The following is a 243793-nucleotide window of genomic DNA, read 5'->3' as shown; positions in this document are numbered from 1 at the left end:
TTAACTGCCATGCTGTAATTTATGGCAAACATATACTCTGTAAATTTATTTACTCATTCCTTTATTAATGAACATTTCTGTGTAGCAATAAATACAATACCCAGAACAACATCTAACATAAAATAGGCCCTCAAAAATTATTTAATGAATGGAGGCAGCCTTTTAATTCAAGCAAAAGTGACGTAAAATATCTCTGGGAGACTATTTTTGGTTTTAGTTCTCCAGTTATTTATCATTAACGTCTACCCTATCTGCATGCGTGGAAGAGTCATTCCTGAAATGTCCTAACAGCTTTTTACCCAGTCCACTGAAAAAGTCTCCGATGTGGTGTGAGCATGTGGGCAGGGATGGGCCGACGGAGTGGGTAGGGAAATAAAAAAATCTCAATGTCAAAATATAAGACAATAAAGGTTTGTCTGGCGTGGGGCAGGGGAGGTGACAGCAACAAGCACTGTAGATTTGGGGGAGGTATGAGGGTTTACGATGCAGAGCATGTCCGGTGCTACCATATCCGGATAACGAGATAGCGGAATATAGAAGTCTCTCTCGGTGCGCGTTCTGAAAGATGTAACCATCAAATTACAGACGGTTGCCATGGGAACCAGAGGAGGAAGGGAAAGAAGGATCGGGCAGAATTCTTGATACGCTTAGAATATTTCTTCTTCCGGTCCTCGGCATTTCGCAACCACCGCCCCTCTCCTCGGTCCCCCGCCCATTCTGTGGACTTTCATCATTGTCTTCCCCCCCCTTGATGTTCTCCTTCTCCGTTCTAGGTCGCCATCTTGGACCATGCGTCAAGATGGCGCCCCCTGGTTCCGGAGGCAGAGCCCAGGCCCACCAGCGAGGCTGCGCGCGCACGTGCTCGGGGGCGGGAGGGTGGGGCGGTGACGCTGACGTCGCCCCGCCCCCGGCAGTCGCTCCGCCCCTGGCCTCACTACGCCTTCCTCCCACTGGGCGAACCCGGAAGTGGAGGAGGAGGCGCGGCGGCGGTGGCAAAGCGGGCAGGAGCTGGCGGAGTCGTACCCTGGAGCTTGTCTGGGGTTGGGGGCGGGGGGCGGGGCTGAACGGCCTGGGCAGCCTGGCCTGGACGGGGCGGGGGAGGCCATGGCCTCGGCAGAGTTGCAGGGGAAGTACCAGAAGCTGGCTCAGGAGTACTCGAAGGTACCCATCGTGGGCGGGGATTAGGGGGTCCCCGGCCGTGCGGCCCCGCGGCCCCGTATTGCCTTGACTTGTCGGGACGGTGGGGGACCGCGGAGGGGGTAGGCGAGCGCACCCCTCCCTCTCCTCCGCCTTCTCTGTCCACCATTACCGTGCCTCCACCTGCAGCTCCCAGGAGATGGGGCCGGGCGGTATCTGGGTCCGTGTGCGTTTCTGCGGGAAGGAGCTGTAGTTTGATTCTTCCTTCTCACTGAACTAGCGGGCGTGGGACTGGGATGTCAGAGATCCTGGCTTCTGCCTCTGGTGCTGGCCGGGAGGGGAAGGGAAAGGTGAGGACCACTCCTCTGCTGCTTCCTCGATTTTCCCAATCCAGTGATGGGGAAGATAACGCTTTCTACCTTCTCACAGGGATGTTATGAGGATAAAGAGATTTCTCTGCCCCCATTCAATTCGGGAAGGTAAATCGAATCATGCGTGTAAATGCCTCACCAGGCATGGATGGTTATGAATGTATTCAGTGATTTAGCAAGATGTTGTCTGGAAATGATTTTGAAAGCTTGAGTGCTAGGGCTGTGTCCTTCTCTTTCTCTTTTCCCTCAGTCACCTGGCGTGGGGCAGAGCACCCAGCAGGTGCTGAATACATGCTGAATTAAGCAAAATAGGGACCTGCCCCTTTGTCGAATTTATGGCATCAGTCTTTAAATGATGGAACCCTTTCCTTGGGAAAGGGTGGTGTGGCTTTTGGGGAGGGTGTTTCTCCTTAAGAATATAATAATGAAGTTATAAAAGCAGACTCTTACATCTTTGGAAGTCAGTTCAACAGTCATTGAGCTTCATTTCCAATGATCTTGGCACTCATGGAGACAATGGGAAGACAGCCCCCTTTTTACAATTTGGAGAAACTGAGACACATTTTTTCCCTATGATTTCAATTAACAAACATTCACCAAGGTTAAATGAAATATTGTTTGAAAAATAAACCCCATGTCTAAACATACACACTAATCTTTTCGCCAAAAATGGGAGCCTTTTGAAATACTACACTCATTCCAACGGTGCTATCGTTGGCAAAACTTCTTGCATTTCCACTTGAAATTGTCTTTCGAGCCTGGGGCACAGTGCCAGTGATGACAGTTTTCATCCTTTTTGAAGGAATGTTTTCTTGTTTGAAAGGGCCAGAAATTGTTTGGAACAAACCATACAATGAAGTGGGATGGGGGGAGGATTGCAGTAGTGTGCGATGTTGGCTCTACTCTGTTAGAGTGAAAATGTTTCATGGGTATAAAGTAAGGGGACTGATTTTCTTCTCCAGAGAGGAAACAAGCTCACAAGGCAATGCCAAATGGCAAAAGAGAGTTCCAGAAATGTTCTGAGCAGTGACTGCATTGCTAAAATAATTGTATAACCTCCCAAAGTAATAACAACTTTGAAAGATAGTATTCTTTTGGATATGTAAGCTCTTTTGTCCCACACTTATTATGTGGTCCCTGTAAACAGTCCTCCAGAGTTGGTTGAATGAGGCAGAGTTCCAGCTTATGGAGACCCTGTTAATAGAATGTTCAAACATTGTACGTAATTATGATACAAGAGGAAAAGTGTTAGTTTATTGGGAACACAGAAGAGATGGAGGGTGAGCGTAGAAGTTACTCAGATTGGGCAGTAGGGAAGAGGGAGGGAGGGGTGGTAGTATTCCAGGCAAAGAGAACAGGCTATGTTTGCTGACATGAAAACACGTTAAGTAAGATACATGGCAGAGTGGTAAAATATGGTTGGATAGGTAAATTGGACTTGGTCATGAAGGGATGTGGATGTCAAATAAGACATTTAAACTTTATCTTTTGAGTAATGGAGAGACAGCAAAGGTTTTTAAACGGGAGTGACATTACTTGTAGGAAGAAAACGGTAACTATTTGGAGGATGGATTGAAATAGGGAAAGATTGGTGAAAAGAAGACAAGATTGTAGTTTGTTTGAATAGTTTTGGGGAGAGTCATAGTGACCGTTGAAATGGAAAGGGGGCCTAGATTTAGGAGGAATAGTTAAAAAATACTTTTTAGCTTACCTTTTTTCTGGGTGCCTGCTTTCTTCCTGGCACTAAACTTGTGGTGGATATAAGGAATGCCTGAGGGACTACTCATTCTTGTGTCTCATTCATTCTGCAGGGCAGGATGAGTGAGGGAAGGCTGAGGGTTGATCCTGAATCTCTGAGATGACCACCATTGACAAAGGAGGGCGGGCAGGAAGGGGAACCAATTTCAAGTGAAGGGAGGATTAATGGTTAAATGCAATCATGGAATTTTTGAATTGTAAAGTATGTTAAAGTTATCTGATTCACAGTAGAGGTGATGTTGGGGTAGTTACTGAAAATTTCTGACGGAGATGGACTGGCTAAAAGGACAAAGGCCAGAGCTTTTAAGAGTAATTCCCATAAAGATGATAGTTGGATTTCAAGAGCTAATCAGAGAAGAACACGTTAGGTAGACTCTTTGGGGAACACCTGTGGGAAGGATGTGACAAGAGGAGGAAGAGATGCTAAAGAGACTGGAACAGGTCTGCCAGATTTGAGGTTATTTTCCCCTGTTGGGCCAGACCATTTTTCATTCTTTTAATTGCAATGTGCTGGAAATTTCAGAACATGAGAGCACAGAGATTGGTCAAAAGGTTTCATGTGCTTTTTATTTCCCGTCAATTCTAGTGCCAAGCAATTTCTAGATAAGATCTATGCTACCTCCAGCCCTGTGCCTATGGAAGAGGGATTCTACCTTTTTTCTACCTTTGGGGCAGAAATTGTAGGCTGATATGGAAATCCAATTACATCTTTTCTTTTTCCTTATTTAGGATACAAAGGAAAAAAAGATTTCCTCCTAATCTGGAGAGGGAGGCTTACGTATCAAGAGAGATGCAAGCATGATCCCTAAATCAAGGACATTTGTAGAATCTTATTTAATGCAGACCTCAGCCTGTGTTCCAGGAAGGAGCCCATATCTTGCTTAAGAACCAGTCATAATCATCTTTCCTCTTGAGAAGGAAAAATCAATAGTCTGAGGAGGTCCCATTAAAGAGACTGAGAGTTTAGCTTAACGATGAATCCTGGAGGCCAAAGCAGATGAGAAAGTCTGAGGCACACAGGTTGCTAAAACATGAAGTGTTACGGAAAGATCAGTAAAAGTGGAGATTAGGATCCTAGTGTTTGGGGAAATTAGGAGATCGTTGGAGGCTTTTAAAATTTCAGGTTTAATAGAGTGTGGGGAAGGAGAAGGTAAATAGAAGCTGGTTTTCAGAGAGGTTTGTGAAGTTTGTAGGTAATCGATGGAGGCTACCTCTTTGCTATCTGAGGGAAAGCTGATCAAGGCCTCCGTTACTACACTGTAGATGAAGAATCAAAGACCATTTCTTACTTGGTGTTTCTGCCCCAGTCTGTTCTGCTTCTTTGGTTCTGGTATCTCATCATGGAGAAGGGGGGCTATGTGCACTCAGTGCAGGCTCATTTGATTTCAGCCAGCTTTCTTTGCTGCACTCTTGCCTGGTACCCTGTTATGTATGTAAGCGAGTTTCAAGTTCTGTTTTTCCAATGTTTGTGTTACTCTCGGTCAGTGGTTCTCAAAGTGTGGCCCCTAGATCAGCATCATTGGCACCTGGGGACAGGTTAGAAATACGAATTCTTGGGTCCATCCTGGACTTACTGAATCTGAAATTGGTGGTCAGACCCAGGGGTCGGGGTTATAACAAAGCTCCCCAGTGATTCGGATGCACACCGGGGTTTGGGAACTGTTCCTCGAGGATGGTTTCAGTATAGTAGCTTTCGCTCAAAGATCATCTTTTTAGTGCTCTTTTCAAGGCAATGAAAAACAGTGGGAAAACCAAACATCCATTATTTCTCTACCGGTTTACTTTGCAGTTGATTCCTCTTATAGTCACGAAGGATGTTTGCCTTTGGGAACTTTTCAGACTTATGCTCTTAGTGTAGAGCTACTCACATCGGGGAAGGGTAGGTTGTGATTCCGTGTGTTTGCTTTCCAGATAGCGAGGCCTGGAAACCTAAGCTGCCACCTTCTGAATGAGAGACAGACTCAGGAGCTGGACTGGATTAAAATCGAGTATCAGCTTTTTTTCACCCTGATGTGTAGGGTTGACTTCTAAAGTTGGATTGGAAAAGAGCTTTGTGTTCAGTGCTATCCAGTGGAACTTTCCATGAGAATGAAAATGTGCTGTATCTGTGCTGTCCAGTGGGGTGACCACCAGCACGGGGGGCTGTGGAGTACCTGAGATGTGCTAGCACCATTGAACAGCTCAGTTTTAAATAATTTAAATTGAAACAGGCACATGTGGCTGTTGAACAGTGCGAGCTTAGCCCTAGATCAGTGCATCACTAGCGTGAATGTCTGTGATTCACCTGAAGACCTTGTTCAACTGCAGATTCTGGTTCTGTAGGTCTGGGTGGGGCCTCACGTTCCGCTCTCAGGTGATGCTGTTGCAGCCGTCCACAGACCACACTTTGAGTGGCAAGGGATGTCCTCCTCTTCCTCTTTAATTCACCTGACTTACCCACCTAGTCACTGAAGGGGCAGCTAGACCGCAAGGGTTGGGGTTGGGGGTTTTGTCCTAATGAGTTTCCCTGCATGGGAGCAGGAGGAGGAGAAAGGGTTCCGTTTGAAGGCAGGTCTGAGAAGGTTTTCCTCCTGCCTCAGTGGCAAGATAACCTCAGCCACTAGTACGTAGACTACCTAGCCTGCAGATACTTTATTCCCCTCCAGGGGGAGGAACAAGTAGTAAGGTAGAGAGAAAGACTAAGTGGTATTCTCAGCACTTTGGAATACTTAAAATGTTAGATCTGGAAGGAGTTTGAGGGATCATCCAGGCCAGAGATAACTGATGCTGGGGTCTGCGGGTGACTTTAGTATTCTGAACCTGCAAATCAGGGCTGTGGTGAGGCTTAGGGACGGGCCTCGAGTTGTCTGTTGCACACATTACTTTGTAATGAAGAAAAGCTATCTGTTTAAAGATTTGTTTCATAGGGTCGTAAAACATACATAAATGTCAAAATGTCCATTGCATGAAAATAGCTATGTAAGAGTAGCTCTTACACGGAACATTGCTGAGGACTAGATGAGAAAATGCTTACAGATGATTCATCTGTTTCCCCACAAACTCTTGGCAATAGTTTGTGATTGAAAGTAGTAAATCCCTAATCTTGGACTAATTATCCTACCACAGATTGTCACAGTGGCGTGAGAGACATGATAGTTGGCTCACACCACTCTCTGTCCCTGAAGAAACAGCGTTGTGATGAGCCTCACGGAGGCTGGGCTCTTTCAGAAGTAACGTTACCTAGAACAGGTCAGGGCACTGGTCGTTGGAGAGTTGGGCTCAGGGCTTTGGAGGACGCTGGGTGTCCAGTAGGGCCATGAGGTTCAAATCGTTTGGAGAAGGGCCTCAGGGCCTGTAAAATAATGACAGTGCATTACCTTTGAGCACTTTGTATACAGTATTTAATGTGATTATCTAAACATTTATTGAGCGCCTTCTTTACCCATAGCACTGATCTTTCATTACAGGGAGGAGATACAAAGAATTGTACTGTAGTCTTAGTTGGCAGATGGGAGATGAGTAGAGAAATCATAAATCATAAATCATACATAAATTAGTAAGTGTAAAATTTACTACTTTAAGAAGTAAAATTAAAACTGAACAGTTTAATAAGAGATGTCTTGTTACTGTACTAGTAAGTTACCTTGGTAGCACATTATCCAAGAGTATGTTGACATTGCTTAAAAAGGAACATTCGGCATGATTGTAGTCAACATTGAAGCGGTATTTCTTTCTTATGAACTTCTAAAGCAGAGATCCTCAAACTTTTTCTGTTAAGAGCCTAATAGTAAATATTTTAGGTTTGGGACCATGTGGTTTTTATTGTAACGACTCATCTCTGTCATTGTAGCTCAAAAGCAACCATTGATAATACGTAAATAACGAGTGAGTGTGCGCCAGTAAAACTTCAACATAGGCTGCAGGGCAGTTTGTCCCATGGGTTGGCTTAGTTTGCCAATCCCAGTTTGAGAGAATGTAATGTCTCTACTATTTTTTAAGTGAAAATACTAAGATTGCTAGTTATCTTTTATCTTCCCTTCTAAATTGTAAGCTCCTTGAAAACAGAGACCACTTCTTTTACCTCTTTCTCTCCCCCATATCATTTAGCACAATGCCTTACACAAGACAAGCTAATAAATATACTTGTTCTTCTATCCTATTCTAGTAATAAGAGCTCTGTTTCCATTTGTGGAGCACTTTATGGTTTAGAAAGTGCTTTGACATAGGTTTCTTGTCTGGTTTTCACAAAAACCTCAGAAGGAGGAAGGTAGGCTAGACGTACTTACCCATTTTATAGACTATATAACTGAGGCTCAGAGGGTGAAGTGAATTTCCCAAGTTTATATTGTCCAGTGAATGGTAGAGCAAGATTTGGGTCTTCTTGCTGTTGTGGTAGTGAACCGTGATCTTTAACCTTCTAAAAATAGAAACTCATCTTTTGAATCTGTCTTTTGCTCAAACTGAATATCCTGCTTTATTCCTGCCAAAAGCAATATTCCTGCTTTTCTTATTAAAAATCTGAGCTAAATTTTCTCTTGAGTTTCAAATACTCAGTTTAAGGTTTAGTACAAATATTCCTATTCTTTTGGCACAGAAAAGTGTCATTTCTGTTCTTGGGAGACAGATCTGAGCTATGCAGAATTAGCATTAGATTTTTTTTGTAAGTGCATCAATGAAAGTGTTGCATTTATTTTTCAGAGAAGAACCTGGTCTTTCATGGTCTCTACTAAACCCTCAGATTATTAATCTGTAAATGTTTTGCTTCAGTGTATTTATACTTCTTTCTATGCTCTGTGTTACCCTTGCTGAGAACTTTTCCTCTTAGTATTACAGAAGTGGATTGCTACTGAAGTTTTATCTTTCAAAACCCTGCCAGTGGTGGTTATATAGATGTATACATAAACAGAAATTCATCAAACTATAATTTTTGATTTGTGTATTTTACGTAAAATAAAGTAATACCTCAATTAAAAACTTAACTATGAAAAAAATAGCCCAAGTCCTATTTCTTCCAAGGCTTCCCCCCACCCCACCCCAGCCCACTGCTTTTCTCATTTATATGTAGCTTTATAAAACAGTAGCCAATATTGTCTAATGGCATTAGGGCTGTGAAGTCAAAACTGCTGGGGTCTGCAGCTCGGCATTGCCACTTAAGTTCTCTATCTCCGTTTGCTCGTCCGTAAAATGACACAGTATAGTACCTACTTCATAGGGTTGTGAGGATTAATGAGGTAATGCATGTAAAGCCCTTAGAACAGTACCTGGTATGTAGTGAGCATTCGGATGTTAGCTGCTATTATTATTAATGTCTAAATTGAGCCTGCTTCTCAGTTGCTTTTGTACGCAGCCTCTGCTGATGCCTGATAACAAGTCTTCCGTTCCTGATGACGTTTGCACGACTAACATTAGGCACATTGTCCTGCTGGTGTGTTGATACCCTACACTTCGATTTTCTTGGTATCTCTTTGAATTCTTATTCCGTAACTGGTCCAATTGTATGTATTTTACAGATAAATGATGTGCCAGAGTTTCAAGGAAAATAGTTTTTGTTTAGAGAAGTGACTTGGTTCCATAGAAAAAACTACGTAGTGAGAGACCTGGATTTTAGTCTCAGTTTTGCCGCAGATTAGTTTTCTGTCACTGGCAGCTCAGCCACTGTGTCTTCATCTGTAAGATGGCAGAATGATGGTACCTACTGTCCTCTGGGCTGATATTTTTGTTTTCATGTACAAGTAAATGTGAGAAGATAGTTACTCAGAGTAGTGATTCCTGTAAAGTAATGGTAAGTGATTTCTGGCTATAAGTGCTTGTTTTGTTTCAAACATTAATTATTGCTTGCTCTGTTTTAGCTTCGGGCGCAGAATCAGGTCCTGAAGAAAGGTGTTGTGGATGAACAAGCGAATTCTGCTGCTTTAAAGGTATGCAACAGGAAGTTTGTACTGTGAGGGTTGAGTGACTGAGTGGTGATGCTCATAGCTGGGGATTTGGCTGGTTTTCTGGGTTAAAGTCTCAACTCTGACACTGATTTACTAGGGATAGGGATGAGTAACATGTTTTCTGTGTTTAACCTTCCTACTTGCTTCAGTATGAATCTGATGTCCTTTGATTTCCTTAGCTAAAAATTACAAAAATGTATTATTTGACTTTATCGAATGCATTTCTCTTATACCTCAAGGCCTTTATTTAGCTCAGTTCATCTGGATTAATGGGGCTTCTTACCTGTCTTGATCACTAGACAGCACTGTGAGGGGGGCGATATCATATTCATGTTTATATCCCCATCGTTCAGCAGATGGTTGTCCGTAATAGATGGATTTGAAAGTGTGAATAATTTAGTCCATTAAACTTGCTTTTGGGTTAGGCTGTTTAATAGTAATAACCTGTGTCAATCAGGACACTTTGAGTGATACATTTTACCCTCAGCACCTTTGTTAACTGAGGAGAGAAATATGTAGGAATTTGTTTCTACCTCATTCTAGTAGGCAATGAATACTGCTTAGTGATATTTTTAATTGGATAAATTAATTCTAGAATATACATTCCTTCTTGGCCCAGTTTCAGTTAAACACACTGCCACCTTCAGTCCTTTGCTCTTTCCCTTACTCCTTCTTTAGACCAAAGGGTTAGGATTCCTTTTACCCTTATTTCTTTTTGAAGGACCCCCCAACCAGTGACATATCCTAGGCAGTGCCACTCAGGTAACCAAGACCCAGAAGTATGAGGTCTGACAGTTACGTTTGCAAACTCATCCTAGAAAAAGTGCTACATACTTCGTTGCTGAATATCACTGTGGTCACCCTCGAAGTGCTCCCCTTGAGGAGATATGTACCGACGCCAGCACCTAGTCCACCCTTCAAAGAAATTTTGGAATTCTTTTTCTGGCACGGCCATCAGAGCTGTCATTGTATTACCCTTGATTACCCGAATGTCATCAAAATGTCTTCCTTTCAATATTTCCTTTATCTTTGGGTAAAGAAAGAAGTCACTGGGGGCCAGATCAGGTTGAGTAGGGAGGGTGTTCCAATACAGTTATTTGTTTGCTGGCTAAAAACTTCCTTACAGACAGTGCTGTGTGAGCTGGTGCATTGTCGTGATGCAAGAGCCATGAATTGTTGGCAAATTATTCAGGTTGTTTTTGTCTTTTTCACATAGCCTTTTCAACACTTCCAAGTAGTAAACTTGGTTAACTGTTTGTCCAGTTGGTACAAATTCATAATGAATAATCCCTCTGATATCAAAAAAGGTTAGCAACATTGTTTTGACTCTTGATTTGGACTGACAGAACTTTTTTGGTTGTGGAGAATTGGCTGACTTCCATTGTGCACTGTGACGCTTTGTTTTAGGGTCGTTTTGCTACACCCATGTTTCATCACCAGTGGTAACATGGCCTAAAACTTCGTCTTGCCTCTCCAAAAGGTCTTGGCAAACTTCGACTCTCCTTTGCTTTTGTTCATCAGTGAGCTCCTTCAAGACCATTTTTACACACACTTTTCTTATGCCAAGATTTGCAGTTAAGATATTCCTAACTGTTTCTCTATTGATGTTTACTTGGTCTGCTATGCTTCTCACAGTCACCCGACGATTTTGATGCACAATTCGACGAATTTTTGTAATATCTTTGTCAGTTCTGCTTGTTACTGGCCGCCCTGACCTCTCTTCATCAGTGACACGTTCTCTCCTCTCAGAAAAACGTTTAATCCATTTGTACACTGCTGTTTTCTTCATGGCATTATCCCCATAAACTTGGACTAACATGTCCCTGATTTCACTTCCACTCTTGCCAAGTTTAACAAGAAATTTAATGTTTGTTCCTTGCTCCAATTCAAGCTCAGACATTCTCGTGACGGCACACAAAAACACGCAACAGCAATAATGAACGCCATTCAGCAAGACACTGCCAAACATTGACGCGAACACAGCTGTGAGACACTGATACACCAAGGTTATGAAACCTTACCGAGCTGTTTGTACAGTAAGCGCACAGTGGCAAGTTCGTGAACTTAATTGTCAGATCTTGTATGTCCTTGTACTTAGCTAGTGCTGGACCCTACACTAGAGAAACCTGTCTCTTGAGAGTGCTCCCTCCTCAGGTGCTGTTCCACAGACAGGGCTGAGATGGTTCAGGACACCTTACCTATACTTCTAGAGCTCTCTGTGCCCAAGCCAAGATAATTAAAAATAAGCTTTTAGTTAGGGTTTGTTAGTAATTATTCTGCCTAAATTTTTCAAGGAATGGTTGTTATCTTTCTTAATGATATTTAAAAACCATTCCTGGATAAAGTATTTCCTAGCTTGTCTTCGTAGCCCACTTGGGGCTGTTTCACACCCTCTTGGGGCTAGTTATGTTTGATGAACTGTGATAGTGGTGATAGTGACAGCAGGTTCTGTTTATTGAGCAGTCACTGTGTGTCAGGCCTCCTGCTAAGCACCTTCTATCCATGAGCTCAGTCTTCACAACAATCCTCTCAGGGCAGATATCATCATCCCCATTGCAGAAACTAGGACTTACAGAGAGATTGGGACAGGTGTCTTCTGAAAGTAATGCTTGCTTAATGGAGTTGGAGCATTTGTCGACTCATGATTAACTAATCATAAGGATGTAAAGGAATTGCTTTTTGTTTTACTGGTCGTTGGCAGTGGTCATTCTAATCACAGTAAGAACGACAATTTGCTGGTTTGTTCAATAGGAATGTTAGGATGCCTTCTGTTATAGTTGCTTTTGGTTATATTGGGTTTGCCTCTTCAGGGAGTTGTTGGATACAGTAAGCATCCATTGATTTGAATTTCTTTCATTTGAAATACATGATAATTTGGACATGGGGTGGGTCTAACTTGACCATTGAACTTTAGGTAAAAATCAAGGGCTTACTAAACAAACAATAGAAAAGAAAAATGTTTTCTACTCAATGGAAACATGTTATTCCATCCTTCTAGCCCTATTCTCGACATGCAAATATTGTCAGTAGATCGCACACACCAGCCTATGGTTTTTAGGTTGCTGCTGCAATAGACTTAAATCACCTGTTCATTAAAACTTGACCTCTTCTTAGCTTTAAAGTGGTTTTTCAGTGGGCATAATAAAAGTATGGTTCTTTAAATATACAGTAGTATGTGACCATTTGTGTTTGGTTACCAGTGAACACAAAGTTGTCAGAATATCGTTAGTAAAACATAGTTAGAATGATATTTTTTAAAAAATAGAGTGACAGTAAATATTTCCCTAGGCTCCTGTTTTCTTACTCCATTATGGTATAAACAGTACAGAATGGTCAGCAGAAGACATGTTGTTTAGATTTTAGATTTTGTTTCTATTTTCGCTTAATTTTAAAGTGAATTGATGTAGAACAGCCACTGAAAATATTCTTGTGTTAGGATAACAGTGATTTTTAATCTTTGACAAATCAGAATAGTTTAAAGCTAAATTAAGTATACTGTTAAGACTTCATTTGGACTGACTTAAATTCAGGGAGGATTTATAGGAAAAAATGAATACAAATTTATTTCTTCCCATTCTTGCACAGTCGTCATCATTGACTATGAGGTTCTCTTTAAAAATACAAGTTTATGAAATTGTAGCCTCAGGCTTTGTGTCTCCACTGCCAGACACATATATAACAACACTATATAACAACATGTAGTTGTGGCTATTTAAGTTAATGACTATCTGTTACTTCAGTATGTATTTACCTTTTTAGGTTTCAATTTACTTGGTTTGGTCAAAAACTGATTTTGTCACAAAGCAGAGCTAAAAACATAGGAACTGGAATGATAAGCATGCAACTTGAGTTCCTTAAAGCAATAAGCTTTGATTATATTTTGGTGAAACAAAATAATTTTTTCCCCATTATTTTTAAACCTTCAGGCTAAATTATAAAGAATGGTCTGTTTTCACTTTGATGTAGGAACAACTGAAAATGAAGGATCAGTCATTGAGAAAACTACAGCAGGAAATGGACAGTCTGACATTTCGCAATCTGCAGCTTGCCAAGAGGGTAGAACTGCTTCAAGATGAACTGGCTCTAAGTGAACCCCGAGGCAAGAAAAACAAGGTAGGGCAAAGGAAAGACAGTGTGGGTAGGTACAGACATCTGTAGGACGTCCTGGTTGTAGCAGAGGGTTCCCACCTCCAAATTCTGCAGTGTTTCATTATTACGTCTGGATATTGGGTCAAGAAAGCAGATATTTACTGTGAATATGTACCAAGTAGTAGAGGCATTTTCCTGTGAATGTGAGTTTAAAATAAATTATTAGGAGCAAACATGCACATATTTGATTTAGTGGCTGAGAAAATTTAAAGGGATATCTCATACTGATCACAGTTATGGCTTTTAGTTATATCAATTATTGATGTCTTTTAGTTATACCAAGTTGCCGTTAACTCAAGGTAGGGCAAGTAAAATGGGAAGCACTGTAACAGTGTAACTGCTACTACCTTAGGCTTGTAAGTTTGCTGTAGATCTTTTTTCTTAGTGTTTATTCTTATGAGCCCAATTTGGTATTCTTGTCGGAAGATATAAAAATAAACTTTTCCCCTTATGGTTTATATAGTGAGATAAGATTCTTAGAGCTCTAACATGGATGATCTGGTACTTTTGAATATTCTGTTATTAAGAAGTTGCATTTTTTTTGACAGTACAGGCTAGTGGTTGAATCTTTAAGTTGAGTGTGTATGTAGAACAGCACCCTCCCCACCTCAAAGTGTAGACTTGAGGCAGTAATAATAGAGTGGAGAAGGGAAGAAGACCCACAGTAACTGTAGCAGCACTCTATGGAGGAAGAGCGCAGGCGTTGGAGGAAAGCCCGGGCTTGAATTCTTTGCCATTTATAGTTCTATGACTTCAGGCAAGTTTTTTAACCTTGCAACCTCAGTTTCTCCATCAACAAAATGGGGATCATACTCTCATTTTTGTTGTGATCACAGGATCATGTAAAAGTGCCTGGCACTGGATTTGCCTTATGATGGCCAATTGACATAATTATATGTTAGCACCTTTCTGTACGCATTTCCTCTACATGGAAGAATTCCCTAGTGTAGTAATTTTCAAATGGGAACCAAGAGGGCAAAACATGTATGTATTAGAATCACTTGGAAAACTGTTTCAAAATACACATGCTCTGGAAATTCTGAAAGACCCTTGGGGAAGAAATAGCTATCTGTACTTCAGACACGCTCCCAGGATTAGTGAGGTTTTCTTCCCAGGGCTGTTTTAGCAGAGGTTTGGGTGTAACACTTCTGAATTCATGTTAATTAAAGCTTTCAAATTTGGAAACACCAAGGACCCAGGTAGTGTCATTCAGCCGTGCTCCTTGTACACCAAACAGGATGGATATTTAAATTTTTTTTTTTTTTTTTAATATAGCTAGTCTGTTTTCAAAAGACTTTCCAATCACTGGTACACATTGGATCAGTAAGTGACTTCATTTGAAGTGAGGAGTGAGGACACAAGAAAGGCAGAGAAGGGTGGTGACTGATGTCTGAACACAGTTTCATTGTTAGGCTGTTCCTCGAATAATCTCAGTTCTTGTATTCCATGAAACAAATGTTCATTATTAGCTCTTTTAAATAGTGCTATTCTTCTATGTAGAAAAGTTAATACTGGTAAAAAAGCAAAAGGAAGGTATTTTTCATAATTTTTGAGCCTTTTCCTTCTGTTTATTTATAACAGTTTTACTTTGTGTTTTTTTTTAAATTAGAGATTTATGTGAACTTTTGTATAAACTTATCTTTGTGAATGTTAAGTAATTTATTACATTATCTTAGAGGAGTTTAATAACTCAGACTCGTGGAATTGCTAAAACTCATTCCTCAAACCAAAAGAATATTTATATCGCTAGATTTTTGGGTCTGCTCTGTCTTCCTACAGAACTACTCCTGAATTCATCTGCAAAAAGTAGCGAGCCTTATCTATTTTTTTTCTCTCTCTTTTTTAAGCTTTCCTGCCCATTGCAATATTTGCAGTTCCAACTTGTGTCACATAGGAAAAGTTAAATGATGGACTGTATACCTTTTGCAGTCCATTTTGAGAATGGTGAACACATAGAAGAGACAAGCTGCTAAGGGGATAGAGAATCTGTGTACCTTAGGCTGTTTCTCTAAAGGATGAAAGTTATGTGGACATAACTTATTCTTTCCATCAGAAAAGTGGAGACTCTTCTTCTCAGTTGAGTCAAGAGCAGAAGAGCGTTTTTGATGAAGATCTGCAAAAGAAGATAGAAGAGAATGAGCGGTTGCATATACAAGTGAGAAGACCTTTCTGTTTCTCCATTTGAATTAAAAAATGGGTCGTATGATCTGGAAAAACCAATGGAATATAGAAAGTTTTGTGTATGTATGGGTGTTTTGATGTCTCCTATGGTTGCTAGGTATATATGTTACTATCGTTTATTCACTTCTTAAATCTCATTCGTATCTTAATATGGACATGTGCTTTGAAGTACACATTTCTTTAGAGGACAGCAGTAACTTTATAACTTAACAATACAGAAATATACTGTTCATTTTATTTAGGAAATGACTGGATGGATCATTTAGATAGGGGCTTATCAATAAGTAGTGTTTGCTTTTTAATTTATTACTGTTTAGTTGGTTTTTATGTGTTTGCCTATTCGTCTGTAAGGTCTGTTAGGGTACAGACCATGTCGATTTTATATGCCCAGCCCCAGAACAGGGTCTCACTCATGGCAGGTCCTCAAATATTTATGGTATGCTGAATAATCAGTGTTTGCCTTCAAACGTTCAGCATATTGTAAGAGTCATAGTGTACTGTATCCAGCTATGCCTCCTGAATTTTTTGTGAAATGGTGAACATAGTGAAACAGTGGAAAATAAATATGCATTACTTCTTAATCTTTGAATATGTTAAAAAAATGAATGTCTGACCTCAGTGCATTTTGTGTGAAGTGTTCATAATTCTTAATTTGTATTATATTCTCATTAAGGAAAAGAGTTTTACCTGTTTTAGGAATAACATCTATTCAAATTTTGATTATTTAATTATGGAAGTTAGCCAAGTAGAAAAGTTATACCCTAGTGAGTTGAATTATCTGTGTGCCAGAAGTTGTTTGCAATAGAAATTCAGGAGACTGGAGGAGGCAGGTGTAGCCTTTGGAGTAGATCTCCCATGTTCCAATCTCACTTTTACTATATTTTGCCTGTGAGACATTTGACAAGTTATGTAGCCCCTTTAAGCTCCGGGCTCCCCATCCGTACAGGAGGGCTAACAATAGCACTATGTCTGACATACTTTGAGGATGCCATGAGGTCCTGCCTTTGCAGGTTTTACATAGTGAGCCAGTGGAACCATATGGAAGTCGCTCAGTGAATAATCCTGGCTGTTGTTTTTCTCTTCATTTGTATATATTAGGATGTTGTGAGAAGAGAAAATGATCTTTTCTTTACAGTTTTTTGAAGCCGATGAGCAGCACAAGCATGTGGAAGCAGAGCTGAGGAGTCGGCTGGCCACTCTGGAGACGGAGGCGGCCCAGCACCAAGCTGTGGTCGACGGCCTGACCCGGAAGTACATGGAAACCATCGAGAAACTGCAGAACGACAAGGCCAAACTAGAAGTAAGCCCCACTGTTGGTGAGAGCACATTAAGAAGTAGTCAAGGCTTTTGTAAATCGTTTGCACTTTATAGAACACAAAAGTTAGTCAATTCAAGGTGAGACGGTTGGCTGCACTGTCTCCTAAGTGTACTCTCCTCTACAGCCTGAGCCATCTGCTTTTCTTTCTCTTCTAAAATTCAGGTAAAATCTCAGACTCTAGAAAAGGAGGCCAAGGAATGTCGGCTTCGAACAGAAGACTGGTATGTGGAAACATGAATTCCAAGGGGCCCTGAAGTAAGAATCACAAGACCTGAGTTTTGGTTTAGCACCTCCTGTGTCTTAATTTTCTCACATTTGAAATGAGATAGGAGTAGGTGTCTCCATGGTCCTTTTCAGTTCTGTAATCTCGGGGGCCTTACGTATTCTTGGTAGAGTGGCTCATGCGTTAGTCCTCAGCCTGCAGATGTTTTGGACCATGGCAGATAACGTTCCTGTACTAAGGATTAGATAGTTTCTGTTTCAGTCTATGCTAAAGAGAGCCTTCTGATAGTCCCAGGCAGGAAAACTGACTAATAATCACTGTGCTAACTTTTTAATGATCCATTTTGAATAAAATAGAGGAGATGTGATCTAATTTGGAGATATCTAAATCTGAAAATATTACATATTGATGGGTGGTTAAAGCATATATACTCCAACATTTATTTGATAAACGACAATATTTTAGGTTTTAATAGAATCAGTTAAGTAAGTTTCTTCAATTTAGTTGCTTTGGTAGAATTACATGAGTGGTTTAGAGGTATACCTCATAATAATCAAAATCAGAAAAGTGATCAGATTTTGAGCTAAAGGAAAAGAAATGATATAATACTTCAAAAAGAACTTTACCATATCTTTGAACAAACATTTATGTTATAAAGAGAAGATTTATGATTTTGAAGTGACTCTAAGATTACTTTGTGCTTGGGGAAATAAACTCAAAATTGTACAAGATACCGAGACTGTGATAAATTCTTCCCAACTTCAGCATTATTGAACAGAAGTCCCAGGGGCTTTAAAATCAAGGCTTAGTATTTTTCTTATCTTCATCTTTTAATAACTGTCTACTACCAAGAGTATCCCAGATGTCAGGCACAGTTCTCTCAAAGCCTAATACTAGCTGTTGAGGTAACAAGCAAATGAAGATCCACTGTCTGATTGGTGATAATGTGGTTTTGTTATTTTTTTCTTTCAGTCAATTACAGTTAAAGAATCTTCATGAAGATTTGTCAGGTAGATTAGAGGAATCCTTATCAATCATCAATGAAAAAGTACCTTTTAATGATACAAGTAGGTATTATGTACAGCTTTTCATTATTTGCAACTTTGAACCTCTCTGTGGTAGCCAACTAATTAAAATAATCTCTAAGCTATTTGGCAAAAAAAACTTCATTGGCCCAACAGAAGGTTGCTTTCTTTTGTTCTTTTGATCAGCTTTGGCCCTCATATTTCATAGGGAGATTTTTAATTCTTTTGTTCCTTTTCTTTCTTTTTTTCTTTTGCTTTCTCTTTTTTATTTTCCATAGGGAGATTTTAAATTTTCATACAAGTACTCTATACTCCAAAGCCAGCCTTCTTGTATAAAGCCCAAATCCACATTTTTTTTATTGTGTGTATTTAGCATATCCCAAGGTGAAAACCAACCTACACACAAAATACCCAAAAATTTGTACAAGGGACGCTGTTGTTCATGGTGCAAGGGAGTAGGGATGGGAGGTAGACCTTCTCAGCCTGGTATCTGCTGCCCCTTGGACAATCCCCAGTGATAGTGAGGGAGCTGACTCAGTTAAGTCCTGCTTCCTGTTCCTTCAGGGGATGGGCTGGTAATTTACACAGCCAAGAGCAACAAAAAGAACTTAAAAAAAAAAAATCAACGTACATGTATAATAATGCCAGTTTTGTAAGCTTTAGATAAGAATGAAATTAGAACCTTGAAAACAAAGAAAATGTTTAATTGTTTAATTTTGAAACTTACATTCAAGTAAGTACACATTTCCTTTTTTATAATCACATGATTGAAATTAATTTTTTTTTTTTTTTTAACTTCCCCTAAATTTCTCTTAGGGAAGTCCTAAAAAAAAAAGAGTAAAGAAAAGACACCAAAGAAAAACAGCAGTTTGATCTAACACTAAAATCAGCATATGTCATTATTTTATCAAAAACCTAAATTCCTCTGAAAAGAACACCTGTTTCTAATTTCTACATTAATGTTAATAACAGTAGCGAACTTTATCCACAAGACGAGAAACCTTGGCATTTCATTTACTGTTTAATTTTTATAGCAATTAGTCATTAGGTTCTAACAGTTTCCTTCTGAATCTTATTTGGGTTTATCCTTTTCCAGTACTAGTTGTTACCCTGTTTTACTTTAGATCCTTATGTCATTGTTTTAGTTCCAGTATATTTAGAGACCATTTGCTGAGTGCCCAGATGGGTAGGGAGCATAAGGGATGTAAAAAATTATTATATAAAAATCTGTACCATCAAGGGATTTATAGTCTAGTAGGGGAGACATAATATATAAAAATACCTAAAATATGAGCTAAACTGTTCTATAGAGAACCTCTTGGGTTATCTGAGGAAGGACAGTACGGCAGGGGGGCTTTTTGGGAAAGACTTTTGGAATAAGTGTGCTTTGAGCTGGGCCTGGATACACTCGTAGATTTTGTTGGGCGGAGATGAGGGAGCATAAGCCAAGGAATTGCGTGGAGTGTGGTACGTGGGACGAAAGGTGCTGTTGTGGCCTGTTGAGCAGTAATTAGTAAAGTATGACAGGAGGCTGAAGTGGGTGGGAAGTGGAGGGCAACGACTGGTAAGTTCTAAAAGGGTGGGTGGGTAAAGGACCTGGGACTTAATTCACAAGCAGTGGGGATTGTTGGAGAAACTTTTTTTTCTTCCCCCTTCTCTCCCCCCGCCCCCCAAATTCGGTTCAAGCCGTTGTCTCTCAGTCTAGTTGTGTAGGACACAGCTCCCTGGCCCATGCTGGTATTATGAGTCTTGTGCTCCTGGCAGCACATGGTAGCCCACAGCAGCACAACAGCCTGTGGCAGCACACAGTAGCCCACGCTGGCTGCCGGCCACTCATGCTGACCACTGGCCACTCCAACCTCCTACTGCTGCTCATGGCAGCCCAGTTCCAGGGAGAGCTGTTGTTCACAATCTTAGCTGTAGAGGGCGCAGCTCACTGGCCCATGTGGGAATTGAATTGGTGACCTCAGCGTTAAGAGCTCGGCACTCCAACCACCTGAGCCACTGGGCCGGCCTGAAACTTTTCATCCAGGGAATGTCATGATGAGATTTGTGTACTCACAAAGTTAATCTGGCAAGAATGTAGACTACCCTGGAATGGGGACAGGGGACCCAGACTATTGTGTGATAGTCCTGGTGTGATGTTATGGAGGCCTGAGCCCAAGTTGTCAGGGAGATGCAAGGAGGCAAGGGAGACGGAGGAGGCAGCTGGTGGAAAGTGGTGGTGCAGCTGACAGAAACCAAGAGGCAGATGAAGAGCAGGTTTAGGGGAAAGATGATGAGGCAGCTTTGTTGTTTAATATTCTGACAGATAGATGGGTGTATACCTACTATCTGTTGGTGTGTGCATTTGTAAATAAAAGCCGAGACCTCTGAAGAGAAAATGTTGTTGACACTCAGGATGGATGATGCTTCCTGTTGGGATGGTGGGAATGAGGGGTCCAAAGTGCAGACGCCTGTGCAGGGTGCTTGGAGAGTTCTCCCTCGCAGTGATGAGGAAGAGGAGGGGCCGAGGTGGAGAGGAGCCGGGAAAGGAGGTGAGACAGAAGCCAAGCCGGAGAAGGGAGTGTTTCACCTGGCGGTGCTGGTCACTTCTACCCATTGCTGCTGAGAGGTCAGAGAGGGCAATGACAGGAAAGGCAACTGGCTTTGGTGACTTTGAGAGGACTAGTGTCACCTTTGAGAGAAGTGCTTCAGGGCAGGATAGACGTGCGCACCAGGTTGCTAGCACAGGGTCGGGAGGGGAGAGGATGCTTAGGAAACAGGCAGAGGCATGCTGTGTTTTGAGCAGTGGGGATGAAGGAAATGGGAAAGGATGATGAGAGCTCAGCGCTGTAATAGAGTCAAAGAAAAGGTTGTGTAGGAGGTAGCTGAGGGAAGAGAATTAAGAATGAATTAAGGATGATGGGTGAGGATGGAGAATTAAGTATAAGCAGAGAATTATGAGAATTAAGTATGATATAAGGAAAAGTCACAGCAGAGATAGAGTTAAACAAGCTGCAACAAATGCTTTTTTTTTCTAATGAAGTGATCTTGAAGATGTAAGAAGGAGGGGATTATTGAAGGACTAGGCCCTGAGGGGGTCAGAGGGAGCTTTTGCTAGAGGCTAAGAGGAAAGTTAGCTGAGCAGAGAATATGTGAAGCCATAGGCTCTGAGATGGGGGGTGGGGAGTGTAAGAACCCCTTGTGATTTGACTCTGATCTTGTATTGTAGGGGGAGGCCAACCCACCCATGGGGCAGGGGAGGAGAGGAGGGAATGATATTAGGGACTTAAAATGGAAGAAGTTTGGAATAGAAACCATGGGAAGTATGATAGGGACGTAGCAATGAAATCATGGATGGCTAGTAATGTTGAAGCTTCCCTCAAGTTAGGTAGAATATATTATTGTGGACCCTGATCTGGTTTTGTGTTAGCAAGAGCATTGTTGAAAATGATGGACCAGGCTGGGGAGGAAAACAAGCAAGGCTCAAAGAGGACTTGATTGGAAAATAGAGACTGTGGTTGTGGATGGGAGAGCAAACCGATTTGATAGAAATAGGGACATCAGAGAGAATTGGATGAGAGTGGCATGGAGAATGCCAAATCCTAATCATATTTGGCACTGGGGTCATTCTGACTGACTACATAGGCAGAGGGAAGGTTTGAGTGGCTGAAATGGTGTACAGGGATTAGTAGAGTGAAGGTCATTAAAATGCGAAGTCAAAGGAATGTGAGGCCAGGTGCTGGGAAGCTGTCGGATGACAGACTCTGGAGTAGAGAGGATTGTAAGAAAGATCTGGAAACCAACCCAGAAAATGTAGGATCGAATCATTAGGATCAGCAGTAGCAGACAATGACAGGTTTTCAAATATTGTAGTGCCGTGAACACTAGTATTTTGGGATGATTATTGCGGCAGCTGTGTGCAGGGTATTTTAGAAGAGAGAATGAGTGAAGATAACATAAACATCACGAGACTTGCTAAGTAATCTTGATAGGCCCCAAAGAAGTTTTTGAAATGATTTCTTAGAAACAGAAACACAAGGTTTTTGTTCTTTCAATTTATTTTATCCCAAAGGTAAAAAAAAATATCAGAAGTATTACTTTATCTGAAAAACAACTGATTCTATGTAAATTCCGTTATTCTCCTACACTGTGATTGTGGCTTTGATCATTTTAAATTCTTACGTAAAGCTGATTTTGCTGCAGATCATTCATTATGTTGCAATTAAGCTGTTTTTCTATAAATGTAAAATGAGAGATTTAATGTATATCCATTTTTGTTTTGTAGAATATAGTCAGTATAACGCTCTGAATGTTCCACTCCATAATAGGAGACATCAGGTAAAGATGAAGTCCATGTGTTTTTGTTTTTGGCCTTGTGCATGTCAGGCTTTTCAGAAACTAGAATTAGTTGGTTGGGCCTCTGTTTAGTGCACTAAACCATTTTGTTTAACTTTTTCTTTAGTTTCTCATACATTTTTTTAAAAGTGTATAACTTGCTATTTATTGAATTACTAAAAAGTATAGGTTTTTGCTCTCTTGTCTGATAACATTAGAACTGAATTATGGGATGCACTAATTTTGTGAGCCATACTTTCCTTTTAGGTTGATGGACCTTGCACTTAAACTGTCTCGGTTAAGTGGAGGAGGTGTATTTGCCCAAACTGGTGGCTTTCTAACTTATTTAGATGGGAATGTTAAAATCCAATTAGGAATAAAGTTAAATTAAGGAATAATTATACTAGAATTCAAATGTTTTCTCCAAAAGCAAGCTTAATAAAGTACTTTGAGAATAATAATTTAATAGTTATCGTTAACTGTATGTATTTCACTTTAAAGTTGAAAATGCGGGACATAGCTGGGCAGGCCCTGGCTTTTGTTCAAGATCTTGTGACGGCTCTTCTGAACTTTCACACCTATACAGAGCAGAGGATTCAGATTTTTCCTGTTGATTCTGCCATCGACACTATCTCTCCATTGAATCAAAAGGTAAACTTAACTCAAGATAACCTTTTGTCTACTTTGAATAAGTAGGAGACATACTATCTATTTTCAGACCACTTCTGTGCATCCATCAAGTACTGTGTAGGACATGGAAAATAAAGTAGGTCATAGTCTTTACCTTTAAGATAAATGGCAATCATACAGATTCTTAAGAAGTTAAATATTAAGGGAGTTGTTAAAAGACGTTAGTGTGAGTGAGTGGTATGGCCAGTAAGCGATATGAAGTCATCAAGGAGGGGAGATTGCTGTCAGTGGTAGTGTCTGGTAAAGAGTCTTTGGCATTTTGAATGGACTTTGAAAAATGAGGAGAGAAATGGGATACATATTTCCGCCCCAGAAGAGGGAAAGACATGAGTACGGAAAATCATGGAGTAGGAAAGCATAGGGAGTATGCGTGTAGTCACATACTATCACTTATGCCATATTGTACTGGTCACACAGACCAACCTGGACAGTGCACGAGGGTACTGCAAAACGCCACGGATAGCAGGAGGCAGAGGTCATCGGGGCCGTATTTAGTGGCTCCCACAGGGAAGAAACTGAGGGATCTTGTGTTTTCAGTGTCTCATAATGGGACAGTCTGAAATGAGTCATGCCATTCTTCCTACTTCCCAGATTCTTTTTCCTAGCTTGTTTTTGTGCATCACGCGGTATTTCCAAGGTTTGAATAGTGTCTATGTTCAGAGATCCCCTAAGTGCCATTTATATTAGTATAGCAAAGACTTGGTCTCTGGAGTCAGACTTTTGGGGTCCCAGCCCAGTCCCTTTGTGCAGTTTATTTAACCTCTATGTGCTTTGGTTTCCACATCTTTAAAACGAGAGATGAGAATACCTATCTCACAGATATGTATGTATGAAGGTTAAATGAGATAATCCATGTAAAGCACTAAGAATGACACTTAAAAATGTTAGCTCTCATCATCGTTTGCCTTACACATAAGAAGCTTTAGTAGTTGCTTGGTTTTATTCACTTTTTGTATGACTCCACAACTACTGAAATTCATAACAATTAAAATTTGTGTCTTGAAATGCTCTTTAATATCACTGTGGGGAAAAAGCTATTAGAAGACCTGTGTAGGGAAAACAGTACTGCAACATTTTAACATAATTGTATTTTTTGTATACTTAGTGTAATGTCAAAAACTGTTTTCTACTCAATACTGGTTCTTTGTCCATTATTTGAATTTTATTTTAGCTTGTTGCCATATTATGCCCACAGGGTGAGAATCAAATATGTTAATCTTAACTCATCTGAAACACTTCATTACTTTGAAAAAGTCATATATTTCTCGGTGTTTTACGTCTGATGCTTTGGCCTATGGAAAGCCCTACGCGATTTTTCTACTAAGTCTATAGTATTGAAGGAGACTTAGAAGCCATTTGTTAAAAGATGATCAGGGTTTAGACTTGTTCATAGGATCATAAAGTGAACGTTTACACCTGTAAGCTTAGAATTCATCTTATTTTACAGCTCTAAAGATCAAAGCCCAGAGAGATTAAGTGAATTGCCTACGGCCATATGTTTGAGTGGTTTGCAGTGGGCCCAACCGAATCACATTTATGCAGAATGAGACCTTATGTTTCTATATGGAGAAATCAAAATATGAGCCATTATACCGTACTTAGATAAATGAGATATTTCATAAGTGAAAATTTCTTTCTTCGAAATTGTCTAGCTGCCTGTAGCGTCTTTTTCTGAATCTATTCTTCATGCTGAATTAGTCCCTTGTAAATATTAAAGTATCAGTGACAGTTATGAATGCTTTTATATCATCTTTTTGATAATTACATTCCTAGAATTTGTTAACCTTCAACATTGTATACAGTAAAAATATGAAGCTGTCCTCAATAGACTTGCTTTTAAAAAAATGAGGTACACAATAGAAAAATCTGGCATACAGTTTTGATTTTTCAAATCTTTTATTTTTATTTATTTATTTATTAAACTGGAGCCCCTAATGGACAAGCAGGTATTGGGGAAGAAGGTCTGTTGGTGCTGGATTGTAATCCCCTCCCCATTTCCTTCCCTGCCTGGTTGTTAACCATGTCACCCTTCTCCTAGTTCCTAGGTTTGAAATTGAATGGGGACTTGGGGATGGTATCTGGGACTGTTAGAGGGGAGCATCTCTGTATAAAAGCCAAATTTCCTCAGAACAGTTTCTAAAAGAATTGAGGTTCATAAAACTCAGTCCATTTACAAATGTGTTTGTTGATGCTTGTTATTTTCCAGTGATTAAACTCACAGTTCCTTTCCTTCTATTTAGTTCTCACAATACCTTCATGAAAATGCGTCCTATGTCCGCCCTCTTGAGGAAGGAATGCTTCATGTATTTGAAAGTATTACTGAGGATACTGTGACTGTCCTGGTAATTTTCTTCTGTTTTACTTCCCTGGAAGCGGGAGCAACTCTTTGTCAAATAACACTGTTAACCTTGAAATTGTTTTTCTTTTCCAGGAGACAACTGTGAAATTGAAAACTTTCTCAGAGCATTTAACCTCTTACATATGTTTTCTCAGGAAGATTCTTCCTTATCAGTTAAAAAGGTACTTACCCCTCGAGGCCAGGGAGCTTGGGGAATTGTGGGGTGTTACCTGACCTGTGCTGGAGTTAATAAAATAGTGACTCGTGCCTCTTGTCGTCTGTCTGACCTTTCTGTACCACAAGCAATTTGGTCTTCTATAAAAAAGGAAAACCGTGGCTTAAGCAGCATAAGCTTATATTTAAGAAAATTGAATTGTAGTCCATCAGCTAGGTTGTTTTTAGTTCTGTACTGTCCTTACTGCTATAAATACATAATGCTATCTGAATCAGTATTTTCGGTGATTGTGAATGACACATTTATTTAAAGAAATATTTCAATTTTGCCTATTTATTATCCTTTGGCAGTAAGCATCTAGGTGGGGGTTATTACTGTAGTTAACTTCTACATTTGGGTCTGTAATCTTTAGGTTTCTTTGAAATGGTATATTCTTATTTTTATTGTTAGTCACTTATTTAAGTTGTAAACTAAAAAGCTTATCTACTTCAGCCCTCATAGGATATATCATTTAGTAACCTTAAATATTCCATCTTAAATATTTCTGGAAAGGCAAGAAAAAATAATTATGTAACTGGAAATTCGATAATACTGCTTGAAAGTTTTGATACTTTTTGTCTAAAACAACCAAGACTCCTAATTCTTCTAAATCTTTTTAGCCTGAGATTTAGCCTTTAAAAAATATCAGAGAATAATATGAGGGACATAAGAGAAATAAGAACCTATATGTACTATAGTATATTGCAAAATAAGGTTTAGAAAATATGTAAATGAGTTACTTACAGATACTGAAAATATATAAGTAATTATAATTTGTAAGTCCTTATGTAATTAAAGTAGTAGGTCTTAAGTTTTCAAAAATATAAAATTTCATTATTAAAACAATTTAATATGTGTATTATTTTCTAATTCTAACCTAACAAGGTATTTCATTAACTGAATTCTATGATTTGTGCATATGACAGAATTTTAGGAATCAGGGAATTGATTTAAATTATTAATTATGAATTATAGTTTCTTTCAGATTCTTAACGTTATGTTTCAGTATAATTAAAGTTTTTTTGAAAATTGACTCTAGAAGTTTAACACTAAATTGAATATACCTTACTGATTTGGCTTATGTTTAAGAAGAATCTGTTTAAGAACCTTTGCATAGTGGTATTTATACTTGAAACAGTTATGTATTTTTATTTTACCTTTATTTTTTCATTATTACATTTTTTAAAACACTGGATAAGTCCTTTTTTGATCTAAGATTTCTGTTCTGGAATGTTCTGTCTCATATGCTTTCAGTCCTACCTCATCAGGTATTCATGTTTTTAGGCAGTTTTTTGGTCATTGGTTTAAATACCACTTTAATTGACAAGATGACACGTTCTCTTAGTATTGAATGAAGCGTCTGCTGTAAGTAAAAGTAGAAGACGAGAATTGGCAAGGTCAAGGAAATGGATATGATTACCATTCCTGTGCTAATAACTTCTCTAGCTGTGTGTAAAAGTATTTTACTTGAGTACCTGTACATTTTTATAAACACTTTTAGAGTCCACATGTTTTTTTTTTAACCTTATGATTGTTTTCCACAGTAACAATATAAAATTGAAAGTGATACGTTTTTTATGAATGTTAACCATTTACTATTATTTTTGATTCTGTAGATTGTTTTTTCCAATCTGCGGCTTTTGCAACTTAATATACTAAAAAGAGTTCTTAATGATTCTTCTCTCTGCTATTTCCTATTCTCTTTAGGAATTTAGTTTGTGAAATATTTTTCTCCTGAAAGTGTTTTTACGGGAAGCATTTTTGTGCTGCTCTTACGATGAAAAATAATTGACCCCTGCCTTTATTTTTTTTCCATTTAATCCTTTGTTTCTCCATAGGATTTGTAGCATGCAGGTGTATATATTATGGTATAAAGAAATGGAACCTTACATGGTGTGATCGAAAAATACGGTGAATATTTAAATTTTAAAAAATGTATTATAGTAAAAGACACATTGCCATTAATCCCTCTCAAAATACCCCCCCTTGTTTCGAACACACTTACCCCACATCGTTCTTGCTACTTTCTGAAGCAGTTCTGGAAGTCCTCTTTTGTGTCTTCAGTTGAGGTGTTCTGGCTGCCACAATGTCCTGAATCGATTCAAAACGTTTTCCTTTCATGGTCATTTTGACTTTGGGGAAGAGCCAGAAGTTGTACGATGCCAGATCTGGTGAAGAAGATGGATGAGGACACACTGTAATGGTTTTATTTGACAGAAATTGCTGTATACCAAAAGCGATGTGTGACATAGAGCATTGTTGTGATGCTGGATGACGTACTCACGAAAGAGGACTTTCAGAACTACTTCGGAAAGTGGCAAGAATGATGGGATAAGTGTGTTTGAAGCAAGAGGGAGTATTTTGAGGGGGATTAGTGGCACTGTGTCTTTGGCTGTAATAAGTTTTTTTAAAAAATTTAAATATTCACCATAATTTTTGATCACACATATAAATGAGATCTTTTTTTTTTTTTTTTTTTAATTTTGTAAAGTCTCTCTTTGGATATATAATTGTTTGAGAATTTAGATGGTTTCTTATAGCTAATTGAAAAATCATTCAGGGTGCTCACTTTTAAACTATCTGCCCATTCCTAGTTTAGAAGAAGAATGTGAATCTCCTCTTTGTACATCTGCGTTAAGAGCCAGGAATCTAGAGCTGTCTCAGGACATGAAAAAGATGACAGCTGTGTTTGAGAAGCTGCAGACTTACGTCGGCCTTCTCGCCTTGCCAAGTAAGTGTGTGTGTGTGTGTGTGTGTGTATGTGTGTTTGTGTGTTGTTCATGGTTCAGGATCTGGGGTCAGAAGAACTCAAATTCAAATCCTCCAGCTTCGTACACACTTGGGTAAATCACCTTACTTTTCTGCGCCTGTTTTCCCATTCATAAAAAGAAGTAAATGTGATTGCTAAGTTAAATTAACAATGTACAATATCAGGCATTGAAGACATGCATTAAATATTAATTCCCTTTCTTTCCTTCCTCTTTTGAAATGTAGATGGACAAAGCAAAAGAATTTAATAGTAACTTTCCAACAAATAGCATATGGGAGGTTTAGTAGTAAAAATGCCATTTGTTTCTCAAGAGTATTTCAGGTAATTGAATGGACCTCAGTTTAAACGATGTTTTTAAAAATACTGTGATTTTCCTGCTGCTGTGATTTGTTTGTTTTTTGTAAAAATTTAAATTTCATATAATTTACATACCATACCACTTACCCCTTTAAAGTGTACAGTTTCTAGGATATGCACAGATTTGTACACCATCATTACAGTCAAGGTTTTCATCACTTCAAGAATAAACCCTGTATTCTTTAGCTGTCACCCTCTTATTTCTCCTTTTTGCCCCTCCTCAGCACTAAGCGACAACTAATCAGCTTTCTGTCGATAGATTTGCTTATTACAAACATTTTATATAAATGGAATTATAATATGTGGTCTTCTGTGACTGCCTTCTTTCACTTAGCATAATGTTTTCAAGATTCATCCAAATTGTAGCATGTATCAGTATTTCATTCCTTTTTATTGTAGAATAATATTTCATTATATGACTACATCACATTATTTACCCATCAGCGGATGGATATTTGCATTGTTTCCACCTTGTGGCTCTTATGAATAATGATGCTATAGATAGTTGTGAGCAAGTTTTTGAGTGGACATATCTTTTCACTTCTCTTAGGTATATAGCTGGGAGTGGAATTGCTGGGTCATATGGTAACTCTGTGTTTAACTATTAACTACGAGACTTTTCCAAGCTGGCCGCACCATTTACATTCCTACCAGCAGTGTATGATTTCTCCACATCCTCTGATTTCTCCACATCCTTACCAACACTTGTTATTATCTGACTTATTTTAGCCATCCAGTGTTATCTGGTTTTTTGAAGTGGTATCTCATTGTGGTTTTGATTTGCATTTCCCTCATATCTTATGATATCAAGCATCTTTTCATGTCCTTATTTACCATTTGTTTTTATTCTTTGGAGCCATGTCTATTCAAATCTTTCTCCATTTTTTTCAGGTAGGTTATTGGTCTTTTTATTATTGAGTTGTAAGAGTTCTTTATGTATTCTAGATACAAATCCCTTATCAGATACATGATTTGCAATATTCCATTTCGTGGGTTATTTTTTCATTTTCTTGATGGTGTCTTTTGAAGCACAAAAGTTTAATTTTAATGAAGTCCAATTTATGTATCTTTTGTTGCTTATTCTTTTGGTGTCATACATAAGAATCCACTGTCAAATCTGAGGTCATGAAGACTTAACACCCGCTTTTTCTTCAGAGTTTTATAGTTTTAGATCTTACATTTAGGTCTTTGAGCCATTTAGAGTTAATTTTTGTATGTAATGTGAGCAAGGGTCCAGCTTGTCTTTTGCATGTGGCTATCCAGTAGTCTCAGCACCATTCATTAAAAAGACTATCCTCTCCCTATTGAATGGTCTCAGCACCCGTGGTAAGACTCAGTTTACCATAGATGTATGGATTTATTTCTGGTCTCTTCCATTGGTCTGTGTGTCTATCCTATGCCAGTACCACACTGTATTGATGACTGTTACTTTGTAGTAAGTTTTGAGATCAGGAATTGAGAGTAGTCCTACTTAGTTCTTTTTCAAGATTGTTTTTGGCGGTTGTGGGTCTCTTGCAATTCCATATGAATTTTAGAATCAGTTTGTCAGTTTCTACAAAGAAGTCAGCTGGGATTCTGATGGGAATTGCACTGAACCTGTAGATCACTTTGGGGAGTTTTGTGGGTTGCATTGTGTCTTCCCAGAAGATACGTGAAGTTCTGACCTCTAGTACCTATGTGTGTGACCTTATTTGGAAATAGGATCTCTGCAGATGTAATCAAGTTAAGGTGAGGTCTTACTGGTTTAGGGAGAGCTCTACCAGTCCAATGACTGGTATCCTTATAAGGAGAGATTTGAAGATAGATAGAGACCCAGGGGAGAAAGCCACATGAAGACAGAAGCAGGGATTGGAGTTACGTTGCCACAAGCCAAGGAACATTTGGGGCCAACAGAAGCTGGAAGAGACCAGGAATGATTCCTCTCTAGAGTCTTTGGAGGGCGTATGGCCCTGTCATCACCTTGATTTCAGACTTCGGCCTTCTGGGCTGTGAGAATAAATTTCTGTTGTTTTAAGCCACTCCGTTTATGGAACTTGGTTACAGTAGCCCTGGGAAACTAATGTGGGGAGTATTGCCATCTTAATAATGTTAAGTTTTTGATCCATGAATATGGTGTGTTTTTCATCTATGTAGGTTTTTAAGTTTTTAAACATTACTTTGTAGTTTTCAGAGTATAAGTTTCCTACCCTGATGTTGCTTCTCAGTGAGCTCAGCCTTGGGCGTGCACACAGTTATCCTGGGATGACAATGGTTTTGACAGGGCTCTCTTTCATTTGTCTCCTTCCCTAATCAAACCAAGTTTAAAGCTCTGTTAATTGTTGGTTGATGTCTGTCTTGTTTTCAACAATGCATTGGTGGCAAAACTTGCACCGCAGATTGATGCAATTACATTTAGGCCACTTTATAGGTATAGTTAGTTTTGGACTTAGCATGTACCTAGCAGGTGTAGTTTTTGAGATCAGTGTTTGAGATTTATTCTGACCCCAGGAGGGCTCTTCTTTGCTGTTTCTTTCTCTGGTTCTCTCTGGTAAACCAACCAACCTACAGATTACCTTATATTGTTAATGAGTCTACCAGTTTCCTCTTACTTGCTTTCACTACAAGCTCCATCATTTTTTAGAGCACCCTTAGGCTTGAACTTCTCCACTCTGTTGCAAATTAAGTCAATCCCTTTCGAAAAAGATTCAGAGCTTTCTCTTTTAAGACCTGCTTCCTACTTGGGCTAAGTCTCTGAGCTGTGCATGGTTCTGTTGCTGGGGTTGGGAACAGTGATCTGCTTTTCTCAGAGTGGCACCCCTGCATTAGTAACAGAGAACTTATGGAGGGGTAGGACAGCAGCTCATGTCTTCCTGGCTTGCAGCGTGGAACTCCTGTCGATGAGCTGGGGCATGGGTGCCCAGGGCCCCAGATTCTCAGCAGCACTGTGCCCAGGTAGAGCCTCCGTCACAGGAGTTGGGGCTGGGTGAGGGAAGAGAACCCTTACCTCTCAGTCGTGCTTTCCCAGAACTTAGCCTCAGCAACAGGTACCTGGAGGCAAGATGAGAAATGCAGCCTTCCAGCTGGGAGTGAGGGGAGAGGGAGACCTGTGGTCTTGGCCGTGCCAGTTTGGAGTGGGATTTCTAGCTTATGAGCTGGTGGGGGACGGGAGGGAGTGGGTCAAATACCACAGACACTCTCTGTTCTTACCAAATTGTTACAGATTTTTCTTGAGTGCTTCCTCATTTGCTGTATGTTCTTAGGACCACTTTGAAAGTTTTAAATGGTGGTTTTTAAATAATTTTCACTAATTGTCCTGGAGAGCAGATCTGTGCAGCTGCTCCTGCTGTCGTGCCAGAAGTAGAACTCTGTGATGTTTGAATAATACTGTTTTCAGTGATGTTTATCAAAAAATAATGTGTAGGGAAAGAATAAAATGAGAAATGTGTTATATAGTAACAAGGTGAAAATTCACAAAGACATTCATTTCCAAAAGAACCACGAAAAATATAATCCTGCCAAGCAATTTAATTTTCATTCTTAACCATTAAAAATATTTGTGGACATAGAGGATGCAGATCACAGATCAGTTAGATGTGACTATATTTATCATGGTTAAATCTGAATGTGTGTGCAGTGATTTTAAGAGCCATTATTTTCAATGTATCACAAGTGGTCTTCATTTTCTTTCTTCCCAAAAGTAGAGGGAGATGGTGGGCTGTCAGTTTTTCAGATGAAATCTTCTGGGAAAATGCTTAGGTTTGTGACTTTGGTTTTCCTAGGTACGGAGCCAGATGGACTCCTTCGGACAAACTACAGTTCCGTTTTAACAAATGTTGGTGCTGCTCTGCATGGATTTCATGATGTCATGAAAGGTAAGCTTAAATCCTTCATCCCCCTTTGTCAGATCTGTCTGAATGAGATTTAAACAAACACAGCCAAGGCTATTAGACCCCAGATAAAGGCTTAGTAGCATTTGGCTTATGTTGACGTGCATAGCTCACTGCCTTCTGCTTTTCCCATCTGCTTCATTTCTGAAGGTAAACAAAGTGCTGAAGAGAAACCCGTATGCGCAGTACGCTAGCCAAAATTACATTACACTGACTTAGGGCAGGTGTGTGAATTTTATCAAACCATACATGGTATTCAGAGGCATTTAGCAAAATACATAGCACTTGTTAGAGCCCAAGCGTGAAGGAATTGAGGAAACCAAGGTTTAAAGTTCCCATAAGAATGCACTAACTTTCCACCAGCCTATGTATTTTTATGTGTAAAGCGACTGTTTTAAGTCCTGTTTTGTTCAGTAGAGCTTTAAGAAATGAAAGTCTGTTTTTCAGCTTTGGACAGTTTTTGGTTGCATGTGTGCTTCTCAGACTGTGGTCTACCAAAGGGTGTTTCATATGCTTCTGAGCATGTGATTATGAGTCCTGAAAATTTCTGATCTGTAGCTCTGCATGGCTACAAGGTTTTCTTCTTTCTTTTCATTTTGAAGACTGTTGGGGTAGGGGAAGGAGGAGAGGCCAGGGGCAATTATTAAGGACTATTGAAAATAGCCCAGGTGCCTAGATTATTTATTCGTTGTGGTATTTAGTTAATAATTAGTGACCAATTACTAGTTTCACAGAAAATAATTTTTAAAATCTTAGAAAACTGCATTTGGTAGCGTGTATAAGGTGGGTATGTTTGGGGTCCTTCTATAGATGGATACTGGGAATCATTCTCATTCCCAGCGGTATTACCCAGCACCATCTTACAATTCAGTCTGGACAGTCGTCCTTCCTGTGGCTTGTCTTCAGTTATAAGGCAATTTAAAAGTCACTCTGCCTCTGGAGCTAGCCTTGGTTGAAGGAATCACAGCTTGAATAGACAGTCTTGGTGGCAGGTGACAATAGTCAATCCCAACCCTGCAAAACCTAGTCTGGTCTATAGAAAATTTAAGGGACTGGTTGTTGCCTTTTTCCTGTGCAGCTTTTGATTTGGGGAGCTCAGACTTAAGTAGTCTTCTAGTCCGGAATTTTACTTAATCTAGAAGTAGGCCACTGAAACCACAGGTAGCTCTTGGCTACAGGTTTTTTATCTTTCTTTTCCTAAATTTGCCTGTGGTGATATTATGCTTTGTTCCTGCTAGTGGTTTCTGCCACCATTCCTGTAATGGAGGGGCTAGAGCAGTGGAGGGTAGCTATCTAATGAGGGGGGTCTTAAAACTTCATTTACATTAAAAATATCCTCATTTTATTTCTGTTTCTATTTTATTTCATCTATAACATACAAGGTTTCCTAAGGATGCTTTTATTCATACATTACATAAGATTGAGAAGACTTACCAAATGGTCCAAATCAAAGACTGTTACTGTTGTTATTTATCATGAGCTGGTAGAGATTGTGGGGGGATCAGAGGCTCCTTATGCCCCCTTTATGCCTCCACTTGTTTCTGTCCTTGAAAATGCACAGAATATAAAAAGAGAATGTTGAGAAACATGGAAGGATGGTTGACAAGAGTATGGGGTCCTGTTGCTAGGTTTACACTTCAAATCTCTTTGCCTTGCTTGGAAGACTGTTGTGTATCTCATGAAAACTCAGAGCGAGCATTAACTGGCATTAACAGAAGAAACTTTGTGTTTAAGAGAACTCAAGTTTCAAACCTCTTCCCTTCCTGCTTTGCCCTGAATAATTGCTTGATCTCAGTTGGGAGGCAGGCAGGCAGGCTGGTCTCAGTATAAAAAGAGAGAGAAATTTATAAAAATGTATTCTACGTGAATTAATCTTTTTTTTTTTTTTTTAAGATTTTATTAGGGAAGGGGAACAGGACTTTATTGGGGAACAGTGTGTACTTCCAGAACTTTTTTCCAAGTCAAGTTGTTGTCCTTTCAGTCTTAGTTGTGGAGGGCGCAGCTCAGCTCCAGGCTCAGTTGCCATTGCTAGTTGCAGGGGGTGCGCAGCCCACCATCCCTTGTGGGAGTCGAACCAGCAACCTTGTGGTTGAGAGGACGTGCTCCAACCAACTGAGTCGTCCAGGAGCTCTGCGGCAGCTCAGCTCAAGGTGCCGTGTTCAATCTTAGTTGCAGGGGGCACTGCCCACCATCCCTTGTGGGACTCGAGGAATCGAACTGGCAACCTTGTTGTTGAGAGCCCACACTCCAACGAACGGAGCCATCCGGGAGGTAGCTCAGCTCAAGGTGCCATGTTCAATCTTAGTTGCAGGGGACGGAGCCCACCATCCCTTGCAGGACTCGAGGAATTGAACCAACAACCTTGTGGTTGAGAGCCCACTGGCCCATGTGGGAATCGAACCGGCATCCTTCGGAGTTGGGAGCACAGAGCTTCAACCGCCTGAGCCACTGGGCCGGCCCTGTGAATTAATCTTTTAACAAGGGGCATTCTAAGTTAGAATTGTTGCTCTTTAGTCTCAGCTCTAAAGCAGATAGACTCATAAGAGAGATAAAATTAAAATCAATCAATCAATCAATCAATCAATCAATCTCTGTTCTCGGTCACACAATTTCTTTCTTCTTTTTGGAGTTAAATTTAATGTCAGGGAACACCCTAAATAATTAAAATATTTGGACTCAATAAAAAGTAAACAATTGAATTGGGAGCATTATTATTGTCAGACTATGCAATAGAAGCCATGTAAATGTTCTTAGTATTGTGTGTCTTTCATAAGTATCTCAGTCACCTAGCAATCAACCAAGATTGCCTACCAACCAAGTTGTACTGTAGCATTGTACACTTCCTGTAAAACATTGAATAAAACTTTCTTTGGTGTATAGAAAGAAAGTATCTGCATTAGGGGTAAGCAAGTTCAGCCTACAAAAAATGTTCAACGTTCCAATAGAATTTTTATTCACATGGATATCGTATGAATATGTAGAGGATAATCATTTATTTTTAAAAATACCATATATTAAACATAATAGTGATGTATCCATTAGTTGGTTCCTTTGCTGTGAAACTGTACCATAGTAATGTAAGATGTTAACAATAGGGAACATTGGCTAACAGAAACTCTCTGTAACTTTTCTATAAATCTAAAATATGTTAATTTTAAGTTGTTTATATATGTGTGTGTGTATACATATATATATATATATATATATATATATATATATATATAATACATGAATAAAACAATTCCCTAGTTTTAAAATTTTAGTAAAAAAATTTTATTCATAAAAGAGTAATTTTGTGTTAAAATATCATGATCATATTAGGTTAAATATCAAATAGCATCTCTTTCTAAATAGTCTTATTTCCTCTTAACTATCTCTAGTCTAAAAGCAATTAAATTTCTTGATTCTGAAAAAATGAAAGTCTCTGTATACACACCTGCTATAAAAATTAATTTTCATATTGTATGATTTACTTTTAGCTTTGTTGGTAATGATAATACTGTTATAACAGAACTGTTTGAAACGACTTTAAAGGAGGCTGTATTGTAAACGCTTTATTGTTGAAAACTAGAATTACCCTTCCTTATACATCAACATTGTCTTACTAATTCTCCCATTTTCCCTTATTTTCAGGACAAAATCATTCTGTTTCTGAGAGACCCAGAAAACCCCAAGCTTAGCTGTTTGGCTAGTTTCATGTACTGTAGTTTCTCTTAACATGTTTATATCTAAGCCTCTCCCCTATGCTTCTCTAACCAAAAGCCTTGGTTGTAACATTCTTGGACTGGAGGCAATAGCACATGAAGTCAGACACTGGAGTATCCAGTCCTTATTTGGCTGTGCAAACATTTCTCGTTGTTAGGAGTGTGTATTAGCAAACTAGCTAAGGTCTAATAAGAATTATGGGACATCATGCTTACGTTGGCCCTTCTGTTCCGACCTCATGGTTTGCTGATATAAGTATGAGATAAATTGTCATTTGTGCCTATTGGACTATCAGATCAGGACTTTTAACTGGTAAATACTGGTCAGGGTCATTTACCCAACACTAGGGTTAACATTCAAATGAGGGAGAATCAGACCCACAAGCTGGTGGCTGTAATGGAAATACCAGGATGGTGTTAAGAGTCCCTCACTTCTCTCGGTCTTTCCACGTAGATTTATGACCTAATTGGTATTCAGCACAATCTTGATATTTAGGACCATTTTTTGTCAAATTTACTTTGTAAATTTCTAACAGTAGATATGAGAAATTAATCTGCTAGTTATCTAGTATATAGTAGTAATGAATTCTCATTGATTGCTTTTATAGATATTTCCAAACATTATAGTCAAAAAGCAACAATAGAGCATGAACTTCCAACAGCAACACAGAAGCTCATAACAACAAATGACTGTATCCTCTCATCAGTAATGGCATTAACAAATGGAGCAGGAAAGGTAATTTTTCTCTAGTTTATATTGACATTAAATTCAATTCTTAAATACGCTCCTTTTTTTGTTTTTCTTCCTTGAATAATATAGGAAAGTTGATCTGTAAAAGGATTTTGGAATAACAAGCTTTTTTGTAAAATAAAGTTGCCTCCCTTTTCTTCCTCCCTACCCAGTACTTAAAACAATATGATAGTTATTATTAAGCATTTGTGATGAGTAAATGGATCACTCACTCTTTGTTTTAATGAAATATTTGATGATTTAAAGATCCTAGTTGGTCTCAGTATTGATCCTTGTGTATACCAAAGACCTGCTATTTAGCAATTGGGATACATAAAAAATAAAAATATTCTGTTAATATTTTGGTTTTTTCCCCCAAGCTTTTTGTTAATGTTTTGGTAACACTTGTAGTCATGCTACCTCAGTGGTTCTGTACCTTAACAAGTACTTTTAAAGTGACTTCAGCATGTGTCTTTTCATTGAACTGTTAATATTCGATAATGATCATTTGGATCATGAAGTACTTAATTATTATCATTACAATGACCAAAGTGCAGTTTCTTTAAAGCTTGTTCCATCTTGGATATCTAGTTTCAGCGGAAGTCATGTTCCAAGAATGCCATAAATGTTCATATGGCTATTGCCAATGGCTTTAGAGATTAAGATTTCTGTGAGAATTACCCATATGTATAAAACTAAAAGGACTGTGTTCAGGATTATCTTAGCCCATTTATTTTAACAGACTCCTCATAATTTCTCAAGGAAATGCTAATCTCCACCTCTGTTTGTATACCATTATTTTTCTGACTGAAACAAATTTTTTTTCAGTGGATCATAAATTATGTCAGCTATTCAGTGTCATCCTTCCCAAACTGAGACTGGTGTTGATGACAGTTTGCTGTAGTTTGAGGTCATAATTAAAAGGTGTTATCTTGAGGTTCTGTCAGCTCTCAGATCTGTGCCTACAGGATTCCTCAGTTAGAAGACCATCCCTGCTGCCTCCACTTTAATTCTTTTACCTACAGGCAGGCTGGAAGCTTTCTGAGGATAATTCTAACTTTGATTCAATTAAGAAAAATTCCAGAAAAGGAGATGTTGGCATTTTATAGGAGTCTCTGTATTTGCCATGTTTTATGAGAGCTCTAGAATATTAAATACCTGTATACTCATAGCTTATTTTAGATGTGGTTTGCCTGAAACCTTAACATGTTTCGAGGAAAGGTAGTTGATCTTTGGTGCAAATTTTTTATAAATGGTTTTTAACTAAAATAAGTATCTGAACTAATGTGAGTTTGTGATAGCTTAATACTTAGCTAATGTGATTTGATTAAAATAAATTTTAGTATATATGCTGCCGAAGCGAGCACGATTAAAATAAATTTTATTGTTTGTAATTAAAAAAAAAACCCAGTGGGAAACTGTAACATATGCATATTAAAGAACATTTGGGAAATGTAGACATATTAGAAAAAGGAAAGAAAATAAACCTCACATATGTTACCATGACCTAAATGCAAACACTGGGTAAATGATTGTCCATGTTATTCACAAGGAATAGATAGCTCAAGATTTTTAGAGTCCTTATTTTCTTGAATACTACATAATATAGAATTTCATTTGCCAAAGTAAAATATTAATGAAAAATGTAACCTTTCAGGCCCCTAGTAATTAATTGCCTGCCTGTTGAGCAATTTTTGCCAAGGGAGAATACTCCTTCATAAGTCACTTTTTCTTATTTATCAACATAGACTACTCTTGAAGATACCCAAGACTTTACTATTTCTGGCTAAGACTTCTGTTAGACATTTTTATTTATGCCATCATTTCACCAGATTCACAGTCATGGCTCAGCAAAATTGCAGTCATGGATCTTTGTGGCTGCTTATGTAGATTTAATAAATGTTTCATCAGAAAATGACAGGGGTCTGTTAATTGTCTGTCGATTTTATTTGTAATGTACAGATGGAGATTTACAGAATTAAATTTAAGTAGACATTACATATTCAAGGTGTCTGTGTCATAGCTTATACTGGAACAAGAAACATTCAAAATTAAAATACAAACGGAATGTGGAAACCCAAATATGTGTATTTTGAGAGCAGTGGCAGAATTAATGAGGTCGAGAGCTCATGAGCATCGTCCAGGAACATTCTAAATCAATCAGAATCAGTTTTGGTTTTCAGGAAGAATAAAAATTGTCTAGATTAAAACCTGTCAGAAGTCTGGTCTCAATATTTATACTGTTATTGTCTTTTTACTGTAAATCATCGCCAAGGAAATCTCAAATAAATAAATGTGGGCTTTTGGGCAGGTGCTGCATTTTCATTTCTGTTCTCAGTATCTTTAACTTTGCTTCAAAAGCTGTTAGATATATATTTTAGATACACTATTGGAAAACAAAATCTATTATCTTGTTACACTTCATTTAGATTGCATCTTTCTTCAGCAACAATGTGGACTACTTCATTGCTTCACTGAGCTATGGGCCTAAGGCAGCAAGTGGATTCATCAGCCCTCTTTCAGCCGAATGCATGCTGCAATACAAGAAAAAAGCTGCTGCCTATATGAAAGCTCTGAGAAAGGTTTGTGAGCTGCTGTTACCATTTAAATCAGAGGAAACATCAGAATAATTCCAGAGAATGGCACGCGTCTTTGCACAGTTCATATTATTTAGGTTTCACACAATTTTGAGGCACAAGTAGTTGGTGTTGGGTGTTGGGGGGTCCTTTGGGGAGGAGGAGGTGACAGAGACCTAAACCTTCCCTGACAGATGGTATGTGCATAGGCCATGTTGGACTCATGTCCCCAGTGCCTGGTAGAGTGTTCAGGGTGAGGCAGCCCATAAGTGTCAAACCAGAAAAATCTTAAACTTGTATTGATCGAAAAATAATTGAAATACATTTATGATTTTTATCTGAACATAGTAAGGACACACAATCATTGCAAAAAAGAAATGAGAAGATACAGCAGTACTTGAAGAAGGCAATTATGGTCACCCCAAATCCCATCACCCAAAACCTGCTATTCTTAACTTCGTTGGAGTATATGAGTATTTATAGCCAAAACAAGTTTAATGTATGTCTGTGTGTGCACACAGACACACGTGCTATAAAAAGCAGTGTATCTGGGTACATATGCTGTTTTAGAATCTGTTTTTTTCCTTCTTAATGCAGCATGCATATCTTTATATATCAAAAAATGTATATCTATAAATATTAGGTTGGTACAAAAGTAATTGCGGTTTAAAAGGTTAAAAATAATTGCAAAAACCGCAATTACTTTTGCACCAACCTACTATAAATTGCTATCCTTTAATACCTCTATAGTATTTCATTTTGTAAATGTGTAATAATTTAATTAACTAATCTATTTCTAGTGGATTTTTAGGTTGTTTCCTATTTTTCATTGTTATGTGCAATACTACAATGGATATTCTAGTACATGCAACTTTGTACCTTTGTTTTTACTTTTTTCTTCTTATTTCTTTTTACTTTTAGTTAGAGATAATACATAAATACATTCTTAGGTTACATTAGAACATTATAGGTAAATTACAATGTCTAATTCTACTTCCTCTCCAGAGATAAATACTGTTATCGGTTCGGTGTGTGACCTTCCAGACTCTTTTGGAGTATTTATATGCATCTATATAACCCTATAGACAATACAGAATATGTAGAATATTCTTTCTTATTGTTTTTAACTTAAATGCCTGTTTCATTGTGCAACTTGCTTTTTTCATTTAAAATGTTTTAGAGATCTGTCTATATCATTACATATGGTGGCCAGTATATCCTTTTTAAATACAGTATAGAATTCTATAATATGGGTGTTTCATGGTTCATTTAGGTATTCTCTTATTGGTGGTCATTTAGGTTGATTCCAGTTTTTTACTGTTATAATACTGCAGTGGATAGCTTTGTAAATGTCTCCTTGGGCACATGTATGGATCCAGAAGTGGAATGTTCTGGATCATGTGGTTTGCACATTTTAAGTTTTAATATTTATTGCCAAATTGCTCGTAAGAGTGGCTACACTGTTTTGCACTTGCAGCAATGCATAAAGCTACCTATCTCCCTATTTGTCTAATATTTGTCTAATTATTTTAATTATATCTTTGAGATTAATTCCTAAAAATGGAATTGCTGGTTCAGTCTGTGAATGTTTCAAATTTTGACACATTTTTCCAGACCACACTTCAGGAAGGTTACCTATTCATAGTTTACCATTAATAGAAGTATAAATTTAACCCATAAATTTAGTATTTGTCAATCTTAGAAAAAACAAGCTTCTTTGTTGTTATTTTAATTTATATTTATTTGCTTATTACTGAAGTGGAACATCCTTTCATAAAGTTATCATTAATATTTATTCTGTCAACTCCCTGTTCAAGTCATTTACCTGTTTTTAAATAAATGTTCCTATTATGGTTGAAAGCTCTCTATATTGAGGGTTTTAATTTTGTATTTATATTGGAAATACTTTTTCCTCAGTTTGCTGTAGTAATTTTTCAAAATAGAAGTTTTAATTTTTTTGTCATCAAACTAGTCTTTTTCTTCAGGGTAGTGATTCTCAGTAAGGGTAATCTTGGAAAGTCAGGGCATTTTCCATGATTATAGAGATGGTCACCTACATTTTCTTCCAGTATTTCTGCAGTCTAAATTTTTAGATTGAGATCTTCAATCTGTCTTGAATTTATTTATTCTGATACACGGTACAAAAGTAAGGATCTAAATACTTATTTTTGTAAATTAATAACCGGTTGTCCTTGCACCATTTAGCCAGTCTACTCTTCCTTCACTGACTTAAAAATTCAACATTTGTCACATAATATACTTTTGTATATGTCTTTGTTTCTAGATTTTCTGTCCTATTCCTTTATCTTTCTATTTTGGTGCAAGTCAATATGGTTTTAGTTACTATAGCTTGTAACAAGCTCCCTTTCCTTATTTTTCTTTCTTAAAAAAAAAGGTTCCCTCCACATGTATTAAAGGTAATAATAGTCTATGCTGGCATACATCTGAACTTACTATCAAACCTCATTTAGTATTCTTATTTGTGTATGTAGGATCAGAGGGATGATAAGGTCTTTTTCTTTAATTCTTATGATGCTTTTTCCATAGCCCCTCTCAGAGTCTGTGCCTTATGAGGAAGCACTGGCAAACCGCCGAATCCTTCTTAGCTCTACTGAAAGTCGAGAAGGCCTTGCACAACAGGTATGGCACCTGGGAAATCATGGTACTTGTTAAAGCGCATAACTGTTAAATCCCCTGGCAAAGGTTTTTAACATACACAGGGTGATTTGAAAGGCTATATAAGTAAATATGTAAAGTTAGTTGATTATTTAACACATGCTAAAAAGCACCATTAGCATAATTCTTTGAAAAGCATTTGTTGGTACTCATTTGACTCAATTGGTATAACAATTGCCAATAAAATAATATCAACACACCTCAGCCACGATGATTCATTCTTTCTTTAGGCACTAGATTTAAATGTCTGAAATAATGAAGCAAAAGGGGAGAGGGGCTAGAGACTTAGTGAATTATTTTCTTTCTTTCTTTTTAAAGTGGTGAAAGAGTAGTTTATTAGAAGGGATAGTACACTTCAAAGAAATAGAAATGACCAGAGCAGTAGAGAATGGCTCAAGGGCCCAAGGTGGCATTATTAGGAGAAAAAGTACACTCCAAAGGATTTGGAGCAGGCCGAGCAAAAGAAGAGGCTCAAAAGGCCGAGTTATTTTATTTCTTACTAATGAAATATTAAGGAATGAAAACATTTCAGTATTCAGTTGGTCAATTGAATTTGGGGGCAGGCGGATGTTCGGAGGTACTGTCTTTTTCCCAAGCTGGTACAGCTTTACACCAGTTCAGTTTTTGTCAGAGATTTATTTGCTTTAATACTGGCTTTTAGTTTTGGAAATGTTTATTTTAAAGAGAACCCAATTAAACTCATCTGAAATAATATTTTGTCTATGCTGACCTTATTTTCATTGGACACATATCACTTACCTTTTCAACATTAGTATTGTGTGATATTGGAACTGAAAATTTTATCCACAAAATAATTCCTGAGACAAACAATAAAATGTGGAATATCTGAAAAATTGATTTTGGATTTTCTTCTTATTTTATGTGAGGAAAGTAAAACACAAAGAAATGAAGCAGATTTATCCAAAGTAACTAGTAAGTGGCGGAATCATATGACTTCAGCGCTATAGCTTTTCCCACTCTGCCATTGCAGGCTAGTCTGATAAGCCCTCTGGTCTCCCGCCCTTCCTCTCTAAAGTGAGGATACTATCTACCTTTCATGGTCTTTTAAGGATAAATTGAGCCAATGGGAGGCACTGTGGTGTAGTGAAAAGAATCAGATGTGTGAGCCAGACAGATGGGGTCCCAAATCCGGGCTCTGTCATTTGCTAGCTTAGCAGGTAGTTGAACTGCTGGGAACTTTAGTTCTCCTCTTTGAGAAATGAGAACTGTCAGACTGTTAGGAGGGCTCGGTGAGATAACGGGAGGAAAGTGCCACGCACAAGTGCCTGGTACTCGCTTGTTGCTCAACCGTGATAGTTGATAAAATATTTAGAATTCACTATAAAATTTTACTTTTATGTAATTCTCAAGCTTTTATTTGCCCTGAGAATTAGTTGTTTTGTTTTTTTCCAACTTCTTATTGAAGTATATAACATACTTAAAAGTCTGCAAATCATTAATATATGTCCAAATGAATTTTCACAGGTAAACTTACTAAGGTAACCAGCACCTAGATAACATTTTTAAAAAAGAGCATTTCTTTATTTCTTTATGTAAGGTATACCTGTAAAAAAGTTGCTAGGACCCCAGAAGTCTTCCTCATGCCTCTTTGCGGTTACTACTCTCCTCACCATCAAAGATAACAATTATCCTGCATTCTCATATCATAGATTAGTTTTGTTGCCTGCTGTGAACTTTTTGTTCAACAAGATTATGCAGTATACACTCTTTCAGGTCTGGCTTCTTTCATTTGACAGTATATTTGTAATATTCATTTATGTTATATGTAGTTGCAATCTGTCCATTTTCATTGCTGTTGAGTATTCTATTGTGTGAATATACATCATTTATTTGTTCATTCTTATTGCCTATGAGTATTTGGGTAGTTTCAAGTATTTGGCTATCATAGTGCTGCTATGACATGTCTTTTGGTAAATATGCATGATTTCTGTTTGGTATATGCCTAGAAGGGGAATTGCTAGGTCATAGAGCATGATATGTTCCTTTTGAAAAGATCCTGCCAAAAAGTTTTTCAGTGTTTGTGCCAAATTCTACTCCTCTGAACACTATAGGATAGTTAACAATTGTTCCCTAAATATTCCCACCTTTGTATTTTATATCTTTTTAATTTTACTCATTTGGGTGTTTTAAATTGCTTTTTCTTGATTAATAGTGACATTGAATACCTTCTTTTTTATGTTTATAGTCTTGTACAAGTGCCTATTCAAGTCTTTTTAGTTTGTTTTTCTTTACTGAGTTGTCTATCTTGTTTTTATTGATTTGTAGACGTGCTTTATATGTTCTGGATATTATTCCGCTATTGGATACATGCTTCTTCGTCTACTTTGTGGCTTTCCTTTCTGCTCACTTAATGATGCTTTTGATGCATAGAGATGTTTGATTTTATTATAGTTCAGTTTCTTAATTTATGGTAGTGCTTTTTATTTATTCTGTTGAATAAATATTTTCTTATGCCAGGGTCAAGCTTTTTTGTTTTCATCTCTGTGAGGTAGTTTTGGTTTACATTTATAAGGGTTTTTTTTTTTTTTTTTTTTTTGCCACTAAGTTTTATCTGCATTATCCTCTAAGGTGCAGAACTCTCTGTTGCTTTCAAGGTTCAGCAGAGTTTGGAGAAGATTTCCAAACTGGAGCAGGAAAAAGAACATTGGATGTTGGAAGCACAATTAGCCAAAATCAAGCTGGAGAAAGAAAACCAGCGAATTGCAGATAAGCTGAAGAGCACAAGCAGTGGGCAGGTGGCTGGGCTGGCCCCGGAGAATGCGTCTGTGGTGAAAGCTACAGGCCAGGAAGAAGCCTCAGCGAAGGCTGTGCAGGAGCCAGTTCACAGCACCAGTCTGGTAAGTGCCATCTGCTTTTAATGTGACTCGGTAAGGATCCAATCTAGGGTTCAATGTTGACCATCTAAATTGCACGTCGGTTTATAACAGCAAGAATCCATGTGCTCTCAAAAAAGCAGCTCCAATGAATTCCCTTTGATTTTGCATGAGGCTTCCCTACAGTGAAGGCCATGTTCCTAGAAAAGATACAGTACGTCAAATTTAAGATGATTGTTTTTCCACAGAAACATTTATAAAATAGGATTATGTTTCCAACCAAGGGCTAAATGCCTAGCTCTTCTTAGAAATGACCACAAAAAATTTTAACGAATTATCTGGTAGGTATATGCCTAGATACTGTGAAGCTTTTTGACATACATTTAATACAGAGACCTATCAGGTTAATTACGAGTATTTCTTCCTTTTTTTTTTTTTTAAATGAAAGTTTATTGGAGTGACAATTGTTAGTAAAGTTACATAGGTTTCAGGTGTACAATTCTGTAATACGTCATCTATATCTCACATGTGTGTTCACCACCCAGAGTCAGTTCTCCTTTCATCACCATATATTTGATCCCGTTTTACCCTCGTCTCCCACCCCCTCTCGTCTTAAGAGAGGTACTGGCATGTTATCTTGCAACTTCATATTTCTTGCCTTATATTTCATTGCAGTGATTTAGAAAGTGAAGAAACATCTCTCTTGGCGTTAACGGAATTCAAAGTTACTTTGAGAAAAGTTTACTATAATATTCTCCCCACTGTTAAAAACAAATTAGAAAATCTAGGAAAAGAGAAATCAGGAAGAGAAAAAAGAAACAACCCTCATAATCAGAAGGGTCTCATTAGGTGTATTTTTACAAGCATTTCTCAAGGAACTTGAGGAGAACCAGGGTGATTTCTGCAGGCCTTGCTCTAAGGTGGGTGACTGTACCGCAGCTACTGATGCTATTGAAGAACAGGTCATGGTCCTGCTCAGCTTTACCTTGTGTCTGACAAAGAGCACACCTGAGAGCAACATACGCAAACAGCTTTTCCTTTCAGGATGCATACAGACCTCATTGCACATTGACAGTGTCAGAAACCTGATTAGTGTTCATGTTCCTAGGTGTGATAATGGTATTATGATTATTTAGGAGAAGATCCTAATTTGGGGAGATAAATGCCAAAATACTTAGGGTAAGGTATTATAATGTCTGAAATTTACTTTCACATTGTTCAGAATAAATATATACACACAGGTAAGTAAGGCAAATATAGTAAAATGTTCATTATTGAATAGAGATCATGGATATACAAATATTTTTTATACTTTTTCCCCAAGTTTCTGTACTTGTATGTTTGAAAAATTTCATGATAAAATATAAGGGAGAAAAAAAAAAGAATAAGCGTTTTTTAAAAAGCAAAAAAACATAAACCCAACTTCTCAGAGTTATGACTTGAATGGACCGCATGGTGACAGGACGATCCTACAGGGAGCCCTGTACAGAGCGCTGTGGGGTTGCAGCGAAGGTGTCTGGAGGGCGTGGGGAGGATGTCACAGAAAAGGTCACGTGAGTATGCTTTGAAACTGAGCAGGAGTCCAAGGCAGGAGAAGAACATTTTAGACCGAGAGAAGGGTCTCCTCACAGAATTCTCCTTCCCTCTGCACATGGCAGATTCCTGCCAAAATGACCTGGAGACAGTAGAGATAAAGAGAGATGGCATTTTCCGCCTTCCTTGGTGTTTCCCACTTTTCAGCCTTTCTTTTTATCCCTTCTCATTTAAGTTATAGTTGAGATGCCTCATTTGCCACATTTTCCAGGAAATTGAGTTTTGGTCATTGTCTTTAGATGGTCAGGATTAGAGACCCCAAGACATGGTCAGCCTGCTTTCATTGTTCACAGTCTAGTCTATATAATGGAATTTATTCCCGTCTCTTAGTTGTTCTCAATCTAATGGAATAAGAACTTGGATAGACATCTGTGTAGAGAAGAGGTGTGCTGTCCCACATATTCAAACCATAACCTGGGAGTAACGGGTAAGGGTGGGGATGCAGAATAGATGCCAAATGCAGTCATATTTGGATATATAAAATCAAATGATTGGTGGATTACTATAAACAGTTTTTAACTGAAAGAGAAAGACTAATTGCACTCCTGCCTCCATGAGTAGAAAATTATGGCTCTTCTATTAAAAAAAAAAAAATGTCTTATGAAAGACACTTTTACAGCAAGGTGGGTATGACATTCATTAGCACACATTTAGTGGATATAGTGCTCACTGTTCAGAGTAATACTCTTGAGGATATTAATTTAGAATCTGTGCAGACTGTTTACTGAGTGTCATCTTTGATTAATAGAATCCATTGAAACTGAGTTTTCAATAGTTTTCTTAAGTTATTGTGCCCAAGCACGTGCCCTTCCACCTTGAACAATAACCTGAATTTGGTAATCATGACTATCTATTTTTGCAATCTTAATCCATAAAAGCAAGCTTTACAAGCCTGGTGGTTGGGGTGGCCAGTTAGCTCAGTTGGTTAGAGCGTGATGGTAATAACACCAAGGTTGCAGGTTCGGTCCCTGCAGGGGCCACTGTGAGGTGCGCTCTCCTTAAAAAAAATAAAAAAATAAAAAATAAAAACCTGACAGCACTTTAATGTGCTTAAAATTACATTTTCATTAATTTAAATCAGAAATTAATACTTATTGATGTCACAGTAACGTTGTATCAAGAATGTATTTCTTCTTCCTCTTTTTGAATTTTCAGCCAGAGTATTTGTGTTTTCTGTTTGGCATGTTCTGTTATTATGGTCACCATAAAACTGTCTTTACTACCCCCCACTCTCCCCTTGGCTACTGCTTTGGAAATAGGCATAGAAATGACAAGATGAAAAGAATATGACAAGATGAGTCAGCTGTTCTCTCTCTCTTCCCAGTTTGTTGGTTTCAGTGAACATGGCTAACAGCATTTTGATAGAGGAAATAGTGATGATCATGACCCATTATTACTCATCCCCAGGTACTGTTTCCTTGTAGTAAAGGACGATCTGAAGGTTATCTAGTACTCCAGTCCCAATGCGCTTTAAAACAGTAGGAACTGAGAAGAGAAAATACTACAAATGTTTAAACTAGTGTGTTTGAAATGTAAACAGTCTGTTCTAAAGCATTTTTTCCCTTATGTTCTAGATTGGGATTTTAACCAGGACGTCTGATGGTGAGGTAATGTGTCCTTGGCGTCATGTTGTTTGTTAGTAAATATCTGGCTGAATGTTTGTTGCCAAAGTCCTATAAAAGTCAGATTTTTCTAATTGTATTTTCTGATGACCATTGTAGCAAATGTGGAACCAGTGTTTCCCGCTCCACCAGTTGTTACTTTTCTCTCTGGTTCCACTTTGAATGTCACCAGTAAATTATAGCGTGTTTTTGTAATTGCCTCGTTGAATGACCTGACTTGGCAGTTTGATAACGTGTGCCTTGAGCTCAGCCATCAGCTCGCTGGCGTACTGTGTGAGTCCGAGAGCCTGTAGCTCTCCCAGTGGGCAGGCTGGGAGAACAGGGATTTTCGGGGCCTGGATAAACAAGTGTGCTTGCTACTTGTTTCTAGCCCTCGAGTGAACGAACCCAGGTCACATTTGGTTTGTCACATCGGTTTGCACTTTAGAGTTTTGAAATTTTATAAGATGTAACTTTATAAATAACCATTAAAAGAACACTGAAGTCATTCAGCTTACCACTCAGTACAGTGAGCTGGTAAACACAGTTCAAGAAGGTTGGTAAATTCTTTGATTTCCTTATTAGCCTTATACTTTAGGTAACTTTGAACTTTTGCATGTATTTTTTTTTTTTAACTAAATTCTGTAGTGTGTCATTGCTAGAGTAACCTAGAAGAACTACTAATCTGGGACAAGGGTCATAAATAGTTTATTATAGACAGTTTAACTGGTTAGTATGTTTAAGAGCATTAAAGCTGTCTTAAGATAATTAAGGGGAAAAAAGAATATTCAGATTTTAGGGGTTCCAATAGATGGTCCCCTTTTCCCTGCCCTCTTTCAATTAGACGAGGATATAGGAGTCAGACATGGAGATTTTGAGTCGGTTTGTGGCTAATAAAAGCTGATAGATGGACATGGCCCAGGGCTTCCCAGTATTTCTCCTCTGTTCTCTTGAAGCCACAGCTTCATTCTGAGATAGACAGGATGTTGAAAAAAGACATTTGGAACATTTCATTTACCTGCCTTATCTGAAGTTTCTTAGAGTGTAGGAAAACGATGATTCCCCGTCAAATTTCAAATGAAAATGTACAAAACATTATCTCTTTTGTTTTTTAAAGTGATATCTTTTTTTCTAAAACTGCTTCATCTCACTGTCATTTATTTAGTTATATATGCTCTATTTAGGTTCCAGATGTGGAATTTCGTGAAGACTTAATTAAAAATCACTATATGGCAAGGATAGTGGAACTGACGTCTCAACTGCAGCTGGCTGACAGTAAGTCAGTGCATTTTTATGCTGAGGTGAGTGGAGAGTTAGATTTGGGGTTTTTTCTAACCCCTTCAGGAATCAGGTCACTGTGCTTGTCTCCTGTTGTTCATTAGAAGAGAGAAGTCAGTGTCTGTTCATATGGTTGGAGTTCATATTGATTGGTCTATATACCATCCAAAAAGCTTCCTTTCAATAAATACAGGACTGATTTGTCATTTCCAAGTTACTGAAAGATAGTTGAGACTTCTTATTGTCAGGTAGCTCTTTTAACCGTTATATAATACCCTTTCCCCGAAAATAAGACCTAGCCAGACAGTTAGCTCTAATGCATCTTTTGGAGCAAAAATTAATATAAGACCCGGTCTTATTTTACTATAGTAAATAAGACTGGGTCTTACATAATGTATATAATATAAAACCACGTCTTATATTAATTTTTGCTCCAGAAGATGCATTAGAGCTGATTGTCTTAGTAGAGCTAGGTCTTATTTTCGAGGAAACATGGTATATGTTTTGGAGCATTATTATTGTAGTTTACTGGTTTTAGAGTAAAAGGCAGGTCACATTCATCGATCAGGGGATTTTTGTATAGGGAGAGTAAAAAGCAAAATATGCCTGGTTCTTTTTTTAATACTTTCCAATTTCTAACTGACAATTTGTGGAAATGAGTTCCTGTAAATGATAAAAATGTAACCTTTTTCAACTTTTAAAAGATACAAAATCTTACTTTTTGTTACATTTTCTTCTTTCCTCACCAAATGGTTCATTTTCTTAAGAGAATTAGAAAAACATAATGCAAGATAATCAATAAAATTATATACAGTTCATTGATTAGAAGGAGAGAAAATGAAGGAAGAAAATACAGATATCAAAGCATAAGAAACAAATGATAAGATAGAATAGATGTTGGTCAACATATAAGAATACCCGTGAGGTCTCTGATTTGAAACTTTATATTAAAAGGTCAGTTAAAGATGTCAGATGGAGCATTATAATGCTTTAATTGTTAAAGAAATTGAAAACAAAGATAGTACCCTTAATTGGGACCTGACTGTGTGATTTTCTCCTATAACTAGGGAGATGGAGAAGTTGCAGGAGGCCAGTTACCAAAAGTGGAGAGGGGCTTTGCTTCTTTTTTCCTGCTAAATTAAATGATGTGCCTAGCTCTGTGTTGTTCACAAGCAGCCATTACATACCTATCTGATGAGCGGGTCACTAGTGACAGCTTAGTGGGCTGTGGAAAAGGGGGAAGACAGCAGACAGAAGTGCGCGAGTGCTTCTCGTCTGAGCCACACGAAGCGGCAAAAAATCATGTCCTTATTTGGATCCCTAACTACCTTCTGAGTTAGTGTCCTAGAGTTGATTGTCATCTTCACGAAGACCCAAGCCTTGCAAAACTCTTTCCCTCGTTTTCCGGCTCACTAAGCACATAGATGTTTGATTAATAGAGGGCACTTGATTTGGTTGGCTGAACTTTGCTGAAATGAGTGGGGAATTTTTGAGGCTGTTTTAGTTCCAAGAGACTTGCTTATCTTGGTAAATGTCTTCAGCACAATTGTGATACAAGAGTTTTTAAATTGTCCTGGTTTTTCCTCGTCTGTAAACAGGAAGTGGTGACCCCCTGTATGTCTTTACTGGAATGGTTAGTCTGAGCATCTGATGTTGACACAGCATTCAAATGTGTCTCAACAGATGCTCCTGGTCAGTCTCATGGCCTTATCAGAAAGTGGAGCAATCCTTTTAATGGCACATCCTCTTTGAACAAGAGTGTGAAATAGAGTTTTTCTTTTTTCTTCTGTCTCTGGATAGCCTAGGTTTGGTAGAACTCCCAAAGAAAACAGCTGGGATCTTTACAGTCCTACACTCACTTTTTTTCCCCCCCAATGTGGATGGAGCATAATCTATAGAGTAGGACTGTAAAGCTTTTATTGTTCCTGTAATGTGGTCTTTAATAAAGGACTTAAAACACAAGGGAAGTATCTTAGGGTCCATATTACATGGTCAGATGTCATTGATAACATGTGAAATAACCACTTCTCTTTTTGTCTAGTATAAATAATTCCTGGGTAAATGTAAAAACGTCTTGTGTTTTTTGTGACCACTGGTCATTGGACTAGAACTAGGAAAAAAACGGTTGATGAGCTTGGGTTAGTAGAGTTTTCTTTTTCCTTATTAAAATGATGAGAGTGGGGTTCACATCTTTCTTTTGTGTATTCCAATGTGTGGAACAGGCCTGTAGGTACTCAGCAGACATTTGTGGAAGAAAGGATGGGAAGGAGGGATTGAGGGAAGAAGGGCTTTGGCTTTGGGGATTGTTTTCTAGTAACCTTCCCTGAAGTAAATTTGCTTTTGGGAAATGCTCCCTGGGATAATGGAATGCTTTCTGATTTAACAGTGCCGAGCACTCTCTAAAAGACTAGCTTTGGCTGAAAAGTCTAAAGAGACACTGGCAGAAGAGATGAAAGTAGCCAGTCAGAACATCAGCAGACTTCAGGTGAGTTCATAAGTGTTACCTAAGCAGTTTTCATACGTTTCTTCATTGAAAGTCCTTGGGTGGCAAAGTCAGCATTTCCTTTCTACAGGAGTGGCATTCAGCTCTAGACATACATTTTTCTAACCACTTTATTTCTAACCCATTTTAAAGTAACGTCTTACATCAGGCAAAAAGTGGTTGTATTGTTTGTTTCTCCGACTTGATTTTAATTTTAAATAGTTCTGTAGTCAGCATTTCTATAAATAAGACATATTTCCCCGTAATCCTTTCTTTCTTCCATGTTAATACCTATCATTGTGGGCTATAAACTGGTTTTGTTCACCTTGCTCTTGTTCTGTTCCTTCTCTTGAATGTTTCATGAAACTGACCTAAACTGGGAGGGAGGGCTGAAAAATATTTCTCCTTACTCACTGCTTTGTTTTAAAGCCTTGTTTCCAGAAAACTCCTATTAAATATAAACTTGATACAGGAAAAGAAATAACACAGTAGCACAGCAACACCCACTTCCTCCTCATTTCAGATTAGTTTCTCAGATTAGCTAGGAGCACAGGATTAGATTTTAAGGGGCCAGAGAGAGCCTGAGAGATGGGAAGAGAGAGGAATGTGCTTCTTCCACGGAAGGTCCTGCCTGTAGGACTAAGCCAGGTGTGGGATGGTGGGAAAGTGCCAGAGACAGGCTTCCCCACCTCACCAAGGGCTCCAGAAAACCTGAGGGGATTTGGAGAGATCGAGTAGTCCTCTCGTTTTTTTGTGACATTGTTATACCTGTCATAGAAGGAAACTCATTTTTACAAAGAGAGTCAGAACATATTTTGAAGGCTGAGAAAAACTTTTTCCCCATTTCTTTTAACGTTGTTCACTTGTTAGGCCTGTGGCTTAACCTTCATGTGAATTGGTCAGATAGGTCATGTAGATAAGTTGCTTTTCCAAAATTTTTTTTATAAACTAGAAAAGCTTTAGAATTGTATGACTAGTGGGGTTTTGACGTTTCTTTTTATTTTTTCCCCTCTTTTCCTTTGCCGTTTAGGATGAACTGACAACTACCAAGAGGAGTTATGAGGATCAGTTAAGTATGATGAGTGACCACCTGTGCAGCATGAACGAGACATTATCCAAACAGAGAGAAGAGATCGACACACTGAAGATGTCCAGTAAGGTGAGGCAGTGGAAGGAGGTAGTCTCTCTGCAGTATAATATTGAATATTTCATGTGTTTCATATAAGGTTTCTCACTGCTCGGCATTTCAGGAGCTGAAGGTTAAGAGATTTAAAGTGTTTGTAAATCGTTTTTCTTAATATCATTGGTCCCCTTACCCAAAAGTAAAATTAAGTTTCTTTGGCTGAGTTACAAGTTAAGAGAAGCTCTGACCTCTAAGGCCCGATGCTGTGTCCTTTTTTTTTTTTTTTTTTTTGGCATTTCTGCTACTGTTGTATCAATGTGGGGGACTCTTAGGTGGTTTATGATGGTAATTGCTCTTTTTTTTTTTTATATGAATCTGAAATGGTGCTGTTGAAGAGTAACCTTCTGTAGCAAATTTATTCTCATATATATCCATATACCTGAATGTCTTCTCCTTTTAATTCTAAAAATTCCCTTTGATTTCATTTCCCATAAAGACTCTGCTTGTCCAGGCTGGAGCCAGTAGATATTGGTAGTATTTTTATGTTGAAATGTATATCCACGTAGCGTGTCTCTACTGTTGTAACATGATGTATAGACTCTTTTACCATGAAAAACAGGCTTCGGGAGGCCAGGGACTTGGTTCTATACATCATCTCAGATGCTTGGCACAGTTTGGTAACTCAAATGATAATGTACCACTACCAGCTTGGATTTATGTTTCCAGCCTATGCTCTTTGAAACACACTGCTGCCTCTTATTGCCCTAGTGGCATTTATTGAGTTCCTGCTATGTGCTGGCATAGCAGAGGAAACAGGGATGAACAAACCCTAGGTTTATCTCAGTGTCTGCTAGTGGTGGTACAGGGCACCATTCTGCTCAGTTGGCATCTCCTTGGAAAATGTATCATGTATTGGCATCTCGTTATATAGTTTTGTTTCTCAGTGTAGTTTCATTGTATCGACTGGCCTCTGGCTACTTCGAAGAAGAGTGTCTGGGATGCTTTTCTGGGACATCTTGTGATGATCGTAACCAGCCAATATGGTTCTCATTATGGTTCTCCAGTTACTTGTGTTTCAGGAAACTTGAGCTTGGAGGTAGGGGGTGGGGACTGGTCCTCTTGAAGAGTGCTTCCCTTAACCCTTTCCTCTTGATATTCCAGCAGGGCAGCAGCTAGCTCATGTAGAAAGCACATTCATTGGAATGACTAGTATGAGAAAGCCTGTTTTAGCACCTAACATATGAAAGAAAGGAGCAGTGTCTACAGGGAAACTTCACTTCAGAGCTGCAGAGGCATTTGGCTCTGAATTAGAAGGGTTAATGTTGAGTACAACAAAGCTCATTGCAGCTACTTTAGAAGTTAGGGAATTTTCAAGCCCTCTCAGAACTTTTTAATCTAGTCCTTAAAATATCTGTCATTAGTAAAACACTGAGTTAGAGATCCTTCTTCACTTTGTAGTTTATATTGTTAACCTTCCTTTGATCATTCTGTGATCCCTATTGCTTTTTTCCCCCCTACATGTCTATTAGTAATTCAGATTGCTATGGCATTATCTTATGGCTGAGTTGACATGGTCTCCACTGGATACCAAGTAAACATCCTAAAACCATTTGCTTGCTATTATCTTGCTCTTAATATTTGTATTCTGCAAGCATTTCCCACTTACATGAAAAGAATGTATTTGTACCTAATAGTTAAGTATAGGAACTTAATTATGATGTTTTCCTAAAGAGTGAACTTCTCCAGAAAGAAGAAAAGTTACTCAAAACTGGAAATCCCAAATCTCCATATGTGAGGGGAATTGGGTGGGAATAATTTAAGACGTCTTCCCTCTTGCTTGTTCTCAACCAGTATCTGAGCTTCCTTTTGACAGATAATCATTGTCATTTGGTTGTTAGTTGGCACATATGCAAAATAAGTATCTATTAAGACCTTTAAAAGGTATTTAATTAAACAGTAAAGAAACATGTTTAGGCTAAAATTGTTTATGCAGTTTCACAAAATCAAAAACTCCCTTGTCTTTGGAACAAAAGGATTATTTCAGGTTTGATAAATCCAAGATAGCTTTCTTTTCTCTCTTTATTGCCTGTACTCAGCTGCCAGGGGGATAGGGTCCATGAACTTTAGAAATTGGGGAGAATTAAAACTAACAAACTGCTTCGTGATTACTGAATAAAAATTAGCAATGCAAGGTTATCGACTATTCTCCTGGAAGTTAAAGTTTTCCAAAGTGAAATATGCCTTCAGACAACTTGGTCTATAAACGATGGGAATTATTGTTCTTGAAGTTTGTGTTCTTACTGTTGATATTTTTCTTTGCACAGGGAAATTCTAAAAAGAACAAGAATCGGTAGTTTACACATAGCTGGTTGGTGACTTCTTTCCAGAGCTGCTACTGCTGCAGGGAGCTGCAGGTCTGCGTCTCCACATCCAGTGCTGGCCGCCTTCAGGAAGCTGGAGTGTTGTTGGACCTAGTAAACTAGTCAGTGTTATAAATGGCCTTGAAACATTTAAAATATATTTGTAACCAGTAAGGCAAATAAGGCAATACCGATTTTGATGTTGACAGTAAAATGGAAAACTATACACATACCATGGATATTGTAGGTTTCCTTACACTGTTTTTACTGTGCACTTTTTAAAATTAGGTTTTGATTTCAGTATGTAAGAACAACAAATATTTTGTATATTTTCAACTCAATTATATGGTAATTGATTTGGTATCTATGGAATAGATATATGTTTCTGGATAAAATGCTTACATTGTCAAACTGTCGTTACTTCTTGCTATAATGAAAGCAGTTTCCAGATTCTTTTTGAAGACTTTTTCATTCTCTCTCTCTCTCTCTCTCTCTCTCTCTCTCTCTCTCTCTCTCTCTCTCTCTCTCTCTCTCACTTACTCTCCGAGGGAGTGGGCCTTGCAAACTTCAGATCTTGTGGGTTTATTATTATTGTCTGCAGCTCTTCAGTACCCTCTCTGTGTTGGAATAATAGCTTAAGGAAATTGATGTCAATAAATTCGTACTATATCAAACCTTCAGTCTCTCTATGAAAATTTGGTAAAGGAAACTGAAACCTGTTAAAGTAGTACGCTTTACAAAATTTACCAAATCCCAGTTGACTTAGATATAATCTTTCTAATCCTCCAAATTGGAATAATTGTACAGTTAATCCTTTATCAAGGCTTTGAGTTTTGCCTTGAGAGGTACTTGTAACTAGACTTCAAGCTAGGACCCTGAGCCCTTTCAGGCTCCCCGGTGGTTTATTTTAGGGAAATTGTATCATTTCAGTGTACACCTCGGTGTCTCTCCCAGTACCCGCATTGCTGCGCCTTTCTTCTGAGTTGCTTGCACGGGCCCACTTCACCCCCTGTGCAAGTCCCCAGGTCGGAGATGTTCTGGAAACCCCTTGCTCCCTACCTCCCTGCCTGTAGCTCCATCTCCCTTGCGCCTCTTCTCTAGGCGTTTGTTAAGCACTGCCTCCCAAAAGCTTTATTCTGGTTTGCCCGAGACTCCCCACCGGCTTCTCGGTGCTCAGCATGTGAGCTGAGCCTCCGTCCCAAGTCCTCCGCTGCCTGCTGCAGGGCGAGACCAGCCGGTATGCTCAGTCTTCACAATAACGACGGTGTTTGGATCCTGCCTTGGGGATCTTTGGTGGGTCAGCTCAGGCCCATTCTTCTGGCCCTTCAAGCCCCCAGACTCTTTGCCCTTTTTGTGTTCTGTGACCTGCCCATTTCCAGTTCTCCAGCAGCTGAGCCAGCTGTTTTCACTGCACCGAGGCCCCCAAGCACTGAGAAGATAACATCACTTCACCTCGCTGATTAGCTCCATCATCAACTTAGGGGTTCCAGCCTCTGTCAGGCCTTCAGTGTTCCCGAAATCCTTTTGGCATTTTTACTCTATTTCTATTCCTCCCTTGAGGGTTTGGGACAAACAGGTGTTCATCTGACTTATGACTTAATGGAATTGTTAGCTGCTGTGTTGAGAAGAGATTGGGGAGCAATGGTGGAAGCAGAGTCCAATTAGGAGACTATTGTAATAATAGGAGCCTTTTGAGAGATGGTGGAGGAGTGGACCATGTAGTGGCAGTGGACGTTGTGTGAAGTCTGTTTCTGGATTTATTTGCAGAAAGGGTTGATAGGATTTGCTGACAGATATTATCTAAAATTGCAACTCCTTCCCTGTATACTTCTGTTGATTTTCTCTGCTTTATTTTACTCTTTAATACTTACCATGATCTAACGGACAATATATTTACCTGTTTGTCTTATTTATTGCCTGTTTCCACCTCTAGAAGCTACAGCTCCATGAAGGCAGGAGTTTTGGTTGGTTTTGTTCACTGCTGTAGTCCCTGTACCCAGAACACTGCCTGGCTTTCAGTGAGTGTTTGTTGAATGTTGATTGGACGGGATGTGGAGTGTAAGAGAGAGGAGTCAAAGACGAAGCCAAGGATTTTGGCCTGAACAAACTTGACTGAGAGAAGACGGAGGGAGGCGCCACTAGCTTCCACCTAGTTGTAGCTTAAGCTGAACCCCTGGGAATCACCTTTGATTCCTCTTCCCCTCACACATCTTCTTGGTTCTCTTACTTATTGAATCTTCCTGCCTTTGCAATATCTTTCAATTCCATTCAGTTGGTGCAAAAGTAATTGCGGTTTTTGCAATTTTTTTAACCTTTTAAACTGCAATTACTTTTGCACCAACCTTACAACTGCGCCTTACTTGATATCTTTTTCGAGCCCCGGCTACCTGTTGTCTGGATTACTCATTTTCCTGTACTCCAGACCTCCCACACCTTTCCCCAGAGCATCTTTCTAAAACTTGTCTCTGCAGAGTCATCTTCCTGATGGAGAGGCTTCACATGGCTCCTCACTGTCTGCTGGGCACCATCCAGTAGTGGAGTATGTGTGTGAGACGTAGCGCTAACCGTCGCTCGCTTTCTCATTCTCTTCCACGTACCCAGTGTACTCTCCCGCCACCTTTATGAAAACCTTCAGCTCTCTGGGTCAGGAAAAGTAAGACTCTTCCTGAGCGATGGGCCTGTTTTTCTCTTAGAGATGGTGTGAATCTTGGGATCGTTTCCCTCTTTGCTTTGGTGGCTGAGGCCTGTATGTCCCACTGGCTGTGAGCTCCCAGACTAGCCGTCCTTATTGCCCTGCATGGCGTCCGGCCCCAAGGCCCGCAGGCAGGACTTGTGGACTACTTAGTGCATCCTGGGAGGTTTCCTAGGGCTGAGGGACAGGGCAGGACTATAAAGGGTGCAGTTTGTTTCCTGGCAAAATTGTCCCTTTTAAACTTACCTGGTGAGATCTTCGCCATCTTGGCAGAACCCCTTCCCAAGGCATATAACCACCACCAATTGTTAACCATTTACCGTAAGTCAGGCATGGGTAAGACTCGATATGTATTACTTCCTTTAAACCTCCAATAACTGTTGCTCATTTGTGCTATTACTATCCCCACTTTCTAAATAGAAAACTACAGCTTAGAGAGGAAAAGCAGTTTTCTCCATGGTCATACAGCTCATACATGCTGAGATAGAGTCAGGATCCAAATCCAGGCTAGTCTGACTCTAGAGCCTGGATTATTCATACTGCAGAATGAGCCTTTTCAATGGGGGGTGGGGGTATTCAGTTCTATACCTGCAGGTACTATGTGTTTGTAGAATAAAATACTAAATTTCTCAGTAACTCCAGTACTTCACTCAACTTTCCCTTTCCACGTCTTCATCAACTACCCCGACCCTTTCTTTCAATCAGCTTTTAGTGAATTTCTTGGGCCAACGGCCTGCCCCAATGTTGGCCTTCGGCGTGCATGGTCTTCCTTCTCTGACCCTTCACTCTTATTTACATATTCCACGTTATACAAACCTTCCTAACTACTGAATTCTGCGTGTAATATATTGACGCTGTTGTGCTGCCCCCTCCTTCTAGTTCTCTTTCTATACAAACTTGCTCTTTTTTTAAAGGAATTTTCTAACACACACAGAAGTAGAGAGATGGGTACAAGTCCTTATCTCCTCATCACTTGTTATGAACATTTTGTCAATCTTGTTTTATCTTGTTTCTGCACTTCTTTTTTTTCCTGGAGTATTTTAAGGCAATTCGCAAACATTGGGCCATTTTGCCTGTAAATCTTCAGTTATGCACACCTCTGTGAAGATGGTGAGTGCTGACTTGTACATCTGCCTTACCCATTTCATCATTCATTCAACAAGTATGTGTGGAGAGCCTGCCGTGTGCTCAGTACTGGGGAGGCTGTGATAAGGAAAACAGACGTGCTGGCGGCCCTTGAGAGCTTATAGCCCACTAGTGGCACAACAAAGTGATCCTGTAAATGTGTCATTGCAAATCGTATGCTGTCCATCGTGCCCTGGGACTGTCTCAGAGCATGTTTGTGTTTTTAGCAAAGCTATGGAAAAACAAGGCAAAACAACACAAACAGTCCGCTGAGCCTTCCCCCAATTTCATGCTCCCCAGAGGAAACCCCTTGCACTTGCTGTTCTGGTATCTGTCTCCATATTTCCAAATAGCATGTTACTTGTGTTTTCCTGTTGGGCATTATCAGTTGACTTCACATTTGGAAGATGAGGATTTGCCTATATTGCATCTGCCTCCCCCTCTCCCACTAGTCACATACACATATATACTTTTTTTTTCTCTTCCTGTCTCCTCTTCAAACTAGTTACATCAACAGTTTGATTAGGTCAATATTCAGGATATATACTTTATTATGATTATTAAAATGCTGTTGATAGCTGAGTCATATAAAATACTATGATTACTTTTCCTTTCCTCTACAACTTTTTGTTTTTCCCTGGAGTTAATAATTGTCTTTAAAAAATTTACATACTGCGTTTTCTATGGTACTTGTCACTAATTTATTCCTACATTCTCTCCAAGGTGTATAACTCTCTTCTCAGTGTGGTCCTGTTCGTATGGGTGTTCAGCCAACTTCATCTTCTTCAGGAAGTCTCTCCTAGAGCCCTCTGACGTGCTCCAGGATGTGCTCTCTAGGCCGGCAGTACTGCTGCGCTCTTGGGATCTCCCTTCCTCATCATCTTGGGCATCAAGTGTCTCCCACTCTTAAAATAACCCTCTCTCATCCCATTACTCCTTCCAGTGACTGCAAGCTACCTCTCAAAGACTGGTCTATTCTTTCTAGTCCTGTGTGGCATGGAAAGAAAAAATAAGGTCATTCTCAATTTAGGCACAGAGTTTAGGAACTCAGTTGAGGGATTCAGCTAGTTCGCTGAAGTCCACATCGGAATAAAAGACAAAAAAAAAAAAGGAAGGAAGGAAGGAAGGAAGGAAGGAAGGAAGGAAGGAAGGAAGGAAGGAAGGAAGGAAGGAAGGAGAAAGAAAAAAGACTTGTAAGTAATCATGCATTGCTTCCTGGAAAAGATGTAATTTTCAAAACTTACTGAAGTATTTCCTACTTTTTCTTGACTACATACAACATGCTCATCGTTGAAAATTTAGAAAATAAGGTAAAGTATCAAGAGCCCACATCTCTCTTTGTGGCGATTCAACATTTTTGTTTATTCCTGCTGCTTTCATGCATATATAAAATATTTGTTTTTAACCAAAATTGGGATTATAAGAAATTCCAAATGAGAAAAAAAATTACTAGGGTAAGGTTATAGGTTAGCTGGCTGCACAACTCCAGGGGGCGCTGTTCACATTGTGTTCTATAGCAGGCCGGGATGAAGGGATGAGACCTTCCAGGCACAGCTTGAAAAGCTGATAAAGAGCATGTGTCTTGTGATAGCATTTTTAAACACCACCCCCCATTGTGTTGTTACAAGAATGCTTTTCAAAGCTGATAAAACTGGATTCTCCATTGCTTTTGGTAAGAAATTAACTCTTATCAGTTAAGCTAACAGATACATTTTAACAACATGATGGCTTTCGCAGTTGTTATCTATTAAAACAAAACAAAACAAAACAAAAACTGCACTATTTCCAAACAAATATGTGAGAAAAAAATAAGTAAAATGAGGAACCAGTTAGCTAAGGAAGCAACCAAAAAAGTTGGAGCAAAAGGCTCTCTCCAAATGACCATGAATTAAATAAAGTCTTCTTTATAAGAAACATCCTCAGAAAAATGTAACGTTTACTATAGTGTTGTGTTTTGCTGCATTAACCCTGGAAGTTGCTCCCAGCTCTTGAAAGGCTTCAAACTCTCTAACTGAAGCATAGAAGACAGCAACTCGGTGATGATGGCTAAGAAACCATCTGGCAGAACCACACTGACAAGAACTGGTCTGTTCTGTGATAGAAGAGGAAGCTTCTGTTTTCGGCTAAGGGCCCTGCCCTCAGACACCATGGTGATAAATGGAAAGCTTGTCAGTAAGCAGTTGGTTGTCCCTGCCTTACATTTTTCAGCAGTTTAGTAATTATCTCCAAATTAGGAAATTAATTGGCAATCAAAGCATTAGAGCAGGAAAACCCATTATAGCTCTTCCAAATCTTTGAAAGAAAAGGTTATGAAGCATTACAATAACTGTTTTCCTAAGGCGAGGATTAGAAGAATTGACTCCTAGGTGGGAACATGCTGGAAGCTATTGTCTGGTTTGCATGCATAGGGACCTCAAAAGGCACTCCCCCATCTCCCTTAGAACCTTTATGTTTGTTTTTTCAGGAGCTTTAATGATCTCTGAACTCAACCCTGCTGCTCCCTAAATACCAGTGGACTAGCCCAGTGGTGACACCACATAGGTCCCATAGAAGCAACACAGTTCAGTTAACTAGTAAAGAACAAAATGTCACGCATTTAAATCTTGCTCAGATGCTTAAGAATATTCTCCCTCTCCAACTTTCCTTCTATTTCTTTAGGACACTTCTATTGTGTTAAACTGTCAACATATCTCATGTAGTCATTTTCATGTATGCCATCTCCCTAAGCAGCTGCAGTTATGAGACAGGAACCCGCATTATACCTTGTACATAGTAGGTGTTCAGTAAACGCTAACTGGATACATTCTAGGAAGCAGGCCAAGGGACTGCCCAACTGTCGCAATGGTCAGTGTAGCTCAAGCCACACCTAAGAATGTCCCATTTCTAGGACAAAGGATAGCCAATCATGGGCCATTCTGAATTAAGTGATCATGCCCCTAAATATCATTGATGTCAGTTGCCATTCTCAATGAAAATAAGGGTTTTTTAAATTTATGTACGGAAATTTCTATCCAAAGAGTATTCAGGTTTTCTCATAGGAAAAGTTTTTTAAAAAGAATATGTGCTTCAGACCTCAGGCCAGTATGTATCCTGCACCTAAAATGGTGATCCCCCCCTCCCCGTTTCATTTTCACTTTTGTTGAAGTCATCCATACACTGTAATATGTTTTTGAATATGGATTTCCAAAAGCCCTCACTATCTCGAATGAATATTGCAATATAAATAGAGCTGTTGTAAAGTTTTTAGAGAGGAATGTTCTTATCAAGCCTTTAGGGCTAAATTGTCCTAAATCTGAAGTCCTCACTTTTCCCAACCTGATCCCCTTTCAAATCGGGCATTTCTGCAAACTGGTTTGAGTTTATATTAATTGATTCCAGACAGCTTCAGCCGATTTGAGTTTGAGGAATTCCACATTAAATCTACTGGGTCATATCTATAGATACTTTGGGGACCTCTTGTTAAACAGTGAGGAAATTCTAAGTGGTTTTCCATGAAAAGGCTGCCAGGAAGGGAAAACCTGTTAATACAAAGGAGAATGATATCATCTGAGGATCTACTTAGAGTAGAGCAAGGAAAACTGCAGGGCCTGGAGTAAAATGAGGTCACAGCTGAGGATGAATGGCCGTGGTCTCTCAGCTCCTTGCGAGAACGATGTCTCAGGCTCAGTACCTGTCTAGTTCTATAGAAGAGTGAAAAGTTACCAGTCAGTTGACTTCCTATTCTCTCAACTCCCTCCTCAACCCTTGATCATTCCCAGGAAACGGGGAAGTGAGGAGGACCTGGTGTCCTTTTCTGTTTGTTTAGGGTGTCTTAAGGATAAACAAAATTAGAAATTTTATCTGAGAATAAAAGTTTCCTAAATAGACCCTGGCTGTGTGACTTCAGGCATTGCCGGGCCCTGCCTGAATGTTTCCTTCCTCAGAGCCCTCAGTGCAAGTTCTTAACACTGGCTGAAGATTGAATAGGATGCTGAATTTCTTTTCCGTTTCACCAAGGAACTCCAAAATCAAAAACAAGACTGCACCTGAAGGAGCATTTAAAAGAGAATCACATTGCTATGCAAACACAAGGAAGTATTTAGTCAGAATTTCTTCATTTCCTTGCTACCCTTCAGGCAGAGCACTTCAAGTTGAGATGTTCACTAGTGCCTCCTAACTCCTCTCCTTGGGCCCAAGCCCTCTGTTTGCTGATAGTTCATCTTTCAGACTGTTAACACCAATCACCATTTTAAGGCCACGAGTATTGACTGGTGCCTACTGTATGCAAGGCTCTGGGAATACAAAAGCGAGTAAGACACCTCTTGGATCAAAATATTCCTTTGCTTAAAAATTTTCATGGATTTCCTTTTTCTGCTTCATGTCCAGATACACCTTCCCATCCAAGCATTTCCCAGTTTCCCTAAGGCTTCCAGTCTCGCCAGCCTCCAAAGCTCCATGACCCAAGGCCTAGAATACCCCCCTTTTCTCCCTTCTGAGTCCGTTCAAACCCAGTTCAAGCCTCCCACTCTGGGGTTGGGTGTCCCTCCAGAGTAAAAGACAGGGGCAAATCCTCTCTTTTTGTTCTGATTCGCTCCCAGGGAGGCAGTCCCACTTTTGGAAGAGGCGGAGATGCCAAGTGATTTGCTGTCACTAGCTGCCTGCAGGTGATGGAGTGGAGGGACTAGAAGCCACCCTCTAACCTCTCCCCAGAGGACAACTCCCCTTCTCTTCTGCACTCTCTCTGCAGGCGGCACACAGGAGGCATCTGTAAATATTTACCTCCTGCCCCATCCACACAGCTCTGCCCTTCCCTAAACCACCCTGTGTCCTCCCCCTCCTGAGTACTGACCCACTCAGGAAGGTGAGGTTTCATCTTTACCTTTCATCTTACCCTGCGACCAGGGCTGGTCCCACCTGAAGGGAAAAGAGGAGGCACTCAATAGAGGCTTCACAAATACTTTAGTTCTCCCCACACAACAGAAAACAAAACCGACCGACCAACCAACCAAACAACAAAACTCATTGAAGCAACGTGGAAAGCACGACCGAAAAGTACCCCCCAGCCCATTATCGCACCACTCAGAGACGACGACAGAGTCCTAGGGAGTGCAGGTTGCCTTCAGATCTGCCAAGGGGGCCAGCCAGCATCTGCTTTGAGGGGCAACTAAATGTAACTCATATACTGCCCCTCCCCCCGCCCCCCACATTGGGGGCTGGAGACTCAGGGGAAGGAAGAATGGAGAATCTGACACCACCAGAAAAACTTTGGGGCATCCAGGGCGGGAAGAGAGTGAGGAGAGAACGGGGGATCCGTCAGGGGACCAAGCAGAGGGTGGGGTAGGGATCGGAGAGCGAGTCTCTGAGGAGTGGCGGGCCCTCCCTCCCCTGCCCTCCCCTCCAGTAGGCTCCCGGCCCTCCCCCTCCGCCCCCTTCTCCCCCGCCTCTTTCCCTCTTCCTCCCACCCCTCCTCCCGGTGTGGATGGCGGCGGCCAGAGTCGGAGTCCCAGCGCCACTGCCCGTGAGTGAGCAGCCCCAGGGGACAGACGGGAAGGCATGGGGAGCCCCCTCTCCAGGGTGGGGGGAAGTTTGCGGGCGGGGAGCGCGGGCGCCCTGGAACGTGGGCATCTCCTGTGCTGCTGGCCCGACGCCGGGCGCGCTGTGCCGGGTCTCCCCTACACCGCCCTCGCTGCCCCAGAGCTGCTCAGGGCCTGAGGGGTGTCCCCGACGGGGCTTCCCCTCCGCATCTCAGCTCTGGTGCTGGGTCCTGGTCTAAAGAAAAAGAAAACTCGTAAAGCAAAGAAAAGAATCTAGGCTCGGTTCCGAGGGCGGGGGCGGGGGGCTCGTACAAACCCACGCGCGCTCCGGCCTTCCTGACCTGAGTCACCAGCCTGGGACCTTTATCCTCCCTGGGGGATCTGGACCATCCCACCTCCAGAACTCTCACCTTCCTTATTCCTGGTTCCCGTTATTCGTGCTGCTGCCACCCACCACCCCCTTTGCTGTGTCCTCTAGGCTCTGGCTACAGCTGGTGTCTCCAGCCTGGGGTTCTCTGCAGCCCTAGAAGGCGATAAGCCAGGCCCAGGGGCTACAGCTACGGCGGCCTCCACAGTTGCCCAGACATTTCCAGCAGGAATGACGGTCACTGGGATTTGGTGTAGGGACCCCAGCACCCACACACTGTACCTTTTAGGTCCAAGGGGAAATTAAATACTGTATATTCCTTCTTAGGATTTTACAGTTTGTGTTGGTTTGGCATCTTTTTAAAAAATCTCTCCAACTCTGTTTTCTTCCAATAGTAATGATACTTCACATAGCCTTTCTAATTCTGGGAGAGAAAAAAAGAACCCAAGAAAAAATAATAAAGAAAAAGAAGAAAGATAAAAACAATACTTGCTAAAAATACTGTGCAGAACTTGATCTTTGGAAAGTAAAGACTTCATTCCACTCATAACTGTTTTAGTGGGAGATGGGAGTTCAGTAAAACTTGTTCTCAGACTACCTCAAACAGATCATTATGGCCTCCCCCAGGCTAGAAGTTTAATTTGCCTGACAGAAACCGCAGTGTTTGTTGGCATTCCTCAGCCTGGCATACTCCCTCTGCATTTCTCTCCCCTCCTGCTAGCTCTCCATTCCCCACTCCCACTTTCTCATAAACAGGAGTTGTGAAAACAAGGCAATGGAAGAGGCTAAATGAGCAGGACCACAAAGAAAAAAGTGCCTCACTTGTTTTACCCCTGAGGCTGTTGCTTCAACTTGATTCTGATTGGGTAGAAGAATGTTTAGTTCATTTGTGTGGTTTTATGTCTGTTCTCATTATGGTTGAATCAGTGTTTCCATGACAGGCCTAGTTCTCTGGGTGCTTAGAAGGAGCTTGTTAATTCTCAGATGGGTCTGGACAGGTCAAGTCTGGAATCCGCAGATTTTTTTTTTTTTTTTTTTAAGGGATTTATCTGGGTTGGTACTGCAAGCCTCTTCCCACTCACTCAGAAATGGGGCAACAGGGGACAACAGGGGTAACAGGGGTTTGCTTCCACATGACCTAGGAAGTAAAGGCTTTCCTAAGGAGTAAGCTTTGTAAGCAGGTTCACAGGCGGGCTTTGAACTTTTATTATTTTTAGGGAGAACTCTGTTCTCAAGAATTTTAGCCATTCCCATTTCTGTACAAACAATAAGTGTGGCTGTAACATATGTATCAGATCAGATTCTGAACAGCCCATCAAAACAGGTCAATGTATTGAACTATATGGAAATAAAGATTCTTTTTTTTTAAATGAAGTTCACTGGAAATAAACTCCTTTATTTTAAAAAGGGTGTAATGCGTTTTTCTCTGCTGATTCAGTTTGACAACTCCCCATTTGTATGCATTAGTAAGGTTTTACTGTGGTCTCAAAATGTCATTGATAAAGTTAAGTGTTGTGACTTCCATTCAAAAAGAAAGTACTTCAGTTTTGAACTTGTTTGGCCCTCTTGCATAGAAACACAGTGCACTCAAGATAATAAAAATCTTCAGTCTCTTTCTCTTCCTGAGACTTTTTAGTAGTGTATTTAGTAGCCCCGAAATCAACCTTATGCTTTTTTGGCGAGAAATCACCTTCTGCCTTGTTCAGGTTTTGCACCACCTTATGGAATCTTATTAAACTGGGTGGTTTGCCATCAGTCACAAGGGTTTGCTGTACAGCCCCAGTCAGGTAGGCTGCTCTGGACGCTGGGGATATATCGAGGGCTAGCACAGTGTCCATTACCCAAGGAGCAGGTGTTCTGGATGGTGAGACTGAAGGCTGCATCCCCAATGAGCCAATGGAAAGCAGCCAATTATCATGTGGATGAGTCAGGTGAGTTGTAAATACATCAGGTGTGGGGCCTATGAGAGGAAGGAGGGCAGGGGTCATTAAGAAGTCAAGTAACCTATAGGAAAAGGATGTCGCCTTTTAAAATCATGTTGTACAAGAATACTGAATTACGTAGGACCTGCTTAGGGTATGGTGTTAAATGTTAAAAGCAAGTTATGAAATAGAAAGCACTGTAATCTGAGTCTTTGAAAATCCATCCAAAAATATTGGAATTATGTATATGCATTGAAATGGATGGTGGGATTATAGGTGCTTTTGATTTTCTTTGTGCTTGCCTGTATTTCTCAACTTTTTTACAATAGTAGTAGCTAAGATTTCATAAGTGGAAAACACATACATAAGGTATTTCATTTTGAAACTCTTTGAGGTATATACGATCATTATTCTCATGATACAAGATTCAGAAACTAGAATCAAAGGGGTAACTTGCCAAGGTCACATAGCCACTATATGCTAGAATCAAATCTTGAATTCAGGTCAGTGGCCAAAGTCTGCATCTCAATCCTCTGTCTACCATCTCCCTGCATATGCATTATTATTACTTTAATTATAAGAAAAAATAGAAAAAGGAAGGGAAAGTATTTTGTCCTTTACTAAGAACTGATATTTTGATTAATTGTAAAATGCCTCTGCCTCCCATCTCTCCCATCTCCCACTGTCACTTCTCTTTAGAAGTCCTTGGGAATTGCTCCAGACTTAGCCAGAGGTATCTCACCTTCCCTAGGGAGCCAGCTGTGCTCATAAATAAGCATCCAGAATTCCTTGGAGGCTTCCCAGCCAACTTGGAGTTCCAGGAATCCCATGGGATTCTGGAGCAGTCCTGGTAGAAGGCAGGATTTGTAAAGTAGATCAGTCAAACTGTTTTCTGAGCCCTGCCAGGATGGGCTTACATTGTTCTTGGCATTATCAGGGGAGTGTGATGGGTAGGAGAAGCAGGGAAAGTTCCCAGGCTCCCATTTACCTAAATGTTACATGGGATGTCAGAATAGGAAGGTCAAGGATTTACCATGTAACAGGAAGGAGAAAGAGAGAAGCTTATTGCTTCTCAATGCTTATTACTGTGAAAACACAATAACAATCTATTTTTTACAAGTCTAGCTATGTGGGTGATCCCATGTGTTGGCAAGGTGAACTGGTTTAGTGCAGGTGGAAATATTCAGTGTGAGTGATTCTGGGGTAGCTCTGGAAAAAATGCACCCATCTTGTACCACCATGTGCCCTCACAGGCAACCAGGCCCTCAGAGGTAACCTTTATCCATCCTCTTCCGAAAATACACCTAAAGATCCCAGAAGGATGGGCTTTTCTAAAACACCGGATCATTCAGACAACTAGATTGAAATAACTACTTGACCTGGAGCTGACCAGTCCTGGAAAAACACAAATAAATAAGTTTAAAACACCTGATCATTCAAATAACATGCCTTAAGAAGGAGGCTTTATTTCCTTTATTCATCAAGGAAGAGATTGCTGAAAGGCTGATGCTTCTAAATCACCTTTTTATGGAAACAAAAATTATGAGAGTCAAGGACTTTCCCCCCAAATTATCATACTTGGACCAATGTCCCAGATCTTGTAGCCATTTAAACATGAGAAATGTCTCTCTGGTCTCACAGTGCCAAAAGAAGGTCTTGTGAGCAACTTGTGTGTTTTGTCTTGTGGATGCTGTGAATTCTTTAGTTGACGTTTCCCATTTCTTATTTGGCCAAAGGAAGCAGAGCCCATTCAGTGGCCGACATCTAGAGTAGGTATATATATTTTTCAATAACAGCCTCTATTTTTCAATAACTAATAACATTATTATACACCTTATATTTCCTATCTATACTTTTCTTTGAGTCCCAATTTTCTTACCTACCTGACATTTTTTTGTGTTATGTATTCAATGCATTTTGGAGGCAGTTACTTCTGATAGCGCACTTCTTCCTTCTGAGTTAATTTTTCTTCATGTCAACCTAAATTTAGAAGTTCTTTCATAAGGTTTTTGGTAAACTTTAAAGTATTTGTATTCCCGAAAATGTCTTTATTTTGCTGTTACAAATGAGGGTTTGACTGTATAATTCCGGACTCACAATTATTTCCCCTCTGTACTTGGAAGATATTACACACACCATTATCTTCCTGCATCTGTTGCTACTCCTAAGAGTAGTACCAAGTAACTTTGGGCAAGTTACTCAATCTCCTTGTCTATAAAATAGATCATAGTATCCACTTCAGGGATGATTGTGAGGAGATAATGTATGCAAAATGTTAGAATAGTGCCTGCCATATAAGGAAGCACACAGTAATTGTTAACTATTACAAATACTTTTATATTTTTTCAGAATTTCTTGGCTTTCTTGGATTTTACTGGTTCATCTAAATGTTAGTTCATCTAGTTGTGTGCGCACACACACACACACACACAAAATCCTGTTGGGATTTTTATTAAAATTGTGTTCAATATATACTCCAGGAGAACTGACACCTTTACAATATTGGGTCTTCACCTTTTATTCAGGTAATTTTCCCTATAAGTGTCTTACCCAACTTGTTGTATTTATTTCCTATAGGCTTGGTTGATATTTTAAATATCTTTATTTCTCATTATATTTTCAAATTGGTTATTTGCTGACCTATAGAGACATTCTGATTTCGAATTTGAGCTTGTATCCAGCATCCCAGCTAACTTCTCTTGATCTAAGCATCTGTATGTAGATATTCTTGAATTTTCCAGGTAGACAATCACAAAACAATAATTTGTCTTTTCCTTCTGACTCGTATCTTTTTCTTGTATCATTGCATCGGATAGATCCTTGAATACATTTAATAGAAACAGTGATGGCAGCCTCCTTGCTTCTTACTGCCTTCAATAAGGGCTCTTAAAGTTTTTCCATTAAGCATGAAGTTTGCTTAAGGTTTTGGTATATATTCTTTATTAAATTAATGACTTTCCCTGTATTAATATTATTTTAAAAGTTTTACCATGACTGAGTGTTAATTTTTTTTTTTTTTTTTTTTTTTTTGGCCTTTGGTTTCAAAACAAAGATTAACTTCTTTTTCTTTTTTTAAGAGCAATAGTAGTAAGAATTTATTAGTCATGATGAAACTGCCAAATTTTAAAGGTAGAGTTATAGTTTTAAAAGATGTTGAACAAAAACAAAACCAATCTCCCCCTTATAAAAATATTTTTTAAAACAACTTTAAAGTTTTCATATTGGTTATTTTGATATACCAAGATAATTTATAGAAAAAAAACCCTTTATTCATCAGAACATCTCAATTTCCTCTTTTCTTTTTTTTTTTTTTTTTTAATTAAATTTATTGGGGTGACAATTGTTAGTAAAATTACATAGATTTCAGGTGTACAATTCTGTATTACATCATCTATAAATCCCATTGTGTGTTCATCACCCAGAGTCAGTTCTCCTTCCATCACCATATATTCGATCCCCCTTACCCGACTGAGTGTTAATTTTATGTAATGCCTTAATGTTTTTATGTGAATTACGAGATTATCATATATTTTTCTTTCTTAATATTATATGTTACATATTATGAGTATATTTAATTATATTTAGACATACTTGCACACACACACACACACACACACACACACACACAAAGGGTGTCAAAAAAAGTATACACATTTTGAGAAAGGAAAAAACTACTAAAATTGTAATACTCAATATATACCGATAACAAAAGATGAATACAAGTCATGTTTGACTTCTGCAATTACAAGAGGTGCTCAGAGTGGTTACCATCAGCATCTAGACACGTCTGATTACGGAAAACTGCTTGAGCAATGCTGACCAAAGTGTCCACTTGTATACATTTTTTTGGCATCCCTGGTATATACATACATGTATCGATGTTCTTATATTCTATGGGATATCATTTGCTAGTACTTTAGTTAGGGTTTTTGCAAATGTTCATAAGTGAAACAATTGGTCTATAATTTTCTCTTTTAAAAAAATATTGTTTCTCTAGTGTTTGGTGTCAAGTTTATATTAGCCCCATTAAAGAAGTTGGGTAGCTTTTCCTCTTTCATATATATTTTCTTAAACACTTTGTAAGAGACAAAGACTATCTGTTCCTTAAAATGTTTGTACAATGTATTGTAAAATACATTGCTTACAAAGGGTATGTGTCTCAAGTTTTAGACAATTCAATTTTATTAATGATTATTGATGAATTTGGGTTTCTGTTTCTTTTTGATTCAGTTTTGATCATTGTTTAGATAATCTATTTCATGTATTCTCAGATTTATTTGCATAAAGTTACTCATAATTTTATGGTTTTTATAAATATTGCCTGTATCTTATGTTCCTTTTTTAATTTTAATATTGTTTATTTGGGTGAACTCTCATTTTCTTCATAAAGAGGTCTGCTTAGTCTTTTGTTATAAACAACTTCTTTCGTATCTATACTTTTTGATTTTCATTTTTTTCCTCTTATCTGTATGATTCTTTCATTTCTAACTATTTGAGTTGAGTCCTAGCTTCTTTATTTTTTGCTTTCCAGTAAATGCATTTTAAGGCCACCAAGTTATCTGTAAGTACTGCTTTAACCACATCATACAGGTTTTGATATGTATACATTCATCACCATTTGGCTGTAAATATTTTGTACTTTTTTAATTTCCTTTTTAACTCAGTCTTGTGGGCATTTTTGGTTTTGTTTCATTTTGAAAATTTACATTTTCAACTTCTTAAACTTTTTTTACTTTGTTTAAATTATTGTTGTTTTCTAATTCTGTTGCATTTTGTAAAGAACATGGTCTGTATAGTAGCAATTCTGTGTTAGGACTTCCTTTAGGTCCAATTACATAAACAATTTTTCCAAATAGTTCAGGTGTGCTTTACAAGAAAAATGTATTTACTACTCGATGGGTGCAGAATTCTATATCAATCTAATAGGTCACACTAATTAACTGTTTTTTTTCTGTACATATTTTTTAGTTTAAATAATTTTAATGTGCTTTTTTAAAAAAAATTTCAAAGCCATTTTAATGATTAAGAAAAATATTCAGTATAGTTTTTTAACTGTTTTTAAAATTTTTCAAATCCTTCCTGATTTTTTTGGCCTGCTTTCTGAGTTCCCTTCTGTTTCTGAGAAAGGAGTATTACAATTCCCACGCTGATTGTGGACTTGTCAGTTTCTCCTTGCAATCCATCAATGTTTATGCAAATTCGTGATTATTATTTCTTTTGGATAAATTTATTATATATGCAGGTACTGTCCTCTTTCATTTCTATTAAAGCTTTTGGCCTAAATTATATTTTGTCTGATACTAATATTGCTATACCTACTTCCTCTTGGTTACTATTTTCCATGGATATTTTTGTGTGTCCTTTTTTATTATATGATCTCTGCAATTTTGCTTTAAATGTGAATCTTAGAAACAGCATTTATATATAGCTTCATTTTCTTTTTTATTTTAACCTGAAAATCTGTTTGTTTGTTTGTTTATTAAAGTTCTTAGTTTATTAGTCCTCTCATGAAAAATCTGCTCAATCACCACAAAGTCACTGATGAATCTTTACTCCTTCTGTCATCCAATCTCCACCTCACTTTTTGCCAGCGCCAACATTGGCCTTTGCAGTCCCCCAAACTTTTTCTGATCTTGCGTTCCTTTCGCTGTTTTCTTGAGGTCTTTTTCTTCTCATACAAGCCATGTCTTGCAAGTCTGTGTTTGGTTTCATTTTTCTTTGCGTAATCCCAGGAATCATAAATCATGCCAAAGCCAGTTGTCTTGCCACCACCAAAATTGGTTCTGAATCCAAATACCAAAGATAACATTTGGTGTGGTCTTGTGCACTTTGGCTAGTTTTTCCCGAATTTCTGTCTTAGGTACTGTTGCTTTCCCAAGGTGAAGAACATCGATGACTGTTTGTTTCTGTTGAAGTAGTTGATTGGTCATAGACTTCCTGGTCCAGATAGTTACTATATTGTTCATGATGCTGGCCCTGAAACTCTGTCTTTTTAAATAATTGAGTTTAAATTTTTACATTCTTTGCGATTATATATATATTTTTGACTTCTTTCTGTTCTCTGAAGTTCTTATATTTCCTATTTACCATTTTTTGTTGCTTCTTTTATTCCTTTTTTCATAGTTTTCTTTAGATTGATCAAGTTTTGTACATTTCTACTTTTTTTCTGCCAACTGTTTTGAAAGACATAAATTCTGTATTCATTCAGTAGTTATCCTTAAATTTGTAACATGTGTTTATTAAACAAAATTTAAAGTGAATCAATTTCTCTGTTTACCTCTCCACAGTGCAGTGGCCTGAAATGGCTTTAAGTCAAATCTTCCCATCTTCCCATCATCCTGGTTATTGTGGTTTAGTGACGTAGTCCCACATTGTGTATCGTACCCCTGCATCCCTGCAATTAGTCATTACTATTGTTATTCCTAATTTTCTTTTTTTGTTACAGTCATAATTTATTTAGCTTTGCCAGTTTCTTGTCTCAATATTTTCTCTTGCATACCATTCCTTACTTCTGTGTTCATTTTCTTCACATTGATCATTTTTTCAGTGCAGGTCTGGAGTTGTAATATGCTCCATATTGTGGGTATTTTTGGTTTTGTTTCATTTTGAAAATGTCTTTATTGCATGTCACTCTTGAAAGATAGTTTATCAACGTATAGAATTCTAAGTAGATACTGTCTCTCAGCATTTTGTAAGATATTATTCCACTGTCTTCTTGTCTCAGTTGTTCCTTTTGAGAAATCTCTTTTCAGTCTGTCATTCTTGTGTCAGTAGTCTATTTTTCTCTCTTGGAGATTTTCTGTCTGAATTTTTTTTCTTTCATATTCTGCCTTTTCATTATGATGTGTCCAGGTATAGTCTATATTTATATACCCTACTTGAAATTGAGTGTGCTCCTTTAATCTGAAGACTCATCTGTATTTTCACATCTAAAGGTTTCTCAGTTGTTGTCTGTACACATTTATTTTAAAATAATTATTGAGCACTTACCATGTGTCAGGAATGCTTCTAGGTGCTAGAGGTATTGGAATGAACATGAGAAACAAAAGCCCCTGCCCTCATATTAGGTCCCGCACACTCTGTTCTCTCCTTTTGGAACATCTATCCAGCAAATATTGAACCTCCTTCTCATTTTGTCTTCTATGTCTTCTGTGTCTGAGGTTTCTCTTTCTCACTGTATATCTTTTTATCTCTCAACTGTATTCTGAGTGATTTTTTTCAGTTCTGTTTTCCAATTTATTAATTTTTCTTCAGTTGTCTTTAGTCTGCTGTTCAACCCATCCATTGTTTTTTGTTTTTTTTTTAATTCAATGTGTAAATTTTTTTTTATTTCTAGATTTGGTACTTGGTATCTTCCTATATCTTTTTTTAATATGATCTCTTTGCCTTATAATTTCAAATCCTTTTTGTATCTCTGTCAACATTTTAAATATACTTTGGATTATTTGTTTTCTCCGCTTCTGACTTTTATTTACAATGATTCATTTTCTCTTGTGTTTTATATCATTATCAGGAGTTGTTTTCTGTAGAAAACCTATTTCTGCAGATGTTAGAACATCCTTGTGAAGCAATTTCACATTTGCTTCTCCTGGTGCTCTTGCTTTTACCTATTCCAACTAGCATTTTGGTTAATTTCTTGGCATACAGTCCCTGAACAACCTGAAAGTATACATTTAAACCTTGTTCTTGCATTGTGTTGTAAGCCTGGATTTCAAATTTTTTTAGCTAATTTTCTATTCTTTGCTCAAGCAGATGACGGGCTTTCTTGTGGTTTCCTCAGATTGGCAGATGATGTTTCTCCAGACCTGTTTCACTAATGAAGCAGCCCTTTATCACTTCCTGCCTTTTGTAAGTGCTTCACTAACAGCTCCTGGCATAAGGTAGCCATCACCTGGACTCCCCTCACTGCATGCGTGTCATTAAAATAGCCCCCAGCCTTTTAGGCCTCCAGCTGGTCTGGATTGCTCCATGAGCCCCTTGGCTTCAGCTCCCATTCATTAATCTAACTTTAACTTTTCTGTATTTCTGGGATCTGGACATTTCTATTTTATCTATGTTTTATATAATATTTTTTGTTGTCATATTTTTGTTAAGTGTTTTGAAGTGTTTGGATTGGAAGGGGTAATTTCTTGTGGCAACCCAATCCCCCATGTTGACTGAGGCTTTCAACTACTAATTTTAAAGTTTATTTTAGTTTAGTATACGTAAAATAGAACACAAGTAAGCAAATGCATATACGTTAGCCCCTGGATATGCACTACACTGTTGCTGAGTGAGTGCAGCAGGGAAGAGGCCCTGAAAGTGCTATGTGCTCGCATCACCGTCACAGGGGGACTCTGCCCCCGTGGAGTGGCGTCGCGCTCTCTATCTGTCCCCGTGTTCTCAGTTCAGAAGAGAACTGAATTTCCCAAACACGCTGCTCCAGTCCCCGGATGCTGTCCTTTAGCTTCTCTGTCGTGGTGTAAAACCTTCTTACAACAAACTAGTATCCTAACTCACATCCTCTTCGGTCATGGAGACAATGCTCTCTCTCTACTGGCATATGTGTTTACTTGTGTCTCTACCGGTGCAGAGAAGTTTACATTGAACAATTGATTCTTTCCTTGTGGCTGACAGCATCTCTGGGAATGTTGATTGATATCAGCAAAGCCTGTTTATAAGATATAAAGAACTCTACACAAACATATCTTTCCCATACCCTCCCAACAATCTCTATTCTTTTAAGGAAACTAAACCAGCAATCGTCCTTGACCTTCTCCTCTGGCCCTCACATCAGCCCTATGTGATAATGGAAAAGAAATGGACTTCGGAGGCGGGCAGATCTGGGTTTGAATCCAAGCTTTGCCACTAACTAGATGTGTGGCCATCTTAGTGTGTTTGGGCTGCTATCACGGAGTACCACAGACTGGGTAGCTTATAAACAGCAAGAATGGATGTGTTACTGTTCTGAGACTGGAAGTCCAAGATGTGGGTTCTACTGAGGACCCTATTTCGGGTTGCAGAGAGCCCTCCTCTCTCTGTGTGCTCACAAAGTGAGCAGGGTGAGCTCACTCTCTTATTAACACCTGTTTTATAAGAGCACTAATCCCACTCATGAGGGCGCTACCCTCATGACCTAATCGCCTCCCAAAGGCCCCACCTCCTAGTACCATCACTTGGGGGTTAGGATTTCAACATGAGTTGTGGGGGGACACAAACATTCAGACCATAGCAGTGGCCTTGGGCAAGTTACTTCACATTTCTGAAGCTAAGTTTCATTCTCTATAAAACAGTGATAATAAAACCTACCGCCCCCCCAAATTGTTCTGAAGATTAAGTGAGATAGCAGGAAATGAGATAGGCCTAGTACAGGGCATGTGTTAGTGCTCACAAGTGCTACTCTTCCCCATCATCTCTGCCCTGCTCTTTCTTTCAAACCAAGATTGTGCTTCAGAAGGTCTGATCAGAAAGACCTCTAGGAAGAGGCCGTGGTACACCTCTTAATATCTTATGTTTTCTTGGTAATCAGTTTTGATTTCTCTTGGATGAATCTCCTTAAAGCTTTTGAACCACCGTTCTGATTTTGAACCCGTCCCACCCCTTAGTAGCCCTCCCAGTCTACTGATCAACCATCCCATAGAATAATTATGTTGTTACTTAAGAAATATGCCCCTCTTAACCAGAAATATCTTTTTGCTTTATTTATTGGTGTTCCTTTCTTTAAGAAGATAAAAACCCTTTATTTCATTATTGAAGATAACATTTTAAATGCAAAGATCCCAGAGACCAAATATAAGGAGTAAATAACAGCTAGAACTACTTCTGGGATTGGGTTTCCCCAGGAGGGATCATGAAGGCCCTGAGAGGCAGGGAGGGGAAGGGAATTGACAAAGGAGAGGCGGCCATAGTGGGTAGAAGAACTGAAGGTATTCCTTGTGGATTTCTCAAGACCTAAAACTCTGCCTATTTTACAACAATCGTGTCTGGGTCCTGTGGAATCTGTATGGCCTAGAACTCTTTGCAGGTGCCTTATCAGAAATAATAATGATAGATATGACTGTTCTTAAGGAGAGGAAAAGAGCATCATGAAAACAAAACATAATTGGAATTATGGATGTGCCTCCGTATAAATATCTGTGGCCTGGAGCACAAAAATAACTTTTCCATTGCAGACCTAAGCCAAGTGTTTCATGGAAGCAGCACTGAGAATCTAATTTAAAACAGCCGTGGCCCAGAAATTCGGAGACAGGGCTGACACATTGGCCTCTGTTCATTCCTTTGAACATTTTTTTTCCCTTAGCTCATGGTAACTCATATCCAAGGCCAATTTAGAGAGCCTAGAAGAAGGTAATTGATGCTACAAACCTTGCTCTTTTTGTTGGCTTCAGTTTAGCATTAATACAAACAGAAATGTTTTAATCTCACATCTTTACAACTGAGAACCTCCCCTGATGCATCTCCAGGCCTGTTGTTCATTTGTGGCTTGAAGCAGAACCTCATAAATTTTGTGAAAATTGCCAGTTCCTTTGCTAGTCTTGGATTCAGTGGAAGGTGCTAGTTGGGGTCATTCTAAGTAGCACACTAGCCGTCAGGTTCCTCTGATTTTCAGAAAAATTATCTTGGTTAAAAAAAAAAAAAAGATCAGGCTTTCCTGGGAACTGGGTGATCATGTCAGAATCCTTCAGTTGTAAGAAGGCTCAGACTCGCCTAGATGAGCATTCTTCCCCCCCACCCCTTAAGGAAGGAAATTGTTAGTTTAAGCCTTCCTACCTCATCCCCTTTATCCTTCGTCTTTTGACTGACTGTAAACTCCCCGTGAGAATGGCTCTGTACCACACGTGATGGGGTTTACCCAGCTTCTGCTTGTCAGGATCTGCCTCGTCCCCACCCACCCTGGTCTCCGACCAGATGTTCATACTTAACTGCTTACACATGCCCCACCACACGTGCACACGGGCTTTGGCCACTCACGTGGGAAGCCTGCTGCAAACTCCACCCCTCGTGGCATGCCTGTTGCCTGTGTGGCCAGAGGGAGTGCCTTCCCGGATTCTCAGGAGGGCACTGCATGGGCTACCCCAATTGCACGCTGCCTCTGGAGACAGACTGAAAAGAGCAGACTCTCCACCAGGGACGGTGCTGGCTGCTTTATTGGTTTCCTAGGCTGGCTGTGTTCATCCTCCTGTGGAGAATGGGTTCCTTTAACCCCTTCCCTCCTGGAACTTTTGTTTGTCTTGCTTCTGACATGTTGCCTTGCTTGGACTTTTTCATGCTTCTGGGACCCTGCCCTTACTTTGTTGAGAGCTTGTTTATCCCCGTCCCCTTTTGATATGTGTGGCTGGCTCATGCAGCCCCCACTTACTGAGTGGCTGCTGGGTTTGAGGCACTGGCACATCACCATTGGTTGTGAGGCTACGACCTACATCTCTTTTCTGATGACATCAAGTCACTGTGGAGAATGACGAAGGTGATGCAGCTCCGCAAAGCTTTGGGGAAATTGCCCCATGCCATGAGAGATGTACGTGAAGAACAATCTCTTCTCTCTTTATATTTCAGACTTTAAAACTAAGTGTATGTGGGTGGGAGCCATCAGGTTCAACCCTGGTTTCTTTCCTGTGTTCCTGGCATAGCTTCCCATGTCCGGTTTCCCTGCCTCTAGGCTCACCACCTTCCAGTCCAGCCTCCATTGTCAGAGCTTTCTTTCTAAAATTCTTATCTGATCCTGTTTATTCTCTCTCTAAATACTTTCACGGAATCCTATTTCCTTTAGGATAAAATCAAACTCCTTAGCACGATACAGAAGAGCTTCTGTACTGTACTCACCTATCTGCCTTTTTCGCTTTATCACCCACGTTCACTCCTGGCTGCAGCCATGCCCGTCTTCCTGCAGAATCAGGCTCTCTCCTACCTCCTTGTCTTTCCACCAACACCTCTCTCTATTCTGTTCTGCCTGATCAATTCCTATCAGCCTTCAAGATTCAGCTCAGAAGCCCACTCTTCTTGAGGTCTTTTCAAACCACCAGGACCAGTAGCTTTATTCCCCCTTCCGTAACTGTGTGCACTACCACCACCACTGCACCCATCTTAGTTCAGTATCTGGCTTAATTAAGTACCACAATACCCTGCATTTGGCCATATCACAGTAACGTTTGAGAATTGTCCCTGCTAGACAGAGAATGCCCGAAGGTAATGGACTGTGCCTGTTTTCCACTCACCAGTGTGTAGCGTAGTGTTAAGGGTGCTAAGTTATCATCGTTGACTGAATGCATGAAAGAATTAATTCACACACAGATGTGTGTTCACACACCAAGATGTAGATCCTTATACAAACTGTACTTTAAATCTTACTTTAAATCTGAGAGTATTTATAAAGCACATAGTAGGAGCTTAGTGGATGTCGGTTGAATCAGAGAAAGAATAAAATGCACCTACATACAAATTATGGAACATTTAGTCCAAAATGTCCTAAGAAGAGAGCCACAATGTAGCCCCACTTCTTAATTACAGTAGAAAGAATGTGGACTGCGAAATCAAAGATCAGCGTTTATGTTCATTTTCTCAGTTACGTTCCCTGAGTGAATCATTTTACCTCTTTGGACCTCTGTTTCCTCATCTGTCAAATGAAGTGTTAGAAAGGGTATTTAATGCCTGTTGAACATTCTAGATTCAATCTTGATTAGAGGGCCTACAGTCAAATGCCAGCCGCTTTCCATTAAGTGGCATGAATTTGGGACTCATTTTTCGGCCTCGTCATGGTGCCCGTTCATGACAAGCCCTGCAGGACTGCGCAGAGCATTAAAGCTGAGACCTAGAGATGGACCAGAGTTTGCCCAAACTGCGGCAAGAAGCCAAGACCTAGCTGCAGAGAAGACGCAGGCTTGGGGGCATGGCCAGGGTGAGATGCCCTGAGTCAGGTAGGAACAGCAGTCAGTCCGATGGCACTCTGACGTCAATGCTGGCTGGAGATACCCAAGAAAGAAGCATAGAAGGGAGCTGGACAGTGTGTTCACAGGGGTATGCTGAAAATGAATCCCCTCTCAGGAGAGTGTGGGAAGACCCAGTGCAAGGCATGAAGACCAGCCTCAGTTATCTGAAGGACGGGTAGGTGAAAAGTAGTTAGACTTAGTCTATGTCCCTCCACAGCGTAGATGGAAGCCAGGAGGAAGTTAAGTCGTGGTTAGTAGGAGGGAGAAGAGTTTAATTCTGTCCAGATGATAATGAGATGAACTTGTTTATAAAGTAATGAGGTCTCCACTACGGGAAGTGTTTATGCAGCAGCTGGATTAATTCCTCAGCAGAGAGATAGCAGAGTTTCCTCAACTCTGAAGGCTGGACTGCGTGATGTCTAAAGTTTTTTCTGGTTCTAGGAGAGCCTTTGCTTCTTATCACCTCCCCAAATCTTATTTAGATAAACACTTTCATATTTCATAGCCCTTCCTTTTGTGATGTGGTCTCAGCATACTCTGCCGTCCTGGTGACAAGCTTTTGGGAACTCCGTTGGCTTTGAATTCCCCCTTGAAGTGGAGCACCCGGATTGGCCCTCATGGGCCAGGATGAGGCCTGATCAGGGCCTCTCTAGGGATGTTACCCAATTTTTACGGGTTGTGGAGCTATTAATTCCTCATCTTCTCGATTTGAGTTGAGCTGTAAAAGCAAAGCGTAATGAGTCTCACTTCCTCTGGTATGTGCTCGTGCCACCTCAGGTGATGGACAGACTTTATTTCCTTCCACCCATTTTTCTCCCCTGGAGTTGAACTTCACATGCCTTTGTGGTAAATCTTCTAATCTTGACAGTGACTCTCAGGCTTGGGGGACACTTTCTGTCCTGGGAACTTCCCCTGCATTCCATCCTTGCCTCCAAGAGCCTCCATTTCGTTGTAAATGCTTTCTCTTTTGTTTGTTTTTCCCTTTTCTTTTTCTTTTTCATCTCTTCTTTCTCGACTCTCCATGCCCACTGAATACTACAACATTTCTACTTGTTTTTTCTTTTCAATGTTTTTCGTTTCAAATTCTTTGCCTTCTTGGTATCCTGGTGAATAGGAATGTGGGTGGCTTGTCAGTTCCATTGTTCATATGAAGAAAAATGTCCAGAGAGGTTAAGTGATGCGCTTAATTTACTGGCAGAGCCAAGGACTCCGGAACCCGGTTTCCTGACTTCCGTCTCAGCCCGTCCTGGGGATCACATGGCATCTGCTCATAGCCCTGGACTCACAAAGTGTAGTAAGCTTTTCTCTGCATGTGTGGTCATCGTACCAAAATAATTTACCCCACAGGCCAATCCCAGGCTTCTGGAGATTCATACTCTGAGACCACACTGAAATAACCTAACAAGAGTGACAAGAGCAAAAGAATTTATGGAGTGCTTTCTATTTTTCAAAGAAACTTTTGGGTTCTTCATTTTATATGATGCTCCCCAGAGCCCTCTGAGGTGGAAGAGCTCATATGAGCCTCGTTTTGCAGGTGAAGGTCATGGGTGGAGTCCAGGCCTGGGGTGGGGGAAGGAGACCCTGAGCATTCATACTGGCTCCTGGTCCACAAATCTTCCATGTGGTCGGTGCTTCAGGAAAACTAGGAAAAGTGAATGAATTGTTAATATCCAGTGTCAAAGGCAAGGGAGACCCTGGGGCCAGACCTGGGGTTTGGCAGTTTGCCCAAGAAGCAGTCTTATGCCATGTTTGAAGGTGGGAGCTGAGGCAGGGGCAGTGGGGCAGGTGCAGTGGGGCAGGCTCTGACCCTGGAAATCATGCTACTCCAGCAGGTTGGGAGAATATAAGGTCAGGTGGGAGGGAAGTGTGCAGGCTTGGAGAGTTGGTTGTTAAGACATGGGTGAGCTGGGCTTGGCCTCCTGGGGGGAGAGGTGGCCTTCTAAGCTCTGGTACCTACTCTAGCTGGGGATTCTGAAGTTGGTGAGGGACCTGCTCTCCTCAAATCTGGGTCTTATTATAATCTTGAGTTATTTGGCCATTTATTCAGCAAATATTAGCAAGCACTTACTGAACATAAGTAAATCTCTGACATTTATAGTTTTTCTTATGAGGACCGTGTGTGTGTGTGTGTGTGTGTGTGTGTGTGTGTGTATCTATATATCATCTGACATATATTCTTACTAATGCACATAACCAATAGGAATATGAAGTATTTCCCTCCATTTATGGATTAGGAAACTGAGGCCCGAAGATGGTAATCGGTTTTCTCAAAGTCCCACAGTTACTTCAAAACTGAGCCACGTCCAAAATCCATGTTTTCTGAGTTCTTTTACTGGTGCTTCTACCTGCTTTCCACATAGCAAGCAGTTCCTAACCTTCAGGGTGTATGCTCTGAAAAGAAATAGGGGAACACGCCTTTGGAGTTATTACTCAAGGTTTCACTTAATCTTTAGAGGCTGGAAAACCGAAATGCAGAGTTGAAACACAGCCTGAATCCTTTTTGTTAAACTCCCAAGTGGGCATTTGTGTGGTCGGCATTTACTCTTTACGTCACCCAGGAACAAGTCCTCTTCCTAGGTTTGGAAGTCCTGTCCATGCGCTGGTGCACCCTGACCTGTCGGGCACCCTCGTCCTGTGGCCAGTGGAGCAGCAGCAGGAAGAATGGTTTCCTTGGTGAAGGAGTTATGGGTGAGAGAGCAGGGCTCATGGTGCAGCCAACCTGGGTCCTCCTGCAATGAAGGAAGCTTGCTGTCCCAAAGCTGCCAGGGCTCAAATACGTGACTCAGCTCACAGCAAAAGTCCCCTTTATTTTGCCCCATGACCTGTACTATGACCAAGCGCTGAGCCCCTCTAAGCCCTATAATGGGCACATGAGTCTCTACTACCCTGAGCCCTGGGAATTGGGCCCAACGAGCTGAGCAAGGCTGATCCCCAAGAGACCTCCTCCTGTTGGCTCAGACCAATGCCCAGGACACCTTTCGGAATGCGGCCTCCTCACTTCCAGATGAAGTCCCTGCTGGGCTGCCTAGGTCCAGTGGGTGCTTCGATGGAGATCCCGAGCTTCCTGGGAAGCCTGGGCCAGGCTGTGAATTCTTCCCTGTCACAACCTGTCAGTCCTGTGGCTGCCACCTCCCCCTCTCCTTTCTGGCCAGAAGCAGCTGCTCTCCTGTTCTTTCCTTGGCACAGTTCTTGCCCTACAGGGAGCCTGTAAGAAACTCTGGGATAAGTCAGAACCTGGCTTCAGTGTGAGATACACGTTTTACTCATTCACCGAACAGTTTTTTGGGCCCGTTAGCTTGTGTCAGGGTAGGGCACCCCGGCATGGATAAGATCCTGCCAGCCCCTGTCTTGGGGCTGCTCCCTGCCTGGAGTGGAGGCCCCAGGAGACACCCAGCGCACTGTGACAGTTGCTATTGGAATGCTAGCCTGGATCCTTGGCCAGTCACCTACTCTGGGGGTTACTGCCCTGGTGTTCTGCGTCTCTGCCAGACTCGCCCGGTCCTGACGTGCGCCTCGGGAGCTTGGCTCTGCTGTCCCAGGTCTGCATTGCCCATGGCTCCAATTACCTGTTGCTGTAGAATACCCACTCCAAACGTAGAGGTGTTCACGGATGGGTGAATGGAGAAACAGAATGTGGTATACACGTGCAATATTTTTTAGTCTTAAAAAGGAAGGCTATTCTGGCACATGCTTCAGCATGGATGAACCATGGTGATGTTATGCTAAGTGAAATAAGCCAGTCACATAAGGGACAGATACTGAATGATTCTACTTATGTGAAGTTCTTAGAGTAGTCAGATTCATAGAGACACAAAGTAGAATGGTGGTGGCCAGGGGCTGAGGGAGGCGTAAAAGGGAGTTAGTGTTTAATGGGTATAGAGTTTTAGTTTGGGAAGATGAAGGAGTTCTGGAGATGGAGGGTGGTGATGGTTGTGCAACAATGTGAATGTATTCAATGCCACAGAACTGCACACTCAAAAATGGTTAAAAGGGTAAACTTTGTATTTTACTATATACAAAAACATGTAGAGGCTTAGAACCACAATTAGTATCATCTTTGCTGGTTCAGTGGCTTGACTGGGCTCAGCTGGGTGGTTCTTGGTTAAGGTCTCTCATGTAGTTAGAGTCCGATGACCACTGGGGCCGAAATCCTTGACAGCTTAAGTGGCGGATGTCCAACATGGTCCTAAGTGTGGCCCCTCCTTGTGACCTCTCTGTCCAGCAGAGAAGTTGGACAGAGAAGCTATAACCTGGGTTTCTTATGTGGTGGCTCAGGGCTCTAACATGCAGGAAATGGCAGCTTTTAGGTCAGTTCAGGCCTATTCCCCAAATTGTCACAGTGTCACGTCTGCCACATTGTATTAATCAGAGCAATGACAGGCCCACCCAGATTCAAGGGGAGGGGAAATAGAGGCACCCTCTCAAGTGGAGGGGGTGGGCACAAGGTAACATTTTAGAAGAACGTGAGATGGGAGATATTGTTGTGGCCGTCTTTGGAAGACTCCCAGCCTGAAGCATGGTTGCTGGAGTCCTAAAGAGTTTAGGCAGGAAAGGGTCGTCAGGGAGACACATGCTCCTCTGTAGACCCCCTTTTCGGAGAATTCATCTTCATACATTGTTAGAGTTTGAAGGGACCTTAGCAAACTTGCTAGCAGTGACTTGTAACTGCTGTAGAGCCAGAGAGAAGTAGCTTTGGAACAAAAGCTCCCAAATACTGGCCTCCTGGCTCCCAGGCTTGGCAAACAGATCCGCCCCAGGTTAAGATTTAGAGATCTAAGCTAATGCCCATTGCCAAGAATGTCAGTCGGCAATTCATTTGCATCCATTTAAACACATTTCTAATCACACTTTGCTCTCAGTGCAAAATGCTTCGTTAAAGCCTTTAAAGTGGCCTTTGAAATGTGATAAAATTCACAAATATTTTACACACAGCTCCCTGTGGACTTAGAGACACAAATATTGTTTTTGTGTGTGATAGTTGCATTTGAAACTAAGAGCCCAAGTAAATGTTGATCTTCTAGATTTGGTTTGTAAGGAGGACCTCAAGAAATGATTTTTCAAAATCTTTTCTTATTTTTGCAATTGCTCAAGTTGTTACAAATTTATAGGCATGTACATTCATGGCATTCCCGGGAGTGGCCAGGATCAAAGCAAACATGCTTTTGTTCTTTGTAAGTCAGTGGTTCCTGCCTCTGTATTCACAGTGATGTGGACATTTCCAGGCGAGCTTGGTGGCCAGCAACAGCCTAGGCCTGGCCACGGATAAACCAAAATGGATTTAATTTGGGGTACGCACACAGCCCCGATCACCTCGAAGGTGGTCCCTGTGGCTCTATCCCTGTTTGGACAGCCAGAGAAGAGACCTGCCGTAGCGATGGTCAGCGTGTGCGTAACTGGGTTTTGTGTCTGGTTAGTGGAGGAACAAAAACCAGGTGGGGGAAATTCCCTTATGCTGGGGTTAGTTGGCACATGACCCAAATGCACAGAAACACGAGCAGAGGGTGTGATCACAAATGCCTGATCTGCTGCCCCATGTCTGTGCCCAAGTGGATGCCCCCTCCCCGTGTAGCCTACTTGCTTCTGAGCTAGGGCTGTCCTCTCCAAATCTCCTGGTGCACTTCTGCATAGGAGACAGTGTAGTTTTTCTGTCCTTTGTTGTTTTCTCTGGTCTTTTCTACCAGGTTTTAAGCACCTTAGGAGCAGGAATCTATAGTCACAGTGGCCTCTATTTATGATCCCCGCCTCCTGTACCTGCCATGGTCCAGATGTTACTTTATTTAGTATACACAGGAGCCCAGTTTGCTTGGGCTGCCATAACAGTACTACAAACTGGGTGACCCATACATACAACAGAAATATATCTCTCACAGTTCTGGAGGCTAGAAGTCCAAGATCAAGGTGTTGGCAGATGTGGTTTCTTCTGAGACCTGTGTCCTTGGCTTACAGATGGTCACCTTCTCACTGCCCTTGCATGACTGTTTTTCTGTGTGTTCACCTCCCTGCTGCCTCTCTGAGTGTCCTTAGAAGGACACCAGTTACATTGGCTCAGGGCCCACCCGAACGGCCTCATTTCAACTTAAACACCTCTCCAGAGGCCTTCCCTCTAAATACAGTCACATTCTGAGGTCCTGGGGGTTAGGGCTGAATTTTGGAGGAACCCTAAATGTTAATTATTAGTATCCCATTTGACACCCGAGGAAACTGAGGTTCTCAGAATTAAGGTAACTTGCCCCATGTGTCTCAGCTGGTCAGTGGCAGGGCTGACCATGGAAAAAGATGTAGGATCAAGTTAGCTGAAGGAGCGTGACTCAGATCACACATCTTAAATATGCAAATCTCCTCCTAACCCTCTTCCCTGCAGGTCCAACTGAAGATAAGCAGAAGTTTTTACACACAGTCTGACTTCTGAACCCCTGTGACTGGTAAATCAGGTCTTATTTGTGTCTGTGGTCTGCATGGTGCTTCACCTAGAACCTGGCACTTAGAAGACACTAACTATTCACTGAATGAACGAGCAGGGGGTGTGTGACACAAGACTTTGTAGCAGAACGTTTGGAAGACGTTCCCCAAAGCCCAGCATCCCACGGGGAAGATCCTGGGAGGCTCCCCAGGCAGATGATGGACCTTCACTGCTCACACACACCATTCCATTCTGAAGGCAGCACCATTAGTGTGTGGGAAGGAATCACATTATAAAATGCTAAATACTCTTTCTGGGCCATTTAGCTACTGCCTCCTCTCAAAACACTAAAAGCAATTACATGGTAATTAAGATAAATTGCTTGACCAATTTTCATAGCAAAGTGGCCAATTTTGGTTTCCCCCCCACTAAATATTTAAGGCCGGAGAGAGATCCTCGGTTTAGTTTTTTTAAACTGCTAGGACTTGCTGCTTATCTTCACTTGGGCCTGTGGACCTGCAGGGAAAAGGGTTGGGAGCAGATTTGCATATTTAAGATGTGTGAGCTGAGCCAAGCCCCCTCAGCTAACTGTATCCCACATCTTTTTTATGGTTTCCTCTGAGAATGCAGAATCAAAATCCTGGAGCTGCCATCTAATAACCGCAGGGCCTGCACCCAGCCCAGCCCAGGGGGCCCCCCAAGGAGATAATGACCTTTCTCATTTCTTTCTCTGAGCTTGCTCTTCCCACTGGAGAACCCACGGGAATATGAATACCAGAAGGCAGCCCTGAAAGCCGGCCTTGTTTGCAGGCCCTCCCTGCAGGAAGGCTCGCTTGTCTGCCCCCTTCCCCAGGCCAGGAGTGGGCTGGATTCTTCCTAGAGTTGGAAGGCCTGAGGCCCTTTTGTTCTCCTGAGACCAGAAGGTAGATAGGGTATGAAGAGGAAGGCTGTTACTATGGATGCCAGAAACCAGTCTGCCCAGGAAACAACACAGCTCGGGAGAGGACAGAAATCTAGGAACTAGGGGGTTGGGGTGGGGGTGAGGGTGGCTATGATATGGACGACAGAGTCCCAACCGTTGTGGGTCCCGGCATCCGGCATCCACATTTCCTTTGCTTCTAGACTGGCAGCCTGGCCTCACCCCCACCTGCTGCTCAAAGTGCCACCAACCCTGTCACTGCTAACCTAATTACTAAAGGTGGGGGGGAGGGTGTCCCTGCACCTCCTGGTTTTACCTGGGCCTCTCCGGTGTAACACTTTCTCTTTTCCTCCTCCTGTAAGGTGACCAGGTCCTCAGCTTGGGGCACCCTTTGGCCTCTCCCATTCTCTCCTGTATTCAGCTCTCACCTAGCTGAGTAAGAACCCCAACTCTGCATGTGCAGCCTGCGGTTTTCTCCCCGTACTGTTTTGTATTTCGAGCTCCTTGCTAGATATTTCCACCTGACTGATGTGTGACTGACCTGCTCCTTTTCCTACCTCTCCTATGTCTCTGCTTTTCTAAGTGCCAGACTCCCCATATTCCCGTGTTCTCTAGACCACATTTGGTGTCCAAGTCTTGTCACATCTTCTTTTGAACTATTCCTTAATCTGCGCTCTCTCCTGTTCTGATTCCCACCCTGGGAGTCTGTGTGCTGTAGCGGAAAGAGCATGAGATTGGAGCCCGAGACCGGGGTCGATTCTGACAGCACATTTTTCTGGTGGTGCCACCTCAGGCAAATCACCGAACTTCAGCCTCCAATTCATTGTCTACAAAGTAGACACACACGGAAGGGTGAACACTTTGCTCACTGAACTTGTCAACGTAGGGCAGGGTTTCTCAGCCGTGGTGGTATTTTGGGGCTGGATAATCCTTTGCTGTGGAGGCCGTCCTGTGCATGGTAGGGTGTTCAATAGCCTCCCTGGCCTCTATCCATTAGATGTTAGTAGTACTCCCCACCCCCAGTTGTGACAACTAAAAATGTCTCCAGACTTTGCCAAATGCCCCCTAGGGAGTGAAATCACTCCAGCTGGGGTGTGGAGCGACGCTGAATCTGGTTATGGGGGACAAGCATGGTCTCAGGTTTTCACCTGACATGTCAGCCACATGTAGAAAAGGCCAGCGTCACTTTTGATCCATCTTTTTTCTGATTACTTTTGACATCTCCAGGTGCTGTGCTGACTTGCTTGATTAAGTAATGCCTTTCATTTCACACCTTAATTAAGCCTACACCAGGCTCGCACCTTGATTTTCTCTTGCTGGAGAAAGAGAGCAATTCAGGAACCAACAGGCCTCCCAGGACTCTCCCCGGTGTCCCCTGCAGGTCTGGCCCAGCCTGCTGCTCGGGCACCCTGACTTGTAGCAATGGTTAGTGCAGATTTAAGAACCCATCGCTTGTGAGCACTATGTTACCATTTTTTGAGTACCTACTATGTGGCATTTTACTTAGTAATTTAGCATTAATGTATTTGATCTTTAGGAAGTAGGTGTTAGTTTTTAAATTTAATTATTAGAGTCAGGTGTACAAAACAACATAATGATTAGACATTTACACCCCTCACAAAGTGATAACCTCACCAAGTCTACTACCCCTCTGACATCGTACACAGCAATTATAGTACCATTGACTGTATTCCCTATGCTGTACTTTACATCCCATGACTAGGTGTTTGTTCATATGTGTGTGTGTGTTTAAATTATAGTTGACATTCAATATTATTTTATATTAGTTTCAGGTGTACAGCGCAATGGTTAGGCACTTATATAATCTATGAAGTGATCCCCCAATAAGTCTACTACCCATCTGACACCCTACATAGTCTTCACAACATTACTGATTATATTCCCCAGACTGTATTTTACATCCCTGGGACTATTTTGTGACTACCAATTTGTACTTTCTAATTTTTCACCTCCTCTCTCATCCCCTAACCCCCTCTCATCTAGCAACCATCAGTTTGTTCTCTGTACCTATGAGTCTATTTCTGGGTTTTTTTGCTCATTTATTTTGTTCTTTAGATTCCACTTATAAATAAGATCATATGGTATTTGTCTTTCTTAGTCTGACTTGTTTCACTTAGTATGATATCCTCTAGGTCCATCCTTGTTGTTGTAATTGGTAAGATTTCATTCTTTTTTTATGGCAGAGTAATACCCCATTGTATAAATGTACCACTTTTATTTATCCAATCATCTGTTGATGAGCATTTCGGTTATTTCCATATCTTGGCTATTGCAAATAGCGCTGCAGTAAATATAGGGATGCAGATGTTATTTTGAATTAGTGTTTTGGATTTCTTTGGATAGATAGGAGTAGAATTGCTGGGTCATAAGGAAGTTCTATTTTTAATTTTTTGAGGAACCTCCAAACTGTTTTCCAAAGTGCCTGCACCAATTTGCAATCCCACCAGCAGTGCATGAGGATTCCCTTTTCTCCACATCCTCGCCAACACTTGTTTGTTATTTATTGATGATAGCCATTCTGACAGGACTGAGGTGGTATCTCATTGTGGTTTTTATTTGCATTTCTCTGATGATTAGTGACGTTGAGCATCTTTTCATATGTCTATTGGCCGTCTGCATGTCCTCTGTGGAGAAATGTCTATTTAGGTCCTCTGCCCATTTTTTAATTGGATTGTTTGTTTTTTTGGTGTTGAGTTGTATGAATTCTTTATAAATTTTGGATATTGACCCCTTATCAGATGTATCATTGGCAAATATCTTCTCCCATTCAGTAGGCTGTCTTTTTGTTTTGTTGATGGTTTCCATTGCTGTGAAAAAACTTTTTAGTTTGATGTAGTCCCATTTGTTTATTTTTTCTTTTGTTTCCCTTGCCTGAGGAGATGTATCAGTTAAAATATTACTAAGGGTAATTTCTGAGAGTTTAAGGAAATCGGTGTTACTTATTTTCACTTTATAGCTGAGGAAACGGAGGCCAAAAGATATCAGGGCTCAGGGCTAAGTAAGGAAACTGAGATGGGAGGCCAGGTGACTTTGGCACGAAAGCCTGCCCAGGCACCGTGCTATTCTGTCTCTGTGGGTTGATTCTTTGCTGTGACTAGAGGACAGTTGAGGAGGAGCTCCTCGTAATCATGGCTCAGAAGGTCCCCATTTTGCCACCAACAGGTCCTAAGGACGGAGAGCAGAACTTTAGGCCAGGCAGATGGATGGCTGAGACCGTGAGTCCCAGCTCTGTGTCCAGCCCAGGGAGGACCCCATTTAAGGTAGTTTCTTTCCTTCATAACTTGGACAAGACTTGGCTATGGAGTGCGCTGGGTGCTCACTTTTCCCTAAGAGAGCAGCCCAAGAGTTCAGTGCTACTCACCCAAAGCACAGATGAGAGGGTGACCCTAGTCCCAGAGCCCCACACATTTCCCTCCCTGACTCTCTGTGGTGGGAGACTGAGGAGGGTCCCCAAGGCCCTCCTGCAGGGTAGAGGACCAGGTGCACTGGGATGTGGGGAGGCTGGGGAGAGGTAGGCTGTGACCCCATGATCCCAGGCAGAGTGTGCGCCGGGCATCTGCAGCATTCCAGAGCCCCCTCCCTGAGAGCCCTCTGATGGTCTCCTGTTGGCCAGGAGGGGCTATGTTCCAGGATGTTCTAAAGCCCATACTCCATGTGGGTCTTTTCCATGAGGAAAGCTACCTGTTACTTCCCCCTGGAGCCTGTGAAAACAGTAGCATCCTACAGGCTCTGGGAAGGATTGCCATGAAGAGACCTGCAAACCCTTGTTTAACCAGGATTTCTCATACTATTGACTTCTCTCTACTTTGGGAGCTTCTGTCGTTAAGGAGAAGCCTTGAGCAGGGATTCAGGCACAAGGATAGGACTGAAATAGGAACAAATCACATCTGGAGGGCAGAAGAGAGACGGGGTCATGTGCCAAGCAGAATGGAGAGAGTTCTAGAAAAGGATTTGTAACAACTCGACCTAATGCAAAAGCAAACTGTAGAATCTGGGCTCTTTAATTTATTCCTGATTAGGGAAAGGAAGGCTAGAATGGGAGAGGGGAAACAGAAAGGAGGGGGAGAGAAAGAGAAAGGAAAACTGCTGTATATACTGACTACCGGTTATGAGGCAATTTACATGTGAGGCAAATGTTATCACCATTTTACAGATGAAGAAACTGAGGCTCAGAGACCAAAGTTTAGCAGATTTTCATAGCATCTATGACAGTGACGTGAACATGGCCTGGATACTCCCTAAAAATGTCATGGTGAGAAGAATAAAATTCTGAAATCAGAATACCTGCCTAACCTTAAATCTTCGTTGTTCACGTAGAGACAGTCTCCTGGGACTAGCCAGTTGGAGTTGTTATCTGTTCATGTTACTCTCTAATGTAGGAAATGATCAGATTATTAAAACAAGGTTGAAATAAGAGCTGGGATTCAAATTCATCCTGGAAAGGTAGAGGTTAAATGCCACAGGGGAGGCGTGGTTTTGGGGACCTGACCTGGAGCCAGCACAGATAATATTTGAAGGCATGGATAGGTTTTGCTGTGGTTTAATATTTTACAAATGGTATTTCCTGTCACATAGCTGAACTAAATACCACACATGTTTGTGATTAAGTATTATGGGCTGCAGAACATATGTGCCAATAGTACATGCAGTATATGCAGTGAGCACTTCTCCTGGGACCTAAGGTAAGTGTACTCCGCAAGTGTTTTCACTTCACTCTGGGTTTAGTGTTGTCTTATGATTCCTTTCTGTTCCAAACTTTTAGTTTCCCCTTTATAGGGAAACATTCTATAGGAATGATATTTTAAACATGTTCATAAGCAAACCTTTAAGAAAATTCTTCATGGATGCATTTTGCACACTGGCTGTCCTTGACTTTGGCTTGGTTTTCAGGGTCCACAACCCAGAATAGCAAGGAAGGTACCTACCCTGTTTCCCCAAGAATAAGACTTAGCCAGACAATCAGCTCTAATACGTCTTTGGGAGCAAAAATTAATATAAGACCCAGTATTATATTATAATTATAATAATATTATACTATACTATATTATATAAGACCCGGTCTTATATTATAGTAAAATAAGACCGGGTCTTATATTAATTTTTGCACCAAAAGACGCCTTAGAGCTGACTGTCCGTCTGCCTCCTACTTTCAGGGAAACATGGTAGATGGCAGTCCTCCCACCATACAACACAACAGGGAGGCTTTGTAAATTCAGCTCTGGTCTAGTTTCAATGCAGCAGTTGAGGAGTCCAGCACTGGGGTGAGTTGGAGAATTCCTTATTTAGGGGACAGCCAGTGAAACCACACAGATACTGACATGAAGACATTCTTTCTCTAGATTATGCAGCATTGTTATAGGGCAAAAAGTCACAGGCATAAAGGACTAACTTCAGCCCTGTGCAAAGCCAGGGCGTGGCTGAGGGGCCAGATGTGTTCATGAGGCTTGAGTAGGAGTCAGCTCCTCAGTGACAGCTCGGGTCGGGCTGATACCAGGAGGTGACTGCTGAGTGTTGGTGACGCTTCCCTGAGCTCTGTCTGCTGAACACCCCTTCAGCATCGGGCCTTCGCCAGTGTCTGGCAGGTACAGAGAAGCCAGACAGACTCTGGGCATCATCCTGGAGGGTGGTGTTCTCCACATGTAACATACTGAAGTAGGGAGAAAGTCTTCAGCTGCAAATGACCTGGAATGCTGATTCAACAACCAAATGCATCTAATCTGATGTGGACAATCTGCAGGAAAAAGGTAGAACTTCATATTTATATTTTATTTGAATGGTTTCTGGAGAAAAGCAAAGGAAAACTACAAAGGACAGAAGTAGACCCTTGAGCATAGAGCGGGGTGGGAGATGGCATGAGAGGAAGGACGATGCAGGGAGTTACACAAAGTTTGGGGAATTAGATGGTCTACCAAGATTGCCACTAGAAGAGCAGGTGGCACCTAAATCCATTTGTTGGGCAGCCAGCCTGAAAAACTGTTCCTCACTAAGGGTGCTGGCCAGTTGATACAGTTGAAAAGGAACAGGAAATAGGGCAGTAAGGAAAGCCATTCTCAGAACTGACCCAAATGGATAACTAAGCTGCTGTTGTTCTTGAGCTTTCACGGGGAAAACTGGCTCAGAGCTTGCCTTTCCCGCAGTCTGGGTGCCTCAATGGCAGATACGTGTGGTGGGCTTTGGGGAGAAATAGGCTCCTCTCAGGGGAGAACAGAATCCCTCCAGGTGAGAGAGTTCCTGGCTGCAGGAAGTGGTGACTCCTACCCTGGAGCCTCCTCCTTAGTGCAGGGTGGAGTGGCAATTAGGACACTGACACCAGCCAGTTGTCACATCTCTCGGGACCTCGGGGGTGGTGGGTGGTGTGGAGCATGGACTTTGGGGTCAGACAGATTTGGTCCCAGTTCAAGTCTGCCTCTTACTGGCTGGGTGACTGGCGGCATGTAGCTTAACCTCTCTGAGCCTTATTTCCCTCTTCTACAAAATGGTTATATTATTACTTGATGGGGTTGTGAGGATTAAAATGAGATCATGCACATACAGCCCTTGGCGCACCACGAGCACATAGTAAGTACTTTAAATGTTTATTGGTGTGGTAATTGAACAGAATATCTCCAATTTCTGCCTACTTCTAAAATTCAGTGATTCTTTGAACTGGGGAGGGCAACATAGAGATTTACTTTATGGAAAACTAAATCGACCATTTAAAATTAATCAAACATTTATTGAGCTGCATACTTGTGTCAGACATTTGTAGGCAATGTGGAAAATGCCCTAATGAATGAGACACGATCCCTTCCTGAGAAAGCTTCACCCTGACTCTCAAAGAATATGATTTTTTTTTCCTACGATAACTTGAAAATGTTTCTCTCCAAATTCCTTTTGGTGAGACTGCTTTTCCATGTTTCTTATTCATAAGGCTTACTGCAAATCACTTGCAGTATTAACAATATTTAAGGTGTTGTTATTTGTGAAATATTTTATTTTTATAACAATTTCAATATGTTATAATCTCCATAATATTCTTTTAAGAGTTGTGGTATGATTTCTTAAGTGGAGGAGAGGGGGGGAGTGTAAGACTTGTGTGTAAATGCAGCTTTTCTCATGTTGGGCCCTCCTTTGCTGATCCAACATTTAGCATGGTGGGGGTGGTTAATTATTTTAGGGCTTCCCTAAATATTTTTGGTGGATTGTTAAACTCTCGGTACATCCAAGGGAATGTGCTAGGTTCTGTAACGCCCTCTGTCACCTGTGTTGAAATCAGAGGTTGAAATCGTAGTCTCCCTAAATCTTTGTTATTATTCCCAGTGTGAGTAGGTGTGTGCATTTACTTTCAATTTGATCTTGAGTTCAGTGTATTCTCTTGCTGCTTTGAAAATAGACAGCCGAAAAGAATGTCTGATAGTCCTAAGGGGAAGCAAACACTCACTCTCCTTAGAAACCTTCAAACCTCAGAGATTAATTTCTAGAAATTGCCACCATCGTACATTTTCCTTTTCTCTTTGTGCCTCGCTCAGAGTCTTGGTGTCTTGCCCTGTCTCTGAATGTCCTCTGGAACTGTCTTCTAGGAGTTTGCAGTATACTCCAGATTGACTGAAAAACAGATCTCTGAAAGGATGAGGACATGTAGATTGGGAGGGAACCCACATCTGAGGAAACAGCCAGGAAATGGAACCAGAGGAAGGCAGCCGGGGACCTGGTGCCAGGAGTTCTGGGTTCCTGGCTCTGCACTAATTGGATCGTGGACTTTGCAGAAGGCTCTCAAATGCAGAGGTCCACTCTGGATTGTCGTAATGTTTAAATGAGATGTTTCCTTTGAAAGGGCCCTCTCTGTAAATGGTAAGACTCAGGGCCTCCTGGAAGGCCTAGACACATACTTGGATCCTACCCCATTTGCAGTGCAGAAATAAACAAACAAACAAATAAATACTGAGGTTAAATAGGTGCTGCTTGAATATTTTTAGATTCCAGTGTCTTGAAATAGGTGGGGTGAAGTTGCAGAAGACTAAAAGAAGACACGTGCTAGACCTCTCAACTCTGAGCTTTCTCATCCTTCCCTGAGACCCAATGGGCCTTCGACAGACCAAGGCTCTGGACAGGATGTGGCCCCCTTTCCCTGATGTGGGTGGGGATGGGTTAGGAGGGAAGGAAACAGAAGGAAAACGCTGCTTGGAATTGATTCTAGTTGTTGACTTTGGGAATAAGGACTGGTCGCTGCTTTGAGACTAGAATAGAAAGATGAGGTCAGATAGAGGGAAAGGGTGAAAGAGACAAAGGAGATGGAAATGAGCGTAAAAAGGATTGAGAAGCAAGGGCAGCTAGAGGGACAGAGAAAGAGGAGCACAGCGGGGGAAACAAACCTGCCCTTGGTCAAGGAGCCTGGAGTCAGCCGCTGACTCCAGGGTGACATCTAAGCCCTTTAAACAGGGACAAAGGTTTGGACTCATGTTGGGCACAGTGTACAGTTCTGTTTGGTTGAATTAAACTCCCATTTGTTGAGTGCCTCCTATGGAAGAGTCCCTCCTGCACAGGGGGAAGAGTGTGCTTTGCACAGATTTTTGCATTCAAAGATTTTTTTTGCAAGGTGTGCTTTCTGAAGTTCAAGGGTCACATAAAAATGAACGGGATTGATGTCTTTATCAGGTTTATGGAAATACTTTTTTTCCCATAGTAAGCAAAAACTCGGAAGAAACCAATATCACGGTTCCAAATTTTGAAGCTACCAATGGAAAACGGATGAGGCAAAAACGTTTGGTTTCGATCAGAATAGGAGTCAGTCTGAAGCTGAATTATTTCTTCTTTTTGGTTTTCTTTTTCTTTCTTTTTAATAAACTCAACTAAAGTAAATATTTACACTATCTCTCACCCTATATGAAAAATTATTTTGGCTGGATTCCTTCTGAAGCGGGTGAGATGGGATGGGTCAAGAAATATTGCTGCTGATTTCCTGACTCTGAGGCTTTTGGCGGAGTCCCTTGAAACACTGCTCTTCTTGCCCCAAAGGAAAAGTGCTTAATGGCAACTACAGCCTAGGGGCAGTGGCAGTGAAATGCCCTCCAGAGAGCACCAGCTGGCCTGGCTGCTGCTCCACTGTGTTTTGTGCCCTCAGGAATGTGCAGATTTAGCAAATGACGACACTGAGCTTGCCTTGTCCCCAGTGGAGCCCCAGGCCTTCTCTCTCTCTGTGTGCTGGCTCTTTTCCAAGCTTCAGTGATTGCATTGGTTGAGCCTTCATTATCCACAAGGGGAGGCGAGAAGGCAGGCTGGAGGGAGAAAATATGCCTTTCTCATGGCCGTTATTCCAGCAGGTTTTGAGTTTTCACATCAGGAGATCTCACGGAGTTTTGCTTTCTATCAGTTTAGCGGTTTGGTCCAAAATCCCAGTGGTAACACAATTTCTACTTTTGAAAAAAGTTTCAACTGGATGTCATCCATCATAGAATTGTTTTAGAGAGACAAAGAAAGTCAGTGATGATTCTAGTCTAATCGCTGGATGTCCGGAGTGAGTGGTGGGGCAGTGCCCAGCTCTCGGGTTACCCAACCCCCAGGTCAGTGCTGTGGCTGGACAGCTCATCGCCTACGAAGTCGTTAGGATAATTTCAGTAATTTGTGTTGGATTAGATTGACATGAAATGACCTGTGTTCAAATTCTGGTTCTTTCCAAGCCGAGGTATATACCTAAGAGAAATGATCACACAGAAACTTACAAACGTTCATAGCAGTATTCATAAAAGCCCCCAAATAGAAACAAACCATATGTTCATCAACTGATGAATGAATAAACAAAATATCCTCACTATCAAATATTACTTAGCCACAAGAAGGAATGAGGTACTGATACGTGATACAACATGGATGAACTTTGAAAATGGTATGCTGAGTGACGGAAGCCAGACATAAGAGGCCATATGTTGTAGATTCTAATTATACGAAATGTCCAGAATATGAAAATTCATAGAAAAATAATGTAGATTAGTGGTTGCTAGGGCTTGGGAGATGCGGGGGGGAATGGGGAATAACTGCTACTAGGTACAGGGTTTGGTTTTGGGGAGTCATAAGAACGTTCTGGAATTAGTGGTGATAGTTGCACAACTCTGTGAATGTACTAAATACCACTGAATTGTCAAAAAGGGTAAATTTTATGTGTGTGAATAAAGCTTTTATTTAAAAAAAAAAATCCTCATTCTGCTTCTTACCAGTTGGGTGACTTTAGGTAATGATGCTAAACCTAAGTAATCTCTGCTATGATATGAGAGTAATGATATGTACTTCCCAGGGTCCTTTTGATAAATGAGATCATGAATTTGAAAAAGCTTCTAAACTGTAAATCTCACATGTTTTGGGGCTGTCAGTGGGTGATAATTTTATTATAAATTGGATTTTTATCTTCTGTTGTATTTTTTACAGCACTAACAAGGTCTGGCTACACAGTAATCATTCAAATAACAGACTTTTTGAATTGATTCAAGTGTTGCAGTATTTATAATGGTGGTAAAAAATAATTCTTAAAACCTAACAGAATTTTAAGTGTACAGTGCAGTATTGTTAACTACATGTTCATTGTTGTACAATAGATCTCTAGAACTTTTTCATCTTGCATGACTGAAACTCATCCCTTGTTGTGGCTGAATAATACGAGCAGCAACACCCCTTTCCCTCTTCCCTCAATCCCTGCGAACCACCATCCTACGTTCTGCTCCTATGAATTTGACTCAGTTAATCTGTAACTCTGGATGCTTTTAAATCCAAGTAATTTCTCAGAACTAAGGACCTCGAGTATCTTGAATTTTTCCCCTCATTTTATATTCTTCTTTTCTCTTTCTCCTTTAACAGAGACAGCGTATCTGATTCATTGACAAGACCACGATCTGATTTCAAAGATGTGTTCTACGAACCCAGGCAACTGGGTCACATTTGATGATGACTCTGCCTTACAATCTTCTCAAAATTCCAAGAATTCCCCTCTGGAGAATCAAGGCATCTGTAGACCAAATGGACTCAAGCTGAACCTCTCTGGTCCTAAGGAATTTCCCAGTGGACCTTCCTCCACCAGTGGTACCCCTCTCCCCTCTCCCATCATAGACTTTTACTTCAGTCCAGGACCTCCAAGTAACTCTCCTCTTTCTACACCTACTAAAGACTTCCCAGGATTCCCTGGCATCCCCAAAGCAGGGACCCATGTGCTTTATCCTATTCCGGAATTATCTTCCAACAGCCCGCTCACACCACCAGGAGCAGATTCTTCCTTATTGCCTGCTAAACCAACCTGTTTGTCCCATGCTTCCCTTCCCAGTGACCACTCATGTACACATCCAGCTCCCAAAATGGGTCTTCCAGATGACATTAGCTCTCCCCAGGCTGAAAGCGATGCTCTCCAGTTTCAGTATTTTCGGGAGGACTGTGCTTTTTCAAGTCCATTTTGGAAAGATGAAGGCAGTGCTTCCCAGTTCACCTTCGACCCTCCAGGGAGCAGAAAGGCATTCCTATCAAGAGACAAAGAGATGCCAATTGATCAAAAAAGCTTAAATCAGTGTTCACTCAACTACATCTGTGAGAAGCTTGAACATCTCCAGTCAGCTGAGAACCAGGACTCATTTGGAAATTTGTCTATGCAATGTCTGTATGCTGAAGACCCTGCCTCCTCCTTTGTTCCCCACACGCTCTTCAGGAGTCAGCCCAAAACCGGCTGGTCTTTCATGCTGAGAATTCCTGAGAAGAAGAACATGATGTCTTCCCGTCAGTGGGGACCGATTTTTTTAAAAGTATTACCTGGAGGAATTTTGCAAATGTATTATGAGAAGGGGTTAGAGAAACCATTTAAAGAGTTACAGCTCGATCCATATTGCAGGCTTTCTGAACCCAAACTTGAGAACTTTAGTGTGGCAGGAAAAATCCATACTGTGAAGATTGAACATGTGTCTTACACAGAAAAGAGAAAATACCATTCTAAGACAGAAGTTGTGCACGAGCCAGACATAGAACAGATGCTGAAGTTGGGCGCCACAGAGTACCACGACTTCCTGGACTTTCTGACTACTGTGGAGGAGGAGCTGATGAAGCTGCCAGCCATTTCAAAACCGAAAAAGAACTACGAGGAGCAAGAAATTTCCCTGGAAATTGTGGATAACTTTTGGGGTAAAGTCACTAAGGAAGAAGGAAAATTGGTCGAAAGTGCTGTGATAACTCAAATCTGTTGCCTCTGCTTCGTGAATGGGAGCACGGAATGCTTTTTGACATTGAATGACCTTGAGCTGCAGAAGCGAAATGAACAGTATTTTGAGAAAGATCCAGAAAAGAAGGGGATTGATATTCTTGACTATCATTTTCATAAGTGTGTGAAAGCACAAGAATTTGAGCAATCAAGAATCATTAAGTTTGTACCTCTGGATGCCTGCCGGTTTGAGCTGATGCGTTTCAAGACTTTGTATAGTGGGGAAGATCTCCCCTTTACCCTGAAGTCTGTCGTGGTTGTCCAAGGGGCGTATGTAGAGCTTCAGGCCTTTGTTAACACAGCCCCATTGGTTCAGAGACCATCCCACGCCAGTTCCTTGAGGTCCTGTGATAACATAATGATACACTTTCCTGTCCCATCGCAATGGATCAAGACCCTCTGGACCATGAACCTCCAGAGGCAGAAGTCCCTGAAAGCCAAAATGAACCGTCGAGCATGTCTGGGGAATTTACACGAACCGGAGTCCGAACCTGTCATACAGGTCACTGTGGGGTCAGCAAAATATGAGAGTGCCTACCGGGCTGTGGTATGGAAGATAGACCGGCTTCCTGATAAACATGCAAGTAAATATTCAGCACCCCAAGTTGAGTTTCATGTGAACTAGATTCAGTGGTTTCACCCACCTCCTTGGGTGGAAACCAGGCTGAGACAGATGGTAACTGCAGTCAGCTGAGACCAGCTTATACATTGCTGGGTGGGAGATGGAACATTTAGTTGTACAGCTGGTTTATTTTGTCCTCTCGTGTCTGTTTCTACCAGATAAGTTTAGCTTACAAATTTTGTTTTAGTGTCATAAATACCATTCTAGGCTAGGATTTTGTTGTAAAGGGTGGCACCGAGGGAAAATTTGTAGTTGACTTCTTTACATCAACTGTCAATCTCAAATGTTAAACGTTTTGCTTACATGGCTTAGATTCCTAATTAACCTTTAAAGATCCGTCATCCATGAGTATACCTGAACAGCTTCGTATTCTCAGCCAGTACTGCTTCCTCCTTAGGTTTTTGCACCCTGCTCTTTGAAATAAGACTGCCTTTCATTTCGACCTAAATTGATTTCTTTGAGTCAACCAATTTGCCAATCTCGACTAGTTGTTTCAGAATTAAACCTAAGCATTAAAAATTCAGTTAATTTTTAAAATTTTTGCAAAGAAAACAATCTAGAAGTTCAGCACTTTGAAAAGATAGTCCTAGCACCACCTATATTTTAGAATGGTAAGTTAGGAGAGCAAAAAAGGCAAATTGTGAAATTAGGGCTGCTCCCTGTTTTAGTTGCATTATTTCTAGCAGAACACAGGACTGTGGAACTAAATAGGGGGCAGATTTGGGGGATCTGAGTTGATACATTCATCCATTCAACCAAAGCTTTTAGTGAGCACCCATAGACCAAGTGTTATCTCGGGAGCTGGGCTACAGAGGAATAAGGTCGGACCCCTGCTTCCAAGTAGCTCACAGCTGGTCTAGTTCTTCAGGGAAATTCAATTTCATCTTAGGACTCTCCAGACTGTGGCCTTCAGAGGAAGCAATTTTTATTCGGAGTGGTTCTGGGCCAGTGTTTCTCAAACCTGGCTGTGTGTTAGAGTGGCCAGAGGGCTTTTAAATCTTGACGTTTCAGGTTCCGCTGTAACTAATTCAATCAGAATCTCTGGGGAAGGGCCCAAGCACCCATATGTTTGCGAGCTCCCTGGTGGACCCAATGTGTGGCCAAGGCTGAAGGCCACTGCTGTGCGGGCCTTGCCGTGTCCGGGGCAGCACGGCCCAGCCCCAGACTGCAATGGACTTGAGGAGCAGCTGCATGGACCTCACCCTGGAGGGTGCAGGACCACCTGGTCTGTGACTTGCAGTTTGCTGGCTTAACATCTGTCAACTGATTGTAGCTTGGGCTATGGACAGGGTCCAGCAGGTGAGAGAGACAGCCAGGTGACTGAGGAGCCCCGGACCCCTGTACAGAAGGTAAGTCCCCCCGCACTAACAGCAGTCCTCCCTGACACCCCCATTCTTCTCAATGTCAAGAGAGCTCCGCAGTGTTCTCCTGACACATTAGTTATGGCTCTAAGTCCCAAGGAATAGTGAGGACAGCTCAGGCTCAGGGTGGTGCGAGGTGGGACGGGATAGCTTGGTCACAATGGGTGGCCTCTAATGGCACCTCTGGCCAACGCCAATGTGGTGGGAATTTCTATCATGATATAATCTGCAGAGGTAGTGTTTGCTGCCTTCTTTGATAACTGCTGGAGAAGCAAGTTAAAACCATTCTCCAATTATCTTCATCCCAGGAAAACAAGTTTTGAGGTTTTGAGTACAGGGTTCCAAATGATCTATTCTAAAAGTTATTTGTGCTACTTTTAGGTGAGAGGAATTATAAAAATCAGGGTAGCATTGACTTTTATTTTGCGAAGCAAAAAGGGAGACGAGAGGGAGACAGGCAGGAATGCCTATAACCTGGATCCTTAGATCTCCTCTGAGGTCTTGCTGATAACCTGACTCCTGTCATTTTCCTTTGGTCCTAGAGATAGTCACTGGGACTGGAACAGAATCGAACAAAACATAGTTTTTGCATAGATTTGCAGTAAGAATTATGCTGCGGTGAGAGGAACACAAAAGGGCTCCTGGCTTGTCCAGATGGGTCAGAGAGGCAGGGATCCAGGCTGTCAGCCCATTCCAGCCGCTCTGCCTCAGAGCAGGCACTCGGGCTAGAATCTTCCAGGGCAGCCATGCTCATTTTTCAAACTGCGAACCCATACAAATTATTATTTTCTAATTTTGGAAGGGGAACAACCTATAAAGCTTCTTGTGAAAATCATCCTGTTTATAACACTGCATTTTCCCAGAGTTAACGTATCGTTAATTGATTCAGTCAATAAAAATTTATTGACAAAAGGGCTCACTCTTTCATTCTTCAAATACCCACTAAATTTCCTCTAGATACAGGCTCTGTCTGTGCTGGGTGCTTGGGAGATACAGATACAAACATGATCCCTGCTCTCCAGAAGTGTAACAGTCTTAGTAGGTGAGACAAATCCGGAAACAGCTCTCCAAGTGTGCTGTGGAAATGTGCTCTATTCCAGGCATATTAGGGATCCCAGAGAAAGGGGTGATAAACTGGGGGGCACTAAGGAAGGCTTTGCTGAAGAGGGGATGGTAAAGCTTGGCGAGGCAGACTCAGTAGGATTCCATCAAGGGTAGAAACAGCAAAAACAGGCGTGGAGATGGGGGATCTTGCCTAAGTTTTGGGACAAAGGCTGTGATGGGAGGAGAAACCAGCATGGAGGCCGCGCTATGGGATGTGGAGTTTGTCAATAGGGCTTTTGGAGTGTTTTCAGGAACTTGGAAGCAGAATCATACCCTGTTTTAGAAAGTCAGGCTATTATGGAGGAGAGAGATTCAGGAGATTATAGACACAGGAGGCTGGTAGGAAGGGAGAGATACTAAGCAAGGCCAGTGGCAGTGGGAGCACTGAGGCGGTGAGGGATGGGTGCACACATTCAGCAGAGGTGCCCCCGAGATAATGACAGATGTTCTGAGGGCCTGGGGGGAGGGGAGGGAGAAGATGGGAGCTGGTCAGGGTCTCTGGCTGTGGCCAATAGGTGGGCAATGGTCCCATTTGCTGAGACAGCCTGGGATCCTCTCATCACTTCTTTTACAATCTGTTTCCCAGCCCTGGTTGCATGTGAGATTCTTTAGAATCATTAGAAATTTAACACCCATATTTGGGCCCATCCCAACCATGACTCTGGCGGGTAGAGGCCCAGGTGTGGGCACTTAGGAAAGGCCCTGCCAGGAAGCCAGATTTGAGAACTGCTGACCTGGTACCTCTCCTGTGGAACCTGTTATGGTCCCTTAGGCAGAGATCACCCCTCCCTGCTCTGTATGCCTGTGTCTTCTAGAGCTCTGTTATTGTCCTCCCGTCAGTAGTCACTAGCAGTTGAGCTCACTGGGAACAATCCCAAGAGTGGATATTCCCAGGGAGGTTGCTGCACTTGATCTTGGCCTTCAGCAATTCTCTCTGAAGACTTTCATAGCACCAGGCCCACACAGAACAATATTTAACAAGCATTTCAGCCAATTAGAACAAATTCTTTGGGATCAAAGTTGCTTTGTTCAGGTCAGGTCCGTGTGCAAGAGGAAGCTGAGGGAGAGGGCAGTGGGCTGTGTCAGGTAGAGTTTGGGGAACAGGGCGTGGCTCAGAGGTGGGCTGGGATCCTGTGGTCTGGTCCTGTGGTTTCACCTGTGTGGTCTGGGGAGGGTAATGCCAAGAGCGAGAGGGTGCCTGGCAATTCGGCTCTGGAGGAGAAGCATAGGAAAAGTAAGGTTGGGGCAGAGAGGCAATCTTTGTCCTAAGGCAGTGCTTCTCCAACTTTTGTATGCACATGAATCACCCTGTTAAAATACAGGTTCTGACTAAGCAAGTGCCCCCCCCCCACCCATACTGTGTTTCCCACACATTCTCAGGTGACGCCAATGCGGACCACAGGTGGACCACATGTAGAGTAACAGCGTCTTGGAATGTATCTCTTTTTCCATATGATTTTTAAATCAATTGGGTGTCTAGAGAATGGAGGATGTATTTTTTAAAGTTTAAAATATTACCCTTTTCAAGCTAGTTTCTGAAAAACCTGGGCTGTTAGAAAAAAGAAATTTAAAAAATAGAAAATGAAAGAGAATATATGAACTAGTCTACCATGCACTAATTAAAAAATTAAAAAAAGGTTTTTATGCCCTCACTTCTGTGGATTTTTGAGATCAGGATAGACTTTCACTTGCGTGTGATTTCAAGGGAGATGGGAAGGGCCGCTGGCTCCTTAAGTGCCTCTTCTACTAGCATGTCAGTGTTTAATATTCCTTGAACGGTGAGCAAGTGTTTCATTTTACAACAAAGGTTGACTGACCTTAGGCAGGTAGCTTCAATAGTTCATTCAGACTGAGGTGTGAGTGACCACAAAGGAACAGAGAGGAGGTTTCCTGAGGACAGGCTTTGTGGCGGGAGGAGTTGGGGAGTGGAGAAAGAGGAGAAGGAGGAATGGGAACATTGGTGGGCCAAAGGAGGTGCAGATGGTGGTATAGAATTAGACAAGGGAGTGGGAGTGGTGGAGGGTCAATTAAAACATATCTATCTCTACCTTCCCAATTTTTAAATATAATTTGCCTTTACGTTTTCTCTTTGCTCTGCCATCAGTACATTGTTTGCTCTCTCCTCCACTTGTGTCATCCTCCTTTCAGTTGTACTCTTCAACTCTCAACAATTCAGTTTCAGATGTGAAATATTTTGGTACAAGAGGGACCAGATATCGACTAGAGCTAAGTAGATTTTGTCATTTGCATTCCGTCCTGAGAGTTGAGAGAATAATTACCAAAGCCCGAGAGTGCCCCCTGTTGGTCAGTACTGAGATAAATAACATGATTTTCCTCTTTTTTCCCCCATTTATTTGTAAATTTGATAAATATCGGTTGAGCCCCAGATTTGCCAGACATTGTCCTAGGGACAGACATGGCACCTCTCCTCATGGAGCTCAAAGTCTAAAGGTGGAGAGTGTTGTTAAACATTGTAGAGTATTTAGAATTTTAAAAAACCAGGAAAAATGTGCCAGAAAACTTAAAGAACAATACTCTTCTTTATCTTTTACCAGTTTTTAATTTTAATTTTAATTTTTAGAAAGGCAGATAGAAAGTTTTTGTTTCTAACATTGTTGGAGTACTGGCTCTTCAACTTGGGCAATTTTGCAAAAAGTTCCAAAAGAGTTTTTTTCCTTTAAAATGTGAATATCAAATTAGATCATCTCCAATATCATTTTCAGCTCTAAAAGTATAGCATTCACAGTCCCCACATTAGCAAAATTATAGTAATTAAGTAATAATATTGGACTTATACTTCAGTGGCACTTTGCAAAGTAATCGTATATGTCCCTCGCGTCTGTCTATGCCGCTGTAGAAGACCATGCACGAGTGCTCTGTGTCATCCTCACAATGTTCCTGTAAGGTTTATGTTATTAGCATCCCATCCCCATCCCCATTTTCAGATGGGGAAACTGAGGCTCAGAGAGATCAAGTCACTTGCCAAGGATTACACAGCTAGTAAGTAGCAGAGTTGGGATTGGACCCTGGGCAATGTTGGCCCAGTGTTGGTGTTCTTAAGCACTGTGTCATAAAGGACAGAAAAGTGCCTGAATTAAGTTGAAATAAACTTACTGTGTCCTTACTGCAGGCAGAAGACTAGGAAGGGTAATGGATTGTGGGCCCTCCCCTGGGTACGTGTGTGAGTAAAGTTATCGTTTGCCTGCAGTGATGTGGATAGCTTACAGCACCTCAGGCCACTGCTGTCCTGTACCCTGGGTGCAGGTGGTGGAGATGGCTAATGAGCCTCTGTTGGTTAATTGATTGATGACTTCTCAAGGCCCTTTACAGCCTTAGAATTCTATTAGTCTCTCTACGAGAAACAGGTTGTAAGGAATGAAAGGCAATTTATCTTTTAAGAATTAAGTGAAATCCTTTAAACTCTTGTTTTTGCCTAAAGCTATATTCTGATGGAAATGTTCTTTCTGAAGCTATGTAAGCGCTACAGTCGTTTAATCTGGCTTTTGAAATTACTGTCACCTCATACATTTATTTAAGTAAAGATAGCTGCCCTGGATAGTAGATGCTGTAGACAGTGCAACAGAATCATGGAACATTTATAGTTACTACAGTGGTTACACTGAAAATATTTTTTACTCCCTATAAAACACACACACATACACACACAGACACACGTTATATGAGCACACTTAAAATCTGTGTGTGTATCTGATATCCCTCGGTCTGGCACAGAGCCTGGCCTGGCACAGAAGAGATGCTCAGTAAATGGCAAATTGAATTAAGTGAAAATAAATACTAGATTGCAACATAGAAAGCCAATATGCCCATCTCTACAGTGTACATCTGTTCCGTCAAAGCTTTAAGGAAGATAAGTGGAAATTAATATACTAAAGTATAATCTGTTCTACTGAAAAAGGAATTCTTGGCCTAGAATATTTTCTGAAATGTAATAAAATTTCATTAAGTTTAACTTTAAAAAATCAGAATTTGTTATAATGTGACCTAATTCAGGCTGGTTTACCTTTGCATTAACTATAAATAAAAGAGTGGTAAGAAAATGAATAAATTAAGAGTTATTATAAGAGCTTGCTCAGTCTACTTAAAAGAAAGAGTTCTTTTTTTTTTTTTACAAATCCTATGCACATGATAGCCAAATAATGGTACTTAATATAAATATTACTTGTCTTTTAAAAAAAACTTAGCATACTTCTACTAGAAAACATTTTTAGGAGTTAATATATACATACATGTATGTAGTAATAAAGTTGTACTTATTTTAAAGCCAGTAGTTAAAAAAAAACACTGATAGATTTCTCCCTACTTAGTGTAGAATTGTGAATTTTGATGGTATTTTGTTCAAATGGAATTCACACTGCACTAGTACTAATGGAATTGCTTATTAAAGAGAGGGACGAGTGTGTCTTACGTTCAAGAGAAACGTTCAATGGCCATTGAAATACTTTGACTGACAATTTGATTTTCTTCTTCAAGGTCCTGATCATCCCCACTGTTTGTCATACAAACTAGAACTTGGATCAGACCAAGAAATTCCCTCTGATTGGTATCCATTTGCTACTGTTCAGTTTGGGATGCTTGAGACCTGTGCGTCGAGGACAGAGGTCAGATCTCTGGGGGTGGAGAGTGATGTCCAGCCGCAGAAACATGTTCATCAGCGAGCTTGCTACAACATCCAGGTAAGCCCACAGCCAATAGGGACTTGTAGAGCTGTGATCTGATCTCGCTTTGAATATTGGCTTTGCCCTTTTAAATAACTGTGTGTGCGCGCGCGCGTGTGTTTGACTTAGGAAAGAGCCTGACCATGGAAGCTCAATGGTCACCAGTGAGCCTAGTTCTTCCCTTCAATTCTGGAGAATGTTAGGAACCTGAGCACCTAGTAACACATACTTTATTCAGCTCTCAATGAAAAACAAGGCATTAAAAATGAATTCATATTTCAGAAGCATATTTATAACAAAAATTACGTTAGAATAGCATTTCCCAAGTGCTCTATGGAATATATGTCTCATATAATGATCCAAGAAAAAAATAAGTTCAGGAATGCCATACACTAAATTAATGTTAAATGAAGGCTCTGAGAAGTCCTGCAATAAAGAAACTTGTTAATCTTAACGCAGTTTTCCCCAACTCATTGATTGTGAAATCCTATCTATATGGCTATGTGTATGTGCATGTAAAACACCTATCAGTATCTTCTGGAATAGTATTCTGTGAAGCACCCCTTAGGAAATGCTGAGTTACTGTATTACAACCATTTTAAATATTCACCATCAGTGCTTCTGCGTTCTTCGGCTGATGAATTAGACTGACATACACTTGCACCTGTTTGTAAATTGGCTTTCCTTCTTATTTTCAAAGTTAGTAGATATAGAGATAACCTCTGCCACATATTTCCCATAGTATCTTTTTTAAAAACATTTTTTAAAATGTATTTTTCAATGATTGTTGGCGTACAATATTTTATTAGTTTCAGTTGTACAAAACAATGTAGTGATTAAACACTTATAGGATGATGTGTTAGTGGTTTTGCTTACAGATATATTATTTAATTAGAAAATATTTCAAAAATTAAACAGCAAATAACAGCCAGGTTGTTCATTTTAGAATTTATATTTTTTCCTTTTTGTCATGCACATGAATAGCATTTTATACTTTCCAATACCATTCAAATATCTATAGTGCTTGAATCTCAGCTATGATTAATGCCATGCTGATTTTCCATTTATTTGTTCCTATCAAAAATAGTGTGATTACATAAAACATCATAAACACCAACTGGTGGTTCTAAAGTAGAGTAATGTGTCAGGATTTTTCTTTATTGTGGACCAGCTGTTTAGAAGTGTATTTGTTTGGGTCTACTGATGTTTTTTTTCTATTGATAAAATTAATGATGGGTGGTTCCTGTCCTGTGCAGCCCCTTGGGCACCGAAACACTTATTCCCCCAGCAGATGGGCATCCCCCTGGCTGAAGGAAACTGCCTTGCTCCCAGACCTGCCCACTTCCTGGGGTAGCTTGTGTCCAGTGACTGGTGGATGCAGGGGTGTAAAGACCCTTTTGCCTCAGCTTGGGGTACCTGTGCAGGGCCATCCCAGCTTCAGCTTTCCCTGGGGATCGGCGGAAGCCTTGATTGTGACTGGATTGCAGCCCACCTTCTCCCTCTTCCTGTTCTGCTTCCTTCCCTTCCCTTCCCTTCCATCTCCCACAGGTGTCAACCCCAGCAGCACTCCCCAGTGTGTTTCTGCACAACAATCTCCATTTCAGAGTTTGCTTCTTGGGGAACCTGACCAGTAACACTAGGTATATAAGTATTATTTGTGATTGGATCGAGTGCACATGGAAACTTCATTTATGCCTATTTTCCGAATTCAGGGGTTGTGCCATAGTCAGCTCCAATGCGTCTTTTGGAGCAAAAATTAATATAAGACCTGGTCTTATTTTACTATAATATAAGATAGCGTCTTATATAATACAATACAATATATAATATAATATAATATAATATGATATAATATAATACTGGGTCTTATATTAATTTTTGCTCCAAAAGATGCATTAGAGCTGATTGTCTGGCTAGGTCTTATTTTCAGGAAAACAGGGCATGTATTCTGTACACATTTTGTAAAAAATTACCATGTTTCCCCAAAAATAAGACCTATCCGGAAAATAAGCCCTGGCATGATTATTCAGGATGACATCCCCTGAACATAAGCCCTAATGCGTCTTTTGGAGCAAAACTTAATATAAGACCCGGTCTTATTTTCGGGGAAACACGGTACTCTTGACTTAGCAGTGGAGAGATTTTTGATTCTCTTCAAGATTTGAGCCTAGAGGAAAGGAGCTGGGGACTCCGTTGCCCAAAAGGCGATCCGAGTGCGTCACTGTGGAACTGGCATGAGTGGGTGGAAGGGCTGTGTCTGTGAGGTGCCTGCGGTCCTTGCCTCATGTATGAAACAGGATTGAACAGGTGTTAGTGCTGTGTTGCTTTTGTTAATGCTGCCCATGGTTTTTGCTTTTGCCTAACAGGTTGAAATAGAAAAGAAGTGGATTAAAATCGATGGAGAAGACCCAGATAAAGCTGGTGACTGCGTAACTCAGTAGGAGTGGCAAGAGTTAAAGACGACGACCTACTTTTCAAACATGTAACTCACAGAAACCACGCACAGTACTGCTACTGTACAGTGGAAATGACTTCTGAACTGAGGGCTTAGGACGGGTCCAATGGCTGTGTTTAGAGAAACTTAGACCCGAAACTGAACAATCTATATTTTATGCTTTTGATATGTTTGTACCCCAGGGGTTTGATCTGAAGTAATTTATGTGATGTTTCTGCTTCCGGCTGAAACTCAAAGGTGCTGTTATTCAATGTGTGACCCAACAGCCAGCTTGGCTGAAATGTTTTTGATTTTTGATTACTCAGTGGCTGATTGTTTTGCACTGTGGATTACCTAGGTGCCATGTTTATTATCCTCCAGTCCTTATCTCTTCTTGCTATGTTAGCACCCACACTGGAGGGTGAAGCAGTCAAAGAAAACATAAACCCAAATATTTAATTTTCCCTCTTGCTCATCTCTGCAATGTGGCTAGGTGTAGAATGATGCTGAAACCACAGACTAAAATGGAGATGTGGAGGTATCTGTGATTTTGAATTATTTATCTTCTTGTCCTCACTACATTGGTCAGTAATCATCGGCTATATTTGGTACCTGTCTTTCCCCCACGGTATTATCATTTTCAAAATGGATTTGTATTTGAGTATATTGTTGCAAAGAAGCTATTTCTATTGGTATACATATTTCAGTACAAATCACTAAGACATATTGCCTTTTGCTTAGAAAGATTCCTTTTAAAATGGAATCCCAGTATTAGACATTAGTTAAAATATTTATGTACATTAAAGATGAATTTTTAAAGTTCATGAATATGGTTTCTCAAAAGTACAAACTCTAAGAATGTATTTTGGTAAAGTATTACTTGTGATTAACACAAGACTCTGTTGAGTAGAAATCAAGGTCATGTTATGATTATTTTATGCTAGCTCTGCTACTATGCTATTTATGCTAATACTGCTAAATTTAGAGTATTTTTCTTTAAAAGATGAGCAAAGTGAAACACACTAGATTGTTTTACCTAGATTTCTAACAGGGGAGTTTTTTATTCTTCAAAGTCAGGTAAATGTTTGGTTTCTAATGAAAAGTCAATGGCATTAGCAGTTATAATTCTGTTTATAACTTTTTTTCAATATTTACAGCAAAAGGTCAAACTTTTAAAATGTAAAGAAATCTGTTATAGGTATTTTTTAGTCTGAAAAACAAAGTCCTCCATGTGATATTAATACATCTTCAATTTATGTTGAGTCTGAAATATGATGAGGAGGTATTTTTCTCTGTTTACTAGATTTGTTTTGTGTCAGAACTGATAATGTTCTTCCAAACAACATTTATGTGTCGGCCCAGAGTTTATGTCTTATGTTTTATTTAATATTGTATTACATTCATTTTAATCTGTTCCAAAAACAGATTAAAACAAACATTTATGATGGTTTGTATCAATCAGTAGATTTTATTGCTTTTCATTATATTGCTATAACAGCAAATAATGCAAAAGTCGACTGTTGAAATGAATTGGTATTGCTCTTTTTAACTCCACTTGATGCATTGCTCACAATATCATATGCTTGAGACTCACTGTTGATGTATAGGAGGGCAAATCTGTGTGTGCATCATTTAAAAAAAAATTCCACCATCTTTCTCTGTCATCTGGCGTGGCACATTCTGGAGCGAGTTCAATCTGCTCAAAACAAATATGGAGGCAGGCTGGAGCGGATGCTACTGCATGATCCCAGGGAAGTCAGCTGGGTTAATTACTGCCATTCCTTTCAAATCTGTTTTGTGGCACCCAGCCCATAAAGAATTCAGTCTGATTCACATGAACTTAATGAATATTGACACCTCAAAATAATTTCAGGAAAGGGTTCAATTAATCACCCCTCATGCTTCCCAGATTGCCCAGTATCTGTGGCTACCTCAGTGCTGGGGTCATTTTTTCACCGGCCATCCAGCCTTCAGGAGCATCTCAAGAGTCAGTGTTGGAAATATAGTAACAAAACGCTGACTAAAGCCCACTTTGAGTTTCTGCGCAATGCAAGGTTGCTGGCATTAACAGTGGGGTGCTACGGCATAATTGTTAATTTGCACATCTATTAGGATCCTTAAATATTCATTACTTAGCTTTAAATTAACATTCTGTGTTGGGAGGAGAAGCTTTTTAATACAATTTTTCTGACCTCAGAAATGGCAGAAGGTCAAATGTGTGTGACCATGGTGCTATAAGTGAAAACTCTGGTAGGGGCCACTTAGACTTACAAATTAAGAAGTACAAACTCCTTCGCTAGAAAGTAAATGATGATCTTTAAGACAACAGCTATAATAACGAAAACACCCGGTTTTAAGGTTGGGAAGGGAGGAAGGAAGTGAGTGAAGGAGGAAATACCCCTTTCAAGCCTTTTCCTTTAGGTACTTTAGATCAATCCTTTTTGAGTTTGACTGGTTGGGGGGGTCAGTCATTTGATTGACACATGGCAGGCTTCTGAGGACTTGACCAGTTTCTGACTAGTTGTCTTGCTCTAATTGTTCGGGTCTGGATGCCTTATCAGTCAAAGGATCACATTAACTGTCAATGAATTCATGGCTTGATGGTTACCTGATCAATTGTCAGATCAGAATTTAAGGATATTTTCTTTTTCTATGGGAATAGAAATAGTTTACTCATTTAAAAAGGTATGAAAAAAGATACTTTCCGGCATATAAATAAAGGCTGGAATTTTTTAACCTGATTTATGTATTAGATAGTTCTAGGGTTTAGTTCCCTTCATTCTGGAGCTGTGCTTATGATGCAGCCCTTTTCTTATAAATTCAGTTAAAAGGCCTTCCTTAATAATGATTAAGTATTACAATGTCTTACTTAAAATATTATTTTATGTCATATCAACACAAGTATAAAACAGATTGAACTTAATCATGTAACAAAGTATTTGGTAGATTGCATATCGGTTTTTGAAAATTAAAGATGTATTTCAAATGATTCTTGCTGTGCGATGGACTTATATCTTCTTTTGTAAGGTGTGAGGCTATTTTTTTAAGGTATGAAATCAATTTCAATAACCTGAAACAATCGACTCTCTGTCAGGCAAATGTACACTGCTTTACTCTTAAGAAGTCAGTGAGCATGGCATCTTGGCACATTCTGGAAAAATAACACCACCAAACTATAACTTGTGATGTTAAAAGATGACTTTTAAAAGAGGATGTAATCATTACTCTCATAAAGAAATAATATGAATGAGTATGTGCCCGAGGTTTTACTTAACTCGTTAACTAATGAAGGAACTGTTAAGATGTTACAGCTGGTTCCAAGGATAATTCAAAGAGCAGAGAAATGTGTGGGAAATAAGGAATTCTGAAACAAATTTACAAATAGGTGCAAAAGTGATCTATCCACAGGGCAATAATCAATAATCAATTTCCCTTACTGCCACACAGTTACTTTGCATTTGTAGGGACTAGGACTATGGGCAGTATCAGTTTTCTAAAAGTTACAGAGTTGTGAAATAATTCAAAGAGATTGAAAGGTGTTGATAACCTGGATAAATGAGCTACTAGTCAAAGTGTTTCACAATTTTTCCTGACAGCAGGATAAACTTTGTCCACAGGAGAAGTCTAAGGAATTTTCAAACTTTGGCAACTCGTATTAGAGACATAATGTGCATTTCAAATAATTTTTTAAAAGTTTAGAAAACTTTTTATACAATTGTACAGAATATATTTCAAATAAGGTGTGTGTTCAAAGAAGAGGCCATGAAAGATACAAAGATAAATCAGCTCTAATATAAACCAACTTAACTACCTCTTCACCCACTCTTTTTATAAGAAAGCTGCTGTGAGGGGAGAGAGAGGATGATTTTTTTTTCCTATCTAAATTCTTCTGGCTGGTTTAATCAAATTGACTTGAGACAGATTAACAGGAGAAAATAACCAAGTTTATTGCATATCTACTGATGGGGGTTCTTTAAGAATATGGGAACCCCTGACAGTTAAGACTTGAGCTAAGGGTAAGGAAGAGGGGGGGTTGTGGTTTGGAACTTCAAAGAGGAGGAAGGTAATTTACATGAAGATGAAAAGCAAATGTTTGGTAAATAAATGTTTTTGGGCCATCTTTAACAAGGGACACAGAGAGGATTGTGCCCTCCCCATCTATCACACTTATTTCATATCAAACTGTATTTATCTATGATGGTAGCTCTCTTCCTGGAGCAGGTCCTCTATCTAAATTCTTTTAGGCAGTTAGGGGGAAGGTCAAGATTCTTCTGGAGTCCTGTTTTTGTTTGTTTGTTTGTTTTTTTAAATAACCAACTTAAAATAATATCCCCAAAAAAGGCATATTTGGGGGTGGCAAACTCTGCTCCCCTCACTGCCATATGTTGAAATTCAATTTTTATCTATCAAAGTTAAATTTCAAAACTGCATCAGGAAATACAGCTTCTTAGAAGCCAGATCATTAAGCACTGTTTTAGTCACTCCTGGGATAAACGGGGCTTGGCTCCAGTTCTTCAGGAACAACAAAAGGATTAAATACTATAAACTGATATTTGTAACAAAATTCCTCAAATTCTCAGCCATCAGTTTTTTCCTGTTTTGTCTCAACTTCACCTAGACCACCCTGCCCCCTTTGTGTAGACACAGTGATTCCACTAGATTTTGCTGTGTCTCTCCCAGCCCCTCCACTCCAACGACCTTTTATGCCCTTACCCAGGGACCTAAAGCACAGGGCTGAGTGTATTTGATTGAGCCATATGAAATGCCCAGTATTTAACCCTTCTTGATGGCAATTTCACGGGGTTCAACCTAATGGTATATATGACACAAAAATATTTTTCTTGTTATAATTGTAGTTAAAACTTCCTACGTACGTAGAACTGGCATCTGAACACGAATTTGGTTAAATTAATTTTATATAAATGCTGCAGGTAATATTATCCTTTTAACATGTTTCATCTGTAAGGAAAAGGACAGATTAGACATTTAAAGAAAATTTATTGGGACAACACTGGTTAATAACTTATATAAATTTCAGGTGTACAACTTTATAATACAACATCTGAATACTCTATTGTGTGCTCACCACCGGAATTTTATGTTTTCAAAAATTGAAGTTTATTTCTATGAGACTTCCTGGGGAAGGAATGCAACTCGCCATTAGACTTTAAGGATTGCAACTTTTCCCTCATCTTCCCCTCCGGTATCTGCTCCAGAACAGCCTTCCAAACCTTAGTTTGGAGGATAACTTATTTATATAGTATGATTGTGTGTGTTGCCATTTTCCTGAAAAGCCCATGTTGTACAACCCAGAATTGCTGTGAATTCCATGTAATGCACTTTGCGATATACTCTGGAAACAGAAGAGGGCGCTCACATGCAAGCTGCTTCTAATCTGTGTTAGAAACAGCATTTGAATTTGGTGGTGCTTGTGTTATGATTAATAAAAGATCTTGGGAGCATTTTTATAAAGCATTTCAAAGCATTGTGAGTCCAGTGGAGTATAATTAAAATTAATGCAGTAGACAAACATTTTAAAGTATTCTTAATGCCTTGTCTAAAAATGCTGCCGAATACAATTTTACACATCCCAAAGATTTAAATACCATGCTTATCTCTACACATTTCTAAGAACTAGAGGCAGAAAAATAGTGCCTTTTTTCTCAACAGATTTCAAACATATGTTTTCTAATGAGTTAATAAACTCTAAACCTGCTTACTTTAAAAGATTTATAAAATAGTATAATGAATTTATCCTGTTTGACTAGTGAGCTTTCAGTTGCATGTATCAAGGGCAGTGTGGTCTCTAAAAAGCTGCAGCCCAGGGCTGTACTTTCAGATTTTTAGGTAAGCACAAGCAAATAAAAAAAAAAATGCGTTCAGGAGAATATTCCATGCCACCTTAACTCAGTGATGTGCCTTTACCCTGTGTAGTCCTCAGAAATCAGTACTGGGCATTGTCTTTTCAAGATGGTCTCTGTCTTTCTCTCAGAAATCTTTTTGGGTGGATGTTGTCATTCTTTTATAAAGCCTGTTAGAACAATATGGTTCCAAAAATGTTACAGCATGAGTAAGTCTGTGAATGTGGCTAAATACGTGAGCCGTTGTCTACACTCTGAAGTACACAAGGCTTGCTTAAGACATTGGCTGCCTTCCATGGTCACTTTGAATCACCTCAGAATGCTGTGTGACCATTGTCCAATTAATTCTCTTGCTGCTTCTAATGTTTATTGCGTGCCTACTCTGTGCTTCCATTTTTCTGGGCACTGGGGATGAGCAATCACGAAACAGTAAATTCCTTTTTTTGTAGAGGAGGAAGTAATAGTGGAGGAAGTCAGACAATACACAGAAATCAGTTGTGATCATTGCAATGCTGGGGGGCGGGGGTGGGGGGAGCAACAGAGTGGCAGAAGAATGCTGTTTTAGATAGGGAAGTCCTCTCTGATGAAATGACGTTCTAGCAGACACCTGAAAGAGATGAGGAAGCAAGTCATTAAGCTCTCCCAGAGAAGAGTGTGTCCAACAGAGGGAACTCCTCGTGCAAACGTGCTGAAATCAGGATGTGCTTAGCCTAACAGAGAAACACCAAGGAGGGCAGATGACTACTGGGTGGCAGGAGCAGAATGAACAAGGAGATGGTGGGGGAGACATTGGAGAGGTCGTGGGTAGGTGAGGGAAGCAGATCATGTAGGGCTCTGTAGGCGAGGGTGAGAACTTTAGATTTTATTTTGAGTGAGATGGGAGCCACTAGAAGGTTCTGTGTGGAGGAGTGAAGCAACTCATCAAGTCCAAGGGACTGAATTACATGTTAAGATGATCCTATGGACGTAGAAAGGGGGGGTCAATGACAGAAGCGGAGAGAGCAGATAGGAGGCTATTGCAATAACCCAGCTGAGAGGTGATGGTAGCGAGGAGTGGTGGTGGGAGATAAAATGTGGTTGGGCTCAGAACCTGTTTGAAATACAGAGCTAATGGAATGTGCTGATGGATTGGATTGGATTTCCAGTGTGAGGGAAGGAGGGAACCAACAATGACTTCCAGACTTTAGTGTTAGCAAATGGAGCTGTCTCTTGTGGAGAAATGGAAGATTTTTGTAGGGACAGGTTTTGGGGAGAAATTTAGGTTTGGATGTATTAACTTTAAGATGCCTACGAGACATCCAAGTGGAGACAGTAAGTAGCAATTTGATATATAATTGGAAAGAGGGCTGGGCTGGAGATGTAACGTTTAGAGATACAGGTACTTAAAGCTGTGAGACCGGATAAATATGGAGAGTAGAGCTGGTCTGAGAATTGAGCCTTTGCACTCTGTGTAGTTTGGAGGTCAGGAAAAGGAGGATGATCTAGTAAAGGAAACTGAAGATGAGTAGCCACCTAGCGTTAAGTGTAACCAGCGGCCTCAAATGTTGCTGATAGGGTAAGGGGAGGACTAAGAATTGACCGTGAATTTAGCAACATGGAAATTGTTGATGAGCTTGACAGGCAACTCAGGTGGACGTGGAAACAGTGAGTAGATGGCTTTCTTTCAGTGAGTAGAACCTTGTAAGTGTGAGCGTTGGGACAGTAGCTGGTGAGGATATCTTTTTCAACATCCCTTCCCTACTTAAGACCAAAGTCTTAGTCTTGGTCTTTGCTAGAGTCGCTCTTTCATTTTAACAAATCTTGTTGATGTTGACACTTACTAAAACTTTAGTTCTCTTCCTCATTGTCAGTCCTTGTAGAAAATGGGTCCTTGTGATCTTTCAGTCCCATGTCATGTGAATCTTGTGTTATTTCTATCATAGGTGCTTCGGATGTGCCAGCTCATATTTCTTCAGAGTTTTCATTAGCTATACATGTAGTGTTGAAAGAATTACATATTTAAAAATAAATCCAGCATTGCTTCAATCACCTTTTGTTTTTTAATTTTTCCTTGGTGGAGCTGGTCAATGTCATTTCACGTTAGTATGGAGATCTCACTATAGATTTTGTTGTGAAATTCAGAATAATTATGAACTACTGTGCTTCCCTGAAAATAAGACCTATTTGGAAAATAAGCCCTAGCATGATTTTTCAGGATGACATCCCCTGAACATGAACTCTAATGCGTATTTTGGAGCAAAAATTAATATAAGACCCGTCTTATTTTCAGGGAAACCTGGTAGTTGCTGGTTTCAGAATCTTGCAAACACCTGCAATTTCTTCCAAGTTCCTGCAGGATGACAACAACAACAAAACAACTTTTATTCAGTAGTTTTTATATTTACCTAACAGTTTGTACTTTGGTTCTTTGTTACAGTTTGGTGTAATAACATTCTATGTAAATGGTTGTCCAGCGAGTAAGTGAATTTTACTAAAATAAAAATATCTGCAAAAGGTACAATTTAAGCAACTGCTAATGTAATGTTTTATTTTCTTGATTCCTTTTTTTTAGCTTTAAAACTGATTAAAATAGAAGGGTAAATTTCAATTTTAGAGATATTATTACTCAATTACAATAAATATTTTGTGTGAAAAGTAACCAAACAAAACTTACCAAGCAAAAATATTACATCTTGCCATTCACACTCTATTTCACTTTTTAAAATTTAAAGACACAAATAGCAACTCCAAATGGTCACAGAGAATGACAGAAATTAAAGTAACTCACGTTCTATTTCTTCATCTTTACAACGGTTTATTTTGAAACTATGGTTTAAGCCCAGGAATATGTAGTACCAAAGGGGATAGAGACGAGACCTGCACCTGAAGCAAGTTTGAACGCTTCTGGACCATGATGAATTCCCAAAATGAATATGTGTGTCTGAATCTGCGCGTATGTCCTGGGTTCGACTGTATAACTGGCAGTTTTCCAAATTAACTTCTGCATAGAAGACAATGTTTATTAAATGCTAAGAAATTAAAATGTGCTGATTTGAAGCTTATATATGCTTCATTAAAACTCAATAGTAATCGCAGCAATTGTTTAGAACACTATGCTAATAAACAAGTTGGGGGGGGCATTATCTTAGACCTCACTTACAATTGCCAGCATATGGTGATTATAGAAAGCAGATAGACTTTTGTGGGTTTCATTATTGTATTGAAATTCCGTACAGACAATGCCTCCCCCGTCCTGTATGCCACTGAATGGTGGTTATCTCTACATGTTGGCAGTGATCCAGTAGTGACTGATGATGCAGAAGACGGAGGGAGAAAATGCTAGGACTATATCTCTGAGCAGATGAGGGGACAGGATCGGAGGCACTAGCAGAGGAGCTGATTTAGATAAGGGCATGAAAAGTTCACCCATTGCAATAGGAGGAAGGCAGAGTTTATGGGTACAGATGCAGGCAGGCCTATATATCCAAGGTATTATTTCTTTGTTTCTTTTCCAGAAATGGAATTGGATTCAGAGACTTTTCACCCTCCACAGAGAGTGGGTTGTATGTGGATTCCCTGTAAGGGCCCTTTATGACTGACTTTATATTCTTGACTACTTTGGCCTTGTCTTCCAATTTATGTGCTCTTTACCGACACTAATGCTTGAGTATCAACTAAAATGACCCAAAGGAAGACACACTTGTGATTTTGGAACGGAAGTTATTAATTTCCTCTAACAGAGAATAAGTGTTCTGATTTGGGAGACCCAGGTTGTGAATACTATAGAATTTAGTCTCTTTCTCCTCCTCTCCTCGGAGAGGGCTGCTGCAGATCTGTGAGTGGCTGCGTGCGGGGCGGGGGAGATGGCACCCAGTTGCAGTGCTTGTTCTTTTCTGTAGGGTTTTATTTTGATATTTTCACACTACTCAGAGAGAATTCCACTGAAAGGTCCTCAAGTGCCATGAAAAGGACAAGGAAAGAGCATCTTTGAAGAATGACATTGTTAAATGCCAAGAGCCTGCCTCTCCAGTGGATAATTTTGAGATGTTCTGAAACACTTTTCAAAGGCTTTGCTAAGTACTCATTGTGGAAAAGGACAGATTCTATATAAACTCACGCTGGGATCAGAAGTGGCCTTGGGTAAAACTGAACAGGATGATGTTTGTGGCCCTCTTTTTATTGCCTTTTTCTCTGTCGGTGGATGCTCCTCAACTCTCTTGGGGTCGTCCCCTCTCTTCCCGTTTGTCTTATTTGAATGAGTGTCAAGACAGGATATATACGAGGTCTGATAATTAAGTTTGCAAACTGTTGCACCAATGTTGCTAACCTTTTTTTGATATCAGAGGGATTATTCATTATGAATTTGTACCAACTGGACAAACAGTTAACCAAGTTTACTATTTGGAAGTGCTGAAAAGGCTGCGTGAAAAAGTTAGACGACCTGAACTTTTCGCCAACAATTCATGGCTCTTGCATCATGACAATGCACCAGCTCACAAGGCACTGTCTGTGAGGGAGTTTTTAGCCAGCAAACAAATAATTGTATTGGAACACCCTCCCTACTCACCTGATCTGGCCCCCAGTGACTTCTTTCTTTACCCAATGATAAATTAAATATTGAAAGAAAGACATTTTGATGACATTCAGGACATCAAGGGTGATATGATGACAGCTCTGATGACCATTCCACAAAAGAGTTCCAAAATTGATTTGAAGGGTGGACTAGGTGCTGGTGTCAGTGCACAGCTTCCCAAGGGGAGCACTTCAAGGGTGACCCCAGTAATATTCAACAATGAGGTATGTAACACTTTTTCTAGGATGAGCTCACGAACTTAATTGTCTAATCTCATATATAACTTAGATTTTGTTGTTCTTCCCTGTAGACAATGATTCTGCTACAGGCTTTTCAAACAGGGCTCATTCTTCTTTACGTCCCAGACTTCTAACTGCTTCTCTGTTCCAGCCTGGCCATCCTCTAATACATGCTCCATGCTGTAGTTAGTAATCTGGCACCTACCGACCAGCCAGCCTGAGCTTTGTCACACTTGCCCGATTCTCTATCCTTTGGCCAAACCGAGCTGCTCTCATTTCCTCAAATCCACCACATTCTCTCTTGTGGCCTAAGCTTTGGCTTGTACAATATCTTCCCCCTGGAACACTCTTCCTGGTCCCCTTCTTATGTCCCTTACTCATTCCACAATTCTTAGTTCAGGGGTCCCACTGCTGGAAGCCTTCTGAGACTCTTCCCATTCTGGTTAGGTGCTCCTCATAAGTAATTTTTAGCACGAATCCCATTATATTGTAATTGTTTATTTTTCTTTCCCTCCTCATGTGGGATTTTGATTGGGGTGACTCTGTCCACAGTAATTTCCCATTTTCTGGGAAAAGGCCCAAATACAGAGGTAGGGGTAGGTGATGGTAGTTGAATATCAATGCTATGGTGTCGGTCCCTTAGCCCCCAGTGACTGATCTGGTCCCTAATGACTTCTTCTTTACCCAAAGATAAAGGAAATATTGAAACAAAGACATTTTGATGACATTCAGGACATCGAGGGTGATGTGATGACAGCTCTGATGGCCATTCCAGAAAAAGTGGAATGGCTGCTAGTGTCAGTGCACAGCTTCCCAAGGGGAGTTATTTCCTTTATCTCTGGCTAATAGATCATTAGCCAGAGCTTATAATCTATAGGTTGCGTAAAAAATATTGAGTGAATGAATAGGATGAATTTAGATCAATGTACTACTTCTCCTAAGGATAGTTGCATCTTAGTCCCTAATTTTTTCCCCCACATATAGGGTAGAAATTCCATTTTATAGGAGTTTAACAATAAATTCAAATCAATAACATTACTATGTTAGGAGGTACTGTGCTAGGAATTTAGGAGGCATTTAAGGGTGAATGATACACAACCTCAGTCCTTAAGAAATTTAAAATATGTCACATTTATAAATATACTTTTTCTCAATAAACACAAACATATGTCTTCAAGGGATTGAAAAGATTAAAATGTTTGTTTTAAATTTGATTTAATCATGCTTGTGAAAGCTGCTGAAAGTGAAGATCAAATACCTTTAGCCTTTTAGGACCTACTATGTGCCACAGATTGTGTTTTTTTCATTTAATACACAACATCTGATAAAGTCAGTGTTATTTCTCGTTGTGAAATGAGAGTATCTGTCTTTTGTTAAAAGTATTTCGACAACATGGATAGATCTTGAGATTATCATGCTAAGTGAAATAAGTCAGACAAAAAGTTGAGAACCATGTTATTTCACTCATGTTGGATACAAAACTGAAAGCAATAAACGAACAAGACAAACAAACAAAAACTCAGACACAGACAACAGTTTAGTGGTTACCAGAGGGAAAGGGGGGAGTGGAGTGGTAGAAGAGGTCAAATATATGGTGATGGAAGGAGATTTGACTTTGGGTGGTGAACACACAGTGCGATATACAGATGATATACAAGTATGATAGAATTATACACTACACCTATATAACCTATATAATTTTATTAACCAATGTCACCCCAATGAATTTAATTTTAAAAATGTATTTTGGACCCATTATGCAGTTGCAGAAGGTATTTTCTTGCACTTATAACAATACCAGGAGCTCCATTTCCTTGACCTGTCCACAAAAGGATAAAATGTAACCCCAAATTAAAATGGTCATTAAGCTATTGTTTAATGGGTAAAGAGTTTCAGTTTTGCAAGTTGAAAAGAGTTTTAGAGATGGATGGTGGTGATGGTTGTAAAACATTGTCAATATACTTAATGCCACTGAACTATACACTTAAAAATGGTTGAGATGGAAAATTTCATGTTATGTGAATTTTACCACAATTTAAAAAAAAGATTAGGTCCAACTTAAAGAAGAGAGCCTCCCCTGATATCTTTTAACAGTTTTGTGGAGGACCAATTTATATATCACAAATTTTACCCGTGTTAAGTGTATAATTCAATGGTTTTTAGTATATTCACACAATTGTACAACCATCACCACAAGCAATTTTAGAACATTTTTATCTCCCCCAAAAGATCTCTCAAGCCCATTTTCAGTCACTCCTTGTTCTCATCCCAGCCCCAGGCAACCAATAATCTAATTTCTGTCTATATCTTTTCTGGACATTTCATACAAATAGAACTACAGAATGTAGACGCTTTGTCTCCGGCTTCTTTCACTTAGTATGATGTTTTTGAGATTCACTCACATCATTCATACATGTTCATCAAGGTTCATGCATGTACCAGAATTTTATTCCTTTTTATTGTCAAATAGTATTCCATTGTATGGCCACACCACATTTATTCACCCATTCATCAGTTGATGGACATTAGGTTTTCCCCACTTTTTCGTTATTGTCAACAGCACTACTATAAACATCCATGTAGAATTATTTGTGTGGACATACGGTTTCATTTTTCTTGGGTTACGAGTGGAATTACTGGGTCATATGATAAATTTATATTTAAATTTTAAAGAAACTGCCAAACTGTTTTTGCAAAGTAGCTGCACCATTGTATATTTTCTTATCTTTGCTAACACTGGTTTGTGCCTATCTGTCATAGTCAACATTTTTACCAGTTCCAGTAAATTAAAGAAAGCTTACCTTCTTGTATCCTCCCCCACTGATAATAGAATTTGAGAACCACATGAGGCAATGTTGTTTCAATTTTTGCTTCAACTGTCAAACACATTAGAAAACTCAAGAGAAGGAAAGTCTATTATATTTACTCATATTTTTACTTTTTGTTCTTCTTTTCTTCCTGATATTCCTTCCTTTATCATTTCCTTTGTATTTCAACAACTTTAGCCATTGTTTTTAGGGTGCTTTGCTAGTGGTAAATCATCTTAGTTTTCCTTCATCTGAAAATGTTTTGATTTCCCCTTTGTTTTTCTGAAGGATATTTTCACTGAGTATGGGATTCCGAGTTGACAGTTCTTTTGTTTCAGACCACTTCCTTCTGGCCTCCATGGTTCTTGATGAGAAACCCACTTGTGTTTGAGTCATCTATTTTTCATTCTGTTGTTCAAATTGGGTTATTTCTATTTTTCTATCTTCAAGTTTACTGATTCTTTCCTTTACCATTTTGCTGCTAATTTCTTAGGTCTACCACAACAAATGACCATAAACTGGGTAACTTAAAATAACAGAAATTTATTGTCTCAAATTTGAAGTTTGGCTAAGAGTTTGAAATCAAGGTTTTGACAGAGCCATAGTCCTTCTGGAACCTGTAGGGGAGAATTTCTTCCTTGCCTCTATTAGCTTCTGGTCGTTGGAAATCGTTGGTATTCCTTGGCTAATAGATCCGTAACTCCAATCCCTGCCTCTGTGGTCACATGGCTATCTTTCTGTGTGTCTTCGTTCTTTTCTTATAAGGATAGCTGTCATATTGGATTAAAGGCCCACCCTATTTCAGGATGACCTCATCTTAAGTAATTACACCTGCAATGACCCTATTTCCAAACAAGGTCACATTCCGACCCTGTTTCCAAATAAAGTCCTGGGAATGAAAGGTTCTTCTTTATACCTTGTTTCTTTGCTGAGACTTTATATTGTTTCATTTGTTCAACGTGCTTTCTAAATTGTTTGCTTAATTGCTCATCAAAGCAGTTTTATGAAGGCTGCTTTATTTATTTATTTAAACATTTATTTTTTTCAGTTACACTTGCCATTCAATATTATTTTATATTAGTTTCAGGTGTACAATATAGAGGTTAGACATTTATGTATTTTATGCAGTCATCTCCCCAATTAGTCTAGTACCCACCTGGCCCTATACATGGTTGTCATAACATTATTGACTAGATCCTCTAGGCTGTACTTTATATCCCTGTGACTATTTTGTAACTACCAATTTGTACTTCTTAATCCCTTCACCTGTGAAGGCTGCTTTAAAATCCTTGTCAGATAATTTCAACATCTTAGTCATCTTTGTGTCCGTGTCTATTGATTTTCTTCTCGTTCAAGTTGAGATTTTCCTGGTTCTTGGTACTACAGATGATTTCCAATTGCATCCTGGACATTTTGATTATTATGAGACTCTGGAAGTCATTGAAATCTTGTTTTAGCAGGTGTCCTCTGACACTGGACCTGTGGAGGATGGTGAGAGTGCTATCTTGCTCTTGCCACCGGCCAAGTCCCCTTCCCCCCGCCCCCCCAGTCTCTGTAGACACCCTAGGGGAAGGAGTTGCTCCTCATTATTGCTGGATTAGGGTGGAAGTTCAGGCCCTGCCACCAGGCTTCCACTGACGTCATCCTGGCTGAGACAGGGAGCGGTACCTTGTGACTCCTCGTATGGTCTCCTCTGACACTGCAGGGGGGACATCTCATTATCACCTGGCTGGAATGAAAGTCTCAGCCTTCTCTAACACCATCCCAGCAGGTGGTGTGGTTGCCTCATTAGAGCTGGGTGGAGTACGAGCCCAGGCACCTGACATCGTGGGGATGGCTGCACCTCATTGCACCTGGGCAAGAGTGGCAGTCTAAACTCCCTACTCTGCCTTTGCTGACACAGGTGGGGTGGGGCCAATTCTTTCTGTGGTGTATAACTGGGGTAGAGCAGTCATTGTCTAAAAGTTTTCTGTCTTGATGCCCCTTTCCTGAGCCTTTGGCTAGAGAGAAAGGCTTTTGTTTTTTTTTTGTCTGTGACTACTGATATTTCTGGGTTGCTAGTTTTACCAGTACCCAGTCCAGTATACATGAGGCAAAAAAACAAAAACAGGGAATTCAGTGCTGTATCATTCTTTGGGTTGTGAGGTTCCTAGCTGGTCTGTGCTCTTCTTTCCACCTTTCAGAGTTTTCTTATGTTTGTTTTATATATAATATCTAGAATTTTTAGCTAGACTTAGCGGAAGGAATAGGAAGAAGAGTCCACTCCATGTGGTTCCTGCCTTTCCTGCTATTTGAGGCACCTAAGATAACCTAAGATATAGAATATTCAAGATGCTTCCATTTCCCTCATAAAACGAGACAAATTAGGAAAAAAGAAAAGTAGTTATTGTGAGAACAAATCTGTTTGGTTCTCTCCAGTTCATTGCCTTAAGTTCAGTTTATTGGTCTCTAAGTAGAAATTTAGGTTGGAAAATTAACTGGAGACAATGGACATTATGCTTGCTATTATTTCATGTTCAATGTATGATTATACAATTGTGATTAAAGAAATGAAAATGGAATAATTCGTTAGCTAGGAAATTACTGAATCCTTATCAAGACCCTGATGAGAATGTTGAAAAAGTAGCCATGGGAAAAATTGTGTTTGAAGTCATCCTCCATAGTTCCCTGAGTTAATTATAATCACTAATTTTCATAAGCACACAATGTATACAGCTCTTTAATATTAAAACATTTTGAAATAGGCAGCAATGTGATCATTAACAGTGTTCCACTGTGTGATAAGGTCACCAGTTAGCTATAGCATTGTGTCACATGGTCATTTTAACTGAAATCCTGTCGGGGTGGGGGGTGGGAGTCACCATGGTGGAGCAATATCTGATGTTCAAATAATGTAAGTTGATTTTGGAGTTGTATTAGAAAATGGAAAATGTTACAAAAGTGCAGAGTATAAATAAATCAGAATTACCAACATTGTAACTGTTTCAGAGTTACAAGGTGAGGCAAAGATTATCTGGATTTTCATTTCCTGGAAGATGTGAAGGATGAAACAGAGGCAGAGAAACACAATACTGCTGGTTGTAGTGCACTGGTTGCAAAATGTTCAGAAAGTAATTATGAATATTTTTTGCCTTAAGCCATATGCTCATCGACTAACTTGTATTTTTCATTACGGATAAATGTTATTTAGAGTTTATACAGTTACTGAAATGCTGTGTATTTGATTGTAAAATTTAATGTGTAAAAGATAATGGGCTATCTCTAAAACACATTTCAAAAATTCATATTCAGAGGGAGGCCTTCATACACAATGGCCTTTTCTCACTAGAAGCAAAGTAAAATTGTTTCTTTACTTTTGTAATAGTATCACTGAAACCTCTAGGCAAAAGTAATGAGAACATACAGAATGCAAAGAAATTAATCTGATTATTAAGATTGCTTAAAAGTTACAAAACAGATCTTGATTATAAATGATATATTAAATATATATTGTAATTGCTAACCAAAGCAGGAGGAAATGAAAATCTGATGCTCTGAACTGTGATTGGCAGTTGGGGGAAGAGTTTTATGCTTTTCCACAAGTGTAATTTCAAAGAACTGCATACTCAACTAAGGACCAAAGCTCAGCTTTCCTTTTTCATTTTCTATTTACTAACATAAAAAAAATAGTCACTGTAAAATTGCCTCAGTGAGACCTTTGGATCTTGAAATTCCAATTTTAGCATCAAGAGTGTTTTGTGTATGCGACACACTTTACCTCTGAGTTTGAAAAATTGACAAAAGAAATGTGACCATTACATGCCTATAACAGTCTGCTTGTTTGATAATAACCTGGGGTCAGTGCTATCAAATAAAGTCTATAAAGATTCCTTTACATACTTTTCAAGTGCTCTTGTGATTGTGAAGGTGTTCAAGAAACTTTAAATGCTGAGATTACAATGAGGGAAAACCAAGCCTTTACGGGTCACAGGCCAATCAGAGAATGGGCCCTATATTAATTATCTCATGCTATGAACAAATTACCCCCAAATTTAACTGCTTAAAATGACAAATATTTCTTATCTCACACAATTTCTGAGGACTGAGAATCTGAGAGATTCCTAGAGGGTGGTTCTGATTCAAGGTCTCTCAAAGGAATGCAGTCAAGCTGTTCATCAGGGCTACAGTAATATGACAGCCCAAAGGGGGAAGGATCAATTTCCAAGGTTACTCATGTGATTGTCACAGGCTTCTGGGCCTTGCTGGCCATGGGCTGAAGTCTCAGTTTTTGTCATATGGGCCTCTCCATGGGCTACCTGAGTGCCTGAGTGTCCTCATAACACGACAGCTTTCTTTTCCCAAAGTGTGTGATCCAAAGGAATTTCAGAGAATGAAGGCATAGTCATTGATTATCTATTCTAGGAAGTGACACACCATCACTTCTGCTTTGTGCTATTAGTCACCCAGAAAAACCATGACATAATGTGGAAGGGCACAACACAAGGTTGTAAATATCAGGAGGAGAGGATCACTGGGGCCATCTAGAAGCGGGCTACCACAGGTCCAGAGCAGATTTGCAACTTGGATTCAGCCAGAATGTGAGTTAAACTATACCTCTTCTAAAAGCCCTTGTCTATTATTGGGAAGACATTACGTCTGAGTCTGCTAGTGACCATCCAGATAGACCACAAGGAGCAAATGGAAAGTTGCTGACGTTGCACTTCCAAACTTACATAACCACTCTGTAACCTGAGTCTACTAAGTATGCTAAGCAATAACAGGTCAACTCTTAGTCACACTGTTTTGGGGGTACCAAGGTCCAAATTTAATTTCAAAAGTATGTATGGTCTACAGTATAGCCCAGAAGAGTAAAAAATATAATGAAATAATATGAAACAATATGCTCTCACAAAAAGTTAGGTGATTACCAATCCTATGTATTTCGGAATACAGTTTTAAAACTTGGGTGTGAAAAATATGGAAAACAAGAGACCTTTCAGCTTTCTTATTTCCCAGCTGGAATAACTGAATTGGATTCTACAATATCAGTAGGAATCAATGACTGCTTTTAGCTTTTCTATTTTGGGTGAAAGCTAAGTCACTTTGAGTACTTCTGGTGGTAAATTGCCAGGTAGAGATACAATCATTAAAAATTACTATATAAAATTCTTGGCTTTTTGTAAAAGAAGTTTCAGATAGTTTTCAATTTAGGGAAGTCTTCTAAAGGGCTTCATATAAATCAGCTGCTTGAACCACACAAACGGTAAGGTACCTGACCCAGGCAAAGCAAATAGAGTGGTAGGGCATAAATAGCGCTACTAAATTTACATGCACAACAAAATAAATAAACAACCAATTGAAAACTTAATGGGATTTTTAAATCATTAAATAACTTAGCCATCTGGTTAGGCCAGGACCTATCTGCAGGCTAGAAAGGTCTGTTTCAAAGACAGAGTAGTGGCAATAGATGACTTTTCCCCTGCAGGATTCTAATCCTGCAGATTACCTGTGTTTACATCTACCCTCAGTCCTCAGCAAGGTATGCACCTAGATGTTCCACCCTGCACGGGATGGGAGGAACTGTGGTAGGTCAAGAGATGGCGATTTCTGCCTGAGGAGGAAAGGAGCCTGGGTGGGCTTGGGGTGCTGACTCTATTTTAGCAGTGGTTCTCCACCTCTGCTGCATGACAGAATCAGATTCTCAGGTGCGACTCAGGTGCCAAGCCTTTATTACGTTCTACAGGTGATTTCAATGCGCAGCAAAAGCTCAGAATCTTGTTTTGAGACAGTCTCATTTAAGTGCCCATCAGCATCACGTGAGCATGTTAAAGTCATAGCAGGCTGGGCCTCATCCTCAGAATTTCTGATTCAGTAGGTCTGGGGTGGTACCCACTCATTTGCATTTTAACAGGTTCCCAGTTAGTGCTGATGTTGCTGTTCCACACTTGGAGAACCAATCGTAGAAGAGTTTGGCTCTCGTTATATTTTTACTGGAGTTCAGCTGCGAGTGGGGCGGAATGAAATTTGGTAGAGGGAGCGAACAGATATCACTAGTCTCCCTTCTTTCCTGGCCCAGCTTCCTTCAAAGCTGAAGGTGAACCTGGATCTATCACTGCATCACCCCTCACCTATCTTCTTAGTCTTTATTTCATAGATTGAGAAACTAAGGTTCTTCAGGAGTCATGTGAACGGCCCAAAGCTGGTTAGACCGGATTTAACCATCCTGTTGTAGCTGGACCTCTTTGCTCATGCAGGACAACCTCTTCCGGCCTTGGTACCACGTCCCGTTAACCCCGCTTAAGTCATTAACCTTTCTCTCCCCCCAGCCCCGCCCCCAGCCCCGCCCCCAGCATCCTTACGTAGTTGCGCCGGCAACTGCACCGACATTCAAAGCCGCTGGGAGCGGGCCTCAGCCGGCGCCGCGTGCTGCGCAGACGCGAGGGGCCCGACGCGAGGAGCCAGGCGCTGCCGCCGCTGTTATGGCCTATGTCACCTCCGTGGTAAGGAGGACCAGCCTGGCCCCACGGCCTGGGCTCTGTAGAGCGAGTGCCGGTCCCGGGTTCACGGCTGCCGAGCTCTGGACACCCTTCTCTCTGCTGGCCCTTTACAGACTTTCAGATCCCCTCTCCCTTAGGGACCCCGGCTATTGTCCTACGTGCGGAAGGAAGCTGATGAGGGTCAGCTCAGCTGGAAGTTGGGCCTGGCCCCCGTCGGAAGAGCAAGTGTCTCTCCTCCTCACTCCTTACCCAAATTGAGGTTGTGTAGAATGAGATGCTTAGAAGATGTTTGGGTATGGAACCTTAACCCTCCCAGTTTCCTATGTGTTCCTAAAATTCCCGAGTTCAGTCGCACTCTAGTTGTAATTCTTAATTTTAGTATGATATTGTTGATGCTAAGCTATGTTGTTTACGTGAAGTAACAGGTGATGTGAAGTTTTATGTTACCCCACCACATAGTTTTAGAGTTCTCTTCCCACCTCCATCTCTCCATCCTTTAGCATCTTAATGCTTAAATGTACGTTTGGAATTAAACACACACGTTGCTCTCCTACCCTTAAAGGGTTCCCAAGCCTCACAATGAGAACTGAGAGACTAAATGGCACTTGTGAGACCCTCTATCAATCATAAAAACTCTAATTAAAAAAAAAAATATTTGTATATCAAGGATTCACTTTCACTTTTAGTTCCATCTCAACAGACTTCACATTTGGTGAAAGGCAATTTGCTTGTGTAGCTCTGTGTTAGTTTATGGGTTCCATGCGTACATGTGTAGCATAAAGCATCCATTTTTAGAGACATTATTTTGATGGGTATCCATTTTCTGATATTAGTGTATTTTAAAATATGTAAACTACGTATGCCTGAATGTAAGCTTGTCATGTATACCTTATTACCTGATGGGAAACTTTAAGGAGAGAGTATGCAGATATATGTTTGTGTGTGTGTGTGTCCTATTAAATAGAGAAGAGGTTAAGGTGGGTTTCTTGGACTATACATAGTGTTAATAAAGATAACAGAGGAAGAAAATAAAGTCTAACTGTAGTCCTAGAAGAGAAAGTATGTTTAATGCCTGCTTTGCTTTTGAAAATTTATGTTCTAATGGGCAATTTTTGATGGCTGCTGTCACACTCTGAGGGCAGATCTTAAAGATGTTTTTAGCCCTAGGAGTTTTTTCTTCAGCTGCTAGAACTAACAAGCGTAAATTTCATATACCTTTACCTGGGTAAACTATTTTAGAAGAAGCAATTAGTCTAGGGCACTTAATGGATATATTTGTGAAGAATTTATTATTTAAATGTAACTGATTGGCCTATTCATAGGCTTACCCTAGATCTTTAGAAGGATCAGTTTAAAACCTAGCTACTCTTATCATGAGCAGGATTATCTAGAGTATTTACTGGGTAGTATGAAAAAGCAATTGTAGAATGCCACACTTTTCATTTTGGACTGATTAAGCAATTTGAAATAAGAGCAACTCAACTAAATTCCTGTTTTGCCCTTTTTTGTCACTGGAACTTCCAGTAGACCACTATTGTTAGTACACTTAGCATTGTTATTTTTGGACTAAGGTGGAGTGGAGCACAATTTACATAGATTTATAGGACTGAGTTTATTTCACAGGGCTGTTTTTCTATTGCTATCGACCAATGTTCAATCTGGATAGAAATCTGCTTAATATTACTGTCATGGCCTGTTTTCGTTAGGAAGCATTTTAGTATGTTGCTTCATCTCTGCAAAGTGCAGATTGTGTAACGGTAAGGTTCATTCATGTCCTCAGTTACTGTTAGGAAACCCATTTTGGTGCAGTTGTATTTTTAATTGACAATGGCTCAGAATATTTTTTTGGACTATGTGTATTTTGGACATGGGATGGGTTTTGGTTACTTTATTGTAAGTGCTTGCCCCAATCTTATAGCTTGGAATGTATTTACATTTGTGGAAATAATTTAGTGAACTCTTAAGAAAGCTCCTTTAGCTTCTGAGAAAAAGGTAAATTGGAAACAGGTTCATTTCCACCTGCCTTAAATTAATTTCCCTTTTAAAAAGGAGTGGGGAAATGAAATACTTACACAAAAGCCAAGTAACATAATGTAACCATACATCTTGATGAGATTATTATCTTATATTTTATCATAGTCCTGTAATTCAGCCTTGTAGATAGGCTGAGACTATAGGTAACAATTTATGGAAATCTAAGACTATACATACTGGAAGGAAGATGCACTTAGAAAAAATCCTTATGGTGGTTTTTCTTTAAACTGTAAGATTAGAAAGTGTACACTGTATGTATTTTAAGGCTGAATACATTCAAACTTGAGAATTTAAAACTTTAATAATTACTATTGTGTAGCCTAAACTCTACAGATCTGTAATTGAAGATGTAATTGAAGGAGTGCGGGATCTATTTGCTGAAGAAGGTGTAGAGGAACAAGTCCTAAAAGACCTGAAGCAGGTTTGTATACAATACAAGTTTCTCTGCCTTATTGTTATTTTTCAGCTTATATAACTGATAAATTATATAGCTCTAACCCCTTAATTATAGTTTAGTACTTACCCATTCATTGTGCCATCAACTGACAGTTAATTTTAAAAAAGTAAAAAAGATAGAACTAAATATTATAATGTTTTATTTAATAAAAGGAAACATTTTTTTCTCTGCAGCTCTGGGAAACAAAGGTTTTGCAGTCTAAAGCAACAGAAGACTTCTTCAGAAATAGCATCCCTTCACCTCTGTTCACGCTTCAGTTGCCACACAGCTTGCACCAAACATTGCAATCATCAACAGGTTGGATACAGTTAGTAAATTAGTACCATTTGGATCTTCAGAACAAATTCTCATTTGGTGGTGGTTTTGAATTAGACAGGGTACTGTTCTTAAGGTGACAGGGCTCTGACCTCAAAATCATTAAATGGACACAGTCATCCCATGTACCTACTGACAAAAAATTAGGTTATTTAAAGTGTTTTTTTAAAAATATTAATGCCCACAAAGGTGACAAAGCCTTATTCAGAGAACAAGTTATATAGTTTGTGGGCTATTGGGAGTATGCATTGGTTATTTCAGAGAATTTGGGTCTAGTGAAGGAGTAATCCAGGCACCTTTGCTGAAGAAGCAGAAGGAAAGATGGGTGCTTGCGTACTGTGCATTCTTTCTCTCGTTTGCTTTCTGTACGTAGTATGTATGTTATTGGAAGCAAAATGGAGAGTTAACAAGAATATGGAGATTATTCAGGTTACCTTATTGTTTTGGATATACCGAATGATGGCTAGAAATTGACCATATACCTTTTGTCTTTATTCTTGGCCTTTTGAATCTATACCTCTGCTTGTAAGAGAAATATTTGTCCATATTTGTGTCAGTTTAAACTGGAAAAGACTAGTGAATGAAAGATAAAAACTATTCTGCTATATCTTTCTAGCCTTTATTCCTTCTTTTCTCCTCTGATTCTTCTAATCTTTATGCTACTCTCATGTGTGTGTGTCTGTGTGTAGATATCTGCCTATCTATCTATCTACACAGACACACACAAATAGATCTTACTGAGTGTAGCTGAAATCCACCAGATTCATGTTTGCAAAGGGGGAGAGTAGACTTTGGATTAGATCGTCAGTAATAACTAGATTGTTCATTGCACACTGGGGAAAATTCACATGAAAATCCCGTGGGCCAAGATGAAGAGAAAAATAGTAAGGAGGCTAGTACCTCGTCTATTACAAAAATGAGAGAATTTAAGTGTGGTAGCAATCATAACTTATAAAAATGAAATAAATTAACAATGAATATTGGATTATCAGGCACATCTTTTATCTAATGCTGTGCTTATAAAGTATAGTATAACTCTGCTCTATAAGAATTAGCCATAACAGTTTTAATTATTAAGTTGACACGCTGAAACATTTTCTATTAGTGTTGGATTTGTGGCTGTTATTGTTTTTAACTTTCCCATTTTATTAAGGCATCCCTTTTATTTCTCTACTTAATAACATTTAAATAACATTAAAATTTTTTTTTCTTTATTAAACAACTTCAAAGATTTTTACTTAGGAGTGGTTTGGAGGGTGGCAAGTGTGGAGAAGTAAAATACTTGACTGTCTTTTGACAAAAGCATAGTGAACACTTCTCAGGTTTTTTTTGTCATTCAAAATTGCAATACTTGATTTTGCCGCAAGATGGTAATATTCCCAGTGATTTAAATCACAAAATAGTCTTGCAATTGTATATCTCATTGGCTTTCACTCAGCACTTTATTATTCTCTGTCTTAGAAGTTAGAATAATAGAAATAATTACCTTTAAACAAGACGGTTTTTCTCATTCTCTTCTACATCATTTATAATGAAGTAGTTTTAAGAAGAAGCATGTGTACTCTTTAACAATGCATTATGGGCCTTGTTCCTATCCTTCTTCATTTCTAAGTACCCTACAATAAGATTCTTATAGCAAATAGCCTTATAAAATTGATATACTTCTTAATTGTATCTTTTCATTGTATACTTTTAAAAGCTTGACTAACATAACCTAAACTAACTTACGTCTACAATGTTTTTATCTCTTGATAACAAATTCAAATTAAATTCACAGTGGAATAACTCATCTGTTTTTGGGCAAACAATAGGGAAAACTTGTTTGCCCTATTATATTTTTTTGACTGTAATATCCATTTGCTTAATAATAATTTTTTTTAATAACGATTTTATTGGGGAAGGAGAACAGGGCTTTAATGGGGAACAGTGTGTCCTTCCAGGACTTTTTTTTCCAAGTCAAGTTGTTGTCCTTTCAATCTTAGTTCAGCTTCAAGTTGTTGTCCTTTCAGTCTTAGTTGTGGAGGGTGCAGCTCAACTCCAGGTCCAGTTGCTGTTGCTAGTTTCAGGAGTCGCCATCCCTTGCGGGAGTTGAACCAGCAACCTTGTAGTTGAGAGGACGTGCTCCAACCAACTGAGCCATCTGGGAGCTCAGTGGCAGCTCAGTTCAAGGTGCCATGTTCAATCTTTAGTTGCAGGGGGCACTGCCCACCATCCCTTGCGGGACTCGAGGAATTGAACTGGCAACCTTGTGGTTGAGAGCCCACTGGCCCATGTGGGAATCGAACCGGCAGCCTTTGGAATTAGGAGCACGGAGCTCTAACCGCCTGAGCCACCGGGCCGGCCCCTGCTTAATAATTTCTGGTATCTTCAGTTGTCAACCTTTTTTTTTTGGTCTCAGGACCCCTTTACACTCCTAAAAATTGAGCATCTCAAAGACCTTTCTTTTATGGGAGTTGTAAGTATCTATTTGCCACTTTAGAAATTAAAGATGAGAAATTTTAAAATGTTGGTTTATTAATATAAAAAGATTATATGTTAACATAATAATATATATTTGTTAAAAGTAACTATTTTCCAGAACAAAAATATTTAATGAGAAGAGTGGCATTGTTTTACTTTTTTGCAAATCTCTTAATGTCTGGCTTAATAACAGACAGCTGGATTCTCATATCTGTTTCTAAATTCAATCTGCTGTGATAATCTGGTTTTGGCTAAAGTATATGAGGAAAATCTAGCCTTCCACAGATAGATAATTGGAAAAGGAGATGTATATTAATAGTATTTTCAGATGATTTAATATTACACTAAAACTCAACAAGTAGTTTTTGAGAGGTAGTGCAAAGTGGAATCTGAAACCATGCCAATGGACTTTTTGTAATGTTAAATTTCACTGGTGCATCTTGCATTTTGAATGACTCTTTAACCCATGTGTAATTTTTTAATGTGTTGGTTGTTTGGAAAATATTGGTTCACTGACCAATGTGTCATACATTTGACACATTGCTTATTATACAAGATAGAAAAGTCATATTCATTAGTATCACTACATCTCTTATCAGAAAAGTATTGGAAAGCTATCAAGCTCACTGTGGTAGTATATATAAAGTTTCCAAATTTTTAATTTTTGCTTGAAAGCTTGAATTTTATCATTGCCAAACAAATGCTGTCAGTTTGTTTTCCTTGAAGTGATGGGCACACTTAGTTCATTTTCAAAAGAATGTCTACCAAATACCCAAGCCTGAATAACCACAGTTTCTGTCAGTTATTCTTTCAAGTAAAAATAGTGTTTCTTGAAAAAAGAGCCTAGGTCAGCTCCCAGCTTAAGCACTAGCACCAATGCTTTTTTTCGTACTTCTTGTATTTCTGTATGCAGCAGAAATGCTTTATGTGTTCTTCCCATTTCATCACAGACTATTACAAGGGTTGAGGTAATTGTTTATGGTTAGTTACATTAAGGAACTTAAGTGAAACAGTTTTGTTGTTGCTGTTGTTTTATCTCCCCCCCCCCCACTGTGAGTGAATGGCAATGGAGAATAAATACAATGACCACTGTTAAGATTTGCATGGCCTTAATTCCTGCTAAGGTGTGTTCCGTTTTAGTGACCATTGCTTTGTGCCATCAGTGCAAATATCAACAAAAAAGAACAAAAAAATATTTAGTGAGAAATGAAAACGGCAAATATTGTCTTAATATTAGAGAAATAGTTTTGACCTCGTGAACACCCTTAAAGGTTCTCAGGGACCCTTGGGGGTTTGCACACTATACTTGAGAACTGCTGTTCTATTTCAGGGTGATTATATATAATTTACATTTTTTTAAGACTTAATTTTTTTTCTTTTTAATTTTGTTGGAAAATGTTGGGGAACAGTGTGTTTCTCCAGGACCCATCAGTTCCGAGTAGTTGTCCTTCAGTATAGTGGCAGGCGCAGTTCAGCTCCAAGTCCAGTCACCATTTTCAATCTTAATTGCAAGGGGGCGCAGCCCACCATCCCATGTGAGAATCAAATCGGCAACCTTGTTGTTGAGAGCTCGCGCTCTAACCAGCTGAGCCATCCGGCCGCCCCACTGGCAGATCAGTGGCAGCTCGTTGTCTTCAGTCTAGTTGTGGAGGGCGCAGCTCACTGGTCCATGTGGGAATCGGACCAGCAACCCTGTTGTTCAGAGCTTGCACTCTAACCAACTGAGCTATCCAGCCACCCCAAGACTTAATTGTTTTTTTTTTTTTTTTTTTAGAACAACTTTAGGTTCACAACAAATTTGAGAGGTCAGAAATTCCCCATATCCCTCCTGCCCCCACGCTTGCACAGCCTCCCCCATTATCACCATCTCCTACCAGAGTGGTGCAGTTGTTACAATGAATCAACCTGCATTGACACATCATAAACTACCACCAAAGTCCATAGTTTATATTATCACTCTTGGTGTAAATTCTGTGGGTCTGAGCAAATTTATAATGATGGGATAGGTATCCATAATTTTGGTATCCTGCAGAGTATTTTCATTGCTCCCCCAAATCTTCTGTGCTCCTATTCATCCCTTCTCTCTATACCAACTCCTGGCAATCACTGACCTTTTTACTGTCTTCGTAGTTTTGCCTTTTTCAGAATGTGTTATAATTGGAATCATACAGTACGTAGCCTTTCAGATTGTCCTCTTTCACTTTTGACTTTCAGCTTCCTCCATGTCTTCTTTTCTTGATAACTCATATCTTTTGAGCACTGAATAATATTCCATTTTATGAATGTACCACAGTTGATTCACCTACTGAAGCACATCTTGGTTGCTGCCAAGTTTTGGCAATTATGAATAAACTTGGTATAAACATTCGTGTGCAGGTGTTTGTGTGGGCATAAGTTTTCATCTCCTTTGGGTAAATCCCAAGGAACATGATTGCTGGATTTTTATGATGAGAGTATGTTTACTTTCTTAAAAAACACCAAGCTGTCTTTGAAAGTGGCTGTATCGTTTTGCATTCCCACCAGCAGTGAATGAGAGTTCCTGTTGCTCCAAATCCTCACCAGCATTTTGGTGTTGTCAGTGTTCTGGGTTTTGACCATTCTAATAGGTATCCTATTTTAATTTGCGTTTCCCTGATGATGTATGATGTGGAACATCTTTTCATATGCTATTTCTGTGTATCTTCTTTGGTGAAGTGTCTATTAAGGTCTTTGGCTCATTTTTTAATTGGTATTTTTGTTGTTGTTGTTGTTTTAAGAGTATGCTTTGAGTTGCTTTGTGTATTTTGGATATTGTGTGCTATCAGATATAGAATGTCTTTTGCAAACATTTTCTTTCAACCTGTGGCATGTCTTCTCATTCTCCTGACATTGTCTTTCACAAACCAGTTTTTAATTTTAATGAAGTCCAGCTTATCAGTTATTTCTTTCATGGATTGTGCCTTTAGTGTTGTATCTATAAAGCCATTGCCATACTCAAGGTCATCTATATTTTTTCCTATGTTATCTTCCAGGAATTTTAGAGTTTTGCATTTTATGTTTAGGTCCGTGATCCCTTGTGAGTTAATTTATGTGAAAGATATAAGGTCTGTGTCTAGATATTTTTGCATATGATGTCCAGTTGTTCCAGCACCATTTATTGAAGAGACTATCTTTGCTCCATTGTATTGCCTTTACTCCTTTGTCCAATATCAGTTGACTATAATTATATGGGTCCATTTCTATGCTCTTTATTCTGTTCCACTGATCTGTGTGTCTGTTCTTTCACTAATAGCCCACTGTCTTGATTACTGCAGCTTTATAGTAAGTCTTGAAGTCGGGAGTGGCAGTCTTCCAACTTTGTTTTTCTTCTTGAATATCGTATTGTCTCTTCTGGGTGTTTTGCCTGTAATCCACTTTTGAGAGGGAAATGGGATTCTGTTAGTAACCTCAGAATAACAGGTGTAAACTAGGATGGTCCTGGGCAAACTGGGACGTGTAGTCATCTAGCCTATGATTGCTTTATCTCCAGGGCAGTTCAGATTGCTTCTGCTATTTGGTCTTCATGTCACATGGTCTTTTTGATGAAACCATCAGTCATTGTGGGAGGAAGAAAGGGAAGAACAGGAATATAGAGAGGTTTGTGGTGACTGTCATCTTCGAGCATTCAAACTCCTAAAGTTCAGGTACAAACTATGTGTCCAATTGTTCTTGAACTTAGATCTGGTGAAAATTTCAGCAATGCTGTTGGTTCTTGAGGTGATTTGAGCTAGAATATTCAGTTTGGTCATCAGGAGACATCCACATACAAATGAGTAGTCACAAAGAAGAAATTGACTAGTCTTTGCACCTCTTGAATCATGTGACGTGGATATTAAGATTTGGAATGGTTGGGTCAATGCAGGACCAAGAATTGTGAAATTATTAGGTTGATATAAAAGTAATTGCAGTTTTTGCTATTATTTTTAACCTTTTAAACCGCAGTTACTTTTGCACCAACCTAATATTAACTGCCTAAAGACGTTTTGGTGCATAGGGAAAGTTACACTTATAAATGTGAATGTTGTTATGTTGTATTAACTTTTTACAAAATTTCTTAAATATGTTTGAGAAATCGAACTCTTTCTAAAGCCTATTGTTTGTGAAATTTAATATTTCTAGAACAGATACACGAAGACCAAAATTTTGACACTTTGTTTATGTTAAAACACATATTCAGTTAAAACTTAATTGGTTATCAAAACCATCTTGAATACTTTAAAAAGTGCATTTCAGGCACATAAATTTATATATATGAATATATATATGTATATATATATAGTTTGTGAACATATATAAATGGTGCATATAACTTGTGAATTTAGTATCAAAATTAAGTAGGAGCTGCATGAAACTTCACTATAAAACTTAGTTCATGCTTTTATTCTGATGGCTATAAAGAAACTCTTAAAACTCTTATAGCTCTGTTTGATTTATATAAGTATAGAGAATTATCCTTTAGGATTTATTGCAAGGTCTTTAAAAGAAGAGCATTGTGGCTATTTTTCCTCAAGAAATTCATTTAATTGCTTCAGACAATGTGTTAACAGATTGTTGTTTCCTCTCAGGCGATGGCTTAAGCTGTACCAGCTTAAGCTCTGCTCACTTCAGCTAATTAAGACTAATACCATTGAGTTGCTGCCACTCCAATTCTTTCTAATTGAGCCTTTCTGAAAGAATGCCTGTTAATAAGCAAAGCCATAGATGTACAGAGGATAAAAATAATTTTTTGCTTCATTAACCATCAATCTCTGTAGCCTCACGTCTGCTGTCTTAACGTGGGAAGAATAACTATTCTTTTTATCTTTCAAATATTTAAAAAAGTATTTGCTCTTCTGAGCTGTTTGTTGTATATGACAGAGCCAGAAGTAGATCTTTGGGGCAGTTTTCCTTAATGCAGTATGTGGAAAGGCCATAATAAATACTACATTTAATAATACATATGTGCTACATAAACATACTCAAAAATTCTTGTTTTTATGAAAGAAAAGGCACCGTGATAGTCTCATAGTCACGTTCTGCTAAGTAAAATGAACCTTGAGGTAAGGTGTAAGGTTGTGACATTGATCAACTGAGATCCCTTTACTGGAGTTACTATTTGTTTTTTAGGCTGATTTTTTTAAATGATTGCATGTACAACCATTTGGCTAACCTTTTGGATGTGTTATAAATGAAGGGACAGTTAGTATAGAAAATTGGTAGATAATAAAGGAAAGATACATGAGGTTGCAGTTCTAATGCAGGTTGAGTTGGTGTTTTCCTAAGAATTTGTTCTTATATTTTTCTTAGTAGTCATACCTGTTTCATGCAAAGACTTCAGGAGACATGTTCCTATTCATTTATTTCTAAAACTATGCAGCTGTGCTTGCTTACGCGGCTAAAGTACTGTAAATAATTTTTCATAAAAATGAATAAATTAAAAATTCTTTTGAACCTATAAAATTTAGAATGGTTTATGTTGAGTTATATAATTTTGCTCAATAGTTTAGTCTCTTGGAAATGTGCTTTTTAACAAATACTGCTTTTTCTCCCCTGTGAAAAGTTGTAATGGAGATTTAGTGCGATATTGACTTACTAAAGGCAACATAGGTATTCCATTATGCATTTCTGTAGTACTGGATACTTGATCACAATGATATATTTTCTTTTGGCATTTAAAGTAGGTTAGTTGTAAAGTCTTTATAGTTGTTGGGAAAAAATATAGTTAAATACTTTTACCTCTCTTGGAATCAGGAAGTTTAGAATTGACCATGGTCAAACACATTGGTGATGAAAACAGTTTTTAAAAAATAAGGTAGACTTAGCAATTTTGTTAAATTGGTGAAGTCTAATGGATGTATAATTATTTTGTTTTCTATGCAGCATCGTTAGTGATTCCTGCTGGTAGAACGCTTCCCAGTTTAAACACAGCAGAACTGGTATGTAGCTTATTTAAGATATATTTTAAAAGATATGTGAATGGTGGCAGAAGGCTGGCCATAGATGTAGTTCCTAATTCTCCGTTTGAATAGGAAAAGATGTAGTAAAGGATGGGGAGACAGGAATAACTTCTGTAACGTTGATGTTGCAAAAACTCCTGAGTTCCAGAATTGACGTTTTCTTACCACCTTTTCCTACTCCCAGAGTAGTTGTTAGCATCTGCCAAGATTGTACCTACAAGGTTAGGACATTTCTGAAGTTACATTGTATGGAGTTTTAATACACTGTATAACGTCATATATTTGGTGGATCCTAAATAGATAATATTGATATGGTATTTTTTTCTGATTCCTCCCCCTCCCCCCAGAATTGAGTTACATCATAATTCTTCCTTTAAGTGGAATATTTTGGTAACTTTTTACTTTTGTGTAGTAGAGGTTACAGTACAGATTCCCCTCATCTAGGATTGGGGGCAGAAAATAAAATTAAAATTTACATATAGAAAATTGAGTAGTTTTTAGTGGGGAAAAGTAGCCCTTTTTCTCTTACCTTTCTTCCATGGTACCAATGGAATATAACCCACTGTTTTTCATATTCTTTCAGCCCATGAGCTACCTTTCTAGGGTAAAGAGTTTAGTGGGCTATTTATTTCCATTTCTTCATTAAAACCAAATGATAACCACACCCCTTTCAGGATTTTTGGGAAGAAGAGTGCTGCTTTTGATAGGAGACCAATGAAGAAATAGCTCTGCCTCTGAAATTCTTGGAAATACCTTTTTTCCTGATTAAAGAAATCATATACTTCTAAAAAGTAATAACAAATTTATAACGTAAAAAGTGAAAGACACCTGCAGTATTATACCCCAAAGAGAACTGCAAAATTGCCCCCAAGAGGGTTGTACCCTATACCCTCATACAAGCAGTCTGAGAGAATTGATTTTTATCACATATTAATCTTTTGAATTTTTGCCGGTCTGACAGGCAAAAATGTTAATTGACTTTTGATTTAGTATTTAAAATATTTAAAACCCTAAGTTTTAATTATTCCAAAGTAAAAATTATACACTGCTGTATTACATACTTAAAAATACCATTAGTGATCAACTTCCAGACTAGAGGTCTCCTATAAACAGCTGTGGATCTTACACTTCACATCTTGAAGATCAGTGGCCCAGGCAAAGCTATGTAGTGGGCAAGTTTTATAAGTCAGATTTTTTGACTCTCTGAGAGATCAGGGAACGAAGATACAAATAAAGCCCTTTTCTAACTTTCTAATATAAATTTATCATGTAGGGGTCCTCCAACTCCAGTGCAAACTTGGCTTTTCCTGGTTATCCTATTCATGTACCAGCAGGTATGATACTACAGACTGCATCTGGTAAGAGTGTTGTCTGAATGTGTTTTCTTTTTAGCACTGGTATTGCCTTCTGGATGTTAATTTTCATGATTTTAAAATAAACTTTATGCCAGAAGTTATTGAAGTCATGGGAACTTTTAATAAAACTTATTTTAAAAGTAGTGATGAATGATGATTATTAGTGTTGTGAAGGCAATCTACCATGAAAGACAACTGTACCAGGCCTGTCCTGTATTTCATTCCTAATTGTCTTTCCCAGCATTGTATAAGATGCTTTATATATGTTTTCTCTGATTCAAGTCAGATATCTAAACATATCTGCATTTCTGCATTTAGTTGATCAAGAAAAAACTAAAGATTTATATTGATCAACTTTTGCCTCCTTTCTTACTGGAGATTGTATGACATAACAGAATATCCAAAATGTTTGGAGATTAACCAACCTCTGCTTTTCAGAGTATGGTTCCTTGATTTGAAAGAGAATCATACCTATTCTTTGGGTTGTTGCCAAGTTTAAGCAAAGCATCTAACTCAGTGTTCAACAAAGAAATTTCATCTTTTCAGTAGAATTTTAAGGGGAGGAGGAGGGATAAATTTGATAACTTTTGCAATTATTAAGTTCTTGTTTGGTATCCTTGTCTTAAAATTGTTTTATCTTATATTTTAAATGTATAAAATATATTCTCCATGATTATGTTTGTTAAAACTGCAATTTGGGTTGGTAACATTGTAATTTATGAAACAACGGGAAAGGATCACGGAGTTAATATTGGTGGCCTGTATGTATCTCAAAATGTGCCGTATTAGCAATAGTCGGGAAAGGCTAGAGTTAAAGTAAAACATATTTAAAAATTTTATTTGAAAGGAAATTAGGATTCTCTTCTTAGTTTGATTCCTCTCTCTCTCTCTCTCTCTCTCTCTCTGATTTCTCTTTTCTAAGGTCACCTTTATAAAGTCACTGTACCAGTTATGGTGACACAGCCTTGTGGAAGAGCAGCTATTCTTCAGCACCCAATTCAGCAAGTATTTCAGCAGCTTGGGCAGCCTTCAATAACACAGAGCAGTGTTCCACGACTGAACCCATGTTCTCTTCAAGCAACTACTGAAAAAGCACAGCGAATGGAGACTGTGCTCCAACCACCCACAGTTCTTTATTCTGGGACAGTGGATAGGAAGCATTTAGAAAATGCCACCAGTGATATACTTGTACCTCCTGGAAATGAGCATAAAATCATGTCTGAAGCTTTGCTGAGTCAGCCGGAGGGCTCTCAGTCTATCCATCTTCCAGGTGTTGTATTTTCTCCACAGGTCTTTCAAACAGATGCTGACGTGGAGCCTTTACTCTGTGTTCCAGCAAGCATGACTCCAAATCGGCCTGGTGGGCCCCTCTCCCCGGGCCCTCAGGGGCCTCAGCACCAGCACATATCTGATGTCCAGCTTTGTGCTCTTAGAAAGAGAATGCTTGGATGTGATTCTGTAACGCAGCCAAGAAATACAGAGAAGCCCAGCAGCCTGCCTGTCTCAGAGAAGGTAGTTTTAAGTTTAACTTACGAGTATTAGGGGATAAACCGTGGCCAATGATTAGACATCCTGAGTTTAAGCTATACGGTTACTCAGAAGTATAGTTTTGTTTTTTCCTTTAGAAGATTTTAAAAATTGTTTTTACTATAATAATCAGTTTTTAAAGTATTCATGCTCAGTATTTCTAAACTTTTAATTTCAATTAATAGAATATTTTTTGAAGAAAATGCGTTTGTTTTAAGGTAATCCATTTTTACCTCTCCTTTACATTGTGAGAATTGTTTTGTCTGCAGATAAAATTTAAGACACAAAAATCCATCCTAGTGATTAAATGAATACTTTGAAGTTAATTCATTGTCGTACTTAATATACAAGAGATCCGAAGTATTTTTTTCCTTGTTCTACCTAATTTTTCTAAGCTCTCAGATGAAAAATTTTCCTACATGAGGAATTCTCTTCTAGTAGATACTTTGTTTCTCCCTGTTTGCTAAAACACTAGTTAACTTAATTTCTCGTGGCATTCAAACCAGTAAAAAATAGCTTCTAATTAACTATCCATATTGAAAATAGGTTTTAATTATTAATTTCCAAGGAATTCATTGTGATGGCAGAAGGATTCATGGAGAATTTTGGGTGGTAAGATAAAAAACAACAACTCATGTTATCTTTTTACAATAAAAAGCGTGCTTTACAGCTAACTCCATTTATACAATATTTAGTGGCATATGACAAATAAGTAAAAGTATGTGTCTCTAGCTAATGGTGTAGTGGTCCTCTAGAACTGCTGCACAAATCTGTAGCAATGGGTAGTTAAGTGCCACCGTTTCATTCTCCGAGGTAGAAGGGGAAAACTATAGGGCATAGAGAGGGATAACCAATAAAGAAAATGCCTGTCAGAAGCTATTTGACCTATTTCAGAATGTTTCAGATATTTGATGAAGCCTGTTCAGTATCTTTTAGCATCTGTTTCTAGTTTAGTTTTGTTATAAAGTACTAAGATTAAAATGTGTTTAGAAATTTTTTTGTTATATTTTCCACATAATATATACAATTTAAGAAATCTAGGCTAACCTCATAATTATGAAACATTTGGTTTCGAGGTAAAATAACTAAATCTAAAATAAGTGTTTGTTTTCATTACTGACAACTTTTAGAGACATTTTTCTCCAGGGCTCTGTATGATCTTTGCAGAGTTTTGGTGTGATAATTTAAGGACTTACTCTACTGTTACTTACTAGATGTCAACTTGTACTTTGTTCTGATATGGGGAAATAGATTAGTTAAGGGAGGTGTATCAAGGATTGTTTAGGGGATAGTGGTTGAGAGCTTAAGCTTTGGAGCCACAATAGGTTCAACTTCCAGATTCCTCACTCATAAGCAAGCTACACAATGTTTCTCTCTGAAATCATCTTCTGTAAACTGGGCATAAAACTAACCTCATAATTTTTAGAATTATTGGAGATGATGTGTAGAGTTTTTATTAGCTTCTAGCACCACAGTAAGCTTTAAAATTGTGCCATTAATGCCTTATGGGCGTGTGATATATTGGGTAACTTTTCATATAACTTGTCGGTTAGTATTAAAATAGATCTATTAATATATTTAAAACACAAAAATCCAAATATTCAAAAGTATTTATAAAACATTTTTTATTAATTTACTGCAGGATAGCTTTAAAATAGTTCATAATCTGGTAAAGTTTATGCTGATGTAATTTTCAAAAAAATTATAAATAGCTTTTTTATAACTAGTTTTTCAGAAATTCTTATTGCTTAAAGCAAGTTACAATTAGCTCTAATTGTTTATTTTTCCTGTGTAGACTACCAGAGATCTTAAATTTTTATGTAAATTTAACATTCTTACTGTTTCGTAAAATATATTCCCGACAATTTTTGACGTGTTCCTGTTTTAAACTGTATGTCACTATATTAAGTTCTTCCTCAATGTGGGAATTTAGTTTTCTAAATCTTATAATGCCATAGAGAACTAGAAACTCGGGTCGTTATTAGAACTCCAAAAAATAGGATTAGGAGATAAAAGGGTATGGTAGTGTATCTTAACTCCCTTTTATCTCTTGCCTGTCCTGCACGGCCATCCTCACTGCCCCAACGCCAAATATTGTCATTTCTGCTGCCTGGTCTTTTAATTATTTACCTTTCTGACTGCATCCTTTTATCTCCTTCAGAAGCTCCTTTTCTTTATCTGTCCCTCCTGTTTCCTAAGGGTCTATCCTCAGCTCATTTCTTACTTCATGTTTTCCCTGGGCAGTCTCATGCCTTATCTTTTTAAAAAATTTTATTGAGGAATAGTGGGGAACAGTGTGTTTCTTCAGGGCCCATCAGCTCCAAGTCGTGTCCTTCAATCTAGTTGTGGAGGACGCAGCTCAGCTCCAAGTCCAGTCGCTGTTTTGAGTCTTTAGTTACAGGGTGCATAGCCCACCGTCCCATGGTGGGGAATTGAACCGGCAACCTTGTTGAAAGCTCACGCTCTAACCAACTGAACCATCCGGCTTCCCCTCTGGAAGCTCCATGTCAGCTCATTGTCTTCAATCTAGTTGTGGAGGGCGCAGCTCACTGGTCCACATGGGAATTGACCCGGCAGCCCTGTTGCTCAGAGCTCCTGCTCTAACCAACTGAGCAATCCGGCCACCCTCATGCCTTATCTTGGTTTTAACTACCACCTATTGATCACTATACTTTCCACCCTATTACTCCTCTGAACTTCCTCTTGTGTCTGTTTGCCTTCCAGACACTTCTGCCAGAATGTCACAATAACTCATTGTTCCTCATCAGAGATGCTGCATGGTAACACTGCCCACCTGGTGTCCCAAGCTAAGGACTGCAATCATCTTTTGGTTCTTTTCCCCCTTAATCTCCTTATATCATCTGCTTTTTAAAAATTATTTTTAGAATGTGGTAAAATACATATGACATAAAATTTACCATTTAACCATTTTTAGGTGCATAGTTCAGTGGCATGAAGGACATTCACACTGGTGTGTAACCATCATCACTATCCGTCTCCAAAACTTTTTCATCATTTGAAACTGAAATTCTGTACTCACTAAACAGTAACTCCCCATTATAACCTCCATTCAGCCTCTGGTAACTTCTACTTTCTGTCTCTATGAATTTGGCTACTCTAGATACCTCTAAGTGGAATCATACAATATTTGTCCTTTTGCGACTGGCTTATTTTAGTTAGCATAATATTTTAAAGTTCTTAAATGTTGTAGCATGTGTCAGAATTTCATTCCTTTTTAAGGCTGAATCATGTGATTTTAATAACTTTTAGGACTAAATATTTCAGGAATCTGTTCCCTCATCTTCATCCCTACGGACTTTGCCCTAATTGTCTCTCACTTGGGATAACATAATAGTTTCCTAACTAATTTATTAGCTTATAGTCTTTGCTGTTTCTCACTCCACTCCTCCCGGTCCATCCATCCTAGCGGTTAAAGGCTTAGGCTTCAAGGACCAGAATTCTTTTGAATCCCTTCTTTATCCCTGTGACTTGGACACGTTGCTGTTTCCTGATTTGTAAAATAAAGTATCTACCACAGAGTTGTGGGGGTGGGAGGATTACGTGAGATAATCAATGTGGTAAGTGTTCAGTGCATCTTAGCTATTATCTCTGTCCTTACGGCTACCAGAGATTTACTCCAAATGCAGCCTGCTTAACAAGTCACTGAATGTCCATCACCTACGGGATAAAGTTCAAGCTCCGTAATGTCGCATGCAGGGACCTCAATGTTTTTTTCTCAGCCAGAGTTTATTTACTCTTCCTTCATTTCATGCCTACTACTTTATTGGGAACACCAAACTGTAAGTGAATCTGTGTCAGCCTTTTTTTCCCTCCCTCTCTTTTTTGCTTTTGTTATCCTCTTTGCTTCGTTCCTGGATTTTCTCCCCACCATCCTTTCCTCTGGTAATTCCTACTTATCCATTTATTACTTCTTCCGGAAATCTTCAGTACCTCTCTACCTATTCCTCCGTCTTCATTATTAGATTGAATGTGTCTCTTCTGTGTTACCATATCACCGTAAGCGTGTGTCTGTTATAATGTACTTAAAAGATACACCCAAATGTCTTGTTTGCATTGACAGGTACATTAATCCTTGTATACCTACCACCTAAGAATATGTACACATTCATGTATACTAGAATATAAGCTTTTAAAGAACAGGATCTATGATTATTGGCTCAGTACTTCTCAACCTTTGTTAAATATTAGAATCATTGGGGGAATTAAAAAAAAATAACGTTTAGGTCTAACCCAAGGGTTTTGGATCTAATTGGTCTGGGGTAGATTCCACTCATTAGTGTTTAAGAGCTTTCTGAGGTGATTGTATTGTTAAAGTTAAGAATCACTTATCTAGCTGAAAATCAGTGTATGAATGAAAAATAGATGGGGTGAGGGGAGAGAATATAACTTCGAGAGTTTTTTTTCTTCCAAATCCATTCGGATGTTCCTCTAAAAGATCATATATCGTATAATTATTTGAATTCAGAATTCAGTTAATTGGGCAAATATATTTTGAGTCACTATATGTCACTCCTAAATTAATATCTAAATCAGAGATTTTAAAAACCAGATACTTGATGTTTCTCTTTATAGGAAAAAAGCCAATTTAACAGAGTAATTTTAATATTTGTCAAAATACTGTATATTTCGTGCCAAATAAGAGTAGAGTGGCATGGGAAGCTATTGTATATGGTGAGGTAATATATAATCACTGCTGCTATGATAGATACCTGGGTTAAATCTGTTAAGAATTAAAAATGTGTCTTGCCATTATGATTTCAGGCAACTGAATTTCACATAGTTTAGTTTAAAAATGTGAAAACAAAGTATGTTATAGCTTAGGTTTCTCTTGATTTATATTGATCCCCACATAAGGGTGTGAACTTCTGTCAGGCCTTACCAGCCATTGGAAAAATATGTTTCTTTCATTAAGAGTATAGCTTAAATTGGAAAGGCTGGAAGTGGGATTTGATAAACAAAGCTTTATCTTGAAGCATCCTCTGCGTTTGTTCATTGTACTATCCAGCTATAGAAGCCACGTGCAATTGAAGAGACCTTGGTGAAACCGAGAACCTTCGAACTCACTGAGTTGGTCTGTTTTAGAGCAGAGAAAGAACACTGAAGTAGTGCCTCTCAGGTGATGTCATCGCAACTGTTGACGTTTTTTCATATTCAGCTGGAATTCATAGATGCATCAGCCATGACTTTCCTTTAACATTCAACAAGATAAAAAATACGAGTGCTTCTCAGAGCAGCCAGCATCTGATTTTGATCATTATTTGCACATTGGCACCATGAAAAAAATTCCTATGTTGTGAGACCTTTTTTTGAGAACTAGAAATTGACATCTTGGTAATAATGAAAAGTGTTTTTGCTTAGCAAAATTTGGTACACTCTGCACTGCTGATGGTGCTCCTGAGATGCTGGGCAACACGTGGGTTTGCTGCTTCAGTGAGGAGAACATTGCTATCTATTTCAGCACATGGCGTGCGTTAGTGCTTAAACACAGCCAATAATTCTAAAAGAAGTCTTGTCGGCTGCCATGAAATTCAAATACATTAGAGTGAAGGTATTGAATTATTGTCTTTTCCAAGACATTTGTCAAAAAGTGCAGGCAAAATGTTAAATTCTCCTTCATGCTGCATTTTTCTGGCTTTTCAAAGGACAATGCTTGAAGCCTTTGATTGATCCTTGGGGAGACATCTTTTTTTTTGAGAGATGTAAAACCCCTTCATAACAATTTGACTTGGAGGAGTTCGCTGATGATGTGTATAGTGGAGGTTTGCTCATATGAGACTTAAATCTTTCTATTCATGGTCCTATCGCATCAATTATGGATGTTGCTACAAAAGTGCTGGCTATTTTGATCAAATTACCACCTTGGAAGAGGATATTGAAGTGAGATAATCCTAGGAACTTTCCGAAGAAGTCCCTCATTCCCCTTCGTAGTCAATACTCTCTCTCCGCCTCCACCCCCTAGCAGTCCATTCACTGATCTGTTTTCTTTTGTTATAGGTTTGCCTTTTCCAGAAGACTAACAAATGGAATATATCGTTTATCACTTTAGTGTAATACGTTTGAGATTCATCTGTGTTGTTGGATATATCAGTATATTCTATTGTACCACATTTGTTTATCCATTCACCATTTGGACATTTAGGTTTCCAGCTTTTGTATTTGTGAAGAAGGCTCCTAAAAGCATTCATGAGCAGGTTTTTTTTGTTTGTTTTTGGCATGGACTTAGATTTTCTTTTCTTTTGAGTAAATACCTAAGAGTGGGGTTTCTAGGTCATTTGGTACCTGTATGCTTATAAGAAACTACCAAACTCATTTCCAAAGTGACTATTTCCATCACCAGTGTGTGGTTGAATTTTGCATTTCTGCTAGCAAAGTGTAAGTTTTGTAGTTGCTTCACATCCTTGCTATTTAGCACTGTCTTTTGGAGAGGAGAAGTTTGTGATTTTTGATGAAGACTAATTTATTATTTTTTTCCTTTTGATTTTTGTTTCATGTGTGTTACCTAACCAAAGGTTGCGAAGATCTTCTCATACTTTCTTACAAAAATTTTATAGATTTTACATTTCAGACTGTGGTCCATTTTGGAGTAACTTTTGTATGTAGTACAAGGTTAGGATTTAAGGTTTTTGCTTGTTTGTTTTTTCTGCATAAGGGTGTTCAATTGTTATAGCATCGCTTGTTGAAAGACTACCCTATTGAGTTGTGTAAAGCATATTGAGTGTCTAAAGCACTTCACCTTTAATGAAAATCACTTGCCATATGTGTGTTGGTTTATCTGTGGACTTTCACTCTGTTTTATTAATTCTCATGTCTTCTTTTTTTGCTAGTATCATGCTTCCTTGATTATGGTAGCTTTGTGGTAAGTCTAGACATCAGAGAGTATGAGTCTCTTTGTTATTTCTCAGAGTTATTTTGATTATTCTAATTGTCTTGCTTTTCTATATAAATATTAGAATGAGCATCTCAATTTTTACAAAAAAGCATCTGGGACTCTGATTTGGAGTGTGTTGGATTTATAGATCAGCAAGGGAAGAATGGACATTTTTATAATAATGAGTCTTTTAATTCATGAATATCATACATTTTCAATTTATTTAGGTCTTTGACTTTTCTGATTAATGTTTTGTAGTTCTCAACATACAGATATTGCACATATTTTATTATATTTTTATCTGAGTATTTCATGGTTTTGGATGCTGTTATAAATAGCTCTAAAAGTAACACTGTAATAAACAACTATTCGTATTTTAAGCTTAATTTGTATTGTTTTTAAAAATACATTTTCAAAAGTAGGCTTATTGAGAAAAAACTGAAAATTTCCATGGTTCTTGAAATACATTGCTGGAATTTTTCAAAAGAGGTGTGCCAATTTTTCTTGCTACCAGCACTCTTTCACAGTTTTATTACATAGTTGACAGTTTATTAGCACTATTGATTTTGTCCTATTTTTTCTATTGTGGTAAAAATTTACCATTTTAACCATTTTTAACTGTACAGGTTAGTGGCAATAAGTGCATTCCCATTGTGTGCAACTATCACCACCATCCATCTCCAGGACATATTCATTTACCCAACTGAAACTCCATACCCATTAATCAATAATTCCCTAGTCCTCCCTCACCCCAGTCCCTGGCAGCCATCATTCTACTTTCCGTCTCTGTGAATTTGACCATGGTAGGTATCAATATATGTCCTTTTGTGTCCTTTTTCACTTAGCATAATGTCTTCAGTGTTTATCCATGTTGTAGCATGTGTCACAATTTCCCTTAAGGTTAAATAATATTCCATTGGCTATATATACATACATACATACATACATACATACATACATACATACATACATACATACACATATATATATATATCATACTTTGTTTATCCATTCATCCATTCATGGACACTTGGTTTACTTATATCTTTTGGCAATTGTGACTAATGCTACTATAAACTTTGGTGTGCAAATATTGGTCCCTGGTCTTGGCTTTCAATTTTTTGGTGTATATAGCCAGATATGGAATTGCTGGGTCATATGGCGATTCTAGTTTTAATTTCTTAAGGAACTGTCATACTTTTTTCCACTGCAGATGCACCATTTTACATCCCTACCATCAGTGCACGGGGGTTCTAATCTCTCCACATCCTCGCTAGCACTTGTTACTTTTCTGTTGTTTTTTTCTCTCCCTTTGATAGTTGCCATTTAATGGGTGTTAGGTGATATCTAATTGTGGTTTTGATTTACAGTTCCCTAATGATTAGAGATATTGAACATCTTCACATGCTTATTGACCATTGTATATCTTCTTTGGAGAATGTCTGTTCAAGTCCCTTGCACATTTCTAAATCAAGTTGTTTGTTTTCTTTTTGGGTTATAGGAGTTCTTTGTATATTCTGGATATTAATTCTTTATCAGATATATGAGTTGCAAATATTTTCTCCTATTTTATGGGTTGCCTTTCACCCTATTGATATAATGTTCTTTGATGCATAAAGGTTTTTAATTTTGATGAAGTCCATTTGACTTTTTTTTTTTTGCATGTGCTTTTGGTGTTATAGCTAAGAAATCATTCCCAAATCCCACGCCATGAAGATTTTCCCCTATGATATTTTTTAAGTTTTACAGTTTTAGCTCTTACGTTTAAATCATTAATACATTTTGAGTTAATTTTTGTATATGGTATAAAGTAAGGGTCCAATTTCATTCTTTTGCATGTAGATTCCCAGTTTTCCTACCACCATTTGTTGAAAGACTGTTTTTCCCCCACATTGAATGGTTTTGTCACTCTTGCTGAAAATCAGTGTATTTGAGGGTTTGTTTTTGGACTCTCTATTCCATTGGTCTCTTGTCTGCTACACTGTTTGACTCATGCAGTTTTGTAGTAAGTTTTGAAATCAGGTCATGTGAGACCTCCAACTTGATTATTCTATTTACATAAAAAATGTAATTTGTGTTTCCTTTTTCAAGATTATTTTGGTTTTTAGGGTCCCTTGGGATTCTATATGAATTTTAAAGTGGATTATTCTATTTACGTAAAAAATGTAATTTGGATTTTGATAGGGGTTGCATTGAATCTGTTAGATGGCTTTAGGTAGTATTGACATCTTAACAATGTTAACTCTTCTGATCCATGAACAGAATGTCTTCCCATTTATTTGTGTCTTCTTTAATTTCTTTCAACAGTGTTTTGTAGTGTTCAGTAAAGAAGTCTTTTGACTCCTTGATTATGTTTATCCCTAAGTCTTTTATTTGATCTTAAATGATTTTCAGGTTATTAGTTGTTAGTGTATAGAAATGCAAGTGATTTTTGCATATTGATTTTGTATTCTGAAACTTTGCTGAATTAATTCAACGTGTGTGTGTGTGTGTGTGTGTGTGTGTGTGTGAGTGTGTGTAATTTTTAGAGTTTTGTACATATAAGATCATGTCATCTGCAAACAGAGATTATTTTACTTCATCTTTTCTGATTTGGGTGCTGTTTATTTCTTTAATCTCGCCTATTTGCCGTAGCCAGGACTTTCAGTACTATGTTGAATAGAAGTGGCAAGAGTGGGCATTTTTGCCTTGTTCCTGATGTCAGGGAAGCTTTTAGTTTTTCACCGTTTTGACTATGCTGTTAGTTGAGGGCTTCTCATAGGTGGCCTTTATTATGTTGGGGCAATTTCCTTATAATCCTACTGTGAGTGTTGTTTATTTTTTAAATTTAAATTTAAATTTAAATTTAAATTTAAATTTTTTATCATGAAAGGATGTTGAATTTTGTCAAATACTTTTCTGTGTCAGTTGAGGTGATTATGTGTTTTTTCCTGTTCATTCTGTTAATGTGTTGTATTACATTGATTTTTCATATGTTAAACCATCCTTGCATTTCAGGAATAAATCCCGCTTGGTCATGGTATAATCCTTTCAATGTGCTATTGAATGCTGTTAGTATTTTGTTGATGTTTTTGGAAGATTGGTGTTAATTCTTCTCAAATGTTTGGTAGAATTCTCTAGTGAAGCCTTTTGGTCCTGGGCATTATAGGTTATATGGGTTATAGGTCTATTCAGATTTTCTATTTATTCATGATTCAGTCTTAGTAGCTTATGTGTTTTTAGGAATTTGTTCATTTCATCTAGGTTATCCAGTTTGTTGGCATATAATCATAGTATTCTTTTATAATTGTTATTTCTGTAAAATTGGTAGTAAAGTCTCTTCATTTCTGATTTTAGTTATTTGAGTCTTCTCTTTTTTTTCTTCATCAATCTATCCAAAGGTTTATCAACTTTGGTGGTCTTTTCAAAGAACCAACTTTTGATTTTGTTTATTTTTTTCTATCATTTTTCTTTACTTTGTTTATCTCTGACTTAATTGCTCTGATTTCCTTCCTCCTACTAGCTTTAGGCTTTATTTGTTCTTTTTTGTTTATAGTTCCTTAAGGTGTAAATTTAGATTGTTAGCTTAGAAGTCTTTTTCTTTTTTTAATGTGAGACTTTATAGCTCCACATTTCTTTCCTAGCATTGCTTTTACTATATCCCATAAGTTTTGGGGTTTTGTGTTTTCTTTTATCTCAAGATATTTTTATCTTTTGATGAAAGATTTTGATTCTTTTGATTTAAAGAAAATTTTTCTTTGACCCATTGATATTTTTTAAAGAGTCTGTTACGTAATTTCCACATCTTGTGGATTTTCCAGTTTTCCTTCTGCTATTAATGTCTAGTTATATTCCATTGGGATCAGAAAAGATACTTTGTATGATTTCAGTCTTTTTAAATATTAAGATTTGTTTTGTGGCTTAACATATGTTCTATCCTGGAGAATGTTCTGTGTGCTCTTTGGAAAAAATGTGGGTCCTGCTATTGTTGCATGGCATGTTTTGTATATGTCTGTTAGGTCCAATTGGTCTATAGTATTGTTTAAATTCTTTATTTCTTTATTGATATTCTGTCTGGTGGTTGTATTCATATTTCAAGGAGGGGTATTGAAGTTTTCTACTGTTATTGTAGAGCGATTTCTCCCTTCAGTTCTGCCACTTTGGTGTGGCATTTGGTGCATATGTTTGTAATTGTTATATCTTCTTGGTGAAATGATTCTTTTATTATGTAAGTTTTTCTTTGTTTCTTACAGCAGAATTTGACTTAAAGTCTATTTTGTCTAATAGTAGTATAGCTCTCTCAACTTGCTTTTTTTCCCCCCAGCCCCCCCTCAACTCTCTTTAGGTTACTATTTGCATTGAATATCTTCTTCCATCCTTTTACTTTCAATCTATATGTGTTCTTGGATCTCAAGTGAGTCTCTTGTACACAGCATTTAGTTAGGACCTGTTTTTTTTTTTTTTTTTTTCTTCTTTAATCCACTCTGCCAGTTTCTGTTTTTTGATTGGGTAGTTTAATCCATTTACATTTATAGTAATTACTGATAGGGAAGGACTTACTCTTGCCATTTTGTTGTTTGTTTTCTGTGTGTCTTTTAGTTTCTTCATTTCCTTCCTTACTGCATTCCTTTGTGTGTAGTTGATTTTTTTTCGTAGTGACACATTTTGATTCCCTTCTTATTCCTTTTTGTGTATATTCTATAGATATTTTCTTTGTGATTACCAGGGGGATTACTAGTAGCATCTTAAAGTTATAACAGTATATTTTGAACTGACACCAAATCCACTTCAATTTCGTTAAAACTCTACTCCTTTTCAGCTTCACTGTCCCCACTTTGTTGTCGATATACCAAATTACATGTTATATATTATGTACCCCTTAATATAGATTTACAATTAAAATTATTTTTATGCTTTTTGTATTTTAACTCATAGAGGAATAAAAAGTAGAGTTACATACCAAAATTATGATAATACTGGTTTTTGTATCTGTCCATGTATTTACCTTTACCAGAGAACTTTATATTTTTTGTAAAGCTTTAAGTTACTCTTTAGCTTTCTTTCATTTTAGTTTAAAGGACTCCCTTTAAGAAAGGCTAATGGTAATTAATGCCTTCAGCTTTCATCTGGGAAAGCTTTAATTTCTCAATTATTTTTGAAGGACAGTTTTGCCAGATATAGAATTCTCAGTTGACAGTCTTTTCTTTCAGCACTTTAAATATATATATATATATATCATCTCGCTGCCTTCTGGCCTTCAAATTTTTTGCCTGTTATTGCGGATCCCTTGTATGTAATGAATTTCTTTTCTCTTGCTACTTTAAATAGTACTGTTTTTCAATTTCCAATTGTTTACTGCTGTTATACGGACAAAATTAATTTTTGTAAATTGATTTTTATCAGTCTGAATGTTTATGTCATCCCCCCCACTCTGAATTCATATGTTGAAATCCTAACCCCTAAAGGTGATGGTAGTTAGGAGGTGAGGCCTTTGGGAGGTGATTAGGTCATGAGAGTGGAAGGTGAGTAGCTCATGAATGGGATTAGTTGCCTTATAAAAGAGACTCCACAGAGCTCCCTAACCCTTCTGCCATGTGAGGACGCAGTGAAAAGGCACCATCTCTGAACCTAAAGTGGGTTCTCACTAAATAGCAAATCTTCTTGTACCTTGATCTTGGACTTCCTTGCCTCCATGAGAAGTACTTTCTATTGTTTATAAGCTACCCAGCCCAAATAAAAGACAATTTCCTCATCCTTGTAATGTTCAAGATTTATGGCATTTTAATTCCTAATAATGTTTATCTGTATTTTTCTCTCTTTTTTTCTTTGTCAGTCTGGCTAGAGGCTTATCAATTTTATTGATCATTTCAATGAATGAACTTTTAGTCTAATTGACTTTATTTTTTTCTGTTCTCAATTTCATTTATTTCCTTATGTTTATTTCTTGTTTGCTTTGAGCTTAATTTGGTCTTTCTAGTTTCTTAAGGTGGCATTTTAGGCTATTGATTTGAGACTTGCTTCTTTTATAATATAATGTAAAGCTAGAAATTTCCTTCTAGGCATTGCTTTAGCTCGATCTCACAGATCTTTCTGGTACTGATTTCTGGCTTAATTCCTTTGTGGTTGGAGAACATACTTTGTGTTAAATTTGTTAAGGTTTGTTTTATGACCCAGAATATGGTCCATCTTGGTGAACTTCTGTGTACCCTTGAAAAGAATGCACATTTGGCTGTTTTGGGGTGGAGTATTCTATAAATGCCAGTTATGTTAAGTTGGTTAATTGTGTTGTTCAGGTCTTCTACTGAATATCAGTCTACTTTCTCTGTTGATTACTGAGAGAGGAATATTGAAATCTCCAACTATAAATTTGGATTTGTTTCTTTTTTCTAGTTATATCAATTTTGATTTATATTTGTCCTTTTATATTTGGCTTGTTTAGTTAGTGCAGTCCTTTATATTATGTTTTTTTATTTATCCAATGAGCATGATGTCACTTGTCCTTTCTACTTCATGGAATAGTTAAAACCTAATATGTACTATATAAATTTAAGGTATATAAACACCAGTAAATATTATCTGAAAGCAGTGAACTCATTTGCTGCCTATGTATGACTGTAAATGGGTTTACTTTACTTACAATTTAAAAATTATTCCTATGTTTAATAGAAATGCTAGGGGTCTTCTATAATTCAAAATTAGGGAACATCATCATCATCTTACAGAAAAGAAACACTTTAAGTGACCACTTATGAGATGTTTAAGTGATTTTATATTTTGTGTAATTCAATGTTTTATACACATTGTTTGACTTGAGAAGTTACTGCATTTCTTTTTCTTTTTAGGATTCTAATTCTCAGATGGATTTAAGCATTCAGATAACTGATGATGATATTAATGAGATAATTCAAATAGATGGAACTGGTGATACATCTTCCAATGATGAAATAGGAAGTACAAGAGATGTAGATGAGAATGAATTTCTGGGGATTATTGATGGAGGAGACCTGAAGGTACTTGAAGAAGAAGCTGACAGTATATCAAATGGAGATTCAACTGCCAACAGCAGTGATAATGAAGACCCTCAAATAGAAATTGTGGAAGAGGTGAGGATTACTTTTGAGCTGAAACTTTCTTTGTTTCTAACATTTGTACTTTAATATACTTTGGAACTAAGAGGAATAACAATTAAGATTAACTCTGTCTTTAGTCTTTTACAATGAGACTAATTTGTATACTAGTATTTCAACTTTCAATCTTAAACTCTGATTTAAACTGGAATTAAGTATTTAGTGATCAGCCACTGTATTTGTTGGTCTTAACTAGAGATAGTGGGAGGTTTAGGGCATGGGAATGGAGGTAAAGAAGGTAGTCAGGGTAGAGGCATATTGTATTTGCTCTAATCCTAACACAGCACTAAAATCTTTGGAATACGTAATTAAGAAGCATATAAGTAGTATGAACTATCATTTATGGTTGGCTTTACATATGTTCCAGGTACTATATTAAGTCGCACCTGCCTTATGTTATTTGACATTCTCACTGCCCTGTGGGTCTTATTACTATTCTCGTTTTTTTCAGATGAGAAAACTGAGATAGAAGGATTTTTGCTGAAAGTAGGTAGTTATTATTGGCCAAGTTGGGATTCAGACTCAGGCTATTTGACTTTTAAGTACACTGCTATTCTGTCTCTCCAAGTTCCTTTCTTTACATATGTCTGTCTTTAAAAAATACAAAGCATCATTAAATTTCTTAATGTGACTGTCTTTCATCTTTAGGACCCTTTAAATTCTGGAGATGATGTCAGTGAGCAGGATGTGCCAGACCTGTTTGACACGGATAATGTAATTGTCTGTCAGTATGACAAGGTACTGTAGTCACCTTTTAGACTTGGGGTTTATTAACTGCATTAATTAATAGTAGAAAGGTGTGTATAATGATGGGAAATATGATGGTTATAGTTATAGTTCACAGTTAAATTATTCTGGAAATAGCTAATTAATTCTGTAAGTTTTGGGGGTGTATTTTGGGTGTAACACTGTGCTGGTGATCTCAGTGATACAAAAAAGGCGAGAGTCCTTATCTCAAGGAGGTGATGCTCTTATTGAAACAAGATGCTTGTGTATGGAATAATAGAATGGCATACAATGAGATGGTAGGTAAATCAACAGCCAAATATGTGAAAGGTAAATAAAATACTAAGATAAGTGGCCCAGGTAGTAATTCCTAAAAGTGGCTAGGAGGTACAAGAATCATTTGTAGTTGGAGTCCTCCACAAATCCTTCATGGGTGATGTGGGGCTTTGAAATAGGTCTTGAATGATTTGTAGGATATAGGTAAGTGTGGAGAGTACGCGTTCACAGTAGAATAGCCCAATAAAAGGCAGAGAAATGAATGCATGAGAATGTACAAGGGGCAGTGAGGAGGCAGCTCTGCCTTGAAGTGTTCTCCTTTTGGATGTATTAGGAAATGAGGCTGGGTGGGGAACCAAGTTGGGAGCAGATTGGAAAATCCAGAATCCTGGTAGGAGAAATCTAGAATTGATTTGATGCACATTAGCCTTCTAAGGATGTTATTGAGAAAATTGTAATTGGGTTTGAAAACTGGAAGCGTTTTCTGACTTAGAAGAGGCAAATGATAAGAACAGCACTAGTGCAAACATGAAGTAACCAGATTCCAGGTTAAGGATGGCCGTGTAGAACATGGAAGAGTCAGAGATTATGATGGAAGAATCAGTGGGACTTGGTGATGTGTAGGGCATTATAGAATTGTCTATAATAAAGGAGGATTGAAGATGTCTCTCAGGTTTCAAGCCGAGAAATTAAGTTAGTAGCAATTTAACTTTAGCAACAGAAATATAACACTCTTTTTTTAAAAAAAACAAAACACTAATACTGTGATTATGTAGCAGAATGGTCAGTTTTTGTCCTTAATTCATGCATATTTACATATTTAGTTTTTGGAAACTTTGAGATGTAATTCACATACTACATATTTTACCTATTTAAAGTGTACAGTTCAATGGTTTTTAGTATATTCATGGATATGTGCAGTTTTAAAGTGTACAATGCAATACTTGTAGTATATTCATGGGTATGTGCAACCATTAACATGGACAATTTTAGAACATTTTTATCATGTTGAAAAGAAACCCCATACCCATTAGTTCTCACTCCTGCATCTCCCTATTTCCTCCCCCCACACTACCCGGTGTAAGGAACCACTAATCTACTTTCTGTCTCTTTAGAGTTCCCTATTTTGGAGTTTCATATGAAAGGAATCATGTGATATGTGGTCTGTTGTGACAGGCTTCTTTGCACCATGTTTAATGTTTCATCCATGTTGTGGCATGTAACAATTTTTCATTCCTTTTTATCGCTGAATACTAGTCTATTGAACGGACATACCACAATTTGTTTATTCATTCATCTATTGATGGACATTTGCGTTGTTTCCACCTTTTGGCTCTTAAGAAGAATGCGGCTGTAACAAATTTTTGTGTGAACATGTATTTTCATTTCTCTTGATACATATGTAAAAGTGGAATTCCTCGTTCATGTAATAATAATAGTTTGAGGAACTACTAGACTGTTTTCCAAAGTGGCTGTAGTATTTTTCATTCCCACCAAGTGTATGAAGGTTTAGATTGATCCACATTCTCACTAACACTTGTTATCTGACTTTTTGATTCTAGCCATCCTAGTGGGTTCGAAGCGGTACCTCACTGAGGTTTTCGTTTGCATTTCAGGGATAACTAATGCGTGTTTACGTCTTTGACTTTTTTCCGTAACAATTTCAGTATACTCCCGTGAAACAGAGCATACTGTTTTGAATTGTTGTAAAAAATAAATCCTTTTCTCTAAAAATAAGATTGTTTTCTGTCCTATAACATTTTATACAGATAATAAATGTCAATTTAGGTGCTGGTAAACATAAATATAAGCAGGAATAGGTAATAGAAAAAGGACCATTCTTAGTTTGAAACTTATGTTACTTTTTAATAAATAGTGTATTGCCTTCTATGGAGGAAACAGTATAAGGCACTAAATTATATGTGCATTCCCTAGAGGCACAAAGAATTTTCTAGACCATTATGGATAGAGTATCCTTTGTTGTACTTCAGTGTGGGAAATTGCTTGTAATTAATTACATAGTGGTACATATTTAATTACATATTTTTCAAAGTATTTTTTCATACACTTTTGCTTCTTATAACAATCTGTGCAGCAGATAGGAATGACATTAGATGTATAGTGTTAACAAATCTCGTTGTCTAATTAGTTAATATTTTAAGAACAATACTAAAAATTTTAATGGAAACCAAGGCATTGGGGAACCACTGAGAAGTTTTTAAAAGTGAGTGATGAAATTAGAAGATAGCTATCAAAGAGAATGCATCTATAAAGTGAAAACGGGGTGGAAGGGAACACTGTCATACTGAATTTTTATAAAAGAGTAACTTTCCAGTTCTCGTCATCAGTTGGCTTGTTTCAAGTAGTATTGAAAGACTCAAGTAAATTGAAAGACTTCTCAGAAGTCTTTTAAGGGCTTTACTACTCAGTGTGTTTTGAAGGCTAGTGGCATCGTTCCCCTGGAGAGTGATACAAATGCAGAATTTGGGGTCTTATCCCAGACTACTGGATCAGAATGTGCATTTTAACAAGACACCCCCAGGTGATTTGCATGCTCATTAAACTTTGAGAAACATTTTTTTTTTTTAGTGTATTTTTGGCTTTGATTAACACAAGGAATTTACCTTTAAAATATATTAATTAAACGATTGGGGAAAAACTTCACCAAAATTAAGATGTGCTATGAGAAAAGGTTAAATGAAGGTCATTGGTCAACATGCTGAGTGAGAATTAAGGTGTATGGACATGTTATTTCAGAAGCCTAAGGGTTGTGTAAGATTAATGTAAAGGTTAAAGTAATAAGGATATCATAGGGAAGATTAATGGTGAAATGAAACCTGTTACTATAGATGGAAGTGTTCTATGCTATGAATAAGACATTGTTTATAGTTAAGTGTGAAACTATTTGAATACGTTGCATCTTCATTTAACAAGTTTAGCAAAGTTTTGCTTATAGCTGGCTTTGTCCAGTACAATGCTTTGCTAATGAGTAATTGCTAAGTGTGTAGCACAGTATCTCTTTTTCTCTCTCATGTGTAGTATATGTTTTGTTTTTTGAATTGATACTGCATACACATCATTAAAAACAACAACACACTACAAAAGTTATACGTTGAAAAGTCTGGTTCCCATTCCTTCACCATTTGTGCTTCCTGTCCTGTCTCTGCCTTGAGTACAAATAAGTAATCAGTTATATTAACTTCTTAATATGTTCTTTTTATTCAAGTACACGTCTAAAAGGTAGCACAAATAATGCTTTTTCTGCACCTTGTCTTTTTTTTTAATTAAAGTTTATTGGGGTGACAATTGTTAGTAAAGTTACATAGATTTCAGGTGTACAATTCTGTATTACATCATCTATAAATCCCATTGTGTGTTCACCACCCAGAGTCAGTTCTCCTTCCATCACCATATATTTGATCCCCTTTACCCTCATCTACCACCCCTCCCCCTCTTACCCTCTGGTAACCACTAAATGCACATTGTCTTTTAAAGAGAGTAACAATCTATCTTGGAGATCTCTGTGCAAGTATTTCGATAGCTGTGTAATATTCCATTGTAGAATCATTAAAATTTATTTAACTGATCCCCCCGATGAATATTTGAGTTAGTTTTCAGTCGTTTGCTATTGAATGGCCACATACATAAGAGGTTTTATATGTGTGCAGTTATCTATTAAATAAATCCCCAGAAATGAGATTACTGGGTCAAAGGGCAAATGTATTTGGTTAGATATTGCCAGAATGCTCTCCTAGAGGCTATCGTAGTGTATACTCCCATCACAAGGTTTGAGTGCTTTTCTTTTCCTATAGTCTTGCCAATTGAGTATAATACAACATTTGGATCTTTGCTATTAGGAAAGGTGAAAAATGATATCTTGGTGAAATTTTAAAATTTCTGTTTGTTTAAGGGCCATTTGTATTTACTTTTATGTGAATTGCTTGTTCATAATTTCTATTTTAAAAAAGTGGATTATTGGTTTATTTATTGATTTCTAAGAGTTGTATTCTTTTGGGAGAAATTAGCAGAAGTATATGGTATATGCGGAAGTACTTTTTCCTCAGTTGTTTGCTTTCAGTGCTTTTTCTTTCTCTAATGCAGATGCTTAATTTATCCACCTTTATTTGTATTGCTTCTAAATTTTGAGTCGTGAATAGAAAGTTGTTTCTTGCCTCAAGATTTTAAAGGGATTCACCCATGTTTTCTTCCAGTATTTCTTTGGTTTCTTTTAAAAAAATGTAAGTCTTGATCCATTTGGTGTTTATTTTGGTGTATAATGTGACATTTGGTTCCAACTTTTTTTTAAGTGGCTACCCAATTTTCCTAACATTATTTATTGAAAAGTCTATCTTGTTCACAATGATAAGAGAATGATTTCTTTATCGTCTACTTAATTTCTCTATGTATTTGGGTCTACTTCTTGATTTTCGGTTTTATTCCATTGGTCTGTATTAATTGGTTTCATTATTGAGGTTTTAGTATCTAGTAGGGCTAGTCCTCTTCAGTATGTTCTTTTCCAGGTACTAGTCATAGACTTCTCTTCCTTGATTTGATTAGTATTTGCAGTCAACTAGGTTTAATTTTTTACCCTTGATTTCAGACCATACATTTCTAAGGTTTTTAAAATATGTAGTCACTTATGTTTTACCCAGAAGTAAGAATGATTTTATAATTTCTTACCTCTTGAGACAGTGGGATTTCCTAGTTTTTATTTTGTCTGTATCTAGGCTGACTTACTGAATTCAAAGAACAGCCAATAGAATCTAATAAATTATAAGCTATGTCTTCTGACCTTGCTCAGTGTTTTATTGTGATATTTTTTCTTTAAAGTGAAACACCACTTTAAAAAAAATTCCTGCTAATATTAACTGCATCCTTTCTGTTGATTCCTTTGCAGATATACTGAATTCTTTGCAGTTCTTGAGCAACCAGGCATGTTCCTCCTCAGGACTTTTGTACTTCTGTTCCCTTTGCCTGAAATGCTCTCCAGTCAGTATCTTCCTGGCTTTATCCCTGACCTTCTTCAAGTCTTTGCTCAAATGTTACCTCATAAGTCAGAACCACCCTGACTTTCCTCTTTAAAATGATAACCCCACCTCTGTATTTGTGATCTTCCTTGTCTTGCTCTATTTTTCATAGCAGTTGTCACCTTTTAATATTCTATATAATATATTATTTATTAGGTTTCTGTTTCCCCTATCCTTACTAAAATGTAAACTCTTCAAAGACAGGATTTTATATATATATGTATGTATAATTATATATATCTATACACATGTACATATATATGTCTCTATATATACCTATATATATACATATATATATATAATTTTTTTCTTTTTAAAAACTGATATATATTCAGTGCCTAAAACAATATCTGACACATAAGAACTTTAAATATTTGCTGAATGAATGAACGAACTATCTTGAGGAGGTCTTATTTTAAAGAACTCTCAGAATAATCCCATGTGATATGAAAAGAAATGTAAATAATCCTTTGACTTTAAAATTAATTAATTTAGACTGTTTTTCCCCCTCTAGATTCATCGAAGCAAGAACAAATGGAAATTCTATTTGAAAGATGGTGTTATGTGTTTTGGAGGGAGAGACTATGTATTTGCAAAAGCCATTGGTGATGCAGAGTGGTAAAACTTATGAGCTCCATACATCATAAACATCAGTAGGACTATATCATGTATTGTAAAACTTATTTTTATTTAAATATAGCCCACAGAGCTCAAGTTTTTAGTTCACTGTATGGAATTTAATAAAATTATAATTCAGAAGCAGATACAAATATACGATTTTATATTTCTTTCATTTACTGTTTTAACAGGGTTTATTTATTTATTTATTTATTTATTTATTTATTTATTTTTTAAGCCTCATTATCTGTACCAATACAAAGCATAGATGAGTCAGATGTGATGGAACATGAAGAAATGTCACATTCCTTTAATCTCAAAGTAAAATTTAAATCAGTCTTCAATTCCCCTTTATAGTGAAGTCCGTATCAATTATTGGATTGAGGCCAGTGTTACTCCCGATTCTTACCAAGGAAGTAGCACGATATTCAAGAAAACTTCTCTGGGTCCTTTAGTCTATGCTCGTTCATTACTAGTGATCTGTAATGAGCGATCTGTAACTAGCGATCTGATTGTGCAAGCCCAGATGGTCCCTTGGAGGCAGATGCCTCTGCTCAGCTCATACTATATGTGAACATGGAAATCTTTGCTGGGGCCAGGATCCCTGGAGCTAAGAGTGCATCTCTCTGGGCTTATCCTGTGGCCAGGTCTTTCTTCTTGTGTCCTGCTATCTCTCTGGGGAATTGTGAGCTGGAAGTGGGTTAGGTTCCCGTTCTACTTCTTGAAACTTCAGATTTCTGTCCTCTTCCTAGTCATGGTGGGTTTTCCCTCCCTCCTTAAGTTTTTTTTTAATTTTTCTTAACGTGGAAGACCTCTTTGCAAACTCTTTATCCATTAAAGATGCTACCTCTCTTCCGTTTCCCTAACAGGGAATCCCCTCATTGAGTTTTAGACTTTCTAAAACAAATGGCAAGAAGAGATATTCTCTTTCAGGAACCTTCTTCTGCTTTGGCCAAATTAGATTGCCTAATCTCATTTGAGACAGAAGACCTGGATAATTGTTTTAAAATCAGGGAGAGAAAACAAAATGTAAAACACAAATAGCTCTGATTTTCCTGCACCAATAAGAACAAAGCAGATTATCCCAATAAATTATTCTGTAATACTCTTTCTTAGTAGATTCAAGTCCTTCAGAGGAACATTTCCCCCATCTTGCTTCTCTTAATGGGTAGAGTGTACATGGTCTTTAAATCTAGAATCCCTAGCTTCAGTAATGGATGGTGTTCTCCAGGACAGTACCCTCACACGGAGAGCAGTGCTGGGATGAGTAGGTCTGTGATGGGTCCCTAACGTTACATACTTGGATCTGGCTGGTCACAGGGCAAATTGCCAATTTTTTGGAGGCAACCCCACTTAGAGAGTTTAATTGATTCCAACACTTGTCCTGCCCAAGGGACTCAGCTACTACTGGTAGATCATTTCAAAATCTGGATAAATCTCTTCTGGGTCTTGGGCTACATATGTGGGGTACTGTCTTTGCCCTAAAGTTGGCAGCTGCATGAGGATTCAGTCTGTACTAGTAAGTGGGCTGGTCCCCTGACTAGATTCTCCAGCTCTGTCTTCTTCATCCGCGGAGTGGTTGTCCTTTCCCCTACCACCATGGCTCTTCCAGATCCTTCTCTGCCTTTGAGAACATCCAGGTGTTGTGGGTTCTCTTCATGGATGTTGCCTACCACGAAATGGCCATCTTTTCTACATGGAAGGCGAAAAGAGAGCACTTATTCTTTGTGCCTATCTTTGAAAGGTACCCCCTCCAGGGCTGAGGAGTGCACTTTCTAGTCTTCTTCCTGCTTTCTTCCTCCCAAGCTGACCAAGTCACTCTGTGTTTGCTCTAGGCAATCCTTAGTGTAAATTAAGGGTTGAATTTATTGACAAGGTGAAATCACTTGGGAATTGGGGTTTAATGTGATGGTTTAAGTGTTTAGGAGAGGCAATAATAGTTGTTTCTAAAAGTCCTCTTTTCTACTGTGAATTTTAAAATGTGACTTCGCTTCAGTGATTTTTTTTTTTTAATGGCATATTACAGCTACTGTTATTTCATTGGTCGTCTTTATTTGGGGGGTACATTTTATCATTAGAGTAAAAAGCCATAGTTGTCCCATTTGTGTCTCTGCATGCCCTCATGCCCCTGATGTTTTAAAAATGCAACGAAAAATAAAATAAAAATAAAAGTAGGCTTACCATAAAATAAAACAAAGCCCAATAATAATTATCCTTGCATTCTAACATGCATGATGATAGTTTTAGTGGTGACTGCAGATAGAATTAAAAGATACCCCAAATTATTATGGACCCTGTACCCTTTTATTAGTCTCTAAATATGCCAGAAAAAAATTCTAGTTCTTGAGATGTTGTCTGAATGAGTGGTTTTCACAATTTCTTTTTGTCCAGAATCCACATGAAGAAATAATACTTTAAAAGTGAGTATATATTTGCATGTTCATAGACACCTAACACAAATGAAACAAAAATCTCAGAAAATCATGCTTGCCTTAGCATATGATAGCCTCCTATATTTTCTATTTGATTTTGTTCTGTTGCATTGAAAGAATGGATGGTATTGATCTAGATTGATTTTGCTGATTGATGATCATGACTCATAGTTAAAAAAATAGTTTTAACCCATCTGCTAAAGATAGAGTGAGACCAATCTTAATCCATTTTAAAAGAGAAAATTATTCTTTAAGCCCTATGAGTTGGTGGAGTTTATTTAAGACTTGGCTTTGATATGATATTACTTTCACTTTCAGAAACCTCTTCATGTCCAAGCACATTATAACAAAATATCATAAAGTAGGTTCTAAGTTGTTGTAAGTACAATGCCTTGGTAAATGTCATCCTTTACCTTTTTATAGGTAGAGAAAGTGTCTCTAATTACAGAGGTTACAGTTTGCTGTGTTAAATGGAATTTGTGAAAGTATCATGTATCATAATTCCTAATTCAAACTCTTTCTCATGCATGCGTCCTACAATGTTTTCTTACATACCTTCAACCTCTCCCTGTTAGGCTACGATCTTAGTTGAGTTTGCATAGTTAGTGTCTCAGGGACTGACCAACTGACTTTGCTTGGAATGTCTTCTTTACCTATTTTATTCAATGTGCTATATAATATGTATAAATAATATGTACAGCTCAGACTTCATAGGTCAGTGAGACTCCAATTCTGGCTGAGGCACTCAGTTTCAATCAGTTAAGTTGTGTAGGAAAACTAATAACAATGAATAGCAACAGTTAATTGAAGTGGTGAGCAGGGGAATTTAGTGGGCGCTTTTCTTTTGAGTCATGTTAGTAGGTGAATATTATGCTGTTTTGCATGTAAATATACTCTAAGCCAGGTGGGAACTTTGTGACTTACAACTAGAAAGCTAAATTATAAATAGAAAGCCCATGGTAATAACACTTAGGGAGAAACTCGATATTAATAAAAATATTGCACATTTCAAAGAAAAGATTATTCCCAATTATGAACACGTTTATTGAAATCTGTGACATAAAGATTTTTAATTTACACAAGGACTTACTACATTTGTGAGGAAACTAAAACAAGGCACTTTCCAGCAAATGTTGTGAATGGAGGACAAAATACCTTTTGAAAATATTTCATAAGATTAGATGAGTTATTCTGGGTTCATTAATCCTTTTTGGTCATTTTGCAACCTACAGTGATAATATCAAACATTGTAAGAAAATACAAGATAGAAATATAAATTTCTTGAGCATTTGCTGTTTTTGTGATTTATGTATGCGACATTATACAGCTTAAGAATACACACACTTTCTATGAGACCATCTCACAGAAGGGAAAGGCTTTTTAACAAGGATTGTTTTATATTTATATCAGCTATAAAAGTGAATCAGCTACAAAAATACACATACCATGTGTAAGGCTCTAGGGCAGATATAGTGGGAGAAACAAAGAAGTAAGAAAGATGAGTGTAGCACTAAAGAAATCTATAACATAGGTGACATAAGAGGTACACTATACAGTAAAGATAATAATTCCCAGCAGTGCAGAATAAAAGACAAATGAGTGATATGGATGACAAGTGCTAAAGAAGTCCAAAGAGAGAAACCATTGTAGGTTACATATTTATTATTTATGCCCTACTTTATTTCAGATAAAGGAGGTGTCTTGACTATAGTGGATTGGGGGGTGGGGCTGGAATAAGGAGAGCTTGATAATGAAGATAAACCTGTAGCTGGGGTCTTAAAGGATGAAGAAAGAGGACAAGTAAGGTAGAAGGTGTTTCAGGTGGTAAGGTAAGAGTGGCATGGGCACCAGAATGGAGATGCATAGGACATGGCTAGGAAAAAGGAAGTGGAACAATTTGTTTCATGTAGAAAAACAGGAAATAAAGGGAGCATATTTGAGGATGGATTCTGGAGCTCTTTGAATGTTTGGCTAGGAGCTGAGACTTCATGGGTACAGATGAGCTGCTTGGGATTTTTGGCAGGGATGTAATAAGATGAAATAGGATTTTAGGAAGATTAACCTGTGGTGCTGGATATGAGAGTGTGAGCATAGGAAAGATTGTATGTAAATAAAAACGAGGGAGGATATGGTGGTATTCCAGAGGGAAGGGGAAGTGGCCTGAGATGTGAATAAAGTTATTTGATGGGGTCAACGAAGCCCTGTGTGATTTGAAAAAAAAAAAAAAAAAAGGCAGTAGGAATGCAAAATAAACTGATGTGGAATATAATTCAAAGGAAGTTCTTAGTGAGTGAAAGGATATGAGAATGAGGGAGTCAGTAAAGTCTGACTCTATGTGTTGAAACTTAAATTATAATGTACAAAATAAAGATCAATATTTGTGGAAAAGGCCACACAAGTTATTTTTAGAGTATGTGTATAAGGGCCTTGGGTTCAAACAATATTTTAGAGTATATAACTTAAGTGAAGTTTCTCCACAAGGATATATTTTAGTTTTTTCCTTTCTTTTACTTTCTGCTGTTTTGTTTACTTAGTTGTTTTTGATCTGGGATTTATGTATGAATCAAAAAGTTTATTGTATATATATATATATAGCAACATGACGAATGAGTATTCTCTCATGCCACTGAAACAAATTCTAGAACACTAACTTATGAGAGAGGATTACATCTGAGTAAAGACAAGTTACTGGTTAGGGAGTGAAAGTCAGAAGTGTGAGAAACACAGAGAAGTGATATTTTATAAAGTTTATAGTCTTGTATAATCTATTTTGAATCTGTACAATGGCATAAAGATTGAAAGCAGACTAAATGTGTAGAGAGCCTAGTTATGACTGTACAATTATTTAATAAAATGTCAAAGGAGAGCTACAAACTGGAAATAGCCCAGATATCCATCAGTAGGAGAATAGAAAACAGTATTAGATTCATATAATGGACTACTACTCAGCAATGAACTACTGGTTTAAGCAACAGCATGGATGAATAGCAAAAACATTGTGTTGAGTGAAAGAGGCCTTACACAAAAGAGTATACTGTATGATTCCACTTATATGAAGTTCTAGAACAGGCGAAGTTGATCTATGGGGAAAAATCAGAATTATTGTTACCTCTGAGAGGTGGGGTGAGGGAATAATTAGGAAACTGCATGAGGGAACTTTCAGAGGGTGATAGTGTTCTATATCTTCATAGAGGTTTTTGGTTACATGGGTGTGTGCAATTCTCAAAAGTCATTAAATGGTATGCTTAGGATGTGTCCATTTCACCGTATGTAATTTTTGCCTAAAAATGTAAACAAATATTGAATCTTGGTTAATGATAAGCATGCTGGAGTGTTTAGGGCTGACAAGTACTGATACCTGCAGTTTACTTTAAAATGCACCAGAAATGATGGATGGATAGATAAATACTAGATAGGTAATTATATAGATTTGTAGTGAAACAAGTAAAATATTGACTCTAAGTCTATGGGTATGCACTGTATAATTCTTTCAACTGTATGTTCGAAAATGTTCGCAACAAAATACTGGGGAAAATTTAAGGAACCTGGAACACATTAAGCCTTTGGATGACTAGTATGATTTACCAGTAGGGTAAGCAGGAAAATGCAGTGGTTAAGGTGCTGAGGCCCTGAATCAGAACTTTGAGTTTGAATCTTATTAGTTGAGTCTTTTATTAGTTTTGAGAACTTGGGGAAATTGTAATAGGTTTTTCCCTACGATCATAGTTTTATGAAGATTAAATGGGTTAACATATATAAAATAATCAAGATGTTTGTCATATAATAAGCTTTCGATAAAAATTATTTTAAAAAGTCTAAAGAACATACAAAAAAAAAACCCCACTGAAATTAAAACCATAATTTCATCGTCCTGTACGAGTCAATTTTGAGAAAATACTTTCTAGCAAATGTTACAGACATATGTCTATACCCACCAAAGAAAAGGATGAAAGTTAAATATTTTTAAATATTTAAATATTTTCTTCTACTTAAAAAAAGATGGGGCTGTTGAAAGAAAAAAACAAAGAAACATTTTTTCCCTTATAGATTTCAAAGCTTCACTGTAATTTAGCATAATTCTTGCACACCATTGCCAAGATCCTGAGTGAGGAGACAGGAAAACAATATTGAGTTAGGGTTACTACCCACAAGGAGTTTACAATTTACTATTTAATGTTTCAGCGATGCTTGGAGTCTAAACACTGAACCAAAAAAATAGGCTCAAATGTGCTTTTAAATGCTTACTTACATTAAATTTTAAATAGTAGAACCTAGACAAGAGATAGACGAGTCTCTATAATAGCACTAGCCAATAGAACTTTTCTGTGATGATGAAAATATTCTGTATCTGTGCTGTCCAGTATGGTAGCCACTGGTCACATGTGGCTACTGAGCACTTGACATGTGACTAGTGCAAATGAGGAACTACATTTTTAATTTAATTTAATTTAGGTACATGTGGCTAGTGACAACCATCTTGGACAGTGCATCTCTAGACTGTGCTTCTTAAACTATCCAAGGAAAAGGACCAGTTATTTAAAATTTCAAATCTGTTATGAGTTCATATTTTTGTAAAACGCAATAAAAATTACTAGAAAGATGAAATGAGAGGAAAAAAAAAACGAAGACGTAAAATACTACCTCGCTTTTTTAATACTAGATTCCGCAGACATAAAATTACTCTGTCAAAATTGCTGTAAAAGTTTTTAAATACTCTCAACTTCTCTACTGTTTATCATCATGTACCAATCAATGACAAATAGTTTTCAGGCTGGTGATGGTTATGGCCCACACTTAGAGCTAGATGTAAGTCTCTTTTTGCCTAGTGTGCCTAAGAATAATTTCCTAAAACCAACTCTTTGTTAAAATTACTGGTACAGATAATTTTTTTACATATTTAAGTAGGATTCAATAATGTGGTTACCGATGTGACAGTTAACACTCTTTACAACGAGTCTTGTCTAGGACAGCTGTATATTGACAGTGCAATGAGGTCAACTTCAGAGTGGACTGGGAAGGCTTATTTGATTCAGTGAAGCCATTTTTGTAGGTGGAAACATCCTTCCTTCTGTAAAGTTCAGCCCGACGTTTACAGCAGCCAAATTTGCTCAGCAACAGAAAGAAATCCCTTCGGAATGCCTTTGTGAAAATTGCATACAGAAATGGATTGGCACAAGAATTGACAGGGTAAAAAAGAACCAGTAAAACTTTAGAGTTGGTTACTGTAATAAGGGGTACTTTGAAGGCAGCTGAGATGGCAAAAAAAGAGATAGGCGCCATGCAGGTGAAATCGGTGAAGATGAGGATGGCCATTTTCTTAGCAATCTTTGTATCTTTGTTGGTCGCCATCAGCCCTGGATTTTGAACTGCAAAATAAATTTTAATGTAACAAGCACAAATGATGACGAAGGCCATGACGTTGAGTATCAGGATGGTTAATATGTAGACTTGTGAGAGAGTGCTTTCCACATCCATGGGGAGGCAAATGCTGACCTTCATGTAATTGCTGACACCCACAAGGGGCAACATGGCAATTAGGGTAGAGAAGAGCCATCCTCCAAGCATAATTGGAATGGCATGTCTTAATCGTAGCTTCTGGTCCAGCTGAATAGCATAGGTGATGGTGTGCCATCTTTCTAGTGTGATGACCGTGAGGGTATAGACAGAAAGTTCACTTGCAAATACAGTGAAAAAGCCAGCAGCGCTACACCCACTTCCCGTCTGCCAGTCTATGGCATGGTTATAATACTGCCCTTTGGTTTGGGAATCAACTGAGGCGATGAGCAGCAGATAGAGCCCCATGCAAAAGTCTGCAAAGGAGAGATTACACATAAGAAAACGGGGCACTGTCAGTTTGTAACGACTGGTCAGGAGAACAAAGAGGACAGTCATGTTTCCCATGATGGCTAAGATATTAATCAACCAAATCAGGACCCTAAGGAAGTCATAGCCCATAATATCTTCACAGGGATTAAAAGCGTCTGGTTCCGGAGCACATCGGAGTGTCTTGGGTGAGCAGAAACCATAGTCATAATCCCAGCCACTCAGTTCGCTCTCAGCAAAGATGGCAGAATAACTGTAAGAAGAATATTGAAGCTCAATGTAAAGGGATTTTCCATGATTCTGATTATTTTTTAAAAAATCCAACCATCCTTAGTGTTTTTTTAAAGCCTAGGAAGCTAAAGGAAACAAAGCCACAACAGTCTCAATCTTACGTTTATTTGTTAAATTAGCTGAGAACTCTGAATTGATGTAGGAGTTTTTAAAGACGGGAATACAAAACCATTTAGGCTCTTTTATATACGGATTTTATGCACTGATGCAAAGACTTAATGAAGCTGTTTACAGAGCATGATTTTCTTTGGAAAACAAATTTAGAGACACAATATATGCTTGTTAAATCAAAAAGAATTCTTTCTTGGCATTTTCTTAGCTATTTATCTCATTTAGTTGCCAACCAAAATGCTATCCAGCTGTCTGTGGTCGAACCCAAGTGGGATTGGACTGCTCACACTGAGGATAGTCGGCTGCTGGTGGGCTTGCTTGCACTTAAGTCCCTGCTAACCAAATAGCCCAGTTGAGAAACAGAAACCAAGGATAGATGTCTAGAAACAGAAGCAGAGGAAGAATGTCGTGTGGACAATAAGAAGAAATGGTGAAAACTGATACTCCTTAGGGATATACATCAAATTCAGAGAGCGGACTGAAGAGGGACTCTGTCCCTGGTGAAGGACAATTCCAACCCCACTGCTACTGTGTGAGTTCAGGTTTTCACCGTCTCTTAGGTCCAGTTACGTTTGTTACGTTTCTTCCTGTCGTCCTTCCTCCAATTTTAGCCATCTCCCAGTCCATCGGTACATTCCTCCTGGAACAGCCTTTCTTAAGCAGAAATCTGTGAGTTCAAACTTTCCCTAGGTTCTCGCTGGCTATGGGATAAAATCCAGATTCCTTGTGGTGACCTCCACGTCCCTCCCTGATCTGGGTTCTGCCTCCTGTAATGGTCTCGTCTCCAGGAAGCAGTAGTGCTCCACAATTCAGAACATTGGCCATGGAGGAAGACCACCTGGGTTCCAGTCTTTACAGGCTGTGTAAACCAGGAGAGTTACTTAACAGCTTCGTGTCTCAAGGTCGTCATTTGCCAAATAGGGATAATAATTATACCATCCTTGGTAGGGTTGTGCAAGGATTAAATGCATCAACACATGTAGAATGTTTGGAATAATGCCTGACGCGTATTAAGTGCTCAGTGAATGTTAGGGGTTCTTATAATTATCTTGCAAATCCCCTGTGCGACCTTTCTTTTGGTCACATGACATGACTTGTGGCTCTCAGAGTAAGTTCTAACGTTTCAGCCCTCAGTCCTAGTACGTATGCGTTATTTCTTCTTTCTCTCCTCATCTCTCTCGTGAATTGCTCCTCATCTTTAAAGATACGCTCCTCTGTGACCGTCTTTCTTGATTCTACAATTCCAAGAAGTTTATTACTCCTTCCCTGTGCCATGGCTGCACTTAAGTACTATTGTAATTATCAAACCACATTGCCATTGTGCGTGTATGTCTTAGATAGTGTATTAGCTCCTTGAAGGCAGGGACTAGGTTTTATTTCTTTCTGAAATCTCAGCGCCTCACACAGTTTTGGCGCAGAGTAATCATTCAATAAATGTTTGTGGGATGAATAAATCAGAGTGATTCTGGCTCTGAGAGGAACTGAGGGGATGTAGGGACAGTGACTGTATATAGTATGATGTGTGTAGGCTCAACGCATTTTCTCTTTGCCCACCGTTTGCTACTATAATCCCGGGAGCTGGAGAATGGGGCATAACTTTTTCTTCTGCAGGGCCATTACAAGTAAGGATTTCACCTGAAGGTTCCTAACATGTTAAATGAGTATTTTTCTCCACTCTCAACACTTAGCTTCTCATGCGCTCTCTAAGGAAGTGTGTATCTAATTCAGTGAGTGGATGAAATGATGTATTTGAGCAATACAATTACTGAAGCGAAAGAACACAGATTAAAAAAAAAGAAGAGAAAGCTATCCATGACCTGGGACTCCAAAAAGTTGCTAGAATAGCGTAGAAACCCATTTGGACCTAGAGAAGGACTATTGCTATGTGCAGAAGACTGCAAAGGAGCCTCACCTGTTTTATTTAATAATAAAATATTTACTAATATAAGTAGCACATTAGTTTGTCTTCATCTCATGCACATCAATGTAATTACCTATTTTTTAATTTTTTAAAGAGCTATGGTGGTTATAAAGAACGATGAAAGAAGATAGGTTATTTCTTAGCATTAGAAAGGTCCTTAAGGACTATCTCAATGAACCCCTCATTTTACTGGTAAGGAAATCACGATAAAAGGAGGGAATGACCTGCCTGAGATTCCTCAGCACTAGGCTCTAGTGGCAGCAGTAGGTTGTCATACCCATCGTCTGGGGTCCTTTCCTCTATTTCACTATCTCTCAATCGGAGTTTTTCGAAGTGTGGTCCTTAAAACACTTCCATCAGAATCCCCAGGGTGTTTGCAAAATGAAGATGCCTGGCTTTACTTTAAATGCTGAATCAAACTGTCTAGGGACAGAGCCCAGGAATCTACATCTTAAGCAAGCTCCCTGGATGATTCCTACAAAATAATAGCCTTTATTAAACCAGGTGAAAACTTTCCAACAATCGCTGCCTTCATTTCCCTTATTCCTTTCCCCTTTTCAAAACCACTTCAGCTGCTAGAAGCACTAATTCAAAAGCTTCTAAAAATTCTGCCATGATTTCGGAATAAATTTGTGTCATTAAGAGGTCAAACATATTTCCTCTCCCACTCTCCTGGGCCTTTGCCCTGTCTTTCCATGCGCTGTTGGGCATATGTCTAGCAGTTTCCTCCTTGGTGACTTGTCTTCAGACCAGATATCCACATGCTGCTACTTACCTTTGTGTCCCGGGATGGCTCCTGAGGGCAGCAGCACGCTTACTGACAAAACGCAGCACAGAGCTGTCGTTAGTACTGACGGCTTATGCAGGGAATGTGAATGGACATACAGGCTTAGCAATACTGAGTCAGGGGGAGGAGAAGCAGTAGCACCCCTGCTTCAGTCACAATGAGCAAAGAAAGGAGAAAATACCGGCATTTAAGAGAGCCATAGCAGTACAGGACACCATGATATCTTGGGGAGAGCAGACGAGGCTTACGGGCTGGCTCTAGAATTTCTCGACTCTAGGGACTTAGGAATAATGGTCTGTTGGGAAGCGGAGGAAGGGGATTTATCATAAATGTTTTTACAGGAAGCACACTCTTCTTACTTAGATTATGTATTAATTTCAGATAGTTTTGGGGATGCTGAAGATGAGGGGACTTGTTTGAAGGTAGTGTTAGCCTAACAAACTCGAGATTGTATGTGCATTTGGGAAGGCTTATGGTGAGGGCTAGTGAGGATTGTTGAGAGTGAGCTACAGTCTCCACTCCCCCAAACCACCCCTTGATGCTACCATTGTACCCAGAAGTGGTTTCCTGTTGATGACTGAAAAGCCATATGGTTGCAAAAGAGTTATGTGGACGGTGACTGATGGAGAGAATATCAAGAGAGAAGAGTGGGAAGGGTGAGAAAAGGGAACACTGGAGACTAGATGGTGAAAGACCTAATTAAAAGAAAAAGAAAAGAAGGATTCAGAGCATAATATTTATAATGTACCCTAGGTCCTGTCACATTCTTCAACAACTCCCTTCACTGTCATAGTACTGAAAGCCAAATGATATTTCTGCTGTCCCTTACAGATGAGGACAAAAGTCTCAGAAAAGGTAAGTGCTGTCCAGGGATACCCAGTGTTACAGGAACACCACCGCCAAGGGTTCATATCCAACTCAGAGGAGCAAAGAAGCTCAGGGTCCTTCCATCTTACTACCCTACTGCTGGCCTCTATATAACTTGTAGACTGATGTGGGGGGGTGGGGGGAAGAGAAAAGAAAAAAAGATGTAGAAGAGGGAATGGAGATTGGCAAAGTATCTTAGAATGGCACCTGGCTTTGTAGCCTGAAGGACACATGGGGGGAATAATAAAACTTCGAAATCACAGTAAATGTGGCAAGGGGATCCTGGGGTTACACTTTGAGGCATGCTCTTTTACATTTGAAGGTGTGGGAAATGCCAAGGCAGCCAGGGAAAATGTTTAAAAAATCAGTAGAATGGAAACATCGCTCCCATCCATGTATGTTAGTGATAGCGTTAAGGCCGAGTAATTTTACGCTCCAGAGCAGAGTGGTCAAGGTGGTGTTAAGTCTCTTTGAAGGAAGTAGCTCCTTCTAGAAGTTGTGTCTACCATCCATCAGCTAATCTTTGCGGAATGCTGATCATGTGACTAGTGAAAATTCCTGCAAATGAAGCTGTCATTCAAACAAGCCCTTAGTGACATCAAAATACTTGCAAATAAAATTTTAATTTCTGAGGAGAATTTAATTGTAGAATGAACATGTAGGTACTTTTTAAGAGAGTTTTTTTTTTTTTAATCCAGTTGAACGAGATACCTGATCAACTGGATGCCACTTACACAGAAAAGTTCCCATTTTAAAGCTATTAAAAATGCTTTGCAAATATCCCCCCAACCAAGACTTTTATCAAAAGAAAATTGTGGGCACTGATAATAATAATAAGGGGCACACAGAATGAAATATGGCTTCCTGAGTTTCTTTGCATGCAAATACTTACAGTGTTTCATTATTTGGTTTCCTTGCTGTGCTTTCACATTGTTTGGAAAAGTTTTCAAAAATGGAAAAGGAAAAATTCTGCCTGAAGGAGAAGAGGTGGGAAAAAAAAGCAGTTGAGCTTTTGGTCTTTAAATCTGATCAGGTCTATTTATACTTTGTTCATCCAAATTCTTTACCTATTGCACCAGCTTCGTGTTCTGCCCCATTGTCCTAACTGAAACACTTCCTGGGGAGAGAGTACAGGCTTCTGAATTGTCATTAGAGTGCTTCCAGCTTAGATAAAATGCTTCTGAATGCTAAGTGTTTTGTGTGGGCTCTAGAGATGAGAAAACTTAAATTTGTCACATTGAATCACGGAGTTTTCAATGCTCATTAAAATCTACCTTTGTGGTATGTTACGGTTTGCTCCTCTCCACTCTCCTCACCACGTTGACCTTGACGAACAAATAACCCTTTCGAGTTCATGGCTTTGAATTGTAACTGGGGATTTCTTTTGTAAGGATTTGAAGATGCTGGACCTGACATCATTGTGTGAATTTTCTGCTTTTTTTAGTTATGTGCAGGAGTGTATGTGGGTGATCCTTCTTCCTTCATCTTTCTGTTTAAGAAGTGCAGCCAATAGAAAAGGGGGTGAGAGGAATGGCAAGGAATTAAAAGAAGGCCTGTACTTCCATTTCCTAAAGTGAAGCCAAAGGGAGGAACAAAGAAAAAGTGGATGAAGAAATAGAAAAAAGGACAGTAGGCTGTGAGAACCTCAACCTTTCCTAAGGAGGAAGGAGAAATGAGACAATCCAAACTAGACATTTCTATATATTATTCTTCCCCAGTATTAACAAGACAATTCTTTGTGGGAACAACTTTGTATAAAAGCAGGAAGGTGGAGAATATATCACAACTATTTGACCTACTGGACTCACTTTAAAAAAATTAATCAGCTTGTTATTTTGGGTGAGGATTATAAATCCTCAAATTTGGATCAAATTGTGTGTGTGAGACAGAGAGAACGAGAGAGAGAGCGAGAGAGAGAGACACACACGCTGGCTCTAATCTGACACGTAGAGATTCTGTGTGAACCAGTCTGCAGTTAACATGGAATGTGGTTGTTCTTGGCCTTCAGATAATAGCACTGGGTTCCGTCTACTCTATTTTTTAAAAATTTTAATCACAGATACCAAGGAGGTCTTTGGGGCCACGTGCTCAGGCAGCTGTGAGCATTATCCAGACTCAGCAGCTGCAGGGCAAGCGGTGACTCAGAGTTTGCACTAACATTCCACTGGCCCTGCTTCAGGCTCTCCATCCTCATTAGCATCCAAGGTTTCGAGCTTTAGGTGTACAGAAGGAGTCAGTCAGACCTTGTAATCCCAACCTCTCTGTGACTGCATTCCCATTACACTTTGATACTGGCCCACGGTTGTCTAATCCCATCCCCCCTTTTTACCTAGTCTCTTTCATCTAACGGAATAAAAAACCCTGAACTAAAGTTTTTACATGTCAGTAATTTCAGGGGGGATGTGACTGTTTTGCCACAAAAGTGGTGTTCGGAATCAGCTTTATCATAAACCAGTGTCTGTATTGTGTTTCTAGTTGGTCTCTCACCAGCTTTGCTCACTTCCGACCCATCCTCCATTCTGCGGCCAGAGTGATATTTTACAAAAGCAACTCTGGGTACTTTTGTTTTGAATGCTTCACTGGTTTCCCATCCTCTAAACACCTTGGCCTGGCACTCAGAGCCCATCGTGTACCACCTCTCCCTGGTTTCCTCTCCTCACTCATCTTCCTCCATGTACGCGGAAATCTTCTTGTTCTAGTTTTTCTGAATGACTTTTATCCTGTTGTCTCTTCCCTTTGTGCCTTCACAGGAACTAGTTTGTATTTTTGGCATGCTTCCCTCCCACACCTGTCTAGCCAATGCCTACCTGTTCTTCAAGGCCCAGCAGAAGTCACTTCCTCAGAAAGCCTTCCATAAGCCTTTCTGTCGTTTAGAAACTCTTCCTCTATGCTCCCAGAGCACTCCCGCTCTCAGCTCTAGCATAACATTGCTGTATTGCACATAAGCATTGGCTCTCTTGTGTGTTAGTCCCATACAGTTGTTCATGACTCTGTGAGGCTTGGGATGAGCCCTTATTCATCTATATGTATCTGCAGACTTTTGCACAGTGTTCGGAACATTGTAAATGCTCAATTAATGTTCTTTGAAGCTCAGTTAATGGTTCATGGCTCTCTAACTACAGTGAGTGGTTTGCCTTCTGGTTGCCGCCAAAGATTCAGATACAAAAAAACATCAAGTGTTGGTGAGGATGTGGAGAAAAGGGAACTCTCGTGCACTGTAGGTGGGATTGTAAATTGGTGCAGCCACTATAGGAAACAGTGTGGAGATTCCTATAAAAATTAAAAATAGAACTACCTTATGATCCAGCAATTCCACTTTTGGAATTGCAACATTATTTACAATAGTCAAGATATAGAAGCAACCTATATGTCCATTGATAGATGAATAGATAAAGAAGATGTGATACACACACAGATACACACACACACACACACACACACACACAATGGAATCTTACTCAGTGATAAAAATAATGGATGGACAACATGGATGGACCTAGAGGACCCTATGCTAAGTGAAATAAGTCAGTCAGAGAAAGACAAATACCGTATGATCTCACTTATATGTAGAATGTAAAAAAACAAATGAACAAACAAAACAAAACAGAAACAGACCCATATATAGAGAGAACAAGCTGATGGTTGCCAGAGGGGAGGGAGTGGAGGGATGGGCAAAAAAGGTGAAGGGGAATAAGAGGTACAAACTTCCAGTTATAAAATAAACAAGCCACAAGGAAGTCGTGTACAGCACAGGGACTATAGGCAATAATATCATAATAACTTTGCATGTTGACAGATGGTTACTAGACTTAGCATAGTGATCACATCGTAAGATACATAAATGTCAAATCACTATGTTGTACACCTGAAACTAATATCATATGTCAACTTTAATAATAAAAAATAAGCCACAGATAGAATTACACATACCTATGCAAGGCGTAAAGTAGGTGTGTCCAATAATACATGCTAGTTGATTAATTACAAATAAGTTGATTCCAAACAAAGACAGCAAGATCCTAGTGTCACTCTCTCAATGCCTCATCTAATTAATTGATTGAGAATATCTTTTTAGGCTGCATAATATCCCTTTAGGACAATGTTTTTCCAATGGGTAGTAGGTCATGAAAACAATAGAGTACATCAAACTAGCATTAAAAACAAAGAAACAAACAAACATGAAATAGAGTAAAATAGACAAGAAAATATCAGTATATCGCATGTAAAAAGTTAAGTATTACTTTTATTTCAGTTACATGTGTGATGTGTACTGAGTTGCAATGTAAAAATGGTGTTTCTTACTATGCAGCTCAGTCAAAAAAAAAAAAAAAAATCTTGGAAAGCAGTGCTTTAAGGAAAGAATGAAATCCTGCACACTCTGCCATTCCGTTCTGGATTAAAGTGAATCAGTTGAATCAGTAAGATGCCCCTCACTGGACACAATCCAGCCAGGAGCTTTTGCCCTTTTTGTTTCCACACTAAGTTAATCCTTAAGGATCTAGGATTCTGTTCTGAAACGTAAGGTGGTCTTCTACAGGAAGAGAAATAGCTTAAACAAAAACAAAAACCTTCTGTAGTGCTTTGTGTGTGTTTTTTATTTTTTATTTTATTTTCTAATTAAATATTAAGACGTTAGGTAAAATTTACCCTCTTGAGGTCACTTCTTTCACTGCATAAAAATTATGCTTTCTGGTAAGGATTAGAGCTAATTGATCTTCAAGGCGCCAGTTTTGTACTCCATTTTGCAGCTGCTATCATAGTCTAATTTAAGGCTATGATTCAATTAGCCTAGAATAGGGTATAAAGGTCTAGCTGCTGGCTGAATTGACTCTTTGGAATTGGCTTTCAGGAGGAAACAGGATGGTTCGTTTTCTTCTTGTCTATCTGGGGGTGACCCCGTGGGTAAGGAGTTGGTCTAGAAGGAGGGGACAGGAGGGGCATGGAACCGTGGACCAGTTGACTATTTTGATATCTGGGGTTTCTGCCACAGCTTGGCAGGCTTACCTTTTGTTTTTCACTTACTCTTTTGCTGGCAAGTTTCTGAAAGCACAGCAGTGGCTGGGATAAGTCAATGTGGCATCCAGGAGATTGGTAAATTGTTCTCTCGATGGCAATTTTTTTAGAGAATAGGATGATGTGGCTATTAGCGTCTGAATGGACTCCAGCCCATAGCTAGGCAGAGCCTGCAGTTTGGTGGAAGAAATATCCCTGAAAAATAAAAAGGAGAAAGGCTTTTTATTTATTTATTTGGTACATTTGATTTATAGAATGAAAACCTCCTCTAAACAACGGTCTCCTTCTAGATTCTGAGGAATCTTTTCTCCATCTTGCCTTTCCTCTAATTTTCCATTTCACGCTCATTAAGATCTAAAGTCAAAAAAGCTATGCTGTGTTTTTTCCCTCGTATGGATCCCATTATTCTTTTCAAGGTTGAGTATAACTCCGTGTACCTGCCATACATTCATTAGCATTCCTCTCTCTCTCCTCTCCTGATTCCTTTCTCCCTCGCTCTGCCTTCCTCTACTGCAAGGAAACACTTAGCAGAAGTGAAATAACTACCTGCTTTGTGAGACAGCAGGCACACGCAGTGACATCAGTTTTAGTGCTCTACCCCAGGAGGAAATACTCAGGGCTTCAGGTGAGGCTTGGTCTTTGATTGATCAAGCCCCGCGGGGTAGGTTTTCATGCAGCACAGGCTGGTCACGCTCTTAAGAGCTGCAGTGTGGTGTTGGCCATTGTCTCCCCGAGAAGCAGAATGCACGTCCTCTAAAGGCAAACTGCATTCATCTGTCCGAAGAGCAAACTCGGCTATGCCAGCAGAGCTGTGTTGCAAATTCAGGTTTTGGAAACAAGGTGTCCTGAACTCCTTGTTTTTTCTCGACTTGAGGCAATGTCTGAGAAAACTCCAAGCAAGTTAGATGTGAGGAAGAAGAGCTGTCAGTGGGAATTTAAAAATTCTGCCCATTTTCTAAGTGGCTGCGGCTGATGCCCCATGAAACACTTCTAGCAGCGCAGCCCACCCCTCCACCCCCCAGCAAACTGCCCCAATACTTAGTGCTCAGCACATGGGAGGGGAGCAAAAGGTGGTTGGTAGATGGATAAACTTGACAACTTTTCCCACATGTCCTTACACTGAACTCCCATAACTGAGGGAACTTGACTCCACTTCTGGCTCCCTCAGAGAGCCTGATACACAGCAACTCGGCCCTGTCCACCCAAATGCCAGGGCAAGTCAGATCTCTGGCCTCGAATGCCATGACTGAATGCCAGGTGGGCAGCCAACCCCCTCTGCCAGCACACGAGGCAGCCGTCCAGATTTAGTGTTATAGGTAGAACCGTGTCTCCCCAGGTTCATATGTTGAAGTTCCAACCCCCAGTGCCTCAGAATGTGACCTCATATGGAAATAGGGTCTTTACAGGGGTGATCTAAGATGAGCTCATTCGGTGTCCTTATAAAAAGAGGGACAATTGGATGGACACACACACACACACACACACACACACACACACACAATGTTATGTGGAGATTGGAGCCATACTGCCACAATAAGAATGAACTACCAGGAGCAAGAAGAAAGGCCTGAAACAGCTCTTTTCCTCACAGTCCTCAGAAGGAACCAACCCTGCTGACACCTTGCTTTAGACTTCTAGGCTCCTAAACTGAGAGACAGTAAATTTCTATTGTTTAAAGCCCCTTGCCCCCCAGTTTGTGGAGCTTTGTTATGGCAGCCCTTTCACATGTGGAGGCCGATGTCCCTCAAACCAGGCTGGGGACCATGTGGCTGGACACCCTACGCTGGCGTGTTGGGGTACGCTGGGTGGGGAGGGGGGCATCACCACTGTACTCACAAGATGTTAGGCCCCGCGGCCCCCCAGAAGGCTCCAAGGTGCATCTTCTCCAGGCGGGCATTTTCCTTTAGTTCCCTGCGGGGAAGCACAGCGTCCTCAGTAGAGTTTGCACCTCCTGTGTCACCAGCCACAGCTGTGTACACACACATTTGGACTAGTCCAGGGTGTCCAAACTTTTTTCAACGTTTTTCACCAAGGGCCATATGCGGTAAAATACACAAACAGCCGGGCCACTCACTCGAGGTGAAGTACTTATTGCCTCACCTGGTTTATTTAAGTAAACTAAATATATTTTTGGAATTTGCTGTGGGCCAATTAACAATGGATTGTGGGCCACAGTTGGCCCATGGGCTGCAGTTTGGACACCCCTCTGCATGGTGCTCAGGGTCAGAGGGCACGGGGGGGGGGGGGCTGTAGGCAAAGTGGGAAGAGGACAAGCTAGTGCTCGGTGACATTGTGAAGGTGCTGGAGAGTGTGTGTGGCCCCACCTTTCCTCTGTGATTTCCCCCCTACTTCTTGGAGCCCTTTGTCCTACAGCTTAAAGTACTCACCCCTCCTGTCCGGGAGTTATGGAAATTTACTATCAGACAGCTGGGCAAGGATGAAACTGCTGCTCCAGTGTTCAAGGCTGAAGGGTGGAAGAGCAGCCCGCCCTGCATCAAGGCTCTCAGCTGTCCTGACCTTGGAGGTCTCAGGGTCTGTTTATGGTGAGAGCCTAAGGTTTGCAAATGCTCCACTTAGAAAGAAAATGTAGGGTCTGTTGAAAGTTACCCCTCTCCTCAAGTTAATTGCACTCCTTTTCAGATATGCGTTTCTCAGTGGGTGGGAAAGGGGAGGAAGTAAAGCCCGTGTACACAACTGTCCCATACCCTGGGTGCCCCGTAGGTCCTAGGTCCGTGCTAAGTATGTGATGATCACCAGGCATGGGGGTTGTGGAAACAAAGGGGCTGAGCGCTGCTGCTCTTAAGGCCATGACAGAAGCCCAAAGCTCTAGGCAGTGGCTACCTGCGGGCTTCTGCTCCCTTTAGCTCAGAGCAGCGCAGGGTGAGCCGCTCAGGAACGGTTCAGCCACCCTGCAGAGCAGCCCCCTGTCTGGGCCCTGACTCTGGTGTTTCCAAGCACAGGCCTTTCTCTGGGTGGACAAGGAACTGGGAGAGGAGTCCTGGGCTCAGGCTTGCCTGCCTTCTTTTCAGCACGTTCTTCCTATAAGAGAAGGGGGGTGACTCAAAGAACATTCTGGAAACCCTGGATAGTGGGCACAGTATACATCCATTGTTGGTGTGATGATTTTGAGCAAGGGGACAAGTTTCTTCTGCACCATGGTTACAGTGTTACATGGCAAAAGAGACGCACCAACACCCACGCCCTCTCCCCGGCAGGCTGCCTAGATAATTACCTGACCCATCTCATAGCATTACAGCTTCTTCAGTGTATTTCAGCCTGTATCCATATCATACCTGCTGTTTAAAAACTGCAAAAGCTCCTGTATCTCCTTCCCTGGGTGGCTGTTTTCCACATGCTTCTACAGAGCATTTTCCTTGGAATCCCTCAGCCCTTTCCTCAGAAAGCACCCGTCACTCTCACAGAATCCACCCCCTGGGTGTATCTCCACTTTCAAAGAGATGAGCTTGTCAGAGTCAATTGCTGTTTAAAATCTAAATCTAAAGAAATTTTCCTTCCCGAGCCTCTATGGCTCTTCTCCCTAATTTGGTTTATTTTAATTATGTTCAATTACGGTCATCAATCGTGGCAACTGGGCTCTGTGAGCAAATACTCCTCGTGTTAGCCAGGTCAAATTAACTTTTCAAATTTTTGACAGCATTTTGCATGTTTTGTTAACACTCAGGTCTTTCTGTATCCTGATACCTCTGCGTTATGTAACTTGGTCACAAATAAATCAAATTTGTCGAGCACATTTTCTGAGGAGTCACTTTAGGGAACGCTCCCAAGTGACATGGTCCTCCAAGTGTGAGAAGCACAGGCAGCACGGTGAGAGAACCCCAAACTGCACCCAAACCTTTCCTAACTGTGCTGCTACAGGAATGATCGGGACTGACTCTCGGACCCCTAGAGGTGTCTGAGGACAACATTTTGGTGCTGCTTCTCTCCACTTGTCCTGCCTGGGTAAGGAGTGTGTTTGCGAACTTTGCAGTGCTTTGGTGTCATTGTTCTGAAGAGCTCTGGACAGGCCTATTTTACGAGGAAGGTATCAAGACACTGGGTTGAATGTAGAGTTTGGAAATTTGGCTTGACAGTTCTGAAAACCCCCTCCTCCTTCCCTGCTTAAATCCTTCCAAGAGGGTCTCCTTGCCCTTTGAAGAAAATTCAGACTCCTTTCCTTGGCCCCTCAGTCCTGCGTGATTCATTCCTGCTCCACCTCCAAGTTTATCTTGCACCCGTCTTCCCCTGGGTGATGACCCTACAGCCACCCTGGCCACCTCTCAATTCCTGGAGCTTTTCTTTTCTTTCCCAACTCAGGACCTTGGCACATGCTGCTCCTTCTTTCTGTAACACACTTCCCCTCACTATTGCCATGGTGAGCTCCTTGTCATCTTTTCAGTTCAGCCTAAGCATTATATCTTCTGGGAGGCTATTCTGAGCACCTGACCTAACGTCAGTCATTCCCCCCCATGCTCCTGCAGATCTCAGTGATGGGTTCTTCCCTTCACATATCACTACAAGCAGGTACATATCATTACCTGTAAGACATTTATTTATTTGTTTGCCTTCTTGTCTGTCTCTTCACTAGAACAGAAATTGATGAGGCAGGGACTGTTTCTACTCTACCCATTTAATATAGTGCTTAATATATCAGTGATGCTTAATAAATATTTATTGAATGAATAAATGAATGAAATTGATTTGTGGTCTTGGTTTCCTCTTTCTTGCAATAATGAGGTGTGGGGATGCAGAATTTTGACCAACTGGACTTTGCGAAGTCCATTCCCATTTGGCATCTCTGAAGCAGCTGAGACACTGCTGACCAAGGTCTCCCTCCCCTCCACCCCCCCAAGTCCTATTTTTTCCCTGACGTCCCAAGGATGTACACTGCTGCATTTCCTTCTACTTCCCTTTGCTTTTGCTCTGGCTTCTAGTTCTCATTTCTTGTTTCTCCCCAATTTTATATCCAGTCCTCTTATTTTTCCTCCTTGTCCAGGTGACCCCAGCCACAGAGGACTTCAGCTGCTCCCTCTGTTTGGATAATCACAGTGTCTGTGTCTCTAGCTCTGAACTGCCCTTTCTAGTTCTTTGTCCTGCCTGCTAACAGAGGACCTTATTTAAGCACCCCCTTACACTACGCTTCCCATCCCAGAACTCTCAATAGCATCTCATTTTCCATAGAAGAGAGTCCAGATTCTTTACTCTGGCATCTAAGGCCCTTACTGCTTTGTTCCTAACCCACAACTACAAGTTTCTAGAAGGTACTATTTGTTGGTCTATGAACACGTCTTATGTTTCCTTCACTGGGCCATTTGTTCTTCGTGTTGTCCGCTGCCCAGAATGCATTTTCCTTCTGTCTTTGCCTAAATTGGACTTTGCTTGAAGTCTCCCTGTCTTACAAAGCTTTCTCTGATTTCCTTCTCTCCTGCTTTTGGATTCCCAGAGGACTTTCCTTCTCACAGGGCAGGCATCATGCTTTGTCTTCCTAGTTACTACTGAGTGTATAGTTTCTGTACCATTTGGAGATGCTTTTCCTAGGCTGTAAACAAGCTTCTGTGGGGCGAATGCCGGGGATCGTTCATGTTCATCTCCCCCCAGAATATGATGTGATCCTTTAACCACAGCGGATGTTGGCAAGCACTTGTTGACTGAATGATGGAATGAGGCACCTGAGAGTTCTGTGCTGGGAGAGGATATGCCTCTGATTTAAATTTGGCCGAAACAGATTCGGTTGGTGAGAGTACACCCTTCATTAAATTCAAATCAACAAGAAAATGAGGGAAAATTTACTCCATGGAAGGAAGCACAACTTTTAAAAAGCTACCATTTCTTGAGTACTTAGTATGTGCCAGACTCGTGCTAACAGCATAAAAAATGTAATGGTATTTAATTATTACTCATTCACAATTAACTCCCTAATGTCATAAAAATAAATGAGCACCTACTCAGTGCCAATCACTGAGGGCACAAAACAGACCTTTTTGTTTTGGGGGGGTATCCTCAAAACAAGCGTATCAGTGGCTCCATTTTATGACTGAGAACACTGTGGCTTAGAAAGGTTAAATCACTTCCTCAAGGTAGCTGAGCAATAGTGGGATTGGAGATAGACTTCCAGTCAGTGACTCTTAGATCTGCTCTCTTAGCCACGAAGCTGTATAGCATGGTGTCAGTATAATGGGGTCTTACGTTAATATCTATAGTTAAAATAAATCGTATGTCGTACATATACATTTATGCCACTCAACTTCAGACCGGCAGCATTAGCATCTCCTGGGAGCTTGTTAAAATTACAAATTCTCAGTCCCTCCCCTAGTCCCACGGAATCAAAATCTCTGGGGGTGGGGACCGGGAATCTGTTTTAACCATCTCCACGTTATGCTTATGTATGTTCAAGTCTGAGGAGGACTCGTGTAGGTCATGGTTTATATGACCTATGTATTATAAAAACCCTTTCATTTGTTTGTTTTCCTTAATTTTGGCTTTAGCTGAGCTTTTCGTGTGCTCTTAGTTTCTATTATACACAACTGTAGTGTGATCATTACTTCACCTTGTACCTGTTATGGTTCAAACAGCCCTTGCTCCGGATGCTTTGTGAATGAACCACTCTTCTAGAAAAGGAGCCACAGAAAGAGAGATTGAGAATAATGAAGGAAACAGTCAGGATGCTCCCCTTGCGTTAAAGGCTATTGATGCTGGGGACTGGGAGAGGGTGTGGTGAAAATGCAAGGCTTCTCTCCCCTGTGGAAAAGGAGCAACCTACCCACCCCACCCCCACCCCTGCAGTAGGGAGAGGGGCCTGTGAGTGGGTCTGTTGTGGCTGATTAGCTGGTAAATGCTATTGCTAGATTTCTCAGCAGTGGGGCCAAGGGGAGGAATTTCTTTGCTGAAATCGTCAGCCTCTAACACACCCTCACCCTGAGCAAGGGGGTTAGTGAGGGAGGCTGTGAGATGGACGAGCCTAAAGTAGGGTGTTGAATATTTCAGCAAACTGTCAACTTTAATGTATCCAGACTGCATCTCTCTTTGAAATCAGGGTGCTCTGGGGTTTCCAGCCAGCCAGTTGCCTAGTAACATGCACGAAACACTGAGGACTAGCCACTTGAAAGTTTATTTTTGTCCTGAGTTAGTTGCTGAAGATTGAATGTGATCTGGTAGCCAGAGTAATATTTCATTTTTATTCATGAGCTGGGGAAATAAGCATACTTACAGGGAAATCAGTGTTGTCCCGTTGAACGCATGACTTTGTATGTCTTCAAATCCATTTCCATATAATTTGCTGAAGAGGGAAGAGAGAAGATTTAAGAATGAAAGAAACACAGTTTGGAATCACATGTTCTTCCTCCTGTGACATTTATTACTAAGATGGTTACTGGCATTCACAATATCTAGCTCCGTTTCTCCAACATGTTAGATTCTATGGGCCTGGTAAAATGAGGCTATTCTTTTTGCTCCAGTTTGCCCCCACCTCCACCATTACCACCACCACCAATTTTACGTGTTTATTAAGAACCAAATACTTGAGTGGCCATTCTACGTATATTCTATGATTTAATCTTTGTCATCATTTCCATTATCCTGATAAGAAACCGAAGCCTCAGTGCGGTTGTGTAGCTTGCTGAAGGTCAAGGAAAGCAGTGGCAGAACTGGGATTTGAGGCCAGAGCTGTCAGATTAACACTCAGATCTTGCTCTGGTTCTACAGGCCTGTGGGAGCATGCGGGCTTTCTGGGTTGCTGAAAGCTGAGGGCAGAGCAAGGCGCCCGTACTGAGTTAGCTATTCTTTTTCTTGGATGAATAGATGCTGTTGGTGATGCCATATTTGGCTCCACAACCAAGAAGATTTCAATGTCTGTAAACAGTTCTTTAAGACCTGTTAGTGGATAGTGAAATCAATTTAGTTGGGTGCAGTGAGCATTTAAAAAAAATGGAACAGAAGTGATTAGAACAGAATGAAAAATACGAGAGTATGTTGTATGTAATTAGGGTAGTACTGTTTATGACATTTTGTTTCACAATTTTTATATGTTATATACCTATAAGTATAAGCATATATCTATCTATCTATCTATCTATCTATCTATCTATCTATCTATCTATCTATCTATCTATATGTACCCCACCCACCACACACACACACACACGCACAGGTGCCAAAAAAAATGTCTACACGTTTTAAGAATGGAAAAAACTGTATTAAAATTGTAATGCTCAATATATACCGATAACAAAAGATGAATACAAGTCATGTATTTACATTTCTTTGGCATCCTCTGTATATATATCTGCCTAGAATAAGACATAAGAGGCTCCTTAGTTGCTGGGAAGTGTTACAGTCAGAAAGACACTTGTTGAGATTCAAATGGCCCCTCTTCATTTTGCAAAGAAAGAAATAGGGTAAGAGAGGAAAGTGACTTGTCTAAAGCCCACAGTAGGCAAAAATGTGACCAGAATACACGACCGTGGCTACTTCTAGCACATCAGTTTTGCTGGTTGTTTTCACTTTTCTTCCCTGAGACATGCACAAGGCCCCCTTTCCCTCCTCCTGCTGGGCTGTGTTTGATGTGTTTAAACTACTCTCCTCCCCGCCCCCAGCACCCCAGCATTTCCCCGCCCCCTTCTCTGATTTGTTTTTCCTCTGTTGCTTTATCACTGTCTGACCCATGATTGTATTATACTTGTTCATTGTCTCCCTTCCCCAGCACAATGTAAGCTTCATGGGAGCGAGGATTTCAGACCGTTTTGTTTATTGCAGAATCCTTTGCATCTAGAACAGTGGCTGGCATCTGGGATGATGACAATAAATATATGTTAAATGAATTAGATGAATAAGTGAATCTATGGGAGATGAATTTCTTACTATAAATCATAGTCAAATGAGTTTGAAAGCCACAGTCTTAAATATAAATATTTGTATAAGTTCTTCATTAGCAATGATGTAAGATTCAAGTGAAAAAGGGCTGTGGTAAAATATAAAATTCAACTCCTATATCTGGCAAGACCGTAGCTTCCCTTTACAGGGTTGCTGGCAGCGGAATGGCCATGTCAGGAACAGACTGGTGGGTGTGACTTGAGAAACACTTCAGACGCATTCTCCACCTGCTCCTGCTTCACACGGCTGTTGTCTGAAAGGTTTCCCTAGTCTTCGTTAAATAAAGCAAGCATGGAATGTCATCCTGTGGTATATGTGTATGTGTATAGTGTGTATGTGTGTGTGCATGTGGTTTCCTTCCATCAACTCAAGCACACCTGAGACAAATCAGCCTCTAAATACATAGAAGTGGGACTCATGTTGAAGCATGCTATTCGAACACTGAGATTCACAAAATACCGAGATTACAAAATAATTCATAAATTCTTATTAGATTGAGTTCAGAGGGAGCAGGGGAGCATCTTTCGTTCATTCCGTAAAACCCCAGGCATCTCCGAATGCCCGCTGCCCTGCTCAGTCGTTAGGCTGGTGTAGCAGCAGCCTCGCCCCTCAGCAGGAGGATGAGCCTTCCTTGACTTCCCCCCATCTCCTGTGCTTTCTTCTAGAACTCTTCTGAGTTTAAAGTTTCACACACTAGCTCTTAACTGTCTTCTGTAATGGATGATTGGGTGCCATTTTGTAAGACCTATTGTCTTACATAATTATACACAACCTTCTTGCCTCCTTAGCACTCAATCCCACTGGGATTTAAAAAATTTTTACACATAGAACATTCTTCTTTGGCAGTATCTGGTCATGGGTGGGTGGGTGGGGGTGGCAAATTCCTTTATAGCAATGTCTTTTAGATGAAGGAATCATACCTGTCTTTTCTCCGAACCTCTTTGAAATTGGATTTCTTAAAGCCTAGGCCAGTGTTTGTCAAAGCATTCGCCACCATCTACTGAACCAGAATCACCTGGAGCTGCTTGCCAAACATACAGACTCAGACCTGCTGCCCAGGTGCGCTGCAGACCTATGGAGTCAGACTGGTAGTAACATCTAGGAACACACACTTTGATAACAAGCTTGCCCAGGGAGCCTTGGGAATGCCACTTTGGGACCCCCTGCCCTAGGGGGATGCAGCTCTCCTCATTTCCACAGTGCAAATCTGATGGTCTGTTGGTCAGAATTGAGTCTGGAGTCTAGTCCCCTCATTGCTTTCTAAGTGATGAGGCTACTAGTGTAGGTGATCAAGAAAGCGTAGCCCCTGCTCTGATTTTGGCAAAGCAAATCTGCAGCAGTTGTCAGGATGCCATTCCCCATCACTACTAGGTGCTGCCCCGATCCTAGTTTTGATACATATTAGGATTTTGTACTTTTTTGTAGGGCTTACAATGCCAGTGCTCTAAGTGCCACCTCGTAGTTAAGTCTGCAAACCCCGAGCCCAGCTGCCTGGGCTTGAATCCCAAACTGCTACTTATGAACTGACTTACTTTGGGCAAATTACTTAACCTCTCTGTGTCTCAATTTCCTAATCTGAAAATTGGGATGAAAATAATAACATTGACCTCAAAGGCTGTTGTGAGGATGAAAACAGTAAACATAATGTTAAACACTTAGAAATATTAATAGGTTCTGGAACATAGTAAATGCTTAATGTGTTGTTCCTATTATTTTTATTCTATTTGGCAGTGGCCTTTAGTTCTCTGACCAGAACAGAGGGAAACAATCTCCCTTTCCATGCTCTGGACAGAATTTCCACGAAATGCAGCCACCTGTTTAAATGAACTTTACTGGGGTTATCAGGGCCTTTCTATTTCTGGGTGGAGCAGATCGGTTCCATGGCCTGGGCTGCCTCAAACATACTAACTCACCAAAAACCCTCAGCCACCTTTGGTCTGTATTGGTATCGCAGACATTTTTGCATTTGGACTTTTTTTGTGTGATAGCCTAGGTCCTTCTTGTGCCAACTTCCCAAAGAACATGGCTCATTGTTTCCTTTTCAGCTGCTGCTCTTCGTCTCTGTTCTTACCAGACTCACACAATAGAATGCACTGTATTGTTTAGATTAAAACAGTAGCATCCTTACTCTGGAGAAATTACAAATGCAAGTGGGAGACCTCATGTTGTCAGGCGTGCACGATGCGTTTTGCCCTTTAAAACATCTGGAGAGTCACTTCAGATAACTTTCTTCCAAAACACCATGGTGTCAGAATTAAATAAGAAGGGCTTCCTTTGCTTTGAGGATGCTGTCACAGGTACAGAAAAGTATTTCCCTCTCCTCTCCTCTATTACAATAGTTGCACCTTATTTTAAAGCATTGTCTAGGTTCTCTATTCAAATACCAGTCATTGTGATTCAGACAGAGAGAATGGCACCTTTTTATTCAAAATAAGATTCAGGCTTTAGAACTTAACCACGGATGATACTCTAATTCTGAATGCTGCCTTATAACAAACTCCAAATATTCCTGGGGCTCTAAAAGCATTTCTTGGGTTATATTAACATTCTGTCATAGTTCCCTCTTGGATCATGTAGCCACCTACTTTTTGGATGATTTCAAAGAAGAAAGCTTAATTTATGTGAACAGATCCTCAGGGTCTCAGAAAATGGCCCCCATTGCTGAAGGGCAAAGCATACTATTTTAGAATATATACCCTGTGGTGGTACATCTATAAGCAAATTTTTATCAAACAGCTATACAAACACCATCCTAAAGAAGAGGGGTCCTAAATTCACTACTGTCTTCTCCATGTGGTACTTTGCTGCAGTCCTTTTATATCTGAATAATTCCTCTGTATAAAGACCCCTCTCTAGTGGACACCCTGGCAGTGGTTGTGTGGACAACTGTTGCTGGTCACTGCCCTGTGCTACCTTGACTCCAGTTTTGAATGTTCATTAGGATTCCCCCATTTCTGTGGGGCTCAAGTCTCTATGGCAAGGGGTCCCCCTCTCTGATTTGGGTATACCTCCTGCTTTTCTGCAGCACTGGAGTTTTTATGTTTCCTTCCACCTCATCCAAGTTCACGTCAGCTTATATGACTTGACCATGAGTAATAATAAAGAGGTGACAGGCATCCAACAGAATGATGACAGCAATGGATTATAATATGTTGAATAAAATTTTTGACTATTCCATGTTCCATAGTAATCCTTAACAAGAGAAAGGGTATGAGAGAGAGGAGAAGATTAAAAAAAGGAAACTTCTTTGTTACAGAAGAGTGCTGGCTGATAAATGTAGAGGAATGGTAGACTATAAAATTACCATTTTGTAACTCCCATTGTAATAACAATAATCAACAGATGCCAAAACCATTGGATGAAAGGTTGTTGGCCAAGTGATAGTCACACAAATGCAAATTATCCCACCGTGATTTACTTATTAACGACAAAGGGAAGTATGCATCCTTATGAAGAAGAGGTCTAGCAGTTACTATCTTAACTGACTGGCCAAGGAGTGGGACAACGTGACACGGTGTGCCTCCTGGTTTGATGCCGTGGGAGAGACACAACATCTCCTTTGCAGTGTTCCTGCAGAAATGTTGACCTGGATCTAGTCATGACAATACAGTCAGACGAATCCAGACAACTGGCCTGGGTCCCTCAAAGTAACCAGTGTCATATAGAACAGAGGAACGTGGGGGGCAGTTCTTGGGGGGTGAGGTTGGGAGGAGTAGGGACATAACAAAAATGCATAAACTTTGGATTCTGAATTTAAAAATAAATCTGTAAAGACATTTTCATTTGAATATAAACTGTAGGTTGGATTATATCCTTAAATTCATGTTTATTTTCTTAGTTGTAATGGTGTTGTAGTTATGTAGAATGTTTTGGGGAGATACATGCTGAAATATTTAGGTATGAAGCGTCATGTCTATAAACTTCTTTTGGATGATTTGCAAAAAGGGAAATATGTTGTATATACTTACATAGAGTATATAAGAGATATATAAGTGTATATAAGATAGAGTAGATGTGACAAGCTGTTAACAATAGGTGTATCTAGGTAGGGTATATAGGGGAGTTCACAGTACTGTCCTTTCTATTTGTCAGTGGAAAGACAAATGAAAAGTGACTGCAATTACCAGTTAAAAATTTCAAAATAAAAATCTTTAAAATGAGATGATGTGATACAGTGTTTTCAGGATGGTCTAAGACAACTGGCTCGGTGAATGTTAGCTTTTAATTGTGGAAGTGCAGTGTAGATGATATAATGTGATTGCATTTGCACAAGGAGGTATTAATAATCCCATCGGATACAGAGACAGGCACGTTGAGGTGACGTGACTTGACTAAGGCTGGTTACATGCAGAACCAGGACTAGAATTCAGGTTCTCTATTGCAATGCCCTGCAGTCTCTTGACCTGTGGCTTGTCACAGGTGCAGCCTGGAATCTTGTCATCCTTTGCCAGGCATCCTTTCTTTGACGGGTCTTAGAAAGTTATTCCTTCTCCTTGTGGAATTAAGATGTGAATCAATGTTGTTTCCTTTCTGAGACTGGTATGACCAGTCATATCTAGAATATTTTAAAGGTGGTGTAGCCAAATCCTGTTTACCTACAGGGGACATTTCAAGGTGGCCACTTGAGGAGATTTAATGAAAATCCAAACTGCTATAAAGGGACATAAGAGTATAATGTACAGTTTTAGCATTAGCCCCACTGAGCTTCTCCAGCATCAAGTAAAGTGTTTTGTTTTCATTAAATGAGCTCACAGTTGGTATAGATTTGGGTAGGGGGAGGGCAGGAAAGCTTCAACAAAAAGCAAAATCTCAACAACAACTAATGAAGAGAGAAGGCTTGCTTTCATTATTTTCTAATTAGGGAGTTGAACTTTATAGCTGAGAAAATAAGGCTTTCCTCTTTAAGTATAATACCCTTTCTCCAGCGGGGTGCTCCACAGGATCCTTCACTTACAGAAGGGCCCATTCAGCTGAGAACAAGAGCCAAGCAAATGACTGATCTCTCCCCTTCCAGATGAAGGCTTGAGAGGGAGGAGGGGGATGGAAGCACAATGCCTCGGAGGGCTCTCTGGGAGAGATGGAGCCTCAGTCCTCATTAACTTCAGAGGTGGGGCAATTGGGCCCTGCTAGTAGGCACCATTAGCCTTAAAATCATAACTAACAAATTAATGGTCCCAAAATGAAAATACCATGAAGCTCCTGTGTGCACATGTTGAAACGTGATGTGGGAAAAGGCATCTTTGGTTGTCCCTTGAGTTTGGTAGAGTAGCCCAGTCTTGTGAGCTTGTGGAACCCTTTGGATTATCCCTAAAGTCCTTTTCTTTTTGATCTTCCTCCAAGTCTTCGGCCCTTTCATTCCTATTCTGCTCTACACCATCACTGTACATTTACCTGGGAGGAGTACCAAGCGGTTCCGGATTATTTTTAGATGTAGGGAGTCTTGGATATTTGTTCTCTTTCAATAAAGACTACTCTGTTGGGTGGTTTCTTCTTAATATATTTTCCGGTGTTACTGCAAAGCCTTTAACCCCTTATCCTGGCACTCAAGACCCTCTGCAATCCAGTGTCCCCTCCGCTCCTTTTTATCTAAATGTAGTGTTTGTCTAAACCTATTTCCCAACCCTTGAGCAGGGTGTGTACTACCAGAGAATGTGCTTCATCCTGTTTTCCTCCTTCCCACAGCCATGCTTTGGCTCATGCTATCCCCTCACTTGGGTTACTCACTCCCCTTTTCTTGATGAAGAAGACCGTGACTCTGGAGCCAAACTGTCTGGGTCTAAATCTTAACCTTGAGGAAATTGCTAAACCTCTTAATGCCTTGGTCTCCTTATCTAAAAATGGGGCTGATAGTCCCTACCTCATAGGGTTGCTATGAGACTTAAATGAGTTTTTAAAAAAGTACTTAAAAAAAGTGCAGGCATTTAATAAATATTACCTAAATATTACACGTTACTGATTCTATGCGGTCTAACTCAAGTCTCAGCTCCACTACACAGCCTCCTCTGATTGCTCCAGCCCAAGAGCACTTCTCATTTCTGTGTACCACACACTCTCACGGTGAATATATACTGGCTAGTATTATTCTTTTATTATTTCATATTTTCCTCATTGAGATTATGAGCTACTCAAGGGCATGGATCTTATATGTCTTTTGTGGTCTCAGTAAAGACGTGGGAAGACCCCAAATCCTAAGGCCTGCGGTGCCCCTCCACTCAGTGTTTGCTTTGTAAATACCCTGTTTCCGACAGGATATGATGGATAAGTAGTTCCAGATCCATATGTAACAGTGAGTCAGAAACACATTTAGAAACATCTGGAAGAGCTGTTGTGTGGGAGAAGTGGAGGACTAGAAAAACTGTAGAAAATTTTTTCGTGAGGTCCACAGTCTCCATTCTGGTGTTCAAGAGCTGCAAGTAAAGACTTTGAGTTATTTTGAAATTTTTGTTTGTTTGCTGCTCTGTATTCTTTTGATTGCAACACTTTCAGTTGGGGCTACCTTGGTCACAACTTCGTAACATGACAATTACGTGCTGGATTACACCTAAGCAAAGTAAAAGCACTATACAAATGCAGTATACCATTGATACCAAGTTTTAGAATCCATTGATGTAAAAGAGAGTTCTCTGAGACGGTCTCTCCTCTTGCTTCACAACTATTCCTCATTGCAGGGTCATCCAATCCATACTCTCTTCTTCTTTCTTTAAGGGCAAGCTCATTTATTGCCTCATCACGATCCTGCCATAGGCTATAACCAAGGCAGAAAGAGTGAGAGGGATATGGCTGTGTGGAGCAGAACTGAATATGGGTCACTGGGCTTTGGACAGAAATGAGACATGGTGCCCTGGATGGTAGGTCAAAGGAAGGTGACCCACGTGAAGATGGCAGGTATCCCAGAGGGAAGGAAGTTAGGCAGGTGTGTAGCAAAGAGAATGACTTGGGTTCTCTTAGTACAATGCCTCTTCCTCTTTAATGTGCGTATGAATCACGTGGCATCTTGCAAACTTGCAGATTCTGAGTCAGTAGGTCTGGGATGGGCCTGAGAGTCTGCATTTCTAGCCAGCTCTCAGAAGATACTGTAGAGGCCAGTCCACCGGCCGCAGTTTGAATAGTACGGCCTTAGGAAAGAGCATGACATGGGTAGGGCCCTTGAACCTGGTGCCCTGATCAGTGCTGGTCACATAAAAAGACATTTCAAGTATTAAGCGATGTAAGAAATGGGCCTTCAGAAACAAAAGTCAGCAGGTTCCCAGGGGAAGGTAAAAAATCAGAGACAGAGGGAGCGAAAGCAGTGTCCATTGATCAACTACTCTGACTAGATGGAGAATATCCTTCCAAACTCTTCTCAATTGAAACTTGAAATTTCTATGCTCTCTTTTAACCAGAGCAGCCATTCCCCTCCAGGCTGTCTTTTCCCAGCTTCAAAGCATTCCACTGATGCAATGAACAATTTCATCGGTTGGAAATTTGGTTACTGTAAATCCTCAGGGCCCATTTGATTAATTTTAAACCGAATGGATTGGTTTGTTGTCATGTGAACATATGACCCAGCTTTGATCCCACACTACTCCTCTCACCCTTGGTATTTTAGGTCCAAAAGTATGTCATCAGCAAGTGAGGGATGTGGTAAAAGATGAGAAAGAGCTCACCTTAAGTTAGAAGTGAGAACAGCAGGACGCTATATGGTAGAGCGTGAATTTGGAAGTTTACTCACAGTGTTATGGATTCGTTATTCATCCCTTGAAAAGCATTTCCTGGTATGGTGGTGATGTGTAAGTTATCACAAATTTCCCTTGAGGAATGAAATGAGAAATATTTACATTCCGAATTTCAGCTGCAAATAGGAAACTGTTGTGCATAGCAATCAGCCTGGTACTTACAGAATGAAATTAAATTCAGAGGAGAGGATCTTCGTAACATCTGGAAGCTTTCGGATGCCTGTGTTACAGATGCTCCTGTGATTTGGGCCAGGGTAGGGATGTGGGCAGACAGTAATAGTGACTGTTACACTAAGGCATAAAGATAAAAACAGTAGAAAGGCATTTTGCAAATACAGAGAAGAGAGAGGCTTCAGTGGTGGGTTAAATTGAAGCACATTTTATTACACAAGAATGGAACTCCTTTAGCGGAGTCCAGGCATCTGGGTTTCCCCCAACCGACTTCTAAATTCACCAGTCGTGGACTGTGGACAACTGCTATGAACTGCCTGGCACCTGGTGACACAGAAAGGAGGCCAGATTTCCCTTTTGCCTCTCTCTCTGGTTCCCTTCCTTACTTGTTACCCCAGCTCACCCTGAATCCTTGCCCTGTCTGTGGCTGCTGACAGCAGTGTGGGCTTAGACTACAGTGTGTACTGGGGTTGAGGGAGTGTCACTGTTTTGGGGGGTGAAAATGTTATTTAGTGAAGACAATGATTCTTAGAGAACAAGGAGCTGCAATCTTCAGATTTGGTTCTGGGATTTTCTTATATTTTTCCAAAGTGGTGAATGCTGAGATCCTTATGTGTTCTGTAGATGTTGAAGGTTTAGAAAAGCAGAACACCTGGGTTAGGAATCACTCAGCCTTGGAGCTGCTAGAGGAGCCGTGCCAATGCTGGCAGCAGCTCCTATAGGGGCCCCAGAGTAAGATGACGTGGAGCACCAGAGAGAAGATGTCCCTCCCCCACTTTCTGGTTTTTTTTTTTTTTTTTTTTTTTTTTAGGTGATGAGGGTTGTGGACTTTTCCTCCATCAGATTTTATAAAATTTAATTAATCAGGAAGAAGAGAGAGAGGACATCTTTGTTAGAGAGATTTAAATTTTTCTGTGTGAAAAAGCGATTACTTGATCACTTGAGAAGATTCAGACTAGTGATAAATTTACAGATTGTATCAAATGACAGGAATTTTGGTATTGCTGGCAAAACAATGAACCTGCAGGGCTACAGTGTACTCATAATTCTAATTAGTGGACTTCATCAGATTTACTGGGAAATAGAAAATGATTTAGTTTATATGGCACAGTGGCTGCCTGAAGGCAATAGTTACAAAGTTTTCACTTAATGAATGAACAAATGAGATAAAGGAGAATGGTAATTCTCAACCAGGGATGGGCGTCAAATCAGAATTGCCTCTCCCACTTTCACCCATCCTCTGTCCACATCACCACCTCACCTTAGAGATCTGATTTATCTTTTTTAAACATAAATTATCTTTATCTTTATCACCACTTCTTTCTAAATCACTGCAAAGAGGTGACAGTCTTCTCAGGTGTTTGGACAGAGAAAATGTTGGGACCCACGTACAGGTACAGCACACTGGCTGCAAGAAGTGCTGATTAAATCAGAGGGCTGAAGGTGGACATTCAAATAATGCTAAATATATGGCTAAAATGATTCTTCCCAACTTTTTAATTGTTTTGATTTCCATCAGATACCCATCTTTCCGGCCCCAACTGCTTAAAAAGGAAAATTCCTCACAGGTATTTTAACCGGGGGAGATTTGTAAAAGCTGCAGGTTCGATGTAGACCAGGTTTTTGGTGTTCTGGATCAGTCTGTAAAGGGAGAGAGAAAAACAGGCCGCAGTTACTAAAGGCGTGTTGTTTGGAATGCGTGAGACCATGGTCACCAGAGAATGCTTGCCGAAAATGGCGTCAACAAAATCAAGTGCTTGAGAGGAGCTCCTGAGACCCCGGGGATGGAAAGAGCATGGTAAGGGCCCGTTGGCTATTTCCAGGAAGCTCTGCTCTTAACCTTCTGCCAAGGCTACACTGTCATCTCCTGAGAGAGATTCGTGTTTTTACTTCCTCTGTAGTCCAGCACCACTTGCCCCTTGGTTGGACATACTTATAAGTTAATTGGTCTCCTTAGATAATTGGCCCATTCATAGGGAGGCCTTAGGGTAGAGTGGAAAATGCACAAGCTTTGAAGAAAGACAGGTTGGGGTTGAATCCCAGCCCTGCCATTGTCTAAGGAGCCGCATTGGTCAAGTTACCGACCTCTTTGAGTCGCCATTCCTTCCCCTGAGAAAAAGGGATATTTATTCCACTTTACAAGGTCACTGTGAGGATTAAATGACACAAGTCAGAGGAAATAAAGGCCATGCACAAATGCTCAAAAACTGTTTGTTGCTGACATCCTTAGCTTTCTAAGACTCCTGTGCAGGCAGAGTTTGCATATGCTCAGGTTGGGGCCGAGCAAGAGGCCTGGTTTAGGAGCCACATGACCTGATTTGTAGTCCCAGCTAACTTGCTGTGTGACGTCAGGCAAGTCAGTTAACCTCTTTGGGACACAAGTTCATCCTCTAAAAACTGAGTTAAGCCAGTCTTCTCTCATCCTTTATGTAAATCGGAGGAAAAGGATAATTTGGAAAGGATGATTTTAAAGAATCGATTCTAAGACATCCTAATAATGACGACAAACCCAACATATACGTGCTCAACACAGGGCTTTTACATGGTAGGTATTCGAGAACCATTTACTGAATGAATGAGTATGCTCAAACAGCCCCCAATTAACTAATCCATGATCTCTAAGCTTCTTTCCAAATTTTCCCACCACCCCAGGGTACTTCATACCCTCCCTTCCATAAGGTAAGAGCTACTTGGCAGGACTCCACAATGTCAATTTTAATTTCCAACTTTGTGTTGTGATGTTTCAGAGTTTATACAGCTCTCAGGGAGAAGCAGTTGTCACCATGGCAACCTTCAGGCCACTGCAGAGCGAGAGATTAGTGCCTGCCCAGAACTAGTAATTGCTGTAGTCTTTTCCTCTTGGATTCCTAGCAGTGGATGCTTGAATACAAATACCGAGTGGGCTCCAGCCAGTGAGAGTAATAGTGCACGGCAATAAACGATCTGTTAGCTGATGCTTACATTTCAGACAAATTGAGGAGGTTGTCAAAGGCATTAGCTTCTATCTTTTCCAGGGAATCACTCTGAGAGATTTCACTAGGGGAGAGAGAGGGAGAAAAAAACAAATGAAGAAGAAACGTGAAAGAAATGACTATGTCTGCATCATAATAGGCTGTGTATGTGGCCCAGCAACTGGGGCCTCCACTGTGCCCTTTTCCAAAAGAACGGGGATGCCCTAAGCTGTCCTCACATCATAAAGTGCCAGTGTCTCCCTTTAGGAGCACTACAACCCAGGTGCAATCGAAATGCAAGTTTCAGTAACCCCTGTTCATGTGAAAGGTTTTTCTTTGTTTTGTTTTTTTTGCCTTGTTTAGTCAGATTTTTAGAAGTGGACAGTCACTTTCAGAAAATCTAGTCAGATTCCCTTGTTTTACAGCTTTGAAAACGGAGGTTGTTTTAAGAGGAGAGGCACCTAGTGTTTATAGGAAGATTTTAGGACCAAGATCAGGATATCTGGGTCCACAGTGCCGTCACTCTAGTGAGGTTTTAATTTGGTTTGAATTCATTGTGTCATAACCCTCCCCCTTGCCCCAAATCCTGTTCTGAGGCAATTGCACCGTGGTCAACTCCTGCACCTAGTGTCTTTCTTGGGTCGTAACTGTCTGTTTCTTTTAGTGTTCGTCTCACTCTCTTAGCAAATTAAGGACAAGGAGCATGTCCTATTCACTTCTGAATTCCTGTGGCCTCATAATCCTGGCACATTGAGTATGAATGAATGAAATTAATGAATGAACTGATTTTTTTAAAAAAGACACAAAAGTAAAGGAACCATTTTTGCCATATTACCACCCTCAAGCATGTAGATAATGCTAGTGTTACCCGAAAATCCCAACATAAGCTACCATTTGCTGCCAGCTGAGAAAAAAGTCTCCAATTTACAAATTGTACATTGGCGCGTTTCTAAGGTTAACTTTCAGCTGAAGCCTTTACACTTGATGAGAGCTTTAGCCCACAGCAAGACCTAGCCTAAGGCAGTTAATGTCTTTTATGAACAACACAGTAATGGATCAGCCCTGGGCTGATTCATCTTATTCCCACCTAATGGTTTGCTTATTTAACTGTGGCTGCTTTTCTCACTAGGAGGTCTTAATGCTTTAGAAGTTCTCAAAACTCAACATTCAAATTTGAGAGCAGAAGAATAAGGGTTAGGTTCAAACAAAATGACATTTCTATAACCTGCAGGGATGTCTTATAATATGCACTAATTGTTAAGGAATTATTTTTAATATTCTCAGATTGCTTGCTAATATCCTAAAGAGCAGTCAGAGGTTCCTCAGGTTGCTTTGACAGCCCAATGGATTGTAAAGATCAGAGATGCTCTCTGGAAACTAAAAGGCCCCTTATATCCTTTGACTCAGACTAACATTAAGGAGGATGCTGGAATCCTGGAGGCCTGAGAAAGACCCCTTTTTGGGATCTTGGACCGTAGAAGCTGAGACCCAGGGACAAAGGGCTAAAATTACATCTGACAAAAATGTGAGATCACACTGCCTCATCAGGCTGCTTTACACTCTGATAAATGCCTTTTATCAATAAGGCTATAAATATTGTGTTTTTGTCAAATGCTTATTATATTTTAGATACAAAGATTATCTTCTCATGCACAATAAACTTTCAACACATTTTCTTCTATGTGGTTGTTACCTGAAAATGTGACATGAGGGAATAACTGCTCTAGCAGGAGAATTTTTATGATTGGAATCTATGTTTTTTTCTACTTGAGAAGTTTATCATCACTTACCAAAATGCATCCAGTTCATCGAAGCAAGGTTAATTATCTCGATTTTAATGACTCTTGAAAATCATACCTTTCTTCAAAGGTCCCTAGATATTATTGTATTAAAAAGATTCAAGTGTTAAGGTTTCCTAAACACAGTTTCTTTCCTAGAAAAATTATCCCCTTTCAACTATGCTTTCTCTTAGAAAAAAATTTATTATTCCAATTATGAATGTCTTTTGATATGCAGCATCTTACTTACATTTTTACGACCTCATTAAGTCCTCTGAAAGCTTGAGATGGGATTACTTTGATAGGGAGATAGGTGAGTGATCTAGAAAAGAAAAAAGGAAAGCCAAGAGTTAAGGATTTAAGACTGGGTGCCTTTTAAACTCATGGATAAAATGTGTGTGTGTGTGTGTGTGTTGTGTGTATGTGAGACTCCAGAGTTCCCAACAACTGGATACAGGTTGAGAATTCTAACTTACATCAGTAAAGAGATCTGTCACGACTTATTCTTGGTCTTTATCAAAGAATCAAAGAGTGTGTAATTTTGCAGTTAAGATCCTGAACTTTGGCGTCAGACACACCTGGGTTCAAATCCCCGCTCTCTCACTACCTGGCTCTGTGACCCTGAGCATGTTATTTAAGTCCTGTGTTTCAGTTTCTTCACCTATAAAATTCAAATAATTCCTATTTCACAGGGTTGTTATGATGATTAATGAAGATAACGCCTGTAAAGAACAGGGCTTGGCACCAAGAACATTGTAAATACATAGTTCTAGAGTGGCCCTGTAGGCTGGGTTGGGAGGGTGGAAAAGAAGCTACGTTGGGTAGAGTGGAGAAATGACTGGTAAAAATACAACTGGAAACCAAGCAGACAAGAGAAGGGAGGGTGGGCGAAGAACATACTCCACCCTCTTCAGGCAACCTGTTTCAGCATTATCCCAACTAGAGCTCCGATGGTTAAGTCACGTGGGCAGCTCATGCCATTTTGGGAAACCCCTATAAAGCATTTCCTTCAGGCACTCGTTTATATCCAGAGGAACAATCTAAGTGTTCTTGAATTGAGATTAAAATTATGCATTTTATAAGAGTTGAGAATAGAGCTATCACTCAGCAACAACAAAACTACGCGTGCTCAAGGAACCTGGGGTTAAGGTAACTCTGGAGAAAGCATCTGCCAGGCACCCTCAACCCCCAGAAGCTAACATTTATCAAGCTTCTACAGTAGTTTCAGGTTTTAGCCCAAGGATTGGCAGAGAGGAGGGGAGTGGACCGGGACGAGATGCGAATATCAGGAATGTGAGAACAGAGGTGGGAGATGCTGCCTTGTTTTTCATGTGTCTCTGCAGCAGAGACCCCGTGAGATGCCAGGAAAGAACATCTGCTCCATGAAGAGCAAATATGAATCAGTGAGATGTCTCACAGTCCCGGGAGAGAGTTACTACTGGTGTGAGGTGCTGTGTGACTGATGCACACACACTTGTAACCTTGCTTTACCCACCCGACAATGCAGTGAGGTGGCATTCCCCATTGATAGCAGAAGAAGCTGGATCACAGAGAGGTTAAATAACCTGAACAAGGTAACATGAGAGGAGACTGAGTCCAAATGTTCTTTGACCTGTGCAATATTGGGCTGGAGTGTGATTCCTAGCCTGCCCGCTCTCTTTATCCCCCAAGTTTATTGAGGAATAACTGACAAATGTAATTGTATTATTTAATGTGTACATGATGATTTGATATACACATACATTGTGGAGTGATTAATAAGAGCAAGATAATTAACACATCCTTCACCTTACATAGTTAATTTTTGTGTGTGTGTGAGTCTGTGTGTGTGTGTGTGTGTGTGTGGTGAGAACACTTAAGATCTACTGGCAGCAATTTTCAAGTATACAATACTGTTTTATTAACTATAGATACCATACTGTACATTAGGTCCTCAGAACTTACAACTGAAAGTTTGTATCCTTTGACCTATATCTTTCCATTTCTTCTCCCCCCAGCCCTTGGCAACCATTCCATTTTCTGTTTCTATGAAATCGGCTTAAAATGTTTTTGTTTTAGATTCCACATATAAGTGATAAATACCATACAGTATTTATCTTTCTCTGTCTGGCTTATTTTACTTAGCATAATGCCCTCCAGGTTCATTCCAAGCTGTCACAAATGGCAAGATTTCCTTCTTTTTTATGACGGAAAATATTCCTGTGCGTGTGTTTGTGTGTCACATTTTCTTTATCCATTCATCTGTTGAAGGACATTTAGATTGTTTCCATGTCTTGGCTGTTATGAATAATGCTGCAGTTAACTAGGGAATGCAGATATCTCTTCGAGATAGTGGTTTCATTTCCTTTGGATATATACCCAGGTAACCCTCTCTCTCTCTCTCAGTGAGCGTGGTGGAGGGACCACCTTGCTTCTCTTGAGAGAAGGCATGTCACACTCTCGCTATTACTCCTGCAATGCAGCTTACGAGCAGTTCCTCTCTAGGGGCTGATGCAAAGAAGTTTCATTTCAGGAAAACACTTTCTCTCAGTAGTCTCTTAGAGCTGGTACAACCTTGAGGAAGTGATCCAACTTGGTCTTCTGAATCTATTCCTGAAGACAGCCCCATCAAGCACATCGTTCAATACTCAAACTTATTTACCAGGGCATCCGAGAGGAACAGGGACAGTGGGGGAGAAATCTTCTTACGATGGCATGTTTGCTTCCTATATTTCTTCTGGAATCATGTCTGCTTGGCTTACTGATTAAAAACACAGTTTTATAGCTCTCTGCACTGCCGAGTCAATAAATTTCCAGAAGAGAAAGCTGTATTCTACTGTACCCCATGCAACATCAATAAAACTGACAGCCAAATTCTGATTCCAGAATCTTTATTGCTGGGGATAATGCAGTGCAGAACATATTTTGGAGAGTGTTTACATAAAAGCTTAAGCTGAACCCTTCAGAGCCCTTTATTCATGCAAATGGAGAGCAGAAGCTGGAACCTCTCGGGCAGGCAGCCTCCTCCTCCATAAGGGAGCACAGTGTGGCTCTCAGGAGAGCAGTTTGGCTCCGATTGGACCCGGTTGGTTGTTGGAGCTTTTGATTGATGTAGCGATGAAGGATGAGGCGCAAAGGTCGGACAGAAGAGAGAGAAGCTGTAGACCCTGCACTGGCTGTCCCCAAAGACTAGGAACAGCCCTGGTGCAAGATGAAATTTGGCACCTGATGTTGATGCCGCAGAGCAGGAAAGGCAGAGTGAGAGTTCCCACTGGGATCAAAAAGCCACTGAGCCCACAACAGGGGGCTTTGTGCGTGTGGCTAGGGCAAGATGGAGGCCTGGCGGCCAGAGAATGGGGAGAGGGCAGGAGCAGCAAGCTTTTCACAGCAGATGTGTTCTCATGAAGCAAGTTGGAGAATGTGGTTCTATGAATCCAAACGGTTTTTTCCACTGGCTTATATCTTTATTATAGAGATGGCATGTCTTCGCTTCTGACGTGTCTTTAATTGGCAGCAGATCCTAAGCAGTCAGGTGTCTGTCTCCTGTATTTAAACATGTTCACATGGCCCACTGTTTGTTCATAATCACTTGAATGTCCTCCCTTTGAAGGTGCTTTCTTCTTTGATGGATGCGTCTGTGATTCTTTCCACGAAGCCAGAAACTTTTGGCAATGTAAATGATTGTCTCAATTACCCCCGCTATTCTGCTCCTGCATACATCCCAGAGAAATTCTCACTCTGATACTTAAGGGAAACTGTGCAAGGATTTCTGCACAGCATTGTGGCATCGGGTGGGTTGGAGGTAACCTGGGTGTCCACTACTGAGAGAGGGGATGATAACAGGTGGACAATACAGACTGAACCAATTGGTCAGCTGTTAGAAGTAAGGGTTTAAAGGCACAGAGAGCAGCATTGTAAATCTTAGAATCATCGTGCTAAGAGAAACAAGTAAGAAATTATATATATGTATACACACACACACACACACACACACACACACACACATATATATATATATATATATATATATATATATATATATATATATAAAATGCTACTTGCAGAATTAAAAAACATGTATACCAAACATTAGACATTTTAAAAGAAGACATATCAACATACATTAGTATGGTTGCCTATGATGAGTCGAAAGAAAGTAGAAGGGGATAAAATAAATAACTGAAAACAGAGAGACATTGGGACTTTGAATAGACTGATGATAATGTGACTTGAGTGACGAAATATGATCAACTTAACTCTCTGTACCTAAGAGACAAACGGATAAGCAAAGAAGTTCTATTTTGATGTATTGAGTTCTCCCCTTCTTCCCTTCCCTCCCTCCTTCCTCCTTTTCTTCCTTTCATTTTTTGAAGTTAGACCTATGTGTATTCCAACAATTTTGTGAACTTCAGGAACTCTTGTGGAAAGGTCTAGTTGGTGATACAGAGCAGAAGCCAAGGGGAACCAGTGGGAAAAAAAGCCAACGGCAAGGACACTTCAGCGGCTCAGCTGTCCAGGGACAAGAAAGGGCCTGAAAACTATGCATAAAACAAAGAAAAACAAAAGAGGGACAGAGCCTTTTCTGTCTCAGACCAAGAGGGTGACACTCCCAAATTGTGCATCGCAGGGGGTTGGTAAAGAAGCAGCATTGGTGGGCGAATGTGTGGTCGAACTTGCAGGGTGGAAAGTTCTCTCTGCCTCTAGAAAAGTGAGTTGAGATGGCTGTGGAACCAAGCAGCTGCTTATATTTATTACATTTTCACAGTCCTTTTCACAGTTTTTAAGCTTTGATTTCTAAATGAATGGATGATGTAGCACAGGTGCCACATGGATTATGGCCATCTCACCTTGGCCAAGTGGGTTGGCCACAAATGTTGAAACAAATAGCTAGATTAGATGACAAAGCCTGCCTAAGTTTCATCATTTCTGGAACCTCCCTCTACTCGTGAAGACAAGAGTCCAACAAATGAAGACATACCCAGTAATGAAGTTACCAAATAGATCAACGCATTTAACAGCACAAAGATTTAAAATCATTTGGAAAAGTCCAGACATTCGCATGATCAAAAGGTACTTCATTCCTCAACCCTTCTACCTGTGGGTTAAGGTAGAAGCAGGAGCAGTCTCTACCCCTTGGGATTGGAATGAAGCACTCCCCCAAGTTCTGGGACCTTGTAATTGGTGATGACTCTGGTGATGCCCTGGGTCTCTCTACATTGTGTACACTGAGCGCAACACTATTTGGGGCAGGAGGGCACCTGCAGTGCCTCGAGTTACCCTTGCTTCCCCCCAAACCATGTCGGTGCTTGTTTTTGCCTTGCTTCCTTATCCTGTAGCCTTTCTGGTCACCCCAGTGTCCATGTAGGAGTGGAGCCCCTGCCCTGCCTTTTTCTCAGAAAAACCCAGATCCCAATCCCTGTATCTCTGCCCCTTAGAGGACACTGCTGACCCAGACAGTTCCTAGTTACTGTCTGGTTAGGATCCACGTAGTATCTCTCACTGATGGGTTCTAACTTTCCAACTGGGCATCTTGGCACAGACGGGGCTACCCTGTGCTGGGGCTACCCAGTGCAGTTGGGTTAGTTGCTGTCGTGGGCTGCCAAAATCACCATTTGGGAATGAGGCACTAATTCCCCCAGTTGCTGGGAGAGTGGATGGCTACAACTCTCAACTGGGTTGCTCTCCTGGAATAACCCTCAGCCTAAGATTGCCACCTCACCCAAGATCACATCTTCTCTTCTGGGCAGTCCTCATCCAATGACTGGCTAGTGAAGAGAAGAAAGGCCCGGCCCCTTTGTCTCAAGGAGGGACAGCTCAGAAAGCCTTCCCACCTTCAGAACTCCTTTCCATCAATTCTTTCACCTGGGTGGGCCACTGACCCAGTACCCTTTCCAGCCAACCCCAGTTGCCAAGCCCCAGTGCATCCTGTGGCAGAGCCCAGCACCAGAGGCTCTGCTTACAGATAAGCAAATAGCATCCAGATAAACCCAATCACCTTGAAGTGGATGGTGCCACATTATCAGAGGTCCCTAATTATTCCTATAGTTTGTAGAATACTCAAGGGTGGGCCTTGAGGCCTCTTCTTTCCTCTTCCCAGTTAAATAACACAGATGACGTTCAAAGGAGCCCATCTGCCCAGCTCACTGGCTTGTTAATGAACCCTTAAAATAATGTTACCTAGAGAGCTTCAGATTCAGGAGGGGCTGTGTTCCCCTTTGATGAAACCCGATTTGGAAATCCCTACTTACACCAAAACCATCAATTGGGAGACATTTGCATTATCAAAAGGTTCTTTGTTCTACAGAAGGATTCCATGAAAGGTTCCTTTAAATGGCAAACTCCCTAGGTGAATGGAAAATATGGTTCAATTGACACATTTTCTCCTTTTAAAGAGGAGGTCCATTGCGTAAAGCCAATGACAATTGTAAGTTCCACACCTGCTCTTGGTTTTTAAGAGCTTGGAGTACACAGGTGGTTTCCAGGGCAGGACCACCTTCTCAAACCCACAGGCTAAGCAGGATTACAGGGAGAGCCGAGGAAGAGATCTGGCACCAACCTGAGTTCTAGAAGCCTGGGTGGGACCTTTGGTCACCTTGTTGGAGATTTTACCTCTCTTTCTGCCCAGCATGGCAGAAGTGAAATATTTTTATTCACTTCCCTCTAATTGTTTAGAAAAGCCATCTATATTATTGACCTAAGAAAGCTACAAACATCCATCCATCTTTCACAGACGATTAGTTTATTGCTAGTGCTACACTCCCTGAATTTTAAAACACTACAAAATCAAAGGGACAGAAAAAGAGAGAAACAAAAGATGGCCAAAGCCTTTTTTGTTGTTGCCTTAATGAACTTGTTGAAATGGGAGGGAGAAGCATTACTTTATTTACATTCAGAAGAATGTTAATGTTTTTGTATTTATTTATTTATTATGCAGGATCTTGTTCTACATTTAACAGAGACTTAAGAAATGCTGTGTTCTTTGTGAAGCTGCTCAGTAATGACAATAAACTCGCTTTCGTCTTGGAATGAAATAGATGGCTTTCCCTTTTCCGAATGATTTTAAATCTTTGTGCTGTTCAATGCATTGATGTATTTGGTAACTTCATTACTGGGTATGTCTTCATTTGCTAGTTTCTTGTCTGCAGCATTTACTTAGAGGGAGCTGAGAATTCGATGGTAACTGAAATATGAAGTAAATATAAATGGACAGCCGATACGTTAAGTTTTACATCAGAAAATTTTGGAATGAGCCTTAACCATACACCCAGGTAGTTTTGCCTATGGCTTGACTACTCCTTTAAGCACTTACTGTATTAGGCTGTCAGAGGGAAAGGGCTGCTTGCAGGTGGTTTGGGCCAACCTTTCACTTCACAGATGAAGAATCTTAAGTTTGAAAAAGTGAAATGACTTCCCTGAAACCACATGGCAATTCAGTGGCAGATCTGGACTGGCTCATGGGTCACTTCATCCCGGGTCCCCTGCTGTGTCCACTCATCACACTACACCAGTCGTCTTCCTTTAGGGGTTTGTTCACTCACCCTGCTGCACAATCCTCGGGTTCTCAGGTGAAAACCTGACTGTCTGACGCAGCCACCAGCTTCTTGAGGGCGCGTGCTCACGGTCTTCAACTTCAAAGATGCGGCTCAAATTCCTGTTCCTTCATGAAGCTTCTGAGCCTACCAGAGTGGTTTTTCTTTCTCTCCTTGGTTCTCCTCAGTGCTTAATGACTACAGAACTTTTTAAAACTCCACTGTTATCTGAAATTTTACCAGGTACCCTGTATTCCATGAAATGCCCAGTCTCTGGTAGATTCTGCCTTCACACATCTCTTGCTTCCATTCCCTGTATCTCTTTCCCACTGCCACTCTTCTGGGCCATTCTTTTCTCTGCCTCAACTATTCTGTGATCCCCGAATTGGTTTTCCCTGACTATCCTGGGTTTCCCCTGCTTGGTCTAGATTACTCTTCCTGCCAACATTGACCATATCCCTCTTAAACTCAGATATCTTCTGTGCCCGCTCTTGGCCTGTTTACTTATCTACAAATGTCTCAGCCTTGTATTCAAGGCCCTGCAAATAAAGGCTCAGACTTCATTTGCCAGTCCTGTCACCCACTGTTCCCCTTCTATGACTAGGACACTAAACGTGTGCTGTCCAGTACCACAGCCACTAGCCACATGTGGCCACTGGGCGCTTGAAATACGGTCCAAATGGAGATGCCCTGTAAGTGTACAATACACACCAGCTGCTGAAGACTTGGCAAGAAAAAGAATATCAGGTGTCTCAGTAATTTTTATATGGATCATATATTGAAAGACTATTTTGTACATATGGAATTAAGTATTTTATTAAAATTAATGTCACCTTTCAAGAACTTTTAAAATGTGGCCATTAAAAAAATAAGAATTGCACATGTGCCTCACATGATATGGCTACTGGACAGGGCTTCCCTGGGCAAATCAGACTGTGGTGTCTCCTGACTTGCCTCAGGCTTTCCTGCCTTTGTTCATACTGTCTCCACCATCTGGCATCTCACACTTGTCTGCTGGCCTCATTCTGCCCTTGGTTAAAGGTTTAGCTCAGGCGCCACATACTTAGAGGTATGTGTCTTCATCACCGCTTGCATGTGCTTTCTGTCTGGAAGCAGAACAGTGCGGTGTGAAGAGTGTCGTTCCTGGAGCCGGGCTGCCTGAGTGCAAATCATCACTTCATTCCATGTCTACAAAATGGTGATGATACCAACTACCCCAGGGATTTGTGAGAGTAAATAAGAAAATGTTTATATAATGCTGCTATAGCATCTTGCACAAGATAAGAGCTCAAGAAGTGCTTTTAATTCTTAGCTGCTCCCTGAGAAACATTCAAGCTCCCCCACTTATGCCTAATGACAACTCGACTTCCTGGTCGGGGGTATGTAGGGTGGGTTCAGTACTTTGGAGTGGACTCTTCTGTGTGTCACAGGTCATCCTTCTGCTTATAAAACTGTGACTTGTCCCTGACTCCTGACTATCTGCTGATTATACATAGGAGAACTGAGAGGAAGGGTAAACACTCCCACTTGGCACCTTTCTTTTTGGTTCTGGTATTTCTTATAGGTCTCACCCAATAGCTTTCAAAGACACTATGAAGAACAACCTTGCATTAAGTATTTCAACTCCAGGGAGCCCCTCTGCAAGGTTCACATTTGCTCATTGATCCTAAACAGTCCAGTCAGTTGGAACTCTCCCCTCAGAAAGTGCAGTTTGAGGGACTGCCCTCCAAGACAGCCTGAGCACCTGAGAAGCTGCGAGGTGTGTATGAAGTACAATGTGAACTAAGATGGTCAAGAAGATTCCTGGATAATGGATTTTCCAAATCATTTGTGCTATAACTAAATTAAAAATATAAAGCCTCAGAGGAAAATGGTAAATACGTTGAAGCCCTTATTCAAAACCCATTTAAAGTTTTCTAAACACACAAAGCAAAATGATGCAATCTTTACCCCTTAAACCAGAATTCTTCTAGCAATAATATAACATGACAAGAATAACTCTGGTAAATAAAACTGCATGTTGAATTCTCCCCAGGGAATGTCGGCATCATCTGTAATGATTTCTCAAAAGTATTTTTTAGGAGCAGAGAATATTATGTTGTCAGGGCACTGACATTGCAGATATGCTTCAGGAAGCTCCTTCATTACAAGCGTCTGTTTCCAGACACTTAAAAACTTTCTTATTTTGTTTTTAGTGAGTCTGTAAAAGCTGGTTACAACTGATATGCCACATACTTTTAATTAATCTGAGGATGGGTTTGAAGTGCTGAAAATTACTGGCATGTATGTGTACCTTCTGGTACACACCAATTTGTGTGGTTGCCTGGCTCAGAAATTTCCTTTCTCTGGAAGCATCTTATTGGCTGTGCTCCTATGTTTCTGCCTTGGGGGTGGGGCAGGGGGAGGCAATCAGATTCTTTCTCTTGGGAATTTAAAACTTGTAATAGACACACAGAAGGCATCTTTGGAGCTGATTCATGGTAAAGGTGGAATCTAGAGAGAAATTCCCTGACCTCTTGCTGTTAAAATTCAGATTCTCTCTGGATCTTGCCTGTATCCTTCTACCTCCTCATTCTTCTAGTAAGTTCATCTCTTACGATTAAGTTTGTCAGAGTTGATTTCTGGTGCTTGCAAATGATAAAAGGCTTAGAGCCCCACCCAAGGTTTTCAGTGGAAGTAGTCCACTGTCCTGCTGATGTTCCATAGCACAGGCAGGCTATGTGCTGGTGGTCAGCGAGACAGCAGAAGACTTTCAGTAGTGATTTCCCAGGGGCTTTTCTAAGCTGGTGTCAAAAGCCAGGACTGAGCTTATGGGATAACTGTGTCAGCCCGGCTAGCCCTATAGAGAGTGGGGCTTAAAGAAATACAGCTCAAACACCTCCGCCAGGGTTTCTTTGTTACTGTGGCAAGAAGGGATGGCCCCCTTCTCTGAACTTCTACCAGATTTTGTTTACAACCTTTATCTGGCCTTTATCACCGTCCACTTTTCCTTGTACCCATCTGAGAACTGGTCCACTCTCTCCTACCGTCTGAAGACTGTCACTGGACCCTGCACGTTGACCTTTCCATTTCAGTATTTTGTTCCTGAGTGGTCAACAAGTCTGACCTGAAGGTTGTCTGTGTGTCCAGCCTGAAGCTTAGGGATGGAGAATGGGGAAAGGAAAGTATGCCAAATGGGCTTGGCTGCTCTCGCTGGGCAGGTAGGAGTGACCCAACTGAATGATAGGAAAAAGCCTATAATTAGGTCTAAAGTGTTTGAGAGGCAGCTCAGCCTGCGGTGAAAAGAACAGCATATGAGAATATTGAGCTCTGCTATTTTGGGATTCTGACTTACCTTCCAGCTTGAGAAGACCTAGTGGGTCATTTTCTCTAACAGAAACAAACCTATGTCATTAGGTTTGCCCCTTGGATGATGGATATTTACTGTTCAACCTCACACGCCTATATGGGCTATGGGTTTTCAGTCTTCTCTGAATCGTTAGATTGTTACATTAATACTTCGCAGTTATGTGAAACCTTTATTACTGATTACTTTTGGTTCTGTTGTCTTCTTTACCTTCACCACAGTCAGCCCCACTCAGGGACAGGAACCATCACACTCCTTTTAAAGGCAGCACAGAAGTTTTATCACTAGCTTGAACCCACAGTGCAAACTGGGGAAAGGGGACCTGGTGCTAGAACCCAGGGCTGCCTGGTCTATGTCCTGCTGATCAGGTCAGATAATTTGGGGGCTGTGTTAGTGCTGGACCCTCCCCTGTTGTACCGGAGCCATCCCATCCCTGTGGGCTCAGAAATGCTATCTGTTGCTCAGAAACGCTGTTGCTCACAAGGTAGAATTAGGAACCCAGGAGTCACCTCATTTCATCCGAGTCAAGGACAAATTTATTAGCAGCAAGGGATAAAGCCTTCATTCTGAAAGTTGAGTTTTAGTTATAAATTGGATGGTTCTGATTTGGCTCAGGTGGTATTACAGAGCTTGGCTCAGGGCCACACGGAGAGCAGTTGTGAGTGGTTTGCTGGCTGGGAGGTGGTTGCATCTCCCAGTGAGGCAGAAGCTGGGAGTAAATGAAGACCATATAGAGAAGCTGCTAGAAGCTGTCCACTAAGTCAGGGAACCCACCTGCCTGGTGGGTGGGATTATTTTAATTCCCTTCTTAAGAAAAAATAGCTGGTGGAAAATTTGCTAAAATCTGCATTAAATGTGATTTTTCACACACCGAGGGGGGCTGCCAGAACAGAACACATATGCTCCCGTGGAGCCAGCCCTCACGGGTCTGGAAGTGAGCAGCAGGGCCTCTCCCCGCCACCGTGACTCAACTGGCTTCAACATTCCTTGTGTGAGATCAGAGATACATGTGGCCAAGACACTTTCTGGCGCAGCTACCCTGGGACATTATATTTTGGAAAGAAAGCGTTTAGGCCTCATTTCAAGACATGAAAAGAAGCCAAATTGAGGGGCTTAGAAAGAAGATAAAGGTGAGGAGAGGGGCGGAACTAGAGCCTTGAATTAACTGACACTGATTTTGAAAGTAAAAAAAGAAAAAAAAAAAAGAAGAAGAAGAAGAAGGCAGAAAAAACCCAAGGAATTATTATTGCTCTCCAAGGGGTTCGCTGGATCCAGTGCCAAAGGGATCTTTTGGCTCTACACTTCCACTGAGATTTTGGGAACTCTATTGCTGGCTTTTTAGTGTCCCACTAGGGGCCATCATTCACTTTCCCCAAAAGGATGATTTTTTAAACTAATAAAATCTGGTTCTTGCAAAGCTTTCCCCAAGGAGCCTGTTTCTAGGTACACCCGGGCTTAAGAACTGCATTGAAGGTATAGCTGGGGGAGCCCAGTCAGAGCTGAAGTCAAGATCAGTCACTGCCAGTGCTTTCTTTGTAGGGGCAAGGGGTAGGGAGGTAGGATATGAGCTTTCTAATTTATGAGAGCGGTTTTGGTCTGGCCAGCTTTAGGGAAGCTGCGGCTAGGGCCCAGCTGTCCTACTTACAAGGTCTTGGTGGGTTTCCCTCTGTCCTGTGGGCTCCTGTGTGGTGTTCCGGACCAGGAACCCATCGGTCTCGATTCAGGCTGCCTTGGTGGTTGGTTTGTTTGTTTTAATGGATCCTGGGCTGGGGATTGATTTTTTTTGCTTTCTGATGAGTGAATTAAAATAAACAGACATTAAAAATTAAAACAATCTGGATGGGGCATATTCATATAGGTAAGCTTCCAGTCTTGCTTCTCTGAAACTGATATGGCCAGTTCACAGGACAGAGTGGGGGGAGGTCTGCAAAATCTGGGACCTGGATGTTGTTTGACATAACATAGAGATCTCCCTCTACAACCCACAGTACATCCTTAATCTCCATTCTTTAGATTTTTAAAATAACATTTAGATGTGGTACATGCTAAGATATGTGTCCTTTTGGCATTGGTTCATTGTTCCTTTCAGCTGTCTACTCAGTTTGATCATCATGTATGTAGCTCAGTAAAAATTTTAATCAAACTACCTGAGAAATTCTGGGAATCCTGAGTTGAAAAAGACCTCTTCAAGTGGTTTTCACTTTAGCATAATGATTCAAATCCAAGGGCAGGGGGGTATGGATGTTACCCTCAGGGGGCATTTGGCAAATGTCCACAGGTATTTTCGGTTGTCACAATTTGGGAGGGCAGTGCTGTTGGCATCTAGTGGGAAAAGGCCAGGGATGCTGTTGAGCTTCCCACAGGGTACAAAGCAGCCCCCACAACAAATGATTATCTGACCTGAAATGTCAATTGTGCTGAGGTTGAGAAATCCTGCTATAGCAGAAGAGGTACATACTGTGGTGGCATATACGCAAAAATATATGTGAGTACAGGGTATCAAAGCAAGTGTGTGTGTCTGGGAGGGAGGGGACATTGGGGAAAGATTCATGGGGAAGTGACTATAAATCATGATTTTTACTTAATGGCTTTGTAACTGTCCAAGAATGATTTTGATTGAAAGTTTATTAAGAACAACACAGTGGGCTTTTTCTTTTCTTTTTTTTTTGCACAACCCTCTGGGTAATTTAATCAACTATTTTTGATGACTTTATATCTTTCCTAAAAAAAATTCCACCAGAGAGCCTGGGAGAGGCATAAAAAGAGAAGAATACATTCAACCTTATTCTGTGCTTCTTTAGTCTGCTATAACCTATGGACTCTTCTTCCCTTCTTTCCTTCAAGGTTCAGCCTCATGACCCCTGGCCCCTGAAGTTTTCCTTTGGAGATTTCAGTCCGTGGTGAGTGGTCTACTCTACTCTCTGCTTTCCTTTGAGCCTCATTGCCTCTCTCCCTATGTACACCAGTCTCCTGGGTGTGTTTCCACCTATCCTGTGGGCTCCTGAAGGTCAGGGACAATGCCCTCCTCTTGTACATCCCTCCACAACATTGAACCCTGTTCTGGACCCAGATTCCCACTGAAGTTGGAAGAAGGATAAAGACATTCAGGAAAGATGTCAGGATACTAACATATTCCTGTGACATTGGCTCATGGATGCAGCACATTTTATTCTGCCACCATCTCTGGATCGTGTCTTATAATAAAGTCTAAAAGTTTAATCTCTGTTCAGTAGAAACAACATGCAAAAAATAAATTGCCATAATTATTATTAGCATTTTTCTTACAGATTTTTCTGAAGCTGTTTCCATATCAAGCAAATCAACCTTTCTGTTGTCATAGAGACAAAGATCTTTTTATAACCATGGGCAAGGTGAGACTTTTCTTTTCCTCTCCCTTCAAGTTGTCTGGAACTAATAAGAAAAGCAAAACCAATTTTTAAAATCAATTTTTTTCCATTACTCTGTTATTCCCCAATTAAAACGAGTGAAAATTTGGGAGGCTATTTTTTGTATCACATTGTAGATTTTAAATACCTAAGTTTTAATAAAATATGGGAGAGGAGGAAAGATATGAACAATTGAAGGATACCATTTTCAAAATTTGCAAGCATTGGACTTGTCAGTGATAAGTAATTATAATACAATCCATGGTCCTTCTTTATTTCTTTTCAACCAGATAGTTAGAGGTCTTAAAAGACAGGACTACCAGGGCCTGAAATGATTAAAACATAAGCCAGCATCTACTGAGGGGCTAATGATGAATTCTAAGGCTTTCTATGGGACTCGCCTCCTCCAACCCCCAGAACCACGAGTACTGCTCTTCTCTCTGCTGAGTCAAACCCTATGGATAACTTAGTGCGAGAGCACATCCCTCTTCGTCTGGAACCCTCATCTCATAATTTCTGTTCTTTGCTTTTTGTGAACTCCTGATAACTTGTTATCCATAGCATTTGTCTGTCTTGTAATGACTATTTACATTTCATTCATTCATCGTTAAGAGGATTTTAGCATGAACCTGTTCTCTTTTCTTGTCCTTCGCATCAGTGTTGAATTACACCTTTACCCAACTGCCTTCTTCCCCCAGGACTCAGAAGTCTCCCTACTTTTTCTAAGATGAACCCTTGCCCTGTGATCTGACACTGATGCTCTCCCCCCGCCCACATTGAGGTCCGACTCCATCAAGTATGATTCCTCCCCAACCCTCGTATCGTCAGTGTCCGTCCTTCTGCATGGATTCCTTCCCTTATTCCTCTTTGAAGAAAAAAAGCCCACAACGATCTCAGTCCTGTTTATTTTCTGTATGTCTCAGAGTTTGGTGTTTTAATTTGATTTCAGCTGCCTTTTGCAATAAGTAGGTATTGTGTATGTGTGTGGGGGGGAGGGGATGGGCTGGGATGGAGGAGGGGAGTATATGGCACAAGGAAGTTTAAGACGTACTTCTTCCTTTGCAGAAGGTTATAGCCTCCTTGGAGAGCAATACCTTGGTTTTCAAACCTTAGCATGCATCAGAATAACCTGGGGAGTTTGTTAAAACATAGATTGCTGGACCACACCCTCAGAGGTTCTGATTCAGTGGATGGGGCTGAGGCCTGAGAGTGTGCATTTCTAACATTTCCCAGGAGATGCTCATGCTGCTCCTCTGGGACCACACTTTGAGGAACATTGCCTTAAAGTAACTACCCTCCTACTCCTCTTCATGCATCTCTCTTGTCATATGGAAATTGAAGTCACCGTATCCTGCTGAAAAAGTTATTCTGTTTGGGCCTTTATCAGCTTCCCTTCCATAGGGTTGTCACTGGAAGGATGAGGTGATCTCTCAATTGTCTGATCCTCAGGAAGGCCGACCCTGGGAGGGTCAGGGCAGCATGTGTGTTGACCTAAGGGGTCTAAATGTCTAGGAGAAGATCCTCCTGGTGTGGATGCCAAGATAGTGCACGTGAAAGGAGGAAGTCAGGGATTCTGCAGGATCCCACAGGGATGGCAGAGAGCTTCAGGGCCTGGACAGCCAGCTCCTCTTTGGGAGCAGGTGGAGCCAGCTTCAGCATGCTGACAGTACTTACATCGTGCCTGCTTCTTCCCACCTCCACCCCCAGACCTAGTCAGCACTATAAAATCTTTTTGAGGGGCTCTAGGTGTCTCTAAACTGCACTGTGGGGCAACAAGAGCAGTTGTTTTGTTTTGTTCTTTTCACTTCAGTCTTCTCCAGGAAAGGGGTACCCTCCTGAGGCCACCATGGGTGTGGCAGCAGGAATTATTGAGAGATCTCAGTGAAAAGCTGAATCTGAAAGGAGTTGGGACTTGGGCCACCCATTCCTACCTCCCACCAGGGGGTTCTCCACTAAGTGCCAACTTTGGAGAAGCTGGGAAAATTGTGTATCGAAAGTAAGGGGTAATTTTCTTACTAAGAAAGCCCATATAAAACGATAATTAACAGATGAAGTGCCGTCTTTGCTACTCAAGAGCCATGGGACCTTGGGTAGGTTATTCCAGCTCTTTGGATCTCAGTATCTTGTAATCTGTATGATAAGTACCAGGCAAGTAAGAAAGGCTGTTAGTGGCACAGTCATTCATAAGAGCAAGATGAGAGGCTTCTCACAGAAGGGCAAGGGACTTGGAAGGCAGTTTCCGTGGGTTTGTTGATCGATTGAAGCAAATTCTGTCAGCATGGTCCTCACCTTCAGGGAATTGAGCTGACAAGATAATTAATGGAAACTAATTAATATAAACTCCTCAACCTTTAAACTGTATCTGTCCACCACAAATATTCCCTGAAGGCCACTAAGTCTTCCAGGGGAGAAGTTCAGCCGCTAAGGAGGGAGGGGAGCCCCTCTGTGAAGCGGGCCTCTGACAGACACTGAGGGCCCAGAGAAATTCGGGGAAGGGGTCTTTTCCTCCCCTCAGCATGGAATTCCATCTAGAACATAACCAAGACCTCCACCAGCCTGGTGCTGTTCGGATACTTTTATAGTAGTACACTTCTTTTTTCTCCTTTTCTCTTTTAACCACTTTATTGAAATATAATTCATATAGCATAAAATCCACCCATTTAAAGTGTATAATGCAGATTCTAGTATATTCATAGAGTTGTGCAACCACCACCACAATCTAAGTTTAGATCATTTTTGTCACCCCAAAAAGCCATACCCATTAGCAGTCACCAGGCCTTCACCCCCACCTGGCAGCTACTAATCTACTTTTTGCCTATCTGGACATTTCATATAAATAGAATTATATTATGTGTGGTACCTTTTACTAAACTGAAGAAGGGAGACGTACGTGGTGACATTGATGCACTAATACTGAAGTCCCCCTTCTCCTCTTCTCCTCATCGTTTCAGCAAACACCTGCCGGCTGATGTATACAGTCCCTTAACTACTTCTGTGAGTGTGGGGGTGGCGGCGATGTGCCAGAGGTGGGCACAAGGCCTTCCGCTGATTAGGCGACCAGACTGAAATGCAGGTCCGTCTGGGACAGGGGTGGAGCCCTCGCTTGTATACTCACTAAGGTGTAGGGGGGCACTGGCTGGGGGAGGCGGCTCCCCAGCAGCTCCTGTTGAGTGACCAGGTCATCCCTGGCCACAGGGCCTAACACTCCGTTTCTAGAGGACCACAGGGTGCCAGAGCCCACAGTAACTTTCACCAACCTGCCCGACTCAAGGCTCACAGACCACGCAAGACTTCTCTGAGCAGAGACAGCTGCTGACTGAGGAGCATCACACCCTGGCCCCTCCCGCAGTGGCAGGGTGCGAGACCTTCTTTCCTCTGTGGCTTCTGGATAGTTCCACACCCCTTGCCGCGGCCCCAAAGGAGAAAGGGTGGACCTGGGGCCCACTAGAGGCTGGAGGATGCGCCAGCAGGTGGGGCCCAAATCCACGGTTCCGCACGGGGTGGTTTGGTAAAGACAGCCCCCACGCTTTGGCTTCTCCTCACCCTAAAAGGTGGTCGAGTTTGAAAGGGCGAAGCGTCCTTTCCCAAGCTTCCAGGTAAAGGGGGCCAGAGGAGGGAGGAAAGGTGACCCGGAGCGAGTGAGGATCCCGGGTCGGAGGCACAGTGTACTCACAGTCGGGTGAGGCCGGCCCGCGGGCCAGGGCAGCGCAGGGCGCCGTCCGGAGGGCAGCTGCAGGGCTCGGGGCACTGCGCCCCCGGCAGCGCCCGTGGCAGTATCGGTGGCAGCAGCAGCAGTAGCCCCAGCAGAGACCTCAGCACCGGGGACCGCCGCCCCATGGCCAGAGAGCCAGAGTGCGGGCTCCCGCGGCTGGGCGGGTGCCTCGGACAGCTCCCCAGTGTGGCCCGCGGCCCTCTCCCCGCCCCTTGGCCTGTTCTCCCACCCCCTCCCGCGCCGCCTGCCCCTGTTCTCCCCCCTCCGGGCTGAAACTCTGCCTTGACATGGGACAGTGTGACCCCATCACTTCCTTTCTGCTGCTTTTCCTGGACTGCCCTGTCCCCTATGTCTGCAAATAGCTCTCGTTCTAGGAGGTAGAGTGTAGTAATGGTGCATGCTTTGAGAAAGGAGTGGGGAGTTCTGAATTGTCCTGGCTCTGCTGTAACTGTGAGTGTGAAGTGGAATGAGTTGTGTCACTTAACTGAACCTCTTTTATTACATCTGTGGTTAGAGCAGCTGGATACTCGCCATACCCACGCCAGAAGGGATGAAAGAGCCCAGCTCAGAAGCTTCTCCTTGCCTTCATTCTCAGCCCTAAATCTTTTCTTTCTCCCCACATCATCTCACTCCACACCACAAGTCATCTCTGTTCTCCCAACTTCCCCAGTGATCTCTCTGTATTCTCCTGGTAGTAACCGCCTCCCTCCTTGTATTATAGCGATTTGAGTCTGTTCTATCAGACTGTATAAATCATGAGGTCCTAGAGAACAAAATCCAGTTCAGATTTATTTTTGTATTCCTTCTGGCGTCTGCATGCTAAGTCCTTAATAAGGATTTGTGGAATGAATGAAACTTCTATAATATACAGCAGTTACCCCATAGGAGGCCCAGTATAGGCTAGATCTGTGATGGGGTGCTCTCCCTCACATGACGTCTGAGCTTTACAATAGGTGTTACAGTAGGTGTGACAACCAGAAAAATGATGTCCTGGGAGGTTACGTAACTTCCCCTAAGTCACACAGTTTCTAAATAGCAGAAACCTGTTTGAACTGATGTCTGTCACCCACTTTCTCTCACCAATGTAAAAAGTTACTATATATTCTGTATACCAAGGACTTGGAAAGAGACAAAATTTATGGTAAGCCTGGGGTGCAAAACTCCCCCTGTTTAATTTCATCATTAAAACACTTGTTCGTCCCTCCTTCCAAGGACTCTGGAAATCCTAGAAGTCTTTCTGGAAGAGGTGGACTTTGAGAGCTGGGAAGGTGCATAGGACTCTCCAGACAGGAAGTAAAAGCAGATTTCTTTTTTTCTGGTTTGGAGCCAATTCTCAAGGACAGACTAGCTTAGTTAACAGTCTCTAGTCTCTTGGAGTCTCTTGCCCAAGGAAGGTAGCTTTTCATTTTTTAGTTATTAAAAAAAAAAAAATCATCTGGCTTTGCTAGATGACAGCATTGTGCTTGATGGCATGAAAAACAAAGCTTATGTCCATTTGATTGTCTTTCTTCTCTCGATCCCTGTCTTCAACTGCTTACCTGACTCCTTTTTACCTGCTCATCTTCTGCATTTACTGTTCCCCTGACCTGGAATGATTTTCTCTTCCATTTCCATATTCCATGAGGTAAATCCCTCGTTGTACTTCAAAACTCAGCCCAGTGTCATTTCCACTATAAAGCCTTCTCTGACTTGACATAGCTGAGTAGTGTGGCCATAGCACCTGCTTCGTAGTCTGTAATATAACACACTGCAATTATGGCTTTAATTTTGCTTCCTCCTGTCCATTCATTTTACTATTGCTAGTGCATGTCATAGCTTCAAGCTGTTAGTAGGTGCTCAGTATATATCGTTGAATAACAGAATGAATACATGAAACCCACGTGGAGACCTATAGCAGAGACTCAATAAATCATCTGAGAAGAGCTTAACCTTGCTTGATTTATTCTCAACCACACTGGACAGATATCAAGTAATTACCCCTGACTACTTTGGGGACACATTTTCTCTCCTGTTTTAACTTTGTCAGATTCTGATAGGGAAGTTCGGGTAGCAGTGGGCTTTTCAAACGTTTCCACCATGAATTGCAGGACAGAAGGAATGAATAGCTCAAGGTGACCGAGTGCCATTTCTTTCAAGTCTTATATTTTATGAGGCCTTTTCTTTTTACTCCATTGCCTATCTGTTATATAAAAAGAATGGTTGCCCCCCTCCCTACTCCTGAAGAACCATTTGATTCTGTGCTTGTGTATCCTTGGGGACTACTTAAACTCCAGTAGCAGAAGGACTGGGAAGTCACAACACCTGGATTTTCCTTCTCGTTCTGTCACCGGCCATGTGGCTTGGTCTTTGATTTCCTCACCTGTAGGAGGAGGGGTTGGAGTTCACAATCCCTAAGGCTCTTCTAGCTCTAAAATGCAAGGCCTTGGGGGGCAGCTCCTATTATAGTGCTGGTGGAAGGAGTTGGATTGTGTATATTGACTTCTTATTGCTTGTATTAAATTGGAAATAAAGTCCTATTTATGAATAGGTGAAGTTGTTCATTGAAAGAAACTCATAACTGTAATGAGTTTTTATAAATTTTTTCTATCTCTGATTTATTTCAGTTGGATCTTAATTATCACATTGGTTCTTGCAATATATAACAAAATCACATTGAATTGTTTATTATTATCACCATGGAATTTACCTGTCCTACTCATTAATGTGCAACCTATTTAGAGTGAATATTTTTAAATCTGAAGAATTTCTATGTCATATAACTATACTTATAGTTACTTTTGTCACAGAACTTCAAAAGAGCATGACCCACAAAGATTGCTAATTATATTTTACTGACAAACTAAAGTTCATGGAAGTCACAAGAAGTTTATCCTACCTTAGAGATATAAAAATATGTGACACTACAACTCAGAAATCCTAATAGAACTCTCCAAAAGTCTAGAACAGGGCTTGCCATGTTTTAAGGTGCAGAGATATCATTTGGGAAGCGAAAAACAAAGATTCCTGGACACTCTCCCTGAAGAGATTTTGATTCAGTTGATATGGAGTGGGGTCCAAGAGTCTGCGTTTTAACAAGCCCTCCATGCAATTTCGATGCATGGGGTTCCCAGAGCACAGTCTGTGAAACACTAAAGTGGAAATTCTAGAATTAAGTTTGCCTAAAAGAAGACAAAGCTCAAGAATGCTTACTAAGGACGTATGGATGAAATCTAGGAATTTTGATCCATTGTTAAAGAAATCTGGTGTGTGTAAGCAGACATAAATAATACTGTGTATATGTGTGTAAAATTGCTCAATTGGTTGTAATGCTGAGGTTTTTTTTTTCTGGTTTAAGTAGCAATCAGTTTATTTATTTTAATTTTTTTGGAGGGCCGAGAATGAGCAATTTCACAAGATCATGGATTCTATTTTCCTTTAGCCTCTCACTAAATCAAAACTCAGTAGCACTTGATATCACAATAAGATATTGGAGTAATGAAGAAACCTCAAGTAGAATAGTTAAGATTTTCTGATTCTTGAACACATATCCTGTTAGTACCATAACTGAGTATTTCTTCCCTTGTAAAAGCAGTGGTTTTACCTTCCCTCAGAAGAAAAGGTGAATGTTTGGCAGAGGAAGAAAAAATGTGTAAGAAAAGAAAAATAGTTACACCCGTGAGCTGTCTACCTTACCACCTGGAACAAAAAACCCATGAAAACCAAAAAAAAAGAAAACAAACAAACAAAAAACCCAACAAAGCAAAGAAAACAACAAAGATGACCCCTGAAAGTTACACTCCGAAATTTCATGCAGCTTCTCTGTTGCTTGCTTGGAAATTTCATCTTCGGTTTCCTTGTATACATGGTATGAAATCAGAGATGTGATCAGCGGTGCGCCTCCAGTGCTGCCCTGAGGGTCCTCTGGGCCTTAGGAGGAGCTAACTCAAAGCTGCAGGCTGATGGACACCTGGGCCTCAGCCATAGGATGGGTCTGGGAATGGAGGGTTAAGGCTGGTCTGGGGTGTGAAAATCCTTTTCCAAGACTGCGGGAGAGAACGCCTGAAAAAGGGCCTTACATTTTTGGTCAAGGGTGTGTGTGAATTGGGGCTGCTATCCTCCTTGTCTCATGGAAAAAGCCTTCCTGCTCTGGCAGTGACTAAAACTACAGAGAGAAAAACAGAGATGAGAGATAGGTGGGGACAAACAAATTTGGAGGCCAGTACCTCCCTTGGACTTCCCAAGTAATGAGCACATACCTCCCCTCTTTTCCTTAAGCCAATTATAGTTCAGTCTCTCTTACTTGCAACTAAAATTCTTAATCTCTACTATCAGCCTTGCTGTGACCTTTATTTGACCTGTCCACTTTCCCCTTCCCTTCTCAGCTAGGAAAGAAATAGGGCTTTTCTAGTCTTATCTCTGTCATAGGATTCATCACAAACACAGTGAATTTTCCCCCTTCGATTGGCAGCATTTATCACCATGCTTATGGGAGTAAATGGGTTGAGGGAGTGAATGAACAAAATGAATGATGAACGAGTGAACAAAGAGATAGTGTTGTAGAACCACATTATTTTTCTTTTTAGAGAAGCGACATTTTGCTGAATAATTCACCAAGCATTCTTTCCACTTTAGGGAAGGGCTTCTTGGTTTAGAAATCAAATTTTGAGCTAAAATATTAGGTAGAGCCAATACAGGGAAAGAGAGAAAATGTTCTGAAATGATGAAATAAATAAACAAGAAAACATAATTTGGTTTTTGAAAACCTGATGTAGAAATAATCAAAGTGTGTACCAGGATTCTGGATGCCTGTCATGCTAGTTGGCAGTATTTAGGGAAAAGGTGTCAAAGCTCAAGAAATTTTTGGAAAATCGAGTTAAGATTAAACAAAGTTCTTACTAGACAGTTTCTCAGAACTTTTACCATGCATCCTGAATCTCCACGAGGGCCACAGTATATGTAAGGGACTGGTGTTTCTTTGGGACACACTTTGAGAACACTGACTTTAACGGTGAAGAACCCCTTCACTGAACTGAAAGCCAGAGCTGACCTTGGCACGGATATAGCCTACTGATGTGTGGGCTTGGTGTGATGGAGAGATTGCCTGGGTCCCTCTTTTTCTCCCTCTAGCCTTTGATGTGGATACTCCGGGTCTAGAAATCCCAATGTTATCAATGTATCCTTTCAGGTTAAGCAGTGCCCTCCCCAGCCTCCTTTTTAAAAATGAAAATACAGGCACAGGGTGGGAGCACACTGATTTGATTATATCTTCATCTGAATTATTTATTTTCAGAATAATTTTTGAAGTCCCCGGGGTGGTGTGAAGACTCAGGGTGGATAAAGTTTAGGGGGTGCATGCACCTTGCCAGTGGGGAAGGAGGTGTCTACAGGGAAGCTTCTGCTCCTCAGAGCTGTGTCAGAAGCAGACCCTCTGACCTGCCCTCAGATGCACTCAGACTACAGAGATTAGGGTCTGGAGAGGGAAAGAAACCTCGGTTTTCCTCCCGCTGCTTTGTGTGGAGGCGGTGGCCCTCCTGCTCTCATCCTCAGCCTGTCCAGGGGCAGGAGGCGTGTGGGACTCAGTCCCACTGATAGACCCTCTTGCTCGCCTGTACCCCCATTAGAGATGCACTGAGAGCCTTCTGTCTGCCACTACTGACAACACCTGTCACGTTGAATTATGCTTTCTGGACATCATGTGACATGCAGACAAACGAGAGGCCGGCCATTACCCAAGGACCTCCAAGGCCTTTATCAAAAGGGGAATCTCCTTCAAGAGATAGTTTGGAAATGGCTATCAATACGGAATTGTGTGTGTGTGGCCCACAGACTGGAAGAATGGTGCCCCTGTTTTCAGCCAAAGGGAATGCAGGGGGAGTAGCTTTGCAGCAATGCTCAGGGTGCCTGTGAGAGATGGGGTGTGTTGGAAGATGAATGCTGTTTGGATGGGCAGAGTTTGAGGTGACATCTGGCTGGAGAGATCCAGGAGGCAGCTGGACTGCCCTGGTGCCGAGCATGGGAAACACTGAAATGGGAGAGTCAAATCTGGGGATTCTACCCTAATGGTTGTCATCTCTTAGAATCCCTTTTGGGAAGTTGCTTAAGAGGCAGATTCAGGGGGCCCACTGGGAGATTCTGCTTCTGTACAGTCAGTTCAGGACAGAAAACGTGCATTTTAAAAGGGTCTCAGGTGACCGTTTTGGAGAAGGACCCCCAGTCCACCCTCTGAGAAACATGGCTCCAGTGTGACAGATGAAACCCAGGGAGAGAATACATGAAGAGAAGTGGGCTGGGGGCAGCGTGGTGGGATACTTGTGTGAGGGAGGAATGGGAGGAGCCATCAGAGAGGTCAGGTGTGCGGTGAAATTGAGGGAATAGACTATCCACGCAAGAAACAAGACAAATGATAGAATAAACTTTTCCTTTGTGTTTGCCTATCTTGAAATTAAGGTATTAAAATGAAAGAAAACCCTATATATGATTTTACTTCTAAATTAATCAAGAGAAAAGTCTTTTAAAGGAAGCAAAAATGCCGTGAGAATGAAGATGTTCATTATAGTAGTGTCTATATGACAAATTTGAAATAACCTGAATATCCAGAAATATTACAGAGATTTAAATACACTGATTCACTTCATCAATGAAATATTCCAGTGATTTAAAATAATTTGACTAATTTAGAGACATAGAAACGTTGGATATGTTAGAATACAAAATAATATTTACATTGTAAGTTAAATAACATAAACATGTTCCTTTGAAGAGAAGAAAATCAAAAGTCATTTTCTGTCCCAATCCTGCATCTCTAAGTCGGCTCACTGCTCCATGTACCACATTGCTGGTGACGTAAAGCAAGCCAGAGATAACAGTTGGTGTTCTGAGCAGTTACATGGTTCTCAGGTGGCCAAGATAGCTCTTTAGTGTCTTAATCTCCCCCTCGCCAGCCTCATCATTAGTTTGCTTTCCAGTTATTCCTTTGTAAGGAGGGTGCAACTCACAGTGGCCCATGAGGAGATCGAACCGGCAACCTTGGTGTTATTAGCACCGCACTATAACCAACTGAGCCAACTAGACAACCTGCTCCTTTGTCTTTATCTTTGTGCCACTTCTGACCCCCTGAGCTTTATATTAGCATCTAGTTTCTCTCACTCCTGATTTTCGCCTTCCCCTCACTCTGCTGTGACTGGCTCTCCTCGTTTCAGACAATCTCAAGTAATAATACCCACCTCAAGAGTCCTATAATGTGTCTAAGTTTTCTCTTAAATTTTTGTTTGGCGTCAAAGTAATGTTCCTGCTAACACGATCCAAATGGTTTTAAACACCTAATATTGAAAAGTTTAATACTTTCTCATATTCCTCTTCCATCCACAGCCCTGGCATTTGCTTCCTTTCTAAATAACATACTTTTATTGCTACCTGTATTATTGCTACCTGTTTAAATTGCTGTGTTTACCACAAACTAAGCAACCTAACAACACACGGTGCACAGTTTATGTGCGTCAGGAGTTTGGGCACGGATTAGCTGGTAGAGGGTGGGCAGGGTTAGGAGAAGATCTGATGGCCTAATCTCTATGTATAGACTTTCAACCGACAGAGCTGTTTTTAACCTCACATTGTACCCTGTCACCTTCTACAATAACTTGTGTCTCCAAGTCCTGAGAATTTCTGGATTTGCTAGTGGAATCGACTCAATGCTTACCAGCATTGCTTTCTGCTGGACTTTGGGTCACACTACTTACATCAACTACTGCTCCTCTGTCTGCTTATTTTCCAAGTACGTAGTTGTTGAAATCTTTTACCTGCAGTTATGCATTAGTCTGGGTCTTTCAAGAGACAGAGTCCAAGATGATGTATGTGTAAGGATTTTATTTGGGAACCACCTTTATGAGAGAAAATGGGAGGGAGCTAGAAAAGGCTGAGAGAGCATTAGGCTGAGATGAGAATGAAGGAGAGAAGGAAGGAAGGCTGGTGGAGCACCCCAGACCACAGTGCCATCTAAGGGTGTTCAGCAGGGCTGATGAGAGTCCTTGACCAAAGGTGGTTATTGGAGGAGTCCCGTGTCTCTTAGGAAAGGGCTTGCCTTATTTCCTTGCCATGCTCAATCATTAGTTGGGAGCAGCTCGGGGGAAGCATTACCTGGGCCCAAATTCAACCGTGATTATAGGTGGGTTTCAGAGCCCAGTAGCGGGGGCCCTTGGTCAATTACACTCCCGTAGATGGAGGCCTGAGCAGTTTCAGGGCTGCCACAAATTATTTTTTCTCTCATTCCCTCTATCCTTTGCATGTATTCCTTTCTTTTGGGCATTAGGGAGAGGCGGGTGCATTTCTTTTTTCTTAATCCTTACTAAATTTTAGTGACATTTAGGAAAGGAAAGGAAATAGGTTGGGTATAGTTCTATGTTAATTTTTAAAATTATTTAAAATAATGTTCTCCAACAGTTATGTACTGTCATGTATTCATACTTTAAAAAATGTCTAAAAGTAGAAGGAGAAGGTGATCAGAATTGTCACATGCAGAAAGCTGAAGGAGGACAGAGACTGAGAAAGGCTGTGTGACTTGCTGACTAGGAGGCCACTGATGAACTTATTGCTGGTTCCACAGTTGTTGGGGTGAAAGCCAGCTTGAAAGAGACTGAGGAGGGAGAAGGTATGGATAAGTCTGTTAAGAAGTCTGGTGGCAAAGGGAAGAAGAGGAAGAGAGAGTTAACCTTAGGGGTGAGCTGGATATAGAAAAGGGAGACCCTAACAGCTTCATTCGTAGATTTAAAAATGGGCCAGAATGAAGGGAGCGATAGGGAATACAAATAAGAAAGGATCTCAGGAACATGGTCTAAGAGGAGGCAGGAAAGGGGATGGGATTGAGAATACACGTGGAAGGCTAGTTCCAAAAGCAGGAGGGAAACATCTCCCTCAGAGATATGAGCAGGAGGGAGGGAGATGCAGATATCAGTGGTGTCTCAGTTAGGATTGCTTTTAGCTGCAAGAAGCAGAAAATCGACTACTGTGTCTTAAATAAGTAGGGGTTTATGAGGTAAGCAGTCAGAGCCAGTACGACAGCAATAAGATGCTGCTGAGGGCTCAAGATCCTTCCATCTTTCTGCTCCATCTTGCTCCACGAATGAACGAATGAATGAGCAAAATATAGAGTGATAACTATAATACTTCTGTTAAGACTTTTCTTTTTCAGTGAAAAATAATGTGAATGACGAACCGTGGCTACTTGTTTAATCTAGTATATCAACAAATTAAGTTTTACAATGCTTTCAAAAATATGTAAATGAGGTAAGAAAAAAAATCTAGATTCTATACTGTTAAGGAAAATAAAACCTTAAAATAATATGGTTACATTGATTACAATTCTGAAAAATTATACCTGTACCATATTAAAGTAAGGAGAGACCATTGTATCTTGACACTAGTTTAAGTTTTATAGTGAAGAGGGCTGCGATTTTCCTTTTTTGATGACTCTGTTTATTTTTCACTATAAAGTTGTTAATATATAATTAAAAAATTAAAAAGCCCATATGGAACTCCTCTAGAAGCAAGGCACTCCAAAAATGCAAGCATGGTCATCAAAATATTATCACATCATCAACACACATACAAGGATGGTCATTACATTCTGATACTCGTTGCTAGGTTCCAAGTGGAATGTTGGCATGTTGAAGTCTCCGTGAATCTGTGCTCAGCGGTCAGCCTGCAGTGAGAACTGACTCAGGTTTCTTGGGGCTGGGGGAGGGGTGGACCATGTGGTGTCAACTATGTGGTTCATGAAGGTTTCCTCACCAAGTTTCTCTCTACCTTCTGCACAGGTCTGCGATTCTTCCCTAGATTGATATCCAGTCAAGGTACCAATATTTAATAATACATAGCTGGATGGATTCTTTAACTAGGAACTTTGTGAAATCCATAAAGAAACTAGTTGACAATAATTGAACTCACATATAACTGTGAGAATTATATGTATCTTAGTATACAGTTAGCCTAGGTATACCTTTGCAATGAGATGTGGTTTTGGAGTGAGATTCTTGAATAAATCTGAAGTTGCTCCTTCCAAGAAAACTGATAAAATCTTTATCCCTAAGAAAACAGCCCTGTTCTGTGGATTTCTTCTCTAAGTGTTTCCAAATATCCTGATCCTCTAGGACAGGGGTGTCCAAACTGCGGCCCACAGGCCAACTGCGGCCTGCAATCCATTTTTTATTGGCCCGCAGCAAATTCCAAAAATATATTTAGTTTACTTAAATAAACCAGGTGAGGCAATACGTACTTCACCTCGAGTGAGTGGCCTGGCTGTTTGTGTACTTTACCGCATATGGCCCTTGGTGAAAAACGTTGAAAAAAGTTTGGACACCCCTGCTCTAGGAGGTAGCCTATTTTTTCCTCTTCCCACATCATCTGCTCTGAGGTGATCATTTTCCTATATTGAGGCTTGTATTATTTGTCTTCAGCCAGGTCTTGGTTTTTGCATCTGCAAATGTTCCAAGTTCATTTTAATTATCAATTATCATTACAATTGATAAGAATGTTTTGCTTTCCTCCACAGACAATGCTCTGCCCCTGCCAACTTGTTACCTGAGAAAGCTCACTTCTGTCTGTGATGGGCACGCGTCGTTTTGCCTACCTGGTATCCCCCTCCTTTGGTAGCAGCACTCTTCTTTTCTTTGAGGGGAACTCACGGTCCCCTCTTTCATGTGTGTGGTGAAGCTGTTGATGTGTGTACCCCTTGGTTTTCGGCTCCTATCTACGAGGTGGGGAGCACATGACCTGGGTTAGGCCCTTTCTTCTGGGAGTTTAGTCTTCAGTGAATGACTTGCCAACGGAGGCGGCCAGACTGAGTCATTCTTTCTTCCGTGAGATTCTCCCTGAAATTCTTGGAACTGTTCTTTTCCTGTCCTTCTTGAGGACTGCTTGTGCAGATCTTCCTTCCGTTCTAGGACATTACCAAATATTCTGTTGTCCTCATAAGTCATTATTATTATTTTGTCTCTATATTTTTAGAATCAGTTTCAATTGCTTACAACCAAAGAGCCCAATTACATACAAAGTCTCTGCTTTCCTTTCCACACGTGGTCTTTTCTGTTCTTTGCTCCGTTGGCCGAAAGTGGAAAGGACCGCTTCCTACTCCTTTTAGCAAGAAGATTGACTTTCCTAATTGTATTCTGAATAAGAGACTGCCCTGACTCTTCTTGGTGATCTCATTTAAGAAACTCTGATGAATGCCATGGAGAGCAGCAAGAGGAGTGGGAGAGCGATGTCTCTCGGACTCTGAACAAGACACCAGGACTGGGGAGGATGCAGGGAGAATGCCTGGTAAGGACTGGGGCTCAGCAATGGGAGAGCCCCTTACCCAAAGTGGTGGCAAGATTTCAGGGGAGGGCAAATGATGAACCTAGAGAGCCTGACTTAGGCCCCTTTGCTCCAAATGGCAAGAATGCTTTTTCTTCAGGCTGGGCGTGGAAGCAGGGAGATACCAGACTTTAAGGGTTCACCATTGGCTGGGACAATGGGGATGTCAGCAGTGACCCTGATGGGATGATAATAGAGGCCCTGACACTGATTGTCTGAGCACGGTGGAAGCCTCCTGGATTTTGGGGCGACCCTGAGGAGGAAGGAGACCCTAGTAATGTCTGAAATTGAAATTCTTGCAAGTCTAGGAAGGTGAGAACTCAAAATGGAAATTAATTTGATTTAATGAAAATAAAGAAGTAGATTTTTTTGCATGTCTCACTTTGTAGATTTAGATTCATACTGGCTATAACCCCCGAATACGTTCTCATCCATAGATTAATGAGCGCACTGAGTGTCAATCCTACCCCAAACATTAGAGGACTCTCTTTGGGTACAGCAGAGACATACAGGGTTCTGCCTCAGTCTTCTGGGAGCATACAACCTACGTGGAGAGAGATGACTCAGATAGCTAAGAGGAAGTTAGATACCCTCACAGGAGATAATCATTAGCATCTGACAACAATGAAGAACTACCACTTGTGCTTAATTGGCAAATGAATGACCTGGTCAATAAGCAGTATGAGTTCAGTGACTGTCACATTAAAGTAAAATGGGAGGGAAAAAATAATTTAGAGCTTTTTGTTCCAGTGAAGTTGAGTTTGCAGGGTTGCTTGTTCTGAGAAAAGGAACAGTTTGTTCCTGCAGCTCACCACTTCCCAGGGAGCCCCTGCTCTGCCAGTCTGTGGTCTCAAGGGTCTCTCTCGAGATGGGGGTCAGGCCAACTAGAGCAGCCTGCAGAAATCAAGCTGGCTGATAATGCACTTAAAGATGTTTTCTGCTTGTCCTTTCTCTCTGTCTTCCCAAATACACAGCACTTGTCTGGGTCGGTGTCAGAGGAGCTTATGTTCCTTTTCACCAATAAGACCCAGCAGGCCGGCGATTGCTTGGAGATTAGGGGAACTCAGAGTGTCTTTGTGTGTTGGGGACATAGTCCTCTTCTTCCATGTCAATATTCAGCACAAGGTTGTTTGAAAGCCTTGCTTAAAAAAATCTCAAGTTATGGCCCGCTTGGAGCTCTGGGCTCTGACGTAGGCAAGGTGAAGAGACCGGATGAAGTTCCTGAGAGATCCAGGCAGTGAGGTTGGGTGGATGGGGAAGGGATTTGAGAGTTATGACAGTGCTGAGTTTGTCCCAGGACGTTCTTGGATGGCACATCACTCCCTTTTGGAGCTTGGTTTTACTGTCCAAGAATATTGATAGAACTTTAATCAAAACTAAACACAAACGTCTAAATAGCCTACATTAACAAATTAAGGCGTGGTTATTCACTTAAAAGGATTGTTCCCTTTATAAAAATTAACACATAATCCATTTATAGGGCAGTTGCCTTTCATTTAAAAGTGGAATTTGGTTGGCAAAGTGTGATTGAATTTTCAACTTTTAAGGAAAATATTAGTAGTTGCAGAAGGGGAGTTCTGCATATCTTCTTTCTCTGTTCCTTCTTCACCCCTCTCCCCATCTCTTCCTCTCCCCATGAAAACTGTGAAGATAATGACGGTGCTTAACAGATGTTTAAGATCTGAGCTGAAAAATCCAAATTGATGGTGGGCTCCTCAGCAAAGATGAACTGGGGTTCATCCTACAGTGGCTTCTGGACAGGCAGTGGACAGATTTTGGTTTTGGCCTAGGTTTTGCCTGTACCTAGCTGGACTCCTTTGGACAAGTCTTAGAGTTATAGAACCTTTGTGTTGGAATGGAATTAAGGGTCATCTAATCCCACCTGCTTTTGGAAAAGACATTTCATCTACACTATCCCCGACTGATGAGTGTCTAGTCTCTTTATTTTCTGGGCCTCAGTGTATCCATCTGTACGATGAGGGGAATTGATCTTCAATTTGAAACAGGGCCCAGAGTGGGAAGGTTGAGAAAGTAGAGGCCAGGACTCTGAAGTCTACATGTAATGGCATCATGATTTAGCAGAGGCTAAGCTCTAGATGTAGGGTCTTGGTGAATTAAACTCTCTCTGTACATTCCCTTCCTCTTAACAGGGCCACTCTCCTCTGGTCAATAGTGAGGAAAAGTTCTGAGACCTTGAGACACTTTCAGTTTTACCTGGAGCTGTGAGCAGCTCGGCCTCTCCATTTCTAAAGGAAGATGAAGTCAGGATGTCAAGTGAGCTCTTTTCAAGGTTGAGCAGCCTCACTGGCCTCTTCTCCCTTGTTTCGAGCTCTCCGTCCTTCCTCTACCCCCTTTCTACAACGCGCCCCCCTACCCCGACCTTTTTTTTTAAAAAACAGCATACAAACCTCAAGGGCATGCAGTTGGGTCTGGCTGAAATCAGCTGAGTGTTTACAGGATTTATCCAAGGAAGAGCCCTTGGGTCATTGTCATGGCAATTTTGATAATCCTGACAGGGTGCAGATGTGGCTGTTCAGGGCAATCTGAGACTGCCTTCCACTCTCCAGCCACAGTCACTGCTGGGGGCACGTGGTGCTTGCCTACCCTTTTTTGTAACCTATGTATGAAAAAAGAACTCTCAAACTTCAGTTATGAAAACCCTGGACCAAAAATATATGATCAGAAACTTCATCTGGAGTGAGAAAAAGACTCTGCAAGGACTGGATGAGTCATTGGTAGGACTGGACAAGTGGGCCATTGCTGCATAACTACATTGTTTCTTTATTTTGTCTGTTAACATGTCTATTTACCCTCTCCAATCCCACCTCCGCCCCTGCTGTACTCAGATCTGAAATACGAGTTCCTCGAGGCCAGAGATCTTTTCCAGATCATTTCTTGATGTCTCCAATGCCTATCACTGTGCCTGAGCACTTTAGCAGTAATTCAATAACATCCGCTGGATGAATGAAGAGGTGGGCAGAAGATGGCAGTGAAATATGCAAGGTGACTCCTATTGGATAGAGATTGGATGAAGGCAGAAATAAGGAGTGTGAAGAGACAGGGGCTTTCAGCCAGGTGCCAGGACAAAATATAGAAGGGAGTGAAGCTGGTGGGGCAGGATGAGGAGGCGACATCTCTAGTGGCAAGGCCTTAGCCAAGGCTCTTGAGCATGGAGTTGATACCATGAAGTTCAATGCCAAGAAAAGTAAACCTGGTGTCAGTGTGAGTGGAGAGCTCAAGTTGGAAGGATCTTGGAGGCAGGGAGAGCAGTGAGGAATGTGAAACTGTCTCCTTGAAAAAGCACAGAGTGGAGGAAGCAGTGCTGGGTGCCTAAGAGACCCTTGTCATCGCAGATCCATTCATCTGGTCAGGGGCACAACCAGGAGAAAGATTCAAATGCCTAATGAATTGGGCACCAACTCGAACATAGGTATTCACGGCAACATTATTCACAATAGCTAAAATGTGAAAAAACCCAGATCTCCATCAACCAATGGATGGATAGACAGAATGTGGTATATCTATATACTGGAATATCATTTGGCAGTAAAAATGAAACAAGCTACACCATTGAAAACATTGTGCTAAGTGAGAGAAGCCTGTCACAAAAGGTCATATGTTGAATTATTCTATTTATATGAAATGTTCAGGATAGGCAAATCCATAGAGACAGAAAGTAGATTAGTAGTTGCCAGTGGCTGGGGGAGCGAGGAATGGGGAATGATTACAAATGTGTATGAGGTTTCTTTTTGGAGTGATGAAACTGTTCTAAAATTAAATAGTGGTGATGACTGTATAACTCTGTGAATCTACTACCCCTATCAAACTATACACTTTAAAACAGTGAATTGTATGGTATGTGAATTATGCCTTAATAAAGCTGTTATTAAAAAAAGAAAAAAGAATCAACCTGACCTAAGGGTTTAAGAGTTTCCTGGGCTTTGGAGGTGAGGCTGCAAGCTCATGAAAACTTACTCCTATATTTTCCTCTGGGAGTTTTGCCGTTTTTACCTCTTATATTCAGGTTTATGATCCATTTTGAGTTAATTTTGGTGGCTGGTGTGAAGTAGCATTCCAACATTGATAGCTAGTTGTCCCAGCACTACTTATTGAAAGACAATTTTTTCTCCGTTGAATTGTCTTGGCAAGCTTGTCTAAAATCATTTGACTATAAATATGATAGTTTATTTCTGGACTCTCAATTCTATTCCATTGATCTATATATTTATACTTATGCCAGTGCCACACTGTCTTGATTACTTTGTAATAAGATTTGGGATTATTTTGTCATGAAAAGGTGTTTGAGTTTGTAAAATTCTTTACCTGTTGAGATGATCAGAAGGTTTTTGCACTTTATTTTATTAATATGGTTTATTACATTGATTTTGGATGTTAAACTAACTTTTCAGTTCTCTTTTGCTTTTAACTAAGACTAAGAAAAAAGTTGGAAAGCCTGGCTTCTGTCTTCTGTGGCTTTTTAGGGTTTTGCTTTTGAATTAGGCTTAGCCTAAAGGTGATTGTGTGTAAATATCTTGCTAAACCTAGCCTTAGGATTTAGTCCCAGGAGAAACTGGCACCTGACAGCTACATATCCTTTGAAGGTATTATGGATTGAATGTTTGTGTGCCCTCCCTCCAGCCCCATTGATATTTGCAATCCTAACCCCAATGTGATGTTATCAGGAGGCAGGGCTTTTGGGAGGTGATGAGGTAATGAAGTTGCAGCCCTTATGAATGGGATTAGTGCCTTTATAAAAGAGCCCCCAGAGAGCTCTCTCACCTCCTTTTATCATGTGAGGATACAAGAAGAGGGCTGACTATGAACCAGGAAGCAGGTCCTCACCAAACACTGAATCTGCAGCACTTTGATCTTGGACTTTTCAGCCTCCAGAACTGTAAGACATAAATTTTTGTTGTTTAGGCCATGCATTCTATGGTATTTTTTGTTACAGCAGCCCAAAGGTACTAAGGTGGGGGGCAATGAGGTGGAATATTGTCTTGTCCAAGGGATCAGGAGTAGAGGTAGCAGATGTGAGGTCAAAGGTATTGGAGTTGGGAAATCATAAATGGCCTGAGGCTCATGGCTGGACATGAATTGGATCACAGGCAGGTACACAGAACTGCGTCTGGGCAGGGAAAATAGGGGGAGGGAGAACATGCAGACTGGAGTGGGGGGCACTTGATGAGGTAAGAGGCGGCAGACCCTGAGGCTGTGTTATTTTAGAGGGCCCATACCACTCACCTGGGACTCATTACCCCTGCAAGGTATTCAACATATATGGCCCAAATCACTCATGTAGAGTGAGACTGGATGTCTCTCAGTGCCCTGCTCCCAGCCACTGGGGTTTTCCCAACCCATGAACACTCCCTGCTGCTATCTTCCAGGAGCTGGGCTGGTTAGTGGCTCAGTCAAGGACAGGGCAGGTAGAGGCTACTTCTTCCAAGGCCTCAGGTTGTTGATGGTCAGAGCCCTCTGGATTCCAGGAGCTGGTCCTTCCACCTGGTGCCCAACGTGACTGTGAATAGATTTAGAATAGTGTCCACTTATTAATTTAGTCCAAGGTGCCTCTTGGCTTGGGACATGTCCTTTCTGAAGGGCTTAAGGCAGGGATCATGTGACCTAATATAAGTGTTTTACGAGTGAGTGGGGCAGTCCAGTGGTTAAGGCACCAGCGTTAGAATCAGAGAGACAAGAGCTCTGCCTTGTCTTACTTAACCTCTCTTAAGTCTCACCTTCCTTATCTGCCAAATAGAAATACTATGAGTACCTACCTCTTACATTTTATCTAAAATGTATATGGAGCTTGTGAACAGTGCCTGGCCCATAAGGGTTCCACAGCAGCAGTTGCTATAATTAATGATGGCTATGATGGTATAAATGCTCTGACCCTTCACTCTCCCCTGACAATTACCTGACATAGGATCCAGTACATTTTGGAGAGTATAGTAAGTAGCTTTCTAGCCTGGAGATTAAGTGTATAAACAAGAAAAGAATAGGAAAATTTATTGACAAGCTTGGGTGGCTGTGCATGGAAAAATGAGCTCTTCCATTTGCAGTTGATTTAGTTTCTTCAATAAAAAAATGCTAATAAGTATGATTAAATGGCTCTGTTTAATCCTGCAATTTAAGAGGGAAAAGAAGTCATTAGCAAGTTGATTATTATTATTAATACTCAAGGTAATCAGGCTCATTTGTAGAGGCTGATTAAAAGTAAATGTACAAATGAAAACACTGGGTTTAAATTAATGAAAGCTGGAGCCCCAAATATTTAAGGCAGTAATCTGTGGTACCACAATAAGATTAAAGTGATTAAGTTATTGGCGATATTTGCACAAGAACATATGTGTGTTTTGTTTTTGCCTCTCTAAATAAGAATGGGGTGTAGAGATTTCCAAGTCTGATGCTTCAATAAAAACTTTTCATTTTTCTCAGATAGTAGTAGTTTCATTCAACAACTTTCGTTCCTTCTCTGACAGGCACACGGAATTTTATAAATTCTGACAGGACCTGATAGAAATGCTTCAGTGAAGACTGCTTTGAATCAGCTCACCATCAGTCTTTCTTTCTTCACTTTCACTTTTACGTGAGATTAAACACTCAGCACCAAAGCTCAACACTCACACATTAGGTAGCATGTCCCGGCAGAATAGTAAGACGTGTGACAGAAGAATATTGCCTAATTTTTATCCATGCTGCCCTTCAGTCACTAACTAAGATATCAGACTTTTTAGTGCTGGCATACCTTGCTTTAAGAAATATGTTTTCTCTAGAAAATGAAATGTTTGCAAATTAAATTCTATTTGAAGTGTTGAAAGGTAGCTCTCCACTTAAATTCATTATGTGGTGGATCTTTTAGAAAGAACTGCTAAGTGTCTCCTATTTCTTATACCTCCAGTTCCCTTTTGCCTGCATCTTCTTTTTCTGCCTGGAAAGGTGCTCAAATGACTCCAGTATCCTCAGATCCCTCCCCTCTGCCCCTGGAAAGAACCAATCAGCTTTCTATTTCTATGAGTTTAGTTTTCTTAGATTCTATATATGAGCGAGATCATACAGTATTTGACTTCCTCTGTCTGATTTATTTCACTTAGCATGAAGCCCTCAAGGTCCATTCATGTTGTCACAATGACAGGATTTCCTTCTTTTTTATGGCTGAATAATATTCTACGTGTATAGATTTTCTTTATCCATTACACTTGTTGACAGATACCTAGTTTGCTTCCATGTCTTGGCTACTATAAATAATGCTGTAGTGAACATGGGGTGCAGATATCCCTTCAAGATAGTGATTTTGTTTCCTTTGGCCATATACCCAGAAATGGGATTGCTGGACCATATGATAGTTCTATTTTTAATTTTTGAGTGAGAAACCTCCATATTTTATGTAATGGCTATACCAATTTGTATCATACCGACAGTGTACAAGGGTTTCCTTTTGTTTTAAACATCCTCATCAGCACTTGTTATTTCTTGTTTTTTTGTTAATAGCCAGCGTAATGATTGTGAGGTGACATCTCATTATAGTTTTGGTTTGCATTTCCCTGATGAGTAGTAATGTTGATTACCTTTTTATGTACCTGTTGGCCATTTGTATATCTTCTTTGGAAAAATGTCTATTCCTTTGCCCATTTTTTTTATCAGATTATAATTTTTTTGATGAGTTTTATATATTTCGGACATTTGCTTCTTACCAGATATATGATTTGCAAATATTTTCTCCTATTCAGTAGGTTGTTTTTCACTTTGTTGATTGTTTCGTTTGGTGTGCAGAAGCTCTTTCATTTAATGTAGTCCCACCTATTTGTTTTTGCTTTTGTTGCTTGTCCTTTTGGTATTATATCCAAAAAAATCATTGCCAAGTCCAATATCAAGGAGCTTTTTCCCTATGTTTTCTTGTAGGAGTTTTATGGTTTCAGGTCTTACATTTAAGTTTTTAATTTATTTGGAGTTAATTTTTGTGAGTGGTATAAGATGGAGTCCAGCCCATTTTCCTTTTCCAGTGTTTCCTTGCTACTCTTGTGCCCTTTTAGTTTTTCAATTTCTACCAAATTTGTGACCCTAGGCAAGTCATGTAAGCTCTCTCAGCATCATCTCAAAAGTAAAATAGGCATTGTATTGATGATCTCCTGGGCAATTGTGAAGATTAAACATGTTGATCCTACATAAATATATGTGTTACATGTCTAGTACAGCGCTAAACATGTAGTACACACTTAATAGTTGTTTTTTTCTTCCCATTTTCCCCCTTTAAAAATATCTTTTCACAATAAGGCATTCAATACTAATAAGAATGTTTAGTGAGTTACCATTTTTTGTTATCTATATTTTATTGTAGGTAATTAGCTCAGTCATTCATTCCTTTATTCCATATCAATGGATATTTTTTGTCGACCTCTGTGTATTCCAGAAACTGTGTTAACTTTAACAGTTAAAAATTAAGCAACAGAATATTAAGCGTCTGATGTTCCTGAAATTTTGCCTAGTGGGTTTGAACCCAAACACATAGATCTAGTAAGATACTTGAATTATTTTAGTACTATGTTACAACTCACATGATCCAGGGTATCTTTCCTGTCTGATAATTTCACTATCAGTGGAATGCCTAAAGATGGTCACCAGAGTCGAGAACTTTATCACCTCTGAAGTCAAGGACAGAAAGAAAGAGACTCAGGAAAGACAGCATGCCACATACCACAGGCTTCCAGAATGCTGCTGTTTTGTCTTAACAGGCCTGTTTTTGTAGCAAACCGATGTGACAGAGGTGCATTTCACATTATTCTCTAAAGATCCTGGACCTCATGATAAAATGATTCAGAATATTCTGTGGTGCGAAGCACTGTGAGGAGGTCGAGATTTCCTTGGGGCTACGTTAGCCATAACAGTGATAGGACCCGAGGCAGAGCTAGGGTAGTTTGGGAGATAAGCCATAGGAGGACTCGGATTGCGGGAAGGGTATGGATTGTTAAGCAGGGACACAACCCTTCTGGATTTCTATGTACTTTTTAATCCAAAGACCTAAACCAGCCTCTTAATCTACCTATGAAGAGAAGAACTGTCATAATGTCTACCCACTTTAAAGGTTAGGAACTGAGAAGCACAGAGAGATTCAAGGCATCTCTTACCTGGCCTCAGCTTACCTGCTGGTCTTTCTCTTCAGTACTTTAGTATCACTTTCTGCAGCAATCACACTACCTACCCTCTTTATCATTCCCCACTTATGCCAGACTCCTCTCCCAACTCTCGTGTAGAAGAGGGAGGTATACTGATCCCAATTTACAGATGAGAAAATTGCAGCTCAGAAAGCTGAAGTGACTTGCCCAGGCTCGTCTGGTTAGTCGTAGCAAGGCTGGGACAAATGAAGGCTCCTGACTGCCAGTCTGTTTCCTTTAAAACTTAGGGAAGTGGAAGTCCTAGGAGGCCCCCTCGGTACATGCTGCTTCTCTACACCCAGGACAGCAGACGGAGCAGTTGGAAAAATAAAGGAAGAATCACCTATCCATCACGCTCCATTACTCCTTACCCGACGATTCTCTTGGCAACTTAACCACTTTCCAGAGTCAGCATTTAGTGATGCTTGTGAAAACACAAACAGTTTAGCACACAACACTCTGAACTGTAAACTCTGGTAAATAGGATCGGGGGAAGATTTAAGTGGAAGGGACAAGTGCTATAAAGACTTAACAGGAATTCATTGGGCTCCACAGATAAAGCCGGTAAAAGACCCACAACCAAATGTGAGAAGTAAAAGGAAAATCCTAAATCATTAAGATGCAGTGAGGTCCTGCCACAACTTATTAATCAGGTCATGCTCTGGGGCACTGACTGAAGGGTTCAAAGGAAGCTGAAGAAGGAAGGCTCCTATGCCCACCATTTAGGCGAGAGCAGGGTCCTACTGGCATGCAGGGATGTGTCAGAGATTTAATGTCATCTGCCCAATACTGCCGTTTCTCCTGTGGTCATTTCCTTCTGTTTCTCTATACTATTATTTACTTCCTTGTTCTTTCACTTTTTGTTCCTTCCCTTTCTCTTCTCTGCTTTTCCCCTTCCCTCCCTTTAAAAGAAGTCTCTGTTCTTTTTCTTCTTTCTCCTTTCACTTGAGCCTTTACCAGCTCTCTCCCACCTGCCCTCCCTCCCTTTTCACGAGTATTTCCCACCCTCCTCAAATTCTCTGAGGACTTGCCTTCCTTCTCTTTCTCTTCCTCCCACTGCCCTGCATAGTCTCCCTGTAGGATTCAGCGATTTCCTCAGGCTGCTGTGTGCAGGCCAGGGTGGGGGCAGATTCCTGCCACCCTTGTCTCTGTCTTTCTCGGCCACGTTTCTCTCAGCACTTTGTGCGACTGAGAAGAGCAGAGGGGGAGAGCGTAACATAAGCAGTTCATTTGGTCCTAAATTGTTTGCTTTTATCATTAAACCCAGTGTCCTCAGATTTCTATATAAAAACCAAACATAAGTAAGGCTGGAAAATATCTCACTGTTTCTTTGGACATTTAAAGGGACACAATTGAAAAGAATATCACCTTATGACCTGTGAGGTGCCTGTTTCTCACCTCATGCTGAACAGCACAGATTGTCCTGAGGAGAATGCCACTAATAGGAGGTTTTTCATTCTCCTATTCATTGACCTTCCCTCAGAAGAGATATAACAGAGTCTCAAGAATTGAGCAATATTTTATTACAAGTTTTATACTGTTTTTGGAGTAATTGCTCGTAAGTGGAGAGGAAGAACTAAAGAACTTTGGAGCAATGCTGTGTTACTTTCAGTAAATCAAAAAGGAGGGGGAGTGGGTGTTAAGTGACAAGAGGGTAAAGTGCTCAGAGAGCAAACTCCATGTGTGCATGTGTGTGTGGTGTTGCTACTGCAGCATCTTGAAGATCTGCTCCAGATCTCATGGGCTTTCTAAAATTGCGGGTGAGATTGTCGTATGACGGGTATCTGTGCTCCCTTTCACCGTTAGGCTCTGGATGCACCTTTCACATGTACAGCCACAGTCAAAAGCAATTTTCTATACACCAGGGGGCAGCAATTTGAGCACTGTAATGATTAGTGATTTCATCTCGTTGCAGTGGACCCCCTGCTCATTTTTATATATAAAATGTTAAAAAGGAAAGGGAGAAAACTTGACAGTGCTGGTTGATTGAAATTCCAAGAGGAACTTTCATATGGATAAAACATATTGAGAGAAGCCAGGGTACTGGGGAATTCAGGGTGGACAAGAGAGAGAAATGGAGAAAGGAAAAGAAAATCATTATAATAGAAATGTTCCCA

General features: G+C 40.1%; 4 protein-coding genes and 1 pseudogene across 6 annotated transcripts; 3 read left to right on the top strand and 2 right to left on the bottom strand.

Moving 5' to 3' along the window:
- Positions 1-973: 973 nt before the first annotated feature.
- Positions 974-56263, top strand: PPP1R21 (protein phosphatase 1 regulatory subunit 21). Of its 2 annotated transcripts, none has more exons than XM_019719154.3 (22): positions 974-1161; positions 9095-9163; positions 13148-13294; positions 15384-15485; positions 16647-16811; positions 16992-17050; positions 18025-18119; positions 22348-22400; positions 22899-23048; positions 25328-25429; positions 25519-25607; positions 28234-28370; positions 32525-32617; positions 36945-37072; positions 39496-39648; positions 42190-42282; positions 44934-45176; positions 48320-48352; positions 49531-49647; positions 52011-52109; positions 53137-53265; positions 55554-56263. In XM_019719154.3, the coding sequence occupies exons 1-22, from the start codon at positions 1105-1107 to the stop codon at positions 55581-55583; spliced, it is 2343 nt and encodes a 780-aa protein (XP_019574713.2). In that variant the 5' UTR covers positions 974-1104; the 3' UTR covers positions 55584-56263. The 2 variants fall into 2 exon arrangements, with proteins under 2 accessions (XP_019574713.2, XP_074188052.1); XM_074331951.2 differs by lacking the exon at positions 974-1161 and adding an exon at positions 1289-1487.
- Positions 56264-64820: 8557 nt separating this feature from the next.
- On the top strand, positions 64821-127182 carry STON1 (stonin 1). 2 transcript variants are annotated; one of them, XM_019719166.3, is made up of 4 exons: positions 64821-64903; positions 98275-100236; positions 107231-107433; positions 109782-127182. In XM_019719166.3, exons 2-4 carry the CDS (start codon positions 98322-98324, stop codon positions 109854-109856), a joined length of 2193 nt encoding a protein of 730 aa, XP_019574725.3. In that variant the 5' UTR covers positions 64821-64903; positions 98275-98321; the 3' UTR covers positions 109857-127182. The 2 variants fall into 2 exon arrangements, with proteins under 2 accessions (XP_019574725.3, XP_074188053.2); XM_074331952.2 differs by lacking the exon at positions 64821-64903 and adding an exon at positions 95074-95280.
- LOC109439009 (small ribosomal subunit protein eS24 pseudogene) lies at positions 72762-73174 on the bottom strand (annotated as a pseudogene).
- Positions 127183-129766: 2584 nt separating the features above from the next.
- On the top strand, positions 129767-164532 carry GTF2A1L (general transcription factor IIA subunit 1 like). Its single transcript, XM_019719195.3, has 9 exons — positions 129767-129787; positions 132138-132239; positions 132449-132572; positions 140928-140983; positions 142278-142362; positions 143282-143871; positions 157597-157857; positions 158530-158619; positions 164425-164532. Exons 1-9 carry the CDS (start codon positions 129767-129769, stop codon positions 164530-164532), a joined length of 1437 nt encoding a protein of 478 aa, XP_019574754.3.
- A 3462-nt stretch (positions 164533-167994) lies between these two features.
- Positions 167995-221390, bottom strand: LHCGR (luteinizing hormone/choriogonadotropin receptor). Its single transcript, XM_019719178.3, has 11 exons — positions 221167-221390; positions 203504-203575; positions 201486-201560; positions 200091-200165; positions 198516-198590; positions 198350-198427; positions 188978-189046; positions 183610-183684; positions 181783-181968; positions 177653-177733; positions 167995-173036 (listed from the first exon to the last, which is right to left on the bottom strand). Exons 1-11 carry the CDS (start codon positions 221328-221330, stop codon positions 171896-171898), a joined length of 2091 nt encoding a protein of 696 aa, XP_019574737.2. The 5' UTR covers positions 221331-221390; the 3' UTR covers positions 167995-171895.
- Between the last annotated feature and the right edge of the window lie 22403 nt (positions 221391-243793).

The sequence above is a fragment of the Rhinolophus sinicus genome, chromosome 2 (assembly GCF_057876585.1).
Source record: "Rhinolophus sinicus isolate RSI-liver-muscle chromosome 2, RSI-T2T, whole genome shotgun sequence".
NCBI classification, from domain to species: Eukaryota; Metazoa; Chordata; class Mammalia; order Chiroptera; family Rhinolophidae; genus Rhinolophus; species Rhinolophus sinicus.
This window is presented reverse-complemented; position numbering and strand designations above follow the sequence as displayed.

Excerpts from the sequence above, each read along its gene's own strand:
- PPP1R21 (XM_019719154.3), top strand. The coding sequence starts at position 1,105 with ATGGCCTCGGCAGAGTTGCAGGGGAAGTACCAGAAGCTGGCTCAGGAG. Across the intron at positions 42,283-44,933 it reads GAGAAGGCCTTGCACAACAG|GTTCAGCAGAGTTTGGAGAA; the intron begins GTATGGCACCTG and ends GTTGCTTTCAAG. Across the intron at positions 45,177-48,319 it reads CAGTTCACAGCACCAGTCTG|ATTGGGATTTTAACCAGGAC; the intron begins GTAAGTGCCATC and ends CTTATGTTCTAG.
- STON1 (XM_019719166.3), top strand. The coding sequence starts at position 98,322 with ATGTGTTCTACGAACCCAGGCAACTGGGTCACATTTGATGATGACTCT. Across the intron at positions 100,237-107,230 it reads GCTTCCTGATAAACATGCAA|GTCCTGATCATCCCCACTGT; the intron begins GTAAATATTCAG and ends TTCTTCTTCAAG. Across the intron at positions 107,434-109,781 it reads GAGCTTGCTACAACATCCAG|GTTGAAATAGAAAAGAAGTG; the intron begins GTAAGCCCACAG and ends TTTGCCTAACAG.
- GTF2A1L (XM_019719195.3), top strand. The coding sequence starts at position 129,767 with ATGGCCTATGTCACCTCCGTG. Across the intron at positions 142,363-143,281 it reads GATACTACAGACTGCATCTG|GTCACCTTTATAAAGTCACT; the intron begins GTAAGAGTGTTG and ends CTCTTTTCTAAG. Across the intron at positions 157,858-158,529 it reads AAATAGAAATTGTGGAAGAG|GACCCTTTAAATTCTGGAGA; the intron begins GTGAGGATTACT and ends TTTCATCTTTAG.
- LHCGR (XM_019719178.3), bottom strand. The coding sequence starts at position 221,330 with ATGGGGCGGCGGTCCCCGGTGCTGAGGTCTCTGCTGGGGCTACTGCTG. Across the intron at positions 203,576-221,166 it reads CGGGCCGGCCTCACCCGACT|ATCACTCACCTATCTCCCTA; the intron begins GTGAGTACACTG and ends TTTCTTTTCTAG. Across the intron at positions 201,561-203,503 it reads CTTAATGAGGTCGTAAAAAT|TGAAATCTCTCAGAGTGATT; the intron begins GTAAGTAAGATG and ends TCTCTCCCCTAG.